General features: G+C 44.5%; 3 protein-coding genes and 7 pseudogenes across 3 annotated transcripts; 4 read left to right on the top strand and 6 right to left on the bottom strand.

Annotated features, from left to right (window-relative positions):
- Positions 1 to 7,516: 7,516 nt before the first annotated feature.
- SPIC (Spi-C transcription factor) lies at positions 7,517 to 19,163 on the bottom strand. The gene is made up of 5 exons (XM_066634457.1): positions 19,077 to 19,163; positions 12,840 to 12,912; positions 12,083 to 12,189; positions 10,998 to 11,106; positions 7,517 to 7,929 (listed from the first exon to the last, which is right to left on the bottom strand). The coding sequence occupies exons 1-5, from the start codon at positions 19,161 to 19,163 to the stop codon at positions 7,517 to 7,519; spliced, it is 789 nt and encodes a 262-aa protein (XP_066490554.1).
- A 12,181-nt stretch (positions 19,164 to 31,344) lies between these two features.
- LOC136657342 (protein mono-ADP-ribosyltransferase PARP12-like) lies at positions 31,345 to 66,071 on the top strand. Its single transcript, XM_066634135.1, has 12 exons — positions 31,345 to 31,768; positions 33,499 to 33,634; positions 41,189 to 41,453; positions 44,153 to 44,254; positions 47,034 to 47,157; positions 48,760 to 48,955; positions 50,320 to 50,440; positions 51,035 to 51,131; positions 57,503 to 57,584; positions 59,362 to 59,492; positions 62,451 to 62,602; positions 64,482 to 66,071. The coding sequence occupies exons 1-12, from the start codon at positions 31,440 to 31,442 to the stop codon at positions 64,736 to 64,738; spliced, it is 1,992 nt and encodes a 663-aa protein (XP_066490232.1). The 5' UTR covers positions 31,345 to 31,439; the 3' UTR covers positions 64,739 to 66,071.
- A 3,329-nt stretch (positions 66,072 to 69,400) lies between these two features.
- On the bottom strand, positions 69,401 to 276,170 carry TBXAS1 (thromboxane A synthase 1). Its single transcript, XM_066634456.1, has 13 exons — positions 276,076 to 276,170; positions 271,708 to 271,801; positions 240,435 to 240,487; positions 199,756 to 199,852; positions 166,024 to 166,140; positions 151,566 to 151,654; positions 148,587 to 148,735; positions 146,569 to 146,699; positions 129,973 to 130,263; positions 72,740 to 72,828; positions 71,316 to 71,453; positions 70,127 to 70,289; positions 69,401 to 69,472 (listed from the first exon to the last, which is right to left on the bottom strand). The coding sequence occupies exons 1-13, from the start codon at positions 276,168 to 276,170 to the stop codon at positions 69,401 to 69,403; spliced, it is 1,578 nt and encodes a 525-aa protein (XP_066490553.1).
- On the top strand, positions 93,769 to 93,890 carry LOC136657674 (5S ribosomal RNA; annotated as a pseudogene).
- On the bottom strand, positions 96,061 to 96,178 carry LOC136657755 (5S ribosomal RNA; annotated as a pseudogene).
- Positions 162,452 to 162,569, bottom strand: LOC136658270 (5S ribosomal RNA; annotated as a pseudogene).
- On the bottom strand, positions 189,981 to 190,097 carry LOC136658086 (5S ribosomal RNA; annotated as a pseudogene).
- LOC136657685 (5S ribosomal RNA) lies at positions 194,635 to 194,751 on the top strand (annotated as a pseudogene).
- On the bottom strand, positions 216,414 to 216,532 carry LOC136657990 (5S ribosomal RNA; annotated as a pseudogene).
- LOC136658087 (5S ribosomal RNA) lies at positions 275,798 to 275,910 on the top strand (annotated as a pseudogene).
- Positions 276,171 to 288,358: the final 12,188 nt, after the last annotated feature.

The following is a 288,358-nucleotide window of genomic DNA, read 5'->3' as shown; positions in this document are numbered from 1 at the left end:
CAACCAGTGGTACCAGTGGTTGACACACAAGGCGGAGTCCGGTGGTATGTGCGGCACCCTGGAACCTGCCTCCCGGCAGCAAGACCACAACTCAACACAGCAGTATGAGGCTTGATTCGGTGGGGAGACCTCCAGCGCATAACTTTTGCATGCTTGAAAAAGCCCTCCCGTCCCCTCTGAGCCTCTTACCAGTGCTTGTTGCGTCATGTCTGGTCTCCCTACCTGAGAGTAACTGGTGAACTGGAAGTAACTGGTGGTACTTTTGATAGGTGGACCATGTGAAATGGTACATCAGACAATGAAGGTTGAGAAATGCTGCTCTACACAGAACCAGGTTGAGGGACGTTGGGAGTTAGTCCACTGCCAGTTCTCCAATTACCATGCTCACTGGGTTTATCGTGTGGCATAATTTTAGAGACTTCTTAAGACCAAAACCTCTGGAGACAGGCTGTATTATATTATGAATCTGGGCGCTACATCTCTCGCTATGTTCTGTGAGAGCCATCTGATAGCAACACATGGTAATTTCATCCACATACAGCGTGACATTACTTTACTTGCAAATCCTCTTTCTAATTCTGTATTGCTATTCACTAGCTAGCCTCTAAATGATCGCAACCTGTGATGACATCAGTTATACTATCATTAGAGCATTTAAACAAGCCTTTACATGGAAGCACCATCTCTAGTTTCAGTAGGCACATGGCAATGAGATTTGAGTAGGGGGAGGAAAGATTCATGGCAAGAGAAAAGTCTCCTCTTGGATACAATAGTGTTTCAGTTGCAAAATAGTAATGTATTTTAAGAGTATTTGTTCTGTTTATTTTTGCCTAGTAAAGATCAGAAATATATGTACTCCCAAGCAAAAGCCACACATAACCTGAAATACAGAGGGGGAAATTATTAAACCATGCCCTGTAGGGCTACAACCTTGAATTGTTTAGATAAATTGATTAAAAACCTTTCATTTGACTATAAAGCATCACTGGTTAATCAGGCAACATATTTTTTAATTATGTTAATTATTCTTAGCATAAGTCTTTATGGAAACTGCAGATGACAGGAACTTTCTTAGAAGATGAGTCTCCTCATCATTGTCACAGAGGATAGGTAACTGCTATTTCCTTTGAAAGCACCTGCTATGACATATTACGAGTAGCATTAAAATATGTGTATTTCTTCAAAATCATTGTTTGAGTTTCAAATGTATACAGATTTCATCAGCTGAAATTTTGATTAATTGACTGCAATTTCTTTAATTAGGTGGCAGGCTCATCCCTGCTCTCCCTAAATGGTGCCCCTGTTCTGCATGCAGAAATGTACATCGGCACTTTTGATGGAAGGAGGCATGCTGGAAAGACACATGGAAATATTTTTGTCTGTGGGCCCCCTCACCATTCCATGGCAACAGGGATGGGTTTCTCACATTCTTGGCAGGCCAGCAGTGGAAACAACAGCACTTTAGCCAGCATTTGACACTGCCCTATATGAAGCCTTGCATCCAGTGTCACAGGAAGGAGGGGGGCATACCTAGATAGAAGGAGCTCCACCAGAATCACCTTGCTAAGGGCCCCCTTAAGCTTGAAGCTGGCCCTGAGAGTAGCTCCCCCCAATAAAGGGGGAAGGCCTCTTACCTGCCTTTCCTGGTGCTGACATGTGCCCTGGCCTCCAGGAAAAAAAATGTTTCATCATTGAGGTTTCAGGTTTGGTACAATGTTAGAAGAGTTTTGGAAAAAATATATGGTATAATCCATTTTCATCACTGTTGTATAGGAGCTCCACAAATATGATTGGTGTCATGAGGTGTAATATAATAGTGCACCATGAAGAAGCAAACTTCCTTGACCTCCAGAAACTGATGAAACATGACTCTGGTCTCTACTGAAGACTAAACTACACATGACAGCAGACCCATATGTCACAATTATCACCCCAGGAATCAGGGAGAGATTAGGGGGAATTCCCAACACCTGGCAGGATGCAACCCACACCCTCTTTCACCAGCCTAATCCACCTAACCCTTGAGGATAATGTGGTCTGCTTATAATACCATAAGCACCCAGGTTCTTCTGAAGCACATTCCCTTGGTCAATAAAATGTGTTGCACTTAATCTTCAAAATAGAAGAATTTTATTATAAAAAAGGTTAGTGTTTAAGGGAGCTCTACTTGCTCCATAAACATTAGTACATGCATTTACAATAGCATACCAAAATAAGAAAAGTTAGCTAACATACTTAACAGGATACTAAGTGTTACCAACATTACAGCCAGTCAGCTACATAATACTCCTTTTAACATGTTCCAGCACAAGGACTACTAACCCATGCTTCCTTCCTCCTACTGTCCACACCCAGGTTTTTATACTCCAGATTACAAATTAACTACAGATGGACATTCTCGGGTCTTCTGCCTAGCAATCAACTTAAAACCTATTAAAGGAAAAGGCTGCTTGTCCAACCCCATGACACCATATCTTCAAATGAAGATATACTGTACATTAATCATGTCTAAAACTGGATTGTAGAAAGGCACCAGAGGCAGGGGGGAGAGCCTGCAGAGAGGGAAAGATGCTGAGTGCAGGGGATAATTCAGTCCTTGTCCCTTGCATATAGTGCCCCTTTGGCACTTTAAGTGGCACTTTCTTCAACACCCCCCATTACATCTAATGTTTAGATGGCTACACATTAGATGTAAAGGGTTGTGTTGGAGAAATTAAGTACAGTACACAGAACAAGGCTGAAGACAGAAAATTGTTTCTATCTAAGAGAGACCTGATGGCGTCTGGCCATGATTTTAGGATTCAAACACTTTTTATAGGACCCAAGAACAACAAAATACCAAGGCAATACACTGTCAATCAGTTGTCACAAAAACTACAATCAGGAATGGACTCCAACAATAATCTGTTTCTTGTTTTTCCATAAAAAGTCAACCATGTATAATAGGGCTAAAAAACAAGAGGAATCATTGACACCAAGGTTTCCTTGATAAGCACACCATGCATTCCTGAAGGGAGGTGGAAGATAAGTTTTTCGGTTTCCCAAAGCAATTACAAGGTCACTGTTATATGCCAGGCTTGCATACTTAGAAGCAGTTTTTCTCAGACAAAATGGACTGTGTTTGAGTTTTGTTTTGTTTTTTACAGGTATTTATATACCGACTTTCTTGGTTGTCAGATTTCTCCTCAGACTTTATTCAAGGCGGTTTACATAGGCAGCCTATTTAAATCCCCATAGGGATTTTTTACAATTGAAAGAAGGTTCTATCTTTCAAGAACCACAACAATTCAGATGTTTCTTTCTGATCTGGTTTCACATTCTAGCCTCCATCCTCCCACACTCAGAGCAGATGGAATAACTTGGCTCAGCTTGTCAGCTGTTTCAAGGTGGCCTCGAACTGGCGACCTGCAGGATGTTATCTTCAGGCAAACGGAGGCTCTACCCTCTAGACCAGACCTCCTGACCAGTTTTAGACTCATGCCTTTTAACACAGGAAGAAGGGACCTCAATAAGGGGAATACAAACATAAATAAAGCAAAAGTCATAAATTTCCTGCCAGAGGGAGACCACAAAACCTTTCTGCAAAGTTTTTGCCACAACCTCTTAGCCCCCATGTTCTACGATAGCTAAGCCTAAGGACCCAATTCTATCCAATCTTCCAGGGTTGATGCAGCTGTGCTAAAGCGGTATATGCTGAATCCTGTAGTGGCAGGGGGTATTCATAGAGGCCTCCTCAAGGAAAGGGAACATTTGTTCCCTTACCTCAGGGCTGCATTATGGCTGCATTGGTGCTGAATAGGATTGGGCCTTAAGTACATGTAACTGAAGTAATGCATATTCTTCCCTTTTCTACCCCTGCCTACGTGTTTCTTCCTTTATTGTCAGCTGTGTTGATTTATAAACTGTAAGCTTTTCATGACAGGTAAATCAATGCACATTGATGGCTCTATAAAATGAAGTGTACATACTTTATACTTCCTCTCACTGTGATTCTATATTATGTTCTTCAGGGTGATTCAGGCTTTCCTGATGTAGGAAAGATCATACCAATTTCATCACAGAGACAAATATGAACACTCTGGGTTTCCATATTACCTGGATGACCATGTTTTACCCAGATTCCACCCATTCCATCCAGTGGCCTTTTTGACCATTTGCTGACCCGGGTTCCCAGCTTTCATTAATAAAAAAAAAAGAGACAAACTTCTAGCTCAGTGTTTCTCAAACTGTGGGTTGGGACCCACTAGGTAGGTCGCGAGCCAATTTCAGGTGGGTCCCCATTCATTTCAATAATTTATTTTTAATATATTAGTCTTGATGCTACCATGGTCTGTGACTGCATTTGGGGAAATATTACAGAGCTGTACTATTAACAGGCTATTATGTATATGCTTTTAACAATGACAGTCAGTGGGACTTACTCCTGAGTAAGTGTGTGTAGGATTGCAGCCTAGGATTGTTAAAAGATTTCCTGCTTGATGATGTCACTTCTGGTGGGTCCTGACAGATTCTCATTCTAAAAAGTGGGTCCCAGTGCTAAATGTGTGAGAACCACCGCTCTATGCCATATGCAAGCTGATCTAGGGAAGCAGAACATGCAAGAAGTATTTCCCCCAATCATTTACAGAGACCCACTGCCTTCTTCCAATGGTCATAGTCAATGAGGGAAGTAAACTGACATTTAGAGAAGCAGTGCTTTTCAGATACAAAAATCGCACCGGCCCATGCGCAGCTCAGGATTGCACTGTCAGTCTCTTTCTGATTCAGGTTTTTTTTTAATAGGAAGTTTTCATTTTCAGGTTTTTTATTTTTTTTAAATTAAATTATTTGGCAATTTGGGAGTAAATGTGCTCTAATCTTGGAGGGGATTGTAGCTGAGATAGCATAAATTATGACAGCTCAGCAAATCATTATTTGTATCCAGATTGCTAGGAAAAGAGCTGACAGTAGTGTTTGAGAACTCTGCAGTGCAGTTCAGTATTGTTATCCAGTCTCCCAATGTTTGGGCTTTTTTTTAGGCAACAGGGGCAGCTCCTTTGTAAGGGAGAGTGCATTTCTGGGTGTGGGAGGGCAGAACTGGGGGAGGATCAGGTTGAGGAGGAGGGATCGGCAGAGCCCAGCTAAATATCTGGCACAGGTCTGAGAAGCCCCATATGGATGGCTGCGTCAATCACTTAGGGAAAATATCCCCTTCCCCGTTACCCTGAGGAGATCTCCAGCCATCTCCTAAACTGCACTGGATGCAGTACAAGCCATGTGGCCTGGCTGTGCCAGCCTCAGTTCAGGATTGGGCTGTTAATGTTGCATGGATATTTTATTATTCTTATTTGTATGCTAGTTATATGCTGGTAAATGATATGAAGCAGGCAAACTCACCAACCTCCCATTAAGCAGGTATATAACTTTCACTAATGTCATAAAGCAGTGTTTCTCAAACTGTGGGTCGGGACCCACTAGGTGGGTCGCAAGCCGATTTCAGGTGGGACCCCATTCATTTCAATATTTTATTTTTAACACATTAGACTGGTATGTGTTTGCATTTGGGGAAACATTACAGCTCTGTACTTTTGACAGGTTACTCTGTATATTTTTAACAATGATAGTCAATGGGACTTTCTCCTGGGTAAGTGTGGGTAGGATTGCTAAAAATTTTCCTGCTTGATTATGTCACTTCCAGTCATGACATCACTTCTGTCATCAGAAGTGGATCCTGACAGATTCCAGTCATGACATCACAGGTGGATCCTGACAGATTCTCATTTTCAAAAGTGGGTCCCAACACTAAAAGTCTGAGAACCACTGTAAGAGTTTATTTACTATACAGTTTTGCTAAAGACCTTTGTATCTATTATCACAGCACAATTCTGTGATTCTAAAAACCATTTTATAATCCTCCATATGTCCTGTATTTAGCAGCTAAATAGTTTGTGCCTTTTTATATACTGTATATTGGTGCTTCCCAAACTCCTATAAGGGAGTTGGAAGCACTGTAAGTTTGTGAGGGAGAGGGGGAAGGCAGCAATGCAATCATCAAGATCATGCTGCTGCTGGTATGGGAGTGGGGTTTTTTAATTACCTGCAACCAGTGCTGCAGTCTGGGGGAGTGCAAGGGATCCAGCTTCCCATGCCTGCAAAAGTCTAAAAACAGGAGCTTCCAGTTTCATCGCCAAAACTAGAAGTGACCATTCCCCCCCACCTTTTCTGACTTTTGCAGGGATGGGGAACCCTGGAAGGCTCCCTGGACCATCTGGAATCTGCAGGACTGCAGCCCTAGCTGCAGTTAAGGTGAAAAAGCCCTTCCCCCAGCAGTAGCACAATATGGGGATCATGTTGCTGCCCTCCCCACCACTTAAAGGGGCAAGGACAAATGCTTGCCTGGTTGGTGGGTTGTGACCCACCAGTTTGGGAACCAATGCTGAATACAGAATATCCATTTTTTTCTGATTTGCACTTCTGTTTATTTTCCATTTGAATAATTTCTTTTGTGAGATCTCCCCTTTTGTCTTGAGTGCTACAGTGGGTGCACTTTCCTCCCCTTCTCCGGTTGTATATCAAAACATAGACATTGCTAGTTTATCTTTCTTTACCAAAGAGCAGGAATCATAATTTTTTAAACAAAACCAGTGGCACCGAGTAGTTTGAGCTTCCATCTTTAATGACATAATTTTGGTACTTGATTGCATTAATAAGGAAAATGGGTTGATATCTAAAGGATATTTAACAATTCTGATGTTTAATTAAAAGATGTTAAATTTGAGACATTTGATGCAGGAGTAATTGAAGCCACAATATAAGTTTTGATACGTTGTAACTATGCATTAGGAAGTTCACACATTAAAATGTACATTTGAGCATATTATTACTGAAGCTATAACCCTAAATGCAATTAATCTGCAATGCTGTACATACTTAGTGTGCAAGTCTCATTCAATTCAGTGTAACTTCCTTTTGAGTAAGCATGCTTAAGATCATATTGTTAATACAAAAAAAAGGCCCAGTGAAATAAATGGTATATACCCAATAAATTATTGTTGCATTTTGGGTGATTCAGTTGAACAGATTTTGTGGGAAAAGGTAGGGGGGACCTTATGAAATCCACAAGTCTCACCTCCTGACCTCTACGGACAGATCACAGCTTCCCTGTAGCCTTCTTAGAACAGTAGCTAAGAGGGCCAGGTCCTGTAATTTGAGCTTTGTTGGGAAAGTTTTGCTGTCCCATCATTTTTGTTTTGTTTTGTTTTAGGAACTCTGAACATCTAGGTCCTAGGACCATTCCAACTGAGCTTTAAGAAGGGTAGGTGAATGAGCTTGCTTACTACCTCTAGAGAGGTAGTAGCTGAAGGAATATGAAAAGAAGGGCTGCCAGTGAGTTAATGCATAATATTACATCTCTAAAGAAAGGAGGTGTGTGTGTATATAGCAGTATTGTTGCTGAGCACTGAAGTATCTCAGATCATTAAGAACCATCAATCGAATCAATAGATCAATAGAATGAATGTGCATTGCTGTCAGCCTGCTAAAACTCACAGCCATTGTTGTACATGTAGTAATGATAAGAAAGCCAGTCATCTGAATACTGGCAGTCTTGGTCAGCTTGAGCATACTGATCAACATCTCCATCTTTTTCCAAGAGGTAGGCTGGAGAAAGCCTTTGCAGAACAGCAGCACCAAACTGATAGGTCAGCTTCCTTCGGATTTTAATTATTTCCCCTGTTCTTCCGTAGTTCCTCAGGGCTCTGGCCATTTTCTGGTAAGTCATGACCTTACGGTTTCCCTTACGTTCTCCCCATAGTTCTGCCAGTTTCTCTTTGTTTTTGGAAATAAACTGGAAGACACCATTAGGCTCATCTATCCACTGGATGCAGTTTGCCATTTCTGGGTTATGGAGAGATTCATGAAGATATTCAAATAAGCGCAGCCTTTTTCTACCTGTCAGGAAACAAAAGCACAGGCCAGAAATGGAATCCATGGGAATGAATTTTAAAATATAAAACTGTTATCTCAAATGCTTATGAGAATTGTTCCAACAACACAGAAATGAATCAGTAGTTTGGCTGAGAACTGGCTATGTGCAACCCATAGGTGGCATCACTTTATTTTTTCACATTTCTATACCACCCTTCCTCCAAGGAGCTCAGGGCAATGTTCATAGGTCCTCTCTTCCTTTTGTCCTCACAACAACCCTGTAAGGTAGGTGAGGCTGAAAGATAGTGACTGGCCCAAGGTCACCCAGGATGCTTCGTGGCTGAGTGGGGATTTGAACCTGGATTTTCCAGGTCGAAGTCCAACTCCCAAACCCCTACACCAGTGGTTCCTAAAATGGTAACTCATGACCCACCTGCCTGGGAAGCACTCTGCTCTGGCCCTTACGGGGTGGCGGCAAAGGGATGGCAGCAACGTGATCCCCAGAATGATGCTGCTGCCAGGTCTGATCGTTTTTTAAAAATTTTTTTTACTTAACTTCCATAGTGCCAGCCTCCAGGCCGTGTAGGGAGGCCCCGCCAAACCCTCCGCAGAGCTTCCCAATCCCCTGTAAGTGTAAAAAACACAATCGGAAACCACTTCCGGTTTTGCAGTCAGAAACCAGAAGTGATTTCCGATTTTTTTTTTACACTTTCTGGGGAGCCCGCAGAAGGCTCTCCCCTGGAGCTGGCACTGCAAAAAGTAAGTTAAAAAATCCCAATCAGCCCTGACAGCAGCATGATCCTGGGGATCACATTGCTGCCATCCTCCTGCCCCCGCAAAATGCTAAGTGGTTCCCTCCTCTTGAGGAGGACTTTGAGAACCACTGCACTATACCATCCTGGCCTTGGACAAGAATCCGCAGGCTTCTGAGGGCCCATAGCAAACCCCATTGTGCCCAACCCTAAAAATATTAAGTCAAAATGTGACTCTAGTTTTTGATTGGCCTCTCTAGGAGTGAGGGAGGAGAAGGTGCCTGCTCAAGCACTGCTTCCTCCTACCAGTGGCTAGAGTGGTCAGGGATATTCCCAGGTGATGGGACTTCCTCTGTTTGGGAGTATCCAATTGGTCTCTGGGGCAGGGAGAAAGGAGAAAATGGCAAACATTTTCCCCTCCCTCCTTTCCCCAGAGCCCAGTGTGGCTAGGCCTGTCGGGAAAGGTGGGGTGAGAGAACACAAACCAACCCCCTGGATCGCTGCCACTCCACTTTCATTCCAGCCCAGGAAAGTAAGCAATCCAATGAGAGAACAGACCTTTGCCCTTTCCGCCTCTCCGTCTCTCCCTGTCCAACCTTACTGCCATTGGGGTCCCAAACCAACCATTGGCCGAGGACACTCTGGCACTAGCTCTATACCAAAACACTGTTTGCTTGTATGTCAGTTTACATGTAATGTTTCTAACCCTTCAAACCCCTAACTTGAGGGATTGGGAATGCGTTTTAATATACATGCTCATCTCTCTCCTCATGTGCTCAGTGAGTTGTTCCCTGGTTCAGGCAAACCAAGCAGGCTTGGACAGAGTTGTCCATTACACCTGAACTAACAAATTATGATTTGAACATGCACTCCAATTCAAAATTATAAACCAATTCTGAGCCATGGTTTTCAGTCCTGATGTGGAGGGCAAATACAAACCTGTATACATGTTTGTATCCTGCATGACTTTCACCAAAAAAGTTTATTTTGATTCCATTGCCATTTTAAGTGTCATGGTATCATTCCCCCAATAATCCTAGAGATTATAGATTGGTGAAAGTGCCAAGAATTGGGATCTGAATTCTCTATTCAGATCCCAAGTCTTCCCCACAGAATTACAATTCCCAGGGTTTTCTAAGGAGAGAAAATGGCTACTAATCCAATTTATAGTTTCAATATAATGCTGCTTTTTAATGAGTTCTTTTGGAATGGTATTTGTGACAGAATGCATGCAGAAATTCTATGGCAATATCTTAAATCTTTTAACTTTTAGTTATTTTATCCCAGGCAAGAACCATGAATATGGTTTCTTGCTTACTGGTCTTCCTTGAAGTTTTCCCATTTTAGCAGAAAATTATCCACATGAATATTTCCAACAGCACTCATGTGTTCATGAGGAGTGCAGGCAAGGATGCATGTGTGACATAAGAATGTGTCACACAAGTGAAGATGGAAAATAGAATTCAAAGACAAAGCAAAGAAACAAGAAAAGAAGCTGTTTAAAACAATGGGTAGCAAACAGGGAATGTTTAACAGAGTAAATATACAATAAACCACAAATCAGAAAAGAGACATGGAAAACTCCAGTGGATCTAAAATCTAAACATTAATACACTTTATATCAGTGCATACACTAAGAGCCCAATCCTATGCATACCTACTCAGAAGTAAATCCCATTATAACCAATGGGATTTTACTTCCAGGTAAGTATGGATAGGGTATCAGCCTAGATAATAGCCTGATATTCTTACACTTCAATCCTGTGCATGCCAATGTAATGCTATGCATGTCTACTCAGAATTAAGCCCCACAGAGTGTAATGGAACTTACTCCCAAGGAAGCATGAGTGGGATTTCAGCCTTAGGAAACTTTTGGTCCGATAATATCTAAAAAGTATGCAGGCAGCAAACTGCTTTGGGAGGCCTGCTAGAGCAGGTAAAGCCTGGTGAAGGGGGTGGAACAGGGTGAGGGGAGGGGGTGAAATGGGGTGGGGGTGAGCAAAATGAGGAGGAGGAGATGGAGGAGGGGGTTGGCAGATTGGTCCTGGGAGGGAATGGGATCGGCAGTGGCTGTGCACACAGAATCTTGAGCCTCTTTCCAGGTGTGATCTGCCTGCACAGAGCGCTATTGCTGGCACATTTCTGAGTTGTCCCATAGCAGCTGCTGGAGCTTTCCTTGGGGTATCGGGACAAATGTCCCTTTACTCCAACGTGACCTCCAGCAGCCTAAACACTCCTGTGGGATGCAGGGAGATCACACTGGAGTTTTAGTAGGCTTGGACTACCTATAACACAGATTAGAAACAATGCATACACCTGAGTATCATAATCTGTACACACCTTTCCCTACTTTTTGCTGGAGTGGCGTAGTGCTCATCTCTTGGTTTTTTGGAATAGTCTGCAGGGTATGGTGGACAGCTCCATCTGTATACAAATCTGCTTCAATATTCTTGCAGAGCTGGACAAGAGCAGTGTAAGGAGGAAACATGACAGGAGTTAAATCATTAATTAAACATGAATCTGTTTGATGGAATTCCACCGAGACAAAGTTGGGTTTCCAACAACCATTGATTTCATATATGCTGGCTTCTTTGGTGTGATCAGGGGTAGGGCTTGCATCTTGTGGGGCTAAGGGCAGAGCAAGGATGGTTAGGGCAGAGCTTAAATTTATCTGCTGGGTCTGGGGCAGAAACCAGATTGATTTGAGGGAACTCAGAGATGCACCAGCCTGCAGAGGCTGTATCCAGCCTCTGCTGTGCCAACGGAAGGTAAATTCATGCTGGTTGAGCTCAGTCAGCATGGAGGTCTTGGGGGGGGGGCATAGGGAGGATGGGGAGGAGGTGTTTTCGGATGGGAGGAGGGCAGGTGGCGGGCGGGAAGCAGGAAGCAGGGCCAGGACCCAGCAGTTATGCCGGATCCTAGCCCTGTTCTCAGGCAGCACAGAGCAGCTCCAGGCTGCTCGGTTCTGCTTGGATCTGCGCACCTCTTTAGGTGGCACAGATCCAAATAGACCCATTGGGCCTGTTGTGGTTCTCCCCGGGTTAAGGGGAATTTTTTCCCCTTGCCTCGGGCCAAGCCTCAGCCAGCCCGAAACTTGCAATAGATACAGCCTGCCAGCTTGCCTGATCCAGTGCAAGTTAGGATTGCACTGCCTGTGAGACTTACATATCCACCAGTTATACAGTAGATGGTATCCCCAGTTACAAATTGAAAGATTTTCATAGAGGCACCATAAGCTCTTCAATATATAGATTGACAATATTTTCCAAAACTTCTTGTTAGTGTTATTTCTAGTTAGCGAGAGACATTTTGTCAAAATACTGTAATGTACTGTTAATAATAATAATAATAATAATAATAATAATAATAATGCATTTTTTAAATAAAAAAATCATGTTTTCAGTTTAATACCACATCTCACTTACTATTGTATTTTTCCAGTTATATATTGATTTTTCTGAGGATGACTCTGCCAAACAGCCTGAATTTGCTCGGAGTTGAAGATGATGGTAAGTCAAACAGTTTCTATAGTCTATTTGGACAACACAGAACATGTCAGGAAACAAGAGAATATGCCCATGAAAATAAAAGGAGTTACAAATCTTGAAAAAGAAACTGGGTAAAAAATTGGACAAAAGTAGCCAGTTTTCACTCATCTTGCTAGTAAAGTTTCTCTATATGCGACTGGCTCTCAAAGTTTATGACTTTTGATCTGCAGCCCTCCTTATATATCCCCTGTCCTCTGGAGAGGGAACTTAAGAAAGTGCATTAGCCACATCCTTGCTCTCTCTGTTTTGAAACATTTGTGCACAGAAACAAACATTGATTGCAGAGAGTGTTTCTCCCTGAGATTGGAACTCTGGGATGTTCGACAGAGGACTACAGGGTGACAAGGAAGATCACAGCTTTGCTCTAGGAACTATCTGAGACTGCCTGGGGTGGTCAGCTTGTCGCTATGAGAATCATCTCACTACAGGGGTCAAGGTGTACATGGACATTTGATCACAGATTCATTGGTGGATCATTTGCTCTTAAAATAATTTACAGAAAGCTCTTATGCTGAACTGATCAGATCTGAAAAATGATCAGTGTGCCACATGCATGGTTGCCATTTTGAAAGACTGGAAAACCCTATGTAATCTAAACTGAATCAGAATGTTTACCTGGCACATAATTCATTACCTTCAGACTGCTGCTGTAAGACCTCCAAGGCATCTTCAAGGGCTTGTCCCAAAAAGTCCTCATCTGTAAGATTCTGTGATAATAGACTTTTTTTTTTAAGTTGAAATGAATCCAAACTGGAGAAAATACATACATAACAGGCAGCCCAATCCTAACCTGTGCTGGCGCAGCTTGGCTGAGTATCCTGCTGCACTATATCCAGGACAAGTTAGGAGCAGGCTGGAGTTCTCCTTGAGGTAAGGGGATATTTTTCTGGACACCCCTCAGGCATCAGGAGCTAGGATCCTTCCTACTCCTTCTGACTACTACTAGGTTGATAATGTTGGAGTTGATGCAACTCCGTCTGCTGTCCAGGGGGGACAGGATGCTGTCCAGAAGGGGTCAAGCTATGGCCCAGTGACTCTACTCTTTTACCTGTTCTCTCTGTGATCCTTGTGGGGGTGTGGCCCTAACCCTTTATCCTTCCTTTCTCCTCTGAGCACTTCCTCTCTTGTCCTCTGACCACTGACCTGTTAAGTTGGCACACGGCAGGGCTGTGATGCCCAGGCCATCTTGAGCACAAGGCATGCAGGGCAAGGCAGCTCTAGGGCCTTGCTATGTAAGTAATAGCTGAACCTCTGATCCTAATCAGATGCTGTAAATATACACTCAATGGAACTGTAAGTAACCAACTTCTTTTTTGCAACTTTAACAAGCCATTGCCTCTTTGTCTTTTTTCATTGATTAGCAGTCAGCCAGGTGAGGGAGGTTCCCTGGGGTGATACCCAAAGGGGGGTGTCTGCTGCTTAAGCTACTCTGCTTCCCCCCAAAGAGGAAACTACTTTTAATTTCCTCCAACAGATAAGTATTCTCAGATGTAGCCATAACTTATCTCTCTTATCACTTTAAATAATGAAAAAATAAGAAATCTGAAACATTTGTTCTTTCTATCTTCCCACAGCTTTAATATATACAAAGTGGTTTGCAGTGAAGCTTCTCCTGGTACCACTTGGAGCCCATTTTGACATCACCTAAGCAGCTTGTGGTGTAAGCATCTCTTTCTTATGTTCCTGAGCTCCAAACTATTTGGAATGGGTCCATAACATGGCTTCAGACATCACACCAGTGGTATGTGAAGGATCATGCCCTAAGGGTTCCTGTGCCACTTGGGTAATATCAGAACTGGTCCTCAGTTATTTGATGATGTGGTGCAGGGGTGTCCAAAGTTTTTGGCAGGAGGGCCACATCAGCTCTCTGACACTGTGTCGGGGGCCGGGGAAAAAAAGAATTAATTTACATTTAAAATTTGAATAAATTTACATAAGTTTACATAAATGAATATATTAAAGAGGAACTTATATGAATGAATGAGGGTTTTGCAATAGCTCAAGGCCTATAAAAGGTCTTGCACAAAGCAAGGCTGGCCTTTCCTTTGCTGCTGCTACTGCATCACAGATGTGAAACAGCAAGCTGTGGAGGTAGCTCTCATCCCACAGCTCATGTGAGAAGTCAAACAGTCGCCCTCACGCTGCGAGCAGTTGTGTCAGGCCAGTGCGGGCTCCAACAAATCTCCAGAGGGCCAGAGGCTCATTAGAGACTGGGGGCTTCCTGAGGGCCGCATTGAGGGGCCTCGAGGGCCGCATGTGGCCCCAGGGCTGGGGTTTGGGCACCCCTGAATTGTGGTGGAAGAAGGAAAGGGTGCCTGGATTCATGACTACCCTGGGCTCCTCTCTTCTACCATGTTACCACTATTGCCACTGCAACAGGCAACACTCAGAAACCTCTCACAGCCTTGACATGCTATTGCTAGAAAGCCTTGTATGACTATGAGCTTCCTTCTGTCCTACCTGACAGTCTTCAATTATCTCCCATGCTTTTTTAAATAAGGGTTAGCGTCTGTCAAATGACAATACCATGCAAAAAAACAATTCAGCACTGAAAGCAATTGGGCTGGCTCAGACAAGACCATCTGAGTGGTGGCACATCACAGGAGGAGAATCAAGACCATGCTGCATCTCCACACTGAGCTGGCCCATTGAAGGAACTGTATTTTACCTAGTAAAAACTGGATGCTGTTCTCAAAGAAAGAAAGTCTATGGTATGTAGACTTACCATTCTTTTAAACAATGCCAGATCTTCAAGCCTCTGCAAAACCAAAATAGTCTTATTTAGACAATCTAACATTAACTGGACCCGGTTTTTCATAATCAGAAGATGGTATTGTGGTATGTATTCTATTGTGATGGCAATTTTAGCCTGAGGTTGCAATCCTATACCCATTTACCCAAGAGCAAGCCCCTTTGAACAAAATAGACCTGCAAAGGCGTGCGCTGTAATACTAGGGGCACAAACTTGAGTTTGCCTTGGACCGGCGCAAGTATGGCACGTTTGTGCCTCTTCAAGAATCGGCAGAGCCAGCGCTGGGACGTGCACCAGCCTGTGGAGGCTGAATCCAGCCTCTGCGCTGACTCTGGCAGGGAGGGTTGCATTGGCCAAGCTCGGCTGATGCAAGGGTCTGAGGTGGGTGGGGAGGAGGTGAGAGAGGGATGTTCCAGGGCAGGGGGAGGATGGCCGGAGGGTGGTCCCGGGGGTGCGTGGAGAGCAGGAGGCAGGGCTGGGACCTGGCTGTTATGCTGGATCCCAACCTTGTTCCCCGAGCAGTGCAGCTCCACTCTCCTCAGACTTATGCCATCTCTGGAGGTGGCGCAAGTCTGAGGAGACCCATTGGGGCTGTGGTGGCTTACCTGGGGGTAAGGCAAAGAGTTTCCCCTTGTCTCCAGCTGAGCCACTTTGTGGATCTACCTTGCGCTGGATACAGCACACGCCTCCTGGTCTGCCTGTTCCAGTGCAAGATAGGATTGCGCTGCACGACTATTAATTTCAATTTAATATCAGTTTACAAGTCATTTTGCAGAATTACATGGGCAAAGACAGGTAGATCCCTGCCCATAAGAAGATGACAATCTAAAAGACAATGGGAAAACCAAGAGGCAGATAACACATAAAGAGGGGAAGAATATAAAAGCAGATAGTGACACACATTTAAATTTAGTTACAATTTAAAATGAGGGTTAAATTACATTTAAATTATTTGCCACTCAAAATAAATTATCTGCAGCCTTCTTTTTTTTAAAATAAATTACCTGTGAAATTGATTTTAACAACTTGCCTTTCATTATGTATAAAATAGTTCATACAAACTATAGTTTTTGTTTCACTGAAGCACAGTAAATTGATTTTATTTAATTTGTGTGCTGCCTTATATCTATAACAATACCTTAAAATGTTCAGAGACATCTTGCAATTATCATCATTACCGTAACAGAATTCTTCCAAAGATAACATTGTGACAAATCCAGATATTTAAACACTTCCTTACTTTTGAATGTAGTGACATACTTTAATATATAAATCTGCGCAAATTGAATATATTGGTGCACCTCTCTCCCACCTCTTCCCCGCCCACCTGTCATCAAAGATTAATTTTTAGTCAATTTAAAACATAAAATGTGTGATATGGAAGGATTATCAGGTGTAAAGGAGGGCTGAGTTCCTGTGCTGTGGATAAGAACACTTCCTCAGATGAAACTTTTCTCAACCCTGCATGACAAGTTGAAAGCCTGTTAGGTTTAATGATTAGAGCAGGGCTGTCTCCAAGGGCTCTATCCTAACCTCTTGTGTCATTGTGTTCCAGTACTGGCATAGCGGTGCCAATGGGATATGTGCTGCATTCTGCAGTTGGGTGTCACTCACCGAGGCCTCCTCCAAGTAAGGGAATGTTTGTTCCCTTACCGCAGAGCTGCATTGCCCTTATGTCAGTGCTGGAAAGCACTGACATAAGGGGTTAGGATTGTGCCCTATCTTCCATTGACTGTCTCCTACCTCTTTCTTAACCCTTCCAGGTGGGCTCAGAGAGAGGCAGTAACCACGGAACAGCTCTCTTGGCCAAAAGTGTTGCTCTGCCTTAACTGATCCAAGGCTTTGGCAACGGGCCTTTTTGAGGTCCCTGGCCCCGCAACAGCTTCATAACAATGCAAGCACTCACACTGGCCTAGGATTAGACTGACAGACTAGAACAGGGGCATCAAACATAAGGCACAGGGGCTGGATGCGGCCCCCCGAGAGCTTTTTATCTGGCCCTCAGGCTCTCAGCTTCTGAGCAGTGCTGAGGGGTTACTGCTGAAAGGGCAGTCCACATGAAAATTGGGCTGTCCCTTATCTTGAAATATGATCAAGATTTGCATGTTTTCTCTTCTGTCATTTGCAGCTAAGTGAGAAAAAGTGTTTATTTTTGGTTATGACCTGTTTAATGACATCACTTTCAGCCCTCAGCAGACATGATGAATGCTATTCGGCCCTCTGTATGAAACAAGTTTGACACCCCTGGACTAGAATGTTCACTGAGTGACCATGGGCCATCACTTTTTCTCAGCCTAACCTCCTTCACAAAACTGTTGTGAGGGTGAAATGGGCAGGGAGAGCATCATGTTCCAATGCACATGTGCACTGCTCCAAGCTCCTTGGAGAAAGTTTGGCATAAAAATGCAATGAATAAAGATGTACCTCTAAATACTACTTTAAAATCTAGAAGGAATGAAAGAATAAAAGCTTACCATAGAACCATTTTTCTTTCATTGGCCATAACTGTGAGAAATTTGCCATGCTGTCTTTATACCCAAGCAGAGCATTGGCTGTTTACTTGCAGTGCAGTACCTCTCACATAAATTGCTTTACAAACCTGGTGGAGTTTCAAAACCATTTGTAATATGGCATAGTGGGGGGGGGGGGGGAGAGGAACTGCTGTTTCAAGGTATAAAATTGAAAGTCTGATTGGGTGTATACATGCCCTTGCGTGTGCCCAGAGTTGCTCTGTGGATTGTTTCCATAATCCGTTCATTTTTTAAAATAAACATAGAGATTGTTTTATAAGTTTAAACAAGAAAACATTTGATATAGAATAGTAAATAAAAATGCCACAGTACTCCAGCCCTTTTCAGCCCTTCTTCTTCCCAGGTCAAATGAACCGGGATTGTGGCAGCAAGCTTTTCCCTCAGTCTGTGTGCATTCATTAGAAGCTGCAGAGAGAACTCAGTATTCCTGATCATATGGACAGAGCCCTCTGTACACACAGGGTTCTCTTCATGTATACAAATGAACATGTGCTAGTATAGGCATTCCACTCACATGCCACAATGCTGCTCGCCCATTCAGGCATTCATTTACACCCTATGTTAATGCCTGAAAAGATCTTATACTGAGCTGCAATCATGTAACCTGCCTTGTTAATTGTTATTAATTATTCTGCCTTCTATACAGGAACATGGAAAATATAAAAAATATATATAATAAAGCAAACCTTCTGAACACACACATAGGAGACAGTCCCACTGAAATCAGATGCTGATTGGCAAAGTAGCCAAGACTCCTGTTCCTCTAATAACTGCATGAGAGGAGAAATTAATTGGGTGCTGTTTTTCTCTCTGTTCTTCAGCACAACAAGCTATACGTGCCAAAATTCACTCCTATGTACAACTGTTAGATCAGGGGGTTGCCAGCTGACCGGGAAACAAAACCCCATGGACTATTCCTCTGTCTTTTAACAGTAGTTTGGGTTGCAGGAACAAGCAAGTGGAGTATTCCACAGCATGGAGGAAACCAGCATCACCCTGCTAACACTTGTATGTCAAGAACTTTAAAAAAAAAATTATTTTCATCCATTTTGGTTTTCATTTGTTTGGATTTTCCATTTATTTTCAGTGCAAAACAAACTGAAATGATTGGGCGCATTCATTTTCATTAGCATTCATTTAGAAAAATGACTGTGCGTGCTTAGTTCAAGATACAAGAAGCTGGTTAAAAACTGCCATTAAAAGCACAGGAAAAGTTAAGGATTTTTTTAAATTTTCCTATCAACTGGCAACTCTGCTTAACACAATTAAAATTACAAGAGCATCTTTGTTTGCATGTAGTCATCCTACACCTGACACTGCACTTAAGGAAATAAAAGCTTGGTTTTATTTACATTCCAGAAATCATAGTAACCAGAGTCCAAAGCTATTTTCTGCAACCCTAACAGTTTTTGGCATGGCCAAAAGGTTGTTGGCTCTTTTTCTTTTGAACCGCAGAAATCCTTCTCTCTGATATAACATTAAGAACCAAGTCCCCTTATTTTTGAAAAGGGATTGCAATGAAGCATTGGGGACTGCTGGTTGAGGAACATGAGCCCATAGACCATCTTGGGCACACAGAATCAGTTACGCAGTTCTTTGGTTCAGGATTTTCCACATTGATTTCAGTAGGGATCAGATTTTGGGAATCAGATTTTAAAACAGGAATTCTTGTCATTTTAGTCAATGTGGCAATTTAAACACATACACTCTTGTTGAGTCTGTAGTACTCAGGTGTAATTATCCCAATTGATGCTATTTAGAGAACCTTCTGAAATACCCCAAAATATCTATAAAAATTGATTGAAAAGATTCTGAAATTGCTAATTGTTTTAAATAATCTCACCTAGGATATATTTAATGCTAGTGCATCCGCTGACTGAAAAGAGGATAAAATGGCTGAATCTTTAAAAAATGATTCTGGAAACACTTACCTAGGAAAGGCTGGTCCCTTGGACACACAGATCTGGCTTTATAGAACTCATAGGAAAATATGAATTCCTACAGAATTACTCAGTATATGACTGTAACAACCAGCAGAGGAACTGTATTAAATAGCCTGCTTTGGGGAAGTTTCATCTGGGGATTTCTCTTTAAAATAAAAGATGCAGCACACTGCAGTCTTAGCTTTAAAAAAAATAATTTGCCGCCTTTTCAGGGATGGAAGAAAGAGGAAGAGGATCCCTTTGTGAACATACAAAGTGGCCTCAGTCTGAGTCAGCCCATTAGTATACCAAGCTCATTATTTGTCAGCACTGACTGGCAATGGCTCTCCAGGGTTTTAAGCAAGAGGCCAGTGGCATAGCTAATGATCGTGTAGCCCGGTGCCAAGCTCAAAATGTTGCCCCAGGAGTTATGTCACAACAGGAAGTGACATCACACATGGGCTTTTTAAAAAGTGAAAATTGGGAGGAACCCACCTCCTCCCCTGCCTCCCTTCAGTCAGTGGTATAGCTAAGGCATCTATCTACTACCTGGGGTCAAAGAAGATTTGTAGCCCTCCATGACAAAATCAAATTTAATTAAGTAAATAAATAAAAAGTGTGCCCCTTATTGTGCCCACTATGCTGGGGTAAAGAGGAAAGTTTATTCTCCGCCTACTAAATATAAGAGGAGCACCACTTGAAAAAGTTCCTTTTTACCCAATTAACAGGGGTAATTGTATTATGATACATGGAAATAACTGACTCATATTAACACCTTATTGGTTTCATGCTGTATCATGATAACATGTCATTGCAGCATGTCAATAACATAATAACATGTCATTGCCTCTCAGAACAATCAGTTACATAGGTCAGTTTTGAGTTAAGAAAATCCACTTTTTGTTCTATAAGGCAGTTGTGTTTTCATTTTATGGTTAATTTGCTATAACGTTTGATAGAATAAAGTTATTCCAATGCAGTTTATTTCATTGCATTCTGGATTAAATTACCTTTCCAATGATATATAAAAATAACATGATGGTATTATTCATACATACCAAGATTTTCACAATTTTGGTCACTAGTGTCAAGCTCAGCCTGTTGCCCCCCCAAAGCTTGATGCTCCTAAAGCTTGGTGCAGCTGCTATCCCCTGCACCCCCTTAGCTACGCCACTGCAAGAGGCCTTTCCAGCTTTACCTGTAGATGCCTGGGTTTGCTAATACTGATTCTTTAGTGCCCAGTGCCCATTTTATTGTGGTGAAGAAAGAGCAGCTACTAAGAGGCACTTCAATGTGTTGCTGCTAAAGCCTCTCGGAAATATCATGATGGTTTGGGGGTGGGGGGACAGCTACTCAGAGTGGTCCTTGGTGTCTGCCATCTTTTTTCAACAATTATCCAATTGCCTTGTCTTCCTCTCATTGCATGAATGGGGGCATTGCATTATTGGTAAAAAAGAAAAAAAGACAGTGGTCACCAAGTTACGCTGTGCTTCCTTCCCTCCTATCAAGATAAGGTAGAGATGTGAAATTTCCAGAAATTTTGAAGCTACCAGGGGGAGACCAGGAATGTACATACCTACAATATACAGGACTTGTAATTGCCTAATATACTATAGATTGTGTTTCATAGTTATTAGAAATCCTTTAGAAGGCATAAAAAGCAGATTCAACAATATTTTAAATGCAGACCTTAAACATTTCACATCATTCTCAAAGAGAAAATGTTGCAGTAACACTCCCCCCCCCCCCCCGAAAAAAAAAAAGAATTCCCAAAATTTCCAATTCTTCCTCTGAAAATTTTCACTTTTTGGGGGGACTTTGCTCTAGGATGTCCTCACTAGGATTTTTTTTTTTTTTTGGGGGGGGGGGAGGCACAGAAGGACTTGACTGAGGCCTTCATGAATCTGGATCCAATCTTGAAGATGATGACTGACTTTATTGTTTCAACAGAACCTACAAGAATTTAAAGTAGAGACTGTACTAGCATTTCATGGGCATATAGGGATTCCAGGCTTGCTTTGATGTTGCTGTTTTAAGACTGATGGTGCTTTGGGGCTACTACAACTTTCTATTTGTTCACCACCTGCTCTCAACCTCTATATTTGTAAATAAATAAATTTGTAAATTTATTATAAAAGATAACATAAATCTCTAGTGTTCTCTTACTCAAATGAAACATATAATATAAAAGTTTGCCTGGAAATTTCCAAGTGGTCAGCAAAGTAAAGAGTGCAAAATCTTATCTAAATACTAATAGAACTCCTATGGAAGTTTGCACATTATCTCAGTGACAGTGAACACTCCTAAACTTTGAATCTGCTTTTACATTACAGTTCATGTATGTAATATTCACATCAATATTCACAGGCTTTGGGGGAAACGGCAGTCCATCCATATTGAAATGCACTAAACTTGGGCCACAGAACAGAATCATTGAATTTTTTTTTCAGCTCATAGGAGTTGTGCAATCATGAAAAGATCCATTTTCCTGTTTTTTTTAAATTGAAGTAAGGTTTGGGGAGAGTTAAGAACATGTAACAAATATTAGATAAAAGTCCAGAAAACAGAGTGCTTATAAAACAAACCCAATATTGTAACAGTAATTGATCTTGAACCAATCAGTTTTTAAAAGGTTGAGTAAATGGTATATGGAAATTGTACTGACTCCGCAGATTTCATTCTTTCTCAGCAGTTTTCCAACCCATATGCTGTTGTCCTGGCTAAGACCTGGACTTAAACTTCTAGCTTAAGAAACACAGAGCATGGTCCAAATCAAGCACTTTAATTTTAATGCTTTAATTAATCACTGCTTTGTGCATTTGCAAATTAATGTAAATTTAATCCATTTATTTATTAGCTCATCAGGAAAAAAAAATACAATAGACTGACCAAGGTTTAAAACTGCAGATTTATCTGTTGCTCAAGTACTGGTAATTCTCATGTACCACCCTTTACGGGAGGGAAAAAAGAAGCAGTGCAAGCTCAGCTCCTTCTCTACTTCTCCTTGTTCCTTTAGCCCTACCCTATCATTTTCCTACACCAGTACAAAGGTAAGACTTTTGATCTGCATGTGGGTCTGATAATCTTGGAGGGCCTGCATGTGCACTCAGGTGGGATGCATGCAGTACACACAAAGTGCAAACATATACATCCCCTCTACTGTAATTGTGTGGCCCTTTTCAAAGATCAGTCTCACTCAGCAGTGCTTCTCAGGCAATTTTGCCCTTGGCCCCTTATAACCTAAGGCAGTGCCCTCTGTCGGGAAGTCCCATTGAGAAGGGAACACTTGAAAACCACAACAAGAAGGAACAGATTTGAACATACCCAAAAATCCAACTATATGTTTTACTTTTCTTCAGAGATGCTGACAGCATCCTTTCACAAACAAAAAAAAATGTACCTAGCCAAGCTTATTTAAGGTTAATCAATCATTTCTTTAAATTACCTCCCTGCTTCCTGTGTTTAACAGCGTATCAGAGAATGTTCAAGACTTATCTAAATTCACATAAATCTTTAAGGAAGCAAAGGTCCCCCCTTTGATTTTGGAGAGGGACCTCAAGTGGGATAGTTAAGTCCAATTAATTTCTGCCACCTCACAGGTGTACACATTTGATCCCTGCTGTGTATATGCAACTTTGGGCAGAAATGGCTTAACAATGCAACTCTATGCAGTTTGTTCTGGTGATATTCCCTGCATAATATATTTTTTTAAATTAACTAATACAGGCATGTGCCTCTTAACAACCATTCGCTTACCAACAGACCGCATATATGACGGTGGTCGAAGCACAATAAAGATGCTCTTAATAAGGCAATCGCATCTCCCATAGCCTGCAGCAGAGTGTCTGTTTACACAACAGAGAGGCTCTTAATGCAAAGAAGAGGCATTCTATCTCTAGTAGCCTGTGCAGCCGGCTAGTGTCTGGCAGGGAGTGTCTGTTTACACAAGAAAGGCAATAGGTTGGACTGAATGTTCACTTAATGACCTAATCACATAACAACAGGGATAGGAGAACATGTTCCCATTAAGTGGTTTTCAACCTTTTTCATGCCATGACCCCAATATATAAATAAGCACATATGTACTTCCCTACGACTCAGAGTGTTCTCTCTCTCTCTTTCTCACACACACAAAGAGATAATTTGATATTTCACTTGGTTGCAAACCTACTAATCGCTTACACTTGAATGCATGAACTGACTCTATTGAAAAATATTATCTCCAAGATGATACAAATTACTATTCATTCTTCTATTCTGTCTCATTCATATGCACAAGACATGACTTCAAGTCACAGACATCAAACAATTGTGGACAAGCAGCTCACTGTGTAGTGTCTGACGCTATGTGGAGATACCCACAAGATTTAAATTTAGGCTAGACATGAGGAAGAATGTCTGAATTGTAGCAGCTGACCAGCACTGGAACAATTCACTTTGTGGAGCTGTAGGATCTCCCTCTCTGGAGGTTTTCAAGCAGAGGCTGGGTGGCCACATGTCCGGAGTGCCTTGGCTGCACTGAGCAGAGGGTTGGACTAGATGACCTCCAAGATTTCTTCCAATTCTAACATTCTATGATACAGTAGCAACAAAGTGTGAAAAATCCCTCAGGGCAGGACAGGACACACACATGTGCCTGTTTGACCAACAATGTAATTAGTGGTCTGTCTCATAGAGAATAGTTTTATCTGTTCAAGAGTCATGTTCAGAGCAGAGTCCTGTGGGCACCTTCAAAGCTAACAAACCTATTTCAGCATAAGCTTTTGCGGACTAATAGTCTTGAAGGTGCCATAGGACAATGTGGTTTTTGCTGCTGTTCTGAACTGTGACTCCCACAAGTAGGTAAGTAGGTCTTACTCTTAAAATGGCATTTAAAAAGTAAAAGTCATTGGGAGAAAAGAATGGCATTTGCCTCCTTTTTTTGCTTTATTATTAGAAGTTTGGGAAATGCTGATCTAGGCTGGTGGTTTTCAACCTTTTTCATGCCATGACCCCAATATATAAATAAATAAAGTATGAGCCTGGGGACCCCATAACTGAGGATTTGTGACCCAATTGGGGTCCTAACCCTAAGGTTGAAGAACACTGATCTAAACATAATAGGTTGTAGTATTCTGCACTAACCCATGGGCTCAGAGTGGCTTTTGCAGCCCCCCTTTTTAAAACAGCTTTATGTCTCAAGGTGCTTTCCATGTGTTGAACAAAAGGATTGGGTCTGTGGCCAATTGCCCATAGTTATTTTCATTTGTCCCATCAATTAGGAGGTCACATCAAAGCCTCAAGGGAGGGCTGTTTTGTGTAACAGGAGAACATTACATGCAGTGCTACAGATGCTGGTGTTAAATGCATCTCCTATGTTAAACAAAGCACTCTGCAGACTGGCACCAGGATTGCCACATTTTCTCCCAGCCTGTTCTGCACCTCAAAGGAAAAAAGAGAGAGACATACATCCTGTTTTTATGAGCAGCACATCAGTTTCGCAAAGAAGCTGTGGGGATGCTAAGAAAAAGCAGTAGCGCCACAGTGAGGCCTTCCTGTAGCTTTGCATTTTATTGTATTTATTATTTTACTGTCCAAATCCTAGCCAACTTTCCTGCACTGACACTGCTGTGCCAATGGGGTGTGTGCTGCATTCTGCAGTTGGGTGGCAGTCACAGAGGCCTCCTCAAGGTAAGGGAATCTTTGTTGCTTGACCTTGGAACTGCATTGCCCTTACCTTGGTGCTGGAAAGTTGGTTAGGATTGTGCTGTGTGTGAGAGAATGTGAGCCAACAGTGTATTTTACTTAGAATTTTAGATACCTCCAAAACAAATAGGAGAATTGTCAGCTGCAACCTTGCAACTTCCGTTTCTTTCACATTCAAAATACGTATGGAACATCCAGCTTTCAACAAGCTACTATGTATATGCTTTTAACAATGATAATAAATGGGACTTGCTCCTGGGTAAGCGTGGATAGGATTACAGTCTAGGATTGTTAAAAACTTTCTTGACCAAAATTCACCCTGTGAGCCTTAAGGCAGCATTGGTATTGGAACTTGGGTGCCTTGCCAGTCCTACATTACTCTAACCCAGTGATTCTCAAACTTTTAGGACCAGGACCCACTTTTTAGAATGTGGATCTCTCAGGACCCACCAGAAGTGATATGACCAGAAGTGGCATCATCAAGCAGGAAAATTTTTAACAATCCTAGACTGTAATCCTATCCATACTTACCTAGGAGCAAGTTCCATTTATTATTATTGTTAAAAGCATATACATAGTAAGATGTTGAAAGTACAGATCTGTAACATTTTCCCAAATGCATACATACCATGGAAGCATCAAGTCTAATATATTAAAAATAAAATATTGAAATGAATGGGAACCCACCTAAAATTGGCTTACGACCTACCTAGCAGGTTCTGACCCCTGGTTTGAGAAACACCACTCTAACCATTACACTATGCTGGTTTGCAATCTCTTGTTTTACACAAAACTGTCTGTCAAATATACATGGTCAAAGAAAACAAAAATCAAGAGCTGATTATGCACATCCTGGCTGATGTTACTTTATTCAACTGGAGGGTTCTTTAAAGGACAGGAACAAGGAGGTTCAAATGGGCACCATTGCACTTTGATGGGAGATCGAAAAGAAAAGAAAGAAGGTAAGAAAGGGGGAAAAAAGAAAACAGTAATGAATAAGTAGTAAGAAACAGGTAGTGGATGAGTGTAACAGGTAGTGAGGTACAGGTAGTAACAGGTAGTAGAAACAGGTAGTGAGAACGACGACAGCCACTCTTTATAGCCTTCATAGATCTCACGAAGGCTTTCGACCTGGTCAGCAGGGATGGCCTCTTCAAGATTCTCCCCAAGATTGGATGTCCACCCAGGCTCCTCAGCATCATCAGATCCTTCCACAAGGACATGAAGGGCACTGTTGTCTTTGATGGCTCCACATCAGACCCCTTTGACATCCGAAGCGGCGTGAAGCAGGGCTGTGTTCTTGCACCAACCTTGTTTGGGATCTTCTTCGCTGTCCTGCTGAAGTAGGCCTTTGGAACCACAACAGAAGGCATCTATCTCCGGACCAGATCAGATGGAAAGCTCTTCAACCTCTCCAGACTGAGAGCAAAGTCCAAAGTCCAGCTGAAATGTCTGCGTGACTTCCTCTTTGCCGACGATGCAGCTGTCACTACCCACTCTGCCAAAGATCTCCAGCAGCTCATGGATCGTTTTAGCAAGGCCTGCCAAGATTTTGGACTGACAATCAGCCTGAAGAAAACACAGGTCATGGTTCAGGATGTGGACTCACCTCCCTGCATTACAATCTCTGCACATGAACTGAAGGTTGTCCATGACTTTGTGTACCTTGGCTCAACGATCTCCGACACTCTTTCTCTCGATACCGAGCTAAACAAACGCATGGGTAAAGCAGCTACTACGTTTTGCAGACTCACAAAGAGAGTCTGGTCCAACAAGAAGCTGACGGAACATACCAAGATCCAGGTCTACAGAGCTTGCGTCCTGAGTACACTTCTGTACTGCAGCGAGTCATGGACTCTTCACTCACAACAGGAGAGGAAACTGAATGCTTTCCACATGCGCTGCCTCCGACGTATTCTCGGCATCACCTGGCAGGACAAAGTTCCAAACAGCACAGTCCTGGAACATGTTGGAATCCCTAGCTTGTATGCTCTACTGAAACAGAGACGCCTGCGTTGGCTTGGTCATATCGTGAGAATGGATGATGGCCGGATCCCAAAGGATCTCCTCTATGGAGAACTCGTGCAAGGAAAGCGCCCTACAGGTAGACCACAGCTGCGATACAAGGACATCTGCAAGAGGGATCTGAAGGCCTTAGGAGTGGACCTCAACAAGTGGGAAACCCTGGCCTCTGAGCGGCCAGCTTGGAGGCAGGCTGTGCAACATGGCCTTTCGCAGTTTGAAGAGACACTTGGCCAACAGGCTGAGGCAAAGAGGCAAAGAAGGAAGGCCCATAGCCAGGGAGACAGACCAGGGACAGGCTGCACTTGCTCCCAGTGTGGAAGGGATTGTCACTCCCGAATCGGCCTTTTCAGCCACACTAGATGCTGTTCCAGAACCACCTTTCAGAGCGCGATACCATAGTCTTTCGAGACTGAAGGTTGCCAACTAGTGAGAAATGTTAACAAGATGTAGTCATGCTTGATTGATGTGTGAGCCATTCTGCTAAATAGAGTACTATACTCTGTTTTGCTATAGTTCTTTTTCATCTTACAAAGCTCCTGAAGATGGAAAGGTACAGGTTTAAGTTCTTTTGCTTTCCTGGCTGATATGTTTGAAAACATTTACTGGAGGGGGGAAGGGGGCTGCCAATTGGACTAGTGGGGATCATCAATCTGGGACAGCCCTGGAGAGAGCAGTAGGCTCATCTTGCAGACCCCTAATGATGCCACTTATAAAAAAAAAATCCAACCTTCCTGCTTCGTTGTTTCTGGCTTCAGCCTGCATGCTGCCTTTTGAAAAAGCAGAGTGAAAGGGAGGTCACCAATCAGCTGGACTGGCCCGCTTCACAGCTACTCACCAACATTATTCCCAGGGATAGTGAGCCCACAGATAAGGAGGGCCCATTCTATAGTGGAATACATGAGAAAACAATTCCCTCTTCCAAATTGGCTCTCAGTCTAAAAGAAACACAAGGAAGATACCAACAACTGTCCCTGGGTCAGGATGACCAGATACAATGGAGGACAGAGTGCCTGTATCTTTAACCATTGTACAGAAGAGGGAATTTTGGCAGGTACAGCTCAACATGGAAGGGTTTAAAAAGCTGCACCTGCCAAAATTCTCTCCTCTATACAATGGTTAAAGGTATAGGCACTCTGTCCTTCATTGTATGGTCACCCTGCCCTGGGTGGGATGCTCTGCTGGGATGAATAGGGGCAGCTCCCCCTCTGCTAATAGAAGAGAGACAGGTCTTTTAAAAGGAATGTCTCTGTGCTTGTAACTTACAACTTGATCCTATGTAAGTGTATTCATAAGTAAACTCCACTAAATTCAATGGAACTGACAAATAAATGTGTATAGGATTGCAGCTTTAGCTCCTTGATTCTTAGTATAGTGGATTTAGGGGGAAAATTAATGGAAATAATGGAAATTGAGCATCTTGATCCTCAGCACTTTACACAGAAAAATGTGTATCACATTTTTGATAGTGGATTCAGCTTGCAAAAAAAGTTAGATGCACTTAAATCCCCTTTAAATGGCTGGGACATAAGTATACAGTTTATTCTTATGTCCCAGTCATTTAAAGAGGATTTAAGTGCATCTAACTTTTATGTGGGCTGGATCCACTATCCAAAAGTGATACACCTTTTTCCATGTAAAGGGCTGAGGATAAAGATGTACATGAATTGCAATACTGTACAGGCATGTGTCATTTAACAACCTTCCACTTAATGATGGACTGCATATACCATGGTGGTCAAAGCAGTACAAAGAGGGTCTTAGGCAATCAGGTCTCCCATAGTCTGTAGCAGAGTGTCTGTTTACATAACAAAGAGGCTCTTAATGCAAAGAAGTGGCAATCTGTCTCCAGTAGCCTATGCAGCCAGTGAGTGTCTGACAGGGAGTGTCAATTTACACAACAAAGGCACTAGATTGGGCTGAATGCTTCCTTAACCACCTGATCACATAACAATGGGATTGGAGACTGTATTGCTGTTATTAAGTGATGCACACCTGTATTTGAAATATTTTGGTAGCGTGGTTTGCAGAAGGCCTCTGTCTGATAGCACAGGCCTACAAAATTGAGGGTCAGAAAAGTTTTCCCCAAACTTTATGGTGGTTTGATATGAATTTGGGGTGCTGATTCCAAAAATGGCATCCATTTAGCCATATCACATCTAGTTTTGGAGATATAAAATAGCCCTTTAGTGAATGGTTCAAGCAGCTTCCTCATGAGGAAGCCATGGTTGTGTGTGTGTGTGTGTGTTTTTTTGCAATGGCAACAGTATCTGACCTTGTCTTGTGTTACACTTGTCTTACAGCTGAGTTGTTGTTAACACTCCTTAAAAGGCAGTGGAGGGAGTTTACATTCTAGCTGATACAAAATATGTATATTTGTTTACTCCAATGCAGGGATTTTTAACTGGGTGTAATCATACGTATGATAACCAAATGCAGGGGGTATGGGACTCGATCAGTGAACAAAAATTTTTCTGGGTAGATCAGATCAGTGGGTTCTAAAACTTTTAGTTTCTGCACCCACCTAAAAAAAGGTTCATGTTACCATCCGTTCAAGCCTCTATGGCTATAATGGCAATTGGGCAGTAATGCTCCCCCCCCCCAGTAGCATGTTCTGCCCTTGAGGCACATAGCCTAATCTACCCTGTCAGTTTCGTGAACCACCAAAATTGAGTTGTGACCCATTGGCAGGTCCCGGATCCATACCTTGGGAACTGCTGGGTTCGATTTATTAATTAGAACATCACCAGTATGGATTGAGGCATTCTGTTCCTAACTGTTCATAGGTAAAGTAAAAACAATCTATTGACATTTTTAAAGTCATACTCCAAAAAGTCATAATGAAAGTGGTGGTGATGATGATTTTGACAGTCTGGGGAAGGGGGTATGCGGTCTTATTGGTCAATCCATTGGGTTAAGAACCCCTGCTCTAATGTTGAACTTCAAGGGTGTGTTGTGGGAAAAACCAGTCCTTTAGAAGTATCAATTACAATTAGATTTATGCAAATCTTTGGGTGCTGCAACCTCCCCCTTGTGCTTTGCATGTGACTAAGCATTCACTTCTACACAATTAGGCCCGGCCCAGGGCCCAAAAGGGGACCCAGGAACCAAAGGAGGGGGCCCAGAAATTTCATGGGACCTTACATTTTCCTATCTATCCAGGCTTGTTGGCTGCATGGGATGCGGGGGACACTACCACAACACGCAGCTGCAGCTACTGGCAAGCCATATATGCTTAAGAGTGTGTTTGGTTTTCTGTTTTACTGTACCTAGCTGCTGATGCCACATGGGTGGGTAGACCAGGGCTCAGAAGACTTTTCCAGTTGTCTCCACCCTCCCCGCATCCTGTTCTACCCCTCCCTGCCCCCATTCTGCTTGCCCATCACCACCCTCCCCCACTCTGTTTCATCCCTTCCCCTTTGCAAAAGGGCCCAAAAGAAACTTTGTGCCCCCTGATAAAATTCCTCTCAGAGGCCCTGCATGCACTAGTTACAAAGGGGGTACTGGCAGCTTCACACCTTTGTTACTTTCATTTAAAGGGGAGCCTCCACAGAAGAAGGAACAGGGGGTGCAGATTCCGCTATAGTGAGTGTCCCCTCCTTAGGGAGAATCTGGAAGTGCACAAGCGGTGCAAGGCAGTCGCTTCTGGGCTCTCCCCAGAGGAGGTGTTAGCTGCTTTGCACCCTCATTCCTTCTCCAGTGGAGGCTCCCCTTTGAAGGAGCAGCCTGTGGTGGGGAGGAATTATTATTATTATTAACAGTATTTATATACCGCTTTTCAACTAAAAGTTCACAGAAAAATCAAATAACTAAATGGCTCCCTGTCCCAAAAGGGCTCACAATCTAAAAGATGCCAAGGAATACCAGCAGACAGCCAATCCCAGAGGCCTCCTCAAGATAGGGGAACAAATGTTCCCCTACCTCAGGGCTGCATTGTGACTGCACAGGTGCTGGAAAGTTGGACAGGATGGGGCACTCAGAGGGCTCTTTGCCTTCACCATTCAACTTGGCGCCTGTTGAAGCTGCTGTTCCCAACTTTGGGTCACTTGTGACCCACCCAAAGGGTGGCTTGTGGCCCCACCCCATGAGGAAGGGGCAGGGGGGAGGAGCGCCTGAGGAGGCTGGAGAGTCTTGGCAAGGCGTCCTTGCTCGCGCGCGCGCAGCTCCCTCCCTCTTAGCCGGCGCCCAACTTCTCGCTTTCTGTTTCGTTTCTCCCGCGCACCGCCGGGCGAGAGAGAAAGGGCTGGAGGCGGTGCCGCGCCGGTGGTCTCCTCGTGGAGCTGTAGCCGCCCGCCCAGCCGCGCCAGAGGCTGAGACCCGGCATGGCCTCCCCCCAGACGCTCTCCAGCCAGGCGCTGAGGCTGCTCTGCGCCTCGGGAGGCTGCCTGGCCGAGGACGAGCTCTGTCGCCGGCTGCGCCTCCAGGGCACCCCCGCGCTGGCCCCGCTCCTCGGCGACGCCCAGAAGTTCACCCTGGTGACCAGGGAGGAAGCGCCCTCCGCGGGCCAGCCCGGAGAGCACCGCGTGGTGGTGGCCACCAGCGGGGTGCGGCTCTGCAGGGAGCAGGGCAGCGGGAAGTGCGCGGGGCAGTGCGGGCAGCTCCACCTCTGCCGGTACTTCGTGTACGGCGGGTGCCGCTATCAGGAGACCAGGTGAGTGGGAGCCCTACCCTGGGCCTGTCTACTCAGAAGTAAGTCCCGTTAAAGTCAGTGGGGCTTACTCCCAGGTAAGTGTGGATAGGATTGCAGCCTCAGAGCCCTACCCTACGCTTGTCTACTCAGAAGTAAGTCCCATTATAGTCAGTGGAGCTTACTCCCAGGTCAGAGTGAATAGGATTGCAGCCTGTGCCTGGCATCTAGGATGGGGAGCGCCCCTGCAGCCACTCGGTCCTTCTGGAAAAGTCCTCCCCACTGAGCTCTGCTGCAGTGGGCTTTCTACCTGGGAATGAGTGGACACTAACATCCTCAGGATGCTTTCTAGGGAGCAAGACTTATTCAATGAACGCAGCTGGGGTTTGCTTGCTTCTGAGTAACACTTATCTAGGGTCTGGTAGCAGTCAATGGAATTTACGCGCCTGGTGTAGCAGAACTTGGAATCTGGGGTGAAGATTCTGAGCAGACATCCTGGATCTGTAGCTCTGATGAATCAATTCACATGGAGTTCGAAGGGGGGTGGGGTGATCAGTCAATGTTTTAGGCCCCACCCCTTTTATTGTCCTTGGAGAGGGGCGGGGCTGGTTCCGTTAGCTGTAAGTGTATGTACGTATGTGGGTGTGCCTGGCCATCACATAATGCAGGGGTGGGCAAACTTTCAACTTCAAGGATCATTGACGTTTAACAATTGCATAGGAGAGAGAATTTCAGCAGGTGCTGCTTGTCATCCCTGAGATGACAAGCTGCACCTGTTGAAATTTTTCCTATACAATTGTTAAAGGTCCAGAAGCCCTAAAGTTGAAAGTTTGCTACCCCTGATCATAATGAAATTTTCTTGGGTCACATGCTACTAACATGGGAAACACTTTTGAGAGACCAAGAAACTGAAGCTAAAGTTCAGAACATACTTATTTAAGCCATTTCAGCCCAAGTTTGCATATATGCAACACGGATCAAATATGTGCACCTGTGGGCTGGGCAGAAATTGGTTAAACTAAAGTTCAGAACAAAGTTACTTGTCAAAGCATGTAAGTTCTTTTATAGTTTGCCCATGAGTCTTCTGAAATAAGACTTAAATAAAACTGTGCCTAGCTTTTCAGGAATTCTCTCTCTTCTGGCAAATTTGTCAAACTATACCTCCCTTTGGTATGTCTACTTTATTTTTAATTGTATCAATACACTTTTTGCCATAAAAATTTGTTTTCTGATAAGCAGTAATTGAACTGTGACCTTGGGAGGAGCTTGTGATTCTTCTATTGATTTATAAGGTATTTGTATGCAATTTCTGTATTAGTAAATAGGAAGGAAATAGTACTTGTGTAATGGTTTTGTCTTTCTCTTGTGTTGTCTGAAACTATTGAGGGTGGCCAATAGAACTGTCTTTCTGCCTGGTTGTGTTTTATTTTCTTGTGGTCCTCTCCAGGGATCTTCATGCATTCATAAGATCCTTCTTGATTCATCTCTCTTGCCCTGTTCCTGCTATCCCAGTTGTTTGTTGGCATGTAGAAGCTCACAGTTGAAAAATCCAGCTTTAAAAATCACAGAACATGTAAACATGGTATGAAAACAAGATTTCTGGGGCTGCAATTCTATGTACTCTTTCCTGGTACTTGAGTAAACATGCAAAGACTTAAGCTGCACGGCTATAGATAGATGATATAATTGATATCTGATAGCAAAAAATAAGATGCAATTACAGGATGCATGTTTTGTATTTTTAAAACTTGCAGGAAACAGTGCAAGTTCATCCATGACTTTCATACACCACACAATCTATGTGTTTTAAAAGAACATGGGCTGGAAAGCTTAAGCTCTGATGAATTATGTCAATTGCTACTTCAGAATGATTCTTCACTCTTACCTGAGGTGAGAATTTTTGTTTGCGTTAAAATTGGTCTCATGACAACTGAGGGACAAAACTGATTGGGAAATCTGTGTTCCTTTGGGCATCTCTGTTATATCTAAAGAACATTGTTGTGAGAATTCCATTTTATATCTTTGTTCCAAAACCAAACATGTATGTTTCTAATCCTCATTGGTGCAGCATGTTAGTCTAGTCCAGTGCTTCTGGACTAGGTACTTGAGCTGGTGCCCAGTGATACTTGAGCTGGTGCTTGGTGGTATGTATGGGACCTCCAGACCCCCCACCTGGCAGTGAGACCAGTAGTGCAACAAGACAAGCATAGTGGGTGGTGGGCAAAGCTCTAGCGTGTGCTTTTCGAGTGCTTGAAAAAGCCTTCCGCCTGCCATGAATTTCTTACTAGTGCTTGTTGCATTGCGTCTGGCCTTCCAGTGTGAAAGTAACTGGTGATGACATCATCACCCGTTACTTGCAGTGGTACTTACAATAGCTGGACCATGTGAAGTGGTACAGCAGGTGACAAAGTTTGAGAAACGCTGGCCTAGTCCTACTTTGTAAGGCTGAGTGCATGGAAGAACTGAACCTGACCATCACTGTTACAAAATGTATGCTGTTCTCACTCACCTGTGTTTGGAGTTGAAAGGTTGGAATGTGTTCTGTGCTTGTTACAGAGAGAATTAAAGGGTTACTGTGTATCAGCCTGCATAAAACATTCCAAGAATGTGGTGAAGCCTTTCTGCCCTGTTATGCTTTATTTCCTTGTGGACCTGCCCAAGTATCTCAAAGCATTCATAATTTCCTGCCTTGCTGCTTCTCTCTTGCCCTATTGCTGCTGTTCCAGTTGATTCTTAATGTGGGGAAGTTCACTGTGATATTTGTGAAGCCCATCTTTAAAAACCACAGAACACGTAAAGCACTCTCTTTATCACCCAACTTGCTATAGTATTTGAGAGAATAAGGTATTTGAGACTGCAGTCCTATGTACTCTTACCTGGGAGTAAGAGTGGTAAAAAAGCAGAGCGATTGTGCTCCGCTAAAGCGGAAGTGGAGCATGATTGCTTCACTTTCACTGCTGTGGGGAGCCCTGCCGAAGGTCACGCCAGGCTCCCTGCACCCCCAGGAGGCTGCAGCAGGCTTGGGTAAGTGCACCCAAGCCCCTGCAGCCCCCTGAGCTGCCTCCCTCTGCCCCCGCTGCCTCTCCCCTGCCCCCACAAAAGTTCAGCACCACTCCCCTAGAAGTTCAGCAGCCTCTGTTTGGACACCATTATCCCCCAGGCAGTTATATATTTGGATTCAGAAAATTCCTAACTGTCTAAACCAGGGGTTCTCACACTTTTAGCACCGGCCCCCTTTTTAGAATGAGAATCTGTCAGGACCCACTCGAAGTGATGTTATGACCGGAAGTGACATCATCAAGCAAGAACATTTTTAATAATCCTAGGCTACAGACCTACTGACACATACCCAGGAGTAAGCCCCATTGGCTATCATTGTTAAAAGAATATACAGAGTAGCCTGTTAAAAGTACAGATATAAGGATTTTATATGCTAGATACTGGAAAGTTATTAAAATTCCAATGAAAGATGAATTAATAGAGAAAATAATGAATGTGGCGGAAATGGATAGGGTTACAGAGACTGGATCAACAGTGTAAACTGACACAGATAGAGCAATGGAGATCATTTTATGTTTGGTTGAAAATGGAGTTGTAGATATATAAGAGGGCATTTAGATGAATATATTGTAAACATGATATATTATATAAGATATGATATGATAGATAAATGATATTAAGAGGCTAAGCTAGAAGAACAAGATTAGATATATTAATATATGATTGCCTGCACCCTCCAATGGTGTGTTTTTGTGTGTGTGTTGTGTATTGAGTTTGTGTTTGTTTATATTTGTTGTTTTTATTTTGGAAAATAATAAAAATACAAATTTTTTTTAAAAAGTACAGATGTGTAATATTTCCCCCAGTGCAGTAACATACCATTATAACATCAACTCTAATGTATTAAAAATAAAATATTGAAATGAATGGGGACCCACCTGAAATTGGTTCATGTCCCACCTAGTGGGTCCTGACCCACAGTTTGAGAAACACTGGTCTAAACTAAAGTATGTTTTGTATTTGGCAATAAGCCTGCTTTGCTAATTGGGCAGGGATCTTGCCCATCTAGGCCTAGGGTTTCCAACCCATGGTCCACAGACCACTGGTGTTTCGCAGCGTCCCCCCAGGTGGTCCACGACGTCTCTGGTGAAAAAAGAAAAAAATGCCTTTCCAGGCAGAAAAAAGCCTCTACAGCACCAGCAGCCAATCAGAGCAGCTCAGAGCCAATCAGAGCATAGCCTTTCTCCGTCTCCTGCCTCCCCCCTCCACTTCCCTTCCCTCCTTGCCTGTGAGTGCCCAGACAAGCAAAAAAGTGAAGCGCAGGTGCTTGGAAGATGCACGCGTGCGTTTGTGCAGCTGCGTGGCTCAGCTGCATGCAGAGGAGAGGTGCCCTGCCACCCACTGCCTCCATTCCTTGACCCTGTGCCTTAAGGTGAGCCTTGGCAGCCTGGTTTCTCAGGAGTCAGATCAGAACTCCAGCCAGCCTGGGAAGTCCCTTTTGCGGGTGGGTGGGGGGCCTGGAGGAGGAGGGGGACCTGAGAAGGGGGAGGAATGGGAGTAATGAGGAAGAGGAGGAGAAGGAGCAGGCTCCCAAAGGCATCGTTGGTTGACTGGCTGGGGGGGTTTCCCTGGGAGTGGGTTTCTCTGGATGTGATTTCCCTGGGAGTGCAGACTCCAGCTGGCCAGGGAACACAGAGGAAGGGAGTTGGAGGCAGTGTGGCAGCAGGAGAGGGGAGAAACAATATGCTCAACCCCCAGCCCTGGTACCCCCTCCCCAGTTGGCAGGATTGGAACCCCTGGATGTGCTCTTCTAATGCTCAGGGGTGGAGTGAGGGATCCAGGCAACCACGTTTTTGCACTCCTTTTGGAGAGGGAAATAATAATAATAATAACAATAACAGGTATTTATATACCGCCTTTCTTGGTCTTTATTCAAGACTTTATTCAAGGCGGTTTACATAGGCAGGCTTTATTAAATCCCTATTAAATAGGGATTTTTACAATTTCAAAGAAGGTTCTTTCTTTCAAGAACGACTACATTCAAGGTGTTTCATTCCGATCTGGCTTCACATTCTGGCCTCCATCCTCCCACGCTCAGAGCAGATGGAATTGCTCGGCTTCAGCTTGTCAGCTGCTCCAAGGTCGCACGGTGCCAGTGGCCTCGAACTGGCGACCTTGTGGATGTTATCTTCAGGAAGACGGAGGCTCTACCCTCTAGACCAGACCTCCTGCCCACAGGAAACAGGCATCATCTCGCTGTCTTACTGTAAGCTGCCCACCTGGGGAGAAGCAATTCCAGAAGTTGCAGAACAGGCACCACTGTAGCCAAGTACAGCAGGTGTAACCCCTGACTTTTCCTCCTCAGAGAGCAGCAGCAGCAGCTTTGTCCATGGGGAGTCCTCCCCCACCCCACACTTGGCCACTTCCCCTATCTCCTCAGATTGCAATCCTATGCATGCTTACCTTGGAGTAAGCGCCATTGACTATAATGGGGCTTACTTCTGAGTAGACATGCCTCGAATGGGACTGTTAGTCACACTGTGGCTGTGATGGACTTCTCCAGAAATTTCTCCAATTCCCTTTTAAAGGCATCTAGTCTAGACACCATCATCACATCTTGGGGCAAGGAGTTCCACAGACTAATAGCAGAGTAGGCAGCTGTTGTTTTGTGGCTGCAGCCTACCTATAGGCTTACTCACACTCTCTTCGCTCCAACCAAAGTAGTCCACAGCTGGAGCATGACAGCAATTAGAAAAGGAAGTGAAGAGAGGCTTTTTCCCCCTAAAGTCCTTGCAGTGCACACCAAAAGGACTTTTCTTCCTGAGACATGCAGCAGCCATTCTGAGATGTCTCTCTGAGCTGGTGCTTCTCCTTCAGGACCAACCTGCCGAAATTGTGTTGAACACTTTCCTAAGGACTCTAGACTCACAAGTGGGGAGAGCAGGGCCAGGGCTGTGTAACAAAAGGAACTGTGGAGGGATGTGTGTGCTTTTTGTTGGCTCATTTAACTACCTTGCATGACTTGTCTATAATCCTCTTGTGTTTACTCTCTCCCTTTTTGAGGTGTTTTTCCACACTTAAAAGAGGCAAGGGCTGTGCGTAACATGGTCTGGTGTGGGGGAAAAGAGACTGGATTGAATTGGGTGGGTATGAAAACTCTTGAGTTGGGGGGGGGGGAAATTATTTTGTGTTCCATTTATTCCATGTAAACCCAAGACTTTCACAGCTAGTGAAGCAAATGCAAGCACAACCATCACATTAAATAATCTTATGTATTACAAATTTAATTATATGTTTTGTGTGTGAGGGTGGGGGGGTTGCATGTAGTCCCTGCCGTCTCCAAATTTTGCCTTAGTGGTCCCTGAGCTCCTAAAGGTTGGGAACCACTGATCTAGGCCCTAGGGCAAGGGAGGGTGGGATGCAGAAGCCACGTAGGTTCCACTCCATTCAAGTAACTTGAATGACCTCATCAGATTACATCAAGTGTTCTGAGTCTGTATGTTGGAAACTGGAGGGTATGTGGGACTATGTCTCTGAGCAACATCTCAGCTCCACCTGTGAGAGTGAATGGTTACTGTATCCATTTGATCAAACATTTATTCTGTGCTCATTAAGCCAAGCTCAGGCATTTTCCACAGCCTGCTTGTCGCTTTTCTACCTGTCCCTTTCCCTCCTTTTCATTTAATTCCTTTTTCTTGTGGAATAAACTAGATACATTTTTACTTTTCTGCCCTAGTCCATGTTTACTAGGACTAGGTAAATTCAGTGAGTTGCAAGACAGTGAGCACAATCCTAACCCCTTATGTCAGTGCTTTCCAGCACTGGCATAGCAGTGCCAATGGGACATGTGCTGTATCTTGCAGTTGGGTGTCACTCATGGAGGCCTCCTCCAAGTAAGGGAATGTTTGTTCCCTTACCCCGGAGCTGCATTGCCCTTATGTCAGTGCTGAAAAGCACTGACTTAAGGGGTTAGGATCACCCAGGAAGCTTTGTGACTGAGTGGGGATTTGAACTTGGATCTCCCAGCTTCTACACCATCCTGACTACACCATCTTGCCTCACAATGGAAAGATCTGAAGGACTTCCTCCCTGTGCTTGTTTGACTTGTGCCTGCTTTCAAGGCCTCTAGGCACCAGCTAAAAATAGTTTTGTTCACCAGGGCATTTTACATTGCTAGGTCACTGTATTTAGTTGGTCTCTGCTGTGAAGAGTTGGCATTCTTCTGGTTTTATGATATATTGTTTTCAATCTGTGTTGTAAGGCTTTCTTGAAAATCCTTATGAAAAGGCAGGATGTAATTTTTTTTTAAGTAAATACATTTAACTAAAACATAGTTTATAGCCACAAAATCATGGCATAGCTGGCTTATCGTTATGATGTAAGAGATAAAAACATGTTGCCTATTTTAACTATAGCAAAGCATTGGAACTCAGTGCCTCAGGATGTTGTGGTGGTGACAACGTCCTGAGCTTATACAGTACAGTACTGTATAAATTACTTTTTGGAGGAAAGATGTTTGTCAATGGTGTTTAACCATGATAGCGATGAGTAGTACACAGAATTTGCCATGGCTGACCCAGAGGTGACCAAGCCCAGCCAGGGAAACTGATTGAGGCATCTGTTTGAGAATGTCACAAATGCTGACTATATATAAAACAACTTTATTTTGGTTACAAAAGAACATAATGCTTGTTCCGTTAGACTGCTAATTTGCCCGTGGTCTCTCTGCTAATTTGCCCCTTTGGTCTCTCTCCAGTCATATGCAGGCGTACAATTCGAGTAGCCAACTCCAGTGTAGCACAGTCTTTGAGGTCAAAGTTCTGGTGTGTGCATGTTACCTCTGTCTTGGTTCACAATGAAGATGGCTGCTGTTGTACAGTATTTTTGTTTTTAAACCTTTGTTCTCTGGCCCTCTCTTCCTTGCATCACCCACTCCTTTTGGCCAAATTTAGCACTATCTTTTTGTCTTCCCAGAGAGCTAAGGCTCCGTCTGGTGGTATGTGGCTTTGATCTCTTATCACTTTGGTCTACTCAGTCTTCTCCTGAACCTTGTAATTGATGATGTTACTGTTAGGAAATGATGGGAGTAGGGTGCTCCCTCCAAGTTGCGTGGCCCTGCAGTTAGAATTGGAGCCCCAAACAGCTTCCTTCACAGTGCCAGGGGTGATGACATCATCACCAAGTTTTCCATAGCTGCCCTCACGCAGCTCTGCACAGACCCTGAAATTTTTACAGGGGATACAGGTGCAAGCTACGCCTTTCTTGGAAAATGCCTCCTTCTGCCACCTGTCTTTGCTCACACATAACCGCAAGCACCCTGTTATCTTCACTTACCATTTTTCTAAAATTCAGAATTTAAATCTATCTGTGAAGAAGCTCTTGTGTTCTGAGGCAATATACCCCTGGTGCTGATGTCAAAGAACATGGAGTGGCGATTATTATCTTGCCCTGCTTGTGGATTTTCTAGGAGCTCTTACTGGCTGCTGTTAGGCTACGTGGGGTGAGACAAACTGGCTTGTTTTTTTTTTGTTTGGATGCACAGTGGATAAGGCTTCTCTGCATAACATTTACTCAAAGACAGAGGAAAAGCCATCCTGTGAATTCTGTAAGAAGACCTACCAGGAAGTGCTTGACATGTTGGCTTGACTGCATTCTTAAATTTTTATTTTTTTTAAACTTATTAAAGATACTTGGGTTTAATATTATAAATATTTTGTTGGATTTTATTTTCTGGTCCTCTGTAGCTACTGTGTTTTATGTGTTTAAGATGGTGTATGTTTCTGCATAGTTTGACTAAAGTTGCAGGACAACAAACAAGGAAATAAATCTCTGGAACTTCCTTGCTTGTTCAGATACATGACCAAATAACATTGATGTAATTGAACATGACTCCTGAAGTTTCATTGTGTACACAGCTGGTTTGTAATTGCAGTTATCTGCTATATTAACAATCAAGTAGTATTAATATATGGGTTAGTGATTTTCAACCTTTTTCGCCTCATGGCACGTTGGGAAGACGCTAAAATGGTCAAGGCACACCTTCAGTTTTTTTGACAATTGACAAGGCACACCACACTGCTGGTGGGGGGCTCACATCCCCCAATGGCCCTACTAATAAATAATCGTCTCCCAAATTCCTGCAGCACACCTGGAGATCATTCACGGCACACCAGTGTGCCACAGCAAAGTGGTTGAAAATGGCTGATTATGGGGTCATAATTACTGAATATTGCTTGGTCCAAGGTATGGAAAGTGCTGTGTTAGGGAACTAGTTTTCTAATAGATCTCAGCACTTGAAAGCTTATTTTCCAGGTTTATTACTGGTATTTAGACATTGGTGCATGTGTTTATGCATCTTTTCTTGGATGGGATTAAACTAGAGAAGTATCACAAATGTACGAGGGTTAAAGGTGTTCATATATCTGTTTTTCTTTCCATTTCCAGTTATGTCCATATTATAATAAAGGGGATGGACCCTATGGGGCCTGTACTTTTAAGAAGATCTGTGTCAAACTTCACATCTGTCAGTACTACCTCCAGGGAGACTGCAGATTTGGGACCAACTGCAGACGCTCGCATGATGTTTTTAACCCAGAGTGTTATGAGAAGCTGGAGAAGTGGGGAATGAGCCGACCCCTGATTAGTAGAATTCCCTTAATCTACAGGAATGTACATGACATCAAAAACAGCACTAAAGCAACCTGCAAAGGTAAAGCGCCATAGTCCCTTGTGAAACATTTCAGGAACCAACCTTTTGGTGAACGTAGTGCAGCTACCAAGACTTAGGAACAGAGAAGATTTTTTTTTTCTGTGTTGGGTCTCTGCCCAGTGAAGGAGGTGAGGAAAGGTTACTGTCGTAACTTCACTGCTGGTTTCGGGAGCAGTCTTGATGGTTGTTTAAGATGAGATGGAAGACTTTTCAAATCTGCTGGCAGAGCTACATGGCCAACTTCTAACTTGACCAGTGAACACAGTCCATGTTTTCTTTGCCTATTATGCACACTGACACCTTCAGACTCCCCCTTGTCTGCTTCTTTTTTTAAACACTTGGATTAGAATCTGCTTAGGGCACCTCATCAAACAGAAAAAACCTTAGTTAATGCTATAGTACAAAAGAATTGTTTGGCTGCTGCCTTTGTTTGGGCTCCCAGGGATTTGAATTTCAGAGGGAAGCTCTGAAACTTGTGGTCCCTCCTAATCACCAAGCTATGGTCCCTCCTCCACCATGGAGAAGGTGGTGTGGGGTTGGCAATGTGCTTGTGCTTTGTATGGGGTTAAGGCAGTGCTATTCAAACTGGGGTGTCGCAACGCCTGAGAGCCCTGATCTCTGCCCCCTTAAGGGGCGGGGCAGCCTAGAGGCAGCGGGGAAGGCAGTGGCGCGATCCTCAGGATCACACTGCTCAGGGGGCTGCGGGGGCTTGGGTGCACTTACCCAAGCCTCCTGCAGCCTCCCCGGGGTGCGGGGAGCCTGACGCGACTTCTGGCAGGGCTCCCCGCAGCAGGGAAAGTGGATGCACAGCGATCGCACTCCACTTCCGCATCCACTTTCCCTGCTGTGGGCCCCCGCAGCCCCCTGAGCGACGCGATCCTGGGGATCGCGCCGCTGCCTTCCCCCTGCCCCCGCTGCCTCCACCCCCCGCCCCTGCAAAGACTTACTGGCTCTCAAACTCTGCCAGAGAGTTTGAGAACCACTGAGAACCACTGGGTTAAGGATATGAAACGGGTTAAACATTAAAGTGGAATTCCCCCCCCCAGCGGCAATCATCATGTGTTGATTGGTGCTTAATATACATAGCCAATATGTGAGCATCATTGCAAGTGACAACATGATTGGTGGGTGATGGAGTTGTTAAGGCAAAGCTTGACAAATCCTGGGTGCCATGGTGACTAGAAAGGTCATTGTGGCACCTAGTATTGACCCTGCCTGACTTTTGGAGGGCTGCTGCAGACTTGACAGCAGTCTTAGATTTGTCTTCATGCATTGCTGCCAAGCTCAGTGGCCACCTGGATGTGGGCATTACTGGCCGTGGACTGCATGTGTCTGGTATGGAGGCGGTAGTGGGGATGAGTCTGTGAAGGCAGCTGTAGCTGCAGTCCGCTGATGATGGTGTGCATCGTTGCTTCACACTTCAGTCTCCCCTCCTCCATGTCTCCTCTCTCTTCAACCTTTCCAAACAGGGGAAGCTAGAGAAAGAGAGAGAGAGAGAGAGAGAGAGAGAGAGAGAGAGAGAGAGAGGAGTTCAAGAAAGGCCTCTCCTCTTGAATCACTCTCAGTATTTATGCCCAACATGTATCCTTCTATGAAGCTCTCACTCCATCTTCCCCTGTCCGGACAGTGTCCGTCCAGTCAAGGCTTGTGGTTCCCTCTGTTTTTTTTCCCTAGCCTGCTGTCCCAAAATCTATTTGCTCTTCTGCTGGCTTCTTCAGAGTGTCTTTGTCTCACAGCTTGCTCCCTCTCTCCCTCTCTCAGGTGCTCTGTCTGCTCCACTTGCGTCTTTCTCTTCCCAGTTTTGCTCTTGCCCACTCTAATAGCAGCTCTCTCAGCCTCTCTTTCCACCTCTGCCTAGGCATGACGACTCAGAAATAATCCCACTAGGTTCAGTGGGACTTACTATCAGATAAGTGCATAGGATTGCAGTTCTAGTTTATTCTCCCTTCCTCCAGCCAGGGCATTTTGCCCACTGTCACTGAGCCAGAGGAACAGGGATGTCCTCCTCCCTTTGTGAGTGTGGTTATTCTCTGAGAAAGGGACTGGCTGGTGGCTAATTTAATGTGATGAGTGGCTGACTGGGATGGGACAAGCAGTAATTTTTTCCCATTTGGCTGCTTTTCTTCGGAGTTGTGTGCTCACACATGCAGGCAGTGCTAGAAAATCTGTTTGCTTGCCTCTTCCAGTCAACCTCTCTTGTCTGCCTTGTTTCTTTTCTTTTTTCTCTTCAAAATCCCTTTGTATAACCTGCATTTACCTCCTCTTTTAACTCTTCAAGATTATTTTATTGCTATTCAACCTTTCTCTCACCCTCCTCTTATAATTCACAAGCCCTATCTAGGTTTCTAGATGTATCTGTATCTGTCAGTCTATTGTTTGGAGGGACTTGGACCAGTATTAAAATGATTATTGGGGGGGGGGGGAGGTAGGGGAATCCTTAATGGAATCACCAAACCCATTCCCAGGTTTCCCCTTGTTTTAGCCAGATCATTCCCTGTAACTTCCTACAAATGGCAGTTCTGGCCCCCTGATTTTCAAGCACCAGCACAGGCAATTATTTTTTTTTCACTTGACAGTTGTTGTGACAATATTTTGGAACAGGAAGTCAGAGCAGTCAAAACATGCTCCCCCTTTCTGTCTTGCTTTGAGTCAATGTGTGTGTGTGTGTGTGTGTGTGTGTGTGTTTCCTTCTTCCTCAGAAAGAAGAGAGAGCAGTGGTCAGAACCAATCAAGCACAAGCCGCAACGAAGAATCAGATGTGATTTGCTTATACCATATTCGGAAAAGTTGTAGCTTTAAAGGTGAGTTGTTGTGATGCTGAAGAAATTGTATTGTTTTTCATTCCTTGTGTTTTGGTTTTCCTCGCTCTTGAATGTGTATATGTGCACCACTTCCTCCTACTGCTCTTCCCACCCTTGTTTTGTCTACTCCTGACCTTGCAAAATTAACTTGTTAGCATCATCCTGGTGGTGGTGGTGATCTCTCATTCTTGAACTTCCCCACAGTTCTGCTCCCTACCTTATTACTTGCTAACATACTTTGTTTAAGTTTATTAGTTGCCCTTCAGCTTTGAAATAGCCTCAAAACAACTTGCAATGAGAAAAATGTACTGTTTGTTTTTCTTTCTGAAACCTTTATTGGCATATCAAACACGATTAACAATTGTACTTTACAATTGACATAACAATTGACATAACATCTCGACAATTTAAAACAAGATACCAGAATTATTTAAATTCTGACAATGTTACTTTAAGGATCTCGGATAAATAACCAGCAGCAGCTGCAGTTAAAGAATCACAAACATCACTCATGAACTTGGAGAGAGTAATATCAGAGGGGATAAGGTCAGAAGGGATCCAAGAATTAAGGTAATGATTACGAATATCAAAATGTGCAGGGCAAAGAAAGGATATATGAAACAAAGAATCAGGAGACTCATGACAGAAAAGACAGAGCCTTTTCTCCCGTGGAATGTTAAATAAACGGCCAGAATGAACTGCCGAGGGGAAAATGTTGAGGCGAGCTAACATAAAGGCTCGTCTATGAAACGGATTGGTTAATGTATAAAAATAATTAGATGCATGATTAAAGGATGGGGCCAAACCAAGGGAAAGAGGGGAGCAAACAGAATTGAGACTATTACTTAGATAATTAAATTCGAATGCTAAGAGCTTGTCTTATATCAATGTATATGCTTTTGGAAGAAATGTACTGTTCTTACTCTGCTTTTCCATAGATGGAACAACTGACTGTTAAATTGATCACAAGGACGACTGAGTTACCTGTATGATGTGTTGCAAAGAGTAACTTTTGCATGCATTATATCATAGAATCAAAACAGTTGGAAAGGACCTACAACATCATAGAGCAGTGATTTTCAACCTTTTCCATCTCACGGCACACTGACAAGGCACTAAAATGGTCAAGGCACACCACCAGGTTTTTGACAGTTGACAAGGCACACCATGCTGCCAGTGGGGTCTCACATCTCCCATTGGCCCTATTAATAAATGACCTTCCCCCAAATTCCTGTGGCACACCTGTGGACCACTCGCGGCACACCAGTGTGCCACGGCACAGTGGTTGAAAATGACTGTCATAGAGTCTGAGGCTGTCCACAACTACAGCATCCCTGATAGACTCTCCATTGTAGGCAGTTCTTTAAGTAGAGGCTGGATAGCCATCTATCACCTTTTGTGGCAGACAGTTCCATGCCTAACAGTTTGTGCCATCAGGAAGTTCTTCTTAACTTTTTATCAGAATCTCCTTTGTTTGTCCAATTTCTCCTGGTCCTACCCACCCAAACAACTGAGAACAAATCCTCTTTGCTTGTCCTATGGATATTTACTCAGAAGTAACTCCATTTCAGTAGAACTTACTTCCAAGTAAGCATGTGTAGGATTACAGCCTAAATAAATAAATTTACCTTCAGCTGGTTAAAAATTTTTTTTTTTTTTAAAATGGGCAGCCTAAATAAAGCATGGCATGTAGGGAGAGGTAAGACTGATGCTTAAACAAGCATTTGCCTTGCTGGAATGCCTGCCTGTCACTTCAGTTGTGGGAGGCGGCTAGGCTTGCTCATGGCTGAAGGACTCTTGTAACTTTTGTTGTTGTTTTAAATATTGCCTCTCTACCCTTAGGTTTCAATTTCACACTTACTCATTAACTTTTGGACTTGTTTTGGAGAAAACATACATAGGATTGCACTGCTTGTGGTCTTCCGAGGCTGATCTGAATTTCCCTAAGCATGGTGACTTGTTTTCTGGCATTGCTTTCCCTGACCACTTCATGACTCTTCCCTGCCTGCATCTTCACTGCTCCACTTCCTTTCCTGCTTTCATGCTTCTGATGCTCCCTTCATTTGCTGTACTGTGGCTTTCTTGATTTCAGTTGCTTTCAAAGATACTCTGACCTTTGCTTGGGGTGAGGAAAGATGATGTCAATTCATCATAATGCTTTTCAGTGGAGTGATTTGCACGTTTGCTGCTGGTCATCGAGGCTTGAGAAACCAAATGGTATATGCAAGTGTAAAGTTCCTAAAAATGGAGCTCAAATTGTCTGGTATGCAGTTCTCTTTGACTGCTTGCCCTAAGCAAGGAGCAGTTTCCAAACTTCCTTGGAACAAGGATGTGAATGACAATGATGTGAAAATACATCACACAGTGACATCACACAGTTACAATGATGTGAAAATACATCACATGGTGACATCACACGGTGACATCACCACTATTCACGTCCTGGTTCTGAGGTTTAATGTGAGCCTTTAAACAGCGTTAAGAGGGTCAGGGCAGGTGGGATTGCTTTGCACAGTTAACAGTTTTCATGGGCAGCAGGTGTGCCGGCCATACTGAGCATCCTGCCACTGTCTGGAGGCTTGTACCACATTCTCATTGCTGGGTAGTGGGCAGCCCATGACATTCCAGCAAGTGCCTTGTGATGCCCCTGAAGGTCGCAACACACGGAAGAGCTGCCCTAACCCTTTGCATGTGGTGGTCTTGCTAGCATTGCCTCCTTAAGCATTTCTATTGTAAAGCAGTCCAAGACTCCAACACCAATTTGTTTCACTTTGTCTAGATAAATGTATTCGAGTTCACTTCCATTTGCCATATAGATGGCAAATATCTGATGGTACCCAGTGGAAAGATTTCCCTGATATGGAAAGAATTGAGCAGGCCTACTGTGACCCATGTAATGAGAGGTATGAATGTTTTTTAATATGCTCTTGCTTGATTTGCAATTGTACAGATGCTGGTTCCTCTGTGGTGAAAATTTCTGATGTTTATCAGCAGATATTCTGTTGTTGGATTTCTGCTTTGTTGTTTTGTCTGGTTTTGATGCACTCAGAGTTTTTGGTTTTGGCACTCATGAGTTTTTGGTGAGAGGTGGGATATAAAAGTATAAAGTCCTATTCAGATGACGATCTAGATCAGGGGTGTTAAACATGCAGGCCGTGGGCCAGATCTGGACCCACGGAAGTTATTTATCTGGCCCCTGTGAAGATTGGGTTGGTGTTTGGCTGTAACTAAATATTGCAGTTGTGCCTGTCATCCCTAATTAGTGGTGGCTGTTCATTGCCTGGTCTTGCCACCCCCACCCCCCATACAAGACCTGGTACTGGTGCCCAAGAGATCGCAGGCTTGGGGTTCATTCTGGTGCTGACAGCATCACTGAAGGAGTTATTTCAACAGAGGGTACAGATGATTTTTTCAGGCTACTTTCATACTTTGCTAATAAAAGTGCTGGGGATCCCCTCTTACTTTTGTCTGTTCAGCTTTTAAAGTTTATCATTGAAGTTTAGTTGATTATTGTTTAGTTGTTTATTGTTAAGGTTTGGGAGGTGTTTTAATTAAGAGACGGGGTGCTTTTCCTTTCGTTTCTGGAGCAGTTGGCATTTTGGGGGGGGATGCAGGGCTTTTCTTTTCTCTTCCCAGATTGGGAGGGACTTGTAACTACACTACCCTCTCTCCACCCTGTCTTCATTTACATTTTGGGGTAGAAATACTGCAGGTTGAGGTTTAAAATCTGCTTTAAAGAAAAAAATTTTCTTTAAAGACTACAAAAAGGGAAGCTATTTTTAGAGCCTCTTTTACTAAGGAACATGTTTGCTGCTTGACTATTTACATAGGGTGGGTTCTTTCTTTCTTTCTTTCTAGGAAGAAATAGGGAGGTGGTGTCTGTTGAGAAGAATTCGGTTTTGTTTAAGGAGAAGAGCATTTGGGTTTTTGGGCAGGATTGTTGGCTATTAAGATTTGCTAAGCAGGACTGGTTCTGGTCAGTAGTTGGAGGGGAGACTTGTTCAAAAGTTGCGTTGTTGTTTTTTTTTTAAATAAATGCTTCCGAGCTTTAATTACAAGCTGATAGTTTTACTGGATTGGTGCTTGTCAAACTATCAGCTTGTAATTAAAACACAGCAGCATTTATTTAAAAAAAAATCAGTTTGTCCTGCTGTGAATGACTGCTTTCTTTCATTTTCGTCTGCTCGGTGACTTGTTTGGGGTAGAGTACTTACTTATTTTCTTACGCAAAGTTATATAGTAAGTAAATCCATCTATTATACAGCCATACTGTCAAATGCCCAAAGATACCTTACATGAGTTCAGTAGTTTGCTTATTTTCTTACGTTGCTTAATGGCACCACTTCTGGCCTGTGGCAGGGACCGTGAATCCTCACAGTTTGGGAACCACTGCATTAAGGTGTCACAAGACAACTTTGCTATCAATATTAAGAACAACCTTTCCCAGTGTTTGGATCACTTTAAAGTGAGCTGTTAACCCTCCTTTTCAATATAATTGCCTACAGATTTTCCTATAGCAGTACTGGAAAAAGCTCCAACCATCTAGTCATTGATTTCTGCAAAATGACTTGTGGCTCTGCTGCACTTAGACGTCTCTCCACAGCATCCTCTGTGACCAAGCCCCCTCACTATATTCTTGCAACTGACTGGATCTGGTATTGGAAAGATGAATATGGGGTGTGGAATGAATATGGAAAACAAGTGAGTAACATCTCAACAACCCCTTGTATGTTGTTAAGTGGTATAAATATGTGAGACTGACCTAAGATAGTTTGAAACTTGAGACTAAAAAGCCTGTTTGCATCTCTTTCCCTCCAACTCTGGGTTCAACCCACCGGAATTTTTTTGTTTTTTACATCATCCTCATTGAAATAAATAAGAACTATTTGTGGTCCAGATTTTATTTGTTGATTTAAAACATTTCTACCCTCTGTTTCCAGGGTTGCTAATAAAACACTAAAAAATGAGTTGGCAGTAAATAAAACAACCCAAACAGGAAAATTGCAATAGCAGAGTAAAATCAGGTTTAGTCAAGGGTTAAAAAGACCTTGGAAAATAAAAATGAATCTACTTGGTCCCAAAAAGACTTGTGAGTTGGAGCCAGGAGAACGTTCCTTAGGAGATTTCTCAAAGATGGAGGGCCACAACTGGAAAAGCCTTCTTCCCAGTGGCCATCCTCCTGACCTTTTAAGGCAGATGTGCCTGAAGATAGGCTTCTGCAGGTGATCTTAATATACAGGTTAGTTTCTGTGAGTGAAGGCATCCCTTTAGGTAGCCAGTTCTCATAAAGATAAACACAAATGATTTTGAATTGTGGGACTGTTTAAGATCAGCAAGATATGTTCCCATTAGTACCGTAGCAGCCCCTTTTTTTAAACTAACTACAGTTTCCGAGCAGTCTTCCGAGGCAGCCACACACACAGCACTTTAGAGCTGTTTCTGTAAACCAAAACAGAACCTGTAATCTGTATTGGAGGTAGGGATATAGTTTTGATCTTGTGAATGAACTGTAAACATTACTGGATGTTAATGTTTTTGTTTAATGTTTTCTTTTCATTTTTTTCATTTAAATATTTCATTTTTTAAAAGCTATTTAATTGTAGTGTGTCTGTTTACAATTCACCTGATTTAAAGGGAAATCTGAATTTAATAGTCCTTATCTCTTAAATGAATCGTAAACCGGTACTGAGTATATTCTAAATGGAATATTGTGTTTATTTGTTGTTTGTTATTGTGGGCTTCCTGCTGCACTTGGGGTCATAATAAATCATAATATGCCTTTTTGATCTCACCAGGCTCATTGATGGAAACCCATGTAGGTGATGTACACCTATTTAATGTCTGCTAGCTAGTTGTTCAGTCCTAGCTAGTCCTCAGATTGTGAATATTTTCATGATTTTACCAAATAATGTGGACATTCTTTTTCCACCTCATATGGAAAAACTGTTTTATCCAGTCAATACCATTTCCTGTATCTGTGGTGAATTATCCACTCCTACAACTAGTATATCTTGCAGCTTTAGACCCATGTGGATCACATCTCTTGCTTGATTCTGTGCTGGTAGGATGTTGACCATGCTGCTGCCACAGTACTTAGCTTTGATCTGGAGAAGGCCTATCAGTACGGAGCGACTCCAGTGCTCAAGTTCGCGGCTGCAAAACATGAATATGAGCTTGATTTCAAAGGTTTGTTTTTTTTATAATATTGAATCCCCAGAATCAAATCCCCAGAACAGCACCAGTTTCAAAATGGTTGAAGCAGACCAAGCGATTGGGTCCTCTAGCCAGGTGTCTGTTTTTAGTGGCAGCAGCTCTTCAGGGTTACAGATAGGGAGATCTTCCTATTTTATCATTCACTAACTGAGATGCAAGACTCATGAAGCTTCTAAGGAAGGTAATGTGGCTTCTCTGGGACTTTCTGGCTCTGTGTTTCAGAGCCAGGATGGTGTAGTAATTTGAGAGATGGACTTATGGAAGATCCAGGTTCAAATCCCTGCTCTGCCATGAAGCTTCCTGGGTGATCTTGGAACAGTCACTCTCTCTCAGCCTCCCTTACCTCACAGGGTTGTGGTAAGGGCAAAAGGAGGGGAGGAGCTGTGTACACCACCCTGAGTTCCTTGGAGGAAGGGTGGCATAATAATAATAAACTTGAATAAATATTAGTCAAGCCTCTAAAATATAAGCTGATGCTTTAATGGCTCAGATAGCAGAAGGGGTAATTGACTGAGAAAACTGTGCTGCATCAGCAAGTACTGTTATTTTTCTGGTTTTGTTTTTCAGCCATGAAACAGAAAAACCTGAAATATTTGACTGAACGAGAAGTTCGTAGGCGACCCAAGTTTGTGCCTCAAAAAGATGTAGAGAAAAAGAAAGCCAGGTTGGTAGTGGTTGTGTGTATACAGAGAGTGCCCGAACAGAAAAAGTAGTTTGTAACTCTCTTTAAAAAAATTATAAATTTCAGGTTTTTCCATGCCCTTCCCAGAACTCACATGGATGGCAAAAATCACACTATAGCAAATCAATTTAAAAAACAAAGTCCCTTTGCTCAGTTGATTTAAAAACAGCCTTGCTGACCTTTGTGATGTTAAGATAGAGTCATTAAGGTGACAGTCCTACAATCAGTCTCTCTCCTGGTGCTTAGAAAGGTTTATCTTTCTTTGTGTTCAGGGGGAAGGGAGGGGGTTGCTTGGTGAGAGAATGATTGATGGTCAGTTGGCTGCCTCTCTTAACTATTGTAAAGGACTGTTTTCCTTTAATTTAAAGAGCCCTTCTCATCATGTTGAGATAAAAATCTCTACAACAGTAAGAAAAGCATTTTAAAGGGGTACATTTTTCCTCTTCTCCAGGGATCAGCACATTCCTTCTCATTTGCAGTGGCCATTCCTGTTGAGTCAAATCCGTGTATAAAAAATCTGTGTATAACAAGGTTGGACCTGTAGATGTATGTTAGGTAGAACCAGCATTACAGCACTTTGTAACTCTTAAAGGGTTTGTGGCAAAACTAAAGCAAGAATGGAGCCTTTAATGCTCACTGTTCAAGGTAGCTATGAACTGTGTGAAGCCTCTTGTGTGCTATAGCCATAACAAGCTTGAGTTCAGTAACAAAGCATTGAGAGACTGAAGATTTAGGTACAAGGAACATATTTGTGAGTAAATGTGCATCTGCTTCAAAAATCATTGTCGAGCAACTCCAGTATGGTGCATCTTGGTCACTTGCTGAACCTACCAATACTATTTTAACATTTTAGTGTTCCTGAAGCTTTAGATGCTGTGTCTGGCTTCTCGTAAACCAAGAGTGGGCAGAAAGTAGATTATAACCTACTGATAGGTCACAGAATAGTTTTCATTAAATGGGCAAGGGTTTCCTGTTCCCAGTTGTTTGACAATAGCAGTAACAAGAAGGCTTTCCATCCCTAATCCAGACTGCTAGAATTGCTGATCTCTAGTAATGCAGATCTAGATTCATATTTGTACATTCATGTCTTCCCAGTGTGTGGCTCATGTAGTGCAATAATAATAATATAACAACAACTAGGTATTTATATACCGCCTTTCTGGTCATCGGATTACTCCTCTGACTTTATTCAAGGCGGTTTACATAGGCAGGCATTTCTAAATCCCTCAAGGGGATTTTTACAAACATAGAGGTTCTCTCTTTCAAAAACCAACAACATTTCAGAATGGATCTTCTTGGTTTGGTCTCATTTCTGGCCTCCAGTTCTCCCACACAGGCTGACAAGCAGCTCCATCTCTCACATGGAGGGCAGCCAAGATGCTTCTTGCTCACACCAAGAGCAGGTGGAATCACTCAGCTGGGCCTGTCAGCGGCTTCAAGGTCTCGCCATTCTTAGCTGTTCAGGGAGCTTCCGGTGTCCTTGAACTGGCGACCTTCTGATGTTACCTTCGGGCTAATGGAGGCTCTACCCTCTAGACCAGGCCTCCTGCCCAGACCTCCTGCAATACATAACACAGGCCTACAAAACTGAGGGTCAGAAAAGTTTTTCCCAAACTTTATGGTGGTTTGATATGAATTTGAGGTGCTGATTCAAAAAATGGCATCCGTTTTGCCCTGTCACGTCTAGTTTTGGAGAAATAGTATAACCTCTTTAGTGAATGGTTCAGGCAGCTTCCTCATGAGGAAGCCATGGTGTAGGCATGTCTCTGGCATTAAAACCATCACTGTGAAGTGTGCCCAGAAGCAAAACACATGCCTTTACTGTGAGCTGTGGTTCCTCCCTTCTTTTTTTTTTTTTGGAACCTCCATGGCAGTGCTTTTGAATCAGTGGTATTTGTAAGCACTAGTACTTCTTCACAATATGGCAGGTGTTACTTGGCTCCACTGCCAAGGTGACCTCATGGTGCTGGCCCTATCCCACTGGAAGTTGAGATGCCTGGGGCAGTGTTGCAGCAGTGGGGCCAGATTTGACTGCTAAGCTGTCTGGCCTTCAAAAAAGGCATGGTTTGGTGAAGGAGAGATCAGGAGGCAGCAATAACTGAAGAAACTTCCCTCTTGCTGAAGGACAGCTGCAGGACAGGTTCCCCACTCCTGCACACGGTTACCATCTCAGGTGACAGTGCTGTTTCCCATAACAGTACTTGGAAAAGTAAATGTTTGGAAAACCCCCTCCCCGCCCCAGAAATCTGCTCTTCACAACGACTCCCAGCACTATATAGCCATTGTTAATTCTAGAATGTTCAGGCAGCTTTCATACGAATGGCATCTCGCACCATGAACAGGGCACTCCTCTCTATGGTTGCTCCATTTGGCCCATGGATTTACAAGGCCACTGGAAAACGGTGCTCCTTTTACATAGCATTTACTTTATCCTGCAGATTGATTTGTCTGTCTCTTGGGTTCTCTCAGAACTGTAAAGGTAGAGGGCCTTAACTGTGAAGGTAAGAGGGTCTGTGAATGTAGAGGCCTGGAAGTTAACTACTGGGTCCAGTTTCCCTCCCAGAAGTGATGACAACTGGCCCTCCACTTGCAAGTCTAGAGTCAAAAGGGATGTGTAGGAAGCAGTATCTCTGGCAACAGTTGCCTTTGAGGTGGGAGGTTAAGGTCCAGGCCCACCATTCACATCCTTTGCTTGCTTTGTGAATTAACTTCTAGGAAAATGAGTTACTGAGTGCTATGCAGAAGATTTATGCAGTTGATCATAAGCTGGGGAGGCAGACTGCTTGCACACTTGAGTTATATGCATACGGTGTGTTTAGTTTGATCCTTGTTTGACTTGGGAAATATCCTTAAAATTTTTTTCCCAGGCTACTTTCAGAGAACCGGTTTGGTCAGGGTTAGAGCAGTGGCTTTCTAAGTGGGACATCATGACGCCCCATCCTGAGAGCCCTGGGCAGTTCTCCCTTAACGGGCGGGGAGAAGGGGAAGGTGGAAACGCGATGCCAAACATCGCATCTCTGATTGGGGCACAGGGGCACACCGCCACTCACCACCGCCTGCAGCAGCTTCCCAGAGGTTGGGGAAGCCCGGTGCCAGCTTCAGCCGGGCTCCCCATGCAGCGCAGATCCCACAGAAGGCGATCGCAACCACTTCTGGTTTTGCGATTAAGAAACAGGAAGTGGTCATGATCGCCTTCTGAAGGGTCTGCGCTGCACGGGGAGTCCTGCTGAGGCTGGCGCTGGGCTCCCCAATCCCTGGGAGGCTGCTGCAGGCAGCGGTGAGTGGCAGCGTGCCCCTGCACCCAGATCAGAGGTGCGAAGCTTGGCATTGCGTCTCCGCCTTCCCCCCGCCCCCGCTGCCTGCAGCAAAGACTTAGTGGCTCTCAAACTCTCCCTGAGAGTTTGAAAACCAATGGTTTAGGGGGGGCGGAGCTAACTTTCAGCGAAGTTGCAGTGAACTTTGGGGGTTCCCGAAGAGACTGCGAAATAGATATGTTTTCATGTGCCTAAACAACTAAGGCACGCTTCGGTGCCAGGAAGACAGTACGAAGAGCTGAGAGCTTGAACGGGGGGTCCTTAGAAACAGGCAATTTCAAGGATTTCTCTCTGTTTTGCTCTGTGCTGAAGCATATCTATCCCGGGCGACATCTTTGAGAAGCTCGGAGAGCTGAAAACCCGTCCTCCCACGGCCTAGATACAACAACATTGCAGCGAAAAAAGCTATTAAGAGTGAGTGAACTTGGCTTGTTAAAAAGTTTTACTGAGAACTGTAAGTAAGAAGTCTGGAGGAGGAGGAGATAATTCAAGATTATTCACGCTGGCCATTAGCCACCCAGGGGGGGAATAGGTGAATTGGTATTTCCCCTGCTGGAGTAAGTACAAGATTATATATTTTTTTGATGGTATGTACCGAAGAGAAATAAATAAGTAATCTTCAACGAAGGAAATAAAGTCTACCTTCATTTTCCCAGCAAAAAGGCTTTATTTAAGCCTGGACACTGATGGTTTCGGTTTCTCAGCAAGAGGCTTGAATTTTTTTTTTCTTTTGGTCATTTAAAGGCATACTAACCTAATTTGACTGTGGATTTGATTGACTTTTTTTGGATATAAAAATTTGGAAAGTACCCCTGGATACAAAATTAGAAAGTAGCCCTGCAGGAAGTGGTTTGAGTTGGTGTTGATAAAAATGGCTGTTGAAAATCTAAAAGATGATCATGAAAGTCAGGCCTTGTTGGTGGACTTTCTGATGGATTTTAGACAGAAATGGAGCAACAAGTCAGAGAACTCTCTGAACAAATTGGGCAAATAAGCTCCTCCCTTGTAAACTTGCAGGAACAGATTATAAACAATAGAGAAGAAAAAAGAATGGATCAGATGTCAGGTGAAGTTAAAGAAGTGGAGTATTTTGAAATGGGACACAAGATGGAAGAAGCAATTGTTATAATAACTGGGAATCTTAAGGAAGAAAAAAGAGGAAATGTTCAGAGAGCAAGCTGTCTCAAGAAGAGGAAGAATTTATGGATTGAATTCAAGAATAACAGAATGAAAAAGAAGAAAGAAAAACAGAGGGGGGGACTTAAGAAGAAAAAGAAGAAGTGGAAGAACCAGTAGAAGGACTAAGAGGGAACACAAATAAGATAGAGTACAAAGTAAACAATAAGAAGAAGGGCGAAATGGTTGAATAATAAATAGAATTTTTTTTAAAACATATTAAATTAAAATTGATGTAAATGAAAATTTGAAATATAAATATTGTGGAAATTAAGTGGTATTAAGATAAATATTTTATTAATTAGATTAAACTAAAGTGGATGAAAAGGGAATTTGGAATATAAGTATTGTGAAAATTAAAGTGGTAAATATATGAAATAAATTAGATGTAACTGCAATTTTGGAATATAAGTATTGTGTAAAATATAGTGGTATTAAGACAAATAAAAGGGTTATTTTATTAAAAAAGAAGGTAAATAAAATAAATTATAGATGTCAATTTATTCTGGAGAAAATATTAAACCTGTATTTTGGGTTAATAAATATGTGGTGGATAAGCAAAGTATAATATTATTGTAATTGGAGATATTTGTTTTTAGATGTGATATTAGAAATTAAGAATCAGATAAGAGATTGTATTTTAGAGGTTAGTTTAGTGGTAAGAAGAGTCTATAAGTAAAAATTTGAAGCCTTTTTTGATTGGATAGTTATGGAAAATGATGTATAACATGTTATAAGAGATATTGAAGGAGGTAATACCATGGTAATCGGAGACTTCTTTTTTAGATGTCATATTAGAAATTAAGAATCAGATAAGAAAGATTTTATTTTAGAGACTAGTTTAGTGGTAAGAAGAGTGTCTAAGTAAAAGTTTGAAGTGTTTTTTTTTATGATGGGATAGATAAGGTTAGAGGAAAAATATGGAATGTTAAAGTATTAACCAGTTGGGTTAAAGAATATGATAATTTTTGTATTGATTATTAATTTCGTTTGGATTAATGTTTGTTGTAATCGATGGCCACCACCCTCGTATGTAACCTATGTAGTCCTATCCCTAAGTCTATCCAATTTTCCTTACCTGTATCTGTAATAAATAAATAAAGCATTATATATAAAAAAAATGAAAACCAATGGTTTAGAGCAGGGGTGTCCAAAGTTTTTGGCAGGAGGGCCACATTGTCTCTCTGACACTGTGTCAGGGGCCAGAGAAAAAAAGAATTAATTTACATTTCAAATTTGAATAAATTTACATACGTTTATATAAATGATATATTAAAGATGAACTTATATGAATGAATGAAGGTCTTGCAATTGCTCAAGGCCTATAAAAGGCCTTGCACAAAGCAAGTCTGGCCTTTCCTTTGCTGCCACTACTGCATCACAGATTTGAAACAGCAAGCATTGGAGGGAGCCCTCATCCCACAGCTCGAGTGAGAGGTCAAACAGTTGCCCTTACACTGAGAGCAGTTGCATCGGGCCAGTGTGGGCTCCAACAAATCACCGGAGGGCCAGAGGCTCATTGGAGACTGGGAGCTCCCTGAGGGCCGCATTGAGAGGCCTTGAGGGCCGCAAGTGGCCCCAGGGCCGGGGTTTGGGCACCCCTGGTTTAGAGGGTTAGACAAGGAGCTGGGTAATCCAGGTTCAAATCCCTGCTCAGCCATGAAGCTTCCTGGATGGGCCTCAGCTAGTCATAAGGTGGTTGTGAGACTGTACATTGCCCTGAGTTCCTTGGAAATTGGGTACGAAAATGACACTTGAATGCTTTCACTTGTGTCAGATATAATCAGATATTCAGCAGTTAAGTCTTTTCTTTAACATATGGAAGCAATGATATCAATTGTGTGTTCTTTTCTGATTATAAAGTGGACCTGAGCAATCAAAGGAAGGACCTACATGCATTCCAGCTCACTGGGACCAGTCAGCCTTGCCAGAATTGGGGTATGAGGTAGGATGCTTTGGACTATGTCTGGTTGGTTTGCCCCTATAATGTCACAATACCCAATATGACTCATTCCTTTCTGTTTTAAAGGTAGGTGTGGGTATGTCTTGATCTTTCCCAGGCTCTGGGCAAATGATTCTGAGTTGTTTGGCAGCTGTTGAAAAAGCAATTTCAGTTCTGTTCCCAAATATCAATATTCTTTCCTTCTTCCCTGCCCCCCCCCCGACTCAGATTATGCACTCCACAATTGTTCAGATTTGCTTAATTTTTTTAACATTTCAATATTTCATTCTAAATCCATTTTTTGTGTTTTGGGAAAGAGAGATGGTAGAAATAGATTTTAAAAAAAAATTTCTGCTATTGTTTATTTCCAGCTACTTTGCCTGTAGATCCGGAAGGATGCTCATGGTGACGTACATAAATACCATTTAAAATGCCCAAACCATTAAAACCATCCAATAAAGACATGGAATGCAAATAATCAACCACAAAACCTGTCTTCTAGTGCTTTTATTGCTTTGTTCATTTTATGGCTATGATTTAATCTGTTTTATCCATTGCCAGTGCTTTAACTTTGCATGGAAACTGAGGTGTGAATGTTCATGATACACAGATATCCAGCAGCGGTATATGGAAGTGGAGTTGCTGTCTGGTATGAGTTTGTGTGGCTCCCTTGCTACACTGCTTACACAAGTAGATCGAATGCGTGAGCAGGATTTTTTTTTTGTGCAAGTTGGTAGCTGCCATATTGTCAGAACTGATTTGGAGGCTAATGGAAAGGGAGAAGACATAGTTTAGGTCAGTGGTTCTTAAAGTGGTGGGTCGTGATCCTAAAAGGGTCACTTTCCCCATAAGGTGAGTGACTGTAAATGGGTGCCCTGACGGTGCCACAGTGAACTTGGTGCTGCTGCCACCCAGGTGCATTTATGCATACCTGGGGGGACTGTGCAGCCCCCCCAGAGGTTCCTGGAGGCTCGCAGCCCCCTCCGTGAGCCTCTCCTCTGCACTGTGCAGATGTGGCACTGAACCCTTTTTCCTTTTCTATCAAATATGATGATACCATGCAGGGCACTTCCAAAAGGAGATGAGGAAAAGACCCCATGTCCCTGAATTGTAGTTACTATCTGCCAAGTGCCATAGATGAGCTGCCAGGTCCCTGACATCCGTTTCCTAATTTTTATCTTCAGTCATGAGGTTTCTCAACTTTATTTTTTTCAGGTGAGAGTGCTGAAATTCTGCAGCAAAATTCTCCGAAGAATTTTCTATATGTGAGATTGTCAAAGAGGACAGCTCTATGAGTTTTATTGTCATCAGTTAGGAAGCAATCTTTAATAATTGAGTCAAGACTTAGGCCTGGTTCAGTGCTCACATGAAAGCAATAGTACAGTATGGTTTTGGGCAGTGTCCTTTTGTCTGAGGTACACCCTACCCCCTCCCCCGCATGTGAAAGAGAGGAAGGATATACTTTAGATCCTGGTTTCAAACCAGTCAACTATGTGATGTCTGAAGCCAGCAAATTCAGCTATGTAGAATAGAGGATGAACATGTAGCTCATTCATCCTGTCTTGCCCTGCTCACGAAATATTCTCAAAACAAATATGAGCTTTGTCAGTATGGCCAAGTGTTCATCTCTTCCTCTCCCCCACACTGAATCTTGAGTGATCTGTGATCTATTGAGCTTAATAGTACCTGACAGAATTTTTAATGTTTTTATTTCTAATGATCTCTTGTTACACAGACTGCATTCTGAGGTGCATCTTTCATATTTGTTTTTCACTTGCAGCTGATCACGCTGCCTATCTCTTCCAATGAGTACAGAAAGGTCCAGGTGAACTTTCAGCGCACAATGCCTAAGGCAACAATTGTGAAGATCAAGAGAATCCAGAATCTGAGTCTCTGGCAAGTGTATCAGTGGTATGTGCAAGAGGATTGCTCTGGTGTTGGTTAATTGACGAGTTAAGCTAGACTTGAAGCTGCTCTGAAGACTAGATAGTGGAAAGGCATGTTGCAAATTCATTACATAAGCAATTGGTTTCTCTTACCAAAAAAAGAAAAATCTACCCTGTATAAGTATAAACTATTCATCAAAATATTGTGTGTATCCAGTCCCATTGGGTTTTGCTGTGATTTCTGGATTCTTGTGTAGTGTTGAGGTAAAAGTGCTGGATTCAAACTTGATGAGACATCGAGAGATCTGTGATTGGCTCTCTCATGGTGTTTTTTTAAATTAAAAGCAGTTGCATTCAGAGCTTAGAATTGCAGCAGTGGTCTTTGTGAGGCCTCCCTGTGGGGGGAAGGGAGGACCCTCCCAGCCTTTCTGAGGGGGACCCCCTTGTGGAGGCCTCAGACTAGTTCACCAGAAGAAAGGGGCGGTTGTGTCACCCGGCTCCCCCTCTTTGGGCTGGCAGCGTTTGTCAGGCAGGAGCAGGGGCTGCTGTTAGCAGATCCTCCTGCCTGCTCTTCTAACTCCCAACTGCCTTGTCATCCCTGGCCTCCAGGTTTATGTAGGGCAGACCCTTCCCCTTCGGCCCCTCCCCTTCCCTCACAGGGATGGTTCAAAAAGGGCGTGTCTCTGGGACTGCCCTCCCCTGGGATTACCACAATTCCTCCCCTTCCTCTCTCTGTTTCCCTCCCACCTCCTCTCACCTGGAGCTGCCAGGGTTGTTCCTGAGATGGCTGGGAAGGCTGTTGCCTCTGCTCTGATCTCTGCCTTTGGGGGTTGGGCTGGCCCTGCCCACCTGGGTCCTGTAGCTCTGCAGATGAGGTTGGGAGGTCCAGCTGTGGGCTCCCAATGTCATAGCCAGGTGCTCTGCCCGGCAAGGCAGGCCCCAGCTGGCTGGGCGAGGGAGTGCTCCCCTTCTCCCCCAAGGCAGGGGAGGGGCAACTGCCCAGCAGCCGAATGGCCTGCGTCCTGTCTCCCCCCTCCCTCCTCCAAGGTGGAGGGAGAAGCGGGGAGTTTGGCGCACAGTGTTCCTCTGCTGCACTTTGCCGCCCACATGAGTGCCCAGGCAGCATATGGGAAGGTGGCCCCATGTTCCACCGGCTTCCTCCCTGACCCTCCGACCCAGAAATCTTCTCCCTGGGTAAGTTGGGGACTTGTGGGAGGAGGGGAACCCCGACAGTCTTTAAAAGAAGGAGATCCCATTTTTCCATATCCAAACCTATTCTTGTTTCACTGGGGGAAACATGCAGATACCTGACTCAGCTCCCCCCCCCCCCCGTTCCAGCTTTTAACTTAAAAAGAAAAAAAAATTCCTGCAGGAGTCCCAGTTGTGGGTTTCCCAATGTCTCGATTAGTCTGACCCCTACTTAAGTTACTTCCTTAATTTTATTTACGGTTGGTGTCCGAGTGTGAAAGCAGTTGATTTTGCAGATTTCTTCTTCGGAGGCTGGAAGTAGATGATCAGTGGCCAACATACACAGGCATTTCCACTGCTATTTCACCACCACAGCATGATGTATATGTACATGTGATTAACTTTTCTGCAACTCGACCTGGTTGCTTTTTACCTACAGCCAAGAGTGCAGAAATGCATGGGCTGTTTTTAGTTTTTTATTTCTTTTGAAGTTGTTGAGATAGTAAAGTAGCACAGTTCATTGAGGGAAACAAAGTAACAACAGGGTCTTTTTTTTTTTTAAACACCCCCCCCCCCAGCTTTTGATACCTGCTCTGGGTCACCACTTGTTATACGAGAAAGTGATGTCAACAATCAAGTTTCAAGTTTATTAGGTTGATCAGCACATAAGCCATACACCTATTTATCTAAAATCTTACAACCAGAGTTTAAAACCACATAAAAACATAATTTGGCTATATCCACAACATACTCTTTGCAAAGACTACTTAACAGTAATTTCAATCTTAAAGAGTTCAAAAACATAGAAAATTTATGTGTCCATTTCTTTAAGAATCGATCTCTCCCTGCTGTATATTTTGGGCATCGGAAAAAGATATGCACCCGGGTGTCTAATTCAGCTAAGGGACAAACACAATAATGCTGCTCGGGAGGGATCATGTCATTTTTCAAAGACCCTTCATGTCTTAAAAATCACTGAGAGCAATAGACCTTCTCTCAGTCAGTTTTCATGTATGCCAAAGGCAATTGGCTGCAATTGTATTGTCTTCCAAAGCCATGTCAGAGTAGAGTAGGGTTCCTCTTCGGATAATTGCTTAATCAAATACTTTCCTTTGAAATTGAGAAGAAAAGAATCTTCAGGTACCTGAAAGTCACTCCCCACCTGCATTGTACAAGATTTTAGTTATTTGATCTGGGCATAGAACACTGATGAATTGTGTGAATCCAGTTGGGAGTGAAGGTAGATGTGATAAGAGAGCTTGCCATGAAGATGCTCTCCTAGATTACATAATCCTGAAGATGACTTTGAATGTGTACTATGAGTGTTTTTATTTATTATATTTATAAAACAGCCTTTTAGCTGTAATGGCTCGCAAGGCAGTTGCAAACAAAAAACAAATTAAAATAATTGAAACAAAGTATCAAAATCTAAAAACAATTAGGCAAAAGGTCTAAGCCAGCAGCAACATCAGGGCTATCAAAACAGAGCCTTGGATTAAGCAAGACAGAAGGAAGAATAACCCTCAATCTAACTGTTGAAGACATGGTAAAAAGCATTAGCATTGCTACAACCGTCCTCTTTAAAGGACAGAAGGGACTGAAAATGGGGGGTCACCATAAAAAAAACCCTGCTCCTGAGAACTGCCTAGCTTCCAGACATGATGGTATTTGGTGCCAGATTTCATTTGCATATCTTAATGCCAGCAATGGCAGTGTTTCCTTGTCAGATCCTGTTTTGTTTCTATTCATTATTTTACTTTAGGGAACTGTTTACACCTCTTTCAATTACTTATAGGCAGAAAGATCAAATGAAGAAGGCAAATGGAGGAAAGGATGTGGATGAAAGATTGTTATTTCATGGGACAAACAAAATGCATGTTGATGCTATCTGTCAGCAGAACTTTGACTGGAGGATCTGTGGCGTTCATGGTACAGCATATGGCAAAGGTAATTTCCATCCTGTCACTTTAACTTTGCATTCCATAATAGTTTAGCTGCCTAAAATGTTCCCTTTGCTTTCATTACACTTATTTGATCTGGATGTCATCCTGAAATAAACCAAATCGCTTATTCACAATTTCAAAATAGCAAAGGGGTTGACAACGTGTAAAGCATGTGCAGAATACTTAATAAAATCTGGGGAGTGAATTTTAAATGGAGCCAGATTTCAAATTCAAAATGGGCTCATACCAAATGGCTTGATTGATGAAAATAAGCAGAGAGACTCACGAATGCATGCAGTTGCATATCAGTCCTGATAAAGAATGTAAAGGTAAATTGCAAACTGTCTGACATTGCAGCTGTCTGACATTATAACACAAAAATATAATTCTAGCTTAAGCTATATTAAGAAGCTGATTATTTGGAAGTGCCATTCTTGTAAGGATTTGTGTATCTCCTTTGAAGTGCAGTGTGTGGTTTTGGGGTCTTCTGTTCAAGAAGGATGATAAGACATTTGAAAGGCTTTAGAACAGAACCACAAGATTTATTTCAACAATACTGGAGACGGATCTGATGGGGAGTGCCTGAAGGAAGTGGGTGTGTTGGCTTAAAAGAAGATTAAGCAGAGTGAGGATGTCTTGTCTTGTCTTCAATATTTAGAGGGATGGTAAAAATGAGAGGGCACTTGTACATGCATTGGGGACAGGATAGCAGCAGTGGCTTTAAATTCTAGGAAGGTAGGTGTGGCATTCAGGAAAACTTGTTAAGTGTAAGAATAACTAGAGTGTTGCAATGGAAATTTGTTGGATTGTCTTTCCTGTAGGCATTTTGGAACAAAGTTGAATATTTCTTTTAAAAGGGTGGTGCTTTTATAGCACATGGGCCACCATGACTTGTGGCTAAGGGGGCTCCATATATCTCCTGTTTGTGCTGCCTGCCTAGTATCACAAAAAGAAGGTTGCCAAGAACCTGGCAGACCACAATGCATCATGCGTCACAAATTGTAGAGGCCTGGTCTAGTGTGTCTTGTGTGTGTGTGTTTCAGTTTGAACTAGATGACTTTAGGGTACTGTCTGACTCTTGGGGCCAGCTAGAAATGGCAGCAATAGCAGACTTGAAGATATAGGCTGCAATCCTAACCACACTTTCCTGAGAGTAAGCCTCATTGAACAAAATAGAACTTACTTCTGAGTAGACCTGGTTAGGACTGTGCCCTAAGTTGATCTTTCAGTTCTAGTGGTTGGATGAAAATGTGATCCTAGCACTACTCAACAAAGTAAACATTTGTCTGCTGTCCTTCCTACACCAGCCTACTCAAGATGACTAACAACAAAAATAAAAAAACAAAATCAGCAAAGTAATTCTTGCACCCTGATCCTGTGTGTATTTGCTGCAGAGTAAGTTGCACTGTGACTTCTGGAAGCATTCGTCAATTATAGCCTTAGTGGCAAATTCCTGGGTGTTGAGGGCAGTGTGAGTAGGCAGCTGACTCAAGAGAAAAATAAGAAAATGCCAGTCATCTGGCCTCCTAGGAATGGATTTGATCTGAGCCTGGATATAGCAAGATTTGGATGAAATGCATTGTTTCGATTTAGCAGGATCTCTTTTAGACCACAGAGACTTGTTGCAATTCATGCTTATGTTTGTTTGACTGTTCTGAAATACCGAAGATACCTGCCTATAAGTCAGTCTCACAGATAAGTCAAGGGCAGGTTTTGAACCAAAATCATGGAATTTTCTATGACCCTAGAATAAGTGGGGGTTAAACTTAGGGGGTTGTCACTGATGCATTGCTAATGTTTAGCTCTGTCATATTAAGTTGCGTTCCAAGGAACCTCACAATTTTTCTTTTGTCTGTTTGGTCCCCACCCCTACCCTCTTACAGGAAGTTACTTTGCAAAGGATGCCTCATATTCTCACAACTACACCAAAAGCGATTCTAGCAGCAGGATTGTGTTTCTAGCCCGAGTATTGGTCGGGGAGTTTACCAATGGTCTGTCTACTTATGCCCGTCCTCCTACCAAAGAAAATCAGGCCACTTTTTATGATAGTTGTGTGAATAATGTTCAGAATCCATCAATCTTTGTCATTTTTGAGAAGCACCAGATTTACCCAGAATACATAATTGAATACCAAAGTTAGATGGAATATTTTACCCCTGTATCTTATTGGCTACTTCCCGAAAACTAAATAAAACTCCTTTTTATAGATGCGTTTATATTAGGGCTGCTATCATTAGCTGATTACGTCAATTGAATAAATATATTTAAGTCTTTGGATCAGTAAGAGACCCTTGATTCATAAGCAGCTGATTTTTAAAGTATATATTTTACACTCTTCTGCTCCCCTTTTAATAATATATATAGTTACAAACTTGTGGAGGATCAGTGCCACCTTCTAAGAGGCCTTCTCTCTCTCTCAGAGGAGGAAATGTCTTTTCTGAGATGGTGCTGCTTGCAGTACATGTTGGAGGACATCCTGAAAATAGAGAACAAAGTTCCTCCAGGCGATTTTTATTCATTTGCAGATTCGATTTATTAAAGCTCATGATTAATTGATTAAGCTGCTTTGATTTTTTAAAAATCAGATGATAGCCCCGATACATATGTAATTTTCTTGCTTTTAAAGGCCAGTGTGCATTGCATGCTGCCTTGTTGCAACAGGATTAGTGTCTGTCTTCCTTTAAAACCTCAGGTGCCTAAGGCCACCAGGACAGTGTACAAAAGGGGGGAGGGCAATGACTCCAACACCTTCCCTGCCACAAATATACCTTGAAGCTCAACCTGGGCAGTGCACCTATGCCATTCCTAGTAACATATATTCATTCCTATTAGTGACATACTTTGAATGACTGGCTAGCTCAGTTGTAATTTTAGGGCTCTAGGCAGTACTTGTTTCTCCTTCAGCAAAACAGCTGCTTCTGATGCTATTTCTAGAATGTTCCAACCCTTTATTTTACTGTGGCAGCTTGAAGTTTTTCCTTTCCCTCTGATACAATGAGATGTATTCTGTGTCCTGATAACGAACACATCACATTTTAAAAGGTTTGGATGTTTAAGTTAAATCAGTGTTAGTATTTTAAATTCTCAGTCTCTGCGTGTGTGATTTAGTGGCAGAGAAATGTGTTAAATCTACGTTTGGTTGCTGTGAACATGCCATGCAACTATAGCTTGATGGCTCGGGAGGGTAACTGTTTCTAAAGACTAACTGGTTTGATACTCTTTGTTTGATCTAGTGATCACTACTTCTTCATTTTAAAGCAGCGACTGTATTGTGGTTGATCTTATATTAGAGAGTTCATTAAAATTCTCCTGGAACTCCTGAACTGAAAGCTGTCTTCAGATATAGCTGTAAAACCTTTCAGTTGTATGAGGCTCAAGTGGACACCATCTGGTCTCACCTGTCTTATCCTTTTCTCATTATGTATTTCGGATCCCCTTAAGTGCAAATTAAAGTCCTGAAATTACAAAGGTTATTTCTGGGTGGTTTAATTCAGCAGTCTTCACAGAAAGAATCTTATGTTCTATAGCTGACTGTAACTGAAAGTACCACTTAAAATTTTTTGCATCAAAAGATTGCTGTGCATGAGGTGTGAACTAAATTGATATGATTAAAATTTTGGGGAAAATACTTGGAGCAAAAGGAATAGCAAGGAAGGTGGGAATGGAAGTTAACTTGAATGAAGTACAGAATCAGCAAGATTATAGGTAATCCAAGAAAGCCTTTGTTTGACAAAACGGTTTTATGTAGGAATTGGCAAGAACAGAGGCTGGTAGTCCATAGCTATCCATAACCCTGTGTGACGAGAGATAGTTTGAGCCACAGGATGTACTTTCCAAAGGCAGTGTTTGGAGAGAGGCTAGCAGCTATGGACCTAGTTCACTGATGCCATTCTGTTGGCAATAAAGAGATATTTGGTCATGCCTATGTGGGTTTGAGGTGAGGCATAAGGAGTTGTTTTTGGTAGAGAATAAAGCAGCATTGCCCAGCAATGGAACAAAAATTAGCAGTTTTTACCAAGTAATTTATTAGCTCATTCTCTAAATACCATAAAGAGCAATCATTCAGTTGCATTATCTGAAATGATTCTGAGTATTATAAGTAGTAAGTCAGCCAGGCCCTTTTATAATAATCCCACATTCCTAGGAAATAGGTACCTCTTGCTTTGTTTGAAGGAACAGCCAGGAACACCATTCCCAGAATCCTGTTGCTTGCTGCCTCCAAAGTGTAGGAAGCATAGAAGAGTTCTCAGCTGCTTTTCCTTCAGATTTACTACCAACCCTAAACCTTTAGGCTGTGGGGGGGGGGGGGGAAAGTTTAAAAAATGCCAAACTGCAAAATTCTACCTTAACACGTAATAAATAGTCTCAACATATTTTTATCATATAGCATAATCTGCATTCATGGTGCTTTACATCAGAAAAGATTACAGATCCCTATTCTCAGTGGCTCACAATCTAAAATAGACGTAAGGAGGACAACAGAGGAAAAGACCCAGCAATGGTAAAGGTGGAAGAGCAAAGGCAGGAGTATAGTGCGATTCAGGAGGTAAGGAGGGGTTGGGCCATGCAGAGCTTTGGAGGTAAGGACCAAGACCTTGCATTGGATATAGGAGCAGCCAGGAAGCCAGTGCAAGGATTTAAGGAGGGGCATGGTTTGAGCAGCGCAACGAGAGAGGAATGATTTGGCAACAGAGTGCTGGATGGATGGAGGTAATGTGAGGGGGCTGCAGTGAAATGTTCCTGTCTCTTCGGAGTACATACCCACTTGTATTTCCTTCTGCCTCATAGCGAACCATTAAGGCCAATCTTAAAAATGGAGGCAGGGGCTTTTAGGATGTGTATGTGCTACATTCAGTTGTGTATAAAAAATAAAGCATGGGGTAAGAAGTGTGAACAGCAGCAGCACTGGAAAGTGCAATACTAACTTTACTTCTTCTGGTATGTGAACTTTGTCTTCTGTCTAAAGAGTGTGTATGAATGAAAGTTGACAAAGACTACCCAGCTCGCTGGCCTTATGTGTTGAGAGAAACGTACTTTAAAATGGGTAGTATTCTGAGGGCCCAATCCTATTCAACTTTCCAGCTCTGGTGCAGCAGCTATGCAGCCCCGAGGTAAGGGAACAAATTTGGCCATACATTGAGGAGACCTCTGTGACTGCTCCCCCACTGCAGGATGCAGTGCACACCCTATTGTTACAGCAGCACCGGCGCTAGAAAATTGGATAAACAAAAAATTGGATAAATAAACGCAACAAACTAGGTCCTGTAAACCATTTGAGACTCATTATAATTTGTACACACAGGCTGCAGAATATACGGGAACGATCAAGACAAAAATGCACCTAATTAAAACTTAATATTTAATACTGTTGTTCTAAAGATGAGAGACATCTGCAGGTGAAGGCACACTTGGGAGAATAAGGCATCACATAGTTTTTTTTTCTTTGCCACTGCTTGCTTACTCTTCATCAAAATGAACGCATCACTAGTTCAGAAATTTGAACTAAGTTATTCCTTGAGAGCTATCATTCAGCACCTCAGCCAAGTGGGGAACTAAACAAACATGCAACAAGGATGTTGAGGTGTTCTGGAGCATGCTGTACTATACTTACAGTGCAATCCTAACTGTGCTGTGAGTCAACACAGCCATCCCTGGTCCGGCTCTGAGTGCTGCAAACATGCCATAAGGCACATTTGCACCAACTCGGGAGCTAACTGGGACAGCGAGAAGGTCCACGGCAGCCTGGCAGCGTCAGATCCCTAGCTTGTGCCAGCCAGCACACGTAGGTTTGGGGAAGGTGGCAGGAGGGTGTGCTGGAGGTGGGGAGAAACATTTGGATGGGGGTAGGGTGCAGTGGGGGAGGATCGGGTCCAAGTGGGGGCTGGGTTAGCGGAGGACTCCTGCTGTATCCTAATCCCCACTCCCAGCCCTACACAGGCAGCAACTTTCTACTCAATTTCCAAAGATCAAGGACTTGGCTGTTCTTTGTGTAGAGCTTTGGATATTTGTGTTTATTTTCGTGGAGAGTATAACGTATAAGCAGCTCAGTCTACAACATTGTTTGGTCTAACTTGGGAAGAGTGGTTCAGTCATGTTGAAATAAACTTTCAACAATTTATACAACTGTGCTGTAGTCCCAAAACCTGTGTGTCACTGTTTGATTGGATTCTCAACAACCTGCTACATCCAAAGGCAACTTAGTGCTTGTTCTCATCACAACATAAGTTCTACTGGGCCCATGGAATCTCTCTTCCAAATAAATGCAGGCTTTTTCCCCCCCAAAGAAATGCATTTCCTTCAAAGATCCTGAACTACTTATTTTGTAAAAAGGTAAAAAGAGCTGTGACAGATGTTGCTGATCGATAGATAATGAGATGAAGTTGCCCTGATCAACACCACAGCACAAGCTGGAGCAGAATCATACATTCAAAGAATTGCAGGTAATTCTAGAAGCTAATAGGAGTTCAAGAATTGTGCTATATCATGCCCACGTTACAGCACAGGTGGAAAAATACTTCTCTTGAAATATCTTTTCTCTACCTTATTTCTTTGCATGTATGGAGAGCGTTTGGAATGGGAGTCCAGGCTCATGTCTGCCAGTATCCCCAAAAACATCTTGTTTTTTCCATAGATCCTTCCAACACAGCTAGATTTTTAGAAATGGGAAACGGCAACATACCCCCACTCATCAGTAGCAAAACAGGTTGAAAAAGAAGAGCCTGTTTTTACAGTACAACAGAAATTTATCTCACACCGACCTACTGTCATCTTAGAGCACACACACAGTCCTGGAGATTCTGTTCTATCGAGAAACTGCCTTAATGTAGATGCCATTTTGTATTCTTATTATACCCTCCGATTTCAGCACAGGAATCTGGAAAAGGGTGGGGGGAGCAGAAACAGAATAGAAGCAAGTTACATATATGTACAGTAACCATAGGTCACAAGGTGGGAATTAGGCCTCATCAGGTGTATGCGTTTTGTCACAAAATGCAAATATTTATTTTGGACCTTCTGAGCCTTGATTTTTGTGGGAGTCTTGATGGGGCTGTAATAGTGGCTTTGAAATAGTGTGATGGGGAAAGAGAAGCCTAAAAGTCGTTGGATGCTTTTGGAGGTTCTCTAACCAGTAGATCATCAATTATCATTGCCAATCTTCCCCTTCAGTGTGTAGCTGTGGAAAGTTAGGATCCACTGGCTTGGTTGACTTGGGTCAACAGAACCTGGTCAGCAACCTGCATAACTGATGCACAGCCTCGCCATAGAACACTTCTCTTTCCAGAATCTTTTGCAATACTAGGGGTTCAGTGGGAGAAGGTGGATTGTTTGAGAATCATTGGACTAGAAGGTCCAGCACTAACCTTTCCCTTCCCCAATTCAGACACTGGCTATTGGTTCAAACAAATGTGCTAAAGAAGATAAGAGGACCACTCCATCCCCAGGAGTTTTTTTTTTTTTTAAGATGGGGTACTTCTGCTATTTTCTCAAACAGGCAAACATAACTCCAAGGAGCAGCACAGATACAAACCCGAGTCTTGGTGCTGGTTTCAAACTTGAACTTCTGGAAGACTCTTAGTAGTGTTATCTTTAACTCCATCAGAGCCAGCTTCAAGCCAATGCAGCTGCGAGGGCCTGCCCCAAAGGGGATGTAGGAGAAAGCGTGGCGCTGCTGCTTGGCCTTTGCGGTAAACCTGAAGGTAAGAAGAGGAAAAGGCAATATGAGAAATCGTCTTGGTTGTGAAACATGAAGCTGTTTCAGCAGTAAAAATGCATCTTGCTATTTCAGAAGGTTTCAGAGCAGTGGTTCCCAAACTTTTTAGCGCTGAGACATCTTTAAAAAAATGCTTCATTTTACCAGCTGCTCAAGTCACAGGTGGTTTAACTCTTGATGCTCATAGTCTAATCTGCCTTGTCAGTTTCGTGACCCACCAAAAATTGGGAAGTGACCCACTGGTGGGCCACGGACCCAGAGTTTGGGAACTGCTGCTCTATAGAACATAGTCTCATGACTGTTATCTTGGGAAACTTGCGAAAATGGAGAAAGAATGTCTGGCCCTGAAAGGTAATATGCTAATAGCAGGTCAAAGCTTTCCTGTAAAGGAACTGAAAGTCCATCGGTGGTACTTTGGAAATGGAAAAACCTGGAACCTCATGTTAATGAACAAAGTTCATTAACTGACTGGGTGGTCAGTGTTCATGCAGTAGCATGGCTGCTCAGGTAGTGGTGTGATCTTGAACTGCAGCATCTCCACGTGGAAGACCAATGTGATAATCAGCCCCCTCCCCACCACGTTACAACAAAACAAAGCATGCAGTGGCATAAAAATGGCATTTCTGTGTGATAAAGCTTACCTATTTTTGCTATCATTGTGGGCAACGTATAGGAGTAAAAGTGCGTAGGTGAACTGTGAAAATAATTTCATGAGAACATGACCAGAGCCTACTGGAACCCATAACAAGCAAGTAGAATAATATGGATCTAGAAGAACTAATGGATAAATCAAGGTCCACTAAGTATTTCTTCTTCTTACACATCAATTTCCTTCCTTCATTTGCCATATGAGCACTTTAGAGACAAGCCATTTGATTTGATTTTGATTGTAAACTGCTTTGTGAACTTTGTTGAAAAGTGGTGTATAAATGTTAATAAATAATATGGGAAACGGCACTTAGAGTATTTTGAGTGGATCTGAACAATAAAAGGGCAGCCTGCATACCTCTCGGGAATAAACTTCTCAGGTTCTGGCCAGAGAGTTGGATTGTAATGGAGGTGTCTAACAGCTACTTCCACTATAAGACCAGCAGGTATACGTTGTCCCAAAATGGTGCAGTCTTTTGATGCTTCCCGGGTGTATCTATGAGAGTCAAAGGTGCATATTTCAGGAACATACAAAGAGAACTCTGAAGAAGCCTTTGCCTGAAAACCATTAAGGGCAGGCTGCCAAAGCAGGGAAAATAGGCCTGTGACCACTGACAATATAATCAGCCTACCTAGGGAGCATATATAACAAATGTGGCAGCCAGATTGTTAACTGGGATCTGCTGTGTTGCTCCTATTCAAACAGTACTTGGAAGCTCTTCGTTAGCTTTCGGTTTTCCAGGCTCAATTCAATGGGTTGTTTGAGCTTAAAAAGGCTGGGAAATGAACTGCTATACAGGCAATAAAGATCTACCTCTTCCATTTACAAGTGCTGCTGTTTCATCTATTTGTTTTGGGGGGTTTTGTGTTAAAAACTATTTTGAAAACATTTGCATTGTTTTACATTCAAATGTTAAGTAGTGTGTGAAGATACTGATACAGATAGAAAGGCAAGGTTGAACTCTCTTTAAATACTAAAACAAGTTGCCAAGCCTCCCTGTTGTCAATGTGAAATAGTTATCTTGAAGGCTTCTTTTATAGCAGGGGTGCCCAAACCCTGGCCCAGGGGCCACTTGAGGCCTTTGGGGGCTCCCAATCCGGCCCTCGGAGAGCCCCCAGTCTCTAATGAGCTTCTGGCCCTCTGGAGACTTGCTGGAGCCCGTGCTGGCCCAATGCAACTGCTCTCAGCATGAGGATGACTGATGTCTCAGCTGAGCTGTGGGACGAGGGCTTCCTCCACTACTTGCTGTTTCACATCTGTGAATGCAGCAGTGGCAGTGAAGGAAAGGCTGGCCTTGCTTTGTGCAAGGCCTTTTATAGACCTTGGGCTACTGCAAGACTTTCATTCGTTCATATCAATTCCATCTCTAACAAATTCATTTATGTAAATTTATTCAAATTTTAAATGTAAATTCTTTTTTTCCCCTGGCTCCCGCCACAGTGTCAGAGAGATGATGTGGCCCTCATACCAAAATGTTGGACACCCCTGTTCTATAGGAATGATAAGCTAGACGGCTCTTCAGTGCTGTCTATACCTACTCTCTGCTGTCACATCCATTTTTAAATGTAGAATTTGAGGAGTTCAACCCAACCACTCTGACAGATCATGGATGCAATCCTAACCAGGTCTACTCAGAAACTAAGTCCTATTTTGTTCAATGGGACTTTCTCTCAGGAAAGTGTGGTTAGGATTGCAACCTAAGAATACTATTTTTTCCTCAATATTGGTGTGAGCCGGGCATGTAAGAAAATAAGCCTTTTGAAATGGATATTTGTACTAACCTGAATACAGATGGATACAAACGTAGAGTCTCTGCTATCACCATATCCATGTAGGGGAGTTCGCATGTATTTTGGTAGTTAGGAACATCCTTGCAGAGAAGGAAAAATATGTTAGTTTTTATTAAAATACTTATAGTGTGCCTTTCAGAACTGGCCATCCATAAGGCCAGCTGAGGCAGTTGCTGCAGGAGGCAGATGGGGGGTGCCCACCTCTGTCAACCTGCAGCACCCCCTCCTGCCATTGCCTGGATTGGAAAAGGAAGAGGGGGACTGAGGGAGAGGAAATGTGGGGCAATGAGTGCTGAGCTAGAACAGTAGAGAGTGAGAGCAGCAGAAGCTGTCTCCTCAGTGCTGGGGGGGGGGCTGTATTTGGCCTGCAGTCACAGGCTCCGGGGATCTTGTGCTGGCCCTGCTGCCTTTTTGTCTGTGATGGGATACTCAAGGCAGCTAACTAGTAAAATAACACCAAAGTTTCAAAAATAAAAGACAGCAGTTTGAAATTTTCCAGCTGTGCCCTGATTTGTTTAATGACCAAACTCACCAAATGACCAAAACCAAATTCACATCTGATGAATTTGAAAAATACTGCATATTTCCTACATTGCTGCTGTTTGTGGCCAGTGTTCATTATTGTAGTGCAGGGAAGGAAAAACAATTAGATTTTCCTCAGGCTTCAATCCTGTATACTCTTACCTGGGAGTAAGTTCCAATAAATTTAATGGGGCTTTCTAATAAGTAGCCATGCACAGGACTGCACTGTTAGTTGCTTCCTGTACAGAACTCTCCCAATATTCATTACATTTTCATCTCAACTTTTCTCTTAAGGAGCTGAGAGAGACATAGGAGGTTTTACTCTTTATCCTTGCAGCAAGGTGTGGGTAAGGTGATCATTGGCTCAAATGTAGCACGCAGACATGCATGGCTGGAGCAGCATTGTGGTGAATAGACAGTGCTGCCAATCTTGACATCACTGGGTCTCATCTTGCCTCCGCTGTTACCTCATAAGGTGGACTTGGGCAAGTTGTGCCCTCTCATTCTCAGTTGCAGTATGTTTGAACCCTGGCCTGCCCCTTCTACAGCCAACATCCCCCTATACTGGCTCGCAATCAGCTGGGCTGCAGTTCTTGACAATTGCATTTGTGCTTTAAAATGAACAAAACGTGGGTGGCATTCCCCACCTGTGAGCTCCATAATGTTTTCCCAGCACTTCAAATGTATTTCTGCCCCTGGGATACGCTCAAAGGCATCAGTGCAATTTCCCTTTAGCAAGTTAAATTCTGTTTTAGGATAATTGGTGCAGCAGCCCAACAGTTGCTCAGTCCCACCAGGTGGGGGCAGCAAAGCTACATGTAAGGCTTCGCTAAACAAAGCAATAAGCCATATTTCTGCTTTGAATTCAAATAGGGAAATTGCTTTGGGGTCCTTTGTGTTCAGTTAAGTCAACTAACTATACATATATTAGGGGGAGGGGCTTAATCACAGGAACCAAGCAGTCCCTTCTGTGGTTAAGACTTATGCAAGAAAGCCTAACACCAGAATGTGTGAATAAAACATCCCTTTGCAAAAAGTGCAAGGCAGAGAACAGTTACTCATTCTGGGACAGAAAACAGAGACAGTGCAGTCACCTGCCCTTGCCTGGCCTTTTGGCCTCTAGGGTCAGGCACGGGCCACGGGGAGCTCCACCTGAGCAGAGTTGCTCACCGCTGGCTGCTCTGTACAAACCTGCCTCCTACTGAATCCCAGCACTGGGCCATTTAAGTGCAGGGTGCTAGTGACAGGCAGTAGCTCTCCAGGGGTCTTTCCCAGCCCTATTTGGAGATGCTGCCAGGAACGAAGCTTTTTGTATACAAAGCAGGTGTTCTAATGAACTATGATCCTTTCACCTCTTGTACAAGACAGTGGGTTACAAGAAAACAGCATGCCTGAATTGTTGGCTTGATCCCCAAGGAGCTTGTCCACTAGTAGAGAGCCTTTTCTGTTCATGGGAAGGGATGTTTCTAGTGGGAGAGTGTGCCATGAAAATGGCTGGTCTGCTCAGGAGTTTACTGAGGCGGTTGCTTGGGTGGCAGACTGGCCAGCATGGGTTGCTGATCCCACCAGTCTCCTCTTCGGGCACTTCCCCCTTGGCCCCAGGTGTGACTCTTTTAATTGGGGACAATTGCTACTGCTGCTGTTCCTCTCCCCTCCTGCAGGGAATGGAAATGGAGAGTGGAGGGCACTAGGCTGCCCTCCACTCTACTCTCCTATTCCTCTGATTTTCAAAAGGCAGGGGGTGAGAATGGGGGAAGAAGGAGCAGCAATGACAAATGAAGCTAGGGTAGCACCACTAGAGCAAGAGGTGGGGGGAGAGCTGCCAGGATTGTGGGAAAGGGAAACCAGGAGACGTGGGCTTCTGGGCAGGATGCACTCTGAATGTGGCGGGAGGGACCACTTGCATGGCACATTCAGGCGCCTGCAAAACTTAGTGCTTTGACCCCCTCTAGCTATGTCACTGTGCAAAGGCACCCTTTTGATGTGTTAGTTCCACATATCACCTGCAAACTTATGGCACAGCCTTTGACGGTCTCTTTCATCAAGGCTGTACAAATGGGTTATGAAAATTTAACCACTACCCGCCCCCCCCCCCCCACGAAAGTCATAAATGCTTAGTCCAGCAGTGTAAGAAAGAATCCTTAGGATCAGCATTGACCTCAGTGTCATTTGAAATGCAATCCTATTTACTTCAGCCAAGGTCAGCAAAAGTGCCAGCAATAACGTCTTGCTCACATGGATCAAAGTTATTGTGAGTTCAAAGAATGACGCTTGGATGTCTGACCTTTGCCAGCATCTTGGAGAAAGTTTAATCTATCAACAAAACCGGATCCATCTCGGTTTCTGACGCAGGCCAGGAGAGTTCAAGGGAACTCAGTCATGTTGGGCAGTATCAGAGGTGCCTCCTTGCAACCTTTGACTATAGCCTGACCAACAGAAGAAAGGGTTACTGGCAGGGCAGCAGTCTGGGCTGGATTCACCCAAAATGTTCCGTGGCATTACTGGTGCAACTAAATATTGCCTTTGCAGAGACTGTGGGGAGCTGGTCGTCATAAATGCAGTGCGCCCCCTCCCAAAACTTAGGGCTAGCCCTCTAAAGAATGGAGTCCTTGAATATCATTGGGCATAGGGATGGTGACCGTCACCCAATAATACAGTTGTGTGGTAAACCAACAGGTGGCTTGACCAATTTACATATTCAGGAAAAGCATATAGTGTAGTCTTCCACTGTGGCCCCTGATGCCATATGGCATATTGGATGCATGAGGGTTCTCCTGCTTCAAAACCTCCCTACCCTCGACAACTTGGCAAGCATGCGAAGGATTCCAGCCTAACGTTCTTGTTGATGCGTTACTTCATTTAATTAAAAAGCTTTTATTTTACATGAGGAATCATTCAGGAGAACTACAACCGCTACTTTGGCGATGGCGTGTAAGTAATCTCTTAGTTCAAGAGAAAATGACAAGGCTCCACAAGCCTACGTTTTGGAAGAGGCACATCTGGTTCTGGAAACTGTCAAAGAGAAACACTGTGTAGAATCTTCACTAGCCACCAGTTTGTCTCTGGGCATGAGTCAAAGTGCTGGTTTTGCCCTAAATGGTCTGGCACCTGCATACTGGAAGGTTTGCTGGCTCCTGTATGAACCTGCCTAATTGTTAGCCTAATTGGAAGCCTGACTCCCAGTGCCTCACTTTCCTAGGGAAGGGGTGTGGGGGCCAGACTGAGAGGCTCTGCACCAAGGCACATTCACTCCCCACATCCATTCGACGAGGCGCCACTCTGATGCCTTTGGGGAGCCGGGCTAAACTCTTTGGTTTGGAATCTTTTACTGAGTTTGGCTGCGACGGCATTTTTAATATTGGTTGCTTTTCTTTTATAACAATACTGTCTTAAATAATACTAGAAGCCACCTTGAGAAGCAGGGTAGAATTAAGTCTGGTTAGAATTTTTTTTCAAATAAATAATGTTTGAAAACACTTGGACAAGCAAAAGGAGAATTTAACATTTCTATCTCAACTCCTGATTAATTAGTTAAGCGTATAGTCTGCCTAGTCAAAACTCCCAGGGCAGCTGGGACAGATGCAATAAACAGCATAACACAACCATAATGCTAAAAGGCCCAGTAACTGCAGCCAGAGAGTTACTATAATCCAGCAAAGTCATAAAAACAATGCTAAAACCAGCTTTAAGACATTCTGGAAAGTGCAGTCAAATATAACATGTCTTTGCCTAGTGCCAAAAGGACAACTGATTAGGGGTCAGGCAAGCTTCTCTGGGGATGGCATTTCATAGGCACAGTGCCACAACTGACAGACCCTAGTCACCACCCACCTATCCTCGTGTCACTGAGCACCTTATTGAACAGGTATTAGAGCCCAATGAAAATCTGATCATGTGCATTCAATGTGATTGCTGACAATTTTGTTTTTACTAGGCTTTGTTAAGAATTAGATGGACATGCCTGAATGCACATGATCCTTGGTTGGTTGGTTGGCAACCTTCAGTCTCGAAAGACTATGGTATAAGCCTACAGCACACAGTATTCCCTGGCGGTCTCCCATCCAAGTACTAACCAGGCCTGACCCTGCTTAGCTTCCAAGATCAAACGAGATCAAGCATGTGCAGGCCCTGTGGTATTCAATGGTGGCTGTTTCAGCACTGCTGTACGCCAGCATGGGCATCCAGCATAGAATTTGGCTGTGAGTTAATTTACACAATTGGCTCTATAACTAGATGTTCTAAGATGCAGTCATTGAGCGTGTCAATAAATCTGTCTTTTGCGATCAGAACATGAACTGATCCTGTCAATATGAGGATAATTGAAGTCCCCAGTAATTATAATCCTGTCTCTCATTGTAGCCTCCCTGATTTGTTTCCTCATCTCAAGGTCTCCTTCAGGTTTTTGATCTGGGGGACAATAGCATGCCCCACTGTTACATTTCTCCTTAGGCCTGGTAATTTAACCCGCAGCTATACTATGGTGGAATTGGATTCCCCCTTCAATCTCTGCTGGATTCTTCCCCTATAAAAGCATCACCCTTCTTTGGGTTCTTCCCCTTCTTTGACATAGATGGCCACCCCACCTCCAGTACACTCTTCTGTCCTTCCTATATATAGCCTGGGATTGGGGTATCCCACTGGTTCTCCATGTTCTACCAGGTTGCCGTTATGCCCACTATATCAATGTTTTCCCTAGCCACCAACTATTCCAGTTCTCCCATCTTCACTTGGAGACTTCGGTCATTTGCATTACAGCACCTACATAGTGGGTCCCCTGAGAAGGGCTGTTTGTTTGTGCCTTTATCCCTGCAGCCAGTAGCTTATCCGGGAGGGTGGGGCACAATGGTAAGTACTGCAGGTGGCACAACTCACCATGTAAGTGGCCCCACCCGGCTGCTGTCGGAGCCATTCCAGCAGTGACAGCAATGTGCAGGCACTCACTGGACCAAACAGCATCCATCTCCTGCTTGTTACTGTCACTGCCCAGAATGGCTCCAACAGCAAGTGGGACAGGCCACTTACATGGTGCGTTGTGGCACCTACAGTAGTCACTGATCCCCCCCCAGCTATGCAACTGCCCACAGCCTATTGCTCTGCTAGACCAGCTGTCATGTCCCGCCATGCTTCCACTCCTAATTCCTACTCTGTCATTACCTTGCTGTTCTCAAACCACCCTCATTCCATAGGGATGAGGAGTTCCGAACCGGATGCCACTCGATTTCTGTCAGCTTTCCCCCAGGGTCAATTTAAAATCTGCTCTGCCACTTTTTAAATGTTACATGCCAGCAAACTGGTTATGTTTCTGTTCAAGTGAAGTCCATGTGTCTTGTACAGGCCTGGCTTGTCCCAAAACTTCTCCACCGCCTAATACATCTAAACCCCTCCTTCCAAAACCACCATCTCATCCACGAATTGAGACCCCTGAGCGCTGCTTGCTTACCTGGCTCTGCATGTGGAACAAGCAGCACTAATAACAATAACAATAACAACAACAACAACAACAATAATACAGGTATTTATATACCACCTTTCTTGGTCTTTATTCAAGGCGGTTTACATAGGCAAGCTATTTAAATTCCCGTAGGGATTTTTACAAATGAAAGAAGGTTCTTTCTTTCAAGAACCACAACATTCAGGTGTTTCTCTCTGATCTGGTTTCACATTCTGGCCTCCATCCTCCCACGCTCAGAGCAGATGGAATAGCTCAGCTTCAGCTTATCAGCTGCTTCAAGGTCGCACTGTGCCGGTGGCCTCGAACTGGCAACCTGCAGATGTTATCTTCAGGCAAACGGAGGCTCTACCCTCTAGACCAGACCTCCTGCCCTCCAAAGAATGCTACCTTTGGAGTTCTGGCTTTGAACTTCCTACCTAGCAGCCTAAATTTGGCCTTCAGAAGCACCCAGCTACAGTTCCCCATGTTGCTGGTGCTGACATGCACCACAACCGCTACCACCTCTCCAGCACTCTACCAGCTTATCTAGACACGAGGTGATGTCCACAACCTTCGCACAAAGCAGGCAAATCACCATGTGGTTCTGACATCCATCACAGATCCCCCTCTCTATGTTCCTGGCTATAGAATCACACACTACAAGATGCCCTGACGCCCCTGCCCCAGAGGAGTATCCTTAGTGTGACTGAATATGGACCCATCATCTGAAGGATGAAGAAGGGGTTCCCACTAGGAACCCCTATTCCTAGTTGCCGAGTGTGAGTTCCCAAACTGTTAGCCGTGGTTTCCTGGGGAGCTGCATAATCCTTGCAAAAAACCCACTGCCCTTATACAATGTATAGAATTGTAGCCCTAATGGAGAACTGCAGCCAACAGCCCAGTAGGTCAAGACAGCCACCAGTCAAAAAAAGTTTGAGAACCACTACACTAGGGGATTGTTTCCCTCTTTTCCAGAATGACCTCCTCCAGCCCTTCCCTGACAGGTGAGGAGTTGCCCGTCTGAGGATGGGACAACATCATCACATCCTTGGAAGGTCCCTCTCTGCCTGCCTCTGCTTCTCCAGATCAGCAACCAAGGCTTCAAAGGAGTAAACCCATTCCCTGAGAGCATGGAGTTCTCTGCACCAAGGACACACCCATAACTTATGCTCAAGAGGGATATAGTCATACATATGGCACTCTGTGCAAAACACTGGATAGCCCCCATCCTGCTGCTGGCTTTCTGACTGCATAGCTTTGTGTTTTTGTTTTGGGTTTGTCAAGAAAGCTTAACGTAATTGGACCTCTCAGCTTTCAAGGGAAGTGAAGGGCAGTGTTTGGGGCCTGGCTCCTTCACACACATGCTTAACATGCTTAACACATGGTGTCTTCTCTTGTGTCTTCTCTTAACTTGTCACTTCTTCCCAATGAGGCATTTGGGAAGTGCCTCAAACTTGTGCCAAGCGGTTATTTTATGTCTCTCCACAATATAAAAGCAGCAGAGTTGTTGTTTTTAATTCCCTCTCTAGATTTGTCTGACACATACAAAATTTGTACTCAAGTGGCAGAAAATTCTGAACGGCAAAATATCCCAGAGGGAGGGAGGCAACAAAGATATTAAAATAGTAACCAATGCACACAGTTCAATGAACTGAGATTAAAAAACAAAACAGGGCAGTTTTGGTCACAAAGCATCATACCAACTGAGAGCCTATTTTGCCACTGGAGGTTTTTTTTTTTTTGGAAATGAATCTTGCCAACCACGGAAACATTCTGTCTTGGTGTAAAGAACCTTGAAACCTCCTGCCTCCTTCTGGTTCCTTGTCCCCCCCCCCCCGCACTCTCATCTCCCCCTCCAACCTCAGCAGACATTTGTGGTATCACTTAGAACTCAAACGATAAATTTAATTCATTTCTCCTCCAGCTGGCAGTGGCTGCGTGGAGGTGACAGTGCTTTAAATTAAGGTCTGTGGGTATAAAAGGCCCATGTGTTTAGTTTAATCAAATGTTCATTTCCTCAAGTTTGTGTTTATATTAAAAGGCAGCAGCAACAGCGTGAATTTTCGGCCTTTCCCCTGCAACAGAAGCTGTCATGTGGATTCTGCACAGAGTTCCCTTTCAACGCTTTTTCATCTGCCAGGCTTTGTATGCGATGCAGACGGCGGCAGGAAAAGAGACTGCCTATCATATCTGGGCAGAATGCAGGAACATGTGCCCTCACTAGGGAGTCCAATCTGAAGGGGGGGGGAAGGATTTATTAATTTCCAATAACTTTGAAGGCCTGATCCTATGTGCAACTAGACCAACACAAAGGTTAGAGGAAAAAGCACTGAGAACGTAATCGACTGGCAACTTTGAGCGCAGGTGGCAGCGGCAAGCAACGCAAGCTGACTGTAAACATGGTTCTGACTCTACAGCAGGAGCAGCAGTAGGTGCTGTAACTTGGATGGGAGAATGCAGAAAAAGAGCCCTGGCAGACATGCTCAATGAATGAGTAATTGCGCACACAGAAAGGAAGGGGGGCTGGAGATGGCTCACCTTTGCACCTTCCTAAAAGTCTTTCCCAGCATCAGAGTCACTTAGGTTAGAACTGCCCAGGCACTTGACGAAAACTTATGGTGGGATTGTGACTGACAGACTTGGCTCATGGAAGATTTTGTCATGGCTGTTCTCAAGGTCAGTTCCAGATCATGAGGCAACCCTACTAACAATTGAGCTGGGCACTAAGCAGAACTACGTTACAGCTCAACTCTGGTTTTACTTACTGACGACATGTTTAACCTGCCCTCCCTCCAAGGGGTGGTGCACAAAGCACTCTTCTCCCATGTTATCCTCCCTACGAGGTAGGTCACAGTGAGAGAGCATGACTGACCCAAGGTCACCCAATGAGCTTCACAGCTGACTGTGGATATGAACCTGGTCCTCTGCAGTCTTCACCCAGCATTTTCACCACACTGAATCAAGGGAAAGCAATGCACTGCAAACATCCCCCTGCCCTCGTTTCACATCTGGCCACTCCTGGCAGGGGCAGAGCAATGTGCAGCATGATCAGCGCACATTGAACCAGGCATGGGGGGGCAACATTCAATATAAGGCTACCATTGGGGGGGGCAGCAGTTCTGCATTCTTCACCACATGTTGTAACACGTGCACTGCAGCCACAAAGGAACTTTGTGGGAACTTAAGAGTCAGGCAGAAGTACTGAATGGAGCAAGAGGCAGGGGAAAGCTCACAAAACACAGGGAGAAATGAAGAAGAAATGTTTGAGAAGCTAACCTGGGAACTACAGCCAATGGTTTCTGTTTATTGTCCAGGAAAGAACCAAAGACCACACTACTAGTTTAACAGCCAACAATCTCCCTGCGAAACGGGTGGGTGGGTGGGGAGGAGGTGTTGGAAGAGCATTAAAATTTTCCTTTCACCAAGATTGTGATCCCAACTCCTCATTCCTCCATGCTCTATTTACAGGAGTAAAAAGGTCCCATTGGCCCTAAGACTTAGCTTGGGCAACATGTAGGCCTTTGATTGCCTGCCTGTCAATAAGGCCAGTATTGGGAGTTTGTGTTCTTTGCTGGACCTGAGGCATATTGACCCTCCTGACAACATTCTCTATGCACAGTCTTGCTTATTCCTTTCAAGGGAGGATGTGTGCAGAGTTGCCCCCTCCAGTGATGGAGTCAGCAGTCCAGGCCAAGGGATTTGAACTGCTACTAATGAACAGGCACACCTCACTCAGGGTTTTCTGTCCTAAGCCATCAAGGGCAGGAAGGGGCTATGGATGGTCTCTCTCAGAACTCGCTTGCTCACAGAACAGTCTCATAGGAGGCTGCTTATTCTCAGTTGGATGATGAGTCCATTTAGCCCAGGGGGTATCCAAACTTTTTGACAGGAGGGCCACATCATCTCTCTGACAGTGTGTCGTGGGCCAGGAAAAAAATTAATTAATTAACATTAAAATTTGAATAAATTTACATAAACAAATATATTAGAGATGGAAGGTACATGAATGAATGAAGGTCCCGTGATAGCTCAAGGTCTGTAAAAGACCTTGCACAAACCAAGGCTGGCTTTTCCTTCGCTGCCACTGTCACTTCACAGAAGTGAAACAGCAAGCAGCGGAGGGACCCCTTGGCCTGCAGCTCGCGCAAGAGGTTGAGCAGTTGGCCCTTGTGCTGAGTGCTGTTACATCGGACCAGTGCAGGCTCCAGCAAATCTCCATTGGGCTAGAGGCTCATTGGAGACTGGGGGCTCCCCGTGGGCAAGATTGGGGGTCCCCAAGGGCTGCAAACAGCCCCCAGGCCAGGGTTTGGGCACCCCTGATCTAGCCTAGTACTTGTTCCAGAGTTGGGCAGACTTCAAGTTTGTGGCATCGACACTGTGTCTCTCTGGACGTCAGATGGCCAGGAGTGACAACAGGATTCAGGTGTCTTATTTTCTTGTGTGCTTCCAGCGGCATCAGGAAGCTGGACTAGAAGGGCCTTTGGCCTGATCCAGCAGGGCTCTTCTTATGTTCTTATTGTTAAACAGTTGGAAGTCAGCAACCCTCGTATGAAAATCACTAAGGCACAATCCTAACCCCTTATGTCAGTGCTTTCCAGCACTGGCGTAGCAGTGCCAATGGGACATGTGCTGCATCCTGCAGTTGGGTGTCACTCATGGAGGCCTCCTCAAAGTATGTTTGTTCCCTTGCCTCAGAGCTGCATTGCCCTCACGTCAGTGCTGGAAAGCACTGACATAAGGGGTAAGGATTGCACCCTAAGAAATCTAACAGGAGACCCTGATGTACTTTGCCCACGCCAGTCTACTCTAATGGCAGCAATAGCTCTCCAAATTGCCTGACAGAGAACTTCCCCATCATGGCTATTTGGAGATACCAGGGATTGAACCTGGGTATTCTGCGTGAGAAGCACAGGCTCTCCCACAAGTAGGTAAAACAAGCATGAGTATTTTATTTTGGGCAAGTATGTCAACAAATCCAGATTAAATCTCATGGGAATTAAGGCAAGTAATTGCAATTATAGAAACAAAATCAAGGACTTTCCATCACAGAGGGTACATATTATTTACTGTGATAAAGGGAAACTTCATTCTCATAATGCAGAATTAAACATTTCTAGGGTATCTTGTAGCTGTAACACATTTTACAATGCCGCTCTACTTTCGTACAGAACCCTTTGTCTGAAGAACTCAAAGCATTTGATAGAGATGAATATAATTAAAAGTCCTCTCCATGCTCATGTCATTAGGAACGATAAAGTACATATTATCTCCGTCTTACACAAGGGGAAAAGTGGAATTGCCTACATCAAGTGCTTCAAAATCAGGAGATTGACTTCAGGCCCTGAGTTTGTAAGAAGAGGATTCTCTTGGGCTTCAGAGATTTAAGCTTTAGTGCACACGAGTCTCAAACTTTGGCTGTGCACTTAAAACTGCTGACTTGCAAGTGGCCCAGACAGTTTCAGGAGCGATTGAAAGCTTTCAGATGCAAGAACTGCTTAAACACAGTTACAACAGCAAAGTCACGGGGCTGGGGCACCTTCCTTATGAGGAAAGGCTACAGCGTCTGGGCCTCTTCAGCCTAGAAAAGAGACGCCTGAGGGGGGACATGATTGAGACATACAAAATTATGCATGGGAAGCATAAAGTGGATAGAAAGATGCTCTTTACACTCTCACATAACACCAGAACCAGGGGACATCCACTAAAATTGAGTGTTGGGAGGGTTAGGACAGACAATATTTCTTTACTCAGCCTGTGGTTGGTCTGTGAAACTCCTTGCTGCAGGATGTGGTGACAGCATCTGGCCTGGATGCCTTTAAAAGGGGATTGGACAAGTTTCTGGAGGAAAAATCCATTATGGGTTACAAGCCATGATGTGTATGTGCAACCTCCTGATTTTAGAAATGGGCTATGTCAGAATGCCAGATTCAGGGGAGGGCACCAGGATGGAGGTCTCTTGTTATCTGGTGTGCTCCCTGGGGCATTTGGTGGGTCGCTGTGAGATACAGGAAGCTGGACTAGATGGGCCTATGGCCTGATCCAGTGGGGCTGTTCTTATGTTATGTTCTTATGTCACCAGCCTTCTTAGAAATGTACCCTGTTAGGGAGAAAGGCCTGAAACAGGGAATGTAGGAATTCTCCTTTCTAGGAGAAACTCCAAAGGTATATTTTGTCTATCTTATGTGAATTTGCTTTCATATTTGTCCAGAGGGACAGCAAGGTCAGCTTGTGGCTGCTTATATTCACAATCACACCACAATGTTGTGCAGAATTCACCATCTGTCCTATAGTCAGAAATCAGGAATTGTTGCTTGGGTACATTTTTTTTTTAAAGAGCCAATTTCTCAGTGTGATTCTTAATCCCCATGGAGTGGACGTTGGTTGGTGAACCCCCAAAAGCTACTTGGAAGCTGCAGTGGTCTTCATCGCTCTTTGACCTTTCCCCACAGCAAGCAAAAAGAGAATAATTTATGAAAAAAGAAACCAATACGTAAATAAAACAGCAAACAATAAATACATATAGACAGATTAGATGACAAAGGTTACTTTGGTGCAGGCAAACAGGCACCAAAGGGGTTGCGTCATGAAAAGAAATACAGACTGCAAAGTATGTTTGACACTGAAAGCACTATGGCCATACTAAATAATTACAACTGCGCCCTGCTCTCTGGCACAAGGAATGCCAGTTTTGTGCTGCACGATCTTTAAACCTTGCCAGAGAAGAAATGATTTCTGCTTCCTTTGTCTTGTGTCATGGGTAGAGTTTCACTGCAAAGACAGTGAGGGGGTGATCTGGCCTTTGCCCTCCATGTGAGCTTCTCAGCTCGGTTGTTTTAATGCACTGCACATGAGCCTGCTGTTGGACAGTTCAGAAACGCCCACTGGTTAAGAATTCAGCAGTCTGAGCCTCCACTGGAGTCAAAGTACAAACCGCTATCTTCTCTATTAGCTACCATTGTTGCTGGGCTCCATTTAATGGGCTGGTCTTGACTGGTACAGCCCAGTCTAAACTGCTTGGAGCCAGGATACCTTAGACCAGCTATTTTCAAACACTGTGCCATGGCACAGCGGTGTGCTGTGAATGGTCTGCAGGTGTGCCGTGGGAGTTTGGGCTAGGGTCATTTATTAATAGGGCCTTTGGGGGATGGGTCCCCCACCAACAGCATGATGTGCCTTGCCCAGTGTCAAAAAACTGATGGTGTGCTTTGACATTTTTAGTCCCTTGTCAGTGTGCCATGAGACAAAAAAGGTTGAAAACCACTGCCTTAGACCAGTGGTTCTCACACATTTAGCACCAGGACCCACTTTTAAAGAATGATAATCCGTCAGGACCCACCAGAAGTGATGTCATGACCGGAAGAGACATCATCAAGTGGGAAAATTTTTCACAATCCTAGGCTGCAATCCTACCCACACTTACCCAGGAGTAAGTCCCATTGACTATCATGGTGAAAAGTATATATAGCCTGTTAAAAGTACAGGTCTGTAACATTTCCCCAAATGCAGTCACATACCAGGGTAACATCAAGTCTAATATATTAAAATATTGAAATGAATGGGGACCCACTTGAAATGGGATCGCGACCCACCTAATGGGTCCTGACCCACAGTTTGAGAAACACTGCCTTAGACAATGCCTCCACCCCCTAATACTTTTGCCATTGAGGTGATTGGAAGAAATGTACTTCTCCAAGTGCTACTGCTCTCTGTGTGGGACTGTCTCCTTCTATGGACAGAGTCTTTTCAGTTGTGGCCCCTATGATCGTCAGGTCTTTCAGGTTAGGTATTTCAGGCCTGATGACTTGTCCATTATTGGTGAAAATCTTTCTTTTTGGTCTCTAGACCTGATGGTGTTTTACCATCCAACTAGACATGCACAAAGATGTGTGTAAAAGAAGCATCTTCCAAGTGGAAGCCCCTCTTATTTCTATAACACAGCCAAACTTGGGGGGGGGGGAATTCCAATTGAGACCAGAGTGTGCAGGCTGGTTCACTCTTCCAGTTAGCCCCTGAAGCACCAAATTCCTGGCATTTTGGGGGACAAATTGATGTTTGGAAGGTGGGATTTTGGTTTGAAAACAGTGCATGGTAAGTGAACTTCCTCCTCCTTGTACTCCCCATTATGAACTGGATTGTATTCCCAGTGGTGTTCCTGGGGGTCCCCACACCTGGGGCAGCCCCCAGAATTCTGCCCCCCACACCCCGTTTCACCCCCCTTCTCCGCCCCCCGCGCATGTGACCTGGAAGTAATTGCGGTGACGTCATTGTCACCGCAATTACTTCCGCACAGCTGCCTCCTCCGTTCCCCCTTTGAAAACAAGGGGGAATGGAGGAGGCAGCCAAGGCCCCCACGGAGCCTTCTGAGCCAACTGAGCCGCCCCTCCCCTCCCCCTCTATAAGAGGATAGGAGACAGGCACCCTAGAGAGGCACTTACGCTCTAGGACACCCATCTCCTTTCCTCCTCAGCAGTGGAGCAGGGTGATCCGACCGGGAAGTGGCGCACGTTACCTCCAAAGTCAGAGGGGGCGCGTGCTGCTTCTGCTCCGCCCCTGAGGGACATCCTCAGAGGCAGATCAGGGGCGCCCAGGAGAGCTCCTGGGAGGCAGCTGGACGCTGCCTCCCAGGCAGCATCTCAGCACCTACTGGACCGCCCCCCTCTCCCCTCCTCCTTTATAGGAGGAGACGAGATGGGCGTCCTAGAGCATAAGTGCCTCTCTAGGGTGCCTGTCTCTTATCCTCTTATAGAGGGGGTGCCTGTCTCTTATCCTCTTATAAAGGATAAGTCGGTGCCCAGGTGCTGACGGAGAGGCAGCAAGCTGCCTCTCCGCAGCACTCCTGGGCGCTCCTCCTGGCGGGGGTGGGGGTGGGGCAAGGCTCCGAGGTGCCCCTGGAGGGTCGTCGTCCAGGGCATTTGCCCCACTTGCCCCCCCTAGGTATGCCAGTGCATATCCCTGTATGGCAATATTTTACAAATAATAACTTCTGGTTGGAAGCTTACCTATGAGATTTGCAAGCACATCTAACTTGGTCATTAGACGTGTAGCTTGTTCAATTTTGAAGTGATATTTATATTATTTTACTTCTTTAGCAAGCCGCTTTGAGGGATTTGCAGCATTATATAAATTAGCGTGTGACCCCCCTCCCCCTTTCTATCTAGCTGTAGAGATAGTAAGATTAAAAAAAAATTAACTATGCTAACTTAACTATCTCAGACATTGCTGACTTTCACAGAGACCAGGTTACACAACTCCCACAGTTAATGTACAATTCTGTCCACGTTCATGTCCATAATGATTTGGAGAAAGCAACATGATTTTATTAATCCTCTTTATACAGCAATTTAGGGCTGCTTCTGACATAATCTTTTGCAGTCACAGCTTGATTCCTGGACTGATTCCAGCAGTTTAGTGCATGGGGAAAAGCCTTGTGCAAATGGCCATCCACACAACTTGATCTCAGACAGACAGAAGAATCACCACCACTACTCTGAACAGTGTATGGTTGACCCATTCATGCAGAGCACTTCCACACAGCCAGTGATCATTCCAGAAGTCATGCAAAGTCTACACGATGTTCCATTAGATCTAGGCTTAGTAAGATCATGAGATCCATGATCTGTGCCCACCCAGTTAATACTTCCCCCTCTCTGATTCTTCTCTCCCTTTTCGAACCTCCCAGGACAGCCTGCCCATCTGTTTATGATTTACCCTTCACAATGCCTTGTTTCCGATTGCATAGATAAACACACTAGGTTATTTCACAGGCAGCTGGTTAGCTCTAATTACACTGTAACTACATCAAAACCATGGAAACCTTTACCACCCTAGGAGAAGAAAAGAGGTGTCTGAAAAAAGACCTATGCAGGAAACATTATCCTGATTTTGTTTACCCTTCTAGAACAAACCTGCTCTCTGGCCTTTAATCCTGCTGGTCACAATAAAGCACTTTCGGATAGAATGAAAACATCATAATTAAAATTTCATAATCCCATATACCAGGAGAGGAAAAGCTGACAACAGCATCTTTACTGAACTTACAAAAAAGAAACCAAACCCTTGTGGAAAAACAGACAAGTTTTCCCAGACATCAATGGATTCATTCTGAGATTCAAAACATCTTGGCAGGCCTCTCTGTGCTTGTGTATTTTGCACCAATTTTATCGTGGTTCCAGGGCCACTCCCAGGATAACCAGTTCTTAAGTGAAAATGTATGATGCGGGTCTTTATGAAGGGAACAAAATATTCACTATAAGTCACTGGTTCTTAAACGTTTTAGCACTAGGACCCACTTTTTAAAACAACACTCTATCAAGACCCACCTAAGTTTACCAGACTTTAAAAAGGGAGATCTAGAAAGAGAAAATATTTTATTTATTTATTTAAGTAATAAGAGCAACTAGAATGAAAGACCCTCAAACATTTGTGTGTTGGCAACCTTCAGTCTCGAAAGACTCTGGTATCGCGCTCTGAATGGTGGTTCTGGAACAGCGTCTAGTGAGGCTGAAAAGGCCAATTCGGGAGTGACAATCCCTTCCACACTGGGAGCAAGTGCAGTCTGTCCCTGGTCTGTCTCCCTGGCTATGGGCCTTCCTTCTTTGCCTCTTTGCCTCAGCCTGTTGGCAAAGTGTCTCTTCAAACTGGGAAAGGCCATGCTGCACAGCCTGCCTCCAAGCGGGCCGCTCAGAGGCCAGGGTTTCCCACCTGTTGAGGTCCACTCCTAAGGCCTTCAGATCCCTCTTGCAGATGTCCTTGTATCGCAGCTGTGGTCTACCTGTAGGGCACTTTCCTTGCACGAGTTCTGCATAGAGGAGATCCTTTGGGATCCGGCCATCATCCATCACCCTGTATTTCCACATGCTGGCAAACTTCAGGAGCTCAGCTCCTTGTAGGGCAGTTAGCAGCTACAGTATCTGATTTTTAAATAGTCTCAGGGCTTGGCAATCTGATCTTTCCATCACCCTCTGGTGACCCACCCAAAATCAGGTCGTGACCCATCAGTGGGTCCCAACTCACAGCTTGGGAATCACTGCTGTGAGTATTCTATAGCGCATCTCTCTACAGGTGGTGGCAATAAACGTAAAACTAACCCCCACCATATATAGAATGAAAGCAATGAAAAAGCAAGAAGATGAATGTGATTTAAACCAATAAGCAAGACAACAAAGTACATTATAATGATAATGGAAGACATAAACTTAATTTTCTTGCACATTCCTACTGAAGGGCATGACTCCAGTCTCCTTTACCTCCACTACGGGAGTAAGTCTAAAGTCGCTGCGAGTATGTTTGCGTCCCAACAAGGGAGAATATGAGGCCTGTGGGTCAGAAAAATACCAGATCCCAGAATATTGCTCAGCATGTTGTCCTCCATGCTTGAATCCAGCATTGACCTTGACAAGGAAGCCTTCCAGTTCAGGAACATTGTGCTTTAATAACACACACACAGAGATAGCATTTTTTCTTTTGCCGAGCACCTCATCTCTCTTCCCACCCCCATTTATGCTGCTGCTGCACCCAGCTCCCAACTTATCTGTGGCTCAAACCCAGACAGCTGGGTGATGGCGAGCGAGGAAATTTAATTAAAAAGTCAAAATCTTAAATCAGAAAAAAGGAGCTTGCCAACCTCTCCCCCTCCTTCCTGACTTGATATATAAATAGAGCCCATCAGTCTAGTGAAGGGTGCTTATTACTTCTGTAAGCATCATGAGCATGAAGAAAAAACTCAATGGGTTTTTCTCTGGAGAGTACACGGCATAATCACTCACTGCTTGTGTGGGATTCTACTGTAGAAAGTTGGATGGTATTTTTAGGCTTGTTTATTTAGGGTGGTTTTAAAAACAACAACACTGTAACATGATTGGAAAGCTATTTATCATTCTCTTCCCCCACACTTCTACTCTGCTTTATTGTCATAAAGAAATCAAAGCAGCTAACTTCAGCAAAACAATCCCGCCGAATCCAAACCATAATACAGACAGAATGCCCCAATGGATGATTAGGCAAACTAAAGGAAAAACCAGGATCTTAACAATGCAGCTAATTTATTTATTTTATTGAATAGATTTCTACCCTGTCTTTCCACTATTTTGATCTTCAGGGCAGTCTTTGCCCTAGAGCTTTTACAAGTATGTCCCAAGTGGGCTTCCAGAAGCAATGGAAAGGAGCAAGAAGATGTTTGCAAGCCTTGCCCCTGTGTCAAGCCAGTACTGGGGTTGGCTGGCTGGCTGACTGAAAAGTGTGTCAGTGTGGGGGAAGAGCATGTCAGTATGCTCTTGTTTCTGCCCCTTCATGTGCATAGTCTCCACATGATGGTAATGAGGCAGTAGGGTTCCAGCTATTCCTTCACACTCCTGGCTTAATGGCAGTAAAGCAGGAATACAAAGCAAAAAGGTGGATTGCTCCCCATCAACAGGTCAACTCCAAAAGTCTCCCAGAAGTCTTTGTAAGGCACTGGAAGACACCCAATGATGCTGCTGGGAGTGCCCCTAAAAGCAGAGCATTCCATAAGTTGGCACCAAAACCACAAAGTCCTGCTATGTGTAGTCACCTGGTGCACTTCAGTCTGGAGGAGCAAAAGCAAGGGGGAAGGAAGGATGACCTCGGATTCTCACACACACACACACACATACACACACACACACAATGGCAGTGTGTGCCTTATAAGCCACAGTCATATGTTCTTTCATGAGATGGCCTTGCTTCAAACAAACAAGCAAAACAGGAATACTCTCCTAAATTGTGCCGCAGAAGGCAATGAGCTGGAGACACGATTTCTGTTTTAATAAGTTCTGCTCAACATAACGAATGAATGAAGGCAGGAAGACATAATTTCATTCACCAGTTTTAAGTTACTGGATTCCCTTTATTCTATTCATTTTCTTCCTTACTACTCCTACCAGTTACTTATTACTGACTAATCCTTATTCTAGCAGCTCAGATGAGTGCTCTTGTAGTCCTGTTAAATGAAGAAACAGCATAGCAGCTCTCTCCTACAGCAATAGTCCGTCATTTCAATAGCCTTAAAAAAAATAAAAAATCAGTTGTTCTTTGAAATATGTGTGCCCTCCTCCTTCTGAACAACAGCATATAGCGTCCTTTTCTGGCTTCCCCCTTCCCTCTCCCCACCTCAGCAAGCCTATTACCCTCCTCTATTACCTTTGCCTACTCATCAAATTATTATTGCAAGCACGGGGTTAACTCCACTGCACCAGTAAGGAGGAAGCAATGTCCACCACTGTGAAAGCCCCTGCACAAGCCCTTGGTATGCCCTTATCTAAACTCCACACACAGAGGAGTCCCAGAGATAGTTCTTGATTTTTTGGTAATAACATTTTATTTTGGCTCATTCCTATTCCTCTCCCACACTGTTGTAACTGGTGTTGCACCACAGGAGGCTGCTTTACGGCTATCGTAAAGCAGTCTCCGCTGAGAAGCAAGAGTCTACCACATGCTGGTGGGCCAACAGATACCCATTGGAACAAGCACGCCTGTGCAGGGAGTTGGAGGGAGGCTGGGAGGGGTAGAATGGGGGAAGGGTGGGCGGATGGGGCAGTGATGGGGGCAGGGAGGAGGGCAGATCAGGCCCAGGAGGGGGATGGGATCGGCTGTGGTAGCACATGCCAAATCCCAAGCCCCGACCTGGGCCTGAAGGAGCAATGTGGACTTGCGCCAGCACTTGAACTGGTGCAGGTTCTAGTTGCCCCATAGCAACCGCTGGAGCTTATCCTCAGATAAGGGAACAAATGTTCGCTTACCCAGAGGAGACCTCTGCCAGTACACTCCCCCCCCCCCCAACATAGGATACAGTGCTTGCCATTTTGGCACTGTTGCATTGGTGTGGGGGTAAAGAATAGGATTGGGCTGTGAGTCCAGCATCCTGTTTTCCCCAGAGGGCAGGCAGATATTTCCGAGAAGACCACTACAAGGCAGGAAGGCAACTACCTTATGGTGATGTTGTGTGTCGTCCCCCCTCCCAACCAGCAGCTCGTATTCATGGAATACCACCTCTCAAGGTTGATGTTCTGTTCAGCCATCTTGCCAGTAGCTGTTGATAGACCACTGTGGTGAATGGGGACAGCCCTTCATGCTGGAATAAATATGGAACTCTGGAGAGAGTATTCTCAGAGCCCTTTAATTAGCAATGGAAGTCACGGCCCAGAAGTCCAGAATTCTGCGTATGTTCCAGTGTCCTGCACAAGCAAATATATGTCCATTCACTTCAGTGGAGGAGGCATACGGCCAATCCCATCTAAATCCTTGTGTAGCAATGCAGCAGCACTGGCACAGCTTCTGCTGCATTCTCTTAGGGACTTTCACCCTTGGGTAACGGGACATTTGTCCCCTTCCCCCAGGGTAAGCCCCAGCAGCTGCTATGGGGCAACGCAAATCTGCACCAGCAGTATTGCTGGCAGAAGTCCACATTGCTCCATGAAGACAGATCAGGCCTGGGAAGGGGCTCAGCATTCAGGATGTAGCGCCATCGCTGATTCCACCCCCTCCTGGGTCTGATCTGTCCTCCTCCCCATTCTGTCTTTCATCACCTCCATTCAACCCTCTCCCTGCTTCCATCCAAACGCCTACCTGAGCTTGCCTGCTCCCAGGTGTATGTGGGCCCATTGGCATGCAGGAAGCTGCTGTTGCCAGCCCGCTGGCAGGCCTGCAGTACACGTTGGCAGAGGCTGCTTTGTGACAGCCGTAAAGCAGCCTCCGTGGGTGCAATGCTAGTTATGCTGGTGGGGGTGGGGGTTAGGTTGGGGCCACTAGTCTCCTTGGGCAGAAGAACCAAACATTGAAGGCCTATTTGGAATTTTGTTTGTGTGGTTTGCATATATATTTTAAAATACTTTTTGGGCCTGGTAACTTTAAAAGTGCTGCTATATTATCGGTATCCTGCTGCTGCTGTTTTGCATTGTAATGGTGTTTTATCATCTTGTTCGATAAAGTTAGAATTGCTGTTTATTGTTTTAATTTCTTTTTGTTGTAAGCTCTTTTGAGCACCCTGTATTTTAGGAGAGGAGGGAAGGTGGGATCAGATCCTTTAAATAAATACATTCATTTACAGGTGACAGCAAGCATCCAGAATGGTGCCCTGCACATGCCCAATCTCATCTGATCTTGGAAGCTAAGCAGGGTCAGGCCTGGTTAGTACTTGGATGGGAGACTGCCTGGGAATACTGGGTGCTGTAGGCTTATACCATAGTCTTTCGAGACTGAAGGTTGCCAACCACCCAACGAGGCCAGGAGTCTTTGAATAAACGTTTGAATAAAGTTGTTTATGACCTTGGCAGGGGCCTTTTCAAGCCTGTGATGCACCTTCTACTACATGTGGGACTCTCTTTTAAAAATTATTTTGTGGAAGATCTAACAAGCTTTCCCCTGGCCTCCATTATGTGGAACTCCAATATTTGGAGCTCCATCGTGTGGCGTCCCCCATGATATGGGGACTTCCTTGTTTCCATTATCCTTCCCGCACCCCACATAACCCAAAAATCTAAGCAAAACAATCCAAGGGAGCACATTCTGCACTGCACTGCACAACCCTCCCTGAGAATCTATCTGTCACCCTCACACACATCCCCATTTCCCACCCCAATCCATAAGTGTTGTCTTAGACACAGCAAATATTGGCTGTGAATAAAGCATATGAAAGAATGGAAAAAATATGAGAATAAAAAATGGAATAAAATATGAGAGCAGCAAAGGGGCCACTTTTAACATTCTTAACCATACACATCATTTTTCTGCCTTTTTTTCTCTAGGGTGGGAGAACAGGGCTTCAACATCCATGATGGAGCAGGCAATGGTAGCTGCTGCTTTCTTCACCCCAGAAGTTATTACGTTATGTCAAGTGGCACCTGCCCAAATTCCCACTTCTGCGCCCCTATTCAAGGTGCCAGAGAGGACCTTCCTCCATGGAACTACCCTCTCTCTCTCTCTCTCTCTCTCTCTCTCTCTCTCTCTCTCTCTCTGCCTCCTTTTTCTAATATGGTAGTGATTACACACCTTAGCTCAGAGTGTGACCCAATCCACCAACTGAAGACCACTGCTATTGGTGATGAGTTATGCCACACTGGTGTATGAAAACACAATGTACGTAGACCAGTTTCTGCTGCAAGGCTACATCTTCCATTCCACCCACTCCATCAACCCCCCTCTTCTCCCCCCCCCTCCCCATCAGTAGTACTGGATCAGCTGCTCTTACAAAAAACACCCAACAGGGCTCTTTCTTAAAGGAGTGATCTTCCAGCTACGGTCCCTGGAGATTTGCTTCAGGATGAGCAGTCACTGGAAAGAAAACAAACAATGGGAGGACTCTGAATGAGTTCTTAAGAAAACTTCTCTTATGAAGAGGAAAAAAAATCCCCAGAGATTCTGCAGGCTTAGGTGTAAGTGGAGGTTTTAATGGCCTGCTTGTTTATTTTAATTTGTTTACTCAATCATTGCCTCCCTCAATAGGATTACAAATCAAAGTTAATTTTCCCCACCCATTATTAAAGATCTGAGGTTGAGGACAGAACATTTGATGCATGACCCCTACCCTATATATGAGCACATATAACCCAATGGCCCCTATTTACTGGGGACAGTCCCTGTTTCTGGTTCCTGTCCCTGATTATTCACAGTTCTCTAAAAGTTACAACTCTAGAGTGGGAGTGGAGGTTTCTTGAATATAGGCAGCCTGTCAACTGGAATAGTGTTTTTCTGGGGTGGCTCTAGCATCCAACCCCAGCCTAGGAGGTTGCATTTCCTTGCTTGCTGTTGAAAGTAGGCAGACACATTTTTATGTTGCCAAGCCTTCAGGAACTAATGGATGATTGTTCAAAACAGAAGGTATATTAGCTGCTGCTTTTATTTGATTAAATTTTTTTTTTTCAGAATACAACTAGATGGATCTTCCACTTAAAAAAAATCAGGGCTGAATTGCTGCAGCGCTGGGAAAGAGATTTAACCCTTTCTGCCTCATGCCATTTCCCCAAAGTAGATTGCTGTCTAAAAGCTGCCCTGTGTGCAGGTTATGGATTACAGAAAAATCATGCTGGCACCAAAATCAGAAGGTGCTTGCACCATAAAAGAATGAGGGCCCAATCCTATACAACTTTCCAGCACCTGTGCAGCCCCAAGGTAAGGGAACAACCATTATCTTATCTTCCAACTGCAGGATGCAGCATACACCCTACCGGCATGGCTGTATCAGGGCTGGAAAACTGGATAGGACTGGACCCAAAGAGTCACACTACTGCAAGATAATGGAGCTCTTTTGGTCCCCTGCACCATCTTGACTGAACACAAGAGGGCCAGGGAGTGGACCTGTTTCATCAAAATGGTTGGCAACCTTCAGTCTCGAAAGACTATGGTGTAAGCCTACAGCATCCGGTATTCCCAGGCGGTCTCCCATCCAAGTACTAACCAGGCCTAACCCTGCTTAGCTTCCAAGATCAGAAGAGATCAGGCATGTGCAGAGTAACATTTGCTGCTGTTACCCTGCACAAGCTCTTCATCAAAATAATAGAGTTTTATCAAATCCTGGAGCTGCACTACTGAAGGCACCTCCTTGCTCGGCCCAGGAGGTCATCTTTCCATGCCAAAGCAAGAGGATGGGTAAGCTGTTTCCTTGTGCGGGTGTTACAATCTTTGCCTCAGAGAAACTATGCTCTGTTGCTGTACAGAAGAATGGGATGCAGAGTTCACTTTATTTTCTAAAATCATGTCTGGGCCAAGAAGGAAAAGTAATTGTAATATTATTAAAAATACAGCAGCTTTTGCCCCAGTTCCATCTGTGGAAATAGCTATGGTTGTCAGCCTTCATTGTCTAAATTCCTAATCTTGTAACCACGTACAAGACCGCAGCCTATCAGAATAATCATGTTAGAGATGCACAAGTTAATGATGACATTATAGGCAAATTTTCTCACCAGCTGTAGTATTTACAAATGCATTTGAGCTTTCCACAATCGCAGTCATTTTTGCCACATATTCCTTCACAACAGCATCCAATGCAGTCCATTATAAAGAGACAGGAGACTGCCACCGGAACAGAAGGATTCTCATTCTCAGCCTCTTGCCCTGTCTTAGTAAAATCCACCATTACCAGTCCGCCTCTCCTCCCCCATCATGCACATCTCACTTTATAAAGGCAGGCAATTGGACGGCTGGCCCAAGCACCGGCGATGTGTTCGATGAAACAGAGTGTTGCCACTGTAACTAATGGAGGCCCAGAGTCCGTTATCAGCACCAACATCCTTGCTCAGACTAAAAGGTGGTTCATATGCATTGAGAACCATGCACGAGACAAGGCTGCTGGTACCATGTGGCAGCCTTGGCTTGATGGAACATGAAAGGGTGCACAAAGCTTTTTGTCAGCTATTAATAACTTAAATATTAGAAGGGCAACGAATGAGAGGCACAAGATTCCAGCACAAAAGATTTAGTGTCAAATTATTCAGAGTAAGAAGATGGAAGTGAATAAAGAGGTTACAGTGGGGGGGGGGAGAACCCACAGCAAAATGTTATTTTTTAAACTACAAGCTGAACCTGAGCCTTAATAGAAGCCAGAATTTCCTGCTTCTGTCTGGAGTGCAGTGAGGGTCCTTGGAGAGCTGATAAACAAAGATAAGTGCTTTGGACAATGGGCTATTTAAGTCTAAATAATTTCCTCAAATTGAAAAAGCAGTGGGGCAACATCCTCTTATTTTGAGCTTTCTATAAAGTTTATCTGTAATAAAATGTGAATTCATCTTGATAAGAGACCATGTGTAATCACAATGCAAAATCTCATCCCTACATTATTATTGGCTTCTGAAAGTAATAAATCCTGCAACTTTTTCCCCTCCTATTGTGTTGTGTGTTGCTGTTGTGTGTTTAGCTTTTTTACAACACCTATCATCCTACTTGGCTGGAACTGCTCTCTTTGCCCTTTGTAGGAACTGAATCTCACCACCACGCAAGTATATGCCGAATTTTGAAATAAATTGAATTTTGAAATAAAGACCAGTTTGCCTTTTTTGGGAGTTTTGTTTTTCGGTGACAATAAAAATGGCAGATGTAGGCTGCAATGCTATACACGCTTTCCTGAGAATAAGCACCAGAGGAACTTACTTCTCAGCAGATGTGCCTAGGCTGGTGCTGTTAGTCAAGTGTTAAGATGACCCATAACTCCCTGAACCTTGACACAAGCAACAAGAGGGAGGTAGTTGAATCTCCTTCCTTAAACGTAGGAAGGAAAACATTGGACAGGTATTTATCAGAGCTATTCAATTAAAAGAATCATTGGCCTTGATCCAGAGAGTTTCATATGTAGCAGCACACCAATACATACTGATGGACATAAGCACTTCCCCTGTTGAACATGTGGCTAGTGCTATCAGCTCCGGCCGTATTAATCACTAGTTCAGGGGAGCATTGGAAGGGGAACGGATCTAGTTTCTGTGACCTTCCCAACAGGTGACTGGTTTGGTAATGATGATACTTCCCAGGGCCAGCGTAAGGTTAAAATGGGGTAGAAATGGAGTAACCACACGTATGCAGTCCTGGGCTGTCTACAACAGAGCTTCCCAAACTTTTTAGCATTTTTAAAAATGACAATCTATCACTTTACTAGACAAAAAAGATATTTTTATTATTAACAATAAATTCATTCTTAATAATGAATAATAATAGGAGTCCTATGCTCCTGAGGCTGCTAAAGACCTCACATATAGTATGTGTATGTAGTCATTTTGCTAGGCTCTCCCTAGAAATGGAGTTCAAGGACTGTTCCCCCAAACCTTTATAGTTATTCCAGGGTACCCAGAAGGCTGAAATGGAGAGCAAGATGTGCAGTTTGGGACTTCCAAGATAGAATAAAAGGCTGAAACTGGGTTCTCACATGATTAATGGCATGCCAATTACTACAGACAATTGGAAAATGTGACATTTTAATTTGAGGTATGAAGATTACTTCATATCACAGTTTAGCATTCCAGCCACAACAGCTTGCAAAGTTGTTTTTTTTTAAAAATATATTTCATTTTTAAAAATGTTTCAGAAACTTTTCGGGACATATCAAAAACTGGCTCAAGACCCACTGGCGGGTCCCAACCCACAGTCTGGGAAACACTGGTCTAGAAGAGAAGTGGTATGTAAACAAGGTGTTAGAAAGACAAATGAGCAAGTTCATAAACTGTGGGGGAAGCTGAATGAGCAATTCAAACAGATTATCAGCTCCCCCTGGTGCTGGCACCAGGTTGTTTGGGGCTCTGGGGCAAACCCCTGCACTGGACCCCAATGACACCCCTTGATGGTACATTGGGTGCTATTGCTGTCACCAGTATTGAGAGTTCAGGGGCTGGTCCACCAAGGCGAGTCCTCATCCGGTGCCCTATTTGGCCAACCACTGGCGTCACCCCTGGCTACTATGTACCTTAGCAAGCACACAGGGCCAATCTATGCATTAAGTGTAAGCGCAGTTTGGTCCTTAGCCACCACTCCCTAAGGAGTGGTGCAATCCTCCTAAGTATACTCACATGGTAAGCCCCACTGAAGATAATGGGGCTTTATTTCCATTGCAAAATTAGTGAGAATTGATCTGGAAATAAGAGTTTTTGTATTTCTCAAGTCTGTAATTTAAATGTTCAAAGACAATGTTTCAGCTGGCTGCAATGAATGTGTTGTTTAAAGATGGGCTGCTTTCTTTTCTGCATTAACAACATTCATATGTATGACAGAGCACACTTTGACAGTGTGAAAAAATTCCTAACAAGACTCTTTAGAGTTGCCTCCCTGGACATGCAGACCTCTAACCAACAGTTAGAAGCCACTCAGAATGTCTACCCTCATCCAAATTGGCCAAGAAACTAGAGCAGGAAAGCCCACAAAACTCCTCCTATCAAGCTGAAATCCTCATCTTGAAAAGGTTACTGATCACACACCATTTCCCTTGCTTTCATAGGGAGTTACAGGCATTCAGACCCTCAGAAGATTAATTTAATATCAGGCAAAACTTTAAAAATATCTTTACATCATGGTGGATTAACTTAGTGGTGTATGAGTAACCATATGTGCTTTTTAAATCCCTATAATTTAGTCACCTGGGGGCTGGGGATAAGAATAGGCCCTCGGTTTGGCTGTACTTGTCTAAGAGGCAACTAAACAGCCACCGGGTAGATGGGACTCATCAGATGGGAAGGCAGCTCATCTGAGAGAAGAAAAACTCTGATCCCAAACCTCCACTGCCTTGTGGCTACATCCAGTTATGGAAAAGGCTTCAGGAGTCAATGTCGAGGCAAAATCCCTGAGGCTGTTCATGGCTGAACACAGTCACGTTCCAGTAACTCCTGCAACACCGTTGGAACCAATCATATTGGCCTCTGCCTTTCCATTGGACCATTTCAGCGACGTGGAGAGGGGGGATTTGCTGCATGGGTAACAGTCTATCCTCCATATCTACTTTACCCAGGCTTTGCGCACTGGAGAGGACAGTCTGTCCAGAACCACCATTCAGAGCACGATACCACAGTCTTCTGATACTAAAGGATGCCAGCTGCCAATTTAGGGAATACAGCTGGGAAAGGGGCACATTTGCTTAATTTTTACCCAATAATGATTTAATTCTAAAACAAGTAACAATAACAAAAGTTCCTCAATGAAGAAAGAAAGAATGCCCACACCCACACAGTAGTTATTCAAGGCTGCAGTCACTGCCCAGTTTTAGAAAATACCAGAAAGCATGCTATGAAAATATGCATGCAGAAGGGACAACTTCTAACAGTTTGTTTTTCCGGTACTAGGAGACAGGAACCCTCCCCTTTGTATCTGTTTTTCTCTCTTGCTATAAAGAATAATTTTAATCACAGTCTCTTGGCAGGATGCCAATTTTGATTACCAAAAAAGAAAATGACAACTGTATGAGCATGTTTAAACTTCTTGCTCAGAGTGACTTCATTTAACTAAACAACATTAAGCTGAAGCACGAAAAAGGAGTGGTGAATAATCTATTTAATTAATATATTATTTATTCTTGTTGCCAGCCATAATTAGTTACATATAGCAGGGATTCCCAAACTTTTTGAGGCCCTAGATGCTGCTGCCTGATTTGAAAATGCCAAGGGGTGTGGCTATAATGGCAATTGGGCAGCAGTGCCTCCCCCCCATAGCAGCTTGTTAAACCCTTGATGCAGAAATCCTACTCTGCCCTGTCAGTCCTGGACCCACAGCTTGGGAACGACTGATCTGGTGAGTCTTTGTTCTGTGATGACACATAAAATGGGCACAATGGGAGGTTTAGGAGGACCTCAAACAAAATTCAAGGGGAAATAATTTATGTGTGGCAACGAGACAGCTGTAATTTAACTCCAAACCAAGTTCAGAAACATACATTTCCTACCTGACAGCCTGATTTTACATGGCTGTAGATGGGGATTTGCTATGACAGTTTAGCTTTCACACACCCCCGTTCCCTTTTTAAAGAACAGTCAGCAGGTCATGGGAAATAGATCACTAGTCTCTGAGGACTTTTATTTGTATTTCTGATCATCATCATCATCATTATCTTTATAGTAATAGCACACCCAGGAGATTGAATGCCTATCAGTTTGCACACAAAAGGGTAGTGGATAAGGTTGTCACAGCAGAACATTCAGTTGGGGGGGGGATGTTTAGCAGGGAGAAGGAATTGCCCTGCTTGAAGGAATTGGCCTGCTTGAATCAATTGGATTGGGTGGGGGCTGCAGAGATGCAATAATTTGTTGGTGGCTCCACTTAGCTATAAACTTGTGAACTCAGGTTGCAGAGTGCTGATAACACTGAGAGCAAAACAGAGCCATCATCGAATAAGGAGGCGATTTCTACTTCCTTAGGGGCCTGCCTAGGTACATAGAAGTTCATGCATTCATTGTAAACTGAAAGAAAACGTAAAGATAACATCCCCCCCAACCCCAAGACAGCACCAATGTATGTTTGATGGACTCCAGGAAACAGGAAGTGCTGAAGTGGCAGCTGGGAAAGATGACAATTTTTTTTTTTCCTGCAAACTGGGCAAGAGTGCTTGCAAAGTTTTTTGTTAAATATATCAGAAACTTTTCACGACCCACCAAAAATCAGCTTGTGACCCACTGGAGGGTTTCAGCCCACAGTTTGGGAAAAACTGCTCCAGAGGTTTCAGAGATGCCTTAGCACCCAAAAAAGCTCACTGAATTATCCTGATGCAGCAAGCAGCCATTAACCTGGGGTGCTGCTCTTTGTTTGACCATCGTAACCTGTTTGCATCCTTGACCAGTAAACAAAGAAATTTGACTCAGTTCATTGGACCATGAATCCCACCTGGTGTCCAAGTGTGGGAGATGCAACAATCCAACTGATCCTCAAATGACTGGGTAATGTTTAACCCAGGTAAAGCAGGGTTAATGCCTGCTGGATATTAAAAGAGAGGCCAAACACGCCTTTGTTGCATGTTGCCCAGATCTGTTGTTGGAAGCACTTTCACAAAAGACAAGCCCTCTAAGGGTGCTGCACATGCGGGTATAGGGACCAGAACCCTAGAACAACATGAACAATTAGGGTAGACTAGACATCATACAGTTAGCAGAGTCAAGGATTTTCCACATGCATTTTCACCTCCTTGCCAATCTTTGCCCAGCCACCTCCCCTTTTATTTCCTTTGCCCCACTGATCAGCATTTTATTGTAGCCCACTCCTTCCTCTGCCCCCTTGTTTTGATTTGCCTTTCAATAAACCAGCTTTACCTCTACAGTTGTGCCTGCCTGCTCTCAGTTCACTGCTGTCAGTTCAGCCATGCCTATCACACCACTCAAGTTTTGCTACTGTCAAGGTTGTTAAAGGATCCCCTGGATTTTGGGACTCTCTGCTAATCTGAGAACAAGACTTCCCCAGAAGTTAATGTCCTTCTTCCTGGGCTTCCCAGCTTTGAGTGGTGGCAGCAACCTACTTTTTCTCAGTTCATTTTCATTGTAACCAGTAAGAAAGATGAAGTGATGGGGTAGGATGCTGTAGCTAACCACTAGGCCAGATACCCATTTGCCCTTCACCTTCCCTTACAGTGGATGTTACAATTGGGGAGATGTAACATTTTGTCCAGGTTCTTCTTGTTAGGTTTAGGTTAGGTTTTATTAGGTTTTGGATCTTGGAAGCTAAGCAGGGTCAGGCCTGGTTAGTACTTGGATGGAAGACTGCCTGGGAATACCGGGTGCTGTAGGCTTATACCATAGTCTTTCAAGACTGAAGGTTGCCAACCAGGCCACTGGGAGGGGAAACTCCAACTCCTCTCTATCCACTTTCTCTACCCTGAGTATAATTTTACTATCCTTCCCTCCCCACCCGACTTTTTTTCTAAAGTAAAATACTCCAGTTGCCCAAAGTGCTTTGGGGCATCTTCTTCCTGAGTCTGGAGATATCTGTGCAAAGTATTCAAGCTTCCCGGTCTATCTTGGGCTTAGAACTCAAGGTTCAAGCCTTTGCCTACGTTTGATTCTTCTGCTGCAGCTGTGTGCCTCTTTCAGACAGACCTTTCAGTATTTAACAGTTCATGGTCATTGGGATTATAAATTCCAATTATTTCCTAAGTCTCTTTTTATTAAAAAAAAAAATCAAGCAGTATGATAGTAAGCCAGGTTAATATGAAAAATCCTTTTACTACCTGACACACAAAACCAACACTAAAAATCCTACCAAACAAAAGCCATGCAGATATTTTTTTTAATCAATGTTTTTTTTTTTCTTCCTAAAAAAAGAGGACAATATAGGTTGCTTTAATCTGGGAACTGAACCTTTATAGTATAGTCGTTTTGTTAGCAATTCCTTTGCAAAGATGAAAACCAGAACTGCTAAAAATAATAAAGTTCCTTTTATATTCACTTCATTCCAGAAGCTTGGGAAGTTTAATCTGATCTTCTTCTAGCACAAGGCACTAATAAAGAGGTGGTGCCAATGAGACTTAGAAATCAAATATTTTGCTGTTGCCTCCAGGCACTTGTGAGTGCAGGGGATCACATGGCTGCACACTTTTGTCTGGAAGCACACCACTCATAGTCTTCTGGTGGCTCCACAGTCCAGCTGGCCAGCCAAAAGCTTACAAGGCTAGCCCAGAAAAAATGTGATGCTGCCAGTATTCTGGTGCATGCGTGTTAATTAAGAAAGAGACACACCTCCATAATTTTAAACAGGAACTAGGGAGTGATTCCCCCAACTGAAACTCCCTCCTTTTAGATACTCCTTGTACTAGAGTAGGAACTATGAAGACTGGACATTCCATGCTACTGACTCACTTAAGCCTCCAGCAAAGAGAGTGGGCAATGGATGAAGGGTGGATGGAACTAAGGCACTCCTTCCCTTTCAGGGAAGCACAGAGGTGGTGGCAATAATGCAGCATAAGCCAGAGGCTCTCGAAGGCCATGATGAGGTGAGTTTCTTAGAACCAGAGTAGTGGTCTCCAAACTGGAGACCACTGCGCAACAGGAAAGGCGTCCCTGGCGTTACTGGCACTTACCGTTCTGCCAGAGAGCTGTCGTTCCCCCGCTGCCGATCTCCCCCAAAACTGAGCTCCAGCCTTCTGTGCCTGCCCAGAAATGTGGGTGCAGTGGCTGCTGGGGCTAGGAAACCTGGAAGTGGCAGGCTGGTGCTCAGTTTGGGGGAGATCGACAGCAGGGAAGGACTACGCCCCTGCAGAATGGTAAGAGCTGTTCACACAGGGGAAGGAAAAGGCAGGGGCACTGGATTCGGCCCCTGAGACAGGGGTCTGGAAAGCCCTGATCTAGAGTCTGTGCCCTCTGAAGCAACTCTTTCCCTCCAGCCTCAACATACATATGTTTGCCTGCCGCCATCCCCCACTCCTTGGCAAAAAGCAGAAAATACCATATCACCAAAGCAAGAGGTGTTTGTTTTGGAACTGCCAGGTTCCGTTTTTCTGCCACTGTGGGCCCTGCCAGCAGTCTTGGAAGAGCCCTGCATCCCAAATTCCTACTCAGATCCATTTACTTCATCTTGCAGCATTCTCAACTATTGATCTACATTGTCAGGTCTCAGGAAGAAAGAAAAAGGTAGCTGTTCTGCATCCCTGCAACCTTTACTGGTCATGGTCTGGAGTTGGCAGGGAAGGGTAGGAATGGGCTCATGGCTCCAGTCCTAGGAACACGCACTTGGAAATTAGTTCTTAGACTTCTTTCTGAGAAAACATACATAGGATTAGATTGTAAGTCTTCCTATCAAAATAAACATGAAGTTTCTGCATGAGGACGTGTTTTTCAGTTGCTAAGGAAGTTGTCCAGGTGTGAAGGCATGGTTGGCAGAGGTGTTGTTACTCAGTATATACAGCTTCTGTGTTTGAAACTCCTTTGACTGTCTTTCTGGGCTGGATTGGATGATACTTACCTCCCTGCACACCTGGCTCACTTGCCCCACCTCAGATGCTACTGGCCAGCCGTGCTGTCAAAGTTTGAATAGGACTGATATGCAGAAAATTAAAAGCACATAAGCACAGATCAGAGTCAATTCCCACAAAAAAAAAAAAAAAAAAAAAAAAACCCTCAGTAATCTGAATTTGTGTTGGATTTTATGTACATATGCCCTGTTTGAATATGATGCCCCTGGCATGGACAGCCAGAGCCAACAATATATTGGCAAATACACTGGATGAGTAGGTGAGGTGTGTTCTTATTTCTGCTTTCCACCATGTACAAGAGAGCAATTAGGGCCATGTGATTGAGCCTACTGTGTGAGTTATATCCTTGCTTGCTGAAAGCAGGATCCTTCTTCTTTACAGTGGTGTAAGTAGAGAAACAGCTGCAGTCATCTTACACGACCATGGGATCAGGCTACCCATAGGGTCTAGATATTGGAGAGCGGCCTTAGCTCAGTAGATGTCTGACTGCCATCATAGCTCAACAACAGAGCGCATGCTTGCCTTGGTGACATAAGAAGGTACCTTATACCAAGTCAGACCATTCGTCCAATTAGCTCAGTATTGTCTACAGAGGAACATTCTCTCCTCCCCTTAGAGGGATAGGACATGCTTTTTCTGTAGAATGTCCCAGGTTCAATCCCTGGTATGTCTAGGAAGGGCTAGGAAAGACCCCTGCCTGAAACCTGGAGAGTCACTGAGAGTCAGTGTAGACCAAACTTGAATAGATGGACAAATGGTCTGACTTGGTTCATATACTGATACTGGGAGTTTTATGGCAACAACACTCCCTAGACCTTCAAAAATCAAGACAGCCTACAAAAATATTGAGATTATGAGAAATGTGGAAGGATTTTTGTTTAGTAGTTTAGGTTTCTTTTTGTACAAGCCTTATAGCACCAGGAATTAGAGATGTTCTGGGGGGGAAAAAGTGTGTATAAGTCGCAACTTGATATATGATAAAATAAAGACTGTTTGTAACATTCAAACACGGGGCTTGGAAGATGAAACGGCTGAAGGGAGAAGAGAGGCAGAAAGCTATGGGGAGCATTTTGTTTGTGCAACAGCAAAAGCCTGTCTTCTGATAATATAAACAGCTTTTCTTTGCTGAGGCAGCAAGGCGCAGAGCTTGCTGGAATGTCTGCTTTCATTTCACAAAGGAATTAAAAGGTCATTGGCACCAGTCTTTGAACAGGCGACTGACTGCTTGTCTCTGCCGCTGAGACAAGTACTTTGCGGTGCCACCGGCTTTTCCTTCTGCCTCCCTCCCAATTCTCCCCTTGTTTTTCTAAAGATGCCTTCCTCTGACCTCAATTTGGGACTGTGACCACTTAATCCTGAAGGCAGGGTCACTTGGACTCCTTGAGGCCACCCTGAGTATTAATAGCCTTGCGAGAACCAGCACATTTGCCCACTTGTGCATTTCCTAAGGAAAGCTGTAATCAAGAGCATGCTCAGTAATTTGGCCTTGGAATGTATGAAATTGTGAAGAATGTTTGCAATACCTGAAACCACATATAAAGTTGGACAACCACTTATAGGATTTTTTTTTTTTTTTGGCCAGCATGCTTTCATATATTACCCCACTCCTTCCAAGAGATGTGACAAGTTTCAATTGCAGAGCTACCTGGGTTGGTTTCCTCTGTGTGAGACTTCCAACATTTTAGAAATGCTTTCCGTTGGATAGATACAAGCAGAGTAAGTGGAGGCAAAGAGGCACTTTGAAGTCCTCTTTGCATTAATATCACAGAAAGAGGTAATATCTGTAGGGGGGGATGGGAGCATCCTGCAGTGGGAGCAAACCAGTTCCTACATTCAACACTGCATTGCCAAGTGCAGGACTGAAGGTGGGGAGAGTTCCTCCATTTGAGGATGTTCAGGGGGCATGGCCAAGAAGCAAAACAGAGCAGAGGATTGTCAAGCTGGCATGGGCCCATTTGCCCCCTTCATGTCGGTTCCTCCCCTGATAATCATGTCAGAAAAGAGCTCTACATGGTCACAGATCTGCTTCCCCACATCAAAATCTTAGAGAGTGAAGTTCTGCACCTACAAAGTGCTTCCAACCTTCAGTTGGTTTGGCAACAAAAACACAAGAGCAAATGTCAATGGCACTGAGGTGGAAATAACACGCAACAAATATGCAACAAAGAACCAGTGGAGAGAGGAAATTGTTGAAGAGAGTGAGTGGAAGTCCCGAGTTTTTGCATCCTTGTATTAAACTTGACACTTTCAATGCAGAAAGCAGTCTTTTTTTCAAACCTAAAAGGCTCTGCCTACAGTGTTACTTTTCGCATGTATCACTTCTGGTGCTGTGTAAAGATGGGGCACAGGAAACTATAAACCAGCCTGAGTCACCTTAGGAACACAAACGCCCCTCTTATTGGAAAACAGGCAACTGCAGCAAGAAAAATAACAAGAATTATAGAACAAAAATAAAACACAAACCCAAGAAGGTCTATATTCAATGTTCCCTTAGGAAGCAGCAACATCCCTTTTCATTTAATTCTGCTGCCCTTTCTTAGCAAATCAAGTGCAATCCAGTTCTTGGAAAGGGGCACAAAAGAATCCCCTTAAGGAAAGCTAGCTCTGGTTGTGGAGTGTTTTTATTTCCATCTGAAAAACAGTGGGGATAAAGGTGTACTCTGTAGGGGGAAAACTCTCAACTGCTTCCCAAGCACAAAAGCCTTGAGAAGCTGAACGAGATTTATTTTCAACAGCTATGAGCAATAAACTCAATGCAGCCAGGCATTCAGCCTCAGATTTATGATATGTCTCTTTGCTGAAACCAAGTTTTTGGTTCTCTTGAGGTAACAGCGTAGGACTCCCTTTATCCAAACCTCAGGTACTTGAAGCATCATTGTGTACTGAAGGTGTTGTATGCTAATACTTTAACTAGAATTTCCATTAATTCAAACTTCAAATGGCAAACCCTACAAAGTAAGGCTGAATGTTTGTAAATCTGCGGTGCAAGGATGAAATCCAGTATTTGGCATGGAATTCAGACTCAAGAGAATCTTGGCTTCAAAAATCAAAACGAAGTTTCTAGCCCTCAGAGTTACAGGGAAAAGGGTGAAATTGGTCATGTAATGTCTAGAGAAGGGTCTAGGCAGAGTTAGGACCGAAAAGCACCTCCAGCTGTTAGGAGGAGAAATGTCACTGTTAGTTTTTCACTATTCCTTGCCCATGTTAATTTATTGCCATGCCCTTTCCTTGTGTAACAACACACAATTTTATCATTAATTCTAGGTCCAGGTATGGTAAATGGACCTTGCAGACTTGATACAGAAGACCTGTAATAACCTGTCAAAGATTTAAAAAAAATGGGAGTGGCAATGATAGGTCTCCAACATTACTTGTGATCTACTTCCTTTCACTATGAAAGTCCTTTCACACCTGGGTGCCCCTTAAAATCTCCACCTTCAAGTATCTTGAAGGAATGGATCCAACAAATGGGGGCAGAAGGGGCAAACATATGTCTTGTGGAATGCTTGCCCCCTCTCACTCTCCGTCAAAAACCAACAAGAAAATAGCGCTGAACTTAAAAAGCACATCATGACAAAAACTTTGAAGGTGATGCCATGTAATATTGCTATGTCAGGGTGCTGACTGAGCTTTTGTTCTCACCTGTTCTTTGCCTTGCTTTGACTTTAACTGCTTATCAAATTCCATACAAAGCTTATTTCGCTTGTCTTAATTTGCAGATAAGATCTTGAAAGGAGGTCAGGTTAATGTCTCTAGCTTTTGTTTTGTTTGATAGCAACTCTGCCCTGCAAGCTTGTTCTGCTTAATTTTTAATACCATTATGCATAAAGCTATGAAGATACAAAAACAACGTAATTAATTTTTTTTTTGTTGCAGTAAAGTGAGCTAGCTGGCAGCTGCTTTACAGGGTATACAGGGTATACAGGCCGATCTTCTTTCCGTTTTGACTGAAACATGGAAGAAAGCAGATCAGCCACACTAGGAGATCGGTACTCTAGAGGAGGAAGGGAGAGAGCAAGCAGGCAAGGGAGATTATTTCCTCTTTTGTTTCTGACCAAATTTAAGCCTGAGGCTACAAGTTTTCAAAAGAAAACTAGGCAATTTCAAAGTCCAACTGCAGTTGACTTCACAGATCAGTTTAACAAGCAATAAAAGAAGCAAGAACTTGGACTGATGAAGCTGAAATGCAGAGCTCTGACTAATAAGGTAGCCAGTAAACTGGTCTGGTCCACTATACAGCAATCATGGGGAGATGAGAATTCTGACCCTTATGATGCCATAAATCAGATCTGGAGGCAACACTTACCTTCAAGATCTAGGAAGTGGCAGCAAAGGCAGGGCATGCTGTAGCCATCACCATGTAAGTACACGTCAGGGCTTTTTTTCTAACGGAACACGGGGAGGGGGGCACGGCGTTCCAGCACCTTTTTGCAGGGGCCCCTCCCCTTTGGAGGCATTCCAGGGGGAGCAAAACAGAGGCATTCACTGGGTGGGTGCTGGGGGGTGCAGGGTGGGCGGGCGCCTGGCCCCTGCCTGACCACACAACGACCCCCTCCTGCCCCATCCCCAAGCTCTCGCCTGAGCCCAGTCCGCCTCCCCTCCCTGCACCCCCGCACAGCTTCCCCGCACAGCTTCCAAGCTGGTGGAGGGCATGGGGGACATGCGCCGGGGAGGAGGATGGACAGCCAGCCAGCCAGGGAGACGGGCTGCGGCACCCACGGAATGCCCAGGTACTGGCTTGGCAGAGGAGGAGGGGAAGGAAGCTGGCTGGTGCAGCCCCCGTGCCAATCTGCAGCACGAGCCTAGGCGTGTCTACTCAGAAGTAAGTCTCACTGTGCTCAATGGGACTTGCTCCTAGGTAAGCGTGCATAGCCTTGTAGCCTGAGAGCCCAAGCCTATGCATGTCTACTCAGAAGTAAGTTCCATTGTGTGCAATGGGGCTTACTCCCAGGAAAGTGTCATAGCCTTGCAGCCTGAGTAGACGGGCAGAGGAAGGGCTCTGAGGTGCAGTCCTCTCCACACTTTCCTGGGAGGAAGCCCCATTGACTCTAATGGGACTGACTTCTGAGTAGACAGGCACAGAATTGGGCCCTGAGGTTGCCATCCTATCCACAGTAAGCCCCATTCACTAAAGTGGACTTCTGAGTAGACATGCATAGGATTGGGCTCTCAGGCTGCAATCCTAGGCACTTTCCTGGAAGTAAGCTCCATTGACTAGAACGAGACTTACTTCAGAGCAGACATACCTAGGATTGGGCTCTTAATCCTGGCAGAGATACATATCTGCACCGGTTTTCACATGCTAAGGGCAGGTGAAAAGGGATTCCAAGTGTGTACAACATGCTGTCCAGCCTTGCCAGAGATCCTCCTCATCCTTCCCCCACAAGCATGCCCTCCGCCAGCCAGCCTTTGCAGCTCCTCTCCAGCAATGCACAGCAGCTGCTCAGGGCAGCAGAGAACATACAATTGCATGCCAAGCGCCTTCCCAAAGACACAGAGTATTCTGATACCTGAATTAAACCATATTTAATCGCTCGTTTGCAAACATCACTGTTTCTATGTGCACCTAAGGACCCCTCTTGTGTAAGAATTCCTTTTTTGTTCTTACTCCCACAGTGGCTTAGAGTAATTTTACTACATGGAACTCATGTAAGCCATTTTCCGGAATCCATTCACTGCTTCCTCTCCTCGAGGTAGTGCCACACTACATACTACACGCTACAAGTGCACCTGTACAGTATTTTTCCCCATGTGTAGAAAAAGTAGCTTGGGGGAAGGGGATGTGGAGATTGACAGCCCAATCCTATGCATGTCTACTCAGAAGTAAGTACATCTTTAGGGGGAAGCACATAAAAAATACTTTATTTCTCCAATAAAAAATGGTTTAAATAAATATAAATAAATAAATAAATAAAAGATTAACAAGTTGTGAGTTCCTGCATTTTTTTTTTAACAAAAAAAGCACTGCACACGGTTACAGACTCTTCTTGGCACAGGTGAAAGATCCTGATGTAAGCTTGCACCACGCCAGCTGTAGCGCCCACTGCCGCCTCCACCACCTCCCAACAGCACCTGAACAATTCTCATGTTCCTAAAATAGGACAGGTCATGAAGATGGTGTGAATTGTGCATCAGGCTCAGGGAGAGGGCAAAACAGAACTTCCTTGAAACCAGAGCCTTGGAGCTCAAAGGAAGACCTCCTCAGCCAGTTCTTTCACTATAAACTGAAGGAGGGGGAGGGAGGGAAGCAACGATTTGAAAGAAAATTCCCAGGCAAGACTGTATTAAAACAAAATCCTTATAATAAAGTAATAAAATAATAACCGTCATCATCCTAGTTTGGGGGCCAGATGTCCGCAATTTGACCTTGCAGTTCTGCTCAGAATCAATAAGTGTGGCATTTCACAGAAAGACGAAAGGAAAAGGGGGATGGAGCGGAGGGATAAACAAGCCCTGGCAACAGCAGGAAGCTCCCTCGTAATTCTGAGATAATGAAATGCTTCTAACCAGGCCTGACTGCTGAATATTACAAGAGCCATCATTTCGTGTGGGTTACATGTGGCTTTATTTTGTGCTTCCCTGCATGGAGAGAATATGGCTCACAGTGCAGTTGCGGGAAACAGTCATTACTATTTATTCAGAGAGAGATGAGTGACTGTTCTAAATAGCATCAAAGAGCAGCACCTGAAAGGGGCTCGATGTATTCCTTTTTTCTCCACCTAAATTAAATTCTTGTTCATCAAACGCTTCTTCCTTCCGGCCTCTCTCACCCCTACGCCTCAGCTCAAGCCTAGGATTACAACACACGTCAGTGGGCAGCAGGATGCAAAAGCTAAGCCAGACAAATGCGCAAGATGCCTCCGGATTGCAAAGTCAGAGGCACTGGTGCTCAAAAATAATATTACGCTTTGCATGACCCTATGCTCTGTAGCCCCCATGTAAGCAGAGCATCAAAGTGCATTGGTACCAGCCTGTGTCATGGGATACATACTGGGATCCTGAACATGCACCCTGAGAATGCAACTTCCCATCTCCACTCATGCTAACTTTAAAAAGGAAAACTTTTCTTTGGTATGGCCAACCAAGGCCTCTTCTGTTCCTTCCCACACTGTCCTCAATTGGTTCCAATTGCTTTTTCAGAATGGATCTTCTTGTTCCAGGAAGCTTCCCACAGTGTCACACAGGGCTATGGCAGCGGGGTCTTTTTTCTTTGGGTGCACAGAAGCACAAGCAACTCACTTCAGCCTCTGTCCTAATCTAGCCTCCTAATCTGTCCTTCCCCTGTAGGTCAGCAGAGCTCCCAGGATTCTGCATTGTACTAGCATTCAACCCTTACAAACAATGTTACTGTTTTACAGTTTTACAACCTCCGCTCCACTTCTGTCCTTACTCAAAGCTGGCTGTTAAAAAAAAAAAAATCCAACACTAACTCTAAGGCTAAAATTCCACTCTGAGCTCAATGGAGATTAGCATATAAAACAGACAACATGATGCATGATATGCTTCATTTGTACCTTGAGGGGGAAGCACTTGGGGCTTTACACAGGATATTACCCCCTGAAATGATGCTACATAGGTGGTGTTGTGGGGGTGGAGGGTGGAAATGGTGCCTGCCCTTGAAATGACGCCCAGGCTCAATCTGCTCTGGAGACTGGCATTGGTACTGGGATTTGCCAGGACACTGGAGTTTCAGCAGCTGCCTGGGAGTACAATGGGAGGACTCCAGGCCTGCTTGGCACAACTACTATTTGCAGTAGTTAGCCTCATTTAATCAACTGGCAGTCATATTCTATGCCAGTTGCAATTTCTGCTCACTTCTCAGAGGCCGTCTTATGTCCATTTGCAGTCTGAACATACCGTCTGTGTGAGTTAATCCCTGCAAAACTCCTTCTCTGTCTTCAGTCAGTCCCCCTTGCAAAAACAGCCTGGTTCTTGACATAATGGAAGAAATTCAAGCTCTACTGATTTCTCTCTGAAGAAATCAGAGCCTTACATCTCCAAGACTGTCCTCCTACTGCCTTAGTTCTAAATTTCAGTTGCGTGTGTGTGTTTTTGAGGAAATATAAGTCCATTTTTATTTGCCTTCCACGTGACAGCTCCTCTAGTGTGACGGGTGGATTTCCAATAGGGGAGAGAAGGCAGACATAACCCCCACTTCCAAAACGTACAATACTTAAGTGGCTAATTAACAACTTCTGCAAGCTAATTTACAAAATGGCGATAGAGTAGGCTTTTCCAAGCGACCAGATTGCAAATGGAGAAGAGCTGGGTTCTTTGGCAACACTTCTAATAAGGGTGTGTGTGCGTGCCTGCAAGCATTATGCATCCCAAAAATTTGTTCCCCAGCCCAAATCCCAGCAGGATAAGACTTCAGTGGAGTTTAATTACATTCTGCCTATTGAAAATTGGAAATTTTCAGAAATTGAAACTTGTCAGTGTGCCGTGAGATATAAAAGGTTGAAAATAGCTGCCTTAGACTGTGCAGCTAGAGAAATGAGGTTTAGGTAGTGGTTTTTCTACTGTGAGAATTAGAAACACTTCTTAGGATGAGATCACTCTTAGGAGTAGTTCACACAGTAGGCCAAAATTTAGCCTCAACCTGGTCAGAAACTGCTGACTGGTTCTGAACTGCTCCAGGCTGCAATCCTATCCACACTTTCCTGGGAGTAAGTCCCACTGACTATGATGGGATTTCCATCTGAGTAAACCTGCATAGGATTGGGGTCACAGACTGCCCTGTGCCAGCTTTCTCTCTATATCGGGAGTGCCCAAACTCCGGCCTGGGGGCCATTTGCAGTCCTCAGGGACCCCCAATCCAGCCCATGGGGAGCCCCCAGTCTAATGAGCCTCTGGTCCTCCTGAGACTTGCTGGAGCCCACGCTGGCCCAATACAATTGCTTTCAGTATGAGGACAACTGTTCGACCTCTAGCATGAGCTGTGGGCTGAGGGTTTCCTCCTCTGCTTGCTGTTTCATGTCTGTGATGCAGCAGTAGCAGCAAAGGAAAGGCCGGCCTTGCTTAGTGCAAGGCTTTTATAGGCCTTCAGTTATTGCAAGATCTTCATTCATTCATATAAGTTCCATCTCTAATATATTCATTTACGTATTAAAAATGTAAATTAAGTCTTTTTTTCTTGGCCCCCGACACAGTGTCAGAGAGATAATGTGGTCCTCCTGCCAAAAAGTTTGGACATCCCTGCTCTAGAGCAGTGATTTTCAACCTTTTTCATCTCATGGCACACTGACAAGGCATCAAAATTGTCAAGGCACACCATCAGGTTTTTGACAATTGACAAGGCACACCATGCTGCCAGTGAGGGACTCACATCCCCATTGACCCTACTAATAAATTACCTTCTCCCAAATTCTTGTGGCACACCTGTGGACCACTCATGGTACACCAGTGTGCCATGGCACAGTGGTTGAAAATGGCTGCTCTAGATCATAGTCACTGTGCTGAGACGGTTGCTTTCCTCGGATGCCACTAGAAGAATCCTTGCAGTTCTAGAGCAAACAGGAAGGTAGCAAGCAGCAGCAGCAGCAGCAGCAAAGAGAGAGGGTTGTAACAGGATTAATGGCACTGGTGTTTGCAACACTTGCTATGGCCACCTAAAGGCTCTTACTGTGCAGTCTCTTTTCCAGTTGTAGAACAAGACGTTGCATGGCAGACATGTGAATCCGCTTTCCAACTTTTTCTTTTCTTAATAAAAAGAAGTTGTGATCTTTCCTTCAAAAGTGGAAAAGCTAGTGCCTGGGTAGGGGGAATTTGCAGCAGAAAAATGAAAAATGGTTGGAGAAAGGATTAAGCAAGGCCTTCCATCCATCATTCTTCCACTCAAATTCACTGCCATTCAGAGAGTGAGAGAGCGAGAGCTAGACCGAGAGAGCGAGATAACTTACATGCATTTGCTCTGTAATGTTTAGTGCAATGGTTCCCAAACTGTGGGCTGGGACCCACTGGTGGGTTGCAATCTGATGGGTCTCACAGATGATAGAAAGATCAGATAGCTAATTGCCTCACGTTCTGAGGCTATTCAAAAAATCACTGTGGCTGGTAGTTACACTGAAATGTGCTCAGCTCCTACAGTTTGCAAGCATGTGTCAATATAGGGAGATAAATGTCTGAGGGTCTTTTTTCTGGCTATTATTACTTAAAAATAAATAAAAATAATCATTTCTTTCTAGATTTTTTTTAACATCTAGTAAACCTAGGTGGGTCCCGATAGAGTGTCATTTTAAAAAGTGAGTCCCAGTGCTAAACGTTGGTCTAGTGTGGCTCCCTGTAATATTTTGCATTAGCGGTTTTGCATGTTTATAGAACTGGGATGTGCACATGTATTTTTCACTTGCTCAACTCTATCCCTTTCCCTGTCACAGTCACAATCCTTCTATTAAACAGCTGCTTAAATATTTAACAATTTGAGATATTCACCGAAGACAAAATTGTTATTGCAATTTAAGTGTCTTGGGACTATCCACAGTGATGACAAAATGTTCTGTTTCTGCACCTGCCATCAGACATTCAGGATTTATAATAATGCTAATAACATATGTCACTTTCTTCACAAAGCTTTTTTACCCAGAGGATCTCTTCATACAGATATTTTAGGCACATAAATAATTTGGGGTGCACTGGAGTTCCTGGAGGTAGCCAAGGGACAATTTACAGGATCAACGTGTTAAAGAAGTTTTACCGGATCAACATGTTAAAGATCCAGTCTACAGACAGAGTTACTAAGAGCTGATCTACACATGCAGAAGAAAAAGGTGGTAGAATCTTGAGGCGGTGCAGTGGAGTGGACAGTGCAGTCTCACTTCAGACTGCAGGGGAGAGATGCAATTTTGAAAAAATGAATTCTCATGTTAAAAAAGCTCCCAGCAAATTAAAAAAATTAAATAGCACATCAAGGAGATTCTATACTAGTTGCTCCCTGCTATACTACCATGCTACTTGTAGGGAGATTTTTCCATAGGGAAGCACTCCTGAAATGCGGAATGATACAGCCTATTTTTACCACTTCAGAACCTGACTGTCTCATTCTGCTGCATGTATAGACCAGGTCCATATGCAGCTGAATAAGGAAGAATTCTCATGGGGTAGGAAGGGTTGTCCACTTCAGACTGCATGTGACAGATACAATTTATGAACACTACTACTCATCAAACAAACCTCCCTGCAAATACAGAAGTGGCACTTTGGGGAAACAACTGGTGGCTGGCTATCTTCTTCTTGATATGCTAGTGTTCTCTTTGCAGGAGTTTTTTTTAATGTAGGAGAACATTCAAAGTGGCATCACCTATAGACAGAGGTTGTACAGTCTCTGTTTCAGTCATTTCACTGACAGCGCACCCTGCCAATCTACTCTACCTCTTTTTCCACACTGGGGCAGATTGGTTAGGGCTGCTTCTCCTGATGTGGAAGCAATACCTGACTAATTTCTCCCTTCCCTGGAGCTATTAAAAAGATGCCCTTGGCCATGAGACAGCCCTTTACAAACAACCCTCACCTACACCAAGGTTTATTTGCCTAACCCTGGTTTAACAGTGATTCCTGGCTCCAGGGACCCGAGAGGGGGGCTTAGGATTTCCGGCACAGAATTCTCAGCACTCTCACCAGGATTTGGGAAAGGGGGGTAGCCCTTTGTTTTTTAAATGGATTTGCTTTAATGTGATTTTTGCCATCCACATGAGTTCTGGGAACAGAACCCTCAAAAATAATGAGGCTCAACCTGTACTCATCTCTTAGGGCGCAATCCTAATGGGCACATTGGCCGGCATAAGTCCCCCGGGAGGGTCGCAAACATGCTGTAAAGCATGTTTGCGCCTCCATGGGAGGTAGCCGTGTCTGTGCATGTAGATGCGTTGGCGGGCGGAGGCCGCCAGAAGCCTCCACTGCAGCTTCCTCGCCACTGCTTGTGTCAGCGCACCTGCGCCGACACAAGCAGCAACGGAAGGCGTGGGGGTGGTGGAGAGGAGGTGGGAGGGGACGTTTCTGGTGAGGGGGAGGGTGGGCGATGGGCAGCCCCGGGGGTGGGCGCACGGGGAGCCGGGGGCGGGGCTGGGACCCGGCGGTTATGCCAGATCCCAACCCCCATCTCCAGGGAGAACGGAGCGCCTTCAAGTCACTCTGCTCTCCTCGGACTTGCAGCACCTCTGGAGGTGGCGCAGGTCTGAGTAGATCCATTGGGACCAGCAGCCCTTACCCAGGGGTAAGGGGAAGAGCATCCCCTTGCCCCTGGCTGAGCCGCTGCAGCCAACGAACCTGCGTTGGATGCAGTGCAAGCCTCCTGGCTTGCCTGCTCCAGCGCAGGTTTGGATTGCACCCTTAGTGTATTTAGTCAATATTATAACCTGAACATAATAATTTTTGCACTCACTGTGCCCATGTTTTGTTTTTGTTTTGACCAAAATTGAATTCTAAGCACATCCACACAAATATAGATTAGACTCACAATATAGGAGTATATGATTTCTTTAACCCCCATTATTGGAGTTTGTTCTTAACAGTGGAAGCTTTTTGCAGCCTGGAAGTTACCTCAATGCAATGTTTTATGGCTTGCATTATTCGGAGTTCTACTGCCCTTAATTGAAGTGTTGCCACAAGAGGTAAGAAGGTAGCAGTGCCCCCAAAGGCCACCACTGGAGCAGGTAAGCCAGTGGCAGGGATGAAACTGGGTGGCAAGGGGAGAGAACCTGGGGTAGGAAGGTTGCAGGAGGGGATGGATCTGGAGCCTATCCCCTCCATCGGCAGCCTCCCTACCCTTTTTCCCTCCTCAGACTTGCAGAGATACAGTTGCAGAGAAGTTACAGAGATAACACAGGTCTGAAGAGACCCATTGAGAAGTGGGAGACTTACAGAAGAATAAGGGGATTTAAATTCAATTTCCCCTCTGAAGCTCCCTCCCCATTGGATAGCGGGGCAGAGCTGCACCAGTGGGAAGGGGGTGAAGGACAGAATTGGGCTCTCAGAGGGACATGTTTAGAGGTCCATACTTTATTCTTTTTGAAACTTAGGCATTTGAATTTACCACACTTAATTCCAGTCAGGATTTAACCTTTCCAACCCAACAAACCATAGTTTTCATGATCTCCAAACTAGGGAACTGTGGTTTAAGAATGTTCCTTGCAAACCAGAATGAAACTATGGCTTCATATCTCAAGCACAATTTCCTTGCTTTGAATGGCATGGCAAGCTGTGGTTTAACAAACCAGGTATGTTTCCAAATTAGCCGGATATGCAAGTGGAAAAGCAAAATAAAAAAGGGGGGAGAATTTTCACATAGCTTATTGCTGGTCAAACTATGGTTTGCTGAACTGCATATTATAGTTGAATCAAACCATTTCACTCAAGAGAAAAATATCTTCTGTGATATTAACAGTTCAAAGCAAGGTACGAGCAAATGATCATGAAAAAAACTGGTCTGTGGATCATGACAAGGTAATTACTACTGTTTTGCCAAAAGGTAAATGTGTTATCTGAAGACAAACTATGTGAAAACAGACAGGGACCTCATCGTCTGCTCTTGAATTGCAGCCAATTTACAATACACATTGTAAGTCTACACAGAGGTAGACAACATGTAATTAGAATTCAGTCAAAATGGCAGGATTAAAAGAAAAAAGCACAAATCATGTGGAAAACGTTAAATGTGGAAAATGTAAAGCTTAACACCTTGTAGCCGGAAAATATACTACATGCTCTCTGAAAACAGTCATAGTCAAAGCCAAGTTGGATGCCATTTGCACATAAAGGGCAGGAGGTCTGGCTCAGTTGGTAGAGCTGCCGCCTTGAATGCGTGAAGATCTGAGGCTCCCAGTTTGAAACAACCAGAAGTACCCGAGAACTGACGACACGCTGATATACTGATGAGCTGACCCTCGGTGGCAGAGAGGAGTTGCCGTCAAGTGGAGCGTGGGAGGCGAAGGGCGAGAGAGAGGCCAGACCGGGAAGGAATCCAGCTGGAACAAGGAGTTCTATGAAACACTAGAACTATTCAATTGTAAAAATCCCTATGGGGTTTAGAACAGCCTGCCTATGTAAACCGCCTTGGATTAAAGTCTGAGGAGAAATCTGACGACCAAAGAAAGGCGGTATATAAATACCTGTATGTATGTATGTATGTATGTATGTATGTATGTATGTATGTATGTATGTATGTATGTATAAATAAATAAATAAATAAATAAATAGTTTCCCTGTCCAACCACTCCCAGGCTGGAACTTGGCACTCTGGGACCCCCAAGTGGGAACTTGGCACTTTGGGACTGCCAGACCAGGACCCCTAGTCTGGCAGTCCCTCCAGGTCTACCAGTCCCTGGTTGGATGTTTTAGGACTGCTTAATCCGCTGCTACTGTAGTGAACTCCACACTCCAGGGGTCCCTGGTTTGCTCTTTCCCTATATAGTTTTTAGTGAATCCTTGTGACCAGATCCCAACAAATCATGGATGCTCACTATCCACGATTCACCTCTGTGGCTCAAATCCATTGGAAATCTATTTTTGCAAGTGGGACCACAACTCACTGGCACACCTCAAACATTACATGAATAAGGTCTCAGTTTCTATTCCTGCTTCTTCATTCAAAAGGATCACAGACTGTTTGTGAAAGAACCGTGGCTGAACCTCTGCCTATCAGAGCAGACAGTATCGGGATATGATTGCCCTGCTTTCAAACCTATTTTTTGCTGATTTATTATTATTTTTTTATTATTTTTGAATACTTCTAATCTCCCAGAAGTTTCTGTGTTGGTTCAGGAGTCTAATAACTATTAGTCTGAGATATCCTCTTGGTAGCCTTTGTTTGAAAATGCCATTCTCAAACAGTCATGTGCTGTAATGCGCATTTAGTCCATTCCTATGCCTGGCATATCCAAGTTTCCTACTGAAACTGGGAAGCCAAATCTGTCTGCCTAGGTTAGGGGATGGAGTGCCCAGCTGGGTACCACTCATCCAGTCAGGTAACCTGTTGACATTGCCAACTCTAGGCTTATTAAGTTCAAGCACAGGCTACCTTCCCTGACAGGTGCTAGATGGATCATTCAGGGATTGGCAACTGCTCCTTATATCTTTGCCTCTGAATGCAGTGATCCCCTGCACACCTCAGCCATGATTGCAGTATGCTATATTAGACCCCTTCTCATCTCCCTGTTTTTGTTCTTTCAATTGTCCCTTAGTTGTTCCTGAGTATGCCCCAACAGTGATTGTCAAAGATGGAAAGTATTGGGCTATGGAAATAGCAGTTCAATATGAGACACTCTGGGGCTTAAAAAGGGACTGTTTATTGTTGCAAGCTGCCTGGAAAATCCCAGGCAAAACTAAGACTGTTGCAATACAACAACAAAGCACTTGTCTTTTGGGCCTGGTTCTTCCTGTGTCCTTGAGATGCTGAAGTAGCACAAGTTAACTGTCTGAAGTAGAGTGTATATGCCTGAATCACAGTGTTACAAAACTGGTATAAAGAACTTAGTAGCACTGGACATGAAGAATTCAGCCATGAAGCACTAAAGTCTCTACAGTAGAACAAAACAGAAAGTAGAGGTAGAAAATCCAAATGTTTTGCCCTGTCATATGATATAACAAATAAGTTGCATTTTTATACACTTTGAAGTTACCTCCAAATTTTCTGCCTGAGGCAGATTGCCTCACCCTGCCTAATTTTAGGATCAGCCCTGTACCCAATAGTACATTGGGAAGAGAACGCTTTACTCATCTAGAAATCCAGGAGAAAGATCCTTGACAATTTCACAATTATGAACCCAGGAAATGTGCTGGGCTTATTTGGGTGTATTACTTCGCCTTCCGACACATCCTGAAACTTTTGAAAAGTCATAAAAACAGCAGTCACAGTCGCACTGACATCAGTTTATGCCACAGGATTCAAAACTAAGAGGCAGCTTTTTTGTTGATTCTTTTTTTACATTTCAGTTCCTTTCTAAATTATATTTGCTGCCTCAACTTCTAAATTATCATAGGCCCCCTCCCTGATTCACCAGTGTAGCACCTCGCAAGCTACCCACAATACAGGTAGAACAAATCTGAAATAATGTCTGGTAACTGCAACATGTAATTTCAGACTCGAGGCACCAATTTCCCAGTCGGTTTGTGGCGACACTGTGTAACTGTAAAACATGCTTTCTGCACAATTATCATCACATATTAGTAAGCTATGCATTCTGGGGGGAGCAGAGGAAGAAGTGCAATAAAATTATTATTTCCATTTTAAAGAAGAAGCTTCTCCTCCCCAAAAGATGGTTCAAAATGAGACTTAAGGGAAAGACTTCATGCACAAAACCATGAGATTTGGGGAACTTCTGGGGAATTTCAAAAGCCTGCTAACCTATAAACTCACAGTTGAATCAACAAATAAGTTTGTTTGAACTGTCTGGATATAAGACATCAACACAAAAACATTGTCCTTTCCTACCAAATAAAAAAAATATCCAACACTGAATGATGTGCCTTCATTCAGTGTTGTGCCTTGACAATGTTTTAGTACCTTGTCAGTGTGCCCTGAGATGAAAAAGGTTGAAAATCACTGTTTTAGACCAGGGGTGCCCAAACCCCGGCCCTGGGGCCACTTGCGGCCCTCAAGGCCTTTCAATGCGGCCCTCAGGGAGACCCCAGTCTCCAATGAGCCTCTGGCCCTCCAGAGATTTGTTGGAGCCCACACTGGCCCAATGCAACTGCTATCAGTGTGAGGGCGACTGTTTGACCTCTTGCGTGAACTGTGGGATGAGGTTTCCCTCCACTGCTTGTTGTTTCACATCTGTAATGCAGTAGCAGCAGCAAAGGAAAGGCCAGCCTTGCTTTGTGCAAGGCCTTTTGTAGGCCTTGAGCTATTGCAAGACCTTCATTCATTCATATAAGTTCATCTTTAATATATTTGTTTATGAAAACTTAAGTAAATTTATTCAAATTTTACATGTAAATTTACTCTTTTTTTTCCTTGGCCCCCCGACACAGTGTCAGAGAGACGATGTGGCCCTCCTGCCAAAAACTTTGGACACCCCTGTTTTAGACAAATAGACAACACAAACACTTTCTGCTGCTTAGCCTTACTGAATGAATTAAACTATGAGGACACAAAAATACTTAAATACATAAGCATCATCAATCAAGGAGGATGAAGTGGGTGGGGAACAAAAGAGATGGCAGAAAAAGTTCATTTTGTTAAAGGTGCTGCTTTACATAACCATCCAATGCAAATGAGTTTCCATGCCTTCTGGCATCTGGTCATTCAGCTTTCACTTTGTGCAATTATTGACAAATAAATGGACTGGCTGATTTCCATTAATGCTGTCCTAATTTATGTACATACCTGGAGGAAAAATTCCATCCTGACCTAGCACTCATAACAACTTGGATCATTTTTTTAAGCTCCAACGACATTAAATAAGAGTTTAATTCTTTCACCAATTGCTCCTGGGGATTTAATATTTCTTAATAAATTAGACAAGTGTTTTCAACTCATCAGCATTCAGAGCCTGTAAGTAGAAAGTACATAATTCAGGAGTTAAGGTTTTAGGTTATGGAACACTTTTCCTTTCCTATATTTCACGTGCTAACTCTCTCTTGCACATGCATGCACAGAAAATAGGAGTACTTCCTGCTGATTATGGTCTCCACTTTAAAAAAGATTCTACTTGGAACAGGAGATTTTTATGATGCCTCAGTTGCTGGCAAATATGTTTGTCAAGGGAGGAGCTATTGTAATAGGATTTCTTGCTTAATTTTTTTTCCAAATACCTATAAAGATGAGATCTCAAAATAAGAGAAATTGATTATGATACATTAAACAGACAGCAGTACCACAGCTGAAGAGTGCTCTTTGTCCCCATGGAATTTGAAGATTAATTAGGCTTAAGGGGAACTGGAAGGGCCTTCTCTTAAGTGGAAAATAACTAATATGCAAACTGAGAAACTGCCTTCTGCAGAATGTTTTCAGCCTTTCAATGTTTAATCCAGTTAACACTTTACAGGAGAGGTATGCAATCATTTTGAATTCTATTGAATTTAGTTCTACTATTCTAGCATACCAGTAAAGATCATTGGCTGACTGATTGATGAATTCATTCACTTGCCATCCAATGAAGGTATGAACACTGATAAAGTAGTTCCATATAGCTTAGAAAGACGAGACAAACTGATGATTTCAGGTTATCCAAAAATGAGATATATTTGCACTTACCTACCTTCAGATTACAGTACAGCATACCCCAGAAATGATTAAGGCATTCCCACACCAACCAGAAAGTTGGAATTTTTTACACGTGTTAGTCCAAGACACCCTCATTACTAGAAAATGGACATTCATTTTGTCTATCTCCCTTTCAAATGAATTCGAAAATACCTCTTGCTTTCTACTTTTAAGGAAAAAAGTGTCTTTGGATAGCACTGAAAAGAACAAGTGCTATGACAAACATACGATTGTGCAAGGTGACGGGGAGGGAATACCACAAATAATGTCTTTCTCAAAATCAAAGCTCATCTCAGAGCCTTCACTATTCAACTCACAGAATATACTTCCATGTTGTTGATAAGACGAACGGGGAAGACATTTTTCATTCTATGTTCTGACAGTCTTCATCCTTGAAACGTAAACTTCCCAGAAACACAGACAAATATTTAAGTGCAACCAGCAAGTGATCCTGTAGGGAAAGGGGAGATTGGCACTTGCTTATGCTATTCAAGGATTCTTTTGTTTTTAAGTTACGAAACCTTTCACTCGCACAAGAGGCTCTGAAGTGTACTTTCCCCACACAAATAAAGAAATCAAAGTGGCTCAGGTTTGTTTGTTTGACAGCACAGACAGTAAAATGATTTCCACTGGCCATGCTTATTTTCTGTGTATGCATGTGGGTGCGTTGAATGTGCAATCACATTTTTCACCTGTGGAATTCTACTTCCAAAGTCTATTTACTCTGCAGTCTCTCTTGATACATGCAAGCCTTCTCTGTCAGCATATTTGCTTAGCAAAGCTTAGCCTTTGTAGTTGGCGGCTTCAGAGTGTAAAGTGCCTTGAGAGATTGCATGAAAGGCACCAAATACATGCAAATTATTGTGGGTAATTCCTTGACAGCAGTGTCTCTGCAACTTTCATTACCATTTTCTCTAAAGCTCTGAGAAAGCCATTTCTGCCGCGAAGGAGATTCAGTCCATAAACACTTTAAACTATAAAGCATCTGATTAGGCAAGCTGATGCACCAAAACAAATACTTCTGCCTTTCTCTGTAGTCTGGGAATGCTGTGGAAGGAGATGACTACTAACTGGGAAGACTCCTCTTTAAGTCATTCCTAACATTACAGTCTGTGGTCAACACCTACAATCAGACATATTATCCTTCAATGGATAAATCCTGAGTGAAAACCCTAAATGGGTCTGAACTGCTGCAGGGAGCCACTTTGAGGTGCAGGGAGACCACAGAGGGGTCTGCACCCCCTGAATCTCTGGAGGGATGGAGCTGCCCCCAGTAAGTTTTTTTTTAAAGCCCTTTTTTGCCACAGCAGCACAATTGTAGAGGTCCCATTGCCACTGCCACTGTCATCCTGCCCCTTAAGGGGGCAGCGACCAGGCTTCTCTGCATATGCCCCACATTAATAACCTCTGATTTATACTATTGTTTCTTGTTCTTCATAATCAGATAACACTGAGGTTGCAATCCTATATAGAATCCTATATACTTACCTGGCAGCAAGTCTCATTTGTATAAGTGAGACTTACTTCCAAGTATACATGTATAGGACATGCGTGGCACCATAAAAAGACATTATGAGGATCGCAAAAGCAACAAAGTACATGTGGGGGAGTTACATGTTAGATCCTTCAGATTTCTGAGGGAGAAATAATGCTGTATTTCACATTAATGCCCCCATCCTAAACACATTTTCTCTGAAGTAAGTCCTATTGCCTTTAATGGAATTAGTAGTTCTCTTCCCCACCCCAGTTCTACCACTAACAGCCAGAACCCATGGGGAATTTCTGTTTACAGAAACATACTTTTGGCATGTGAAAAATGCCTTTTCTTCAAAGTTACCAGAGGGGTCCAGCTACTGAAAGTGAGCTATTTGCTGGGGGACAAGAGAGCACCCTTGGTACTGCCCAAGATAGAGGACTGGGCTGCTCCAAACTATTTCAGCTATGTGAACCTGCGTAAAATTTAGCAATTGTTAAATTTTAAGCATAGTTGAAAGTGAAAAAAATATATTTCTATGGCAACTAATTAACCCAGGTTATTATAAATGTCTATTTATTGCTCCACAATTAAGTAGTCACTGTTTTGCAGCCTATTTGGCAACAAACATCATTTGTGCAATGGTAGCAGAGGGATACAGAAGTCATTAATTGTATACTTTGGAGTCTGTTGATAGGATTTGCCTCACTCATTAACACTGTCATGCTACATTTTTGGGCCTCTGTAGTCTGTCTGCTCTGCAGGTTGGGCCATATCTTTGTAGAACCAGAATCCAAACTTCTTTTCCTGTTTTCCATTTGATCAGTCAGAGGGCAAATACTATTCCTTTTTCAGTATAATAAATGATTTCTCAGCAAGAAATGCTTACCTCAGTTTCTCAAAATCCAATCCAATCTGGTGGCAGATCATGAGACCCACCACTGTTAAGTACTGGTCTGGCATTGCAAAATGCACACCACTGTCATGTGCTGTCAGACAGCTGGCACAAACAGCAGGTGGTCTCATGTGTGTGCCAACAGCTCACCCAAGCCATGCTAAAGCACATAAGGAGGTGGTGGTGGTGGTGGTGGTTCGAGGAGGATTGGGGCAGAAAGTAGAGTGGGCAAAGGGTAGATCTTTGCATGCAGGGCTTCTATCTCCCTTTTCTCAGCCTGACATGCCCCTTGAGGCACATCAGACTTACGCCAGCTAATATACACCCAAAGAGATTCATTGGCATCCAGGCAGTTTACAGGGAGGTAAGTAAAAACATATTTTTACTTACCTCTTCTGGGCCATCTGGCTGCCCTTCTACCATAGGATGCAGCGCATACTCCAATGGCACTGTCACATTGTGTAGGGGGACAGGACTGGGGCATTAGTGATATAGCTTGCATTTTTCAATATCAGGAGGTTGTCCATGCCTCTTACTTTGCACTCAAGTGCTCTTCGTACCTTGATATCTTGATTAATTTCACCAATTGGCCACATTGCTTGGAATCAGGAAACTGTTGAAAACCTCACTGCTGCTTCTAATATCACTAATCTGAAGTTTTGCAGCCCAATCCTATCTAATCCTTCCCCCACTGATGCAGCCATGGAGTTTATGCTACAGTGGGGGAACCAGTCCCGGAGCTCTCCTCCAGGTAAAGGAATATTTGTTCCCTTGTCTGGGGTAAGCCTCTGCTGCCACAATAGGTCTACTCAGACCTGTGCCAATGATTTTGTGGCACAAGTTTGAGTGGATCAAGGCTGAGAAGGGGAATCAGATATTGGTGGAGCTGCTGCCACACTATCACCCCCTTCCTAGCCTCAACACAGACACCCTCCCCACCCAGGTCTCTGCCTTATTCTTCTCCCTCCCCTCCCCATGCCACCCACTCCCTTGCCAACTTACTGGCACCAGGGCTTTTTAGGAGGCTGCTGGCACATGGTAGCAGCCACTTGCTGCTTGCGGTGGCAGCCTGGCTGCACAGAAGGGTGGGTTGTGTTTTCCAACTACTGTAAAGTGTGTTGTGCCACTGAATTGGGTCGTCAATTATTCATGCTGTAACAGAGGACTTCAACCCAAGGTCCTCATATTGATTGCACATAAGTCACTTTAAAAGAAGGTGCCTTTAAGAAGAAGAGACAAAGTAGAGAAAAATCAAGAAGGAGGGATGGGGGTGTGTGTGTAACTAGACACATTCCTAGTAGCCTACAAAGGAACTTTGCAGCAGATAAGACAATGTTCAGACTATGGGACTTCCCTGATCATCACTTATCCCAAGCAAAGTCAATAAATAAGTGCATCTCCTTAATTGTAATATAGAATGTTGTCATTCTTCAGATAACGGATAGCATACATACAACTCCAGGCAGTCTGGGAAGAAGGTATGCATATGGGATTATTATCATGCAGCCATTTTTCCTGGCAGGACAAAGTTCCAAACAACACAGTCCTGGAACGAGCTGGAATCCCTAGCATGTATGCACTGGTGAAAGAGAGACGCCTGCGTTGGCTCGGTCATGTCGTGAGAATGGATGATGGTCGGATCCCAAAGGATCTCCTCTATGCAGAACTCGTGCAAGGAAAGTGCCCTACAGGTAGACCACAGCTGCGATACAAGGACATCTGCAAGAGGGATCTGAAGGCCTTAGGAGTGGACCTCAACAGGTGGGAAACCCTGGCCTCTGAGCGGCCCGCTTGGAGGCAGGCTGTGCAACATGGCCTTTCCCAGTTTGAAGAGACACTTGGCCAACAGACTGAGGCAAAGAGGCAAAGAAGGAAGGCCCATAGCCAGGGAGACAGACCAGGGACACACTACACTTGCTCCCAGTGTGGAAGGGATTGTCACTCCCGAATTGGCCTTTTCAGCCACACTAGACGCTGTGCCAGAACCACCATCCAGAGCGCGATACCATAATCTTTCGAGACTGAAGGTTGCCAACAGGAATTTTTCCTAAGTGCTTACCATAAGCGATCTCAGTTGTCATTATAACAGTCTTACAAGGTAGGACAGTACTGATGGGGGAGTGGGAATGAGGTTAAAGGCTTGCTAAGGCTACTCACTGATTTCATTGCTGAGCTGAGAAGTGCTAGATTTCAGCCCCAGCTCATGTTCTTAACCAGAATGCTACCCCAGCTTCCTTGACCCTTGTACACTCAAAGTGAGTATGTAAATCAGGATAGTAATAAACTCATTCTGAAAAAAAAGAATTGAAGAATCTTCAAGGAATGATGCAAACACACACCATCTCAGTCAGACTCTGACCTGCCTGTATATTTGCAGACTTTGATTATGATTATTTTCAGTTCATAAAAAAAAAAAGTTGCAAATTGGTGCCCATAGTTAAATACCACAGAAATCTAAAGTGGGAACATTAAAGCCTTGTAACTTAAAAAAGTACAGAATGGATTTTCCTGACCCCAAGGGAAAGGTGTACCTTTGCAATAGCCTTGAATATAATCTAAACAACAACTATATCTAAATCTAAAATATTTTTAGGAGCGGAAGGGACAAAAAAATAGCAAAGAGGGTGAGGGTGGTTAAGAAACTGCTATAATTCACCCACGTCTCATCAAAATTCTCTGAAATTTGGTCAGATAACACCTTTCACAAGATAGATACTCCAAGCCATATTTCCTACAGATAGAATCCATTATCTTGATTTCAGGACATAAGGACAAAATGCTAAAAACATTCTCACCTTAAATAGACAGGCATTCCCTTGCCTATATAAATCTTACCTGCTTACTTTTAGACAACAGTGACGGCCCAATCCTAACTAAAGGAAGCACCAGTGAAACAGGTGTACCACTGGCGCTGGCTGTCCAAAGGCACATTCAAAGAGGCAGAGCAACCAGCCGATTGGGGTCTTCCCATGTGCACTAGTGGATCAATGGAACACCCATCAATGGAGATAAGCCTGCATAGGAGGTAGGGGGAGGGCAGGGAGGGGTATGAAGAGGGTGGGCAGAACAGGGCAGTGATCAAAGGGCAGTGATGGGACAGGGAAGTGGGCGGATCTGGGCTGGGAGGGGGCAGGTTTGGTGACAGTGGCGCACACTGAATCGTGACCTCCTGGCCAGCTCTGATCTGCCTGCATGGATCAGTGCAGACTTGCACCAGTGATACTGCTGGTGCAGGTCCACATTGACCTATTGCAGCTGCTGAGGGTTATCGCAGGGCAAGGAGGACAAATGTCCCCTTATCCCAAGGAGACTTCCAGCAGCCAAAAATCCCTTGCAGGATGCAGCCAAAGTTGCACCATCACTGCTGTATCACCATGTGGGGATTTAGGTAGGATTGGGCTGTGAGGGCCTTCCCACAGAAGGTGGAGCAGGGTCAAAGCATGACCTGCTTCTCTTGATCTGATTCCACCCTGTGTTCACCAGGACATGTACAGTTTAGGCCTAGTAGTATCTAAAGCCTGAACCAAGCTAAACCAGTAACAGAGAAGTGGCTTGCAGTTCCTAGCTGCAAGGAATTTACGACTCAATGGAAGGTGATAATGTAGCACCTAAGCAGACAGAGAGGCGCCCATGAATCTCCAGTGGGGAGGGGAAGAACTAAGAGGACTAGCATCCAGCCACACTTCAGGAAGATTCTGGCCCCAAGGGTCTCTGATTGGACAGTTTAAATGAGTACAGAGTCACCTGAGTCCTGTTAGCATGAGAAGTATAAGAACAAAGCCCAAAGGGGGTGGGGGTCCCTGGACTCTGGCACATACAGGGTGGTGGCAGTACTACCGAACAGGGTCCTTGAGGGCTCTAGGCTTCAGGAACCAAGAACTCTGAGCACTCCAAAACCCTGGGAATGTACGACAAGTTCCCATTAGCCTCCCCTTGCCACAAACATAGAAACATACAAAACATCTTCCACCATCGGGGCAATGGTGAACACTGACTCACAATTTCAGAATCCACCCCAGATACAAGTTAAGAACTGATCTGTTCAGCAAGGGAAACTAAGGAAGTCAGCAAGCTGCTGGTCACATTGATCTCTTTTCAAGCAAAACTCCACAGAAATGTGAATATATTGGCCCAGATGCAACAGATGGCTTTAGGCAGCATTTGATTTTAACTTGAATCTCTGCATTTAATTAAATGTCACACTGGGCATATAATTCCCATTTTAGATAATCTGCTTCAGTTGACTTTATTAAGTACATTCTGCTCTATTGGCTGAAGGATTTTTGTTTTTGCCAGTGTGCTTAAAAACATAGGAAAACAAGAAAGGTGTCTACTCACATGTTTTTCAAAGAATCTGTCGACTTCGTGAAGCAACTTTTCCTGGCACTCAGGATTGGTGGCTAACAGATAAGTTGCAAAGGTGAGTGTGTTTTTAGTGGGTTCATAGCCAGCAATCAGGAATAAGTAAGTCAGGCCAACTATTTCGTCATCACTCAACTTTTTGTGCTCCTTAGGCAGGGCTTTGCCAGAAACTGTCTCACTTTGCCCGATTATGTCAAAATGTGCCATGCCAATCTCATCAGCAGAACTCTGGGCATCCAGTACCAGCTGCAGAAAGTCCCTGCGTCTCTGTAAAAAAAAATCAAGCAGGTGAGCAATAAGTGAGCAATCACATGGCTATACCTTTGCCCTGACACAGTGGTACAAAATGTCATTTCTGCAAGAAAAGACAATCCTGATTTTTTTTGACACTGCCTAATAATTACTGACACTTTGGCCTTCATTATGAAATCTGCGTCCATGTGACAGACAATTTTGTGATTTCTCCTGCACAAAGCAGGCTGAAATCAGAAGTTGAGGACCAACTTTGGGGGGAGGGTCTTTCAGCAAAGGTCTGCTTGGCATCACTCCAGTGAAGCTGGCCTTGGATGTACAGTCATACATAAGAACAGCCCCACTGGATCAGGCCATAGGCCCATCTAGTCCAGCTTCCTGTATCTCACAGCAGCCCACCAAATGCCCCAGGGAGCACACCAGATAACAAGAGACCTCATCTTGGTGCCCTCCCTTGCATCTGGCATTCTAATATAGTCCATTTCTAAAATCAGGAGTCTAAAATCAGTCCCCATGGCAGTTCAGCATTAACTTGAATCACAGCATCACATTTACTTTCAATTGTTCAAAAATCAGCTAACCTGTCAAAACAAAGAAATGTAGAAGGGCCCACAGCATGAGAATTTGGGATCCTAACGCCTGGGATGAAAAATGAGGCAGAAATACTTCTTTAGACTAGTGGTATCACTAGGGGGTGTGGACCGCAGCAGGTGACACCCTTGGGCCAAAATTGGTGTGTGACATCACTACTGGCCAAAATTGTGAAAATCTTGGTATTTTGGAATAATACCATCACGTTATATATCACTTGATTTGTAATTTAATGCAGAATGCAAAGAAACAAACCACACTGAAATTTCTGTGTTCTATCTAACATTATAGCCAAATAACTAGGAAAGGAAAACACAACTGCCTTTATGTGACAAAAAGGGGATTTTCTTAACTTCCTATATATTAAAATAAATAAAGTTAATGGGGGTTACACCAACCATAGTGATGCCACTATTTTTAGGATGTGCATATGATATTGTAATATATTTCGTATGGAAGGTGGTCCATCATAGGGGTGATGCAATGAGCTCTCACACTGGGTGATGCAAACCCTAGTGGCACAACTGCTTTAGACTAATTTAATCTTCAGGAGTGTTGTTTTTTTTTAAGATCCAGGAGGATATTCTCAGAGACACGATAAGCAATAAAATGAAGGGAGGAGAGAAAGCAGAGGAAAAGGGCAAATGAGATAAGAGCGGGAAATGAACCATTCATTATACATGCCAAGGAACTTTATCAGATCATTGACATGGGAATTGTGAAAAACAAAGATGCAAGAGTATTCAACATACTTGTGCTTTGGCTTTGCAATTAATTAAGTGCCTTTGACAAGGTTTAAAAAGGGCGACATCCAGTAAGTGGGGTCACAACCCAATCATTTCTGGGTCTTAAATTTAAATCATGGAGTGGGCCATTCCCAAACCCTGAAAAAATGTTCTCCAGATGAACTGCACTATTTCCAAATATCTGGCATGCATAATTGCTTGGGAAATAATAATAATAATAATAATAATAATAATAATAATAATAATAATAGTAGTAGTAGTAGTAGTAGTAGTAGTAGTAGTAGTAGTAGTAGTAGTAGTAGTAGTAGTACAGGTATTTATATACCGCCTTTCTTGGTCTTTATTCAAGACTTTATTCAAGGCGGTTTACATAGACAGGCTATTTAAATCCCCGTAGGGAATTTTACAATTGAAAGAAGGTTCTATCTTTCAAGAACCACAACATTCAGATGTTTCTTTCTGATCTGGTTTCACATTCTGGCCTCCATCCTCCCATGCTCAGAGCATAAGAACATAAGAGCAGCCTTGCCAGATCAGGCCAAAGACCCCTCTAGCCAGCATCTTGTTTTCCACAGAAGCCTACCAGTTGCCTCTGAGTAGCCCATATACAGGAGTTGAAGTAAGGGGCAGCCCAGTCCTAAGCTCCCTGGCACTGCCATGTGCAGTGGCACAAAAATGACTACTGCTGCATCCAGCGTGATCAGAGAGGCTGCTGGATGTCTCCTTGGGAGAAGGGGACTTTTGTCCCCTTCACCTGAAGAAAGCTCCAGGCCTCACAATGGGACTACTCGAGTCTGCGCCAGCTATTTTGCCAGAGCAGATGACAGAAGCCCCATATTGGGCTTTGCAGTCCAACACAGAGGATAGGGGGCTTCCACTGGTCCAGCCCTCTTCCAGGCCAGTCCGATCAAATCCCACCATCCCACCACTCTAGAACGCCTCCACCACCCCCAAAAGTCACACTGCCACCTGGTGGAGCTACTTATTGCCAGTGACTTATTGTCCTCTCCTTCTAGCACTGAGGCCCAGCGCTGACTGGTGCTGGCCCAGAGCCGGTGCTCTTTCCTCTCTAGGTACCACAAACATGCTTTCTGGCATGTTTGCAACATCCAGCTGCAGTAATACGAGCGTACCACTGAAAGTGCCCTTAGGACAGGGTTCCAAGTCAACAGGGCTGGTTACATTTCACAATTGCCACAACACTGAGGAGTCTGCTACAATGATAAATGGTACAATGCACAAGGAAGGTCTCCTGCACAAGTCCTGCAGCACTGCACAAGAGAACTATCTGTGTGACCATGTAATGACAATGATCAATGTTTAATCGCTTTATTGTGTGTTGACTAGAATTCCCATTTTTGAAATCTGAATTATACAATTTATATTTATACAGACCCACAACCAGGTAAACCCAACTCCATTAATGAAAAATTCACACCCTAAACAGGTTCAAACAGCTTGGCTGCCCTTATCACTGGCTGTTATTAGAAGACACTTCTCTGGTTGAAGATAGTGAACAGACTTCAGAGTGAAAGGTGAATGACAGAGACACTGTTGTCCATGGCATTTTTTTTATCCTACAATTATCTCTGTTTATTACAGATTTTTGTAATGCCTCAACAACAGGTAAAATAGAAAATGTAAACAACATTGAAATGGAGATTACAATGAGGCACAGGAAATTAGTATGCACACCACGGGAAAAGAATATCATGCCATTCTTGCAAATTACAGTATATCTCCAACCCAAAGGGCACTATTCAGATAAAGTTAAATGAAATCAATTGGATATAAGAATTTTTTACTAGAGTACTGAAGTTCCATTGATTCAAATAGGGATGATGTACACAAAGCCTTCTCAAAACCCTACTTTTAGTTTGTTTAAAGCTTTTGAAACAGATCCTTGAAAAATTCGGAAGAATGTCAGAAACAAGAAAGGAAGGAAGGAATGGACAACAATCTAAATGTGTTATACAAGAATTGTATATTTGCCTTCTAAGGTTTGTTTGGCAATATGTGAGAAGGCTTTCGCTGCTGCAGTACCCACGCTGTGCAATTCCCTTCCATGGGAGCTGAGACTGGCCCCCTCCCTGTTGGAGTTTCAATGCCAATTAAAGACTCAATGTGGAGAGGAAATGCAAGTGTGGTAGGGATTGTATTGAGACCATAACACATACCCTTTTCTACTGTCCACTTCATGACGTTTCATGCAAGAAATATCTAGGCCCTTTGCTAACTAGGATGCAGGGCTGGGAGGACTTAATCATGCTTCAGTCTCTCCTTTCCACACCTGACTCTGAGACCCTTGATAGGGTCGCTTCCTTTTTATCTGGGGTAATTGCCAGGCAGAGCTCTGGAACTCTGGGCAGTATGTGAGGAAAAGACTGATGTCTATGTTGTGTTGTCTTCGTATACTTTTGTTTTGTTTTGTTCTTTCTCTGTATTTTATGCCAATAAAGGTCTTACTGAACTGAACTGACTCAATGATGAGTTTCTATGTACTCTGGCTTTTGTTATATTGACTGATGTTGTTTAGTTGTGTCAATCCTTTAGGACAGTGATTCTCAAACTTTTAGCACCAGGACCCACTTTTTAGAGTGCGAATCTGTCAGGACCCATCGGAAATGATGTCATTACTGGAAGTGACATCATCAAGCAGGAAAATTTTTAACAATCCTAGGCCACAATCCTACCCACACTTACCCAGGAGTAAGTTCCATTGACTATAATTTTTAAAAGCATATATATAGTAGCCTGTTCAAAGTACAGATGTGTCACATTTTCCCAACTGCAGTCATATATTTTGGTAGCATCAGGTCTAATATATTAAAAATAACATATTGAAATGAATGGGGACCCACCTGAAATTGGCTCCCGACCTACCTAGTGGGTCCCGACTCACAGTTTGAGAAACACTGATTCAGGGTGTTTTATAAGGAAAAATTGTGAACTGCTTTGGGCCTTCTTTGGCAAAAGGATATAGTTTTAAAACAGTACTCCATACGAAACACTCAATGTCCTTGTGCAAAAATATTAGCTTTCTGGTTTAATTAACAAACTACTGTATGTAAAATGGAGAAGAATTCATGACTTAATGTTTTCAGTCCGTCAGCCACTTCAACCAACTCTGCAGATGGCAGAGTGCAATACGAATTCCAATCTTCCTAAAAACAAGGAAGGTAGCTGAAAGCTGATGCCCTCTTTGATAGTACTACTGAACATTTATATAATGCTTTCTGAGTGTGCACAATACTTGATATACCATATATCAGTGGTCTTCAGCTTTTTTTGTGTCACGACCCCAATAAACAAACTGGGGATCCAACATCTATTCCACCCACCCCCTCCCAGGATGCTATCTGCCCACCCTGCCTGATCACTACAAACAAAGCAGAGACACAAAAATCTCTCTTTCACACACATACACATGCAATGGGAGACAGACAGCCAGGCATCATATCTGGCATTTGGCTCCAGCTTCCCAAAAGTTTTCCTCGCAGCAAAAGGACACCTATCCTGAGCTTCAAACCCTATTCAGCTTTGCTTGGCTCCAAAATAATTGAGCTGTAGAAAACTGCTAAGCCAGCAGAAGGCTGAAAGGCATGTCAGCGAGATGGACTCTCATTATATATTACATACCCATTCCCCCTTTTTTCGCACAATGAAGTATCTATCACAAAACCAATTGGTGTCACCATCGTAGTCGCCGCATGAAGCACTGTTGCTCGGTATCGTTTCGCAAGAGGATAAAAGCCGAACTTTGTGCTGCTGTGGGACGAAGTCCCTTCCAGCCTTTCTGAGAAAGACACCTTCCATTATAGTGAGTGACATGGCCGCTCTGGGCTGCATCTTTGCTGCTCATTAGCCTTTTTAAACACTGCCGAACCATGCAGAGAAGCAATTCTGCACGGAAGCAGAAAGCTTTGCGCTATGCATCAAAAGAATGAACGCAAGCTATCTAGAGCAAGGCACATTCAACTGCATCAATAATCTTTCCTTAAGTTCTCATTTCAGAGTTTCACAACCATCCAATAAAGTACAGGAATATGAAACTTGAGCCTGTGATGCAATGAATTCATTTCTCCAAGGTCAAATATATTGAGTGCCTGCCTCAAGTTCTTTCTTGCAGTTGAATTCTGATACCTATCTTTAATTGAAAGTACTGAATGCCCTTTTAACACGTGACCCTCCAACTTACAAATATACATTTTCAATTACAATGTCAGTAGAGGAACTCAGCGACAAGCCAAGTAATCCTAAGATAAATGAGACTTCACCCCCAGACCATATTTTAAAATGTATCTGTGGGAAGTCCTTGTTCACAATGATAGATTCAGGGCCCAATTCGAAGCTTTGCATGCTGGTTCCCTGCTAGCACGCACTATCGCAAACATGCACTGGGCTAGTGCTGGTGAAGCGCTGGAGATCCATTGCTCAGTGGTCATGCAGACCACCAACCAGAGGAAAGGTAGTTGGGAGTGTGGGGGAGGAGGAGTTCCGGGGCAGGGGGTGGGGTAGGGAGAGGGTGGAGACATTCCGGGGGGAGGGAGAGGGGTGGGAGAGAAGCAGGACCTGTGGAGCTTCACACCACCGGATCCAGAGATTCCATGTCAGATTGGTCACCTGACATGGAGGCTCTTACTTCTACGCAGACCCTAGGGTCGCTGTAGAAGTGAGTAGCCCCATTGCGGGGCTACTCAATTTACCAGGGGAAGGGGATGAATGTCCCCTTTTCCTGAGGAGGCAGCAGAGGCTGCCTGGTGAGTGCAGGATGGAGTGGCAGCCATTTTCGGCGCTGCTGCAGCCCTGTACGCCAGGCAGCTCAGAATTCAGCTGCCCGGCTGCCATCCAGTGCACACCTACCTGAGCGTAAGCCCCACTGAACACAGTAGGACTTAATTCGAATAAATGTGAATAGGATTGCACAGTAAATGATTCTGGTGAAAGAGTTTCCTTTTTCCTTCTCTTGGAGCAAGCAGCCAGGGACCAAGAAGCTCCAAATAATGTCCCCCTAAGCACATTTAAGTAATGTTAGAATCGGTGGGAGTTAAGTGCCCAGCATGCTTATTTACCATTGATTTTGATGGGGTTTAAGCATGCTTAACCTTGATTGGATTATGACTCAAATGGTTCATCATTGTATTTTGGTTTGGCAACTCAGATTCAAATTCTGGCTTAGCTGTAAAAGCACACCAAGTGGTCTTGAGCAGGTCACTGTCCTCTCAGTCGAAACCCATTTCCAGGCATAATTGTGAGGTTAAAAAATGCTGCGGGGCAGTCCTTGGCCAAAGGGTGGGTATACATGCAAGAAACAACAGGTCTGTGTACAATCATGCATAGATATAACGGTGATCTGGCTGTGGAAGCATAGTAATTGATGTTTCAACACACATACAGTCTTCTTTCCCACTTTATTAATGATAGCTCTTTGAGCTCCCAGAAGGGTGGAAAGGTGGGGTATATGTTTTAAAAAACACAATACAGGCATGCGCCACTTAACAACTGTTCGCTTAACGACAGACCGCATACATGATGGTGGTCAAAACACAATAAAGATGCTTTTAATGAGGCAATCCCATAGCCTGCAGCACAGTGTTTACACAACAGAGAGGCTCTTAATGCAAAGAAGAGGCCATCTATCTCCAGTAACCTGTACAGCCAGCTACAGTCTGGCAGGGAGAGTCTGTTTACACAGCAAAGGCAATAGATTGGACTGAATGTTCCCTTAATGACCTAATCGCATAACAACAGTGATAGGAGAACGTATCCTGTCGTTAAGTGGCGCACACCTGTGAACAGATTCAGCAGTTTTAAAGTACCTAGTATGGAAACAGCTTCTGGGTTTACAGATTTCTTTTTCTTTTTCTCCCCTCTCTGACAGATGTTTAAAAATGCTACAGTGGCAGGCTCTAGAATTGCACACAAGTAGGGTTGAGGGCAACACACTCTCAGCACTGGAATTAATTCCCCAGACTACAAATTTATTAAGTTTAAGGCCATATTTCAACGTCTGCATTTTAGTTCAGGTTCTCCCTAAAATGCTAGTTCGGGGATTTGGCTTGGCAATGAAGTTGCTTTGTTTGATAAACCCAACCGCTGGCTGATAGAGGCAGGGGTTCCAACCTGTAAAAAGGATGATAATTTGATGATAGCTAATTTGTTTTTAATAAAGGAGTACAGCATTACATTTCTTCTTGTACTTCCATGCAAAAATCTCTGAGGAAGTTTGTTACTTTAAAAGGGGGACCTTGCGATGAATCTATTATTCCCTTTATCAGCAGCACTATGTGTGTGCAGGATGTGGTGGACTGAGAGAAGTTAATTATAGGTATATAGGAATGCATCAATAACCTTAAAAATACCCATGTATTCATATGCAGAGAATGAGCTCAGAAACAGCTGTATGGTTTGTGCTTCATGTAACTATTATATTCAAAATGTAAACGTTGACAAGAATAAGTGCCACTGTGATATAGTGGTTAGAGTGTTAGACTAAGTTAAAAAGAGAGCCAAGTTCAAATCCTCAATTGGCCATGAAGCCTACTTGGTAACTTTGGCCAGTCACTATATCTCTGCCTACCCTACCCCACAGGATTGTTGTGAAGAAGACACTGTGTGCCTTCCAGAGCTCCTTGAAAGAAAGCTGGAATAGAAATGTTAGAACTAAAAATGGTTTAGGAACAGGTATCCAACCTAAACACAGGAAGCTGCCTTACATGCATATAGGAACACCTACGCCTTATAAAGCTGACCGATACTGAGTCAGACCAGTTCATTTGGGTCAATGCTAAAATCTGATTGACAATGGTTCCAAAGGTCTCTCCTAAGCACGAGTCAATGTAACCTCCTGAATACACAGCATATGTTCCCTCATTGAGTTACTGCAGCTTCCCAGTGGCACTACAGCTGGGCTACAAGATGTCAAGTTGGGGCACAGTGTAAGGGTAGCACATTTTGGATGTTTGTTGAAAAGTAGCACGTTGGATGCTCAAGAAGAATATTTGCAATGAAGCTTATATTCCAAGACAACAAGTTGAATCTCAGGATACAACATGGTGGGAACAGAGCATCGCAAACAAGCTGGTATAATATTTGAGCTGTTTTTCATGGGTCCTCCAAGATGCAGAAGGAGTACTGTTGCAAACAGAGAGGCTTTATTGAAACAAGTCAATTACAGACTGTAATGGGAATGAAGGTCAAACTACATACAATGCAGGAGACCTGTGATCTGCTCAAGAGCCTATCACATTACTGCCACAAAACATGGCTTCTGAGGCAGGCTTATAATCATTACAGTATTTGTTAAGTTGTTCAGACATATCTGCAGCATAGAAACAGTTAAATCTTTATTTGAATTAAAATCACAAAACATTTTCCAGAATTTCCCTGATGTTAAACGTGAATTTTTCTCTCTTTACCTTGGGACACTGGTTCTCAAACTCTTAGTACCGGGACCCACTATTTAGAATGAGAATCTGTCAGGTTCCACCAGAAGTGAAGTCATGATCGAAAGTGTCATCATCAAGCAGGAAAATTTTTAACAATCCTAGGCTGCAATTCTACCCACATTTACCCAGGAGTAAGTCCCATTAACTATCATTGTTAAAAGCAAATATAAGTCCCATTAACACACACACACACTTGTGTGTGTGTGTGTGTGTGTGTGTGTGTGTGTGTGTGTGTGTTGGGAGACTTTTAATTGGTGCATTTTTAATTCAGACCACACATTTTTCAAGAGACCATTTTCAGGGAAAATGATAGACACATACTTCTTCCCCCACCCAAATATTGTAGCAGAAGGACTTCCTTTCTTGAAATAACTTTGAAAGATTTTTTGAAATAAATAAAATATTTTGGGTTTCATATACTTTTATGCACATGCACTATATATGCATATACTGTAGTTTTAAAATTCTGCCATGCAGTGGGAGGCAAGGCAGCCATGATCTCTCATGCCCTGTTCCCGATACTGTTAGCCACCCCCTTTACCACCTATTGTAATGAGCAAGACTCCAAGGATGCTGCCCAGACAGTTTGGACAGGTGGGTGGGAAGAAGCCACAGCTGCCTCATTTCAGTGCCTCCCAAACCTGAAGACTTTATGTTACATAGTTTGCAGGCATTTTATTTCCTACAAGAGCTCATCTTACATTAAGCTGGTGAAATTCTGAGAGGTCTCAGCAGTTTTTTGTCTTGGAGTTCCCAGTAAGGCCTTTTCCTCTCATGCAGTCACCACAAAACAGCCAATTAACCTAAGTGCTGGCCTACATGTTTTGGTGATTCTGTGCAGGAAGTACATTCATACCTCCATTTTTGCTTTTAAAAAACCACTCAGATGGAAATGACACCGCAGTCAATGTTCCTCTAGGGCTGATTCAAGAACACTGAATTATTAATACACTTGACAGTTTTCATGATCGAAAGCAGTGGAAAAACTGAGGGGGAATTGTGTGTTTTAGAAATCCTCTGTTTGGGCAGTTTTACATTTGGTTGTAGCTTTCATGAAACTCATTTAAAATTTATGATGGCCCTTATTTGACAATCCTTTCTATTTATCTGCCTTGAGGATTAACCAAATGTTTATAGAAAATACTTCTATAGGAGATCAAAAGTGCTGCTCATGAGTATAACTATTTAGAAATATCTATTTCGGTTTTGAGGATTTTTTTAAAAGTCAGACTCACAGGGTCAAGCAAATAGTCCACCTAGTTTAGCATTCTATTTCCACTGGTAGCTAGTTATAGATGCTACTGCGAAAGGTACAATAACACATTAAAAAAGGTAGAAATGTAAAATATAATTCTCTCCAAGCTTCCTGCACACCTGGGCAGGCACGTGAATGTGTTCACTGAATTAATGAATCAATGCTAATGGTTCTGTTCTCTCTGAATTAATTTGTCAAGTCTTTTTTCAGAACCCACATTCACATAGATGTTGATCATTAAAGCACAGCAGCTCTCAATTACGTCTGACCAGATGCAAAGGAACACATAGTTATTGCAAGGAAGAAGAGGAACGAAAGCTCCTTTCAACTATCAGCTTCTACTTTAGAACAAACCACAGTTCCATTTTGCACACAAATCAAGGAACTATGGTTTGTTTTACTCTAACTTGTTAAAACAAGGGGCTGATTCGGATGATACTACTTTGCCAAAACTTCTTGTGTTAAATGATGTGCACCCTCACAGAGTATGTATGATCCTCTCCTCTGATCTGGGGGAATATGGGGGTTTTCCTGTTATCGTGGGGGGGGGGGTTCCATCTGAACTATCCCCTTGCCTGATTACAGCAAAAGCCCCAAATCTCTATGAGGGGAGGGGCCAGAATGGTGTGCACTTAATGAACAAGTTTGGGCAATAATAGTATAATTTGTATTAAGATCAAACTGTGGTCTGATTTGCAAAAAAAAAAAAAAAAATTGAGTTAGATAAAACTACAGTTCCCCCAAGTTTGTAGGCAATGTGGAACTGTGATTTGTTCTAATGGGAAAGCAAAAGCTTTCACTTTCTTCCTCTTGCACATGAAAATGAAAGGGTGAAGAATGCATGCAAGCCGGTGGCTTTCAGAGACTTGTTCATGTATCATTAAATCATTCTTCAGTTTTCTGCCTGAACCATGCCAAGACCTATGTTCTCTTCTGCATTTGGTCTGATTTTGTTTCTCTAAAACAGGGGTGCTCACACTTTTTTGGTTCGAGAGCTACTTTGAAACCCAGCAAGGCCTGGAGATCTACCAGAGTTTTTTTTACAATGTTCGCGCCATCATAACATATAACATTTATGTGTACAATGTATGTTGGTGTACCTTGAGCGCCACTGAGTATAACAGGACTTACTCCTAAGTAGACATGCCTAGGATTAGGCTGTGAGGCTGCAATCCTAGCCACACTTACCTGGGAGTAAGCCCCATTGAGTACAATGGGCCTTACTCCCAGCATTTCCTCCCAGAGGCACCTGAAGGGGGGGGGGGGGTCGGCACTTAGTTTTCTGATCTTTCCATCACCCTTTGGCAACCCACCAAAAATCAGGTCTTGACTGAGGCTATTGAAAAATCAGATACTGTAGCTGCTAATTACCCTACAAAGATCTCAGCTCCTGCAATTTGCAAGCATGCGTAAATATAGAGAGATAAAGTTTGAGGGCCTTTTCTCTAGTTATTATTACTTATAAATAAATAAATAAATAAAACATTATTTCTTTCTAGATCTCCTTTTTTAACAGTCTAGTAAACCTAGTGGGTCCCAACAGTGTGTTGTTTTAAAAAGTGGGTCCTGGTGCTAAAACATTTGCCTATAAAAGCGCTTAAACCCCACCTAAGGTCTGAGAAGCAAACATTTGTGCAAAGAGTTGCAGGGAAATTTGTGTTTAACTCTCCAGTCAGTCATTCTGTCCATTGTGTGACCTTGGGTGAGTCATCCTCTCTCAGACAAACCTGAGAGCCAGTGGTTTGTTGCTCTGATAAAATGGAAGCGAGGAACCACATCCTCTGTCCTGAGATCCTTGGCAGAAGGGTGAGATATAAATGTAAGAAAAACTCCGCTGCTTTCTCAATTTTGGCCTAATCCTATCCACTGTCAGTCCATAGCACACTGCTCTACAGACCAAGCGCACACTGCATGCTATGGTGGGAGAGATGTAAGATGTCCTGGAAGAGGTTTAAAATCTTTTTTACTTACCTCCCTATAGGCCACCTGGTCTCCAGAAGGTCTCCTCAGACCTATGCCAGCTATTTTGCTGATCTAAGTTCAAGGAGAGACATGGAGTGTGTTGGGTCAGGAAGAAGGGAATAGGAACTTGGCATGAGCCGCTACCACCAAGATCCTCCATCTCCCACACACAGCTTGGCCCACTCCGTATACCACTCCCAGCCCCGAAACACCCACTATCCCCCAATTCTTCCCCCTGCTGACTTAGTGACAGCAGCGCAGGATAGAGGTGGTTCAGCAGGCCACTGTCACCTACATGATGCCTAGTGGCTGCAATCTACAGAATAATAGAGCAACTTTCACACCATCATTCTTGGACTCACATCAGTGGATCATAAGATCCATCAGGGTAAGCCCTGGATGGGATTGGGCTGCTACTTTTATCCAGATTTCTGTTACATGTGCATACGCCGATGTTTGGTATGCAACAGAGTTAAATGTGCTTACTTTCTAATATATTATGTAGGTGGCATTCATTCTTACAGTTCTGGAAGTCACTGATTAGTAAACTTATATCAGATCATGAAAGGAAACCATATGAAAGTTTTTTTGCCACTCTGAAAAAGAAGTCCAAACACCAAAATCACTATCTACATGGGTATGTGGGGAGGAGGGGGGTTTCCCCCTTTTTTCTGAAAAAGAAAATGGCTTATCGGATTACCAGTGCTAGGCTAAAAAAAAAAAAAAGTTTCAGGCAGAATTACTGTTTCACCCCCTATCAACTGTGCATTGCGTCATACTACTAGGAGTGTTGCTGGCCAGGTGCTATGTTAGTGTGAAGAAGGGCTGCTAGCACGCCTCTCTGGCGCGCTAGCTAATATTGCCAGGCTTTCCCCCATCAGGTGGCAGCAGGTATTTGCTGCCAGCTGATTGGCTGGCTAGCCAAAGGGGGGTGGGACGGGAGAGCTCCTCCAGTGTGCGTGCGCTGGAAGAGCTCAGTCCATTCCTGGCCAATGATGCTCAAGTTCCTGGTTCGGACGCTCAGCCAGGAGCGGGAGGGAGGCTTCCCTGGAGACGGGGCTTGAGCGGGCACGCGCGCTTTCAAGCCCTGTCAGTGCCTGCGGCCCAGGCGACGCAAGCCAGTAGCAGCCAGGGCTGCAGGCTTCGCGCGCCTGACAGGCGGTGGCGGTGGGAGCCTCCTTCCAGTCGCACCAGGCAGCTGGGCACCTGGGGGGCGGGCGCCCGCAGAGTGGACCGGGTGGCAGGTCCCTCTTGCAGCCGAGGCTGCAAGGTTGGTGCGCCCCATATCGTGTGGTAGCGGGTGCCTCCTCCTGCCACGCCAGGCGTCTGGGAGTCCAGGGGCGATCCCGCTGGGTGGCGGCGGCCATTTGGGGGACTGCATGGCGCTGCAGGGCCTGAAGAGCCTGGCGCCATTTTCCTTCCCCCGCTCTGCCCCCCAGTCCTTGATCTTCTTGGCGGCCAGAGCCCCTGTTAGGGGCTGCTGGGGGGGGCTTAATTGGAAGGGAAGTATTCACCCCCCATTGCACATCAGATTTTGGCTGAACCTGCCCCCCTCCCACTGGCTGGCAAGGACTCTTATTAGTGGCTTCATAAAGGTTTTTCTCAGCTCCAGTTCCTGCTGGCCGCCCCCTCCCCCACATTTTTCGGAGGGAGTGGCAGCAGGGCGATCCAAAACACCAGTGACAGCGGATAAGTTCTTCAGCAAGGCTATCGTGCCCTCCTCAAGGGGCTACTGTATCCTACTGGTTAAAGCAAGAACACGGGGGTGGTGGGCCCCAGTCTCATATACCACCTTGGGGGGTGAAGACGTGGGGAAAAAGATGCAGAAGTCAGGTGGTAAGGCCCCCCTCACAATTTGCCAGTTTCGGGCCATTTTTAAATGGGCCTTGGCTCACCTGGGTTTGAGGCCAGAACTATATGGGCTTCATTCGTTTAGAACTGGGGCAGCATTCATGGCGGCTCGCATTGGTTTCTCACACCAGGACATCAAGCGCATCGGCAGATGGCAATCTGATGCTTTTAAATACTATGTTCGGTAATGCTAGGCCTGTTAGTATAGGCCGTGACTCCCGGGGTGAGCTTGGGGGATTGTTATTCTGCAAGTTGCCTTTTCCCCAAGGTGCTGCGCCACGTTGGCGCGACGTGTAGGTGCCGTTTTTTGGGCTATAAGGACCTCGGTTCAGCAGGCTCCGGCCTGAATGGTGTTTGCCCCTAGTCCTATTTCAGAGGGGGCAATGTGTTTGGGATGACCATGTTACAGGCCATTCAGTGTTTGCCCAGACCCATTTGTAGCGGGCAATGTGTATTCCTCACAAGGTTGGAGGAATTTGTTATACCTCTTTAATCTTGAATTATTCTAAGTCGGTTAAGTGAGTTTTCCTCACAATGTGCTTCTCTTTCAACAGGTCCGCGAGGGAGGTGCCCAGCCAGGGTCCTGATCTGCAGACATTACATAGTTTTTTGGGCCCAGAAGCACACCATGTCATCCAGTTTCAGCTCTCAGTTGGAGCTGCGTGATGTTGCATACATTGATTGGCTGGCCAAGAAGGGTATGTGTTGAGTTCAGTTTTTCCCACACTTTTTGGATTTTATTGCACTTAATCCCCTGCCCCAGGTAATTATTGTCCACTTAGGCGAGAATGACTTCGGCCAGAGGATGTCTATGTCCTTGAGGCTCCAGGCCTGCAGGGCCTTTACAATGCTAGCTAGTCAGTTCCCCAGGATCACTGTCCTGTGGTCTGATATGCTGCCTAGGAGGTTTTGGAGGTGGGCGCGTAGCATTAAAAGAATAGACGTTGCCCGTAAAAGAGTTGATGCTTACCTGGGCAGGGTCGTCATGGCACTCAGGGGAGCAGCTATCCATCATCCTGGAATTTGTTTTGGGCAGCCGGCTCTATACCGTGGCGATGGAGTGCATCTTTCCCCTTTGGGTTATGGCCTCTTTTTAACAGACTTGCAACAGGGATTGAAAACCCTTTTGGGTACAGGGAAGGCCAAGCGCTAGGCTGACCTCCCCTTGTGGAGGTTGAAGTGCGGGGTGGGTAGGCACAAGAACTTCTCGGTGTCCAATCTAAGTCAGCAAGGACAGGGGGTGAACCAGAACCGCTCCCGCTCCGGTTCAAGGAGGCAGGTTGGCTAGCCCCTTGTCTGAAATTGGGGGCCTTGCAGGGCTGACCTGAAGGCATAGCAGTTCGGTTGACTTACCCTCTTCGGGCGATGTTGAGAGGCGGGCTTAATAACAATTGAGTTACGCCTGGAGTCGGGTGGAAGCCCTATGAGATTGGGGGACGAAGACGGCTAGGGCCGTTTCCCCCACGTAGAACCCCGCACTCGGGATGGGTTTTGTTTACCCCTTTTGTTGCCCTGTTGCAATGTTGTTGTATTCAATAAAGTGGCCCATTTTAATTCCATACCTGTTGTCGGCTGTATTTATTTGGGGAATGCATGGTAATAACACCCAAGGTCAGGAGGACACTGCCAACTGGGCCTCAATTCTCAAACTCAGGGAGAACGTTCCAAGCAAATGAGGCAGCAGAAGAATGGTCAAGGATGAAAAGAGAGAAGGAAAAGAATAAGAGGAGAGCACGAAGAGTCAAAACCACCAGCGTTCAAAACAAAAACGGATGCTTAAGGACATTTCACGCTTTTCAATGGATCGAACAACTGGGTTGGAAATTTACAAGAGTAAGGGCGCAATCCTAACCAACCTTCCAGCACTGACATAGCTGTGCCAATGTGGCGTGCACTGCATTCTGCATCCAGAGTCAAGGGGGGGTCTCCTCAAGGTAAGGGGATTTTTGTTACCTTACCTTGGGCCTGCATTGCGGCTAGGTCAGTGCTGGAATATTGGTTAGGATTGTGCCCTAAGTGCAATTTTCAATTTTCCTTTTAATGAGCACATCAAGGCACTAGTAAAGCAAACTCTTTTGTACTCTCTACGCAATTCCAATTGTAGCATACATGAAAAAGTGCAAAAATATGTAGCAGTCAAAACCAAAACAACCAACCAAACTACTATAGATGTCACATCAAGCAGAGTTAGCATTTTGGATCAAGGCTCGCACCAGTTTTTATATCATCCTGATACAAAACTTTCATCCCTACAAGTAGCAGAGGCTGTATATCTCTGAATACCAGATAGTGTGGGATAAATAAGGGAAGGAAGTTGCCTTCAAGTACTGCTAGTGTGCAACCTAGAAATGACATCTGGCTGTCCACTGCACAACACAGAATGGGAAAGAAGAACTCCTTAGTCTGATTCATCAGGACTGCTCTATATAAGAAAACTTAGAATTTTCATGCACAGAAAATGACTTACCTCACTTGGTTTTTGCTGGTTTCTCAGAGCAATCATTTTTTTCACCGCTTTGATAAGAAAGCCATTCACCTCATCTTCCTTTTTATTGGGCAGAATTTTAAGCAGGGGGAGCATTATGTATGGGAATGAAACTTCAAAAGAGATTCACAAAAGCATCATTAGCGGTTAATGCCATTTTTCTCAAACACGAACTTTACTTATTTTTATAACTTACACTCCATCTTTCTGTATTAAAAATATTCTCAAGGTGCTCATAGTCAAACACAGTAAACAATAAAGCAGTATATTTTTTAAAAATTAGGATAACAAAACAATTCACATACAATAACAGTAGCAAGGGAAAAAGAAGACAATGACCCTTGGAAATAAAACTGCATTCAAACCACCAATGAAGGAGGCAAGTAACTCTCTCTTGGGAGGCCATTCCATAAACCAGTTCTCACTACTGAAACCTCCCTACTTCTGGTAATAACATATGAAGAGCCCTGCAGCATCAGACCAATTTAGTCTAGCTTCCTGTATCTCCTAGCGGCCCACCAGATGGCTTAGGGAGCACACAAGACAACAAGATACCCGCATCCTATTGCCATTCCCTCGCATCTGGCATTCAGATAGAGCCTATTTCTAGAACCAGGAGGTATGCTCGTCATGGCTTGTAACTTGTGATGGACTTTTCCTCCATAAATCTTTCCAATCCTCTTTTGAAGACATCTAGGCCAGATGCCATCACCACATCTTGTGGCAAGGAGTTCCACAGATTAGTTACATGCTGGGTAAAGAAATATTTTATTTTGTCTGTTCTAACTCTCCAGACACTCAATTTTAGGGAACGATCCCTGGTAGTTGGTACCCAGCTCCCATGCGTCCAGGGGCAGGCCAAGAAATGCTGCCCCTCGATGATGTGCCAATCTCCACTCCTCACACTGCTAAATGTTTTAACGCTGCACTCTCCCCCCATCTACATTTCCTTTTCCTCTCTGCTCCCCTCTTCTTTTCCAAGCCAAGAAGTGGGATGAGAAGGAAGACTACCAGTGGAGGCAAGAAAGTGGACAGTAAAGAGTTGCACACCCCAACAATCGGCTGCCTAATGTGACAGCTTCAGTCAACCTCGTGGATGGGCTGGTCCTACACACATCTGCTGGTAGAGGAAGTAGTACTAAGTTCTGGGACAAGTTTGCATGGGAGAAGATACTCTGAGACACTTTGGTCCTCAGCCATGCAGGGTTTCAAAGGTTGGCCAAATTGGCCCAAAATTGGCCCAAAATTTCAGTGGCCCAAATTGAGTTTAGAAACAAATTAGCGACCAGGACTGCAGATGCATCTTCGTTACTGTCTCGTTCTGCCCTCCCTCCCATTCTGCCTCCCCCTTACCTGTGTCGGCAGGCTGGTCTGAAGCCATTGCCATGCATGAGGCCACTGTGACCTCCCCGTCTGACAGATGCCTTTTTGTAACTTCCATAAGGCAGTCTCTGCTGGTGGAACACTTCCAGTGGACTGGCCCTTTAGAACTGGGCCATTAATCTTTCCAGCAGATGTGCAAGTTACAGAGGGCATTGTGGCAGAGTTATACAAGCTGATTGCGCCAATCCAGCTCCATATTACATGCACATGAGAGTTTCCCACTAGGGCAGTGATTCTCAAACTAGGGTGTCATGACACCCCAGCTAGAGAGTCCTGGCCTCTGCCCCCTTAAGGTGTGGGGAGGGGAAAAGGCTGTGAGGCAATACGCTAGATCATGCCACTTCGGAGTGGTACAGGGACTTGTTGCCACTTACCATAGCCTGCAGTAGTCTCCCAGGGGTGCGGGGAGCCCCCGTGCCAGGCTCCGCAGTGCTCCCCAACATGCAGAGACCCTCAAAATCGCAAGCACAACCACTTGGAACCATATGGTTATATTGGCTTGGCACATAGACAGCATTCCAAATCACAACACCTCACCTCTATAAAACTTAATAGAATGTGCCATTGCTTAAAGAAAGATGTAAGAAAAGCACAGTTTAAAAGTCTGATATACTTACCAATAAGGAGTAAGACAGGTTTAGAGATTGGCGGTTCAAAGACTCTTATCATATTCTTAACAATGGCCTCATTGGGGTTCTTCTGAGAGTCCACATAGGTACCAAAAGCCACACTAGCAGCAATGTCCAGTGAGAAGCAGGCATAATTCCTATATCAAATTAAGAATGTTGCTTAAACTACAGCTTCCAACAACACATATTTTTGCTCCTGCATTTGTTGCAACCTTGGGGGTTCTCTTTCTGCAGGTGACTGACTCAGTTGATTTTAGAGGTTTTTATGCATGCCAATTTGCCAACCCTTTTAAAAACGACTTTCACTGTGTTGAGAGATATTTATAGAAACATGTAAAGTTGCATGCAATTTTCTGCAAAGCTGATAACGAACAATACTTAATACCTTGTTTTCCTAATAAAACAAGTTATACTACAAAACATTATTACAAATGGTTCCAAACACAAAAAAACCCTTCTTATCTGAATCAAAAAGTTCAAGGACTAGTTTACATCGACATGTCCATCACCTGCTGACTACAGCTTCAAGGGAAGGGCCATCACCGATATAATAACATAGTAATACCTACTATTTGTTTAAGGCTTTCTGAGTACGCAGAGTATCTCACCTGTATTATCTTACAACAACCCTGTCAGGTAAGAATTCTTACTCCCATACTGCAGCTAGGGAGCAGATGCCAAGAGGGAGCAGCTTGCTTAAGGCCACCTAGTGCATTCATAGGAGATATGAGCTCTGGACTAAGAAAGTTCTCAGGCTGCACACCTCCACAAGCAGAACGTTCGTAGGAGGCCACGTGTACAATATAAAAGTGTACATAAATGAAGATATGGAACACATGCATGGAAGCAGGTCTTAATTTACAGTCTATTTATTAAAAAAATTGTACCCCACCTTTCCCACCTTTCCCATTCCAAAACAAATGCCCAAGGCAGCTTATAAAATCTTCATAAATTACATTATAATAATACGTTCACTTAAAGTACTGGCTTCCAAGTGTTGCAAACACAGGGCTACCCTTGAAGACAATTTGGAAGCTGCAATTAGTGCAGAATGCAGTGGTCCAGGTGGTTACTGGGGAAGACGGTTTGAGTCTGTTAGACTGCTGCTTCGGCAACTGAACTGACTGCCCATTTGTATTTGGGCCCAATTCAAGGTGCTGGTATTGACCTTTAAAGCCCTTGACAGTTTATGTCCAGGTTATCTGAGTTGCTGCCTTCTGCCATACGTTGTGGCCTGACCTCTTGGGTCATCTGAAGGGGCTCTTCTACAAGTGGTGCCTCTGTCCCAAGTGAGAGGGACGGTGGCATGAGGGCAAGCCTTCTCTATAGTAGCACCTCATTATGGAATTCCCTTCTGGGAGAATTTAGTACCCCCTCCCTCATGGTCTTTCAGTGAGGGCTCAAAACATTTCTGTTTTGTCTGGTGTTTGAGTGATAGGTTGGAGTCTGCCCTCTGATGTCTGCGTCTCTGTAATAAAGCTGTGATCTAAATAGTCCCCCCCCATTTTTATTGTTCTTTATTGTTTTATTGTTCTTATTACGATTTCATTTACTGTTTTACAAATTATACATTTTAATATGGTATTTGTAAGCCGCCTTGGGCATTTGCTTCAGCATGGGAAAGGTGGAATATAAATCTTTTTAACTAGCTGCCCTGAAGAGCGGGATAAAAAATGTGAGGGCAGACCAGGTAAAAAAAATTAATAATAATATAACAATTAATTAATTAAAAATTAATTAAAATTAATTAATTAAAAATTAATTAATTAAAAAATTAATTAATTAATAATAATAATATAATATAAAAAGATATAATAATATATCTTGTAACATTAAGAAATGGTGCAAAGGCAATCAACAAAATGAACACGTTTATACTATTTATTTGGCATCTAAAATAAATCATGTGCCTTGTAATGATTAAAAATGGGCAATCCCTGCCTGCAGGCTAACAGTCCAAGATACCCAAAACAAAGGGACGGGGACATCAGCCTCCAATATCCTCATAAGTGATAATTTCTAGGTGGGGAAGGAGGAGAATGGAGACAATGGTCCACAATGTCCATCATATCTCCTTCAAGGCTCCAATACTATTGTCTGTCTCCAGGCAGATGATGCAACTTATCTTAACAAAACTTAGATTTCTACAACCAATATGCAAGTCTGACTCCATAATGATAATTTTAATGCATTCTTCAAGAATACAAAGGGTATGTTGATGCAGCCTGTCTAAATCTTGCCTCAGAACCGGATATTTGCCTGGCCTGACCAGCGTTATAGAAGTTCAAATCTCTACACTGTGGCCTAATAGATCAATGATGGTTCATGAAGGAGTTGTTTTCAGAACATAGGGGGCTGGTTAGATACACTGAGCTCTTCCTTCCTTTCCAACTCTTAAACTTCATTAACAAGCAGTGACAGATTAGATACCCTACTACAGTTAGTTTCACACACAGTTGTTGCTGTTAAATACACTATTGTAATAATACAAACATAAAAGATACAGTGCTTTGAAAGGGACAGAGTTCACATGTCAGGAGTAAAACAAATTAAAATCTTGGCACAATGGCATGGGGTTTACATCACTTAGTGTGGGAGGCCAGTGCGACACCCCCATGATGGATCTCCTCCCATGCAGTGGGCGGGGCATCGCCCCAGGTGGTGGGCGAGGTGATGAAACATTGCCCCACCCCTGATGGTTTTTGCCCATAACTTTTGATAGACTAGAGATATTTCAGTGTGGTTTGTTTCACTGCATTCAGCGTGACATTATGCATCTAATGATATATAACATGATGGTATTATTCAAAAATACCAAGATTTTAAAAAATTTTGGCCAATGGTGGTGTCACCCTCCTGTGTGCGTCACCCAATGTGGCCCACACCCCCTGCACCTCTTAGCAACGCCACTGCCTTGGTGCATTAAATATATTTAAAAGTTAACTTATTTCAAATTTGTTAAAGTACCTTTCGATGTCAAAATCTGTGCCAGAATTTGCATAGACCTTTAAGTTACTCAGCAGGGTGTCACATGCCTGGTGGATTAGCGGAGTCATCTAAAAAGAAGCAGAAGAATTTTTAAAAATACAATAAATGTCTCCACATTAGTTACATGCAGCAGGAGATAAGTGCTCCTAAGAGCTTCTGAATCAGTGGATAGCACAATTTTCACGGTGAAGAAAACTACATTTCTCTCTCTTTCACACACACACTCATACACAAAGGTAGATCTAGTTCACACATGAATCTCCCACACTGATGGTCAGAGAAATCGGTTTCCTGCAATTTTGTTCCTGTGGTAGATGTTTCTTGATCCAAAATGAAAGAGTTGCTACCTAATTTGTGACCAATGGAACCTGCAGCTTTGTACAGTCCATTTACAGAGAGACCACTATTTAATGGGGGGAGGGGTCACCATTAATGCCTACAGTCCATTGTCCAATCCTAAAGGCGGTGTTGCTGCCAGGTGCGGTGGCACCAAAGCAGCAACCACTGCATCCTGCGGCACCATGGCAGCCATTGGAGGTCTCCTTGAGAGAAGGGGTCGAAAGTCCCCTTCTCCCGGGGAAAGCCCTAAGCCCTTCTCAAACCTGCACCAGCTATTTGCTGATGTAGACTTGAGAGACCCCGTGTTGGGCCTTCCAGCCCGACATGGAGTTCAGGACTCAGCGGAGCAGAGTTCCACCTGTCCTATCCCCTCCCACCCCAGTTTCTCTACCAGCTGCAGGACTGGGTCCAGGAAAGGAGTCATGATTTGGCAGCCACCACTGCCACCAAAACTGCTCCCTTCCTGGACCCAATTGCCTGTTTTCGACCCCACTGTCCCCGTTCTGCCCTCTCCCTACCTCCTCCTGCCTCCCCCATCACCTTACCTCCACCATCATTGTCTTTGCACTACTCTGGAGTGCACAGAAAGGCTTCAGTCTTCCCGCTGGCACTCAAGTAGCACGTGGCACGTGTGCGCTGCTGGAGGGTTTTTCACAAGTGGTGCTGACTGCTCTATGGCAGTCAGAACTAGTGGAAGAGGAGCTTCCATCACCCAATCCAGGTAGGATTTAGCCATAAATTCTCTTTGAGTATCTTCTTGCATTTTGACTTCTCCTTCTTTGTTTCTGATTCTGGGTCATGGGGAGCGGGGTGGTGGTTGAAATTTACCAACCTGCACAAGAAGCTCCTCTTGCCACATCAGTGCTTACTGATCTACAGCCTGAATCAACACATATCCACTCAAAAGTAAGTCCCATTGTTTTTAATGGGGCTTATTCCCAGAATGGTACTTGTTTTTGCCTTCAGTTAGCCCATGGTATGTACATCTAGACTCGCTGTAAGCTGTGTTTGTGCAGCTCAATAGCAAACTCCTTTCTCAATAAGCCAACCTTTCATTAACTGTCAAGATAGAACAGTCCTTTTCAGAGTTTCTAAAGGCAGATTCAGGGAACGTGTTGGGTGGGGGAGTGAGATTGTGCCCTTTGCTCCACCCACAAAACCCAGTAACGTATAGGGGCACAGGTAGGTTCTGAGCACACAGAGTCTATCTAAGTTTGGGGGAAGGTGGAGGGGCTCAAAGCCAGTAGATGCAATCCCTCGCCCCATATTCATTACACAGGCTTCCCACCCACCCCAATTTCTGCAGATCCGATGACCTGAATGCTTGAAGAGACTAGATCGAATGTTAACAGAAAGCAGGAAGTTAACTGCTTCCTGTTAATGTTCTATCTAGTCTCTTCAAGCATTCAGGTTGCCCGCATGCACTATAAGCTTGAATGCTTATAGCAGGGGAGCCCAAACCCCGGCCCGGGGGCCACTTGCCCCAATCAGGCCCTCAGGGAGCCCCTAGTCTCCAATGAGCTTCTGGCCCTCCAAAGACTTGCTGGAGTCTGTGCTGGCCTCTCAGCAAGAGAATGACCCTTCGACCTCTCACTATGGTCGAACAGTGAGCTGTGGGACAAGGGCTCCCTCCGCTACTTGCCATTTCATGTCTGTAATGCAGCAGTGGCAGCGAAGGAAAGGCTGGCCTTGCTTTGTGCAAGGCCTTTTACAGGCCTTGAACTACTGCAAGACCTTCATTCATTCACACAAGTTCCATCTCTAATATATTCATTTATATAAATTTATTCAAATTTTAAATAGTAAATTAATTCTTTTTTTTCCTGGCCCCCAACACAGTGTCAGAGAGATGATGTGGCCCTCCTGCCAAAATGTTTGGACACCCCTGGCTTATAGCATTCTGTAACAGGCTGACACAAGCCTCTGGGGTGGGCAGGGAGGAGGCAGAGAGGAGGTGGAGGGAGGTGTTCCTGGGCAGGGGGAGGGCGGATGGTGGGCGGCCCCAGGGGCAGGCGAGTGGGAAGCAGGGCTGGGATCCAGCAGTTCTACTGGATCCTAACCCCTGTTCCTGGGGAGTTTGGAGCAGCTTCAAGCTGCTCCACTCTCCTCGGACTTGTGCCACCTCAGAAGGTGGTACAAGTCTCAGGAGACCCATAGGGGTCAGTGTTCCTTACCAGGAGGTAAGGGGAAAAGTTTCCCCTTGCCTCTGGCTGAGCCTCTTTGGGCCCCTATCTGCGCTGGATACATTGCAAGCCTCTTGGCTTGCCTGTTCCAGTGCAGGATAGGATTGCACCCTGTGTTTTCTGATTAGAGACATGTCCAAATGGGTAACACTTTATTTCATCCCCTCACTGGTCCCAATGACAGGGAATCATTGGGGCCAGTAAGGTTTTTTAAGAGAAACTCTTCCCCTTTTCTACTGATGCACCTGTCACCCGGCTTAGTATGCTACTAGCTGAGACTTTTTTCTTCTGTTTCTGTTATCTGTGTCCTGGCTCTCTTCCAGTTGACCCCATTCAAATGTTTCCATAATCAGCCCTTTTCATCTATCAGTCATGTCCGCTTGGCACAGAAACTTATCCTACAGTGTTCCTTGACAGCTCAGAAATAGCAGGCAAACCTAGTTCCAGAACAGGAAGCAATCACAATTTGCTAAATGAAGAAAGAAAGATGGTAGGATTCAAACTTCACAGCACCATCTTGCTTGACCACCTCTTTAAAAACCTGAATGCCTGAATTCTGTCACCATCTGAGGATGGTCCAAAAGCCTACCGTCTGTTTCCCACTTTAGCGATTGGATTTTGCCCAACTGTATGCAAAAGTCACATAACCTGGCTGTGATGGAAAATGATCTCGGTTTCTGGGCATTCAGAGGGATTGTTTATGAAATAAAACATAAGCAATATGCTCATTGCAAATATTTGATCTGCCAATTATCTCACATCATGAGACTCTCTGCACTGAAGTTCACTTCTGAGTGCCAAACACGACAGTTGGAGGTTGGAAGTCTCTCGGTGTCAGAAGCTTGGTGGTGTAATCTTTCCAGTACATGTCTTGGCACTTCATATTCCTTATGTGCATTTTACAGAGATGCTTGTTTACGCTGTTCTGTAATGCCAGAGTCACAGTTTCCTAACCAAATGCCTATTCTTGTAAATCCCTAAACTTGTGCCTACAAATTGAGTTCCCCAAACTATCCTTTTTAATGGATTCCTTAAAATGGAATAGAAATGCTACCTTTGGGGCTAATGTAAAATTTCCATTGTGTTCACATTTCACCATGCAAAAGACATGGTCCAAACATCTTCTAACTTTGCAGTCACGGCTGTCAATCTCCAATGCTTGATTCTGTCCTGGTGAGTCCAAATGCTTGAAACGAACATGGAGATTCTTTTTTTTCCTTTAAAGTTTTTGTTAACATCACAAGTTAGCTCTATAACCTTCTCCAGGTAGAAGAATAACAGCCACACAAGTGCCATTTGTACCAGCTGTTTTGGTGTGCGCAAGGCATGCTGTGCACTTTTGCGTAATACGTTTTCCATAGAAGGTGAGGGGAATGCAGCAACTTACACAGATCAGAGGTGACAAGAGCACAGCAGTGCAATCAGAATAAATAAAAATCAATAGAATTTGGATGGTGTCCGTTGAAGAAAAGGGAATAAAGCTATTTATCAAACTTGACAAGGGATCTAGAACCAGAGGATCTTCCCAGATGCATACTTGTCTTTGATCCCAAAACACTAAATAGAGCTTCCCTGTAGTTTGGTACAATGCAGTCGAACATCCATTCTTAACATACTTCCTTGCCTTATTATGTTTCACCAAGAGAGGAGCTTAAAGGAATGTTGGCACACACTTAAGAGGACACTGCAAAATATCAAAGTAGATTTTTTTTTCTGTAACCTCAAACCACTTCATCAGCATTGATGACCAGACTGACTTTCAGTTCTTCCTTAGGGCTCAGCACTCTGGCACTGCAGTCAAAAGCCAAGCCAAGCCTTGACGGAAAACAACTGATTGCCCAATCCTTTGCTGCTACTCTTTTCTACCTCTTCTGAAACAGAGTTGTTTCTCTTCTACTCTTCCACCACCCCCAAAAAGGAAAATTACCCCACACTGCTGGAGTTTTCAATTCATCCATAACTTGTTGACAGTTTGTGGCAAGGTAGGCAATTGAAATAATTCACTAGTCAACAGCATTGCTGATGCATACTTTGGGGATGTATTTCTCATGCAGAAATAGATTCAACAAAGAACTGGATTCATGCAAAAGACCCACGCAAAACCCATCAGGTGGGTCAGGACCAAACTAAAATGCTAACATCTGGTGAGTCTGACCACACCAGGTGGGTCTCGGGCAGGCCCTCAGCATATCTGGTGGGCCCTGACCAACCTGGTGGTTCTCAGGCAGGCCCTGAGCATTTTTTGGTGGGTCTTGGGAGGGCCCTGAGCATTTCTGGTGGGTGACAAAACACCTGGTACATCACGGACGGGTCCTGAGTATTTCCAGTGGGTCTCAACGCACCTGATGGTCTTGGGCCGGCCCTGAGCGTTTCTGGTGGGTCCCGACATATCTGGTAGATCTTGAGCAGGCCCTGAGCTTTCTGGTGGGTCCTGACTCAACTGGTAAGTCTCAGGTGAGCCCTGAGTATTTCTGGTGTGTCCCAACCCACCTGGTGGTTCTCTGGCAGGCTCTGAGGATTTCTAGTGGGTCTTGGTCCACCTGGAGTGCCTCGGGAGAGCCCTGAGTACTTCTAGTGGGTCCTGGTCCATCTGGTGGGTCTCGGGGGGGGGGGTTCTGAGCATTTCTGGTAGGTCCCGGAACACCTGTGTGTCTCGCATGGGTCCTGAGCATTTCCAGTGGGTCCTGGTCTACCAGGTGCGTCTTGGGCAGGTCATGAGCATTCCTGGTGGGTCACGGCCCACTGGGGTGTCTCAGGCATGCCCTGATCATTTCTGATGGGTCTCAGGCAGGTTCTTAGCTTTTCTGGTGGGTTAATGCCCACCCGGTGGGTCATGGGCAGGACCTGAGCATTACCCGTGAGTCCTGGCCCACCTGGTGAGTCTCGGGCAGGTCCTGAGGATTTCTGGTGGGTCCGGACCGACATGGAAGATCTTGGGTGGGCCCTGAGTGTTCTTGGTGGGTCCTGGCCAACCTGGTGAGTCTCAGGTGGGTCCTGAGGATTTATGGTGGGACCCGGCCAACTTGGAGTGCCTTGGCCGGGCCGTGAGTATTTCGGGTGCGTCCAGGCCTACCTGGCGGGTCTTGGGAAGGTCCTGAGCATTTCCGGTGGGTCCTGGCCCACCAGGGTGGTCTTTGGCAAGATGTGAGCATTCCTGGTGGGTCCCAGCCCACCTGGTGTGTTTTGGGCATGCCCTGAGCATTTCGGGTGGGTCCCAACCCACCAGGTGGGTCTTGGATGGATCCTGAGCGTTTCAGAAGAGTCCTGGCCCATCTGGTGAGTCTTGGGCAGGCCCTAAGTTTTTCTGGTGGTTCCTGGCCCACCTGCTGGGTCTTGGGGGTGGGCCCGTACCATTTCTGGTGAGTCCCAACCCACCTGGAGTGTCTTGGATGGGCCAGAGCACTTCCCCACCTGGGTGGTCTCAGGCTGTCCCTGAGCAGGTCGGTCCCGGCCCACCTGCTGGGTCGTGGGCAGTCTATGAGCTTTTCTGGGGTGGGTCCCAACCCACCTGGTGGGTGTCAGGTGGGCACTGAGCATTTCTGGTGGGTCCCGGCCCACCTGGAGTGGCTTGGGCGAGCCCAGAGCATTTCCGATGGATCCCGGCTCACCTGGTGGGACTCAGACGTGCTCTGAGTATTTCTGACGGGTCCCAACCTACCTGTACGGTCCTGGGATGGCCGTGAACATTTACAGTGGGTCCCAACCCACCTGGTGGTTCTCAGGCAGGCCCTGAGCATTTCTGATTGGTCCCAGCCCACCTGGTGGCACTTGCGTGGGTCCTAAGCATTTCTGGTGGGTACCAACCCACCTGGTGGGACTTGGGCTGGCCCTGAGCATTTCTATTGGGTCTACCTGGTGGGTCTGTCACAGACCCTGAGGATTTCTACTGGGTCCCAGCCCACCTGGAGTGTCTTGGGTGGGCCCTGAGTGTTTCTACCTTCCCTGGTAGCTCTTGGGTGCGTCCTGAGCATTTCCAGTGGTCCTGGTCCACTGCCAAGAGTGTGTCTTGGGCGGGTCCTGAGCATTTCTGGTGGGTCAAGGCCCACCTGGTGAGTCATGGGTGGGTCCTGAGGATTTCCCATGCGTCCTGGTCTACCTTTTGTGTCTCGGGTGGGCCCTTAGCTTTTCTGGTGGTTTCCGGCCCACCTGGTGGGTTTCAGGCAGGTCCTGAGCATTTCTGGTGGGTCCCGATTGACCTAGGCCAGAAGTGATGTCATTAGGCAGAAAGTGATGTCATTATTCAAGATATGGGAGAGCCCATTTTTATGTGGGCTGACCTTACAGCAGTATCACCTCAGACCGGCTCAGCCGCTGAGAGCCTGAGGGCTGGATCAAAGCTTCAGTGGGTCGCATCCAGCGCCTGGGCCTTATGTTTGACACCCCGATCTACAGATTTCAGTATCCATGTGTGGTCCTGGAATTGATCCCCCCCACGGATCTCAAGGTCCCACTGTAGTTGTATTATTGCCCAGAGTCTGAAGTGGTACCATCCCACAAGACCTCACCATTCCAGTCTGTTGCATCTGTACACCATATTGCCTTTTAACATTGAAGTAGATCTGATTTAATCTCCTGCAGATTAATGATGCAAACCTGCATCACTTCCCAAGGGTAAATTAACTGGGTGTGCCTCAGCAGGCCCTGAGCATTTCTAATGGGTTCCGGTCCACCTGGTGGGTCTCAGGCAGGCCCTGAGCATTTCTGGTGGGTCCTGACTCACATGGTGGGTCTTGGGTGGGTCCTGAGGAGTTCTGGTGGGAATAAACTTATATTCAACCACTTTAGAAGCCTTGGAAGCATTCTGAAGATCTGTAAAATGAATTTGTTTCACATCACTTAGCATATCTCACAGTTCCTGTTATGAAGACTGTGCAAGAGGTCCATATATTCCATGGTTTTCCATTCTCCCCCCTTCCATTGTCAATCTTTAATCTTCTTGGTTATAACTTTCCATGCTTGGCTTCTGCCAGTACTTGTTTTTAACAGAACAACAAACCAAGTAAAATTCCAGAAACGTATTTTCTGGATTTCCTAGTAACAGCACGCCCCTGCCCTTATGAAGGAGGCAGCATGAGGACCTTTGAGTTCTGCCAACCTCAGGCTCTAAACAAAATATCTTCTCCACTGACACAGAAAGTTTTGCCTCTTGGCAACATGATCTCTGTTGATTTATATTATAAGAAGCTTGATCTGTGCAACTGGTAGAGTGGCACTAGCTGGCTCACAAAGTGGAGAAGGAAAGGTTCATTAATTTCAAACCAAGCAAGTTGCTTCAGTGCAAAAAAAGCAAAGAACAGGGTTTCTGAAAATGGTTGCTGAAGATCCAATACCAAGGGGTATTTGATTTACACAGAGTGGACTCTCAAAAGACTCTGCGCCTTCCCCCTTTAACATCAAAATCATTACACATATGAATCTTCGTGGAACAGAGAGAGCAAGAAAGACCTCTAACATGTAAAAAGAGCTGGCAGAACTGGATAGAGGGTAGCAAAAACAGTATTCCAAGGTATATTTGGTTACAGAACTCTAAACTCTATGCAGCTAGAGATACTAGTGTGCTTGGAATGGAACTGCAGCATTTAATCATGTATCCAATAGGAATTTTCCAATTTCACTAGACTGTCTGTAAAACAGCCTGGTGTTGCACTAACTACTGCAGCAAAGTCAAACCATATAATATGGTAAACAAACAACCCAACACAGGAACGAAGGGAAGTGTCTTTTCTCCAATCCCCAGACCCATATATAGCAACAAGGCAAGTGCCTCTTAAGGAGAGAATGTGTTTCTGAAGCAGATTAACTTTCCCGAGTCACTTGAAGAGATGAGATAAGACAAACTATAGTGAACTGACAATGTAACACCATTGCAGCATGGGGCAATACAACAAAGTCTCATGCTATTTGGATTAATTTGACCAAGATAGTTAAGAGGGTTAAATTATTTGTGCAAATTCATAAATGCCAATGTTTACAGCAAAACCAGCCAATCTGTAACGCTTTCTAATAGAGACGTGCACTCAATCAATTTCATAGAAGCCCTTAATTTAGCAGCAGTACGAGCAATGCTACAAAATTTAATATTTGCATCACTTAGGAAGCTCAGAGTGTTGTACTGATAACAGCAGGAGGATCAAAAAGGAGGAAAGGTGGTGAACTACAGCAATGAAAAAATATTGATTTCTGGAGAAAAATGTGCTTGGATTTCTAAATTGAGTAGTGGACAACTTCCAGTGAGAGGAGGTAAGCCACCATAAACCACAATCCCCACCTGCTGCTGTTCTGGTTTTCAACATGCTTCCCCAAGAGCAGGGGTGCCCAAACCCTGGCCCTGGGGCCGCTTGCGGCCTTTGAGACCTCTCAATGCGGCCCTCAGGGAGACCTCAGTCTCCAATGAGCCTCTGGCCCTTCTGAGATTTGTTGGAGCCCACACTGGCCCGAAGCAACTGCTCTCAGAGTGAGGGCAACTGTTTGACCTCTCACGTGAGCTGTGGGATGAGGGCTCCCTCCACTGCTTGTTGTTTCACGTCTTGATGTAGCAGCGGCAGCAAAGGAAAGGCCAGCCTTGCTTTGCGAAAGGCCTTTTATAGGCTTTAAGCTATTGCAAGACCTTCATTCATTCATATAAGTTCATCTTTAATATATTCATATATGTAAACGTATGTAGATTTATTTAAATTTTAAATGTAAATCAATTCTTTTTTGCCCTGGCCCCCGACGCAGTGTCGGAGAGATGATGTGGCCCTCCTGCCAAAAACTTTGGACACCCCTGCCCAAGAGGATAGCTTACTGAGACTTCCTATGACAAAAATTGGTGGTTGGTGCAGCAAAAACCACCCCATCAGTTTTTCCTCACTCTAGGATTTTCCTACTGTAGATACTCGCCTATAAGGCGAGAAATCTCTACCAATAAATCAAGCGTAGATTGATAGCTCGTCTTATCTGCTGGTCACTCAGGGGTCAGGGCTGTTCAGGCATGTCTTGGCAGACAGGAGAAGCTTGGAGGAGCTTTAATAGTGCCAATGGAGGGCCTCTGAAGCATCTGAGAAACATTTTGAGTGACTGCAGACAGTTTACAAATATACAGCTTTGTTTAGATGTTGAAGCTCCATTGTAGAGTCTTATGAGTATGCTCCTTATCTCCAAACCCTGTTACTGTCATCTTAAAACAACAGCAACAGTATAAAAAGTTGTCTGGACCATTCAGGACCAGGCAGCCTCAGGGAGGTGTAAAAATATACTTACCTGTTCCAGGCTGTCTGGTCCCTGGCTGACCCACAGCATGCACTAAGTACTCAATGCTATCCTTGGCTGGCCTAGAGCATGCAGCATGCTCACCAAGGATAGCATTGGGTACTTAGTGCATTAAGGCAGCAGTAAAATGACAGAAACATTGCACTCAGACAGCAAGATACAATATTAAGGAAAACAACATCAATGATCATAAAACCTTGGGCAAAAAAAAAATTCTTAAAACAGTGCTTAAAATGCAACAGACATGTCAACAACCAGTTATTTCCAGGGAGAATATGGCTGCAATCCTCACACTTTCCTGAGAGTAAGCCTCATTGAACAAAATAGGACTTACTTCTGAGTAGATCTGGTTAGGATTGTGCCCAAAGCCAAAGACCAGGTGCTTACACAGAGAAGCCCCATCTTTGGTCAACTCCTGTGGTACTTAATTGCTAAAAATGGGGACATCTGGAAATGGGTCTCTGAAGATAATTTCAATGCCCAAGTCCACATGGAAGCAAGTTTTACAAACCTTTATACAAAATGCCACACAATATAAACTAAACATATGCAAAAGTATCATCTGAATGAAAATGGCTGTTCACCAGTGCTAAATGAGGCATTTGCCTTTAAAAAAAAAAAAAAAAAAGTTCTTTAGAATTGCTTTAGAAAATTAAAAAATGCAAAATATAAAAAGGGGATATGATGTATTGTTACTGTCATATGGATCCCACCCTTCTTTCAGGGAGCACATTGTTTTCCTACACACACATTTTATCCTCACAATAATCCCACAAGGCGTGTGAAATGATGGCCGACTCAAGCTCACCCAGAGTGCTCTCTAGCTGTGTGGTGTTTGAACCTGGTCTCCCAAGTCACAGTCCAAAACTCTAACCACAACACCAGCATTTCTCAAACTTCAAGGCAGTTGTACTCTCTCAGTAAGTCCTTGCGGGGAGGGGCTGGGGGCGAGTGGGGTGCTTTGTACTTACATTTAACCAGATAGGACTGCTGGAGTCTGCAGGAGGTGCGGGGAGCCCTGCGCAGCCCTCCACAGCGCTCCCCGAGGCTTGTATGGTTGGCAACCCTCAGTCTCGAAAGACTATGGTATATGCCTACAGCACCCAGTATTCCCAGGCGGTCTCCCATCCAAGTACTAACCAGGCCTGACCCTGCTTAGCTTCCAAGATCAGACGAGATGGGGCATGTGCAGGGTAACAGTTGCTGTGAGGCTTGGAACATTCAGAAAAAGTGGGCGCAAAGCACTTCTGCTTTGCAGAATGGAAAGCACCCCTCTCGACCCCCTCAGTGAAGTGATCCTGGGGATCGCGTCGCTGCCTCCTTCCCTTCCCCCACCACTTAAAGGGACAGGGAAGCGTTATGTGAACTGGTGGGTCGCAACCCACCAGTTTGAGAACCGCTGCACTACACCATAATGGGACGGTTTTGGCAGCGCTTCCAAAAGTTCCTTCTAGCTTTAATGCCGCAAGGTCTGCAAAGGCCAGTGTCATCCCTATGGTCTGCACCGAACACGTCAGCACTTGTTTTTGAGCAGTTGCTACTTGTGGGTCAACGTCCAGTGTAGAAAGTGCCCACAAGCGTAGCCGTGTGCGTTGATTAAAACAAAAACAACTAAAAGTCTTGTTGCGCTTTGAGGAGCAACAAATATACCATACTGTAAGCTTTCGCGAAGACATTTGATGAAGTGGACAAAGCACAAAACATTTTGTTGTGGTGACATTAGATAGGACACTCCTCTGGGAAAAGGGGGTGGATTAAAAAAAACAACATTCCCAGATGTGCAGCAGGAATTGGGATTGAAGCTTCCCTGCTTGTGATCGTGGATTTGAGCAGAAGAAAAAGCCCCTGCTTTCTTGCACCTCTAGAATCCTCTTAATGATCTTAACATGCTGAATATAAAACAAGGGTTCAGAACAGAGCAGTTATGATAACTAAAAATAAACAATTGCCATCTCTGAGCCCCTGTTTTTCTTCCTGCCTAACAGTTGGTGTTGCTGCTGCTTCACAACCCTGCATCAGGAGATGCAACAGGGTGGATTCTCTTCTCTCCTTAAATAATTAACTCTGGGTAAACATTGACATCCATCGCTGCAAAGCACAATGTCCGAGGAACTGTTTGTGCTGCTTAAGCACGATGTCTGGCTCATGCCAGCAGGGGCTGCTCTGTACAAACCAGGGCTGTATCTTTTGTTAGATTTCACACAGGAAAACTGGAGGCAAGGATTTGCCTCATGCGGATGACCCACAGTAAGGGAGATTAATTTCTGCCCAGGCAATGCAAAACTCTCTCGTCCAGACACACACACCCCCCATTATCAAATAGCCCTCTGAGTTACACCCCCCTTTAAGAATCCCAAGGACTTATGAAATTTGCTACCAAACCAGGGCCAGAGTCAGTTGTCTCACTGCATAACCAATGATATTGTCAAGTCTGATTAATCAGCAGTCCTTGCCAGGCTCATGGCCAATTAGAATTTACCATAATAAGGAGGTGACAGCTGGTGTTGCTAAGCAACAACTGTCTATAGAACTAAAGGAGCCAGACATTTAGATGCTACCATGGCTTTCGACAACAGCGTGTCAAAACAACACAGGCTTCTGCCCAGTGGAAAATTTGCTACAACCACAGACCAGGCGCTTGAGGGAGGAATGCGTTTACTTTCTAAGCATAACACCGTAAAGGAAAAAATATATATATATATATTTTGTTTTCTTCGGAGAAGAATTTTGACCAGTTGAGGCATCACCCTACTCTTTAATCATGAGACAGACTATCCGAAGACTGGAAGTTTATCACCAGCGCAGACTGAGTTTGCCACTGCTGTAGAAACACAGAGAGAAATCAGTAACAGAGAAACCCTCAGACACCTCCTCCTCCTTGGTCAGAAGCATTGGTCTTACAACTCCATTCTGTTCCAGCTGCTTACTGATGTCAGCATGAAGAACAAGAGGGTGCCCCCACCCCCTAAAACCTGACACACACTTTTGGGGATGCAGGGACTGCAAGCAAGAGAGTTAGCTCTGTGATGATCTGCTTGGTAGAGAGCAAAGTTCTTTCTTTTCCAGCAGTTAACGGTGAAGGGCAGGTTGTTCACAAAAGTGGATTTCCCTTTATTTCTTTGTCTATTTTTTACCTGCTCAGAGGTTTCTGTGATGCCACAGCATCCTGCTGCGTTATTGGACAACATGGTTACCCATGTTTGCCATATTGCAGCATTTCTCAACCAGTGGTACATGTACCACTGATGATATCTGAGCTGCTGTCCAGTAGTAAGTGAAACTGATTGTCCTCATGAAGCTCCACCGCCACTGCCTGAGCTGATGAGCTGCCGACCAGTAAGAGAGCAAACATTTCCCGCTTTCCCCCTTCCTCGGGAGCTTCTGTGCAGCGGGACTAGAAGGAGCTGGGCCATGGGTTGACATCACCAGGGTGTCAAACGCATTTCATACAGTGGGTCAAACAGCATTCATGGTGCCTGCCGAGGACTTGAATTACTTCATTAAGCAGAAAGTGATTTCTTTAAGCAGATGATGGACAGAAAGAGGCACTTTGATCTCAAAGAGAAACTCATTAGCTGCCAATAACAGAAGAGAAAATGTGCAAATCTTGATAATATTTCCAAGATATGGGAGAGTCCAGTTATCACATGGGTCACCCTTTCGGCAGTGTCACTTCTGCTGCAGCGTCACTTCGTAACTCAGTAGCTGAAAGGTGGTCTGCCAAGTGATAACTGGGCTCTCCCAGCATCTTCGCAGCATCTCCCTTTTCCACACCTCTTGGTCTGCCCCTTCCCCTTCTGAGGCCTCCTTCCATCTCTCCCTCCAAGGACCTTGCAGAAGGGTGGCTCTGGTAAAGCCTAATTATAATGGGGGCTGGATAAAGAGCTTTCGGGGGGCTGCATCCAACCCATGGGCCTTATGTTTTGACACCCCTGAGACAGACCATGAGAAGTGGTACATTGAGGGCAAAGGCTGAAAAACACTACCTTATTGTTGTTTGTTTATTGGTCAGTTGGAAAAGAAGATGCTTCAACAATAAAGACCTTCGCTCTGTGCCAGCTCCCTGGACCATGAAGGAGTGAAGGCCCACCTGACCTCAGGGAGTGGGAGGTTCAAGTGGCTCAGGTGAGCCCAAGAATCCAATCCCACAGGTAAAATCAGTTTAGAAAAAGTGGGGTTCCAAAGAGAGTTTTGGTTTACAGGTGGGGCCTCTATCTGCAGGTGGGATTTTCCCCACCATGAATGCTGAACTCCTGGACTGCTATCCCGGCAGACCTTCCAGAAACAACCAGAACCTCATTCCAGTTGTGTGTGGAAGAATTTCTGAGCCTCAGAGAGGCTGCGCACCACCTTAAAAGGCCTCTCTGAGGGTCAGAATGTCCCCCAGAGCGGTTTTTGGACAACTTCTTGTTCTACCGCTCTAGGTGGCTTTCTGAGCCTCGGTCTCATGCCACCACTGCAAAGCTTGCTGGATTTTAAAAGAGCCCAAATAGCGAGCATACAGACAAGTACAACACTGACAAAAAAAATTCAGCTCAGTTCTTGTAACCAGGTGGATATTCTGGGGAAAAAAAAATCCTCTGCCAAAGAAGTAATGACTTTACACAGGCAAAAAGGTGAGACATTAGCAGTAAACCTAGACATTTAAAACTAGTACATCTTACCTCTTTAATCTTTGCAGGACCAAAGGATGGAGTCAACTGGCTCCGGACATTTTTCCATCTTTCATCACGCAGGCCGACAAGGCTGTTTAAAATGGGCTTAGAAGAGAGGCCTGGATTCTAATTCAAGACAAAGGCAGACAAGTATTTTAGAAATTCAGCACCTCAACTATTACCAAACACGTAAATGGCAGGTTATGTAATTAAAAAAAGAAGAATGACTACATTCTGATTCCAGAATTCTTAGAGGATACCTACATGGCAACTGCCAATGTTCTTGGCTCAGCACATTAGGCAGTTATAGATAAGCCTGAAAGGCCCCTGAAAAAGGCAGGTATATCTTTTTCTGGGATATTCCTGTGCACCCAGAAGCCAACCAAACAGATGGCTAGCAGCTCAATCCAACAGCAATTCTGTCTCTACCATGCAGTGAGCCAAGAAAGCGCATTCTGAAGTTTTCCTGTGTCTGTTTTGCAGGAACCTGATGAACGTTAAACGCACATAAAACTGTACTTCGAGCTCCTGCGTTGGTGTGATGTCACTCACCCAGAACATATCAGCACTCTGCTGTTTTTCCTGCTGGGAACAGTGTACCTTTTCATTCGAGTGCTACCCAAATAAGTAAAAAAACGTGCATTAAATTTGGCAGCAGTCCTATGCACCTGCAATGCCCCAAAACCTGCAATGGGGCTTCTCAAGTCTGCGCTGACTACCTGAGTCCTACAACAGGACTTACTTCTAAGTATGCATGCATAGGATTGTGCTATTAAAGAATTTGAGAGAAATGGAAAACCAGAATACTACGTTTTATGTATATAGCCACCTTTTCCACCTTCACTATATAACCACCTCATGCCTCAGCTAATACAGGCTGTTGCTCATGAAAGAGCATGCTCAAGAATAGCAGAGCTAAAGTGTGGGTGTTGCTTACAACAAGGGCTACTTGCTTAAGGAGAAAAAAGGCAAATTATAAAATGAAGGAGACAAAACGGATCATTAAACATGCAGAGGAAAGATAGGAGCCTACTGTTTTCACGACAGTTTGGGAGATGTAGTCCAGTACATGAACATATCTCATTTCTTTCTACCAGTCAATAGAAACTTAACTGGAACAAAATCACACATGCACACATGAACTCATACAAAGAATACCAACAGTTATTTAACAATTCAATTTTAAACTTAAAGTATTAAAGGATTCTTGGAAGTATTTAGGTACTTCTGAAAGGTAGCAGCTGTGGTCCTTTTGGGGGCCCACTGATCTAATCGTATTATTCCTGTCCTCTGCCACCTGCACAATGTGCTTCTGTACCCAATTCAAGGTGCTGGGCATTAAAGCCTAGTACAACTTCAAACTCAAAGAACCATTTCCCCTCCCATGCTTGCGTCTGTACACTTTGGTCAGTTTCTGAGGCCTTGCTCCATGTCACAGTGGAAGAACACATAGTTTGCCTTCAGAAGACCCAGTGTTTAAAACTTCAGCTAACCTTCTGAACTGGGGAAAACATCAGCTTGAAATCTTAGACTGCCTAGTAAGCAGTTTGATGACCCAGCAGCCTGACTTGGCATAAGGTAGCTTGACCTGTTCATAAAGCACTTCACATACACCATCTTGTGAAAAAGTTGCTCTGATAAAATTTAATTGTAAGAAATCCAATTTAACCTAAAGTACAATTACACAATATTTAACACCAGGGGAAGAAATGCAAACAGTTTTTAAAAGGTACAAACCTGGCCCATTAATAAACTTATCCAGTTCCCAAAAATCTTACTTATTTCCAACAACAGATGGTAGATTACCTAAGGCCAAAAAAGAAAGGTCACTTCTCGCATTGCTCGTCCACCTACCCTTAATTACCGGTGATGCCCAGGTTTCATAGTCACATAAATCAATACTTTCTTCTATCATCCAAGACTTTTGGAGAATGATAAAAAGGGGCAAAGATGACTTAGGATCCTGAATACAGAATTATAGAAATTGCGGATCTAAAACTACCTTGCCTACCCCCTGTACAAAATGCAAGACTATCCTCTCTTCCACTGAACACCTAGACTGTCTTTTAATTCTTCCTTAGGGTTCAGCACTCTGGCACTGCAGTCAAAAGCCAAATTAAGCCTTGACAGAAACCAACTGATTGCCCAATCCTTTGCTCCTCCTTTTTTCTCCCTCTACTGAAACAAAATTGTTTCACTTCTACTTTTCCAACGCCCCCCCCCCCCAAAAGAAAACTTCCCTGAACTGCTGGAGTTTTAAATTCATCCATGACTTGTTGACTGTTCCAGTTTGTGGCAAAGTAGGTAATTGGAACTGTTTACTAGTCAACAGCATTGCTCATGAATGCTTAGGGGACGTATTTCTCATTGAGAAATTGACGCAACAAAGAATCGGATTCATGCTCAGAACCCACCCAAAACCCCTCAAGTGAGTCAGGACCCACCTAAAATGCTCATGACCAGCCTGAGACCCAACAGATGCGTCAGGAGCCACCTGAAATGCTCAGATCTGGTGAGTCCTGACCTACCTAGCGGGTTTTGCATGGGTCCTGAGCATTTCTGATAGGTCTTGGGTGGACCCTGAGCATTTCCGGTGGGTCCCGAACCACCTGATAGGTCTTGGGCAGGTTCTGAGCATATCTGGTGGGTCCTGACCCAGCTGGTGGGTCTCAGGTGGGACCCGAGCATTTGTGGTGGGTCTCAGCCCAGCTGGTGGGTCTCGGGTGAGCCCTGAGCATTTCCGGTGGATCCCGACCAGCCTGGTGGGTCTCACGTGGGTCCTGAGTCTGTCTGGTTGGTCCAGACCCACCTTGTGGGACTTGGGAGAGGCCTGAGTCAATTTTCATGTAGGTTGTCCTTACAGAAGTAACATCTCTGCACTGCTCAGCTGCTGAGAAACTGAGGGCCAGATAAAAAGCTTCCGCGGGCTGCATCTGGACCCCGAGCCTTATGTCTGACACCCCTGAATTAAGCCCAGCATTGCATATACGCAACAGGGACCTGTTGTATACACCTGTGGGCCAGGCAAAAATGTGTACACCTGTGGGTCAGGCAAAAATGGGTTTAATGCTGACATCCTGACTGAACCAAGAAACCGGAAACTATTCTGGGATAATGACAATATAAATTTGAAGAATGCATCCCTTACAGTGCTAGAAGTGAGACTAGATTCAAGCCACAGGTCTTTAGAAGTGACTTTGTAATGAAGAAGCAAGTACAGCCAGCAAAAGGGTGAAAAAATCCCCAGAGACAAAGGTTTTCAGTGAATCTCTTGTTATATGCTTTGAGTTCTTCTCTTTTATTTTAGTTTGCATAGAGCAACTCAGTCTGGGTAATAGAAGCAATGTCAATTTCTCCACTTTTAGCAAGTGGAATAAAAATCTGTGTATTAAAAAAACACATTTATATTAAAATTATACACAGTGTACTGCATTAAGTACTTCAGGACAGAACCTTTCTCCAAGTTCCGCAATGTATGAGGAAGGATACCAGAGAAGTACAAAAGAGAATAAATTACACTGCATATTCCAGCAAAAAAAGAAAATTTTATTTCATGGGAAAGCACTTCAAATGCACCGTATTATCAACAGTCTTATTGTGATTGATGGATTTAACCAGCTCAAAAGATAATCATTAAAAAAAAAGACTAAAAATACAAGATTCTGTTTAGATAAAAAAGAAAAACCAACTTCAGGAGTCTGAAGCTCACCTCCCCTGAATGCATAGGCTGCAAATAATGATAGCAAGTGCCATAAAATAATTTTTAAAAGAAGTAAAAAATTAGCCATATCAGTCTGTGTAAAATATAGGTACTAATGGAGAAGAAAAGATGAGTGGAGAATTATAAATTAATGCCAAGTTTTTTTAAAGAAGGTACCTATCCTCTTAAATTCATACTTAGAAATCCAAAAGGTGCCCACATTTCAGCTTAGTTAACTTTAATGGGAGTCACTAACTATAGTAGACTAACTTTAGTATACTAAACTAACTAACTTTAGTATACTACTTTAGTATACACTTTAGTATACACTAACTATGTATAACTTTAGTATACACTAACTTTAGTATACTACTAAAATAGTAGAGTTTTATGCTTCTATAAAGTTTCATTTTAAAGCAGGGATGAGCAAGTCCAGCGAGGCTGAACTCAAGTAGAGTCGCCAAGTCGTTGCTCCCCGCAACTTGACTTGAAAAAGAGGGGACCTTCTGAGTTGCCGAGTCACCCTTTAGCGACTCCAATGGAATCGAGTTGAGTCACCCCCCCCCCCTTTAAAAAGCCCATCACAGAAAAAAATCGGGCTGCTGCCAAGGGGTGTGCGTATGTCGGAGTTCTCTTTACTCACTACCCTGCTGTCCCAGCCCATCCGTAAACAGGGCAGGATTGGTGGGAGGGACTGCGAGAGAGCTGGGACAGAAGTGGCAAGAGGGTCACAAACAGCAGCTGTGAGGTTTACCAGGATAACCCGATCCTTTGCAGTCCTACTCAGAAGTAATCCCACTGCGGCTGGTTATTCAACGTGGCTTTCCCCTCCCAAGTAACAAGCCAATAGAAGCCACAAGGTTAATGACTGCTGTGAACCACCTCCCTCCTCACTTCCCTACCTCCTTTTTCTCCTCTAGCCAATTATAAGGCAAGAACCCCCTTGGGCTCCTCTTCCTGCCCTCCCTCAGAATGCCCATCCTTTGTCCAGTGGTCAATTGTTCCTTCCTTCCTATCAGAGATGGGGGAAAAAAGGCCAGTCCCACCTCCCCCCATTCACTGCAAAAGGGAAGTATTAACCCTTTCCTACCTCCTGACTGGAACTTCCCTATTGCTTACCTGGTTGGAATGCTGGCCCCATGAGGCTTTTCACGCCGCAAAAACAGTAAGCAAGCACACCCAGACATAGGCAGACTCAAGTCTGCACTTGTGGGTACGAGTGCCAAGTCAGGGGGGTCCTGGCGCAAGTCTTTTTCGGAGTCTTCCATGCACGCAACTCAAGAGTCGCCGAGTTACCCCAAATCACGCCAATTTCGCGACTCGAGTCCGAGTCATTTGAGTCGAGTTCCCAACCCTGGTTTAAAGTCAGGATATATGGAGCTGGAAAAGGATTGCAGCAGCTCCATTCTTCCTCTAGTGAGGCTAAAGGGAGGAAAGAGAAGGGAAAAAAGCTATTGTGACTCCAGATCACTTCTCTCTGCCTGTTTGGGGTCAATGAAGCACTGACTAGGCAGGGAGAGGAAACTGGGAGACTGCCTCCCCTTCCCTTTAGTTACCAAGATCACAGTGTGCAGCCCCCTGCTCCACTTTTGTTTGTAATGAGCAGGAGGAGTGCATTCTGGGTTCCTAGCATACACCACTCCTGTTCATTGCAAACAGAAGCAGAGCTGAGGACACAGACTGCATGCCATGCTCTCTGCAAGTAAAGGGAAGCGGGGCAGGGATGGGCCTGCTTGCTCATTCACCCTCCCTCCTCATCCATGGCATCGCAAGGGCATACAGAGCTGGAATTGGTGGGGATTCAGGCAGCATGGGGTATACATCATTTCCGTCAAGTTCCATCATGAGTCAAGTAGACCTCAGCTTCTCTTGCTACCAGTTAGCCAAGCACATTTCTCATTTAGGCACAAAGGTCCCCCTCTTGCAGGCCCCTCTCCATGGGGGGGGGGACAGGACGACACAGTGGTAGACAACAAGTTAAGACAAGGTGGAAACAGATTGTGGAGCAGATTGGATTGGTCCAACTGTGCTGATGAACAGCAGAATCATATCCAAATCATTAAGCTTCCTTGTCCAGCCAGCCACGTTCCAGGAAAGTAATTTAAGGGCATCACTGGCTTCTGTAGCAGAGGAGGCAACCAAATGTCAATCCTCAACCAGCCACGCAGCTTCCTCCTCAATATCTTCTGGAAGAGAGACAACCATCCCTAAGGTGGCAGATTCCGAAGAAGGTAATGCTGGGGCAGCTGAGTGGCCCAAAGGTTTCCTACGAACTCCCAGTCAGTCCCTATCTTAATCACAGTGATGGATAATTTCTTATGTTGCCGCTTGCTTTGCTTTATGCAGAATGGGCATAAAGGAGGAGGAGGAGGCATCCTGGAGGAGACCAGGCTGAGGGCAAGGACCCCACTGACAAGGGCTCCAACACTGGAAAAATATCTGCTGCAACAAGAGGAGCAGCTTGCCATGGGCAAACACCCACAATAAAAGAGTGTTGTGATCTAACTTTGTCCAAACTAAGAGCAATCTTCTACTGTTCCTCAAAGGATAAGGAGAAACATATCTATGGCAGCAGAAACATATCCAGCCAAGGGTGATGCTGCAGTACAAGAAAGATTAAGCAAATAGTTCCTTAAACCTGTAAGACACCTGTTGGGACAGGAAGGAAGGTGGCTGATCCCTGCCACCTGGGACCTTGACTCAAGTCTGGGTGCCTTATACTGCTAAGGAAGCCATTTGTCTTCGTAAAATGATGGATTTACAGAATCTATTGGAATAACTTAATTTGTACTACCATTGCTGACTGGGGGAGAAGACAATCCTGGATGAATATGCTTTGTCAGGTGTCACATCTGATAAATTCTATGGACATATCATAAAATTCATCAGATTCTTATGCTCTGCTTCTTATGTACAGAATAAATGGTCTCTAAGCTTGAGGAGGTCTCCATTACTTCCCCGCCCCCAGGCAGGATGTAGTGCATGCCTCATTGGCATGGATGCATCAGCATGGGAAAGTTGGATAGGATTGGGCCCTTAGTCTCTTCTGAGTATTTTAATTAGGGGACCGGCTTGCTGCCCAGGTGGATATCTCTGTCCTCCCATTGCTACAGAGCAATGGTTCCCAAACTGTGAGCTGTGTCTCCTCAGCAAGCCGCAGAAACCAGCCAGGGGAGCTGCAGGATCCTCATGAAAAACTCACCACCCTATACAATGTATAGGATACATTGGGGAACAGCAGCCAATGGCCCAGTAGGTCAAGGGAGCCGCCAGTTTGGGAACAAAAAAGTTTGGGAACAACTGGTCCAAAGGTCTGCCCTTCTGATTTTTAGACTGTTTACTGTAGCTCTGGTAAACAGCAGACTTGGGGAAATAGGTTAGGTTACATTAGGATGAAGATGTATGTTAGGTATGCTTTTAGTTCATAGTTAACTAAAATAATTCTTTTTCCTTTGATATCCTCACCTCTTTAAAACTTCCTGCTTCTTGCTGCTTAAATTCACTCTTCCCACATGCCAGGCTGAAAGCATAATAAAGCCAGGTGGGGAATACCTTTCCCTAAGAAAGGTCAAGGGGTAATGGGGTGGCATAATCAGCACCAACACATCAGGATAATGTGACCAGCAGGGAGGCATATAAGCATCTGTTACAGACACCATCTTCAACATGCCCCTGAAAAGGCCACTGCAGCAACGTGCTGCAGCAAACCTGCTTAAGTAAGTAATCTAAAACCTGCTCAGAATAAGCACTTAAGCAAGTGCTGAAATAAAAATTCAAGGGTACCAACTATGAAGTCTGCATTATTAAGCATTTTTAAGTGAAAGAACAGCTTCACAATAAAAACAGCTTATTTTTTTATCACTACTAGTTTCAGCAGAAGCAAGGAAATACAAAGCCGCCTGGTTCATAAAAATAGGAAGGAATTATATAACTTTTCGGGGGGGGGGGACATCAAAGAAAGGTGACTACAGGGTTCAGCTTAAATTTTATGGTAAAGTGAATAATTAGTCTTTTGAAGTGAGATTCCTCCTTGTTCCTGCCTCAAAAATGACTTTAATTGGGAAACTTTAATATAGTTCACTTTGGCAATCGAGGTAACAGAGAAACACTGAACATCTAGTTAATTTTTTCCCCAATACCATTTTCCAATACCAACTGCTGGCTTGAAGCCCAAACCAATATTGATTAATTCTGTAGTAATTCCCCCTCCCCCGGCCCAAAGGAACAAGCAGAAACAAAAAAAAATCTCCCTGGATGAAATTTCAACATACTGTAATGGGGTGGGGGGTTATTGTAACTGGGATAGGGTCAAACTTTTCGTATGCCCTTGAATGCCTCCTCTGCATGCATGATTAGCGTTAGATGAGGCAGGCAGGCCCGGAAAACAAGTTTAAGTAGTAGAGAGATGTTTGCCAGATGGAAATATGGCAAGAGAACTAGGCTGCGGATGGGTGGGTTGGCGTATGGTAGCTCCAGCTTCCCTTCCAAGTCCACTTTTCTAGCCTTAGCTCTGTTTCCTCCTGTTGTCAATTCCTTGGGACCCTCACCCCTTTCTGCAATCTCATCTGCACTCTCACTTCAGTTTCCTTCTTGCCCTGTGTTTATATTAGCAAGCTCTAGCCCAGAAGCCACGAGGCACAGCTTGTCTATGAAGAATGTTATTAGAATCTTCCCCCATATATTTAATGGCAGGAGCTGTATTGCAGGCAACTACTACTGAAAATCAGCTGCTTCCTCAAACAGCTCCACCCATTATCCTTTGCTAGTTCCTATGCATGGACCTCTTGTCCCACAGACTGATCTTCAGGCCATGATATGTTAAAGCCTCAAATCAGTATTTTGCCTCTCTTTGCTATAAAGGGGCTTTGAGCTCTGAGATTCCAGAGCTCAACAACGTCAGTCCTGAATCCTGGCGGTAGCTGAGTTCCTTTTCACCTATCCTGAGAAGAATAACCTAGAGGTCCAACTGAAACCGGACTTTGGATATGAATACAATACTGTTTAAACTATGATCTTGTTGGGGGGGGGGGGGAATTTTTCTTCATTGTCTCAGGGCTGGACCAGGTCAGCCAATTCCTGTGTCTTCTAATTAAAAAAAAAGTTTGCTTCCTCATTCCTTTGTTTCCTCATTTCCTTTGCTTTGCTACTGACTAATTCTGATCAGTTCCCAGGAGCAAATACTTCACAAACTAGTTCCTTTTCAAATCATGCTGTAATTTTGTGCAGCTGCATCCAAGTGTTTCTGATCTCACTTGTACCTGATCTGATTTGCCACTGAAAGGAAGCTTTACTGGTGCTGTTAGCATTATTCAGTATTTAACCATTGGGGGGGAGGGGGACAACATTAGCCATGTAAAAGCATTAGCCAAGAAAAACAGAGTTCTTGATAACTCTGGCTACCTATCACATGATCCCCCAGCTGCTCCATGGGGGTTTTTTTGTTAGGGTAGAAATTTCTGTCTGCAACTGTTAACAAGCATCAGAGGACATGATGGAAGCAGAATGTTAGCCCCAATTTGTATTGGGTTGTTATTGGGACTTAACAAAACTTGGGGCTAATTTATCTGAGAAGCATAGGTTTGCATTTTGAACTCCCCCCTCTTGAATCTTTACCCCATCCAGATCCCTACTTCATAATCACAGAAGCATTTAATTAATTCAAATTAAAAATACTCTCTACGATCTCCACCCCCCCCTTTATAGGTGTGTTCATTTATGTAAGCTCTACAATTATTGCAATAACCTGGTGAAGCAGATCCCTGGTGCCAAAGGCAACCATGCCCCTGGACACATTTGCAGGAGCTCAGCTGGATGAGCAGAGCCTCATACCGGCCACTGCAGCATTCCTCGCAGTCTCACTGCTGGCTGGCTGGCTGGCCAGCGGCCTGCAGCTCCCCAGGGAGGACCTTTGGAACTGTGGGCTTAAGGGGTACAGTTCTGTTTGTCCTCCTCCCCTTAATCAAACAGGCAGCCCTGTGCCTGCAGAGTTCATCTCTTGCGGCACAACAGCAGTTCTCACATAGCATATAGCATGCAGCTCATGGGAAAGAACAACTGTTGTGCTCAGCCATCACAAAGCTGTTCCATGTGGATTAAGGCAGCATTTGAAAGAAAGAACGAACAAATGAACATCTTGCAGCTTCTACTTGGGGCAAGCAATGGCCTACACACCACAAACAAGGTGCTTTACATTAAGTAAAAAAAGAAAAGAACACAGCTGTCATCAGAAGCAGGGCAACTCCAGGCATTAGCTTCGCCAACCATGCCAAGCCTCAGGCTGAAGCAGCAAACTGTTTTCAACAGAGTCAGTTTCATGCAGTTGAAGACCTTTGCTAGAAGCTATCCTGTTGCTGCTCTTTAAACAGCCCCTCTCCATAGCTCATAGCTGCCGTAACAATCAATAAACCTATCAGGTGGCTTCTTCAGTTAATGCACCCTGGATGAGACTGTAAAGATTGCAACCCACCTGCAGAGCAAACACTTCTGAGAAAGCAAGGCAAACAGTCGACACACACAATAGAAGTGAAATGTCAGATAAAGGTTTCTACTTTGAATGAGGGGACCCTTACAAAGCTGCCCCACTGACTGAGCTATCTGGTCATCCAAACAAATACCAAGAGATTTCTAACCACATCTAACCCACTTTTGTATCTGGCCAATCTTCATTTGCCTTGTTGAGAATTCATGTTTCTCTTCTCCACTAATAGCCTGGTTAAAAAAATGTAGCAATGATTTTAAATGCTAATAAGAACACAGATTTCAAAAGAACCCCGTTTTTCTTTTTTTAACAAGGGGCATTTTAGCACACTTGTATGTACCTGTGTGGTTCTCACATACACCTGTATGTACTGTCTGCAGTGGTTCTCAAACTGTTAGCAATGGGACCCACTTTTTGTCTGGGACCCACTGGAAGTGATGTCATGGCCGGAAGAGACATCATCAAGCAGGAAGTGCTTTCCTGAGACTGCAGCAAGCACTGAAATTGTGCTTTTTTCCCCTAGATAGGCAGACTATAAATAATTAAGGGTGCAATCCTAACCAACTTTCCAACACTGGCATAGCTGCACCAGTGAGGCATGTGCTGAACCCTGTGGTTGGGGGGGGGGCAGTCACAGAGGCCTCCTCAAGGTAGGGCAATGTTTGTTCCCTTACCTTAGAGTTGCATTGCCCTTATGTCAGTGCTGGAAAATTGGTTAGGATTGCAGCCTAAATAAATTAAAATGAACAAGTAGAAATAATTGAATTAAAATAAAATTAAAGTAAGATTTTCAGCCCTACCCAGTGCCCAATTTAAATTCTTATATTTAAGTAAGTTCAGTGTGATTTGGGACAAAATCAATGTTAAATCCAACATGTTTTTTGTTTGGGCTGGATTGAGTTTCAAAGCTTCTCACTAAACAGCATTAAAAACCCAGAATGATGAGAAGGGGAAATGAGACTCCACTGGGGTCTGGGGGAGAGGAATCTGTAAAAGCAACAACCCTTTCAAATAAAGCAGTGGTCCCAAACCAATTAGCACTGGAACCCAATTTTTAAAATTACACATCATCAGGACCCACCTAGGACTAAAGAAGAAAAAAGTCTTACCAGCTTGTATTGTATTGGCAACCTTCAGTCTCGAAAGACTATGGTATCGCGCTCTGAAAGGTGGTTCTGGCACAGCGTCTAGTGTGGCTGAAAAGGCCAATCCGGGAGTGACAATCCCTTCCACACCGGGAGCAAGTGCAGTCTGTCCCTGGTCTGTCTCCCTGGCTATGGGCCTTCCTTCTTTGCCTCTTAGCCTCAGACTGTTGGCAAAGTGTCTCTTCAAACTGGGAAAGGCCATGCTGCACAGCCTGCCTCCAAGCGGGCCGCTCAGAGGCCAGGGTTTCCCACTTGTTGAGGTCCATCCCTAAGGCCTTCAGATCCCTCTTGCAGATGTCCTTGTATCGCAGCTGTGGTCTACCTGTAGGGCGCTTTCCTTGCACAAGTTCTCCATAGAGGAGATCCTTTGGGATCCGGCCATCATCCATTCTCACGACATGACCAAGCCAACGCAGGCGTCTCTGTTTCAGCAGTAAATACATGCAAGGGATTCCAGCACGTTCCAGGACTGTGTTGTTTGGAACTTTGTCCTGCCAGGTGATGCCGAGGATGCGTCGGAGGCAGCGCATGTGGAAAGCGCTCAGTTTCCTCTCCTGTTGTGAGCGAAGAGTCCATGACTCGCTGCAGTACAGAAGTGTACTCAGGACGCAAGCTCTGTAGACCTGGATCTTGGTATGTTCCGTCAGCTTCTTGTTGGACCAGACTCTCTTTGTGAGTCTGGAAAACGTGGTAGCTGCTTTACCGATGCGCTTGTTTAGCTCGGTATCGAGAGAAAGAGTGTCGGAGATCGTTGAGCCAAGGTACACAAAGTCATGGACAACCTCCAGTTCATGCTCAGAGATTGTAATGCAGGGAGGTGAGTCCACATCCTGAACCATGACCTGTGTTTTCTTCAGGCTGATTGTCAGTCCAAAATCTTGGCAGGCCTTGCTAAAACGATCCATGAGCTGCTGGAGATCTTTGGCAGAGTGGGTAGTGACAGCTGCATCGTCGGCAAAGAGGAAGTCACGCAGACATTTCAGCTGGACTTTGGATTTTGCTCTCAGTCTGGAGAGGTTGAAGAGCTTTCCGTCTGATCTGGTCCGGAGATAGATGCCTTCTGTTGCAGTTCCAAAGGCCTGCTTCAGCAGGACAGCGAAGAAAATCCCAAACAAGGTTGGTGCAAGAACACAGCCCTGCTTCACTCCGCTTCGGATGTCAAAAGGGTCTGATGTGGAGCCATCGAAGACAACAGTGCCCTTCATGTCCTTGTGGAAAGATCTGATGATGCTGAGGAGCCTGGGTGGACATCCAATCTTGGGGAGAATCTTGAAGAGGCCGTCTCTGCTGACCAGGTCGAAAGCCTTTGTGAGATCTATGAAGGCTATAAAGAGTGGCTGTCGTTGTTCCCTGCATTTCTCCTGCAGTTGTCTAAGGGAGAATACCATATCAGTGGTGGACCTGTTGGCTCGGAATCCACACTGCGATTCTGGATAGACGCTCTCTGCAAGTACCTGGAGCCTCTTTAGTACAACTCGGGCAAACAGCTTTCCTACAACGCTAAGGAGAGAGATGCCGCGGTAGTTGTTGCAGTCACCCCTGTCACCTTTGTTCTTGTACAGCGTGATGATGTTTGCATCCCTCATGTCTTGAGGTACTCCACCTTCTCTCCAGCAGAGACAGAGGATTTCATGCAGCTCAGTGACGATGATCTCTTTGCAGCATTTTAGGACTTCAGCAGGGATGCTGTCTTTTCCAGGTGCCTTGCTTACCAGCTTAAGCCTCTTTTTACTGTACTATGGGGGGGCTGCCTTGTAGCGCACTCGTTGAGCTCCACATTCATCAGACTGGGACCACTCCAGCAGCCTTTCAATCCCTTTTGCCTGACCGTCCATATGAGGCAAGGCACAGTTGCTTACTCATGAGTAAACGCAACCATGTAGCCTAGCTTTGCTTTCCATAGATCTTAATACATTAGTCAGCTTGGAGGGAGGGACTTCCTTCTCAGGTGTTCTTTGGGGGCTGCATTCATCAGATTGGGATTGTGTTGGGTGTTGGATTCCGCTCAGCTTGCCCTTTGCAATGGACTAAGGCACGTTCATCTACTTGTGAGTAAATGCGCGCTATTGTATGCATTTTGCTTGTCTGATATCTGCTTGTCAGTTGCAGCTTCACGACCAACCCACAATCAGGTCTGGACCCACAGTTTGAGAAACCCTGGTGTGGTGGTTCCATGCCTCCAAATTATGCTTTGAGATCTGGGTGTGATGCCACTCATATACCATGGTTTGTCAGGTAGACTTATGCTGCTGTTAATGTTTTAATTGCTTTAATATTGCATTGATTTTATTGTTAGCCACCTCGAGTCCCCTTTGATGTGGGAGAAAGGTGATATAAAAAATTACTGTTAGACAGGGAGAAAGAGAGAGTTTAGAAACTGCATGAAAACCATGGCTTGGTTTTGTAAACTGTCTCACAGAAGTATGATGCAGTTGCTCCCATGGAATTATCTGCCCAAGCTTCCTTGTGCTGCAACTATCTAATACCCCAGGCCAGTGGTTCTCACACATTTAGTACTGGGACCCACTTTTTAGAATGAGAATCTGTCAGGACCCATCGGAAGTGATGTCATGACTGGAAGTGACATCATCAAGCAGGAAAATTTTTAACAATCCTAGGATGTAATCCTACCCACATTTACCCAGGAGTAAGTCCCATTTACTCTCATTGTTAAAAGAATAAATAGTTCCAATCTTGTTATACTCTTGATTTTTTATACACGGATTTGACTCAACATGAATGGCCACAGCAAATGAGAAGGAATGTGCTGATCCTTGGAGAAGGGGAAAAATGTACCCCTTTAAAATGCTTTTCTTGCTGTTGCAGAGATTTTTATCTCAACAGGATGAGAAGGGCTCTTTAAATTAAAGGAAAACAGTCCTTTACAATAGTTGGAGAGAGGGCAGCCAGCTGACAATCCATCAATCATTCTCTCTCCAAGCAACCCCCTCCCTTCCCCCTGAAGAAAAAGAAAGATAATGCTACTGATTGTTGGATTGTCCTCATAATGACTTGTCTTAACATCACAAAGGTCGGCAAGGCTGTTTTTAAATCACCTGAGCAAAGGGCCTTTGTTTTTTAAATTGATTTGCTATAGTGGGGATTTTTGTCATTCAGTCCTGGGAACACTCCTGTGAGACTCAACCTGTACATAGTAGCTTGTTAAAAGTACAGGTCTGTAACATTTCCCCAAATACAGTCACATACCATGGTAGCATCAAATCTAAAATATTACAAATAAAATATTGAAATGAATGGGAACCCACCTGAAATTGGCTCACGACCCACCTAGTGGGCCGTGACCCACAGTTTGAGAAATACTGCCCCAGGCCATCCACACAATACACAGAAACAAATTCCTAAGTATACCACTCAGGGCTCGATCCAATGCCAGCTACTACCAACAGAACTAGCGTGTGTGTGGTCGCAAATGTCTGGTAAAGGGGTGTTTCCGGGTGGGGGAGGGTAGCCCAGGGAGGCAATTCAGGCCTGGGAGAGAGACAGAGACAACTGCTTTGGCTACTTAAATTTGCACCAGTGATTTCGCTGGTACGGATCCAAGTAGACCCATAGGGTCTGTAGGGTCCTGACACGGGGTAAGGGAATTGATATTCCCTTACCTCTGGAGATCTCCAGCTGGCTTGTTGGCCCTATGGTCATGTCGTGAGAATGGATGATGGCCGGATCCCAAAGGATCTCCTCTATGGATAACTCGTGCAAGGAAAGCGCCCTACAGGTAGACCACAGCTGCGATACAAGGACATCTGCAAGAGGGATCTGAAGGCCTTAGGAGTGGACTTCAACAGGTGGGAAACCCTGGCCTCTGAGCGGCCCGCTTGGAGGCAGGCTGTGCAGCATGGCCTTTCCCAGTTTGAAGAGACACTTGGCCAAAAGACTGAGGCAAAGAGGCAAAGAAGGAAGGCCCATGGCCAGGGAGACAGAACAGGGACAGACTGCACTTGCTCCCAGTGTGGAAGGGATTGTCAGTCCCGAATTGGCCTTTTCAGCCACACTAGACGCTGTTCCAGAACCACCATTCAGAGCACAATACCATAGTCTTCCAAGACTGAAGGATGCCAACAGGGATACAGCAGTGGCCATTTCTGTGCTGCTGTACCACAGGGCAGGCAAGCAGCATAGAATTTGGCTGCCCGTGTACCCTGAAAAGGGAGCCAGACAGAATGTACCTGTTACACCCATTTCTCACATCCAAACTTTATGTTTTTGGGGATATATTTAAAATGTCTTAGATATACATGTTGCACATGAAATCACTCCAAGACAATTATAATGTCAACTTGAACTTATGGGTCAGGCTATACATTACTTTAACCACTGTGGCAAGCCACCTGCATGTGGCCATGCTATTTGTCCTTTCATGGCATCTAGAGTGTTTTGCCACAAAGATCCTCCTGATCACATTCACCAAGGCTAGGCATTTCTAGACACATCTACCAACTGTGTGGAAAGTGATCCAGAGAGTCTACGTGGCAAGTCACAGCAGACATCACTGCAGGTGTTCTTCCTGTTACGAGGAAGCAGATTTAAATAGATCATTTTTCCATTAAGTGTAGTCCAAGGGAGACATGTTACTGTGCAAGATCTTCCAGGGCCAGTGAAATGTTTTCAGTGGTCATTTAGAACTAGACACAAGCAAACATTTCAGCAGAACTCATCTACCCATCCCTGCCCCATTCTCGTCTTATTAATTGTAGGTTCTCTGGAATTGCCTTGTTACTTACAGTATAGTGCCTAGAATACTGTTGATGTTAAGTAAACATTAAATACATATGGATTAACAGTAGTAAAGAGAGCAATACAAGCAAACTAGGATACACAGAAGCTTCAAAATCCAAACTGGAGAGTTCTTGTTCAAGTTCACTAGATGTCTCTCTTGAGACCATATGGCAATGTAAACAGCACTTCAACACTTCTGATTATCCAGATGTTTTGGAAGTCCTCCAGGCCATTCAGACAAATGAAGTTGAACTGTACTTGCTTAGCTTTAAACAAATCTTCATGCCCTACTGAAACTAATGGGAGTTAAGCACATAATTGGTGCTTTTCTAACTAGGGTTTGCCTCAGAAGTCTGCTTACAAGCCTTTGTTTGCATAAATGTTTTCTAACTTGCTGACATTTTCATAGTAAAGAGTGTGCAGCCGCCAAAAATATTTTAACATCAAGGCAATTCTTGTTGTTCCTGAGAGCGAGAAGACCAGCCGGCTCCCATGATATGCCCATTGCATGATGATACTGCTTCTTCTGCCAGTTCTTTCATACAACGCATTTGCAAAGCACAGCCAAATTTCACAGCCAGCCACTTTGATCAGTTGACAGTAACCTTCAGTACAGCATAGGAAAAATACTGGGCGTTACAGAGCATGAGTGAAAGCCCAAGGTAGTTGATGAAAATTGACCCTCTCAAGGTCAGCAGCTTAGGCCTTGTTTTGCAGACCCTCCTCTACCGAAATTACAGTGAATAAATGCTTCCTCAAAAGTAAATCCCACTATGTTCAGTGGGGCTTACTCCCACTGTATTATATAAAATTATAGCCTTAGAACTGTGAAGACCTGGAAGCAGGACTGTCTTGTCAGCCCATGCATGTCTACTCAGAAGTTGTTGCATCCTTCAGCCTTGGAAGACTATGGTAATGTGCTCTGAATGGTGGTTCTGGAACAGCATCTAGTGTGGCAGAAAAGGTCGATTCGGGAGTGACAATCCCTTCCATACTGAGAGCAAATGTAGTCTGTCCCTGGTGTGTCTCCCTGGCTACGGGCCTTCCTTCTTTGTCTCTCTGCCTCAGTCTGTTGGGCAAGTGTCTCTTCAAACCAGGAGAGGCCATGAAGTAAGTCCTACAGAATTCAAGGGGACTACTTTTAGGTAAGTGTGCATAGGCATGGAGTCTTGCGTTAACAGTACCCTCCCTAAGGAGACTGCTGCACTGAGAATTACACCAGGATCCATCCTAGCAATGGCATAGCTAGGTCGTTTGACACTCGGGGCCCATAAATTTTTGTCACCCCATACAACATAATTAATTAATTTTCCAAGTGATGTCATGGCTCGAAGTGACATCATCAAGCAAATTAAAATACATAATTATAAATTAATTAAAGAAAAACAAACAATTAAATAAGGGGAAGCCAGCCCTGATCCCTCAAGTGAATTTCTCTACATCCTGCCTGCAATAACCCCTCTCACACAAAAAAACAGTGAGATTTTCAGCCCTACCAAGTGCCCAGTTCAATTTTAAGTTCTTATATTTCAAGCATTGCACTCAGGACCCAACTGGCTTTACAAGTCTAAAACAGAAAACATTCAACTTACCAGCTGAAGCCTCTGCTTTATTCCTTTTATGGGGGTGGGGGCTGCCTTCTGGAGCATTTGTTGAGCTCCTGTTCCATCAGATCGGGACCATTCCCCTTTGTCTGACCTGATCAAAGCATGTTTGCTTGCTCTTGAGTAAACACTTATTTTGCTTTCCATAGGGCTCGATACATTCGTCTGCTTGGAGGGAGGTACTTCCTTCTCGGATGTTTTTCGGGGCTGCGTTCATCAGATCAGAACCATTCTGGTGTCACTGGATTTCCTTCAGCCTACCCTTTCCAATGGACTAAAGCAAGTTCACCTACTCGTGAGTAAATATGTGATATGGCTCAGTTTCACTTTCCATAGGGCTCCAAGCATTTTTCGTTTTCTAGTTTTTCGGTCATAGACCGAACAGAGATATTTCACTCCAATTTTTTCATGGCATTCTGCTGGAAATTCTGCATCCAATGGTATATAGTGTGATGGTATTATTCCTAACCACCGCGTTTTAGCAACTTGTGGTGTCACCCCCCCCAAGGCTGGTATCTAGGGCAGACCAACCCCCCGCCACTCACTAGCTACACCATTGCATCCTAGTACACTTTGAGAGGAATTTAAATTTTACTATAAAACATTTTAAAAATAGTACAGCTTGGATGACGAGCAGCCCAATCCTTAGCTGCCTGGGGCACCCAGCCTCAGTGGCACCAAGAACGGCTGCCACCGGATCCTGCGCGCCCTGGGCTATCGTGGAAGGTGCCTCAGGAGAAGGGGATTTTAATCTCCTTCTCCCAGGTAAGGTAAGCAGCCCTGTAATGGGGCTACTCACTTTACCACCAACCAAAAGGTTGGCAACCTTTTTATTTAAAGGAAGCAGATGTTGTCCAAAGCGGCTGGATGTTGTTTAACAAAGCTCGGCTTGGGAGGTGAAGCCTCCCGCGCAGTTTGCTGTGTGCTTGACAGGGAATGGTAGAGCAACCCACCTAGGCTCCTGGAGTCCCTGTGCCACTTGCAGGAGGCCAAGCCAAGCTCCACACAGGCCGCTTCTGGGTGCTCGGCAACAAGTCATGGTAGGTATGTGCAAGCTCTTAGTTTTAGACATAGGCTGCCTCTGATTGCCAGATGCAGGGGAGGGCACCAGGATGCAGGTTGTGTCTGTTGTCTTGTGTGCTTCCTGAAGCATTTGGTGGGCCACTGTGAGATATAGGAAACTGGACTAGATGGGCCTTTGACCTGATCCAGTGAGGCTCTTCTTAAGGATGAAAGAAGAAAGCATTGAAAGTCAAGGCGACGAAACTCAAGGTACATGTCATGCCTCATTATCCACTGATTTAGTATCCACTGATATTGATTTGCCATTGATACCAGGCTCCACCTTTAAATGCCTTGTAACAAGGGAAAAAAGCACCAACAAAATCCCATTTCCTACCTTTGTGCTGTTGAACCCTAGTACTTCTGCATAGGGCTAAGAAAGTCCTCATCTGAAACCCTGAAGATCTGCTGCCAGTCACTATAGATCAGGGGTGTCAAACATAAGGCTTACAGGCTGAATGCAGCCCCTGGACGCAATTTATCTGGCTCCTGTTATCATTGGATCTTGAAAATAAGAACAAGATTTGTGCATTTTCTTTCCTGTCATTTGCAGCGAATGTATTTCTATGCAAGAATGAAGTGCTTATTTCTGGCCATCATCTGCTTAATGAGGTCATGTTCTGCTTAATGATGTCACTCCCATCCCTCAGCAGGCCCCATGAATGCTAACTTCAGCCCTCTGTATGAAATGAGTTTGACATCCCTGGTATAGATAATACTGATTTAAATGCTGTGGCTGCAATCCTGGGGGCTGGGGACTAGGGATAAGAATAGGCCCTCAGTTTGGCTGTATTTGTCATAAGAGGCGACTAAGCAGCCACCGGGTAGATGGGACTCGTTAGCCTGGGAAGGCAGCTCATCTGAGTGAAGGAAAACTCTGATCCCAAACCTCCACTGCCTTGTGGCTACATCCAGTTATGGAAAAGGCTTCAGGAGTCAACCTCGAGGCAAAATCCGGAGCCGGAGTCCCTGAGGCAGTTCGTGGCTGAACACAGTCACATTCTGGCAACTCCTGCGACGCCGCTGGAACCAACCGTATTGGCCTCTGCCTTTCCATTGGACCATTTCAGCGACGTGGAGAGGGGGGATTTGCTGCATGGGTAACAGCCTATCCTCCATACCTACTTTACCCAGGCTTCGCGCACTGGAGAGGACACTGTTCCAGAACCACCATTCAGAGCATGACACCATAGTCTTCTGAGACTGAAGGATGCCAACAACCTGGCTGCAATCCTAAGCAAACGTGCCGGAGAGTAAGTTTCACTGAACACCATGGGACCTACTTCTAAGCATGCATGTATAGGATTGCATTGCAGTGCTCTGCTTCAGTGCACAGCAGCTTCATATATTGCTCTTGCAAGATGGCAAAGCATTATAGTTGTAACCCAGGATTAAAATATTGCAACTGAGCTCATGAATTCAATTTTTCCATCCCTAGCTCTGAGTGGAGCTCCATCTATAATGTGGCTATTTGCTTACACAATTAATCCTTTCAGAAGCTTCATTCCAGTAGTCAGATTAACCTAGATTATCTAGTATTTACCCTAGCCTGAGGGCATCAACTCACCAAGGAATTTGCATTTCCTTTGATTAGTTTGGAAGGCAGAAACACATTAGTTTGGGTGGCCACACATGAATAGAATTCACAGCTTAAGTTTCATGCACCCAACCACAAGATATTTTGTCAATTAAGATGACAACCCTTAGTGCTGCTCAGTATAGAGAGATTCAAGTTGTTTTAATGAAGAGCCTTGTAGCACTTAAAGACTAACCATTTTTTAATTGAGGCAAAAGTTAAGGCGGACTAGGCCCTATTTCATCAGATGCATTAGTCCAGTAAAATCAGCTATGAGCTGCTAAGCTAGTAGCAACCTTGTTTAAGGAAGAATTGGTGGCTGTGTGGGGTACGTCTTTCTTAAATGAAAGATGTTGTTTAAAAAATGAAACTGTGTTTAGTTTAGAAACTGTGCCATACATATTTTGAAGTATTTCTTTCTATATAAATTACAGTGTAAATCTTATGGGAGCAAGATGATCCTGAAATTTCTCAGCATGCTCTGAGAACTGGGATTCTCTGAGGAAAAGAAATAAATGAGTGGAAACCGATAAGTGTTGGTTTTTATGATATATTATTACACCATTATTTACACTATATAAGCACTGCCTAGAATCACTACTATGAGTTGTGAAGATCTATACCTAATTCTGCTTAAACATTCCTGCAATTAATATTCTGTGGATGGCAGGCCTGAATATAAATCACACACTTTTAAATAAGAATTTTATTTAATCTTTTCTGAAATTTAACACTAGTGTCTGATTAATGAATGGTTTATTGGAACATTCCTTTTATTGCCTCCTGTCACTGTGCGGAACTAAGGATACTGGGTATTTAAGCAAGAATTGTGCAGTTTTATAATTTCTTACTTTGGGGCATTTACATTGTCCTACAGTTTGGCTTAACTGCACACATAATAAAGGGCACAATCTAGCCAAAGTTAAGCATGTTGAACACAATTCATCAAAACCATGTCCAAGTTAGGTCCAAGTGAAAATGGGACTCACACATACATATGGACTCACACATACATATGGCTGCAGTCCTATGTATACTTCCTTGAGAGTATTGTATTGGCAACCTTCAGTCTCGAAAGACTATGGTATCGCGCTCTGAAAGGTGGTTCTGGCACAGCGTCTAGTGTGGCTGAAAAGGCCAATCCGGGAGTGACAATCCCTTCCACACCGGGAGCAAGTGCAGTCTGTCCCTGGTCTGTCTCCCTGGCTATGGGCCTTCCTTCTTTGCCTCTTAGCCTCAGACTGTTGGCAAAGTGTCTCTTCAAACTGGGAAAGGCCATGCTGCACAGCCTGCCTCCAAGCGGGCTGCTCAGAGGCCAGGGTTTCCCACTTGTTGAGGTCCATCCCTAAGGCCTTCAGATCCCTCTTGCAGATGTCCTTGTATCGCAGCTGTGGTCTACCTGTAGGGCGCTTTCCTTGCACGAGTTCTCCATAGAGGAGATCCTTTGGGATCCGGCCATCATCCATTCTCACGACATGACCAAGCCAACGCAGGCGTCTCTGTTTCAGCAGTGCATACATGCTAGGGATTCCAGCACGTTCCAGGACTGTGTTGTTTGGAACTTTGTCCTGCCAGGTGATGCCGAGGATGCGTCGGAGGCAGCGCATGTGGAAAGCGCTCAGTTTCCTCTCCTGTTGTGAAGAGTCCATGACTCGCTGCAGTACAGAAGTGTACTCAGGACGCAAGCTCTGTAGACCTGGATCTTGGTATGTTCCGTCAGCTTCTTGTTGGACCAGACTCTCTTTGTGAGTCTGGAAAACGTGGTAGCTGCTTTACCGATGCGCCTGTTTAGCTCGGCATCGAGAGAATGAGTGTCGGAGATCGTTGAGCCAAGGTACACAAAGTCATGGACAACCTCCAGTTCATGCTCAGAGATTGTAATGCAGGGAGGTGAGTCCACATCCTGAACCATGACCTGTGTTTTCTTCAGGCTGATTGTCAGTCCAAAATCTTGGCAGGCCTTGCTAAAACGATCCATGAGCTGCTGGAGATCTTTGGCAGAGTGGGTAGTGACAGCTGCATCGTCGGCAAAGAGGAAGTCACGCAGACATTTCAGCTGGACTTTGGATTTTGCTCTCAGTCTGGAGAGGTTGAAGAGCTTTCCGTCTGATCTGGTCCGGAGATAGATGCCTTCTGTTGCAGTTCCAAAGGCCTGCTTCAGCAGGACAGCGAAGAAAATCCCAAACAAGGTTGGTGCAAGAACACAGCCCTGCTTCACTCCGCTTCGGATGTCAAAAGGGTCTGATGTGGAGCCATCGAAGACAACAGTGCCCTTCATGTCCTTGTGGAAGGATCTGATGATGCTGAGGAGCCTGGGTGGACATCCAATCTTGGGGAGAATCTTGAAGAGGCCGTCTCTGCTGACCAGGTCGAAAGCCTTTGTGAGATCTATGAAGGCTATAAAGAGTGGCTGTCGTTGTTCCCTGCATTTCTCCTGCAGTTGTCTAAGGGAGAATACCATATCAGTGGTGGACCTGTTGGCTCGGAATCCACACTGCGATTCTGGATAGACGCTCTCTGCAAGCACCTGGAGCCTCTTTAGTACAACTCGGGCAAACAGCTTTCCTACAACGCTAAGGAGAGAGATGCCGCGGTAGTTGTTGCAGTCACCCCTGTCACCTTTGTTCTTGTACAGCGTGATGATGTTTGCATCCCTCATGTCTTGAGGTACTCCACCTTCTCTCCAGCAGAGACAGAGGATTTCATGCAGCTCAGTGACGATGATCTCTTTGCAGCATTTTAGGACTTCAGCAGGGATGCTGTCTTTTCCAGGTGCCTTGCCAAAGGCAAGGGAGTCCAGGGCCACGTGAAGTTCTTCTAGGGTTGGTTCACTGTCAAGCTCTTCCAGCACAGGCAGGCACTCAATGTTGTTCAGTGCTTCTTCGGTGACTGCATTTTCTCTGGAATATAGCTCAGAGTAGTGCTGCACCCAGCGTTCCATCTGCTGCGCCCGATCCTGGATGACCTCGCCTGTGGCAGACTTCAGAGGGGCAATTTTCTTCTGTGTTGGACCTAGGGCCTGCTTGATACCATCATACATCCCCTTGATGTTGCCCGTGTCAGCTGCTATCTGTATCTCGGAACAGAGCTGGAGCCAGTAGTCGTTAGCACATCTCCTGGCAGTCTGTTGGACTTTGCTGCGAGCAGTTCGGAGGACCTGCAGGTTGCGCTCACTGGGACAGACCTTGTATGCTGCTTGAGCTCTCCTCTTTTCCTCAATGACTGGTGTCAACTCCTCAGAGTTGAGAGTTGAGTTCCTTGAGAGTAAGTCCTACTGAACAGAGACTCACTTCCCAGTAAACATGAATAGGCTTAAGAGACATATTTTGTTACACTGCTTTCAACAGGACTTGGAACTAATTTCTGCAGGACTGTGACCATTTATTTCTATGGGAGAGTTAAGCAAATGCTGAAATCAATGAGTTCTTCTAGCATCTCCCTAGAGTTATTTCCCCATTGGGATGTATTTGGAACCGGTTGGTATAATGTTAGTCTAGCTTACTAAATGACTTTGGGCCAGTCACTCTCATCCCTATCTATTTCACAAGGCTGTTTTGAAGACAAAAGGGCATTCTGCCCTGAGCGCCCTGTAAGCAGGGCAGAACAAGAATCCTATAACTAAGCAAATGGTTGGCAACCTTCAGTCTCTAAAGACTATGGTATAAGCCGGCAGCACCTGGTATTCCCAAGAGGTCTCCCATCCAAGTACTAACCAGGCCTGACCCTGCTTAGCTTCCAAGATCAGACAAGATCGGGCATGTGCAGGGTAACAGTTGCTGCTCCTATCTGACCAAAATAGATGACACAGAAAATCTGTGAATAGGAGAAGCCATGTTGTTTTAAAGTGTTAAGAATAGTTGCGGAGGGACCCAATTCAGATCAAGACCATGGCACTGGGGAAGAAGGGGTTTAACCCTTCTCACCTGTGCAATTTCCCTAATTAAATCACACACACCCCCAAGCTGCTAATTGCTTTAGAGAGCAAAACACACAGGTAGGGTGGGGCAATTTTAATTGGGAAAATGGCACAGGAAAGGTTAAAATCCCCCCCTCAGCACCCTGTTCCGGATTCAAATCTGTGGCTATTTACTACTACTACTAACCCTTTTTAAAACAGCAGATACAATTCACAATTTGCCATTTCACTTAGCTTGGCCCTGAGTCATTCAGTACAGGTACAGTCCAACTCCACTAAATATCTTTGTGGAATGTCTGAAAACTACCAAGAGGTGGCCCACCACTCTCTTCATTACATCCTCTCCCCCCCCCCCCCACTAAAAAAAAACTGGTTTGCATTATTTCATGGTCTGGATGGAAGAAAATGGAAACAAGCTGTGATAGTTACAACTAACCTTTTATCACATGAATTCCTATAAGGAGCAGCAGTCATAAATGGAACAGATTGTGGGAACTAAAGGCACATGCATAAATAATATTCTTTGCTCTGAACACTGCACTTTCACACAGAACACAAACCAGTAACAGGTGAACAAGGTTTGAACAGCCAGTTATGATTCACAGCCAATGTTTGCATTAATCTAAATGAAAATCAATGCATTGCTTTGTTGAAATAAGTTCTATGTACTAATTCTAACTTTGTCCCAAAGAACTGGATATGTTTCAAGGTTCAAGCCTACATTAATTAAAATAAAATAAAAACATGGGTTCAGAATTCGCTTTAGCCAAGCGTACATTAAGAGGAAAAATATGAGGTCACTGCTGCCCACCTAGCCACTACATGGGTGAAAAGGAAATACATTTAGCCTTGCAGGAAATTAAGACTGGGCTTGCTATATTTGGTCGCCTTTATAAAGTGGATATGCCGGCTGGGAACCTTGCATAAGTTTGAATCCATAGCTTCTTTGGCGGCGGCTGCAAGTACAACACAAAATTAATAAGCTGCTCTGAAAACAATCATAAAAGAGTGGGAGGAAAGCCTAAAATGCGCCTTTGAAAAGCATTCAATACATTTCCTTCAAGATTGGGAATAATCAAAGCACAGTTAGATGTGACAGCAGGAGGACCCTCTAAAATGAGTGTGGGAGAGTAAGATTTAAAGCTTGGCATGGGAAGGCAGAACAGGGCAATGGAACCTTCTTCGACCCATGCTCTTCCACCCCAAACCGCTTCTTGTACAGCTATTCTTCTCTTGGAAAGGATTACTTGGTAATTTACAGCAGCAGCCCATCCACTGGAGATAGACTGTAGCATTGCCTGAAGTTTCAGAAATCTCCTTTGAATGCTCTTCAAAGGAGTATTTTAGAATTTCCTCTCACTCTTTTATGATTTTTGATCAAAAACCTGATGTGGGTTCCAATTGGAGACAAGAGTTGTTTGTAGCAGCAGGAAGGACTGCATTGGGGGCTGCAAGCCCCCCACACCCTCCAGATGACCAGAGCCACTGCCCCTGGCAAGTTAAAAAGTCCCTTGGTCACTGTGGTGTCACCACTGCCGCATGGTCATCAGGCACTCATTTATAGGCCACTCCCCTTATGAGGGAATGGCCTTTTTCCCCATAAGGGGAGTGGCCTATAAATGAGTTTGGGAACCATTGGTCTTAGAAGTAAGCCATCATTTTAAATTGCTATTTGCTTTACCTGGATTGGCTGAAAAGAAAGAAAGAAAGAAAGAAAGAAAGAAAGAAAGAAAGAAAGAAAGAAAGAAAGAAAGAAAGAAAGAAAGAAAGAAAGAAAGAAAGAAAGAAAGAAAGAAAGAAATCTTGCTTATGGTGATTGACGACTAATTGCAAGAGAGATCTGGATGTGTTTCAGGGTACATTATTGGCTTACCTGCAGTAACAGCAAGTTCCAACAGGCCTGACTAGCGCCCTGTGTGAACTGAGCCTTAGAACATAATCCAGATTCCTCTGCAACATGCAGAGGTAGCATGCAAGGTATGCAAACTATCTTCGGCAGATAAGTCAATGAGGACACATAAAGTTTGAAAATCATGGCACTTAATTAATGGCACTTAATATTATCATGGCACTTAAAATCATGGCACTTAATATTAATCTAATCTCTTCATTCAGATTGTGGTTCAATGCAAGTAAGAGGCAGGGACGACCAAAGTGGCAATGCCTTCAAGATAAGGATGGCATTGAATAAAAATACTCTCATACAATACTGTATAATCAAGCAGTATTATTACTCAAATACATTACAAGTTCAGCAAGTCCATCTATTATGCCTGTTGCCTCAAAGCCAACACCCACCTTTATCCCTATCGCTTGCAGAAGCTGATAGTGTCCTAGTCCCTGGTACTATGTTCATTTATAGTACTGTGAATCAACCCTTGAAACATTGCATGTAAATAGCTACCCTTGTGCAACTATTCATGAATGTCAACCTTCTAATGTTAAACCTTCTGATATTCACTCTGATGGCTTACAAATATAATTTGGACACATGGAAATCATACTAGAAAACTCTAAGCTAAACTGTACAACTTTGCTCCATCTGGGATTTCTCTTCATTTTTTTTCATGACTGAGTTTCTCTTCCAGGTAGTAACCAATTAGAATCTTCCAAGAACCTTCTCCTCAGATTAAATTAAACTGATTTCTTCTGAATACCTTCAAGCAAGTAAGGTATTCTGGCGAGTGCACATTTAACAGATTAAGGTCATTCTCCTCATGAACACACCAAGACCTGACACTGATCACAAACTGCTTTGATTAAAGACACACACACATTTTAACAAGGTTCACTGAATTGTCACCTGACTATTTATTAACCCACTAGTAAACAAACATCCCAACTTCCTCATTACTTTGGAGCATTTTTTTCTTGGCAAGGGAAGGGTCAGAGAGTTCCAGACTATCTCCCACACTCTTACACTGAAAAAATGTCCCAGCTCCTTCCATAGCTCTTCAGCTCCACATTTGCTATCCACTACATACTAGCCCAGTGGTTCCTGAACTTTTTAACGCTGGGACCCATTTTTAAAAATGACACTCTCTCAGGACCCACATAGGTTTACGAGACTATGAAAAACGTTTCACTTTAACAGCCTCTGTCTTTATCCTTTTTACTCTGGTGGGGAGACTGTCTTCTGGAGCATTTGTCGAGCTCCACATTCATTGGATCAGAACCATGCAGGTAGTATTGTGTTCCCCTCCACCTGGCCTTCAATAAGAGCCAGGGCACGTTTGCATACTCGCAAGAAAACACATGTGCAGCTTAGTTTCACTTTACATAAGGTTCATTTTCAATACTTTTTGATGTATTTTCCTTGTCAGCTTAGAAAAGGGGGACTTCCTTCTCAAGTGTTTTTTGGAGTCTGCATTCATCAGACTGGGACCATTTTGGTGGCACTGCATTTTTCTCAGTCTACCCTTCGAAATGGACTTAGGCATGTTCACCTAGTCATGAGTAAACGTGCACTGTGCCTCAGTTTCACTTTCCATAGGGCTAAATGCATTTTCCTTATCATCTATCAGCTTGTCAGTTTCCGTTTCACAACCCATCAACAATCAGGTCACAACATACTGGTGTGTCACGACCCACAGTTTGGGAAACATCGTACTAGCCTCTTTTCACCCCACCCAGTAGCTCACCACAACCAACAAACTCATAGAACTGGCTGATATGCTACAACTCTCTCTGTTAACCAGGGATAGCTTCTGTCTCCTGATCCCCCTGTCCTTAGTAAACAGGGCCAGCTTACTGATGAGGTTGAGTAAAGCAGCTGAGTGAAGCAGGTGCTTCAAGTCAAGAACTGGCAGCAGTAGTTGCGCCGGTTGTGCACGCCATCACCTCCACTGCCCACCTGCAATTTCTGCTGACCAGTTGACAGTCACCCTTCTACCTTGGCAACCTGCTTTGGCACAGTACCAGATGCCCCTCCACCTCCTTCTCCCACAGCTCTCCCACAACAGAACCTGGGAAGTGAAAGCGGAAGTGAGGTGAATAGAGTCACAGAACCCCAGAATAGACAGAACCCTAGAATGCCTCTTGGACAATGTTCTCGGCAACGGCTATTCTATTTTCCCCACTTCCTCTTTTGCTCCCTGGGCTCTACAATGAAGAATGATATGGGAGGAGAAGAGGTAGCAATAACACAAGTAGCTGCCACTGCCACTTGGAAAGAATGGTGGGGGAGATTCACTGCCTCAGGCATCGGTAGGGAAGGGCTTAGTAAATATCTCTGCCCCTATTTTTGCTGTTTGCTTCTTATAATTTGCTAGTTGCTAGCATTCTCATTTTTCAGGTTTCAGATCCCTCCACATATAAGATAAATCTCTGAGGGGTGTGCAGATGCTTCTTATCTCTAATGTGCACACAGGTAAATTTATGCGTATTAGCACTAAGGCACTGTGACAGCAACTGTTACCCTGCACATGCCCAATCTCATCTGATCTTGGAAGCTAAGCAGGGTCAGGCCTGGTTAGTACTTGGATGCGAGACCGCCTGGGAATACTGGGTGCTGTAGGCTTATACCATAGTCTTTCGAGACTGAAGGTTGCCAACCATCTCACTGTGCAGTTCACAGCCTGCTATGTCACTCACTGCAGCTGTGGAGGTATATTTTGACCCAGTGATAACCTGTAGGGCAATTATTATTATTAATTATTATTATTATTATTTTATATCTTTAATCAAATGAATGCACAGGAACCCTCCTGGCTGTTAAATAAGTGAAGAACACAGGCTATTTGCTTCAGAGCCTTATGGAACAATGGTGGGGGAGAAGAAAGTTGAGCTGACAGGTGTGAGAATTAGGAGCATGTCCCTATTTTTACCTCTGATATGTTGATGGGTATGTTGTTGTTGAGGCCTGACCCTCCTCTACACTTCCTGTCAGATTCTTCAGCTAAGCCTTTCCTGCCCAACTATACCTTGTAAATGGTCACTTGCAGAACTTGCCAGTGTATCTGCACCCACCTGAATAATTAAGAACAGCCCTATTGAATCAGTTCTAAGGTCCATTAGTCCAGGATTCCATTTTTCACAGTGGCCGTTACGAAGCCCACAAGCAGAGAATAGCCAATTAATAGCCAATTGTCTTTTCTCCAATGTTTGGTATTGCCCTGAACCTGGGAGCTTAATTTAGTCACTGCTACTAGCTGTTCACCATCCTGTATGAGGTTATCTAATCTTCTTTTGAAGCCATCTGGGCTAGAGGTTATCATCATATGATGTGCAGGCAAATTCCACATTGCTGCGTGGTACCAGACCAAGACACTAGATCGGATCCAAAGATGTTCTACTGCATGAGGAAGGCATAAGGTTGTGCCTTATTCACTGATTTGGTATCCACTGATTTGACTTACCACTGATACTGGTCCAACACTAATTGCCTTGTAGCAAGAAAAAGAAGCAGCTAAATCCAATTTCCTACCTTCATGCTGTTAAATAATTATAATTTGATTCTATTATTCACCCCATCTAATGGCTGAATGAGATATACCATCTATACCAGGGGTGCCAAAACCCCGGCCCTGGGGCCACTTGCGGCCCTCGAGGTCTCTCAATGAGGCCCTCAGGGAGCTCCCAGTCTCCAATGAGGCTCTGGCCCTCCGGTGATTTGTTGGAGCCCACGCTGGCCCAATGCAACTGCTCTCAGCGTGAGGGCAACTGTTTGACCTCTCGCGTGAGCTGTGAGATGAGGGCTCCCTCCACTGCCTGCTGTTTCACATCTGTGATGCAGTAGCAGCAGAAAAGGAAAGGCCAGTCTTGCTTTGCGCAAGGCCTTTTATAGGCCTTGAGCAATTGCAAGACCTTCATTCATTCATATAAGTTCATCTTTAATATATTCATTTATGTAAATGTATGTAAATTTATTCAAATTTGAAATGTAAATCAATTCTTTTTTTTCCCCCCGGCTCCTGACAGTGTCAGAGAGACGATGTGGCCCTCCTGCCAAAAACATTGGACACCCCTGATCTATACCAATGCATTCTGGGGTGACAAGAGGAGCAAGAACCCTGGAAGTGGGTCTTCAAAGCTATTTTTCTACTGATTTGGTATCCACTGATTTTTTTTATCCACTAAAGGTTCTGGAACAGAACCCTCAGTGGATAATAAGGCACAACCTGTACTCTGTTCACAGAAGGGCTGCTTTATTTATTTATTTATTTATTTATTAGATTTTTATGTCACCTTTCCTGTACCGGAACAGATGCCCAAAGTGGCTTACAATTTATAGAAAAAAATTAAAAATTAAATAAATACAATTTATAAAAACAAAGAATAAACTCATAAACTCATTTGATTTTTCTCTGTAAACCGCTTTGTGAACTTTTAGTTGAAAAGCGGTATATAAATACTGTTATTAATAATAATAATAATAATAATAATAATAATAATAATAATAATAATAAACAAATAAATAAAATAGAAACCAACTGGAGGAGGGCAAAACTATTAACATCCAATGAACTGCTATAGAGGTATAGACAGTAGACAACTCAAATGCCAACAAATGTTTTGAGCCCTTGCCGAGGCACCTTGAGGGAGGGGGCAGATCTTAATTTCCCCCACAGGGAGTTCCATAATTGTGGTGCCACTACCAAGAAGGCTCTCCCCGATTCTGCCATCCCCCTAACTTGGGAGTAAGCAGCACTCGCAAGAAAGCCCCCTCAGATGACCCAAGAGGACGGGCCAGAAAATATAGGAGGAGGCTGCTTTTACCACTCACACTGAAATTCTGCATGAGAAAAGTGATGCTAAGGTGATGTTCTACTTGTGCAATCTCTTCGACAAACAGAAGCTTGAGAACTGCTATAGAACCTGTCCATAAAGCAGGGCATGAATGATTGTGCATGCAGTTTCAGAAACGTCCTCATGGCGAACTTCCTTCCACTCATGTTTTTGATATCCCACTACCTTGATGATGTCTGACAGGCCAGGCATAAGCATGGGCAGCATGAATTCTAGCAAAGGAGTCATTGTGAAGTGAGAGTTTCATACATGAGACCTTTCCTACATAATACATGCAGGTCTTTGGTCACTTCCTGACTGCTTCCTGAAACACATTCCAAAAATATGGACAGAGAAATGCAATCTCAGGCCCTGCTCTCAAAGGCTGCTGGGAACAGTCCTGGCATGAGAACAACAGGAACGTGCAGCTCAGGAACATGCTGTATTATCAGAGGTTTGTGGTCAGCATTTGTGGTCAGCATTTAGCCAAGTGTGTACAGGATTGCAGTTTTCATCTCTCATCTGCATAACACTATGGGTAGCAGCACAAATGGGGAAAATAGCAGTATAGAGAATTTTCTTGGGCATAATAAATTGTACACTTCCAAACAGAATCGCTAAATAGAAGCAGAGAAAGAATTTGCTTGGAGTAATTTTCAAAAACATAAACAGACGCCTTCTTGCCTAAAAGCCATGTAGAAAAGCTTCTGCTTAACAGCGAGAATGTGTTTCTCTTTCTCTCCGTATCATTCTCCGTCTCACACACAATTATGTTTGTAGACCAACGCTTGCATTTTAGTCTGTATTTATACAAAGCAATTGTACTGGCTGGGATGTGCTCTAATGCGTTATTGTTTAAGTGAATAAAAACGCAATACTAAATACTACAAGTGCCAGGCATTGCAATGCTGCCTCAAATTCAGCTCCATTGTTCAAATGCTCCTTTTCTCAAGAAGGCTAGGGAAGCATGGAGTTCAAACTGGTTGAACTCAGCTCCCCTCACTTGCTAAATAGATGCTACTTTCCTTCCCAATGCAGCTCTAACAATCTGTTCTATGGGTGAAGATAGAGACACCTTCTGGGCTATTAGCAGTGAGCGGCCGTGTGCCAGCAGCCCCAGGAAAAGCCCCAGCACCAATAAGTTAGCATGGAGGGTAGATGATGTGGGTGGAATGGAGCAGAGACCAAGTCAGGGAGGGGTGTGTGTCGAGCCTGGGGAAGGGGCAGTATCAGTGGCAGCAACACCACAAACATCCTAACCCTCTTCCTGGTCTCAATCTACTTTCCTGTGTCCACTTGGACTTGCGTCAGCAAAATCACTGTTGCAGGTTCACGTAGACCCATATCGGAAGTGGAGGCTCACCCAAGGGAAAGGCAACATATATTTCCTGACTCAGAAGAAACCTCTGGGACTGCACAGAGGTCAGGATGCAGTATATGCTCTGGTGGTATGGCTGCACTGGTAGTGCGGTTTAGATAGGATTGGACTGTTAGATAACGGGGTATAGAAGCTAAAAGCGTCGGAGCTAATCTGGGAAGCCCCAAGTTCAAATCCCTGCGTAGCCATGAAACTTGCAAAATCATCTCATGCCGGTGATTATCTTTCAGCACAGCATACCTCAGATTTCGAGAATGATAAAAATAGGATAATCCCCATGTATCGCATGGCAGGAGGATGTAGCTCAGTGGCAGAGCAAATGCTTCTTATGTGAAAACCCCCAATTCAATTCCCTACCTCTTTCCATCTGAAAAGACCTTGTCTAGTGGGGCTGGAATGAATTCATGGAGAGCTGCTGCCAGAGTAGACAATACCAGGCTAGACGGATCAGTACTCTGGCGCAATATAAGATGGCTTCATGTTGGATGAAATGTGTCCGAGTCAGGACATGCACATCAACATTTTAGAGATGAGGATGATGAAGCAAATCCTGATTTAGAAATTACCCACAGAGACCCCTGTTCTAGAAATGCTGCTTTTTGGTCCAAGCAAATCCAGGGCATTTAAAAATGGAGTGCAATTCCATGGGGGGTAAGGCTGTGTTAGGTGATTCAGTGTCAAATCAGCTTTAAATGTCATTATTGTTTAGACAAGGAGAGGCAGGCAGAGGCTCAGAGTTTCCATCAGGAGTTTCCTCTCCATTGCCGACTCAGCACCAAGGTTCCCGCATGCTTAAAACACACAAATGCTTCAGAACAGGGGGGTCCAGCAATTGACGCTGGGTTACAAAATCAGGAGAACTGGTGGTAAACCTAAAAGTAAACCGAAGGAAAATGGCAGAAGCAGAACCATATTCTGCAGTTGGTTAGTAACAGAGGGCTTCCTCCCAACATCAGCAGTTCTGACAATCACTAAGAGGTCAGACCACCTGCTGAATCATCTTGATTGGGAAAAGCAGGCTGTTGCTAAAGCAATACTAGCTTATAGTATTTATACTTGGGTGATGTTCAAAAAACTCCACATACATTATCTCAATAAGTACCTTATATTAACAACAGTCCTGTATAACAAATCCCCATATTGGGTGTGTGGGTGTGTGCATGGGACATGGGGCAGAGCCAAAAAGATGGTGTGAGCCAACCCAGTATGTCTGTGACTGAGTCCAAATTTGACACTATGTCAGCCAGCTCTGTAGTGCTCCACACCTTGGTTAAACCACCAAAGGGATATAGATTGGGGCCAGATAGGTGCTTATGATTCTCTGGAGAGGTCTGCCTCACACCTGGAAAACTGAACATTGCCAAACATGCTTCTGCGTGTTCTCCCCTTGAACAAAGAAGCCTTGAAATGGCTACTTACCATTCTGTTAGAAAAACTTTCAAAGTTGTCCACTAAGATTTGTTTGATCATATCCGGATCAGATATTAACATGTACATTCGATGACCAATGTAATACCTGTAGATGAAACAAAGAATTACAAAGTGTTAAGCTGCCTGTAAGGGAAAGCTATTTCAGCCAGTCCACCCTCATAATAGACTAAGGCCCAAATCCTAACCAACATTCCAGCACTGGCATAGCGGTGCCAATGGGGCATGTGCTGCATCCTGCAGTTGGGTGTCACTCACAGAGGCCTCCTCAAAGTAAGGGAATGTTTGTTCCCTTATCTCAGAGCTGCATTGCCCTTAAGTCAGTGCTGGAAAGTGGGTTAGGATTGTGACCTAAATACGTATTCACTGGGGTTCTTCATCTGCCTCACTTGGCAATAGGCCTCGCAGGAGACCTATAATCTTGTATATTTTGTGTTTCTCCACCATTATTTTTTATATTCCTATCCTGCCTGTTCCCCATTAATGTAGGCACCCAAGAGCGCACTCTTACACAGAGTCCTGTTCTCAGAGGCTCCATAAACTCTTGGGGGGCAGGCATCCTCTTTCCCATCTGCTGTTCCCTTCAGGAGAAAGTAGAAGAGAAGAGAGGAAGAATTGTCCCTTTTCACTCTCCCGCTTCAGCTCTGTGTGACCCCCAAAAAGATAGGACATTAATTTAAATATGGATAATTGACTTCTTGCCCACTTCCATATAAAACATAAGCTCCTCATCTTTATCTCCAAAGCCCTCATTTCTGTGCTCCTCTCTACTTCTCTGATTTAATATCTTTCTCCACCCTTGACTTGGTCTTCTCTCTTCTAGCTTCCCCAACCCCTTAGCCAGCTGAAGCTTTCTTGCTCCATCAATTGACTTTTCCCTTGCTTCTCAGAACACCTGGGTGATGCCCTCCCTCTTAAATCCTTCAAATTCTTCTGAAAAAACCACCTTTCCTGAGAAGCCTTTGGCTCCAACCTCACTGGTCTTCAAGTAGAGGCTTGTAAAGCACCTGCTGGAGATGCTCTATGGGGACTTTCTGCTACAGGCAGAGGGTTGGAATACATGACCTTCTAGGTCCCTTCCACTCTATGATTCTATGAATGCCTCAATCCCCACACCCTATTCTAACTAAACCTAAGTACATGTAACTAAAACAATCACACCTTCTTCTCCTGTTCACCTCTGCCAACTCTCCTGCATCAAATTTAAAACTAAGTTCTTTGAGGTGAGGACCTGACGCATCACATTCTGTAAGTGCCATGTAAACTGATGGTGCTAAATAAACAATAAATAAGAATAAGACTATGCTTTATTATATTCCTGCTCTTAAGGTACCACACCCCAAACTTTCTGATCAGACAACTGATATGCATACTCATAGAGATTGCTCACAACATAGTCAAACCTAGTAAAGATTCTGCCAAATAAGACAACCCACCCCCCCCACCCCCCAGGATTAAAATTAAGAATATCTTAAACACCCTGAAGAAATTCTGCAGATTAATCCAGTCCTCAGTGTTCTCTTATTACAGCCAGTGGATAGAAATTTCCAGCTGCAAGAGATCGTTCCTGTTTCCAGCTACAGGGTGGATTAATTTCAGATGGATGAAATTAACTTTAAAAGACAACATAAAGCAAATTTCTTTATGAAAACCGGAATCACGTTATGTTTATCTGGATCAAAATCTATTGGACTAGCAAATTGGCTGCACATCTCCTCTCATCACCCATAGATCTTCCCAGGGACACTGACAGCCCACAATGAAGTTAAAAACTGTTGTGTTCTTCTGAGTCATATGAACATTTCTTCGTCATGATGAATTGAAGCTGCACTCCTATACACACTTTCCTGGGAGTAAGCCCCACTGAACCCAATGGGACTTACTTCTGAGTAAATGTGCATAGGATTGTGCTATCAGTTATTTAATACAGAGGTGTTAAATGGGAGGGATGGAGGAATAAAGAAGAAAATGGAGAAAAAACACCAACACACAAATGAATTAAAATATGCAGAGGAAATACCAGTGAAAATTGCTTTTATTTTACTGTGAGGTTCACAGTTGCCTTTATGTTCTCAATCTGCATTTGTGAAAAGATGTATGAAAGTACAACTGAAGGTACCAAGTATTTTCCTTCACCTTCAGCAACGATGGTTCCTCTCTATTTTCCCAGGCAGTGTTTTTAGTACACTTCCTCTACCCTTAACAGGGAAATAAAAATATTGACACACAAGAATGTGCTTTTAGAAAAAAATCCAGATGGAGCAATGACCTTGGTTTTAGGAGACTGTTAAATATACTTTTTATTCGAAGATCACCATCACCAGTACAGTTCAGACTTTCATCCACTTTAAATTTCAAATAAGGAGCTGTCTGTTGTCTCAGTTACAAAAGTAGCACTGAAAAAACCTTGCAGTTTTGAGCCAGCTGAATTTTGTCTTCAATCAGACTAGCAGCCATTTTCAGCCACTGTGCCATGGCACACTGGTGTGCCGCAAATAGTCTGCAGGTGTGCCGCGGGAGTTTGGGAGAGGGTCATTTATTAGTAGGGCCATTAGGGAATGTGAGCCCGCCACCAATAGCAAGGTGTGCCTTGTCAATTGTCAAAACACTGATGGTGTGCTTTGACTATTTTAGTACCTTGTCACTTTGCCGTGAGACAAGAAAAGTTGAAAATCACTGGATTAGAGCAAACACGGGACCATACTTGTTGCGTAAAAAGATCCCGACCCACTTCTGCAGAGACTGTGTTCTGCATACTGAATGTGAGCTGTGAGCTAAACAGAGACCCTGAAACATATGGTCTGAATCATGGGGTGAGGGCGGCAGATTCTCAGTGGCTCTCAGTATCCCTGCCCACCCTCCTCGCAGTGCACTCCTGCAGGTGCCAGAAGCAAAGCTACTGCTGCAGCAGAGTGCCTGCAGACCCAACTGTTATTCAAAATGTTATTCACCCTGATGGGCTTAGCAACAGGTCAATAGCAACAGGACTGAGGAATCCATACATCAGAACCATGGAGGGAGGGAGGTGATTTAACCCTAGCAAGCCCTATGATCCCAATCCACAAGGCCCTAAGTCAGCTGCTATTACCACAGAAGAAAGCTCCCACTGATGGACTGCTCCACCGCTCCACACAGACAGGGATCTTGGTGGGGCAGTAGGGTTAAAGCTCTACCACCCCTGCCATTCAAACTTGCCAACAGCCTTTACAAATTATGTGTAGTTGGTCCTTCAGCATTACGAGCTCTAAACGGGCTAATGTTCCTCAGAACTCTCCAATAGTTTCCCACCTTCTGTACCCAGCACAAATCTCAAGCAGCAGGCTGAGGGAAGCAGTACACCGGTGTCAGATGCCTCACACCTGCCCACTTACCACCTCCCCCAATCTGCCCCACAGCTACTCATCCTCCTCTTGTGAGCTCTCTAGGGAGGATGGAGAACACTAGCCTCCTCTTCCTGTTTCAGCTCTGCTGTAGCTTCTTGTACATGGTCAGCAGGAAGGGATTTGGGAGTAGAAGTGTTCTGGCTAAGCCACCTTACAAAAGGTTGCAGCAAAGCATGATGGCAAGGGTGTCATGTGCATGCTGGTGGGGAAGAGGGCACAGCGTTACTGAAAAGGGGCAAGGTGGCAGCATTGAGGAACAGCAGAATGTGGGGTGAGTCTGGATGGAAGATCAGCTTGGGCTGCCCCAGCTTTTCCCTACCTGATCCTTCCACCCTCATTTCCCATTATATCCACCTTTTATGACCTGGCTGTGTTCCACCAACTCTACTACCTTGGGTGATCAAATGTCTCTTCCTCCCTTTAGCAAGTACACTCCTTCCTCTCTGCTCTCCAAAGACAAATCTCTTTAGAAAGGGAGATTTGTGTCTCCCTTCCTTCCTCCTTCTGTTTGCTTCCTCACTGCAAGTTTCTTGAGAGCAGAGACCTGTCTATGCTGACTGCGTAACTCCATAAGGTGCCAGGTACACTGTTGGTGCAGATTAATAACCATTATTATCTTCATTGACGATTCCCTCAAACATTTCCACATATATATATCTATGACTACATGCCAACTCAAATACTGGTGTGAGGGAAAAGACTAGATTGCCCCACTGTAAGCAACATACAACTAGTGTGTCACGTGTAACTCAAATACATCTTGCTGTCCATTTGAGACATATTTCTAAATCTAGAAGTTACAGATCCCTTTGGTTTTCCGCATGTATCTAGAAGGCTAGAGGGGCTAATGAAAATTTACAGCATAGTGGTCAAGAACTCACCCTCAGTTCTTATACTTGACCTCTAGAGGGAGCTAAAGAAATTTTGTTCCCACAAACCAGGTTCCCACAACCATAGCTTGTGTATTGTTTCCTGGGAGTAAAGGGGGGATGATGACATTATATGCTCATTCTCTCTTCAGGATGCTAAGGCTTGGTCTTGTTGATTTAGACCTGGGCACAGTGTAAACTGCTAATTGATAGATTTAATCCTTGCTGTTATGCTTCAGTTAAATGGGCAAAGAGTCACAAATAGTTGTAGTTTTAATATAAACATTCCAACTATCTCAAGACTGTTGGTTTTCTCAACTAAATGTAGCCTGGAATCATCACATTCATGCAAACTGTCATATTTTACTTATATCTGCTAATCTCTTATGCTCCAGTTTATTCAAAAGTTCCTCTGTTATCATCAATGATGCATATCATTTTTACTTCTTGACATCACTTAGTTTAAATTGCATGCCCTTGTGGGACAGGGAACCATTTCTCTGTCAACAACCTGTGAACTTCTTTTTAATGAAAAGTAGTATATATATATATATTCTTATTATTGTAGCAATCTATTCAGTTTAAATAAGCATCCATCCAACCATCATTCTATAGATGACAGCATATTATTTTCTTGTATAAGAGTATTCTGGACTACAAAAGAAGTATTCTGGATTACAAGTTTCAATTTCTACCCTAACCCAGATGACAGTTGTGAGAGACAGAGAGAGTGTGCAATACCAAGTGTTCAAAACTAGCCTTCAGAACCCTTATAACCAGGGTGGTATCAGGGTTTTGGCACTGGGCAGCTGCTGAGGGTACATTGCTGATCCCTGAGACCACACCTGTGCCCATAGGTCTTGTATGCTGGTGGTGGAGAGTCTTACTTACTTACTCAGAAATGAGGAGGCCATGAAGAAAAGTTTGTCAATGCCCCCCTGTAACCTGGAGTTGGCCCTGTTTATAACAACATCTAAAATAGATCAGTGTCAACATACTGCATACAGAAGCCTGAGGTTAACAAACCACATCTTGCCAAGGTCACCAAGTGCATAGCAAGATCTGAATCAGAGTTTCCTGGTTCACAGTCCAGTCTCTTAACTTTTCTACATAAGCTCTCCTATATGGTGTTTGGGACAGCTGCAGAGCTGGCCCCTGTGCCGCCCCAGGGGCACAGGACCTCAAAATGCCACCCCACCAGAGAGGAGACTTACCTCCTTTTCGGAGCCTCGTGCGACATCCACTGGCCCTCTAAAGCAGGGGTCTCCAAACCCCGGCCCGGGAGCCAGATGCGGCCCACGGCAAGCCTCTATCTGGCCCATGGCCAAGCTCTTGTCCCCTGAAAGCCTCTGGCTCACTCAACTGAACATGACCAGAACTGTGCTCTGATTGTGTCTGGAGGGTGTTTTGAGGGCCAGAGAGGTTGAATGAATGAGCCCATTCATTCATTTATTCACTCATCTAAGTTCCATCTTTAATTTATTTATTTAAATTTTATATTTAAATTTTTTTCTGGCCCTCAACATCACGCCAGATATTGATGTGGCCCTCTGGCCAAAAAGTTTGGAGACCCCTGCTCTAAAGGGCCATTAAACAGTACTTCCATTTTTCTGAAAACCGGAAGTACTATTTAACGGTCCTCTGGAGGCCTCAGACAGCTTTTGAAGGGCCAATGGATGCCACACAGGGTCTCCCCATCAGAAAGGGTCTGGAGGGTTGGCAGAAGTGGCAGTGGCTGTGGTTACCTGGGGTTTTTGCCTCCCGTTCCCCCCACAGGACTATCACTGGTTTGGGATGTTTTTATGTATGCTATTTTACTTTGCTTACTTATACATTTTCTATGCTGCACTGCTACAGCTTAAAAACACATAACTAAAGACAGCTAAAAATCCCACAACAAAACATTAAGCACAATAAAAGACTCAGCAATTTTAGCATAAAACTATTCTAAAAAGCCTGAACAAATAAGAATATCTTCACCTGCTCCAAAAAGAATATAAGGACAATGCCAGGCAGACTTTCTCAGTGAGAATCTACAGGCAGGATGCCACAAGGCCCAGTTTTCCGTCTCACACACACAAACATCCATGACTCACCCCAGAAGATGAGGAATATTCAGAGCAGAGCTGGGGCCACTGACATTAATTGCCCAGCCCATAGGTGTACACATTTGATCCCTGTTGCATATGTGCAACATTGGGTAGAAACAGCTTAAGAACTGGACAAATCCTTTGTCTGCATAAAACCTCCTCTCTTTTGGATTGCTAAATCCAATGATTGCAAGCAGTGGCCTTTTAAATGCCTCCTGTCATTTGTTAAGGATACATTAGATGGAAAAGCCTTTGCCAAGGTAGTAGCAGCATAGGATGGTCTCCATTCAGATTTTGCTTTGTTTCACAGCAGGACAAGCACCACATAAAGGAGCATTTTTGTTCACCATGATATCTGTGTGGGAAAACACCTGTGCTCCATTCACTCTCTGTTTATAGCTGGGCCATCAACTTGCAGAAGGCTTTGATCTGCCTATCTGTTATCAGTTCCATGCATTTCAAGCATGTTGCATGAATCATAATAAAAAGAAAGTGGGGGTGAGGGTGGGGGGGCGTCAGAGGGTTTTAAAACAAGGCTTTAATTTGTTTCTTTAGACCAAAGCCTGGTAAAGCCAACAGAGGTCATCTGGAAATACAAAAGAAAGGCAAAAGAAAAAAGATACTGTATTGTCTTTTGTCTTGCTAAGGAAAACATACTGAGAAAAGGGAGACTTTTGTCTTTAAAAAGACAGTGGGAAAGAAGCACACTGAAGGAAAATGTTCTTTTTTTAAGTGCCATTCATTGCTTTAAAAAAAACAGAAGCACCAGCAGGGCCATCTTTTCTCCCCTATTTTTAGATATGCTCATTCACAGCAGGTAGGTGAAAAACACAAGGAAAATAAAGCTCATGTTTACTCATTTTAAAAATAGACATCAGCACTTCCCTAATTATTTCAGAGGTCAGCAAACAGCTCTACCATGAACATAGCGTGCATCCACTTAGGTACAACACTTCGACGTGGAATGCTATGTGATGGGCAGCCCAATCTTAACTAGACCCTCATCAGGTCCGATGGCTGGCCTGCGCTGTACCCAGTGCAGGTTTTTAGGTGAATCCAGCGCAACTTGGAGTATGGGAATTTTTTTCCCCTTACACTGTGTCTCGCAGCAGCCACCTCAATGGGGCAACTCGGATCTGTGCTAGCTAAATTCCTAAATCCGCCAAAGCCCAAGCTGCATACAATGCTGGGTGGGGAGGAGCGTGACTAGACTACCTGGGAGATGTATATAAAAATATTTTTTATTTACCTCTCTATATGTGGCTGTCAATGGGCCTTCTTGTACCTATGCCAGCTATTTTGCTGACACAAGTTCAACGAGAGGCAGGGATGGAAAAACAAGGATAGCATCCCAGTGCATGCTGCTACCGCTAGGATCAACCCCCTCCATATGTCTACCCGAATGCCATATAAAGTAAGGGTGGGGGCATTGGCATACCAGGAGTGGGGGCAAGGATTGCAAATTCCCCAGGCAGCACGCTGGATAGGGCGGTGCTGCACCGCCATCCACTCCCCAGCCCCCTCCACCCCTTGGCTCTGCACGGAGGCCCTCTGAAGGCCTCCAAAAGGCCTGTAAACACCACTTCTGATTTTTGGGTAAAAATCAGAAGTTTAAGGTCCTTAGAAGGCCCTTAGGCCGGGATGCCTCCCTGGTCCTCCAAAGGCCTTCTAAGGGCCAAAGCATCACTTTTGGTTTTTGTCCCCAAACCAGGAGTTCCGTTTTAGGCCTTCCAAGGACCAGAGGGTCCTATGGAGGCCCCCAGGTGCTACGGTGGGGACGGCATTCTGTGGTCCTGGCCCCAAGCAGCACATGGGCCAGGATCGCAAGGGGGTGGGGGGCTGTTCTTTACATGAAAAAAGCATGCAAAGAAAAGAGAGAAGAAAGGTTAAACCTAATCTAAGTTAGAACATAACCTAAACAGGTCAGTAAATTGGGACACAGGATCTAGAGAGCAATAAATAATTAAACAAACCCAAATAAAAACTAGCTTGAGGTTACAAAAACAGTCCAGCCTAAGAGAACAGAACTAGGAAGGAAAGGACCTAGGAAGGGCCAATTCCCAACCCATTAAGAGCCCCATTAGGCTAATCCAAGCAGTCCATTCAGGAGCCTGCAGAGTAGGTCACGCCCATCAGCAGCCATTTGCCTTCCTGAGCTTTTGTAAACTCACCTGGGAAGGCCAGCCCCCTTTCAATCAGGAAGGAAGGAGGGGGGAGGAGCCAGCCAGGAGTATAAAGCTAGGCAGGCCATCGCGTGAGGCTCTCTGCAGACGCGTGTGGCCTCTGGGAACCAAGTGCCTCTGGGAACTAAGTGCCAGGTAAGGCACAAGAGTTTAGCATCTGGGCAAGTTCAGCAGCAGGGCGAGGAGGCCAGGGCCCCATACACTGCCCTTCCTCTTCCCTTGAGAAGAGGGCTGCTATCCAGTGTACGGTTTTTAAAAGGACCCCTAAATAAAACAACAACAACAACAACAAAAAAGCTATGCAGTCAGACAGCCAGCAGCAGGGTGGGGGCTATCCAGTGTTCTGCATCGAGTGCCACATGTATGATTATATGCCTCTGGGGCATAAGTCATGGGTGTGTCCTCGGTGCAAGGAGCTCCAGGGTCTCAGGGAACGCGTCCGCTCCCTTGAAGCCTTGGTGGCCGACCTGGAGAAGCGCAGGCAGGCAGAGGAGGACCGTGGGGAGACTTCTGGGGACGATCAGGCTTCGTCCCAACCTCAGGCGTGCAGCTCCTCGGCTGCCCGGGTGGGAAGTCTCGGGACTGGAGGACGTCATCCTGGAGAGGAGGGAAACAATCCCCTAGGGGGGATCCCTTCTCCAGGGGATGGGCCCGTATCCGAGCGCACTCGGGATACTCCTCGGCGGGAGGGGGGTCGGGGGCTTCTTGTAGTGGGGGATTCGATTATTAGAAACATAGACAGGGGGGTTTGCGACGGATGTGAGGACCGCATGGTGACTTGCCTGCCTGGTGCGAAGGTTGCGGACATCACTTCTCGTCTAGACAGGCTAGTAGACAGTGCTGGGGGAGAGGTAGCGGCTGTGGTGCATGTCGGCACCAACGACGTGGGCAAGTGTAGCTGGGAGGTCCTGGAGGCCAAATTTAGGCTTTTAGGCAGGAAGCTGAAAGCCAGGACCTCAAAGGTAGCGTTCTCTGAAGTGCTACCTGTTCCACGCGCAGGGACAGCTAGGCAGGCGGAGATCAGGGGTCTCAATGCGTGGATGAGACGGTGGTGTAGGGAGGAGGGGTTTAGATTCGTTAGGCACTGGGGAACGTTTTGGGACAAGCGGGGCCTGTACAAGAGGGACGGGCTACATTTGAACCAGAATGGAACCAGACTGCTGGCGCATAACATTAAAAAGGTGGCAGAGCAGCTTTTAAACTGATCCCTGGGGGAAGGCCGACAGGAGCCGAGGGGCATCCGGTTCGGGACTCCTCATCCCTATGGGATGAGGATGGGGAGGTTAGAGAACAACAAGACAAAGGCAGGGTAGGAGAAGAAATTGGGAAAGGTAGGGAGATGGGATGTGATAGACGGTTTGGCACAATGAGAGGATGCGGGGACAAAGGAGCGAATAAGCAGCCCATCCTGGGGCATTCCGTGTATAAATGTTTTTATGCGAATGCCCGAAGTCTACGAGCAAAGGTGGGAGAACTGGAATGTCTGGTGACAAGGGAAAATATTGACATAGTGGGCATAACGGAAACCTGGTGGAATGCGGAGAATCAGTGGGATACCGCAATCCCGGGCTATAAACTCTACAGGAGGGACAGGCAGGAGCGTGTTGGAGGTGGGGTGGCCCTTTATGTTAAGGAAGGGATAGAATCCAGCAAAGTAGAGATTGAAGGTGGGTCCGACTCCACCGTAGAATCTCTGTGGGTTAAATTACCAGGCTTGAGCAGCGATGTAATACTGGGGGTGTGCTATCGTCCTCCAGACCAGAAATCTGATGGGGACCTTGAAATGAGGAAACAGATCAGGGAGGTGACAAGGAAGGACAGGGTTGTAATCATGGGGGACTTCAATTATCCTCATATTGACTGGGTCAATTTGTGTTCTGGTCACGATAAGGAAACCGGATTTCTTGACGTGCTAAATGACTGTGGCTTAGATCAGCTAGTCACGGAGCCCACCAGAGGACAGGTGACTCTGGATTTAATTTTGTGCGGTATGCAGGACCTGGTTAGAGATGTAAACGTTACTGAGCCATTGGGGAACAGTGATCATGCTGCGATCCGTTTTGACGTGCACGTTGGGGGAAGAATACCAGGCAAATCTCTAACAAAAACCCTTGACTTCCGACGGGCGGACTTCCCTCAAATGAGGAGGCTGGTTAGAAGGAGGTTGAAAGGGAGGGTAAAAAGAGTCCAGTCTCTCCAGAGTGCATGGAGGCTGCTTAAAACAACAGTAATAGAGGCCCAGCAGAGGTGTATACCGCAAAGAAAGAAGGGTTCCACTAAATCCAGGAGAGTGCCCGCATGGCTAACCAGCCAAGTTAGAGAGGCTGTGAAGGGCAAGGAAGCTTCCTTCCGTAAATGGAAGTCTTGCCCTAAGGAAGAGAATAAAAGGGAACACAAACTGTGGCAAAAGAAATGTAAGAAGGTGATAGGGGAGGCCAAGCGAGACTATGAGGAACGCATGGCCAGCAACATTAAGGGGAATAATAAAAGCTTCTTCAAATATGTTAGAAGCAGGAAACCCGCCAGAGAAGCAGTTGGCCCTCTGGATGGTGAGGGAGGGAAAGGGGAGATAAAAGGAGACTTAGAGATGGCAGAGAAATTAAATGAGTTCTTTGCATCTGTCTTCACGGCAGAAGACCTCGGGCAGATACCGCTGCCCGAACGGCCCCTCCTAACTGAGGAGTTAAGTCAGATAGAGGTTAAAAAAGAAGATGTTTCAGACCTCATTGATAAATTAAAGATCAATAAGTCACCGGGCCCTGATGGCATACACCCAAGGGTTATTAAGGAATTGAAGAATGAAGTTGCAGATCTCTTGACTAAGGTATGCAACTTGTCCCTCAAAACAGCCACGGTACCAGAAGATTGGAGGATAGCAAATGTCACGCCTATTTTTAAAAAGGGAAAGAGGGGGGACCCGGGAAACTATAGGCCGGTCAGCCTAACATCTATACCGGGTAAGATGGTGGAATGCCTCATCAAAGATAGGATCTCAAAACACATAGACGAACAGGCCTTGCTGAGGGAGAGTCAGCATGGCTTCTGTAAGGGTAAGTCTTGCCTCACAAACCTTATAGAATTCTTTGAAAAGGTCAACAGGCATGTGGATGCGGGAGAACCCGTGGACATTATATATCTGGACTTTCAGAAGGCGTTTGACACGGTCCCTCACCAAAGGCTACTGAAAAAACTCCACAGTCAGGGAATTAGAGGACAGGTCCTCTCCTGGATTGAGAACTGGTTGGAGGCCAGGAAGCAGAGAGTGGGTGTCAATGGGCAATTTTCACAATGGAGAGAGGTGAAAAGCGGTGTGCCCCAAGGATCTGTCCTGGGACCGGTGCTTTTCAACCTCTTCATAAATGACCTGGAGACAGGGTTGAGCAGTGAAGTGGCTAAGTTTGCAGATGACACCAAACTTTTCCGAGTGGTAAAGACCAGAAGTGATTGTGAGGAGCTCCAGAAGGATCTCTCCAGACTGGCAGAATGGGCAGCAAAATGGCAGATGCGCTTCAATGTCAGTAAGTGTAAAGTCATGCACATTGGGGCAAAAAATCAAAACTTTAGATATAGGCTGATGGGTTCTGAGCTGTCTGTGACAGATCAGGAGAGAGATCTTGGGGTGGTGGTGGACAGGTCGATGAGTGTCGACCCAATGTGCGACAGCAGTGAAGAAGGCCAATTCTATGCTTGGGATCATTAGGAAGGGTATTGAGAACAAAACGGCTAATATTATAATGCCGTTGTACAAATCTATGGTAAGGCCACACCTGGAGTATTGTGTCCAGTTCTGGTCGCCGCATCTCAAAAAAGACATAGTGGAAATGGAAAAGGTGCAAAAGAGAGCGACTAAGATGATTACGGGGCTGGGGCACCTTCCTTATGAGGAAAGGCTACGGCGTTTGGGCCTCTTCAGCCTAGAAAAGAGACGCTTGAGGGGGGACATGATTGAGACATACAAAATTATGCAGGGGATGGACAGAGTGGATAGGGAGATGCTCTTTACACTCTCACATAATACCAGAACCAGGGGACATCCACTAAAATTGAGTGTTGGGCGGGTTAGGACAGACAAAAGAAAATATTTCTTTACTCAGCGCGTGGTCGGTCTGTGGAACTCCTTGCCACAGGATGTGGTGCTGGCGTCTAGCCTAGACGCCTTTAAAAGGGGATTGGACGAGTTTCTGGAGGAAAAATCCATTATGGGGTACAAGCCATGATGTGTATGCGCAACCTCCTGATTTTAGGAATGGGTTAAGTCAGAATGCCAGATGTAGGGGAGAGCACCAGGATGAGGTCTCTTGTTATCTGGTGTGCTCCCTGGGGCATTTGGTGGGCCGCTGTGAGATACAGGAAGCTGGACTAGATGGGCCTATGGCCTGATCCAGTGGGGCTGTTCTTATGTTCTTATGTTCTAAAGAGCGTGCTCTCACCCCTTGCCTCCCCTGCCTTAAAGTCTCTTGCTTCAAACAATTTTCCCCCAGCCCATCTCACCTGTGACATCAGAGCCAGGCTGGGAGAAAGTTGCTTAAAAGAAGACAGAACAATGAGGTAAGGCAAGGTGAGCTTTTTTTTCCTTCCCACTTGCTTATTTTTGTATAAAGAACAGAGCCTCTCACCCTCTACTTTATGTTATGAACATATGGCAGACACATGGATGACTCCCTTGTCATGTCTAGTTTTGCCCTCAGTGTACCAAATCATTGAGTTAACTAGAAACAGGAGATCTGTGAAATAAACTCGCTTTGTCAACCTGTGGTACATTGATATGGAGAAGTGCTTCCCAAAAGGTAGTGTCATGTTTAATTAGGCCTTAGTCATCATTGGATGACGTGATACTATGGAAACCTCCCAGCACTTCCTCAGGTATTTATCTAGATTATTATGATTCACTTGGATGATGTTCTCATTTCCTGATGCCTGAGAAGCCAACAAGTTCCATGCCTGTCAGGTGCTCGAGAAACTGCACTACCACTACTTTTCAGCTAATGTGAATGCAAAATTGAGTGCAACGGCATTGGAAACTGGCTCTCCCAATGTCTTATACTTTCATTAAAAGCAGTTGGATTGGATTGGGTTTGGATTGGGCCATGGCTACTGGGGGAGAAGGGATTAGCTCTTTCCTTTCCCTTGCATTTCCTTCACGTAAATCCTCTAGTCATGGAGGCAGTTGCGGACCTACCATTAGGTCCGATGGGGCAAAAGCCCCAAGTACGAGCCACTAGGACCCCGCGGAAGCCTCTCTGAGGTTCCCGATGGGGTGGAAACTGTGCTTCCAGTTTCCCGGAAGCAGTTTATAGCATTTCGGGAACCTGAGAGAGGCTTCCCCAACATGGTCCTGTGTTGCGCGAGGCTCCATGAGTCTCAGTCTCATCCTGCGCAGACTTTTGCGCAGGGGGGCGGTAATAGCTCACAGTGTGTTCCATCGCAGACCTTTGCCCTGGGCATGGGGTTGGGAAAGTCCGCTGCTGCATGGAGGGAGGAAAAGAGAGATATAATAGATACCTTTCAGTTTCCCTTCTGTGACTAATAGCAGTTTGGACATGGATTTAAGTTGACTGAAGTTGGGAAAATGGCACCGATTAAACCACGGATATAAGGTGCACAGCCTGGATACTGCCTACAGAAGCTCTTTATCTGGCCTGTGTGATAATTGGGTTCTCCCAGCACCATCATCAGCTGCTGAGCTGCTAAGTGACACATTAGCAGAAGTGACGCTACTGAAAGGGTGGTGCTGGGAGAGCCCAATTATCTCATGGGCCACTCTTTCAGCCGCACCACAACTGCAGGGGTGTCTCTGCTGAAAGGGCGGTCCATGTGATAATTGGGTCCTCCCAGTGCTTCCCGTTCAGCGCCACTGCTGAGGTGCTGGGAGCGAGAGGTGAAAGGAGGCCTCAGAATGCAATGAACACTGTAGGGAAAGGGGCAGACCAAGAGGCATGAGAAAGGGAGAAGGGAAACACTACTGTGAGAGCCTAATTATCATGCAGGCCACCCTTTCAGCAGCACCGCTTCTGCCGAGGCATCACTTTGCTGAACATCTCTCAGCTGCTGAGCTGCAAAGTGATGTCTTGGCAGAAGCGGCGCTGCTGAAAGGGTGGCCCATGTGATAATTGGGCTCTCCCACATCTTCAAAATATGATCAAGATTTGCATATTTTCTCATCTGTCATTTGCAGCTAATGAGTTCCTAGATGAGAAAAAAGTGCTTATTTCTGATCATCACCTTCTTAATGAGATCACTTCTTACTTAATCACATCACTTCCAGCCCTCAGCAGATGCCATAAATGCTATTCAGCAACTATATGAAACAAGTTTGACACCCCCAGGTTAAACCATGGCATGGATGCAAATCAACCCCAACCTGCACAGCTGCTTTTAGTGAAAGAAAAAAGCAACAGTAGATCTACTATGGACCTCAGTTCGCTCACATGCTCCATCCATCCATCCAACACCAGTTCTAGTCTTCTCACTTATTTGTTAAGTTAGCAGATCCATCCAGCATTTCATCAGAGGCTTGTCTCAGGAACAGCGCTAAGGACTTAAATAAAAAGTGACACAAAAGCAAGTGGGCACAAGAGGAAAGAGCAGGAGGCAGGCCACTTAGGGCATACATACCTTTGCCCCATGTTTTGTATCCTGAATATCCAGCACCAGCAATTTTTGGTTTCCAGGGTAAAGTGGCCACCAAAGGAATTTCAGGACAAATATTTTGCAGTATATGATACACCAGCAGCTGAATTCTATGCATGCTACTCAAAAGTCAGTCTCACCAAGCTTAAGGGGACTTACTCCCAAGAAAGTATGCATGAGATTGTCACCTACATAGTCCATAAATGAATTACCACTAGGGACCATATCTGCTCCTTTGTTGAACCACTAATCATTTTTGTTTTATCAGTGATGGCATTTTCTTCTCCATGCTTACGTATGCAATTTTTTAATTTTGCAACGTACTGCCCTAGTATCTTTGGTAAAAGACGGTACAGAAATAAATGATTAAACGAATTAATCGAATCATGATTAAATGAATCATGTTTGCTTAATAGCATTGCTGTGCTAGATTCACACAGTATAGTTATATACTTAAACTACAGAGACTGAGAAAAATAGCCTCACCCACCCGCCTGTCCCTTTCCTTCCTGGTAATGAAAACAGACAAAGCTGCAACAACAGTTTTACATGAGATTACACTCCTCTGCCTTCAGATTTCATACACAGACATTCCATACACTACATGCACGAGCACACTTTTGCTGCACCATTTTCTTCATGTGCCATGGACTGAAAGCTTTGCCTAATCTGCCATTCAAAGAAAGAGAGCCTATGGCACCCCACAGTTTCATGCACCCTCCAAACATCCTTATTGCCAGCCGCATAAAGACAACTGGAGTTTAAAGAGTTGTTTAAGTACTGAAAGCTGCTAAAGTTAATAAAATCAATATACTCTTTCTCTATACTTCCACCAAAAACAGTCCTCCTTGAAGGGCTTTAATTGCTTTAACTGAAGGATCAGCAAATGACTGCTCAGCCTGCCACAAGTGCTAATGCAAGCTCTCTTTCCCCTCTTCCATTTGTCAGAAACAGGCTTTTCAGGCATCCAGGGAAGGGGAGAGGAAGACAGGAAAGTGTGTGCACAGCGGTCTTCCAAGCAGGGCCGGCTTACCCACAAGGCCAACTAAAATGGTCACCACAGGCAAAAGTCTGATGGAGAGCACCCATCTCTGTCCCTCTACTTGCCTCAATTGCCCCTCCTTCTCCTTCCAGTCCTTGGTTGCCCCTCAATTGCCCCTCCTTCTCCTTCCAGTCCTTGGAAGAGGGGGACAGAGAGGAAAAGGAAGAGAAGAGAATGCTGAGCTAGAACACTGCTGAGTGGAAAAAACAGAGGCTGGCACATCACTGAGTAAAGGGACAGCTTTTGGTTAGCTGCCTCAGACATCAGGAGGTCTTGAGCAGCCCTTATGCATTCCTTCCTACCACACTCATTGGGTACATGAGCCACAACTTGTACACTGCCATGCACAAAACCTATGTGAGTAGTTCTATCAATAGGATGCATAGGCTCTATCAATGGGATTCAAACACCCCCATGGTTGGCAACCTTCAGTCTCGAAAGACTATGGTATAAGCCTACAGCACCCGGTATTCCCAGGCGGTCTCCCATCCAAGTACTAACCAGGCCTGACCCTGCTTAGCTTCCAAGATCAGACAAGATTGGGCATGTGCAGGGTAGATTCTACACATGACATGACATGGGAGGGTGTGAGAAAATATTTCTTTACACAGCATGTAATTAATCTGTGGAGCTCCTTGCCGCAGGATGCAGTGATGATACCTGGCCTAGATGCTTAAACAAAGGAATTGGACAGATTTATGATGGAAAAGTTCATCGTACGTCACAAGCTATGATGGGTATATGCAACCTTCTGGTTTTAGAAGTAGGCTACCTCAGATTGCCAGATGCAGGGGACTGGGAACAGGATGCAGATCTCTTGTTGTCTTGTGTGCTCCCTGAGGCATCTGGTGACTACTGTGAGATACAGGAAGCTGGACTAGATGGGCCTTTGGCCTGATCCAGTGGAGTTGGACTGGCTCCTATGACCCACAACATGTTTACATTACATACCAGAATCATGTGTGTGGAACTTGTGTGATCCATTGATCTGGCATTGTTTGAGATGTTCCTGGGTCCTCACCTTATGGAGTCATAGGCTGTGGTAGAAGCCTGCACAAATGCTGGATGACATGCTCCTTTGCCAGATGTTCTGGTGCTTTGGAAAATGGCCCTGATTCGCCCTGTGCAAGTCAATCAAGGTGGGGAATTCTAATCCCACAGGCAGCCCTGTACAACATGTGAACTGACCCACAGTGTCAACATGCCAATCTGGTCACATGAATTGACTCTAGGGAGCCATCAAACAACTCCTGTTGGAGCCATCTCCAAGCACCTACAGGGCATAGCTGAAAACCATTTTGGGGACAAGTTTAGGAGACACAACAGATGTTAAGCTGCTTTGCAGGTAGAAGGTTCTATGTTCCAGGCAGGATGCAGAAGACTCCTGTATGCGACCCTGAAGAGCTATCACCAGTCATGAAGCCAACACCGAGCTGGATGGCCCAATAGTCTAATTTAGTAGAAAGCAGCTTCATGTGGATCAAGGGTTCTAGTCTCCCAAGGTTACTTTGGCTTATTTTTATTCTAACAGGTTAAGATGATTACCTCAACTACATCTGTGAGCATATGTCATCTAATGCTGTCTCTGATTAGCTGAATCAGTACCCCATTTCATTAATACACAACGAAAGCTGTTAATAGGATTGTGCTCCTCTGTTCCTCTAAATGAATAGCAATGTGATCCTAATAAGATATGAGGTCAGTGCCCCTGCTTGGGAGAGAATGAAATGGTCTGCAGCACTTTATCTTGGCAAACAGTGGCCAGCAGAGGATTTCTTAATGTGTTTCCCACCAAGCTGCCATTGTATTTGTCCACGTTTTATTACCCAGGCTTCAACTGTGACATTTTCACTCAGCTGGACTGGAGCTTGTTTTGTCTGCCTTTGTTTTTTTTAAACAGAGCACATGCCTGACTAACCTTCCTGTGATGTTCTGGCAGACATTCCTTGAGTGGCTCAGCCTCTCACCATTACCAGCTTCTCGGTGAACTCACAGGACAAAGCAGGGTTTTTCAGAATGCCATGCTGCACACCCAGCCCTACTTCTACAGTTACTAAATCTTCAGGACACAATCTTCAGGACACACTCCGCACCTTTAAAAACATGACCCTCCTATACGCCCTGTAATTTTCTTCCACCACCCCTTCAGTGAACATGGAGAGGGGGTGCAGGACCACCCCCACCGGCAGTGCTCCATAACAGCTGGTTGGTTGGCAACCTTCAGTCTCGAAAGACTATGGTATAAGCCTACAGCACCCAGTATTCCCAGCTATGTATTCACTTTTCATGAGAAAGGAGGGCACCTGTATACCCCATGGAAAAGAGCATTCTGGTTATGCAGGGCTCCCTTCCCACATGGTGCATGCACACCACTCCTTCCTCGTGAAAGTAAAAAACAAAGCTTGGTTGATAAATACAGTAACTGGCTTATTAAAACATGGTTCTGTACCTGTACAGTGCTCTTAATACAGGCCTATAGCAGGTTACTCATAGTCTGAGGCAGTGGTTCTCAAACTTTTTAGCGCTGGGACCCACTTTTTAGAATGATAATCTATTGGGACCCACTGGAAGTGATATAGCCAAAAGTGACATCATCAAGTCAGAAAATTTTTTAACGTCTCACCCCCCCATACAACAAAATCAAATTTCAAAATTTCAAAACAAAAACAAAATCAAATTCTCCACAAATCCCAAAGGCTGCAATCCTATCCACACATACCCAAGTATAACCCCCGTCTTATACTATCATTGTTAAAACCACTAAGATGATTACGGGGCTGGGGCACCTTCCTTATGAGGAAAGGCTACAGCGTTTGGGCCTCTTCAGCCTAGAAAAGAGACGCCTGAGGTAGGAGATGATTGAGACTTACAAAATTATGCAGGGGATGGACAGAGTGGATAGGGAGATGCTCTTTACACTCTCACATAATACCAGAACCAGGGGACATCCACTAAAATTGAGTGTTGGGCGGGTTAGGACAGACAAAAGAAAATATTTCTTTACTCAGCGTGTGGTCGGTCTGTGGAACTCCTTGCCACAGGATGTGGTGCTGGCGTCTAGCCTAGACGCCTTTAAATGGGGATTGGACAAGTTTCTGGAGGAAAAATCCATTACGGGGTACAAGCCATGATGTGTATGCGCAACCTCCTGATTTTAGAAATGGGTTATGTCAGAATGCCAGATGCAAGGGAGGGCACCAGGATGAGGTCTCTTGTTATCTGGTGTGCTCCCTGGGGCATTTGGTGGGCCGCTGTGAGATACAGGAAGCTGGACTAGATGGGCCTGTGGCCTGATCCAGTGGGGCTGTTCTTATGTTCTTATGTTCTTAAACCATGTCTGGTACATGTTAAAAGTACAGGTCTTTAACATTTTCCCAAATGCAGTCACAAACTATGGTAGTATCAAATCTAATACATTAAAAATAAAATGCACATTGAAATGAATGGGGACCCACCAGTAATTGGTTTGCGACCCACCTAGTGGGTCCTGACCCACAGTTTGAGAAATGCTGGTCTAAGGTAAAAAAAAAAAAAAGGAAGGAGGGAGTCTGGAGGCTGCAGTTAAAAGGACAGCACATATTCACAAGAGCAGTACACTGAAGTGACAAGTGTCACTTTACACAATGTAGGGTCTGGAGTGTGTGCTTCTTTGCAAGGGGTGCAGATGCAAAACACCAGCAGCCAGGCAGGGCTGATTGCCAGTCAAAAGATGAGCCTCTCAGTGCTTGCATAACTTTGAATGCCTCCCTCTGCAGGCATCTTCCAGAATGTCGAAGACCAAAAGTTGCTAACCCTAATGGTCAAGGATTTGCAAGCTCCCTTCCCACAAGCCACACTTTGGAAAAACCTGAGCCATGCTTCTCATTCGTATAAGAAATTCTTGTTGCAAAAAGACCTGCAAAAATTCCTGCTGGTATCCCCACCACCACCATGCTATCCTAGGCCATTTGTTCACCTACCCCCACCCTCCCAGGTTTGAAAAAACAGTGGCACAGAGCAAAGAGAATCCCTCACACTCTGCCATTTACATGTACTTGTAAATCTCACAGACTCACATGTTGTTTTTTGAAGAAAACTCTATTTCTATAACTACCGTAGGGCCACAGCTGGAAGTGAGCAAGAGACCACTTGACCTACGCATTTTCAGTTTGTTTCACAATCTCTCAGAAAGTGGTTATTGTCTCTATTTTGTGGAGCGCATTTCCTACTTTCAACAACACCATCCTTTTGTTATCAGAAATTTAACCAACCTATATTTTACTGGTCCAACAAGAAAAAATTGTGTTCTGTCAGATGACCAGCATTAGGGTCTGCAAAGCCGGTTGCCCGGCTAACCGGGGAAAAAGGCACCTTTTAAAGTGGTGCCCTCTTATATTTCATAGGGAGAGAGCAACTTCCCTCTTCAACCCAACATGACATCTTTTCCAGTGGATGTTACTGGCATTTCTTGCATCTTCTTTAGACTATGAGACTTTTGGGGGACAGGGAACCATTTATTTGTTTGGCTATATAAACCAATTAGTAAACTTAAGAACATAAGAACAGCCCCACTGGATCAGGCCATAGGCCCACCTAGTCCAGCTTCCTGTATCTCACAGCAGCCCACCAAATGCCCCAGGGAGCACACCAGATAACAAGAGACCTCATCCTGGTGCCCTCCCCTGCATCTGGCATTCTGACATAACCCATTTCTAAAATCAGGAGGTTGCGCATACACATCATGGCTTGTACCCCGTAATGGATTTTTCCTCCAGAAACTTGTCCCATCCCCTTTTAAAGGCGTCTAGGCTAGACGCCAGCACCACATCCTGTGGCAAGGAGTTCCACAGACCGACCACACGCTGAGTAAAGAAATATTTTCTTTTGTCTGTCCTAACCCGCCCAACACTCAATTTTAGTGGATGTCCCCTGGTTCTGGTATTATGTGAGAGTGTAAAGAGCATCTCCCTATCCACTCTGTCCATCCCCTGCATAATTTTGTATGTCTCAATCATGTCCCCCCTCAGGCGTCTCTTTTCTAGGCTGAAGAAGCCCAAACGCCGTAGCCTTTCCTCATAAGGAAGGTGCCCCAGCCCCGTAATCATCTTAGTCGCTCTCTTTTGCACCTTTTCCATTTCCACTATGCCTTTTTTGTGATGCGGCGACCAGAACTGGACACAATACTCCAGGTGTGGCCTTACCATAGATTTGTACAACGGCATTATAATACTAGCCGTTTTGTTCTCAATACCCTTCGTAATGTTCTACCAAGCATAGAACTGGCCTTCTTCACTGCCGCCGCGCATTGGGTCGACACTTTCATCGACCTGTCCACCACCACCCCAAGATCTCTCTCCTGATCTGTCACAGACAGCTCAGAACCCATCAGCCTATATCTAAAGTTTTGATTTTTTGCCCCAATGTGCATGACTTTACACTTACTGACATTGAAGCGCATCTGCCATTTTGCTGCCCATTCTGCCAGTCTGGAGAGATCCTTCTGGAGCTCCTCACAATCACTTCTGGTCTTTACCACTCAGAAACGTTTGGTGCCGTCTGCAAACTTAGCCACTTCACTGCTCAACCCTGTCTCCAGGTCATTTATGAAGAGGTTGAAAAGCACCGGTCCCAGGACAGATCCTTGGAGCACACCGCTTTTCACCATTGTGAAAATTGCCCATTGACACCCACTCTCTGCTTCCTGGCCTCCAACCAGTTCTCAATCCATGAGAGGATCTGTCCTCTAATTCCCTGACCGTGGAGTTTTTTCAGTAGCCTTTGGTGAGGGACCGTGTCAAACGCCTTCTGAAAGTCCAGATATATAATGTCCACGGGTTCTCCCGCATCCACATGCCTATTGACCTTTTCAAAGAATTCTATAAGGTTCGTGAGGCAAGACTTACCCTTACAGAAGCCATGCTGACTCTCCCTCAGCAAGGCCTGTTCATCTATGTGTTTTGAGATCCTATCTTTGATGAGGCATTCCACCATCTTACCCGGTATGGATGTTAGGCTGACCGGCCTATAGTTTCCTGGGTCCCCCCTCTTTCCCTTTTTAAAAATAGGCGTGACATTTGACTTCTTTTCAACTTTGACATTTTCAACTTTGACAAAGCTGACATTTTCAACTTCTTTGGTTGAAAAGCAGATTATATAAAAATTCTTAACGACGACAACAATATGGCAGACTGAGGCACAGTGGTGTACCTGGGAGTCCTGGCACCCAGAACAACCCCCCGTTTTCTGCCTCCCACACCCCTTTTCCCTCCCCCCTGCCCCTGACCTGGAAGTAATTACGGTGATGTCATCATTGAACAAAAGAGGAGTGGCCGATGGAGCCTTCTGCGCAGCTTGTAAACAGTATGGAGGGATCTGTTGGAGCAGTTTGGGATTGCTGGAAGCTGTGTGAGCAAGACAGGTGAGCACCACTTCCAGGAGGTGGGCGGCGCTCTCCTGCTGGACGCCACTTCCAGCAGCCCCAGACCACTGCAATGGAAATCTCTGTGCAGCTTACAAGTGGTATGGAAGGCTCCATCAGGAAGCGGCACGTGTCTCCTCCTAAATCGGAGGAGGTGTGCGCCACTTCTCCTCTGCCTCTGAAGGATGGTGTCAGAGGTGGAGGAGGGGCACCAGGATTGCTGCTGGAAAGGCAGTGAAGCTGCCTCTCCGGCAGTGTGTGAATGCTGGACTAGAGCTGCCTGCTTTCCCTTCCTCCTTTAAAGGAGGAGAGGAAAGGGGTGCCCTAGAGAGGCAGCACACTGGGAGTTGCGACTCCTGGCGCGCTGATGCTCTAGGACACCCATCTGCTCTCCTCCAAAGGAGATGAGACAGCGCTCTAGAGAGGCAGCATGCTGGAGTTGCGATGAGGCCTCTCTAGGTCCCTCCTGCAGGCATATGACAATGTAATCCTACAATACTGGCACGCCCATTCATTCAACCCCTGATTATCCAGACACTTTGGAGGACTACACTATTTAGATCAACTACTGTAAAGATGCCAAAAGTTCAGAAATCATGAAAAAGTGCAGTAGACTAAGATGGGCACATTGCTTGGGGAGAAGTACACAGTTGCACTTGAGAATTCCCAGGATCGAATCAATGGACAGGAAAAATAAGCCAAATTTGCTATTTGCCAGGGGATTCTTAACTGGAAAGGTAGGATAGAAATGTATTGAATAAACAAATGTTAATATTTGGGGAAAGTGGGTCAGATTCTTTTTGATCACAAAAAGCAGAACAGAAAGCACACACCCAGCTCACCTTCCATGTAGTCAATAGAACTAGACTCAAACATTACATTGCTTTTTTGCGTGTTGGTCTCTGAAAACAAAATGTTGGAGAAGGAACAAGCAGCGTCTGAAGTTTAGTGTTTTGATATATCAAGAAAGGAATTAAAAAGGCAATAAATACTTAGAAGGACATACGAACGGCCGTGCTGGATCACACCCAGCACCAGCTACTCCAGCATTGTATTTCCAACAGCGCACTGCCAGATGTCCCGGGGAGTTCACAGGCAGGGCATGAAGGTGAACAATCCCCTGTTTGTTCCTGCCATCTGGTATTCAGAGGTACGCTGCCTCTCTGTATATAGAGGGTCCATGAAGCAAATATACATAGAAGAAGAACCTTTCTAAAGCTAGGTTATTAAGGTCATCTGCGGGGTGATGGAAAGCTGAAGATGAAGAGATTATGGCAGAGTCTTCTGGGAACTTCCACACAGGTTTCTGTCTGAAAGGCACAGAGCAATGAAAAGACAAAAGAGTCCTGTGGTACCTTAAAAAGTAAGTGTGAGGTTTGGAGCAAAACCAGACATGGCACAGGAGATTCATAATCAGATTTCCCAATGTCTTGGCTTTTAAAAGCAGCCAGGGGGACAGATCCCTAAACTCAACTGGGGCTGTGGCACTGGAGGAGGTGAATTTAATCTTTTCTCTCCATGCTGTTTTGTTAAATTTAAATCCCCCCAACCACCCACTCCCAAAAACTGCTATTAGTTGGGGGGGGGGATGAAGAGAGAAAGATATTAAGTACCTGTCTTTTCCCCCCTCTTTAGCTAATAGCCTTTAAGCAGGCATTTTCCAATTTCCATCAAGCACCTGGCATCAGAGAAAAGAGTCATACACACTCTACCACAGCACCATGTACCCAATCCAATCAGGGGGCCATGCAGCTTCATTTAATGATAACAAAAAAAAACCTGGGAGTTCTGAATCTCCCACATCATGTCTAGTTTTGGTCCTGGTTCCCCATGGTATCTGTTTTCTATAGGCCATATGGCAAAACGCACTTGAAGCCACAAGGTTTTTCAAAAGTAGACCGCGATATGGCACAAGAGATGTTTGAAAGGGAAAAATGTAAAAAAAAAATTGCATCAGGCACACCTAATTTTTTGAGCAAGATTAAAGCTGCTCTTTGGAACTCAGGCTACATAGTTGTTTGTGACTCCAGACGTGATTTGGCTTCACTAGATGTGTGAAATAGATAGAGGTGCTCCTGGGTTGGACAGGGAGGAGGAAAAAATCAGCTTAACTTGGCTAGATAAGGAACACAACCTGACAAATGAACATGCATTCAACACTCCTTCAGAACGCAATCAGCATTTTCCAGAGGATCCAAGGATAAATGAACAATTGCTGTAGCACCAATTAGGGATAATTAATTTCTCCCTTGCAATTGGAATTCTGTGTTTCAGAAATATTACTTTTCTATTAATTGGAGCAAATACACCCACTTGGTGATAAACTAATTCTTTTGAATTCACACACTCGTGATCTAGCAAATGACATTACTTTTGGATTATTTATTTGCTTTTCCATAGCTTGCCTCATCCCTGGAGGCATGGAACTGTACTTTTTTCTTTTACCTATCCCTGGTGACCCAAAGCCAGTCTGAATTATAATGTCTTCCTCCGCCTCCAGAAGGCCAACCATCACCAAGAGCCACCTGGTCACTTGAGGAAAGAGAATTACAAAACTGAAGGGCAGCTACCAAGAAAGTTTCTGTGGGCATCTTTGTAGTTCCAACAGGACAGAGGTGGTCTATTTAAGCAGAATTGACAATCGAAGTTGGGTGATGGAAGGGAAAGGGGAATTCCTGTCCTTGCCAGAAACTGACCGAAAGCATTGATGGAAAGGCAGTATAGCTTAGTAAGTGCAGTTTTTTGTAACAGTCTTCCCCCTTCATTGCTACTTCATGGCCTATACAAGTGACCTGTTTCATCAAACACCACTAGGCTTGAACAAGCACACCTGGCTGATCTTAAAAGTCATGATGAAAACCTGGGTTGATAGCTGCCTGTCAGGTATACTGGTCCAGGCCAATTGAGGGTCTCTCTGTTGTCATCACTACATATCGCACCCCCATGCTCAGCATGTGTTCACAGCATTTCCTGCAATACGGATCTCTGTTTTCTTGATCTGCCTGTTGCCACAAGCTCAGCAATGCTATTGGCTCCTCTGTGATAGTCCTAAGGCTCGCACTTGGTACCAGCTTGAAGGGCCACATTCAAAGGATTCAGCTGCAGTGACACAATCCTCGAAGATGGTAGCTCCATTCTACCCAGAGGCAAAAAGAGGGGGGGCAATCCTTCATGTATTACAAACGCAATACAGCTACATAAAATTGATACCGGAATCAATAAGCTCAGGGGTAAGGAAAAGAGAAATCTAAAACCTATACACGGGCAGGAAAATAACCATAAAGTGGTAATAAAAGCATTTATCGACATGCATTAAAAAACAGAAAGCTATTTTTAAAAAGTTAGTTGAAATCATTGCATTCAGCTCTACATGGATATTACTATGAAAATTTCTCGAATCCACAACAGATATTAAAACAACTGATTTTTTCCCATCGTAAGAAACATTAATGAAGAACTGTCTGTGCTGCTTTTTGAGGAGGCATTAAAGAAGAAAGGATAAATTGAAATAAAGGAGCTCCTTTTGGATATGGTATATGCTTCTGGAGTTCCTTTTAGGCTCTCCTGTCTGGGTTTCTTTTCTGAAACTGGCTAAGATTACTGCCTGGCCATGCTGAGCTTACTTAACTCCCTATAACTTCTGAATTTCTGACATTGTTTCTCTATCACAGATCATTGCATCTTGGCTAACTAGCCCCATGATTCTTGCATCATCCCAAGCTCAATGAAACCATCCCAGGTAGAAACTAGAGGTCACTAACTAGAGGGGCTAGAAACTAACTCCTCTTTGAAACATGGGCTCTTGAAATAGGGGCTCTCCTTGAAACAGGGGCTCTTGAAATGGGGGGCTCTCCTTGAAACAGGGGCTCTTGATGGGGCGAACAGATGGGGAGGGCAGGGAAGGGGGTGAGGATGAGTGGATTAGACCCAGGAGAGAGGCAGGAATGGCACCGCTGGCACTGCCAATATTCTAACTCCGTTCCTGGGCCTGATCCTGCAGCACAAATCAATTCAGACTTGCAACAGCAAAATAGCTGTTGAAGGTCTGAGGAGACCCCTCCACACTCCAGAGGCTTACCTCTGAGTAAGGGAATAATTGTCCCCTTTCCTAGAGGAGACCTCTGCAACTGCCCCCACCACAATAGGATGCAGCGGTTGTCATTTTGGCTCCACTGCATCAACGGGAGAGGGAGGGCAGACAGGATAAGATTGGGTTGTCAATTAACTGATCTTAGCGATGGACCTCAACAAGTGGGAAACCCTGGCCTCTGGGCGGCCCGCTTGGAGGCAGGCTGTGCAGCATGGCCTTTCCCAGTTTGAAGAGACACTTTGCCAACAGTCTGAGGCTAAGAGGCAAAGAAGGAAGGCCCATAGCCAGGGAGACAGACCAGGGACAGACTGCACTTGCTCCCAGTGTGGAAGGGATTGTCACTCCCGGATTGGCCTTTTCAGCCACACTAGACGCTGTGCCAGAACCACCTTTCAGAGCGCGTTACCATAGTCTTTCGAGACTGAAGGTTGCCAATACTACACAAAATGGGAAGAATCTCACATATGTTATACAGTTACAAGAATTCATCCAGTGTTCTTTATTCTGATGAACAGAATAAAGAAAAAAAAAAAGGGAATTCCTTTCCCCCTTCCTATTCAGGCTTCTGAATATGATCAACCATACATGAAAATAGACGTGATTTTCAAACACACCGAGAACTGAAGGTTATTTGGTGGTGGGGAGGGGAGAAACCTGCTACTATGACCTACAAAACCTTGGCTGAAATAACTCTCAAAGACTTGAGGGCTTCCAGAATAGAAGGAATATATTGTTTTGACTTGATTAAAGCTGAAAAGTTGATTTGACATCCAGTTGTCAAGGAAACCGGTTCACACAAAAGGAAAACAATTGTGATGGTATCAGTCAAATGATTCAAGTGACCTTATGAAAAAAAATTGTAAAGACTTCATCAGGCTTCACTATGGGAAAAAGGAAGCTCTTTGCTCTTTATATTCATTTGGAAGCAGTATTCAATCTGAAATGAGTAAAATGCAGTATTTTCTCCAAGACTATCAGGTCAGACTTTTGAAGTCAGTCACACATAGAATGCTCCCACATAGCATTCATTACCTGCATCCAGAAAAACAACGGAGGGCGTCTGTGAAGAGCAGGGAGAGTTGTTGAGTGATGGGGGATGATGTCTGTGTTGCTTTCCAGGTTTATAATACTGCATATATGCAGGGCTGTGCGTATTCTGCAAACCCAAGCAGTCCACAATGCGTGCCAAATATAAATGGCATTCATTTGCTTGCATTTCATTAGCTTGCATCACTTATTCTGCTACAGCAGAGTCAAGCTTTCAAAGAATTTAGATACTGAATTTAGATATAGGAACAATGCTTACTGCAGGGATTGGCAGTCCCATGGTGGGTTTCTCCCCTCCACACCACATGTTCTTATGTTCTCACCTTCCCACAGTCTCAAGATGAGCTTCCCCTCCCAAGCCAGAGGTTGGCAATACAGAAACACAAAACATGATGTGCAAGATTTGTATGTTGAATCCTATTCAAACTGGAGGCAAGGAGGGGAGGCATGAATAGGGATGTTACCAGTGTGCTCTAAGACACATGCAACATGCACACACGTGGATAATCTGCTGCATGTGCAGGAACCAACTGCAGTGGTTCATGGCAGAACTCAGGGGATGGACATGAAATGAGGAGGAAGGCAAAGGTATGGGAACAGCAACATATACATGTATATGTACATGTATATGTATGTATGAAAATGTAACATTCATTGACAGGACAATAATACAATAACCAGGAAAGAAAATCAAAAAGATAATGCATGCTATGCAGTCTCGTACAACTAGAGCATAGGCCCTAGCACCAGTGGTTTCTAGGTAGGAGAAAGAGGAAATCCTACCTAGGCAGAAGGGGCACGTTATGGAAGAGGGAAGAGAGGAGGGGGAGCAGGATGTTTGTGTCTTGGGGGAAGGGGGGGAATCTTGGGGGGGGGATTAGGAAGATGACCTGGCAGAAACAGGAACTGAAGAACAGGGGGTTATGCGGTAGCAAGAGAAGAAAAAGACCAGGGTAAAAGAAAGAAGTAGTGGGAATGCACCAAGGTTCCAGCCATGACACAAGACTGTGGCTGAGTCTGCATGCTTTGGAGCCTGAAACAGGGTTATAGGCAAGAAGTGAGTCCCTATGCTGTAAAATACTTCTCTCTCTTACAGTGGAGGAACTGGCTTTGCCCACTGTGCAGGTTTCTTCTTAACCAGCATTGCAGTGAACACTTCACTATGGGGCAACCCAGTTGCTTGAGTAACTGCTGTGATAATTAGGGTAGCCTGTCTAAAAGGAGGTACAGAACTAATCTCTGGGTTTCTCCTTAAATGGTAAAAAACAGACCAAGGTGTCCTAGACTCTAACACACACGCACGCACGCACGCACACACACGCGCGCGCGCGCACACACACACACACCCTGCAGCACTCATACCAAAGAAAAAAAAAGGATAAACTAATAGCACAGTGCTATACATGTCTACTTAGAAGCCTCACTGTGAATTGGGGCTTACTCCTGAGAAAAGGTGCATTGGATTGCAGCCTAAGGACCCAGTCCTGTGCTCAGCCATCCTGCGTTATGGAGTCGCACTAATGTGATCTTTGCTGCATCCTGTGGGCCAGCTGGAAGCCAGGCAATGGAGGAGAGGTAAGTAAAGAAATGTTTTATTCCTCTACTCCACTGCTCCCTATTTCTCAATCATCCCACTTGGATCTATGCCAGCCAAGAGGGTGTCGATCCCAGGCTGGGGGCATAGGATATTGGCGGCTGCTCCTGACACCACCCAAACCTGCCCCCAAGCCACCCTGGCCCAGCCTGCTCCCTACCCTGTTCGCCCCCCCCGATCCTCTCCCTGCCACCTTACCAGCACTGTGGACAATGTGGAGTCTGCATGTGCCCTCTGGGCCTTTGCGCTGGTGCCAGGTCTCCAGAGCTGCTACTGTGCCAGCAGCCCATGGGAAGCAATGATGGATCACAACCTCCATCATCGCATTCCACCCACAGGATTGGGCTGTGAGTGCATCATCAACTATGCGTTAGACACAGAAGACAGGGGGATTGCGGGCCATTGGTGCCAAACACCAAGTTTACTTTTTGGTATCTGCTGGGATGAGGCTGGTGTGTGACAGGGATTGTGGGGCGAGGTTGGCAAGACACAGCAATAGCTTGCTCCAAAAGAGGGGGAAAGGACACAAAAGGGCGTGAAAAGCAAATCTAGCAGGGCCAGACAGTAGTCTTAGCTAATTCCAGGGCAGGCGAGCCAAGATTGTCTCCCAGAGGAATGGTACCTTGGAGGGCAATTCAGCAGGTGTTTGTTAAGTGCCGCTAAGATCAAGTAGTGATAAGTGCTAAGGCCACTTAGCCTGCTGCTGAGAACACCAGAGGAACAGCTGGCACCTTCCCACCAGCTGCACCATTGTATGCCCCACTGCTTGCTGTAGTAGAGGAGGTGGGAGGGGCAGGAAACATGGGGAGGGGTGGATTGGGCCCAGGAGGGGGGAAGGATTGGCTGTGCTGGTACACACCAAATCCTATCCTCCTTCCTGAACCCGATCTCATGGCAAGGGTGCATGCAGACCTGTGCCAGCTTTTTAGCCAACTATTTAACTTGGCTGAAGGCTTGTCTGTTCACCACCTGCTCCACGCAACCATTTCACGTTGCTTCACAGCAAGACCAGCCCTGGCTTCGTATGTCAGCAAGACCAGAGGAGAACAGATCAGTGGTGTCACTAAGGTTCGCATCACCAGGTGCGGGATGCCAGCATATCGCCCCCCATTGGTTTTTTGGCTGTGCCTTTTGATAGAACAAAGACAGAAGATATTCTGCATGAAATTACGCATTGATTGATATATAACATGATGGTATTATTCCTCCAAACTGTGATTTTGATCAGTAGTGGTGTCACCCCCCCGCCCGCCCAGGCTGTCAACTTACTAACACCTTATTGCAGCAGTTCTCAAACTTTTAGCACTGGGACCCACTTTTTAGAATGACAATCTGTCCAAGACCCACCAGAAGTGATGTCATGGTGGAAGTGACATCATCAGGCAAATTAAAATAAACAAGTATAAATAATTAAAGTAAAACAAATAATTAAATAAGCAGAAGCCAGCCCTGTTCCACCAAGTAAATTTCCTCTGTAACCTGCCTGCAATAACACCCCTCCTCAAAATCAGTAAGGTTTTCAGCCCTACCCATTGCCCAGTTCAATTTAAGAACTTCTGTTTAAACCAGATCACTGTTAGGATCCACCTGGCTTTGCAAGTCTCAAAAAAGTTCACCTTATCAGCTGAAGCCTCTGTTTTGATCCTTTTTAGTGGGGGGGGGGGGAGGCTGCCTTCTGGAGCATTTGTTGAGCTCCAGTTCCTTCAGATCAGGACCATTCTGGTAGCTTCACATTCCCCTTTGCCTGTTCTGACCACCAGCCAAGGTACTTTTGCTTACTTGCGAGTAAACACGACCATGAAGCTTAGTTTCGCTTTCCGCAGGGCTCAATACATTCATCTCCTTGGAGGGTGGAACTTCCTTCTCAGATGTTTTTGGGGGCTGCATTCATTGGATCAGGACCATTCTGGTGTTGTTGGATTCCTCTCAGTCTGCCCTTTCCAACAGACTAAGGCATGTTCGCCTACTCACGAGTAAACGCACGATACGGCTCACTTTCACTTTCCATAGGGCTCCAAGCATTTTTTGTTCTTCGGTTTTTTTGGTCATAACTTTTGATAGAAATGAGATATTTCACTCTGGTTTTTTGCATTGTATTCTGCTGGAAATTCCACATCCAACGGTATATAACATGATGGCATTACTGCCAACCACCGTGATTTTAGCATGTCACCCCCACAGTGCGCATCACCCCCCCTTGTACGCATTACCCAGTGAGGTCCGCACCACCCGCACCGCCCTAGCAATGCCACTGGAACAGATTGCTTCTTTAATATGATTATTTTGCAACTGTAATGAGCAGCATCCTAATTCATTTACTGTGGGTTTTGTTAAAAATCCACCACATTTTGAGAACAATTTCATTATTAAATGGGGAGGAACACTCTGACCATTTGGCAGGCACAGAGGGAAAGGACAGACAATGAGACCCTGTCCGCTCGCCTGGAAAGGACTAATAGGATCCTATAACTAAGCCGAACTACATACATCAGTCTCATAGTTTCTCCCCATTCCCGTGCCTTCCCTTCCCTTCCTTTCTCCTGCTTTCTCCCTTGTCTGCTTTACTTCTGTTTAGATTGTGAATCTCTTCTGGTGCAGGGAAGTGTCTTCCCATTGCTTTGCTACGTAAATCACTTTGAGAACTTTATGTTTTAAAATGGTATATAAACATTCTAAACACATGTAAATAGACTTCAAAACACAACTTGGTGGAATGACTTTGAGTGAAAGAAAGGAAAACATGATTAAAAAAAACACATGATAGAACTCTCTCTTTCATTTCCTTCAACTTCCATGTTCTTGTGAATGAAAAGTGACAATAATAAGGGACAATTTCTTCAGGGTCAGTATCTACCAACAGAAACATATATTGGTAAGGAGCACAAACTTTTTAACAAGAAAGACTCTGAAAAACATTAAACATTTTTGGATCATTCTGAGGAACATAACATTTTCAAATTCAGCTGCTCAGCTTTGATTTGTTGGCTTCTTGCTGACTCTGATCCTGATGTTACTTATAATGTGGCTATCTTTGCCCTTGCGGCTAGGAAACTACAAGCTAAATTTTTGCTCTCCTAAATTCATATTCCTGTTTTTATCTGTCTGTAAGACCCCAAAACCGATTAGCGTTTTCCATTTTTGGTTATATTTTATGTTCTTTGTGGGTTGTAACGTTATTGTATGCGCTTATATGCATATACTGTAATATGTGTCTTTATATATTATAATGACCTATGGTTATATAATAAAATATACACACACACACACAAATTCAGCTTAACACAGACCAACAGAAAATCAACAGAGAAGATCAAACACTGTGCAAAAAGTATAAGTGTTACAGCCTCTAAAGCCCAAGCCACTGAAGCCCAAACCACATGTTACAGTGCATTCTTGGGCATCTCCGACCCACAGTTCTCACCACATCTGCAGGGTGATATGCAGCGGAAAAAACATCTGATGTTAACTCAAAATTTGGTGTTGCCCAAGCCTCACTCTGCTTCATTGTCTGCTCACTCTGCTGTCACTTGTAGGATGCAGAGAAACACTGCCCTTATGATGTTCATGCATTTTTCAAGGACAGGTTTCCAGGAAGACAAAGGGTGCAATCCTTTGTCTTTATTTTCATTGTCAAAGAGCAATGCAGCTCCGAGGTAAGGGAACAAACATTGCCTTACTTTGAGGAAGCCTCCGTGAGTGACACCCAACTACAGGATGCAGCACATGTCCCATTGGCACTGCTATGCCAGTGCTGGAAAGCACTGACATAAGGGGTTAGGATTGAGCCTAAAGGCAGGCAGCACAATCCCACATAGTATGTAGTTTGGGTCTGAGTAGCTCCTCACACCTATAAGACACATCTGGTTGCAAGCACATCTTTGCAGTATTCACCCTGCCCATTTTCAGGTTCACACCGAAGAACATAATACATAAAGAAGTTCTGAATCTCTCTATGCAAGTACAGTTAAGTCTCAGAAATACTTAAGAGGGACAGAAGAGTTGTGGCATTCATAGGTACAGATTAAGTAAAATGAATGATATTTACAGGTCGTGCCTCATTATCCACTGGGGTTCCATTCTGGAACCCACAGTGAATTAAAAAAATAAAATCAGTAAATACCAAATCAGCAGAAAAATAGCTTTAAAGACCCACTTCCAGGTTTCTTGCTCTATACCAGGGGTCTCCAAACCCCGGCCCAGGGGCCAAATGCGGCCCACAGCAAGCCTCTATCCAGCAGCCAGCCTCTGATCCCCTGAGAGCCTCTGGCCCAGTTGACCAAACACAACCAGAGTTGTGCTTGGGGGGAATGGGGGTCCATTTAAGTGTGTGTTTTATTTCTTGGGCTTTGTTCATGCTTGGAGAAGTCCTGGACATTTGAGTATTTGATATTCCTTTATTCATTCATTTAAGTTTCATCTCTAATATATTTATTTAAATTTAAATTTTATTTTTTTTTTTTTCCGGCCCTCAGCACTGTACCAGATATTTGATGCGGCCCTTCAGTCAAAAAGTTTAGAGACCCCTGCTCTATACCAATGCATTTTGGGGTGACAATGGAGGAACAAGAAACCCAGAAGTGGGTTTTTAAAGCTACCTTTAACCCCAAGAAGCTTGCAACCAGTGTAGTTTAACAGATAGGAAAATGGATTGTGGTGCTATTTTTTTCTTGTTGCAAGGCATTTAAAAGTGGACCTCAGTGTTAGTGGTGAGTCAAATCAGTCAAAACTGAGATCCCACCTGTAATCATCTGTAGTGGTAATGAACCAGGGAGTTTTAAACATTTCACTAGCCATATGAGACCTAACAATCCAAACTTTAGAAAAGCAATGAGAACAGAAAAGGGACATAAATCCTTAGAATTTCAGCAAACGAGTGTAAAGAAGACGCTCAACATATAAGAATCCTATAAAAATAAGGTGAAGGGTAAAATAAGGTTGTGGGGGATAGGGGGCAGTGGCGTCGCTAGAGGGTGCAGGGGGTGTGCGTCGCACTGGGTGACACGCCGGGCAGGTGACGCACCCTGGGGGGGGTGATGTGCTAACATTGCGGCATTAGGGCCTACCCCATCATGCCATATACCGTTGGATGTGGAATTACCAGCAGAGTTCAATGCAAAAAACAGAATTGAAATCGCTCCTTTCGTTCAAAAGTTATGGCCAAAAAACCGGAAGGAAAAAATGCAAGGAGCCCTATGGAAAGTAAAAGTGAGCCTATCACATGTTTACTCGTGAGTAGGCATACTTGCCATAGTCCATCGGAAAGGGCATGCTGGGAGGAATCCAACGACGCCAGAATGGTCCCAAGCCAATGAATGCAGCCCCCAAAAAACACCCGAGGAGGTCGCTGCCTCCTTCCCAGTTGCATCTATTGAGCCCAAAACGAAGCCGCATGGCTGCATTTACTCATGAGTAGGTGAACTTGCCTTAGTCCGTCTGAAAGAGCAGGCTGAGGACTCCAAGGACATCAGAATGGTCCTCATCCAATGAATGCAGCCCCCAGAAACACCCGAGGAGGTTGCTCCCTCCCAGCTGTGGAGCCCTAGGGAAAGCAAACTCAGCCACATGGTCACATTTACTCATGAGCAGGCAGACGTGCCTTGGCTGGTGATCAGCTCAAGCAAAGGGGAATGTGAGGACACCAGAATGGTCCTGATCTGATGGACCTGGAGAGCAACAAATGCTCCAGAAGGCAGCCTCTCCTCCCCCCACTAAGAAGAACAAAAAAGAGGCTTCAACTGGTAAGGGGAATTTCTTCTATTTTGCACTTGAAAAGCCAGGTGGGTCTTTATCTTGATATGCCTGAAACAGAACTTTAAACTGGGCACTGGGGAGGGCTGGAAATCTCACTGACTCTTTTTGGTTATTGCAGGCAAACTACAGAGTAAGCTCCATTGACCACTATGGGACTTACTTCAGAGTAGACATGCATAGGATTGGGCTCACAGGCTGCAATCCTACCCACACTTTCCTGAGAGTAAGCCCCATTGATCACTATGGGACTTACTTCAGAGTAGACATGCTCAGGATTGGGCTCACAGGCTGCAATTCTACCCACACTTTCCTTAGAGTAAGCCCCATTGACCACAATAGGACTTACTTCAGAGTAGATTCACTTGGTGGAACAGGACTGGCCCCCCCTTATTTAATTATTTCTTTTATTTTAATTTAATTATTTATAATTATTTATTTTAATTTGCTTGATGATGTCACTTGTGGCCATGACATCACTTCCAATGGGTCCTGGACAGATTGTCATTCTAAAAAGTGGGTTCCAGTGCTAAAAGTTTGAGAACTGCTGCAATAAGGTGTTAGTAAGTTGACACGGGGTGTGTGTGTGAGACTCTACAAGTTTTCAAAATCACTAAAATCAAAGTTTGGAGGACTAATACCATCATGTTATATATCAATCAATGCGTAATTTCATGCAGAATGCAATGAGACAAACCACATTGAAATATCTGTATTCTAACAAAAGGTAAAGCCAAAAAACCAGTGGCGGTGGGGCGATGGTACATCACCACACCCACCACCTGGGGCGTTGACCCACCCACTGCATGGCCTCCCGCACTGTGTGATGCAAATCCTAGTGACGCTACTGACTGGGGGAGAAGACAGAAGTGAACTTGGGAGCTGGCAGATGTTAAAAAACCACAATCCATGAGTAGCCCCTCCATTGCTTTTTATGATATACAAAATCCATATCATATACAAATGCATTGGAAGATAGCCTAATGAACTGAATGAGAATTTCCTTCCCAACATTTCAGCACTAATTAAAATATTGCAGTACCCAGAAAATTGCACTTAAATAATTAACATGTTTGTCTTCCTCATCAGAAAGGGCTTAAAATGATTACACATGTACCCCTTGGGAACGTTTGGTATTTAGGATCACAGAAATATGACATTTGAGTGTTGTATTTTTTAATTCTGGCCAAGCTTTATCATCACTGAATACTAATATACACAAACTTATAAAACACTGAAATCTACCCGATAAAACTAGTCACTCAAAACTTAAAACTGAACTACTGTATCAAATTCAAAATGTAAATGCTAGAAAATGCACATGCAATTTCTAATAACCATAAAAACCTGAGTGAGAATTTTCCACATGTACATGGACAATTTTATCATTCTCTTCCCACCTGATGTAATTCACTATATACCCAGAATATCCAGCTCAGTTTCTTTAGCCTTTACAATATTGGAGTGTTATCCCCTCCCTGTCTCATTTGCTATTGATTCTGCCTATGATCACACAGTTACTTTCACTCTGATCAGTTTAAACGAACGTGCCACACAAAATTACTGTGCTATTCTTGAAATACAGCATATCAAAATATTTCATACAACCCCTGAGTTAAGATGACTCCAGTGAGCTTTGCACAAAGTGAGCTTCAAATTGCCTCACAGCTTCTCACTTGAGCTTCTCTGCAAGTTAATTAAGTCATTTCTGCCCAATGTTACATAAACGCAACAGGGACCAAATGTGTACACCTATGGGCCAGACAAAAATGGGTGAAGATAACCACCATATGCTTGGAAAAGCAAGACTGCTCTGGAAGTCCCCTCACTGCATGCAGTCCAAATATGCCACTCCTCTCTAAGAGCAAGAGGAAGTTGGAGGCAAAAGTTGGCAGTACATGGTAGGTACAGTTTGGTCACCTCACCTGGTATGATGTCCCCATGAAATCCACCTGCTCCAAACATTTGGAGAGATGCATGTGTGTTGTTTTGTTTTGTTCAAACCTCTTCTAAATTATTGAAGAAAAATGCAAACATAAAACACATGAACCTTCATACAGTGCTTGTAAAAACTCTAAAAGAAAGAGACATGGAGATATTCTTCCAGAGATACATGGGAAGAGGCAAGGCTGACAACTGGGCCCAACATTTAATCTGCCAGTATGTACACCTGTCATTTCAGTTATGAGACCAGTCAGTTGGCTCGTCCTGCGGCCAAGGTCTGTGCCATGAGCTCCCCCTCTCTTAGGTCTGCTTTTTTCCTGGGCAGCCAAAGTGAAAGTGCAACTCCTCCTTGCCCTCCTTTTCCCCTTGTAGATATAAACAGGCTAGAGGGGCTGCTGCAGGGAGGTACTGCAAAGCCTGGCACTTCTTCTCCTACGGAACTAGGAGACAGCCAGGCTGGCTGGTGTGATGCTATCCATGAAAAGGAGGACAGCTTTTGGGGGGGGGGGGTGTGTGAGGATTGTGGCAGGTCATCAGGAGTTGCAAGGACTGGCCGTCTGCACAATCCTAGGCATCTCTACTCAGAAGTAAGTCCCACTGAGTTCAGGGGGGCCTGTTCCCAGGAAAGTGTGCACAGGATTGCAACCTCAGTGTAGTTCTTATATTCCTAACTGTTGCCAAATGCACTCTAAAATAAAATAAAAAACCCCGTGAACCCCTCTGCACATGCGTAAAGACACTCTACTCACAACTTTTTCCTACCAGGTTACATGTGGATCTGCGCACCCCAGTAAAGGGCATTGTGTTGCCCATCCCATCAGCTCTCCAGTAGCTGTATTATTTTGGTTGTTTAGTTTTGTGGTGGTGGTTTGTGTTGTTTTCTGGTTTTTTATTGTGGTTGTAATTATTAAAATTACATATTTTTTATTGTGGTTGTAATTATTAAAATTATTAGTAATTTTTAAAATTACTAATAAAGTTTTAAATTTAATAATAAGTAACAGAGTTTAAATTAAATACATGAAGGGCACAATCCAAAGGTGCCCATGTGCCGATGCAAGTCAATTGTGCCGGCCCTGGAGGGTTGCAAATGTGCCATAAGGCACATTTGCGCCTCCTCAGGAGGAAGCCACATCGGTGAATGGAGGTGCACTGACACACGGAGGCTGAATCCAGCCTCTGTGGCGGCTTCCTCTGAGTGCCTTGCATCAGCTTGGATGTAAGGCTGTGAGGGAGGCAGGGAGGAGGCAGGAGGGAGGCATTCCTGGGCGGGCGGAGGGCGGGCAGTGTGCGGCCCTGGGGGTGGAGCACAGCAGCTCCAAGCCGCTACACTCTCCTTGAACTTGCGCCGCCTCTTGAGGGGACCCATAGGGGGGACCCATAGGGGACCTATAGGGGAGACCCATAGGGGAGACCCATAGGGGCCAAGTCTGAGGAGACCCATAGGGGCCAACAGCCCTTACCTGGAGGTAAGGGGAAATGTTTCCCCTTGCCTCTGGCTGAACTGCTTATGGCCACTACCCTGCACTGGATACAGCGCAAGCCTCCTGGCTTACCTGTTCCAGCACAGGATAGGATTGCGCCCGAAATCAATATGTAAGTGTTAGAAAATATGTAATGATACATAAAACTACATTTTTTTGAATGTCCTATATTTTGGGATATCTTGTCATCTTTTCTGATTATGACATCAGGTCACCTTGGGTCTGATGCTAGTACAGTTCCTTGCAAATGTTCAGCTGCTTGAGTCAACTAAGGCCAGCCAGAGAAGCTTTTACAAGACACCATCTGCACATTAATCTAGATTAGAATTCAACAGATTGGAATGAAATCCAGTGCACAGTTTTGAAATTTGGCTAAATTAAAGTTTGCAATAGACATCTGAGCATGGCACCTGAGTATTTACATCTTTAAAATAGCAGTTCCCTTGTTCTGTTGGTTTCATTTAAGCATGGAGTGCTGAGATAGCAAATCAGATACACATAGCGGAAATCTCCAGGTCATACAGAGGTAAGACAGAATACCACCCAGTCTGGAGTTTTCAAACACTGGCAGATACACTAAAACTGGGTAAAATAACCAGATCTTATTACTTTGATGAATGATGGTATGCACCACTGCATGTACAGTAGTTTACACTGGGGGCAGGTAGAAAGTAGAAGGGGTCTTCTGGTAGTTCTCTGTTTAATTCATAGGAGATCAACAAGAGTTTCTGACAACAAAGAGACTGTAGTCCTAGGCACCTTTACTTGCACAATCCGAATCTCTGAGCCTCAGGGCACAACGCACAAGTGATTATGGGCCAGCGCAAGTCCCTTGCGATAGTCCACTGGTGTCGCAAAAGTGCCGTGAAGTACGTTTACGCCACTGGGAGAGCAAGGAGGCTGATGTGAGCCCTGCTCAGTTGACAAAAAAAAGTAAGCCTGCGCTGGCTGAGTCAGGTCAGTGTGGTGGTCTGGGGGGGATGGGGAGGGTGGAGAGGAGGCATTTCAGGGTGGGGGAGGGCAGGTGGCTGGTGGGCCCATGAGCTGGTGGTGGGGCCAGGATCCGGCACTTATGCCAGAATCTATTCCTGGTTCTGGGCAGGGGATGGTTCCATGGTGGGGGAGAGAGCAGAATGGGGGGAGGATTGGTTCTGGGAAGGGGACAGAAATGGCCTCTTCTACTGCATCCTAACACCACTCTTTGCCCAGGCAGTCCTACACAAGCTTCCTGGATTTGCTCCAGCTGAAAAGCTGGTAAAGATCTGAGTAGCCCCATGGGGTGGCTTCAGTCTTACATAGGAGTAAGGAGAAAAATATCCCCTTAACCCGTGGTGACTTCCAGGTGCCTCCAAAGCTGCATAGGATGCAGTTCAGGCCATTTGGCCAAGCTTCACCAGCAAAGTTTAAGACTGGGTTGTAAGTTCCTAATATTCACTCACACTGTACTGTGACTAAGAAATAGAAACCAAGATGAGTCTATGGAGAAAAGACCAGGCTTGATTCTCAATGGTTGGAGACATGGGGGAAGGGGAGGAATCAGGTTTAGCCTTCAGCCTAATATTATCCCTAACCAGAGTGCTTCTCTCCAATTTATCTTACATACTAAATTAATGGTTGCCATTCATTCCTATAACCAAAAAGTGAAGCTGTGGAGAGAGATGGAAAACTAGCACTTGGAGGGAAACAGTGCTAGGGGAATTTTCAGGGAGGGAGATGAGAGTGTGACTGAATAAGGTGGGGTGGAGGGATGCAGAAGAAGTAGAAAGACATGGGAGTTGGAGTTCTTCCTTCACTCCTGCCTCCCTTCCTATCTATTGCATTTCAAGAGCCTTTCCCTAGTGCAACTCTATTGCAAAGATGGCTAAAATAAGTGTAAAACAAATAAGTGATACTATAAAGCTAAGGGCTGCATTTACACAGATGTTATCAGAGGCATTCCACATCTGAAAATGACACAGAGGAAGACTTAAAACATAGGTTTGGAACTGCCCCTAATTTTGGGGAATTCAAACACGGCTCAGAGATCCTGGTTCTCTTGCCATATTGCCTTCCTGCAAACCCTAGATGGTGCTGAGATCATGCCCAGAGATCAGTACTAAACCCACACAAGCTAGAAATAAAAACTAGAAAAGCAGTAGCAACCACAAAAAGAGGCTGAATGTCACTTACCCGCAAGCAGGTCCATACTCATTTATCAGTTTGCTGTGGGCGTCCCAATAGCCCTGTATGAACATAAAGAGATGTCAGAGCATGGCAATTTGTTCTTCACTCAAACAGATCTGAACCTTCCATTATTTTACAACCATCATTCAAAGTCAGACTCCTCTCTGTGTTGTAAAGCAAGGGGTAGGAAAGTTACTCCACCAACACCCCCATATATTCTACTTCCCATGTAATCACAGCAGGCAGCCCCCCTTCCCCAATAGCCGCACAGCTTTATCAGAAAAACATGTTCCAGCAACTGCTGCCACACTGAAAGGGAGACTGTGATGCACCTCTCAGTCATGTCCTTGGGTGGTTCATTAGCAATCCCTGGGTCCCAAAGAGCTGCTCAGGTACTTTCACACTCAGATAGGCCCTGTCTGTCTGTCTGTCTGTCTGTCTGTGTATTCCAGACATTTTCAACCACTGTGCCGTGGCACACTGGTGTGCCATGAATGGTCTGCAGGTGTGCTGCATGAGTTTTGTGAAGGGTCATTTATTAGTAAAGCCATTGGGGGATGTAACCTCCCACCAACAGCATGGGGTGCCTTGACAATGGTAAAAAAAAAACTGATGGTGTGCCTTGACTATTTTAGTACCATGTCAGTGTGCCAGGAGATGAAAAAGATTGAAAATCACTGTATTCAAATAACACATGAGGGTGAAATGAGACTGAATACTGGCCAAGCCTCCCAACAACAAGTTGTAGGGTTCCTGCGTGTATGAATAATCAGTATGTGTCTAGAACAGCCATTTTCAATCACTGCGCTACAGCACAGGTATGTCGCCAGAGTCTAAGGGGAGGGTCATATATTAGTAGGGCCATAGGGAGATGTGAGCCCCCTACTGGCAGGGTGGTGTATCTTTCCCACTGTCAAAAAACCAATGGTGTGCCTTGACAATTTTAGCACCTTGTCAGTGTGGCATGAGATGAAAAAAGTTGAAAATGGCTGGTTTAGATACTTTACCACGAATGGTACTTCACAGCATGGCAGGAAGCACTTTCTCCCACTGCCGTGCTCACCATGTGGCAATGCGCCACCTGGTCCAACCCTACTGGAAGTGGAGATGGTGCACCAGTGGACAAGATGGGGCTGTGCAGTTGCCCAAGATACAACTTGGGGAAGAATAGCACAACTGTGGGACAAGGCACTCATTCTTCTGCACAGCAGTCATCTCTGGCTGGTACTTCCAAAAGTGGAACAGTAAAAAATGCTTTGACAGACTTTTCATGAATGTTTCATTTCACATGCATGTAAGAGGTTATTAAGGTTGTCTTGGTTTTCTTTTCATGCTATTTTCTTAGAGCAAGAGAACCCTTGAGCACTACTTTAGCATAGCTCAGTGGTTCTCAAATGGGCATCGTGATAAACCAGCCTGAGGGCCCTGGACTCTGCCCCCTTAAGGGGCAGGGGGAAGGCAGAGACACGGTCCCCAGGATCATGTCACTAAGGGGGGGGCGCAGGGGCTGGCATGTACTTACCAGTCCCTACAGCAACCTCCCGGGGGTGCTGGGAACTCTGCGTGACCCTCCACAGTGCTCTCCAAGCTTTTGAAATTGAAAGTGAAGCGATCGCACCCCACTTCTGGTTTGCGATTGCAAACCAGAGGGGGGTGCGATTGCTCCACTTTCAATTTCTGAAGGTTCATTTTCTGACCCTGCGGAGGGTCACACAGGGCTCCTCGCACCTCCGGGAGGCTGCTGCAGGGACTGGTAAGTACATGCTAGCCCCAGGGCCCCCCTTAGCAACGCAATCCTGGAGAATGCATCTCTGCCTTCCCCCCACCCCTTCTGCCTTCCCCGCTCCCCCGCACGCACTTACAGCAGTTCTCAAGCTCCCTGGGAGTTTGAGAATTGCTGGCATAGCTGGTTTTTAAGATTACACCCATTTTATGGTACAGATATGACCTGGTTCCTATTTATTGGCATTTGAATTATGATCTTATATGCCAGCAGCCTGGAAGTGACACAACATATATCTTGACTCCAGCTGTAATCTAGCAATTGTCTTTGATTGAATCCTGTATACCTTGAATAATGGACATCACTGTAAACTCTACTTCAACCTTGCTTTCTGAAGCAGTCCTAGTCTCCGCTAGCTGATCAAAACTTTGCCGGGAGGTAACTCACAATAATTCAGTGGAAAACCTGTATGCATGTATATTGTTGGTTCAAACATCACAGACAGACAGATAAAATTCACCTTTCACTATTTTCTTGTGATATTGTTCCATTTTGTTGTTTGCTGCCCAGAACTTTTTTAAACAAAAAAGTGAGATGAAAGTTTAATACATACATAAATATTGATCCCTGACGTCCTTTAAGGGTGACCCTTGAGACCATAATGAAATTAATGGAGGAGGAGCAGTGAAGATGCAAATATTTTTTAATTAGTTTTCACTCCACACTTAGGAGGCCAGTTGCTTTCCAGTGTACATTTTAAAGCCCATACTGAAACACAGCTTGCGCTTTCAGCCATAGAAATGGCTGCAGTGGAATAATAAAAAAAAAATAGAAGGACAATGATTGGAGCCAGAAGAAAGGATTTGGGTTGGGAAGCAATTAGAGAAAGTACCTTTTAAGCCTTCTCCTGTATTACAGTCTTAAGTAAAGAAAATGTGGTAGTCAAAAGAGCAAGCCAACAGCAGCCCCTTAAGTTTAAGAACCACGGATGTCTTTCATTAATCTGCTTAAATTTTTTCTGGAGCATTTAGTAAAAGCAATGAAGTTCTTCATATTTGTGATTCCCAATGAACTGCAAGATATTCAGCTGAAATTGTGAAGAGTGGAAGTTGAATCTCCAGAGGTACTGAAACAGCAGTTAATAGAGCTGGCAGTAGTCGCTGAAAGGAAAAAAAAAATGCCCTAGGAAGTGACACAAGGCATACACTAAGTGACAAAGCATACATTTGCCAAAGAAATGTTTTAGTTGCATTATGATGCATTATTCCACTGAATATCTAAAATGTTCTAAATATGTATTTTCAAACAACACACTGAAACTAAGTATGAGTTGAGGTAAAAGAAAATGAGCCCATAGGGTTCTAGTGCACTCTCATGCTGGTGAGAAAGGGATAGTACAGGAGTCTCCAAACCCCGATCAGGGAGCTACTTCTCACCCCCCAGATGATTTTATCTGAACCACAGCACCTGGTGGGAAGCTTGGCTGTTCGACCCACGGCAACTTGCTGACAGGCTGAGTACATAGAGCCTTGTGCGGAGAGATGCTTTCACTAAAGAGGCTTCCCCAAAGATCACCCCAGAAGGCTCTGTGCCTGTGAGGATTCACTTGAAAAGAGAGCTCCCCGGTGGGTGGGTGCGGATAGGGGGACAAACAGCAAGAGTACCTTCTGCCTGATTCTCAATTCCCCAAAACTCCCACCAGAAATGCTCAGGACATGTCTGAAACCCATCAGGTGGGTCGGGAACCACTGGAAATGCTCAGGGCCTGCCCAAGACCTATCAGCAGGTCCTGGACCCACCAGAATGCTTAGGGCTTAGTTGAGACCCACCAGGGGGGCCAGGACCCACCGGAAATGCTCAGGACCTGTCAGAAACCCACCAAAAATCCTCAGGGCCTACCCAGCACCCACCAGGTGGGTCGGGACTGAGCAGAAATGTTCAGGGCTCGCATGAAACTCACCTGGTAGGTCAGGACCCACCAGAAATGCTCAGGACCCTCACGAGTAGGTGCATCGGGAACCACCAGAAATGTCAGGACCCACCCAAGACCCACCAGGTGGGTCGGGACTCAGCAGACTTGAGCATTTCAGGTGGGTCCTGATGCATCTTTGGTGTCTTGGGTGTGTACTGAGCATTTCAGGTGGGTTTTGACCTACCTGAGGGGTTTGGGGTGGGTCCTCAGCATGAATCCGGTTCTTTGTTGTATCCATTTCTTTATGAGAAATACGTCCCCAAAGCATGCATTAGCAATGCTGCTGACTAGTAAACGATTCCAATTGCCTACTTTGCCACAGACTGGAGCAGTCAGCAAGTCATGGATGAACTGAAAACTCCAGCAGTTCAGGGAAGTTTTCTTTTTTTTTGGGGGGGGGGGGGCGAAGAGTAGAAGAGAAACAACTCTGTTTCAGAAGAGGGTGAAAAAAGAAGGAGCAAAGAATTAGGCAATCAGTTGGTTTCTGTCAAGGCTTCATTTGGCTTTTGACTGCAGTGCTAGAGTGTTGAGCCCTAGGGAAGAATTAAAAGACAGTCTAATCCAGGGGTGTTAAACATAAGGCTCAGGGGCCGGATGCAGCCCGTGGAAGCTTTTTATCTGGCCCTCAGACTCTCAGCGGCTGAGCAGTGCTGAGATGTTACTGCTATAAGGACAGCCCACATGAAAATTGGCTCTCCCATATCTTGAATAATGACATCACGTTCTGCCTAATGACATCACTTCCAGCCCTCAGCAGTCATCATGAATGCTGTTCAGCCCTTAGTATGAAACGAGTTTGACACCCCTGCCTGAGAATGTGCTTACATCCAACCCAGCTTCTCTGTCTGAGCAACTCATTCTACTGAGTACCATCACGGATTTCTCCTACCTTGCCTTCATAAGAACCTGCCCTTGACCATATCTTCTGCCTCTGTCCTTTTGATCCTCATCTACCTGATCAAATACCTGATTACCAGTAGCAGGAAGCAATTCATGTAGCCCCAGAGCTAAGAATTTTCATGCTATTATGGGGAGGGGATGTCTTCATGAGCCTCATAAGTTCTATTCCTGCTAATACTAAATTAGGTTCAAGAAAACATTCGTTCGTATAAGTTCAAAAAGATCTGATGAGAAGAAGGTTCAGTGTCTTCCAGGAGCCAGAGAATTTTAAGGGGAATTGAGTTTCAGTTGCAAGGGGAAAATGTGGGGTAAGTGAGGGAATCAAATCCCTAAGTAGTTTATAGTATAGTAAAAGGGGGGGGGGTAAAAGGGCTGTGTGGAGAGCACCATGAGCTAAAAAATCTACCCTCTTACTTTTCCAGAGGAAGGAAAAATGAGAAAGGGAAAAAAAAACGTTTTGTGGTAGACTCACACGCTCCATTATACAGCAGGGTTCAGGGCTGGTAATCTCACCCGTATGCTCTTTTCTCTCCTGAAACTCTCTCCTTTTCTCTCTCTCTCCCCTAGCAAGCCCCAAAGGGTGAAAAATGGCTCCTGTTTCTGGAAGGCAAGAGCCCCAAATTGGAGTACATTCTGTTAGGGGTTGGGGATACATTTGCAAGCTCTTGTTGTTGGTCCCAATTTATTCATTTCAAACTGAGAATTTGTGGGAATGAACTCAGAATTCAGACCCATGGGTCAGGAAGCAGGTTATAGTACTGACATACATGGTATCTCAACAGTATGTACCCTCGACACAGTGAACTTTCTATGTTGTGTATATAAAGACACTCCTTTCCTAAACATAAGCTGTTAGCTCTTTAATTAAGTAATCCCACCATAAATCAGAAATTGCTCTGGAAGTCAGCAGACAGCTGTGTGTGCGTAAATTTGTATCCAAGCCTTTTTTTAAAGCCGTGTAGATAGTTTGTTTCCTTTGATCATCATCTCAAAACGTTGTCCTCTGCGGGTAATATTGTTTAATTTATGAGTGTGCCATTTCAGATTTTCACACACACACGCATAGGCCTTCTGAATTTAATAAAAGCAGACTTCCTACCCTTTAGAGTTATTGAGAGGTTAGTGTTATGTAATTAAGTTAATCCTCATTTGTAAAGGCTAATTAACTAAATGCTAATTGAATCTGCATATGAAAATTAGCACAATGTGTTCTCATTAGACAATTTTAAAAAATTACCCTGACTGAAACCAAGCAAACTGTAAATTACAGTACTTTCTATCTTTTAAAAATTTTATAGAAAGTTAGAGACATATTTTGGTGCAAAAAGATGTTTCCCCCCCCTGGTTACCATTTGCCTCATCTGAGTATTTGAGATAGCAACAAATGCTTATTGTTTGCTTAAACCAGAAATTTTCAACCAGTGTTCCATGGCACATTGATGTGCCACGAATGCTCCGCAGATGTTCCATGGGAGTTCGGGGGGGGTCATTTATTAGTAGGGCCATTGGGGGATGTGAGCCCCCACCAACAGCATGGTGTGCCTTGTCAATTTTCAAAAAACTGATGATGTGCCTTGACAATTTTAGCACCTTGTCAGTGTACCATGAAATGAAAAAGGCTGAAAATCATTAGCTTATACCTATTCCTTTAAATCAGGGTTGCCCAAAGCCCAGCCCTGGGGCCACTTGCGGCCCTCCAGACCTCTCAATGCGGCCCTCAGGGAGACCCCAGTCTCCAATGAGGCTCTGGCCATCCGGATATTTGTTGGAGCCCACACTGGCCCGACGCAACTGCTCTCAGCATGAGGGCGACTGTTTGACCTCTCACGCGAGCTGTGGTATGAGGGCTCCCTCCACTGCTTGTTGTTTCACGTCTGTGATGCAGTAGCAGCAGCAAAGGAAAGGCGAGACTTGCTTTGTGCAAGGCCTTTTATAGGCCCTGAGCTATTGCAAGACCTTCATTCATTCATATAAGTTCATCTTTAATGTATTCATTTAGGTAAACTTATGTAAATTTATTCAAATTTTAAATGTAAATTAATTCTTTTTTTCCCCCGGCCCCCCCGACACAGTGTCAGAAAGATGATGTGGCCCTCCTGCCAAAAACTTTGGACACCCCTGCTTTAAATCAATGATTTCCAACATTTTTCATTTCATGGCACACTGACGAGGTGCTAAAATTGTCAAGGCACACCACAATTGACAAGGCATACCACTCTGCTGGTGGGGGGCTCACATCCCCCAATAGCCCTACTAACAAATGACCCACCCCCAAACTCCTGCAACACACCTGTGGACTACTCGTGGCAAACCAATGTGCCACGGCACACTGGTTGAAAATAGCTGCTTTAAATGTATACACGTTTTAAAATAAGGCTAAAACAAAGGACTCCTAACAAAACAAGTCAAAGTGATTTGAAACGATATAAGTGGTAAACCCATGAGAAATGCAAGCCCAATTCTATGGGCCTTAATGCTGGCAGCATGCTCGTACTGCCAGCTCTGGGTGTCGCAAATGTGCATTAAGCACATTTGTGGCACCCTGTGAGTGAGCAGAACTGGCTGGCAGGCCTGTAGCATCCCACTGGTACTGCAGAAGAAGCCCCAGGGGCTGGCGGCAATAAGTGCTGGTGGGCACGGGTCGTTGGGGAGGGGGAGCTGTCCCTGCATTGGGGAGGGCAGAACGGGAGGCTGGGCCGAAATGGGAGGGGGGTGGGACCGGCGGAGGCCTCCAACACTGAATGCTATGCTCTGTGTTGGGCTCAGAGCCCAACATGGAGCTTCTCAAGTCTGTGCCAGAGATTTAGCTGGCATGGTTTTGAGTAGCCCCATCATGGGTCCTGGGACTTTCCTTGGGTAAAGGGAAAAATGACCCCTTCTCCCAAGGAGACCTCTGGCAGCCTCCCAAGCGCCACAGAATGCAGCAGTGGCCATTTCGGCACTCCTGTAGCCTGCAGCGCTAGGAGGGATATAATTGGACTCCTTGGTCCCTATGCACAGGAACTAAGTACACACAAATGAAATAACAGCATATTCCTCCTCTTTGTTCTGGCCTCCATTCCCATCCCCCTCTCCATTGCATGTGTTGCGTACATATCTTTGATTGTAGGCATAACTTGTGAGTTACATAGTTCAATATGGAAAAGCTGACATTCAGAATGCAGAGAGTATCTTGTTTGCCAAATGAGCACACTTACCCATTACTCAATAGGCTACTGCTGCAGTTTTCAAACTCTCCGGGAGTTTGAAACCTGCAGTAAGTCTATGTGGGGGCGGGGGGGAGGGAGGCAGCAGGGGCAGGGGGAAGGCAGCAACACGATCCCCAGGATCGTGTCACTCAGGGGGCTGCAGGGACTGAGATGCACTCACCAGTCCCTGCAGCGGCCATCCCTGGGTGCGGGGAGCCCTGTGCTAGTGCCTGCAGGGCTCCCCAGGTCAGGGAAAGGGAGAGTGGAGCGATCTGCTCTGTCTCCGCAAAAGCGGAAGCGCAGCGTGATCGCCCCACTCTCCCTTTCCCTGACCTGGGGAGCCCTGCAGGCGCTCGCACAGGGCTCCCCGCACACAGGGACGGCTGCTGCAGGGACTGGAGGGTGCACCCCAGTCCCTGTAGCCCCGTCAGAAGGGAAAGCGGAGCGATCGTGCTCTGCTTCCGGTTTTGCGGAGCGGGGCGCGATTGCTCCGCTTTCACTTTTCCTGACCTGGGGAGCCCTGCCGAAGGTTGCGCAGGGCTCCCTGCACCCCCGGGAGGCTGCAGGAGGCTTGGACAAGTGCACCCAAGCCCCTGCAGCCCCCCTGAGCAGCGCGATCCACAGGATGGCTCTGCTGCCTTCCACTGTCTCCTGGCTGCCCCTGCCCCTTAAGGGGGCAAAGGCCAGGACACATAGGCCACTGGGCTAATGGGAATAAGGGTTGCCAACATTTTTTTTCTGGTGGTGACCTTATCATGGGGTGAGGTTCCATAAGGAAACAGATGTGACAGCAACACCCACAGCTGCCCCTTCCACATTGCCTTCTTGCTGTGCTGCCATAACGCCTACATTTTGGGGGTCAACAAATCCTTTAGCTCTGGAAGAACCTCATATATGTGCTTTGCTGCAGTCTTACATGCAGCTGGTGTGTTCTGCAACTGGTGTGTTCACTATTCCAACTACTTGCTGCCTAGGGTGTCCATGCTGAATGCACAGTGTAAGCATGTGCCCGAAATGAAAATGCTTTTACTCACAACATTCTAACATAAGAACATAAGAACAGCCCCACTGGATCAGGCCATAGGCCCATCTAGTCCAGCTTCCTGTATCTCACAGCAGCCCACCAAATGCCTCAGAAATTCTGGCTACTTAGCCAAATGTATGGGTTTTATGCCAAAGTCTGCAAAGTGAGTTCAATCGTAAATTCAAAAAAAAATGGGCTTAGGATTTTCTTTTTCCTGGGTGTCTCAGAGCACAATCCTAACTTATGCTGGAAGCAGGCATGTCAGAGGGCCTGCGCTGCATCCAGCACGTTTTGGGCCAAACGCAACGCAGTCTGAGGAAAGAGGAAATGTTTCTCCTTACCCTGTGTCGCACTGCAGCGGCCTCATTGGGTCTACTTGGAACTGCACTACCTAACAAGGTGGCACAAACCCAAGCAGCCCAGAAGCGTCCTGGGCCACCTAGGAACAGAGTCAGGATATGGCAAAATTGCCAGTCTGTCCATCCCCAGGAACACCCTGGAAGCCCAAGGGCAGCTCGAAAGAGAGAGATCTTGGGGTGGTGGTGGAAAGCTCGATGAAAGTGTCAACCCAATGTGCGGCGGCAGTAAAGAAGGCCAATTCTATGCTTGGGATCATTAGAAAAGGTATTGAGAACAAAACGGCTAATATTATAATGCCGTTGTACAAATCGATGGTAAGGCCACACCTGGAGTATTGTGTCCAGTTCTGGTCGCCACATCTCAAAAAGGACATAGTGGAAATGGAGAAGGTGAAAAAGAGAACTACTAAGATGATTACGGGGCTGGGGCACCTTCCTTATGAGGAAAGGCTACGGCGTTTGGGCCTCTTCAGCCTAGAAAAGAGACGCCTGAGGGGGGACATGATTGAGACATACAAAATTATGCAGGGGATAGACAGAGTGGATAGAGAGATGCTCTTTACACTCTCACATAACACCAGAACCAGGGGACATCCACTAAAATTGAGTGTTGGGAGAGTTAGGACAGACAAAAGAAAATATTTCTTTACTCAGCATGTGGTTGGTCTGTGGAACTCCTTGCCACGGGATGTAGTGATGGCATCTGGCCTAAATGCCTTTAAAAGGGGATTGGACAAGTTTTTGGCGGAAAAATCCATTACGGGTTACAACCCATGATGTGTATGTGCAACCTCCTGGTTTTAGAAATGTCAGATGCAAGGGAGGGCACCAGGATGGAGGTCTCTTGTTATCTGGTGTGCTCCCTGGGGCATCTGATGGGCCGCTGTGAGATACAGGAAGCTGAACTAGATGGGCCTATGGCCTGATTCAGTGGGGCTGTTCTTATGTTCTTACCCGCCAGCCACCCTCCCCACACCCCAAAACACCTCCCTCCTGCTTTCTCCCCACCCTCTCCACATCTCCCCAGACCCCTGCATCAGCCGTGTTCAGCCAACAGGGCCCAGGGCAGCGTGGGGAGGATGGAGCCCTCAGTGTATATATTGTGGCAGCTGAAGATTTTGCAGATATCAATTTTTGGAAAGCACAGAGGCTCTTCTTGAGAGGGGAAATGGTCAATTGGCTTACCTATTCCCTGTATCAACTCAAATATTTCAGTTAAACCACCTCTCAAGGCTAAATATCACCACTGCTTTAGTAGCATTGCCTCATCTACAAGTCTTGTCATATCAGTAACCATCTGTTGCCCTCATGAACCATAGAATCAACCTCAACAAATGACATGATTGTAAACCAACACATCCAGTCTCCCATATGTGAAGTTTAATGGTTTGACTACATTGTTTATCTAAAACATTCTGATCTATGCGCCTTATTTTCTAGGTACGTTTGCAATGGTCAAGTTCCATCAAACCATTCTTCAGGTGTAAATAATTGCCTGCTGTTCCTGTAAGCAAAGGACAAGTGAGGATGGATGAGGAAGACAAAAGAAACCCCAGAAAGTTCAGACATTCACTTTGAGAGATCAGCAACCCTGCCTTGGCAACAGGGCTTTCACAAAATATCAGCATGTAAACATCAACCATTTGTAAGGCCAGTCCTACTCAGATTCTTAGCAACTGCGCTAAAATAGCTGTCACTAGTGCCAGGCTTCAAGGTAACTTTCTCTGTTATCTCTAATAAGAATATCTGGCTACAGTGAACAGTGCTGGGAGGGCATTCTGGGGGCAGGGAATGGACAACAGACACAGACAGATAGGGACGGGGGGTGAGCTCAACAGTGGGGTCCCCAGTCTCATACTATAAATAAATAAATAAATAAATAAATAAATAAATACTTTCTTGGCAGATATCCTTTTAAAGAAGCGAAACAAAAGTGTATAACTTAAACTCAGGGAACAGAAAATAGGAGAGGAAGGGGTAGGAATACACAGAGAAAGAGACATAATTACTAAATCTAGGAAAAACAATTGTTCCGGGAGCATCACGTAGTACAACATGGTTCCATGCTGCAGAGAGAGATTGCTGAAGAAAGGAAAGCAAAAGCTGCTATCCTAACAATGGAGGATTTAGAGGTAATGAATGAGTACACCAAGAGGCGTCCAGCAGCAGTTTGAGAAGAAACTGCTAGGAACAGGTTGATATATGAGGAGCCTGGCAGAAGTGCTGTCTCAACAGTTCGGAGGGTGAATGCAAATTACTTTGCTGAAAAGAGGCTCCTCGGACGTCTAATCTAGCCTTGTGCAGAACTCCCAAAGACTGAAGAATTTAGGTTTCTCTCCTGCTTTCTTCCAAATACCAATCAGAGCAGCCCAGCAAACTGGGTCAAAATCAAGCAGCCTTTTCAATATCTTTAAAATGCCTTCCACCTCCATGCTGCTCTCTCAAACTGCTGCATCTTACCCGCCCCCCCCACCTCACTGAAAGACTTTATGCCAAAATTCAGCAATATTTCAAAAATGTTATGCAGTGGCCCAAGGGCCCAAGGGTCACATGGATGTGACCTTGAAATCCATGTTTGGATCCCCTGTGTCTTTAAGATTTGTTTTAAAAGTAGTCACACAGGGCCAAATATCAACAGGACGGCAATATTGGGGAAAGGGAGTTTAACCCCTCCCCCATGCCACTTTGCCCAATGTAAACCAGTCTCAACAAGTCACTGTTTGTTCAGTTAGAGAAAATTCCAATTTCTACCTGGAAAACAGCACAGGGAAAAGTGCTAAGTCTCCCTGCCATGTCAATCCAACCACTTCCTTCCCTTGACAGCGTCTTTAAAAAGAAACTTACAGCCCAATCCTATCTTTAAGATACACCAGTTTATCTCCAGATATGGCAGGGCAATGACATCCAGCCACCAATGGATGTGCTATAGACACTGGTGCAATGCCACAAAAAAAGCTGCCCTGGCACAGCTTGGATGACAGTGCAGTTCCACCAGTGAGGAGGGCAAAACAGGGAGAAAATCAAAGGAGGACACGTGTGGGGGAAGAACACAGGGCAGATGTGGACAGGACAAGGTGGAGTTGACACATAGCATATCCCAAACCCCCCCCCCCCTTTTGCTGGAAAACATTACACCAACAACAGACCTGGCATAGGTAGGTGTAAGCCCACAGGGGAAAATGAGGAAAAGAAATGGGAAAAGGGAAAACACCAGAAAATCTAATCTCAACTTGCTCTGCTCCGCTCACATAAGTATTCCTTGGATGTATGTGATTCTATGAGTGGGATAAGGGGATCTGAAATCTGAGTGGTAGGGATTCCTAGTGGTTCTAGCTTTTGTCCCTTTGCTGTTGCTATTATAGTAGCTTCTGTACAGGGCAGGGGTGCTGTGACATCCTTGTGTCATGTGTCTGGGTGTGGTACACTTGGGGATCACCCCAAGGTTGGGGGGTGTCTGTTGCTGTATTGCTTGTCCCTAATGCCTGGCGGGGACATTACCTTAATGGTGGCCACTCATTGGCCCTCAGCCTGCCTCCCCCCCCACCCCCCCGCAGCACTTCTTTAGCTACCAGTGTTGGGCCGGGTGCAGTGAGTGGCTCCTTGGATGTCACAATAATGAAATGCCATCACATCAATGACACACCAATGTCACACTAGTGACACACCAGTGACACACCACGCTTGGATGCCTCTCCACGAATGATGGCTGTGTCAGGTTTCAATGAACACTGTTAGTATTCCTGGGAAGGGTTGAGCCAGCGTTACTGGGAGGGCTGTGCTGGTGTGACAGAGCATTGTGTGAACAGGCTTAGCGCATGATAGATGCCGCGCTGGGGTTACTGCGTGTAGTGTTTATGTGCACAGGCGCTGAGCTTAGCCTTGGTAACATGGCAACCGGCAGGCAGGCAAATCTGCTGCGCCCCCACTCAGGCACACCAGAGTGGGCCAGTTGCGAAGTCTGAAGCCCAGAGCCTGTAAACAGAGGATGATATGAAGAAGCGCATATCTCAGGAATGTGTATTGCAGTCAAGCCAGAGCCAGCAGGTTTCTTAGCAGTGCAGATTTCAGCAACCTTCAGTAATTCCCCTATTGCATAGCTTTGCATCATGTGTTTTGAGAATGAATTAAAGTCTGAGGAAGCTAGCCGGGAGGATGGACTTCTCGCTCTATCTCATACCGTCTTACTTCCAGCTCAGCTCTCCCTGCATCAACCCTCTGAATGTCTGCTGTGTCTCACTCATTGCTCTGACTTCTTGCTGCTCAAGTTCTAACTTTCAAACCCTCAGAGTGCTTCTGCTTTTAGCACTCTCCCTCAGGCACCAAAGTTCTAAACCTTGGGTGCTTCCCAAGTAGCACTGCACTGCTACAAGTGCACTCTCTGTGTGGCATCCAAATAGGAAGGGGTTGTTAAAGAGATGAAAAACTGAATCACAGATCTCAACATCATATCTAACTTGATTCTATTATGCAACATGACAGTATAAATTCACGATAAACTCCGTTTTTGAATGTTTTACTATTTTTACAGAAAATACATAAACATATTTAAAGAAACAATACACCAGGAAATGAAGGAAACGGAAAATACAAAAAAGCATTTTCTCCCTGGAGATCTACCACTAATTCAATAAGGATTTGCTGTTTTATGTTTGGTTGGCGGAGGTGGAGGATGGGAAAAGCAGTTAGCTCCTAGTGTTGGTGAGGCACACTCAGATGAAGTTTGATGAATGCTCTCATTGAAACAAATACCTGAGCCTTTCCTGTGATGGGAATCCAACCATCAACGTGTATGACATTTTACAGGGTAAAGCATAGTTAAATAGAGAGCTATTAATATATCCTTTTGCTGCAAGATCACACAGGAGGTCTGATTACATCTGGCAAGAGAAGCTGTTGCCTACAGTGGTTCATTTCAAGAAGAGAGGCATCAGAACTGAAACCTGCATGGAAAATACAAAGAACTTAAGGAGCGGCCTAATATTGTTATGGTCTAACTGTGGATTGTCTTCCTTCCTTAATTTCTCCAGGATTTCAGAGACCATTCTCAGCTCTGCTACCTGAAATCCCTTAACTGGAGAAGCAAATGAATGAACTTAAGGCCTTATGTATTTCCCAGTGTGGGGTGTAAAACTATGAATTACTATACTATACGTCCCCAACTCTGGAAGCAGCTTGTCAGACTTTGTCAAGTCAGGAGACTGTCAGGGTCACAGGTTGTGGCAGCATAATACCCTTATCATTCAGACCAGTGAGCATGCCTGCCCTAGAGGCTTTTATAGAGGGTCAAACAGTACACATAGGCTTAGAGCCTGAACAACATTTCTCTGGGCCCAATGTGTAATCTCTTGAACCTCCCACTATCCACAATTTCTTGTCACCAGACAAAGTTTTCCTCCAGGGGCAAACAGCAGCAGCTAGGGGTTGATCCAGATTAGGATGGTAGCAGAGGAAAATGGTTAAAGCCATTCTGATCCAAACTGACTCCCCTCAGCTGCAATTAGATTTTAAAAAAAGATCTCAGAACCGAACATGTCATTAGTAGGATGTGTAGTTATGTGTAGAGCCATTTCATTATTTGACTTTGTCTGCGAACCATTTTGTGAACTTTTTGTTGAAAAGTGAGATATAAATATTATTATTATTATTATTATTATTATTAGTTTGGCCCTCAGACTACAAGTCCTAGAGTTTCCCATACAGGCACTCTCTCTCTCTCTTGCTTGCTCATTCTTTGTTCTATCACTGCTCCCAAGACCACGATATTCCATAAAGATCTTGCAAAATAAGTTTGAATAAATATCCTCAAGTATAATCTACAACCGAGTTCTTTTTTCCCCTTCATGGTAATGGGTCTGCCCAGGAGAGAGCTTCCTGGATCCCCAAGCCATAATACAGCACACCTGTTTCCCCATCAGCATCACACTTGAGTCTTCCATGTCCCTCTTTGGCTTACTGCTGTTAAGCAACTTCCTTGCTGGTCAGGCTGGCTTCCTGTATTCCCTTGTCTACACAGGGCTTGGCAGTATGAATCCCTGCATGATATTCTTTAGGATTTGAAGGGAACATTCCTTAGGAGTTCCTTTTTTGTCTAGTGGATCATGATAGAATGTTACTTTTTAAAAATAGGTCCCAGTGCTAATGGAACACCATTTCTCAGATGAAGCCCTTACTCTATTACTTACTCTATTCATTTGAAAAATTTATATCCTGCCTTTCCCATGCCAAAGCAAATGTCCAAGAAGGCTTACAAAGCTCTACAATAAAATGTACAATGCATAACAATGATACACAAGATAACTAAAATCAATTAGAACAAAAAAGAAAACCCACTCCTGAGAAAACCAAAACCTGAGAAAACTTGTCTGAGGGTCCAATCCGATCTTTCCAGCGCCAATACAACTGCAATGCAGCCCCGAGGCAAGGAATTAAAGGTTCCCTTACCTTGTGGAGGCCTCCGTAACTACCTGCCTACCATAGGTTGCAATGCACACCCCATTGGCATGGCTGCAACAGTGCTGGAAAGCTGGATAGGATTTGGCCCTGAGAGCCCAAGCCTATGCATGTCTTCTCAGAAGCAAGTCCCAGCATAGTCAATGGGACTTACTTCCAGGTAAGTGTGGATAGGATTGCAGCCTGATTATCCTCTGCTGCTCTTAAGTCGAAACATAAGAAATGTGTGTAAAGGCTCAATTTAAATTTGAATTTTAAAAATCTTCTCCAAAAGCACATCGTTAATTATTCCTTTCAGTGAAAAGTGGCCTTGGTGCAGAGATTGTAACAAGCAGGGTCAGGATGCAATAAAAACAGATAAGATGAATTATAATCTAATGTCTTCAGTTTTTTGTCAAGCATCAACTGAAATCTGTTAATGCCTTTGATATATTTTGCTCTGCACTGGAATGTGCAAGTAATATAATGATAATGATAATAATAATAATGGTATTTATATACTGCCTTTCATGGTCGTCAGATTTCTCCTCAGATTTTATTTCAAGGCGGTTTACACAGGCAGGCTATACTAAATCCCTATAGGGATTTTTACAATTGAAGAAGGTTCTGTCTTTCAAGAACCACAACATTTCAGATGGATCCTTTTATGATCTGGCATCACATTCTAGCCTCCAGTTTCCTCCCACGCAAGCTGACAATCCTTCATATCTCACTTGAAGGGTGGCCAAAGAGCAGATGGAAAAACTCGGCTCGGCTTGTCAGCTGCTTCAAAGTCTCGCCATTCACGGTGCCGGTGGCCTCGAACTGGCGACCTTCGGCTGTTATCTTCAGGCAAACGGAGGCTCTATCCTCTAGACCAGACCTCCTGCCCCCTTCTAGACCCAACCTCCTGCCCTCCTGTATACATTTACAACATTTATTTAATAACTAGGCATTGATTCCATCATTTCCAAAGAATCAATCAATATTGGAAAAATGTTCACCTAAATAGCAATGCTTTGGAGAAGACCTCTTGGAATTATTACAATGCTACATACAGTCTTCCCATAACATGTTAACAATGGCATAGGCTGGGCTGGGGAGCCAGTACCTAAAACCTCTAACTCAAATCCCACCTGAGCCCTGTGCAGGGCTGTGGAATTGAAGTCAGAAGCAATTTGGGGTGGAGTTGGAGGTTCGGGGTACTAACTCCATGGGCCTGGTCATAGGACTTGTTTCTTGACTCAAACAGTCAAAGATACTGCATCGCTTCAGTGCATTCGCTTACATTAATGGGTTAAGTTTTAGATTATTTTGAAAGGTCAAAGTCCTTAGTTTTATTTATTTTGAACCTTAAAATATCATTGTAAAAAAGAAGATAAAAATTTTCTATTACTCTTTTTATAAAGTATTAAACTTGGTTTATATAACGACAAAAATGTAAATTGTCAGATTTGTCAGAAACAGAAGGCTCAAACCAGGGTGGAAGCAGAGTGCACCCAAACATATGCTTCAAAATAACAAGTTCATTCACACATCATATTAGAAGCACTAGACGACAAATGTCCGATGAATAGTTAGAGCCTCAGGCCAACTCACAATTTATCTGAGCTCATATCCATCAGCCAGTTCCGAATTTGCATGTAACAAATTGGACCTCTGAGCACCAGAAGCTGAACTCCTAAGAGATCTTGTTACATGCCACTTTTCATGCTTGGCATATCACTGGTGTAGCAGTAATTTTGCAACTGTGGTAAACCCTCCCACACAACTGCAAATTGAACAATCTTGCAGAGTTCTTAGATGTAAGTCAACCTATCCATAGTTCAATCTTTGTTAGTCTTTAATTAGATTGTCTCAATCCTAGGAAATTAGATTTATATTGTCTCAATCCTGGGACATGCATCTCATTCATAGAGGGAGGCAAAAAGGGCCAAGTGACTGGTCTAGAACACCTGATGTTGCACATGTGGACCTGATCACTAACCTGGATAGAAATCTGCTAGACCCATATATAAGAACATAAATATTACAGATGCTTTTAAGAACATATGGAGGAAAATATATGGTGAGGGGCTATAGCTCAGTGTTAGAAGACATGTTTTGCCTGCAGCAGGTCAAAGGTTGGAAATGTAACATCTTCAGGTAGGGCTGGGAAAGTTCCCTGTCAGAAACCACTGTAGACAAGAGCAACCTGAAAAGAACAATGGCTCAGTATATGTTCAAAGTATGCTTTGGCATGCCAGTTCCCCACTGTTAGTACCATGTACTGCTATTAAGTCAGACATGACATTATTAAACAAGAAAAGACGTCATTAAGCAGGAAGTGACCTGAAATAAGCATTTTGTTCTCTCCTAGGAAATCATTAGCTGCAAATGATAGAGGAGAAAATATGTAAATCTTGATCAGTTATAAAATAACTACAAATCAGCAACTTGATGATACCTGAAGGAAGGCAAATGCTATGATGCAACAACTTCCCATATGGTTAGGGAAATATATTGGAAGAGTGTACTGTTATACATAATTTGCTGTGGCACGTACCTGAAGATGATCCTTAAAGTTCTGTAAATTCAGCTGCTAATCTGGGCTATTAAATAATGGTGTGGCCACAATATTTGTTCTTATTTTTAAAAACCTGTCTTTCAGTTCTATTCTGTCTGTCTATCCTTGTTTAGATAGCTTTAAAAAAAAGATTACACTTAATGGAGAAGTGTATCAGTGGCTAATCACAATGGCTACATGGACCTTCACCTTGAGAGGTTAGTATGCCACCTGTTGGTGGGGAGAAATAAAAGATGAGGACTAGTGACTTCATCTCCTGTTTATGAGCTTTCTGGAGGAATCTGGCTGACCACTGGTGGGAAGCAGAATGCTTAATTAGATGGACCACCATCTACACCAACATTGATTAGAATCATGCAACAGTCTAATTAAACAGGGCCTCACTTACATTCTCATTGTCTACCTACTCTTTGGTTAGCTTTGCCATTTGCTAGTTGAGAAATAGCAGCTCAGATACTTTGGAATGCTGTGCTAAAAATTATGCAGCTGGTACATCCGCCTAGTACCTACAACATGGGAAATGAAGGCTGTAATGGGACGGTACCATATTACTATCAACTTATTTTTAAAAATTACCTGCTGTCTTTTCTGCCGAATGGCAGGCAAGGTGGCCCATAAAACCACACAGCAACATAAGAAATTAATGTGCACCTGGATACATGCTGACACCACAGACAAGATGCATCAGAACGTAAGAAGAACCCTGTTGAACCACAGCAAAGGTCCCTTTAGTCCACCGTCCAGGATTCTGCAGTGGGCATGCAGGCAAATATTGCTCTCCCACAGTCACTTTCTAGCAATTGGAACTTAAAGCTGTGTGCTGTCTCTGCACCTGAAGGTAGGTTCCAATGTGGATGCATTCACTCCCCACTCTGAAATTTTAACTTTAGTCTGTAGAGCTTGTGAAGAAGCAGTAGAATGCCAAAGAATTCTACAACTCACTCAAAAAAACAGTGATGCATTTTCCCAGCTCAAAAATAGGGGCGGCAAATTTTGGAAAACAGGGACTTGCCTTGATAAATAGGGACAGTTGGAGCATATGCTGAAGTAAGGGGAAGTGGTGACTCTAAGGAGCTGGCATTTCATATTCTGAATTGTTTTTATCATTATCTGTCATTTCAGACAGATACATGTGGCAGCCTTCTCATGAGGGGATTTTACAGAACTGTCATCACCACTGCAGCTGTACCTCTCACATCCATTTTGATTGCAGACTTGCAAGAGTCAGCTTTTTAAACCTTCTGTCCAAAACAATGGTCAGTTTCTTCCTATAATGAGCCCAAATTTCATATTAACCTCATTAGCTTGACAGAACAGCCACTTTTCTTGCAAAGACTCATGTTACATGAAGGTTGCAGACCTCTGTCCAGCAGACTCACTTGGACAGTCAACCCATAAGGACTCCATAAGAATCCTGAACCTGGATCCTACCAGTCCTGACTTAAAGATGCCTGCCACAGTGACTTACAAATCTACAGAGACACATTCAGCTTTGAGGAGGTTGGGTTCAGAGAGGAGTGCACAGCTTCCCTAGCAAATGTTCACAGTTCCTCAGGAAGGTTCTCCTTGCATTTTGAGATCCCAGGCTTTGAGAATTCAGTGAAAACTCAGCAAATAAATAAGCTCAGTTCATAAACTTGAGTCAAACACAAGATGGATACACACAAGATGGATGCATAAATATGACTTCAGAGGAAATGGCTTCTGTGCTATATACTCCAATGAAAAAAACAAGAAATTTAAAGTTGATTTTCTTTTGATGCACAGCCTTGCTGGGGCATGGCTATGGGGACGTGGTCATGGGGGGCATCATGACAAACCCTTGCACTTCAAAATTTACCACTACAGCAGTGGTGTACACTCACTCCAGCTAAACATACAGAGACAAGGAACAGAGACATTGTTGCCACTTTCTTCCAGGTTCCAAGAGCATCCCAACAGTGGTAAGTTTGGGAACATCTGCCATAGGGAACCAGGGAGTAGAGGAAGAGGTAAGTCAACATTTTCTTTACTTATCTCTCCTTGCCAGCCTGGTCACTGATCAGACCACAGGATGCAGCAGAGGCTGAGTCCGTGGCCCTGCATCATAAAGGCCAACCCTGGATAGGACTGGGCCCTGAACTGCATACACCAACTCTGCAGAAAGACATGCACTTCTCTCATTGTGGCTCTGTGGCAAAGTCTCTTTTGTTACCTTGGGGAGCCATTCATAGGGTCAGCATAATTGTGTATTCTGGTCTCTCCCTGTTTTATTCTCTCTTCAAGAAATGAAGTACCATAAAAGTTAGATTTCATATTTATGAAGTTGTGTGAAGTTGGTCTGGGGAGCATAAAAATGTAAATAATCCAAATATGAGAATCTATACATGCCTTAATTCATTTTGCCCATGAGCTCTCCCAAGCCCTTTATCAAAATGCTGACTTCTGCTAGAAAGGTCACTCTACCTTGGGTCCATGTCAATCCACCAATTCCCTTTGTTATGAAGATTTTCTAACAGTGCAGTTTGGTTGCCCACCCCACACATGGGAATAGTCTTTTAAATACTAATAACAGCAAATAGCTAGGAAAGAACTGACACCAGTTGCAATCTGTTTTGTAATTTTTTAACTATAAAGTTTCATTTGTTAGAACAAAAGCCCTGTTCATGCAACCAAGACCATGGATACGAATGCATGGAGGAGGGTGCGAGATCACACTTACTTGCTCCAAGTCTGCAAGTCGGCAGATTTCACATGCCAACACACATTTTGCTTCCTTAAACGTTACACCAATTCCTGGGTATATTTGGGGTGCTGATTCCAAAAATGGCGTCCGTTTTGCCCTATCATGTCTAGTTTTGGAGACATGGCATAGCCTCTTTAGTGAATGGTTCAAGCAGCTTCCTCATGAGGAAGCCTACACCATGACTTCCTCATGAGGAAGCTGCTTGAACCATTCACTAATGAGGCTATACTATATCTCCAAAACTAGACATGATAGGGCAAAATGGATGCCATTTTTGGAATGATGGACAGAGTGGATACTCTTTACATTCTCACATAACACCAGAACCAGGGGACATCCACTAAAATTGAGTATTGGGAGAGTTAGAACAGACAAAAGAAAATATTTCTTTACTCAGCATGTAGTTGGTCTGTGGAACTCCTTGCCACAGGATGTGCTGATGGCAACTGGCCTGGACGCCTTTAAAAGGGGATTGGACAAGTTTCTGGAGGAAAAATCCATTACGGGGTACAAGCCATGATGTGTGTGCACAACCTCCTGATTTTGGAGGTGGGCTATGTCAGAATGCCAGATGCAAGGGAGGACACCAGGATGCAGGTCTCTTGTTATCTGGTGTGCTCCCTGGGGCATTTGGTGGGCTGCTGTGAGATACAGGAAGCTGGACTAGATGGGCCTATGGCCTGGATCCAGTGGGGCTGTTCTTATGTTAATCGGTACCCCAAATTCATATCAAACCACCATAAAGTTTGTGAAAAACTTTTCTGACCTCAATTTCTGACCCTCAATTTTGTGGGCCTGTGTTTTCAGTGTTAATCTTGTCTCAGCCATGAACCCACACCTAGCTCATTAACTGGATTCGCCCCATCACACAGGTAGCCTTCACACCACCATCAAACATCACTAGCAATATGCTTGCAATGCTGTGGAGACAAGTTGCACAAGTGAGAGCTGATCCTCATAGCTAGCCAGTCGTGTGGGTAGGCAGTTTCAAGCTTTATGCAGAGGTAGTTGCAAATGGCCTCTACATGGCAGCTTAATTATGGTGAGAAGCACTGCTTAACCTCTGGTTCTTCAAAGTCAGCCTTGTGACAGCATCTTTGGTAGAACTAGGACTAGCATCTCTTCCAATAAAACACTAATGAAAATAAATTGATATGTATTTACCCATATGCCGAGGAACATATGGTTAATGTGTTTAGACATCACTAATGAAGTTAAGCCTCAGCTAAATTTGTTGGCTTACGGATAAAGACTGCTCTCAGCAGCAAACCAAGGTTGACAGTAATTTCAGCTCTACAACTGCTACAGTGAATTTTGGAGCCATTACAGGTTTTTTAAAAAAATATCTTATAATAAAGCCTGTTTGGATCTACAAAGTTTCACAAGTACAGTCAGAGTAGCCTGGTTTCTTCCTGCTCCCTGGACCACTGGCTGAAGGATGTGCTTGCTGGCAGCTCAGGTTTGAACACTTGCACAACTTCCCAGAATCCTCTGTGCCTGAGAAATGAAGTGTCACCAGAGTGATATCAGATTTTTCAGTATGCTGCATTACTTCAGACTTCTCACTTCACTGCCAGACTATTCTGGCATCCCTCTTCACTGCCCTCTTCACTGCCAGACTATTGGTTTTCCACTCTCCCTGATGAGCTTGCTGCCTTTGAATCTGACAAAGAAACCAGAAGTCACATGTTCTGAGCCTCAGAGCTCAGTCTGATGGACAGACTGATGGATACCCTAAGGACAGATGTCCTTGGCCTCTGCTGAGCTCAGAGGCCCCTCCAGAGGCAAAGGGAGCAGAGCTCCCCTCACCTTCAGAGGGATGAGCGCAGGAGTGTACTTGCTGGGGGCCCCAGACCTGATCCGCGGATAAGTGAATTCACAGTTATGAGGGCCCCCCTGTACTGCACTAGGCTTTGGGAAGTCTGTGTTCAAGGTCCAGAACAGTCATGTGTAAAAACATCAATACAGGTTTCCCTCCCAAAACTGCTGAAAGATTGTTGCCTTGTCAAAATGGTGAGGTCTTTAAAGTGATTTGCAAACTAAATTGTCACCATCATTATTACTAAATTAAATTCACTGCATCTGCACACTGGGTGGTATTAAATATACTAGTAATTGTGCCTCCTTTTGTCAAAGAAGCAACTTGGTTATCCTTTTTTATCCTTTTTTAAAGAAGCATCTTGGTTATCCTTTCTAAGGATGCTTATGCCATACACTTCATTAACCTCCTGATGGGCACTGCTGCTGTGTGAGCTTTGGCCATCACAAAAACCAGAGTGGAAGTAAAATTGTTTTCCAATTAAAACTGACAGTATTGGTCGAGAGAACGAGCTGGAAAGAGAGGGAGAACCCTTGTAAGGATTTCAGAATCTCCAGCTGGAGCGTGTAGTATCCCATCAGCAACCTGGGTGCTTTCTGAAATCTGTGCATCTATAAGGCAAAAAAGGATTCTGGCTGAATGTAAGATATTACACAGAATGTAATCTCACAACAGTTGGAGGTGAACCTAATGTGAGTATGACCGGTCAGGTACATTTGTCTTCATGAACGAAGAAGACTTTCATAAGAATGACTCCAACTCTATCCCTTGCCAGCCCATAGAACGCAGCATCATTGATGGAGCACATACTGCATGCTATTGGAGTGGGGAGAAGTAAGGCCCAGAAGAGGAAAGTAAAACTTTTTCTTGCTTATTTTGCTATTTGCAAGTTATTTCGCTAGTGTAAGTCTGCAGAGACTCAAAGTTCAGGGTGGAGAAAGTGTTATAGGATCTCAGTGTGTGCCACTGCTGCGAAGATCCTTCCCCTCCACCCCTGAACTGTCCAGCTCGCTCCCCACCCCAAACTACTTAAGACCTAAAATGGCACTTCCAGTTTTCATCGGAAAAACCAGAAGAGGGGCTTGAAAGCTCTCTTAAGGGCTTAAAAGGCATTCGGAGGGCCAATGACTGATCAAGAGTGAGGTTCGGCTGAAATCTCCCCTTCCCCCTAAGAAATATACTTGTATTGGTAAGCTTCAGTCTCGAAAGACTATGGTATCGCGCTCTGAAAGGTGGTTCTGGCACAGCGTCTAGTGTGGCTGAAAAGGCCAATCCGGGAGCGACAATCCCTTCCACACCGGGAGCAAGTGCAGTCTGTCCCTGGTCTGTCTCCCTGGCTATGGGCCTTCCTTCTTTGCCTCTTAGCCTCAGACTGTTGGCAAAGTGTCTCTTCAAACTGGGAAAGGCCATGCTGCACAGCCTGCCTCCAAGCAGGCCGCTCAGAGGCCAGGGTTTCCAACTTGTTGAGGTCCATCCCTAAGGCCTTCAGATCCCTCTTGCAGATGTCCTTGTATCGCAGCTGTGGTCTACCTGTAGGGCGCTTTCCTTGCACGAGTTCTCCATAGAGGAGATCCTTTGGGATCCGGCCATCATCCATTCTCACGACATGACCGAGCCAACGCAGGCGTCTCTGTTGTCTGCGTGACTTCCTCTTTGCCAACGATGCAGCTGTCACTACCCACTCTGCCAAAGATCTCCAGCAGCTCATGGATCGTTTTAGCAAGGCCTGCCAAGATTTTGGACTGACAATCAGCCTGAAGAAAACACAGGTCATGGTTCAGGATGTGGACTCACCTCCCTGCATTACAATCTCTGAGCATGAACTGGAGGTTGTCCATGACTTTGTGTACCTTGGCTCAATGATCTCCGACACTCTTTCTCTCGATACTGAGCTAAACAAGCGCATCGGTAAAGCAGCTACCACGTTTTCCAGACTCACAAAGAGAGTCTGGTCCAACAAGAAGCTGATGGAACATACCAAGATCCAGGTCTACAGAGCTTGCGTCCTGAGTACACTTCTGTACTGCAGCGAGTCATGGACTCTTCGCTCACAACAGGAGAGGAAACTGAGCACTTTCCACATGCGCTGCCTCCAACGCATCCTCGGCATCACCTGGCAGGACAAAGTTCCAAACAACACAGTCCTGGAACGTGCTGGAATCCCTAGCATGTATTCACTGCTGAAACAGAGACGCCTGAGTAAGAAATATATCTTTCAAAGAATCTGGGTTTTTGAAGTGTGAGACTCCCCTATTTTAAGGCAACTAAAATTATTTCACAGATATGTATTTCCTGGCTGATCACTACTCAGTGCAATTTGATAAATGTCTATGGATACACAACCACCAACATTAGTTGTGGGGATTCCGGTTTTTCTATTGCAACTGTAAACAAAGTATAACTGTTGACACCCTCAACTTCCAATCATTGTTGGGGTCACAGCAACCTTTCAAAGCATGTGCAAGAGAGGGCTTGGATTCAACCCAATAATGGAACTGCCTTATCAAAACTGAATTCTTTATATAACCCTGCACAGCCTCTTCTTGCTGTCTTGTCGCACAGCTACTAAGGCCAGCCCTGTTCAGGCTGCTACCTCATAGGTTGTTGTGAAAACACAACAGGCAGGGGGAAATGAGGTGGGCTGACTGGGTACCAGGAGGGGGGCTGGATACACACACAGGTAATCTCATACTTTATGTATGTAGGTAGGTATGGGGATTGTGCCACAAAAAAGGTTGAAGACCACTGGTATATAGTATAATGATATAGAAAACAATGAAGCAAGGTGGATTGTTTAGTGCAGGGGTGCTCACACTTTTTTGGCTCTAGAGCTACTTTGAAACCCAGCAAGGCCCGGAGATCTACCAGAGTTTTTTTTACAATGTTCGCCCCATCGTAACATATAACATTTATGTGTACAATGTATGTTGGTGTACCTTGAGCCCCACTGAGTATAACAGGACTTACTCCTGAGTAGACATGCCTAGGATTAGGCTGTGAGGCTGCAATCCTAGCCACACTTACCTGGGAGTAAGCCCCATTGAGTACAATGGGCCTTACTCCCGGTGTTTCCTCCCAGAGGCACCTGAAGGGGGGGGGGTCGGCACTCCGCGATCTACTCATTTTGCCTCGCGATCTACCGGTAGATCGCGATCCACCTATTGAGCACCCCTGGTTTAGTGAATGTGGGATGGCTCAGACTGTTTGCAAAGGGTTTCACAGTTTGAGCTTCTAGTGCACTCTCTTGTCCAAAGTGGGGAATTTTTTTTTTTTTAACATTTAAATCTCACAGTTTTCATTTTCCAGGTTCCATATAACCATTAGACAAGTGTAGAGGAAGCACCTTCCCCTCAACTTCCACCCTGTTTTTCTCCATAAAAGCAACATGAAACTATACACAGACAGACATTTTACTATCTCTGCAAGCTGTAACCCAAACTGGGGCCACAGTGTGCTCCATTCTTCCCCTTCATTTCACCCTGCGCTTCTTCAGAATTAGCCTTTTCATTGTATCCTGCTTCTGCAGCTTCTTTCCCTAACCATGGAAGCATTTGCATTCCAATTCTGAAATTATGCCAGGGTTGTTCAGTTACCCTGCACACTTTGCATTTTGTTTGCCTTTACTTGCTTATTAAAGGGTGTTTTTCGTTTTTTCTTTTAACTGCATAGTGAGGAACAGGGAGCATTTTTCATCTTCCCTGCCCTTGCCTTCGCTATCCTCTCAACAGCTATAAAACAGTTCAGCCCAGCCAGACCAAAGACTAAATGAGACAAAGCTCCCCCTTCCCCACACACACAGAGCACCCCCACTTTCCATTAAACAGAAGTGGGCCACTCAGCAGAAGCCCAGGAGCTACAAGTAGGCCAGACAGGAATAAACAGAGCAAACAAAGAGTATCCTGTCCATTCTGAGAGAGGCGAAAAAGAATGATGTCTCAATTAAAATTCAAGGCAGGGAAGCGGCATGCAGCCTGTCAGCAGCCTGGCTAATAATAAAAAGGAGAGGTGAGGAAAGAGAAAGAAAGGGAATCCTTACGATGGAGAGTAAAACACATGAGAATGTGTTGATGTGAATGAACAGACCTACAAGCAGCATCAAAAAGATTTTGCAATCTCACTTCTCCAGTGACAAAGGGGCAAATTCACATGACAGCGCGAGAGCACAGGCGCTGCTTGGAATTGCTAAACAGCTAACTCACCCACGGTGCACCACTCAAGTGCAGGCACAATCACACATGCTCTTGCACCACCACTAATCCACACTTTGGGTGCTTTGAGATCAGTCCTGAGCCTAGTGGCTCAGACGTGGCTTTTGGGCAGGATTTTCCAAAACTAGCATCCTCTCTTGCATCTATTAGGTAACATGTTTTAACTAAGGGCCCAATCCTATCCAGCTTTCCAGGGCGAGTGCAGCTGCAATGCAGCCCTGAGGAAAGGGAACAAACATCCCCTTATCCAGAGGAGGCCTCTGTGGCTTGCCCCACCACCACAGGATGCAGTGCATGACCCACTGGCTGCATTACCGTGGGGCTGCATTACGGCAGCACTGGTGCTGGAAGGTTGGATAGGATTGGGTCCTAAGTCACAGTACGAGTGTGTTTCTACAGTATGGTTGGAAGGTTTTCTACTTCATTTTTTATAAGGTTTATTTAAAACACCACAAACATTCAGAAATATTATACATGCTGTTTTTCGATGATACATATACAAATTATTTATGCCTTACAAGAGATGTCAGATATACGATAAGTTAAAATTGGCACAATAAGTACAGTTAAAAACTAGGGGTGTATTTCCAAATGTAATTAAGTAATGGTCTCTACACAACAAATGCTCTGTCAAAGTCATTACTAAAATTTAAATCTTTGTGAATTTAGCCAGTTGGATGCATTCCATAGCAAACTTAACCACTCCAACCAACGGCACAATCCTACTCTCTGTTCGCACAGGCAGAGCACGTGCGCCACCAGTGCATGTCTTCGCAAATGGACCATAAAGCACGTTGGGACAGCACACCTTCAGGAAGCACCAGGGGGAAAGACCAGAGCATTCCCGCCAGTGTCAGCATGAGGAGTGATGCTGGTCAGAGCAGGTGAGTTCTGTGTTGTGCGGACAGTGGTGGGGGTGGGGAGGAGTAAACAGAGTGGGGGAGGGTGGCAACAGAGCGGGGTGGGCAGGATCAGTGGCACCAGCACACACCATATCCTATCCCCCCTCCCAGGCCCAAACCAGTAACACAGATTACTGCAGACTTGTGCCAGCGGTTTGGCAGCTGGGGCTTTCACCAGGAGAAGGGAACAAATATCTCCTTACCTCAAGGAGAATTCCCACCTGCCAAATGTCTGTGCGGGATGCAACGTAGCCTGTGCAGGTACCACTGCATCAGCGCAAGGAAGTTTAGGCAGGATTGGGCCGTCTGTAGGTTTTCTACCACTTCCCAGTGTATTATGACTAATTTTGCAGCAGTTGCTTATTATCTTTCCAGGGCCGGACTTACCCAATCCACAGAGGGGTCTACCCAATAGGGACAGGGTTGGGTATAAGCTGGGAGAGGCCAGAAAGGTCTCAGCAGGGCAGGGTGCAGGTTACTGGCCCAGTGAGTGGAGTGCGCCTATAGGCAGAAGCAGAAAGGTGTGGCAAATGTCCACAGGAGTCTTTTCACCTCCCAGGAGAGGAGGCTTGGGCCCAGCAGTCAACCAGGCCAGGTGGTTGAAACCAGGAATGGGGCTGGGACCTGCCAAGGTCAGGGGAATATAAAAAGAGGGTCAGGGATGAGAAAGGGCTGGCTGAGGGCTAGAAGCTAGTTGGAAGGGAGGCTCCAAAACCCTGTGAGGCTTGAGAAGGCCCAGAGGTAGAGGAATAGGATGCTGTAAACCCCCTCCCCGTCACATACATTCACATGTATGCCAACAAGGAAGGTATACTTAGAAAATGGTGCATTTTAAAGCCCAAGCTAGCACTTTTGTTATTACTGATGATGATGATGATGATGATGATAATAATAATAATAATACAGGTATTTCTATACCGCCTTTCTTGATCCTCAGATTTCTCCTTAGACTTTATTCAAGGCGGTTTACATAGGCAGGCAATTTTTAAATCCCAGTCGGGATTTTTACAATTTGAAAGAAGGTTTCTATCTTTCAAGAAACCACAACATTCAGGTGTTTCTTTCTTGGTCTGGCCGCACATTCTGGCCTCCATCCTCCCACGCTCAGAGCAGATGGAATAGCTCAGCTCAGCTTGTCAGCTGCTTCAAGGTCGCACGGTGCCGGTGGCCTCGAACTGGCGACCTTCGGATGTTATCTTCAGGCAAATGGAGGCTCAACCCTCTAGACCAGACCTCCTGCTCCTCCTGATGCTTTATTTTTTACACTGTTAAACCTCACAACAAACTTGTAAGTGAGACTGGGATATAGCGGCATGGCCATAAATACCCAGGAAGTTTTATGGAGGATTTGAACTCTGATCTAAATCTATCATTATTTTCAAGAATATATATGTATTTTTAAGAATAAATACTGCTTTTCAACAAAAGGTCACAAAATAGTTTACAGAGAAAATCAAAGAAATAAATGGTCTCCTGAGCCAAAAGCGCTCAAGAATCTAAAAAGATAACAGAAGGAACACCAGTAAACAGCCACTAGAGTAGAGTCACTGGAGTGAAGGAGGACAGTTACTCTCCCTTTATATTATATAGCAGCTACTCTGCTTATATAGCAGAGTAGTTACTCTGCTAAATGTAAGACAAGCACTAGCTTGGGCTTTAAAACACACCACTTTCTTCGCAAGGTTTATCAAGGTAACATCCTATCCAGTATGCTGTATAGGACTGTGAAAGCTTTGAGTTCGGTTTCATTGATGAAATAACTCAGTGTGATGAACTGGATACAATAACCCTGTTCAGACATTATGTTAAATAAGTGGGGAGCGAGATTACACAGAATGTTGCACTCCCTACCTCCATATATTCAGCTGAATGTCTGCACAGAGCCTAGGTAAAATGACATGCATGTAATATTCACCCTGGATTATTGAGAACCCTGCTGTTCCAAGGACAGAGTTTATGTATTACATATTTTTTAGCCCAGCTTTCCTCCAAGAAGCTCCAGATATCATAGGTGGATCTTTCTCCACACTTGTTCCTCACATCAGGCAGGTGAGACATATTAAGTTGAGAGAAAGATCGGCCCAAAGCCACCCAGCAAGTTTCACAGATGGATGGAAATCTGAACCCTCGTCCTGGTTCACCATCCCTACCACACCATGCTGCACATGCTTAGATTCTGCACATGCTTAGATTTTGCCAATATTAATCTAAAGATATGGAGATCAGGACTGAGGATAACATGTAGTATAATGTCTGAACAGAGCTAATGTCAGGCATACGTGCAGAAGACTTCAGTTTAAATTCTTACTCAGCTTTGAAGTTCACTGGGTGCTTTTTGAGAGTGACGCTCAATCTACCTCAAAGAGTAGTTGGGAAGAGAAAGCAGAATAATAGAAAGCTCCAAAGGTGCAACAAGAATTATAAGTTCAGGCTTAGGTTGAAGATCAAGACCTTAACTCTTTCTACATTTAGGGTCAAAATCTTGCAATCAGCATATGTTTTGTGCCTGGTTAGTACTTGGATGGGAGACTGCCTGGGAATACTGGGTGCTGTAGGCTTATACCATAGTTTTCGAGACTGAAGGTTGCCAACCATGTAGACCAACTAGCCCAGATTTATTTTAGATGCATATCTATGACACTTGGCTTACAAAGGATACAGTGGTGCCCCCTTATCTATGGGGGTTCCAATCCAGACAGCTGAAAGTGTGGATATGGGTGAACGCCTATCACACAGTCCAGATCCTGCCTCCGGAGGTGAGGGGAGGAAAGAAGCTTCCCTTCTTTCCAGGGGGGCCTCTGAGCTCAGCAGAGGCAGCAGTCGTCCATATGAGGCCTCTGCCAGGCTCAGACTGAACTCTGAAGGTGAAAAAATGCAACTTCTGGTTTCACAGAGGAAACCGGAAGTGTATTTTTAATGCCTTATAAGGCATTGGGAGACCCAGGGAGGGAGCGCGCAGGGGGCCTCATGGACCCGATCCATGGATAGCTGAATTTGTGGGTACAGGGGCCCCCCCTGCGCATTTGGAATGGACCAACACATCAGTAATTGAATGAAAATTAAGCACAATCTGAATGAATGTTTGCAGTTAGAAACCACAAGAAATGACAAGGAACTGTGTGGCACACAGAAACCTAGCTTCTTACCCTTGGAAGCCCCAACCACAGCAAGTCCAGTTTCTGAACATCTAAAAGACACAGCTTGTGAATTACCACCTGTCCCCATACAACTGTAATATCAATCTTCAGCTAAAGGTCATAGCTAGGATTCTGATTATTTTTACCAGATTTTGTTTAAAAACAACAACAAAAAACAAACAATATCCTCACTGCCACCTTGAAAATCCTCCATGTCTCTCCTTGGGATTTATGGTACTTTCAACACCAAGATGCCAATCAGGTACGAAAGAATAAATCCATTTTGTTTCAAACCATACTTGAATAGACACCACCTAAAGTACTTACGTTACGGAAGAATAGTAGGTTTCCAAGGAATGGCAAAGGTGGAGGGTGGCGAATGCCCAACTTCTTCAGTCTGGAGAATGTAGAAGCATAGTGCCTGCAAAATAGTGAAATAAGTTCTGTAAGTTCTGCAGCAGGCCAAACTTTAGGGTAAGTGGATAAAAAAACAAAAACAAGAGCTATGAAAAAGGAGCACAGCTGTGATGTGAAGCCACCATCTCTTGAATGTCTATAGGATAAGAATCAGTCAAGAACCTTACACCAGATATTGATTCCCAGGCTTCTGCATGGAAAATGTATCACCATGACTCAGCTCTTCCTGCAGAAAGTTGATGGTGCAGCCCTGACATTCAAAATCCAAAATAGTCCTGGATAGTTAGCTTCTTAGCACGGGTGTACCAGGGGCAGGGATCAATGGAGACAAGTGCCTCCACACAGCACATTTGTGGGGGCAGTGGTGACATCCACTGTCCCTCAACTGCCCATTTCTTAGCTTTTTTTTAAAAAGCCAGCAGCTTCTTTTGCTTTGAAAAAAGGGGGTGGCCGTTTGGAGCATAGGCGGGGGGAGGGCAGGCGGGGGGAGTGGGGGCTGGGATCCAGCACTTATGCTGGATCCCAACCCTCATTCCCAGGGCGTTTGGAGTGGCATGAAGCCACTCTGCTCTCCTTGGACTTGTGCCACCTCAGGAGTCCAAAGAGACCCATTGGGGCAATGGCGCCTTACCCAGAAGTAAGGGGAAAAGTTTTCCCTTCCCTCTGGCTAAGCTGCCTTGGGCCACTATCCTGCACTGGATACAGCACAAGCCTTGGCTTGCCTGTTCCAGCGCAGGGTAGGATTGCGCCCATCATTACATCACTGCAGTTACTTCCGAGTGGGGGGGGAGTAGCATTTGCGTTCCTGGCTCCTGGGCAGCATAAGAGCCAGAAATGCCAGTGCTTCTTTGAATAATCCTATCCTAAGGTTGTGGCCGGTGGGCAAAAGGAGTCAGGGAGGGGAAAGAAACATTAAGGTAACAAAGCACAAACACCCATCTCTAGCCTCTGCCAAATTCTGTTGAGAACTTTTCCTATGGTATTCTTAGGCAAGGGAATTTCAAAAGGTGTGTGTGTTCAGCAGTAGTTTCTCCAAGTCATTTTTGTGAGGCCCAGAGTCCCACCAAGATACGACAGCTGGGCAGAATCTTACTGTCTTATACCACCCAGGTCAAGATCTTGCAAGGGCTCACTAAATCGAAGCTCAGGTGCTACAGAGGACACTATTCTGGAAGTCAATAAGCCAGTGGTTCTCACACTTTTAGCACCAGGACCCACTTTTTAGAATAAGAATCTGTCAGGACCCACCGAAAGTGATGCCATGACTGGAAGTGACATCATCAAGCAGGAAAATTTTTAACAATCCTAGGCTGTAATCCTACCCACACTTACTGAGGAACAAGTCCCATTGACTATCATTGTTAAATACATAATGGCCTGTTCAAAGTTCAGATCTGTAACATTTCCCCAAATGCAGTCACATGCCATGAGAGCATCAAGTCTAATAGATTAAAAATAAAACATTGAAATGAATGGGGACCCAGCTGAAATTGGCTTGCGACCCACCAAGTGGGTCCCGACCCACAGTCTGAGAAACACTGCAATAAGCAATTTCCTTCTGCCTTTCTTTCATTTATCAAAATTAAAACAAACAATCTTAGAAGTCCTATAAATGGTAATACATTGAGTCCCCTTTGATGTGGAAGAAAGGCAGGATGAAAATACTATCTAGCTATCTATCTATAAATAAATAAATAAATATAACCATGCTATTCACGTTCACATCTTCTTTGTTTTCTAACAAAGGCTTCCTGTATTTCATCTTCACTCTGAAAAAAATTAACAGCAAAGAAGTCCACGAGTTCCGATACTTGCCACTATCTGCTAATGAAGAACATGCAACTCATCCTTGACGGAAAATATTAGGTTTGCACACGAGGTGTGTCACTACCAAGAATCATACAGACTACCACTAACCGTAAAGGATTAAAATACACGAGACAGAAACGACAAGTTTTCCATTTATAAGCTATACGTGGGTCCCAGCCAAAAGGGTAGAATATATACTGGGAATACTGTAGTATGATGTACATCAGTCTAGGGGAAAAGTCATAACCAAAATTCATAGAGATGCTAAGGAGTGCCAGACACCAGGTCAGAGATCTGTATGTTTAAGACACTGTATTCCTCAGCAAAAGGATAGAGCCAAAAGGAGTAGAGAGGCCCAGACAGTACAAAAGGGCTTAGATGAAACAAACTCACTTTGAAATAAAACTTGTCTTCCCCCAATGATTTGACTGGAATCCTGGAAGACCCGTATCTGGCCAGCCTTATTCTCTAGTATCCTGATCTAGGACTGTTTTACTTTCCTGTGTGTAACCTACCCTCTTCTGCTGCCCCAGACTAGCTGGAATAGTTTTCTTACCGCCACCTGTCCTTGGTCTCAGCCTTGATAGAACTGGACACAAACTAAAGAGATAACAAATTTCTTCTAAGGGGGTATGGTACAAACCCCACCCAACCCTGCATCCCAAGAGGGCACGTCTTCATCCTTGGGCTCAGCAAAAGACATTGTCCCCCAAAACAGAGGCAGCAGACACCTCAATAGTCTCTCTTTGCCTTGTAATGTGACTTGGGGCCCAATCCTATCCAACTTTTCACCACTGGTGCAGCCTCAATGAAGCCCTGAGGTAAGGGAACAAATGTTACCACACCTTGAGGAGGCCTCAGAGACTGCCTCCCCACCACAGGAAGCAGCACATGCCCCATTCGCACGGCGGCACTGGAAAACTGGATAGGTTTGGGTCCTTAGAACCTAGTTGCAACTGGAAAAATCAAAACATAAATAGTAGATTGCTTCACTGTTCAGCTTTTTCTTCCCCCCTTCCTTATGCACAGAAGTTTGGGTTCTGTGCTGAGAGAGAGGTTTCAGATAGAGACCTTGCATGATCAGATGTACCTGGATGATTGGCAAGGGAATCTGAGATTCCAATTAGCAAGGTGGATCACTCTGGCCCATAGGTGTTGCTTAGATAGGCCTTTTTAAGGTATCTTTCTCACAAAGGGAGGTGCCAGGGGAATCTTACTAGGGAGACCCATTACTCTGGGGTCCTGGCCATCTGGCTCAAGCCCACCAATGTTTCCTCCAGGGCAGGTTAGCTGTTTGACTCTTCGCTGTCACTTTTCTTTCCTTCCACCCTTTTCCTGGTTTCTCTGTCCCATTATGCTTTCTAATGATTTCCCAGTCTGCTCCACCTCATCCTCATCCACCCCTTCTCCACTCAAGCCTCTTTCCCTGCTTTCTGCTTCTCTCCTCTCATGCTCCACTCCTCCTCCACACTCATCATCCCCACGACCTCCCCTAGCTCCTTCCTTCTCCCTCCTCTTGTTCCTTTCCGCAGCCGACACCTGCTCCCAGCTGCTCATCAGCCCACCACCAATCCAATGAGCTGCAAAGGCACATGGTAATGACATCACCACCAAGCATAGAAGCTCCAGATGAACTTCAAGCAAGCTGGGTCCACTCAGAGCTGCAGCAATCCATAGTTCACTTCAACCGTCAGAAACAATGGGGTCAAAATTAGTAAATTTCCTTCTCCATCCCACTTTTTATTTATTTAACATGTTTTTTCAATTATCCACCAGAGCCTTCAGGTCTGGGTATGTTAAAAATGTAAACATTATTTATTCATTTACATTGCTCCAGAAATGTGCTAGAAGGTATTAAAAATACCATCCCAAAATAGATTTTCACACATCCTCCCATCTTTAGCAGAGGAAATCAGGAATACTTGCAGTATATTAAGTGAAACAAGAATATAGCAGTGAGCAGAGCAGTACAGCAGTAAGCCCACCAAATGAGCTGGCCATTGTCATGAGGGCTGGTGACAAGACCCACCAAATAATTTTTGAACAATTAATGCCAAAAAATATCTTTCCCACACAATAGAGAAATCACATTTGACACTTGACTTCTAAACAACTGCAGAACTGAACCAGAGCTCTAAATATTCAACCATTTCAGGAATGTAAAAAGGCTGAACACATTAGGAAAATTGAAGGATTCAGCTCCCTGCACATACCCAATCTCATCTGATCTTGGAAGCTAAGCAGGGTCAGGCCTGGTTAGTACTTGGATGGGAGACCGCCTGGGAATACCGGGTGCTGTAGGCTTATACCATAGTCTTTTGAGACGGAAGGTTGCCAACCAACCAGCTCCCAAGTATGTACAAGGTCTTGTGCCAACCAAACTAAGCATAGCTTACAGGCAACAGTTACCAAACTGGGCACCGCAAACTCACAAGAGAGCTGTAGGATGTCCCTGGTGGCTCTTCTTACTGGCTCTCCTGCGTGCCGCCATCTTTGATCGCACAAGATTCAAGATGGAGGAACCCAGGAGAGTCAAGTGACAGCAGCTTGTGCCTCTTGTACATCTACGACCTAATCCTACCTGCTCCGGTTGACATTCTACCACTTCTTCCGCTGGTGCTGACTGCTATAAAGCAGTCAGCACCAGTTGTAAAAGCAGTCCAATAGCCATTTCAGCACCACTGCATTGGTGGGGTTGGGAACCATAGGATTGAGCTCTTAATTAAAGGCCATCGTATGGCTCTTAAATAGATAGATTGCGTAAATATGGCCAAGGTTGCCTGTGATCCTGAATACTCTTACTAGCAAGTAAGCCTCACTGAACACAGTGGGACTTTGGAATGGGCTGCCAGAGACTGAACCCAAAATGTATGTTTTAGTGACGCTAAGTGTATCTCCCAGATTCCCAGCCCTGTACCTAAAACACCAATACATAATGCCATTTCTCCCTTGATACTTTCATGGATAATGTGTTATTCTTTTTGCTTTACATTCCTTTACCGTGGTAGGGGGTGGGTAAAATTTATTCTGTACAGAGGCTTGTTGTGTGTGTGTTTTTTTTTAGTTTAAAATGCAATTTCACTAAGCAGTATAAACTTTCATAACTTTTTTCATCATGCAATTACAGGCCTTAATTATGTAATTCGACATCCTAACTGCATAATTAAAAGGACATGATGTTTCAGCTTAATTAGGCACCCTAATTATTATGCATGTTCATATCCCAGCACTGCGATCCCGTTTGCAAACGGAGAACAAGTGCTCCTAGATATATCTCCAGCCATTTTCTACGTGTCAATAGGAATGAAAGGATCCAAACTGAATACATTAAGATACTCACAGAAAGGAAAGGAAGCACCTGGTTCAGTAGCATGATTAGTATTCTTTGCAATACAAGATTGGAGTGGGCTTGTGTTCAGTGGCATCGCTAAGGGGGGTGCGGGGGTACGGGCCACACCAGGTGACGCGCACGGGGAGTGACACGCTAAAATCACGGTGGTTAGGAGTAACCCCATCATATTATATACCATTGGATGCGGAATGTCAAGCGACTGCAATGCAATAAGCTGATAAGGTGAACCTTTTTGAGACTTGAAAAGCCAGGTGGATCCTGACAGTGATTTGGTTTAAACAGAAGTTCTTAAATTGAACTGGGCACTGGGTAGGGCTGAAAACCTTACTGATTTTGGAGGGGGTGTTATTGCAGGCAGGCCACAGAGGAAATTCACTTGGTGGACCAGGACTGGCTTCTGCTTAATTAATTATTTGTTTTACTTTAATTATTTATACTTATTTATTTTAATTTGCCTGATGATGTCACTTCCACCATGACATCACTTCTGGTGGGTCTTGGACAGCTTGTCATTCTAAAAAGTGGGTCCCAGTGCTAAAAGTTTTAGAACTGCTGCAATAAGGTGTTAGTAAGTTGACACCCTGGGGGAGGGGGTGTGTGACACCACTAGTGACCAAAATCACTAAAATCACAGTTTGGAGGAATAATACCAGCATGTTATATATCAATCAATGCGTAATTCCATGCAGAATGTGTTCTATCTTTGTTCTATCAAAAGGTACAGACAAAAAACCAGCGGGGGCAGAGTGATGGTACATCACCAGGCCCACCACCTGGGGTGTTGCCCCGCCCACTGCATGGGGTGTGTGTGACGCGTTGGCATCCCGCACCGGGTGACAGGAACCCTAGTGATGCCACTGCTTGTGTTCTTCCTTCCCTTAGAAAGAGCAGAGGTATCCCAAGGGGCAGAGGCATTCCTCTTTAACATCCAGATGGGAATTGGTTTATGTTGATTAAAAAAATTAGTACACGCATACTCTGTGTCTCTCACATTTGCTCCTAGATATGCCTACTCTCACACGCTTATAAATTGGCCAAGCACAATTGTCCTGCTTTTAAAATCATGGGGATCTCTAAACACCATGAACTGGTTGAGATATGATTTGAAACAGCATAGGACTTGTAGCGAGACTGCTCTAATACCACTTCCAGTTCAGGCTGAAGAGGGCAGATGATGCCAGGCTGATGACCTGTCCAGATTCCAAACCAACATTGCCATCCTCCTACAGCAGGGGTGTGCAACCCCCGGACCGGGGACCACTTCCAGCCCTTGGGGACTCCCAATCCGGCCCGCAGGGAGCCCCCAGTCTCCAATAAGCCACTGGCCCTCCGGAGACTTGCTGGAGCCTGTCCTGGCCTGACATAACTGCTCTCAGAGTGAGGGTGACTGTTCAACCTCTCACATGAGCTGTGGGATGAGGGCTCCCTCCTCTGCTTGCTGTTTCACATCTGTGATGCAACAGTGGCATGAAGGAAAGACTGGCCTTGCTTTGTGCAAGTCTTTCTATAGGCATTGAGTTATTGCAAGACCTTCCTTCATTCATATAAGTTCCATCTCTAATATATTCATTTATATAAATTTATTTAAATTTGAAATGTATATTAATTTTTTAACCCGGCCCCCAACACAGTGTCAGAGAGATGATGTGGCCCTCCTGCCAAAAACTTTGGACACCCATGTCCTAGTAGCTAGGGATGAACAAACACTGCTGCATCAGATCAAAGGTCTGACATAAATTCACTCTTATACACACAACTCCAAAACTCAGGCTCATGTCCAGGGTATCTGAAAGACCACCTCCTTCCATACAATCCGACCTGCCCTCTCAGATCATCAAAGGGGGCCCTTCTAACTGTGCTGCCACCAGCAGAGGTGAGGGGGATGGTGGCAAGAAAAAGGGCCTTCTCAGTGGTGGTGCCCTGCCTGTGGAAGTCCCTCCCCCTGGAATTGAGAACAACTCTCTTTCTCTCTCTTGAGTCCTTCCGGTGGGGTCTTAAGACCTTTTTATTCAGGGAAGCTTATGTATGCTTACACTGGGAGGCTGGCACTTTTTTATGAACGTATTTTAATCGTGATTCGAGTTTCCTGTGTTTTATTGTTTTTTTATCATATATGTCAATGTTTTAGTATTGTTTTATTGTAAGCCACTTTGAGTGTTGAAAGGTGAGGTGTAAATAAAGTGCAGAAAGGTGGAGTATAAATTACATAAATAAATAATACATACTCTGAAAGTTATCACCTGCGCCATCATCTCTTGGGACAGGGAATGCAGAGGTCTGCCTAGTTCTGGCTAGTAGTACTTGAAACACACTGAGGGTAAACCCCTGGTAAAGATGATTTTTGCTGGACATATCAAATTGGAATTTGCAACACTAGATGGTTTATTGGGATATAATGTTACTGCCTGCTGTTGTATCTCTTGGGACACTGATCACTACCGTTCCAGGTACCTGCACCATGTGTGGTGAAATACTCCTTTCCATTAGGCGGGACAATAAAGAAACCAAACACCTCCAGTGTGTTGAGTCAACTACTGTATGGGAATCAGTCATTTGTTATATTATGCATGGGAACTGGTGCGTAGCACGGCTAGAATCAAGTGAACAGAGCAACGATTTTCAACCTTTTCATCTCACGACACACTGAGAAGGGGCTAAAATTGTCAAGGGACACCAACAGTTTTTTGACAATTGCAAGGCACAATGCATTGCCGGCTGGGAGCTCACATCCACCAATGGCCCCACTAATATTATGACCCTTCCCCAAACTCCCGTGCGTGGCACAGCTATAGACCATTCATGGCACACCAACGTGCCACGGCACACTGGTTGAAAAATCACTGGAACAGAGTAAAGCATCTCCTTACAATTTCTCAAACAGGTTTTTGTTTTTTTTTAAAGTCAATGGGAAAGCGACAGTATCCTTTAGCCAACCTTCCAGAGGCGGCTTCCAACACAGGACAAGCATAGATCTTTCCCTCTCATCTATCCTGCTCATTTCTACTTTGCATAGGAGATTTTCTTTGGATCTTTGGATGTGTCTTTTAGTTTATTCAAGACCATCATTCTCCATGTGTGTGACATCATGGACTGGACCTCCAGTTCCCTGTGGCTCATGGATCAATATTACTCTGTATCCTCTCACATAACACCAGCTGAATGATTCATGCCATACAGGACAAGATTCTCCTCTCCTCAGAAAAGGGCGGATTTGGATGAAGCTGCTCTATTCTTGCAACAGCTCTGTTTTCTCTCATGCTATACTGCTGACAGAGTGTGGCATGTAAATTTCTTATCTCATACATGATTGACAATGCCAGAGGGGCTGTTGCTTAGGTTTCCTTATGTGCTTTTCGGTTTTGAATGGGTGTTTAGCGCACAGCTCAGCATGCTTTACATCATTCTGTCAGTGAAAGTATGCACCCCTGTCGTTTCTCAAAAGATGACACAACCACCTAGGCCTCTGTCACTCCTTCCATGAACCCACAATGGCTCCCATTGCTTTTAAGAGATATGGAGCAACCTAGGGAGGACACCTATGCCTGAAGATTATAGTATTAGAATTAAAAGGGATCAAAGGGCCATCTAGTCTGACCTCCTTCCATACTCCTTAACCAATCTGTTCTCATGGACAGTTCCTGTTTCTGGTGTTTTGTGCCCCCTGCGTTCATTTTTGATGGAGTTCTATTTACTTAGATACTGTGTTGCATTTTTTAAATTTTGCTTGCGTATACTGGAATTGCCATTACTGCCACCCTTCAATTTAACACTGGGTAGATGCATCCTGACCCTGAAGCGCATGTCTACAGGCAGCTAGCAAATTTATTGTGAAACACAGACTGAATGCATCTGAGTTGCAATGATCCTACAACAAGTACAACTAGCAGCTGAATCGTGTGGGTGCTTTATGATAGTGAAATTCACGTTTTGCTTTCGTAAATCAGGTGGTTCCACCATAAATGGTGTGCCACTGCCAAGTGCATTCGAGCTGGAGGTGCAAAGGCTGGCAGTATTGAGTCCCTAACAGCTTATAGTATCCTTGGGCAGGGGGAGGGGGGAATGTATGCCTTCAGGATCCAAAACTCTCTTCCATACATCGGGATTACCTTTCCCCCTCAAAAGCTTTGTTAAAATATTAAAATATTGTATGATTACAGTTACAGATACATAAACAGAACTACAACGAAGAAAAAGAAAAGCAGACATCTATTCCATGCCCGTCGGGTCAGTAAATGCAATGATGATAAGATTCTACAAGCAATTTTCTAGGTCAAAACATCAACCAATAATTTAGAATTAAATTTTTTCTCAGTACATGCCATGCCAGACCATATGTGGCCAATTTCTAACACAGTGAATTCCACTCTTTTACCCTGAAAAGTTTTAAGACTGCTTATCAACATGTTTGTGCTTATCTTCTAGTTTCTCTATACTATTCAGCAACTCATCAGAAGGAATTCTAAGAAGGGGGGCAAAACAAGATGATAGGAACTTTTCTTAAACCCTCCTCTCCCAAGAACCCCCCCTCCCCCAGTTCAGTTGAGTCAGCCCTGGGTTAAATTAAATGAGATGCAGATCAAGTTCCCCTACTGACCAGGACCATAAAGTCCAAGAACTTGACTTGACATCTTCCACCTCAGTACACAAAGTGTGCTATGCACATTTTCCCCATCACAACCTTCCATCTCCCATCCACCCACCAATCACGCTTGTCAATAGCTCCACTTATCCCCCCAATTCCAACATCTTCCAAACACTCTTCACCATCCCTGTGTTCTCTCCATCAACCCCTCTAAATGCCATCATCCCCACCAGCCCCTATGAATCTGCCCACCCCTTAATTCCAACCCTTTTACACAGTCATCCTGCCTCTGCCATCCTCCTCTCATTCTTGCCATTCAAAAAGCAAAGAGGGCACAGATGAGAGGGAGGAAGTAGGGGGAATAGTAGAGAGAAGTATCCTAGAAAGGCTTCCCACCTCTTCACCCCTTCTGCAATAGGACAGGAAGAGAGCCACGAGGAAGAGGGCAATGATGACAGTGGTTCAGTTCTTTCAACAATGCCCTAAAAAAGACAGCGCAACCAGGCCCCTAATCTGCTGCCAGGGAAACACAGTCTCAACCGGGCTTGTTAGAAGGATGGCAGGACCATCCTTCAGAGTCCAATTCCTTGAGCGAGGACACTTGCTTCTTATGTCTTAACGGGGACCTTACTTTTTCCACTACCCTGTTATGATGTAAACAGACATTGAGATCAGAGGTGGACTGGGATCCAGGCTCACATGAACTCAGATGCACGTAACAAGGTTTGCTTTTTCAGTTACAGCTGCTGGCCCACTAGAAAGTGCAAGCCTGAGCCATCCCTCACTGACAGGCACCTGGGTTTATGAAGCAGAACAACATACAGGAGTGATGACTCAGTGGCCATCTGAATGTTGCTGCTGTTCTCATTGTTTTGTTAACAAGCTGCTGCAGCTGGTGATGATAAACCAGTACAAAGGGTATTTGGCTTTAGCACTGTTAGATTATCAGCACTGGAGATTAAATATATTTTGACAGGCCACTGAACTAGCAAAACAAGGATGGGGGAATGTCAAGATTTCTCACACTACTGTTGATTGCATTTCTATCTCACCCTTCTGTCTCAGGCATCAGAGCAGTTTTGCAAGAGGTCCAAATACTGGACCAGCCAGAGTTGACCAGAAAGCTTCAGGTGATTGCCCCCAGTGAGGGGGCTAAAGGACACTTGAGAAGCTGCACTCCTGCCTCCCAGGAAAAACATCACAGCACGGGGAAGACCAAGCAGGCCCCAACCGTTGGTCAGGGAAGGAATAACCGCAGGCAGTACACTTCCTCCATCCTGACAGGAAAACACTCTGCTCCAACTTTCAGTTGTCTGGGAAGTCTCAAGGCCTCAGATTCAAGCAACGGCTAGGACAAGGCTGGGGGAGGAGAGAAGCTGATCAGATCTTCACCACCACCAGGGGAAGAGTCACAGCTCAATCAAATGAGGTCCACGCCCAACCAGGCCAAGCTCGGAATGTCCCCATTGCCAGTGGTGACCTGAGGCAGGCAAAGCAGTAGTGTGAAAGGGAGATACCTACTGAGTTGGGGTTGTTTGTCATCGTGCATTGATTGCTGCCTTCCATACAAGGCTAATGCAGTGGCACTGGGGTGCAACTTTGTGATTGTGGGTGGCAGTGTCATTTCCAGGGTGGTGCGATGGGTACTGCCATGTTGCTTCTACAGCTGGTGAGCTGCCAACTCTGCTACCAAGTGAATATAGGGTGCGAACTACATTGTGCTGCTATTGCTTCTGGCAAAGTGGCTGTCTGGCATAGAAGGCCTATTGCACTCAGCTGCTCATTCTGGCGTTGCAAAAAAGTAATGGAAAAGACCAAGCATATAACTCGTTTCAAGATCCAAAGGTTGTTATCAGTTCCCTCCAGGGAACTAGGTATTCTGGGGTGCCTCGGCCTTTTCACGCCCTTTCTCCGCAGAAGTGTAAATTCAGCTCACAAGAAGTAAAAACCCTGCTACTGTTTCCATAACTCAAAAATGAAAGCTAGCCAAAAGACTGGGGAAACAGAATCTCCAATGATACTAACAGGAACTGAGACTATTTCTACCCATTTCAATCTCAAATCCAGCCATAGTAACTGTAAATGATCAGAGAATGTCCAGGGATTATTATCCCCGGATAACCAGCCACTTATAGAAGCCCCAAGATAGGCTTGCCTTTTAAAGAGGCAGTATGCAACATATACGGTGCAACATGTTACATTAACATAAATCATAAACTTTAGCCTGAGTAACATAAATCATGCTTAAAAAACATTTTACTGTTTCTCAAACTGTGGGTCAGGACCCACTAAGTAGCCCACGAGCTAATTTCAGGTGGGTTCCCATTCATTTCAATTTTTTATTTTTAATATATCAGACTCGATGCTACCATGGGATGTGACTGCATCTGGGGAAATGTTACAGGTCTGTACTTTGAGCAGGCTACAATGTATACGCTTTTAACAGTGACAGTAAATGGGACTTACTTGTGGGTAAGTGTGGGGAGGATTGCAGCCTAGGATTGTTAAAAATTTTCCTGCTTGATGATGTCACTTCCAGACATGACATCATCCTCCAGTTGGTCTCAACAGATTCTCATTCTAAAAAGTGGGTCCCGGTGCTAAACGTTTGAGCACCACTGCTGTAGGTAAAGTACTCGTAGTTGCAGCTAATCTTTACACAAGAGTCCGACCATCTATATCCAAGTTAAAAAGAACACTTCTTAAGCTTCAAGCAAGCAAGTCAGCAATACAGATTAACTTTTTTTATTAGAGAATGTCTGAATTTTACAAGCAGAAAAATGATTGGGAAGAGAATACAAGATCCTGAAACACGGTTACATATATTATCTCTTAAAGCATTCCAACGCAGATCTACACAATCACATGGGCAAGTATGTGTTGATACTGCAGAGTTGCTGCTTTCATGCTCAAAAACTAGGCCCTACTCCCTTGCTGAACCAGGCATTTGAGCAGCTCCAGATGAACACTACAGGTACACTGGCAAACTCTCTCAATTGACATCTACTGATATTTCTTTTCTTCTACATTCTCATGTCTGAGGACAATATCAGTTTTTTCAAGTTAAATACGAAGTGCATTTGATTTACTTCTAAGTTGTCCCTTGGATTGCCCTTTGTGAAATTTTCTTTCTACAGCAATCCTTTGCAGTTGTGACTAATGAACAGAAATTCCTCAGTGTTCAGTTTCAGGGTCAGCAGAACAGTTTAAAAGGTATGCTGCGATGCTGATCTGTTGGGCCCTGGCCCTGTGCAATTATCCAATGTCTCTTTGTTCTTTTCCCTGTCACATATCACCAGAACCGGGAGACATTCGCTAACATTGACTAACAGCCCAATCCTAAGTAAATCCCTGTGTGTCGGTGCAGCAGTGCCAGCCCAACATGGCGTCTTTTCCAGTGGCTCTTGCTGGTGTCCCTTCTGCATTTTTTTTTTTAAGATTGTGAACGCTTTGGGGACAGGGAACCATTTATTGATTTTACTATGTAAACCGCTTTGGTAACTACTCTTGTTAAAAAGCAGTACATATTGTATTAATATTCTTAATAATAATAATACTCCACTTTCTTCTGTCATGGAACTGAAAGCCTCTTACATGAGGTTCCCAGCTGGCCCTGCATCTAAGCACTCATCAGAATTAGATGTGCGCAGTTTTTGTAGGTGGCTGCAGGGCTGGCCCAAGACCTTCTGATGCCTAAGACAGCATACCAAATGGTGCCCCTTTTACCCAATGAGGTGCTACTCCTCCCACCTCCAAAGTTCACACTCAGCACTCTCCAAAGTTTCCTCTTTGTCTCTGTCCCTCTCTTCCTTTTACAATCAAGGGGGTAGGAGAAGGAGAACAGTGAGACAAAGATGGGGAACTCTTCCACCAACCTACTGCTTGAAGAACCGCTTCCGTTGGCCTCATGGATGGGTCAGCCCTGGGTGGCTGCATGATGCGTCTTCAGGCACATGCTTTTTTCCACCCTCACTGCTCAGTATAACTAAAGACAACCAGCAAAATCTGCAAGCATCTCTTGAACAATCAGGCCAGGTGACAAGGCCTCACCTTCTATAAAACCTTGATTAGCCATTTCCCACCACAAAAGGTAGAAAAATACAACTGAGATCAATCCCATTACCCAAATAGGTCATTTTCCTGTTTGAAACAGAAGCAGCCAATTTTAAATGGCTCCATATATTTCCCCCCTCAGACTTCTCAGCATAAATTCCGAGCTCAACTGCAGGCAGATATTATGCACTACAGACCTGTGTGAAAATACATTGCAGTTTTAAACATTGAGAAATTTTTAAGTAGTTTTTGGACACAAAATAAGAGAGTGAGCAGAAATTCCTCCCTTGATATCTTTTATTTTAGAGGGTACGGCTGGGGGGGGGATGCTTGTGACAAAATGTAGCAATGTCAACATCCTGGATCTCCAATGGTTTTTATAGGCAACCATTAGCACCAATGGGAGCTTTTCTTCTGGGAGAAATAGTAGTACAAGGGCTCCAATTCCAATCTGAAACATGACAGAAAAAAAGCTCCCAGTGAGGGCGGGGAAACAGCCTGAAATCCTTCCTCCATAGTTCCGATTTGGATTGAGTCTCCCACAACTGTTTTTTATGGTTAAGAAAATAAGCACAAAAAGGCCAAGCAACTACTTTTAGTGTCATGTGTAGTGTGGACCAGAGTCCCAAGAGAACTGCAGCTGGTCGAGGTAAGCAATACAGGATTAGATGGACTAATAACCTGACTTCTGTGTAGACACTATATGCTCAAAGCAAGTATCCTGCACCAGCCAAGATTCAGGAATGCTTCTTGCATGCACTGAGAACCAGAAAGAAAGCAAGAGACTCTTATCTTCAGGAGGAGAAAAGCCTACTTGTACTCAGAATCACCTTCTCTCTCACCACTGGTTCAATATTTTTCTGCTTTACATGGTTTGAATTTGTTCTTGGCCTCCATGACAAGCACAAGGACAAGACTACCATATGAATGAGGCCTTTTGTGTAACACACAGGTGCCGTTTGTGTCACAAGTACATGTGTAATAAATATGGCGCGAGTCCAGTACTACCAGTATCTCCAGTACGCCTTGAAAAGTGATCACCAAGAAAGGACTGTTAAGTCTATTTTAGAAACCATGTGCAAGACTAAACACCATCAATCAGATGTAACTGGAAATAAAAATATAAACAAATGTATTTGCTGATTTTTTTCCCCCCTGCATTAGAATATGTAACCTAAAAACCCCCACATAATTAATGCAAGAGACACAGAGGCAAGCAGGTCGATCTGAAAATAGATTTCTGGATGTTTTCAGCACATGGTCTGCTGTGCTGGCTTTGACAGTATGAAAGAAATTTCCACTGCACAAAGAACTATTGCACAATCAGACTACCGCAAACTACAACTGATGGAACAGGAGAGGGAGCTGGCAGGGCAGAGGCCAAGCTTTTGTAATCCCAAATATGTTTTAAAGCCTATTCAAAATTGATGCACCAGCATCCATGGTTTTAACTAAGGGTCCATCTAGTCCAAGATCCAGTTGCCAGTAGTAGCCAGCAAGAAACTTCTGGGAATTAGGATGTGAAGGCAAAAGCCCATCCAACCCCACTATTTGTCCCACCCTAATAACTGGTATTCAGAGAAAACTGCCTCTAAACCTGGAGGGTCATCTCTCTCCCTCCATAGTTCCAATCTGGCTGCTATTTACTTGAGATAAAACAAGCACAGCATTGTTAAGAATATGTTTAATGTAAAATGCTATTTCAATGGTCCTAAGAGGAAGGATTCCTTGATCTCAGAGGAACATATGTACATACAAAGCTTTACTCCATGAGCCACTGTTATTGGTGTGGCTCCTGACTAGAAAGAGACAGGTCTAGAACAGGGGTGGGCAAACATTTTAGCAGGAGGGCCACATCATCTCTCTGACACTGTGCGGGGGGGCTGGGAAGAAAAAATTAATTTACATTTCAAATTTGAATAAATGTACATAAATACATTAGACATGGAATTTATATGAATAAATGAACTTGACTGAGTTTATTTATAATACACATGAGAACTACGGACTGTTTGCGACACACCTTTTACACAGTGAAAACCTACAGATCAAGCCAGAAAGACATGGAGACATAAGTTGTTCAGATGCAATGGGGGTGGGTGGGTTAAAATAATGCCCAGGGAAAAGCAGAAAACACATTAAAACTATAAAAAGCCTTGCTCGGCCCACAGCTCATATCTGGTGGTCGTGACCAGCAGTTGCAGGTCAGCACAGGGTCCAACAGCCAGAGACTCATTGGAGACTGGAGGTTCCCTGTGGGACAAATTGAGGGCTCCTGAGGGCCGGAAATGGCTGGCGGGCCAGGGTTTGCCCACCCGTGATCTAGAACACTAGATCTAGATGCAATAACAAACCTCCTCTGAAGTTTGGATGTTAAGCTGACTTTTAAAAAAAGTTCTTTCCTGAACCTTTAAACAGTCTGATCAATAGATATTAGTATGGAGAGTACTTATCTCCATGCCACAAAACACTTCACCTCTACTCAGTGGGTAGGTCATCTTTACTCCTTCTCTGCATTGGGAGAGACTGAATGCTCAAACCACACCCCAATGCAGAGGCAGAAATGCCTGCCTCCCAGGGCCAGACCTGGACCTCATGACGCCTGAGGCAACATGCCAAGTGGTGCCCCTATTTACCCAAGGATGTGCCAGCCTCTGCTCCTCCCACTCTCTAGTGCTCTTTTCCCCTCCATATTTCTTTCTTCTTCCTCTCTGTCCCCTTCTTCCTTTTCCAATTCAGGAAGTGGGAGGAAGAGGAGGAACCAT

This window comes from Tiliqua scincoides, chromosome 7, assembly GCF_035046505.1.
Source record: "Tiliqua scincoides isolate rTilSci1 chromosome 7, rTilSci1.hap2, whole genome shotgun sequence".
NCBI lineage: Eukaryota > Metazoa > Chordata > Lepidosauria > Squamata > Scincidae > Tiliqua > Tiliqua scincoides.
Note: the sequence above shows the minus strand (reverse complement) of the source record. Positions and strands in the feature narration are given on the sequence as shown.

Excerpts from the sequence above, each read along its gene's own strand:
- SPIC (XM_066634457.1), bottom strand. The coding sequence starts at position 19,163 with ATGACAAGAATTCCTGTTTTAAAATCTGATTCCCAAAATCTGATCCCT. Across the intron at positions 12,913-19,076 it reads ATCCTGAACCAAAGAACTGC|AATCTTACAGATGAGGACTT; the intron begins GTAACTGATTCT and ends CTATTATCACAG. Across the intron at positions 7,930-10,997 it reads CCAGCAAAAAGTAGGGAAAG|GTAGAAAAAGGCTGCGCTTA; the intron begins GTGTGTACAGAT and ends GTTTCCTGACAG.
- LOC136657342 (XM_066634135.1), top strand. The coding sequence starts at position 31,440 with ATGGCCTCCCCCCAGACGCTCTCCAGCCAGGCGCTGAGGCTGCTCTGC. Across the intron at positions 48,956-50,319 it reads GGAATGAATATGGAAAACAA|GATGTTGACCATGCTGCTGC; the intron begins GTGAGTAACATC and ends CTGTGCTGGTAG. Across the intron at positions 57,585-59,361 it reads TGCCAGAATTGGGGTATGAG|CTGATCACGCTGCCTATCTC; the intron begins GTAGGATGCTTT and ends TTTCACTTGCAG.
- TBXAS1 (XM_066634456.1), bottom strand. The coding sequence starts at position 276,170 with ATGTACAAGAGGCACAAGCTGCTGTCACTTGACTCTCCTGGGTTCCTC. Across the intron at positions 151,655-166,023 it reads GTCCTGCAAAGATTAAAGAG|ATGACTCCGCTAATCCACCA; the intron begins GTAAGATGTACT and ends GCTTCTTTTTAG. Across the intron at positions 148,736-151,565 it reads ACAGATTTTGACATCGAAAG|GAATTATGCCTGCTTCTCAC; the intron begins GTACTTTAACAA and ends AATTTGATATAG.